Source organism: Sceloporus occidentalis, unplaced genomic scaffold, assembly GCF_023333645.1.
Source record: "Sceloporus occidentalis isolate IW3139 unplaced genomic scaffold, rSceOcc1.0.p SCAF_2, whole genome shotgun sequence".
NCBI lineage: Eukaryota > Metazoa > Chordata > Lepidosauria > Squamata > Phrynosomatidae > Sceloporus > Sceloporus occidentalis.
The window spans coordinates 156573085-156816980 of record NW_028316982.1 but is presented as its reverse complement, the minus strand read 5'-3'; the positions used below and the strand labels follow the sequence as shown (position 1 = coordinate 156816980).

The following is a 243896-nucleotide window of genomic DNA, read 5'->3' as shown; positions in this document are numbered from 1 at the left end:
AGGACCATCTGCAGATGCTCTAATCCACAGATGGCAAGCCCATGAAAGAGAAGAGCCAATTGTACGATTCCCTTGAATTGCATTGGCTTTCTTAGCTGTCGCATCATATTGCTGACTCATGTTCAATCTGTTGTCCACTAAGACTCCTAGACGCATCCTAGATCTGTGCCACCCATCCTATATCTGTGCATTTCATTTTTACTGCCCAAGTGCAATAGCCTACATTTCTCCCTGTTGAAATTCATTTTATTAATTCTGGACCAGCTTTCTAGTCCGTTAAGGTCATTTTGAATTCTAATCCTGTCCTCTGGGGTGTTAGCTACCCCTTCTAATTTGGTGCATGCAACAGTTCTGCAAACTCATCTTAAGCAATGCAAATTTATTTTTAAAACAGGAAAAATGCAATTTTGTTTTTATTACCTTAAAATTTTGGCACATTTAAAGATGTAGAGCTATTCTGTTCACTTTTCAATAAAGTAATGTTGAAAGCATTTGTACACATTGTAGAAAGGGCAGATCCTCTGTGACTGATAAATCAATTGCCATAGCAATACAATAGTGTTTAAGAAAGAGCCTTATTCTGTTGACATAATATTTAATAGCTACAGTTCCCCCCCCCCCCGCCTAAATTACTTGTAAATGTGGATGAACTTGTGGTGTATATAACAAAATCACAAGAAATATATTTCAGCTATCAAAAAGATTCTCATTTCAGTCATATTCACTTTATAATATTGTCATTTGCCTGGGCTCACCTTGGTTCAAACACAGGGCCTTGTAAATGTGTGCTTTCAAATTTAAACACACAAAATGTGAATTGAATTGTTCCACCACTGGTAATCAAAGTGCAGAAAAAACACTGTATATTGTGGCTACACATAAAGAAACGGGGGAAAAAAACAATTCTTTAAAACAGATGCCTTAAAGTTTGCACCTGTCCTCCCTGAAACACAAGCAACAATTCTTGTACTACTTAGTTGTTAATATTTTGACAAAACAATAATCAAAGCTTTTCAGATCTTCTCAACTTTCAGAGGACATCAGTGCCCAATACTGCACAGAGTAATTGTGTAAACTGTTCACCTTGAAAGTTAGTAGGATGTATATTTTTCATTAAGAATGAATCAAGGAAACCGCTGGACTTCCAATGATGAGACGAAATAAGGAAGCTACACATTCAGTTGGCATTTTTAATTTCTAGAAACAAAATGTGTAGAAACATTGGGAATAAAGTATGAAAGGTAAGTTCCTTGATTTTAGGCTGTTCCTTATATTGAAGGCTGTTAATACAATACAGAGGAAGTACATTTTTAAAAAAATCAGTGTAGCTATCATTTTGAGGGTCTGTCTCATACAGAAAAGGCATTTTGTTTTCCAGGGAAATACCAAATATGAAGTTACTACAAAAATGGTACTGTATTTCTGGTGCAAATCTTGGGGCAAGGAAATGTCTTTTGGCATTTGGCACTCCGAGGACAATAGTTTAATACTGGCACAAGCTAAAAAACCACACCAAAGGACAATTACAAGACATGAAACCGTCACTTGGCCGATAACAGTAAACAATCCTGCTGAGGCAAAATTACAAAAAGTTGTCCCAAAACAATTGTTTAAAAACAAAGTTAAGTTTTACTAAACTTTAAAAGGGACAAAATAAATTTAAATGTCCTATAGAAAAGCAGCAACTGCTGGAATGAAAATTTGGAGTTCAGTCATCAATAAACATGTGATTCTTCATGACTTAAAACACGGATTCGTGAGGCAGGGCTCGTGGCACTTCGGATCACTTCCATCCACCTGTGCGACAGAAAGAGAAATGAAAGTGAGTATTTAGACTAACCTGTGATGGCCCTTGGTAAAGGCAGGCTCTGGGTGCCAGAGCTGCTGAATTTCCCTGAACTCATTAATGTGTAGGGAGCAACCCATGAGTTCAGGGATGGAGGGATGTACTTCAGTGTCAGACATACTGCCTCACTCCATCTATAGATATCCACATTGGTGTGGTTGTGGAGAAAAAGCCTACCATGTGACCAGATGCCTTGTTGGCAGCCAACTACTATGGCTCAAAGTGCTCCTTTCAGATGTATAATGTGTGAAGGGTCTTATCTGGCTCTTATGTTTTGAACTAAGACAAGTCAGGAATTCCAAGGAGCTTGTCTTACAGAGGGGCACTATAGCAGTCAGGGAAGCCATCGGAGGGGCTGGGGGCAGGAAGGATACAGTGGGTCTTTATATGATAACCTTTATTACCTTCAAACCAAGAAATTCCAATAGTTAAAATCTGGCCAAAAGAATTCATGTTGACTCTTGAAGCAATATAATTACTTTATTGCATCATGTAATATGTGGTGATACTTGTATTACAGCTTGTACAGTGGACTTTTGGGGTTTGGTTCCAGGATGCCCCATGGATAACAAAATCCATCGATGTTCAAGTCCCATTAAATACAATGGATAGTAAAATGTTATCCCTTATATAAAATAGCAAAATCGAGGTTTGTTTTTTGGATTTTTTTCCTTTTAATATTTTGAAGCCATGGATGCCATGGACAAAGAATCCCTAGATACGGAGGGTCAGCTGTACTTTATAATACAGAGCAATGGCTATTCTGGCTGGTGGGCTAGTAGTCCAAAAATATACTTTTCCAAGTCCTGCATTTGAATAATTCCTTTTAACCACATTTCTGCCCACTATCCTAGAATATATAACAGAAAACAGACATACCTTTCAAACGTATATTCACTCTCTGCCCTAAAGTAGTACACATGGGATTTGAAGTGTAGTTTGAAGACATAGTCTTTATGAATGTTCTCAGATTCAGAAGGAATGGTAAGAGAATAACCAAGCAGAGGCAGGCTGGCTAAAGGATGATTGTCCTACAAACGAAAGATGAACATAGCCATGAGAAAAGCAGCAGTAACACTTCATGCAATGGTCTCTTTGCTCCACCAGTCAACCAACCGGCTTACTCATGGACTTAAACCAAAAGGTGTTCTTCACCCTACAACCAAGAAGGTTGAAGTCCTGCAGAAGGTTGTGTGATCAGCGTCATGTGGATAGATTTCAGAGAGCTCCTCGGGGCTTAAGAGTCCAAACCACTTATTGCTCTAGGAAGGGCCTAGGTGGCTGCTGGGGAAACAGAGTATCTGGATGCCACTTGAAGGACCTCTTCTTCTATACCAAATTGGCACTGTCTGGGGTATCTTCCAATGGCCATTCAAAGCTCCAATCAGCCATGGGATGGGGCTCAGATGTCTCCTTCTCCCAGCTCCTATTTAACCTAACAGCAGCTCAACTTTCATAGAAGCATCTGTAAGAAAACAGGAGCTCAGGCTGGAAACATGTTATGGATTTATGCTGGTGTAAATGTTGTCATGCAAGCAGACAGACTTCCCCAGAGGTTGCACAAGGGCGGCATCTTATTTAGGGTTGTGCAAACACTGTGATACCAACATACGCTAGAGGTTCGGAAAGAACGAGCTTTAGTGATGGTGTGGAGTTGGAGTGACTGCTATGTAATGGGAAAGCACATGGCCATACTGTTTAAATGACACTGGCAGGGTACAGACCGCCGCTTTGCGGCGGTCTGCCGCCGCCGCCAGTAGGTCCGCGGGAGAGCCGGAGCCTTCAGACGGCCCGACTCCCGTGCAGACCGAAAAAGAAGCTCCAAAATGGAGCTTCTTTTACCGTCGCGTTTGCGACGTAGCGAGGCGCCAGGGGCGCGCTCGCTATGTCACAAGTGGCGCGACGCGTACGGACGCTCAGCGTCCGATACGCAAAGATGGCGGCGCCCATGTGAAAGGGGCGCCGCCATCTTGTACGTATAGAATACGTACTAGGGTTAGGGGGGTGCGGAAGCACCGCCCCTTCCTAACCCTAGTACGTATTCTATACGTACTAAATGGCGGTATGTATCCCGCCTGTGTGAAAGCACAATCTTGTACTGTGTAGCTTTGCTTGTGTAATTTGCTCGCTGTGCAATTGGAGAGCAGAATGATGGACACTGGAATGCTGTGCTAGGTAAGACCAGTGTCTATATAGCCCAGTATGGTTATCTCTGACTAGTAGAAATGGCTTTCCAGATTTTAAGGCAGGATTCTTTTCTAGCCTGAACTGGATATCCCTGTTGTTCTGTCTTCCATCCCAGTACTAACCAGGTCATATGCTGCTTAGCTGTCAAGACTGAAACAAGTTTAGGTGTGTTCTGGGTAGTATGGTAGTAGGAATCAGAGTGCTGATATGATTATGTGTGTGCATGTACCAAGAATGTGCTCTGTCATGTTGGACATGTTGCTGACCTTCAGTAGTCTGCCACACTTGTAATAAAGCCCCTATGGAAGAAGAAATCATGTGGTGCAACTGGACAGAAATAATCAAGACTTCATTGCTAACTTTCCTCCCATCCCACTCCACTGATTAGTTGTGGGTGTCTGCTAATTTCCTCTGTTTCCTATACAGCCAATGTTCTAAGATAGTGTTAACCTGGAGTCGAAATAACCAGTGAGCCTTTCTTCTTAGGATTTTTCCCCCTCTTAATGAACCACAAAATGGGGAGGGGCTGGTTCAGTTTTTTAAAACAGGATTCCAACCTGCTATTAAATGGAGATTCAGATTGCAGACTGTTTTTTCATCAACCTCTGAAACAAGAGCTGGACTAGGGATATTAAACACGTTTTCCACTTAAATACTGCAGTGATTATGAATACTGAGGCATCTAGAGTTCCCCAAATATTGATCAATGTCTTTGGAACAAGCAACAGAATTTAATGTTAATATTTTTCTTTCCAAGAGGTTAAAGTAGTGAGCAATGGTCTCAGCTCCCTACTATCCTAATATTTGGATACAGAGCTAGTCTTTCCACAGAAGATGCTGTCCTGGTTCATTTGCTTCAGGAGGACTTTTGATTATTTTGTCGTAGCTGTTCCTGGGAGAAAAAATAATGTTAAAATTATCCTAAACCGGAGTCAGGTATCTACACAATTTGCATGGAGAACCGAAGTACCATAAATAGTAGCAGCTCTCAGGCTGTAGTTGCAGAATGCATCGTGAGAGATGTAGTCCAAAAAGCACATTTTCATCTCTTTTTGCTTACAAAAATTGTTCTCCAAATCTGTTGCTGCATCTATGGAGACCAAAATTCACGTGCTTCCATGTTCCCCCCCAATGCATCCTTGCAGACAATGAAGATGGGTTCTTGAAAGACACTCTTTTCCACAAGAGACCAGTTAGAACATAGATTTTTCTCCTGACTCCAGAAAATCATTTACCTGGTGGGATTTGTAGAAAAACATGCAGAAGTTGGTGAACACCACCCAGAGCTTCTGCCATCCATTGCTGTTTTTAAACTTTCTCAAGAGGTTTCCAGAGAGTTGGTTCTGAAAAAGTGAAAGAAATTGTGCAACAAACTAAATAAAACAGGTTCATGGAGAGCAGACAAGTCTCATATAAAAATCCATTTTTTCTGCTCTAACTGGGTGAGTTTTCTCCTACTGGAAATTTTAATATGGCTCTATCAATTTTAGAATTCTCTACTGCTTTTTATATGACGCTTGTTGTAAACAGATTCTATTAGAGAAGACATGATTTGCTGTTACTTCAGAAATGTTTACATTTGGGATAAAGAAGGGTGGGAAGGGAGAGTAACAACTTTAAATTATCCTAAACTGGAGTCAGGGGTCCACACAATGATTTTAATCTTTTACACCTTTGTAGCTATTTAAAATATAGGAGATATTGGAAGAGCTTCTTTCAGTCAATGGAGAGAGCCAAGCATAATATGATGGATTTAGATTTAACCACCCTTAAGAAGACCTACTGAAAAGTCAGTAATGATTTTAGTGGGTTTACTTTAAGGATGACAAAATGTGGCCCAATTTAAAATGACCTTAGACCCTCTTTCTATACAAATGTCAAATTTATTTGAAAGTTGCAAAAGGGGAGTTAGCCACTCTGCATGGACACATAGTGTACAATGATGTACACTGATGTGCGCTGTGCAGTGTGCAATGATGTGCTTTGCAATTCTAAGAAGATGATATAGCATAAACAAAATGTAACTCCATGAGTATGAAGTTACATTATGTCTCCATAATACACTGCACCCAAACAATTGTCTGCTTCATGGGAATGGGCAGGATTGCAGAATCACCTGGTTACATCCATAGCCAGATATGAAATAATTACAGTAGCACAGAGACCTCTGAAGGAGACTTGAGGTAATCATCTTGCTCCTGGCTTCATGGAAACACCTAAACACTTCTGTAATTCTAGATGAAATAGTATGGCCCTGTCCGGGGAGAGGGGACATTCAGTGGCTTTTCACTAAGTCTTGGGGGGGGGGGTCCTTTTGGAGCTGCAGTGGAAGTAAATCTACAGCACTATATAAATAATAATAATAATAATAACAATAACACCAACCGTAGCGCCAAAAAAAGACTTATGCATGTATATGTCCCTAACAGGATGCCTGACAAAGTGTGTCCATACTAGGGAAAAATGACACATACTACTCCTTTTTAATTTTCTAATTCCTAGTTTGGTTACCTCATTACTCTGGGGAATATCATAAAAGGACAGGCTTTGCATTTGGTACCAGCAGGCATAGGAAATGGAAATTGACTGCTGATCACTGATCAGGCTGGTAGGTAAGGAAAGACAGTCACTGACAGCAAGAGGATCTTCTACTATAACAGAGAGAAAGAGAGAGGGAGAGAGGCAAGGAGGGAGGTAGACACAAGAGAGAAAGCATAAACAATAACACTGATGTGATTTTACCCAAAGAACTAGGAAAATATTACTACAAATTGCCTGCCTTGGGGGCAGCTGTAGAACAGAAGACAGATGTTTAAAGTAGTGGATCTGCTTCTAGGTTGCTTAAGAGTCCATTTAGATCATTTAAAGTCATGTAGAGATGGCTAGGAAAAAGCTTGCTTTAAAAATGAGCACTTTTTCTTTCACTGCCTTACTCATAAGTAAGCCTCACTGAGTGGAGTAGGAATTACAACCAGTAAGTATTTATGTAATGTTGCAACATAAAAAGAGCCCAATTTATTAGAAGATGTAGTTGATAAGCTTACTGAATCAATAAACCTGCTCTGTAGGTAAGATATAAATCTTCAAAAGGCTCTTAAAAGCCCAATTACACAATGTAAGTAAAGCAACCTAGAGGCATTTTATTGAAAGAGTGTCTGCAGCTACCTTGAAGAAGCTACACCAATTTACAGTTTACTTGATGTCCCATGTTATCATTTCTTCTAGAGCCAATTTTGTTGAACAATGATTTGCTTTATAAGGATTATTTGTTTGTTTTGTTTTTATCTACTTTCATGCATTTAAAAAAATAGAGTAGGGCTATATACAGGGCCATGATTTTAATCTGTTCAAAACAGTCTTAAAGCATGATGATACCAATTGAAGTCCCATATGAACAGTTAGCAGCTATTAAAATGAAATGATGTTGCACGTATTTCTGCATTTCAGTAAGCTGAGGCTGGAACATTTTGGATTCAAAACCTCACTGGCTGCATTAAATTGATTTAGCTCTAATCAAATGTTTTATTAAAGCTACAGAGATATGTTTCTTCTTCGTGGTCTCTGCGAATCATACAAATGGGTTTTAGTGCGCCTGCGCAGTGCTGTTCGGAAACCTCTAGAATCACTGGGCAAAGTACACTTTGCAACATATAGAAACTTTTTGGCGGTAACCCCGCCCCCCTCCTATAAAGCCCCGGTTCCCGCTCTTTTCCCCAGTTCCTTTTTTCCGCCGCGTTTGGCTGCTGTTTGGAACTTCGCTGTTCTTGCTCGTTTGGATCACTGGTTTTTTCTGACTATGGACTGTTTTTGGAATTGGCTTCTCTATTTCCCCGGCTATTTGACCTCTGGACTGTCGACTTCGATTTGGATCTCCGCTCATTTTCGGCATTTTGGCAAGTATGTCTCCGCCGTTCAAGAAGTGTGAGGTCTGTGGGGGTAAAGTCCCGGTCCAAGACCCACATTCCTCCTGCCTCCTGTGTCTGGGAAGAGACCATGATGCGAAGGCTTGCCCATTATGTAGATCCATGTCCTCCCAGGCCAGGAAGAATAGGGAGTTGCGATTGACATCCGTGATTGCCCAAGGGAAGATCCGGGAGGTGGACCCCCGTCCTTCTTCAGCACCTTCTGCTTCGGTAGCGTTGCCTCCCGTCTCCTCGCGTGATACTCCGGCCAGCGCTCCACCTGCATTGGCCGCTCCAGGCCAGGGCTCTAGGGAGTCCAGTTTGATCTCTGATGTGCCCCGTGGTTCTGCCCAACCCAGTGCCTCCTCCAAGCCTGCCAAAAACCCCCGAGGATCGGGATCCGCGGTGCCTGTCGCCACTTCACCAGCCCGTGGGGATCATGCCTCCGGAGCGCCTACTTCGAAGCGAGGACCCTCCGATCATAAGGCGTCCACAGCGGCTTCAACTTCATCTTCGAGCCCGAAGAAGTCCAAGGACGCATCCAGGCATTCTAAGGCTCATTCCAAGTCTTCTAAGCCGGAGGGCTTTGAGGCTGCTAAATCAGGGGCTGACACCACCAAGAAGGACAGGTCGAAGTCGGGATCTAGGGTCTCGGAGCTCCCTATCCCCTTCTTCCCACCCGATGCTCCGCGGGAGCCGAGGTCTACCAAGAAGAGACCCTCCGCCGCTTTGACCCCGGACGTCGTGGCATCCAAGAAGGCCAGGTCGACTTCACCTGCCAAAGCTGCCCCTCAGCGTGACCAGTCCAGGTCCCAGTCTCCATCACCAAGGCCCACATCTGACGGGGGCAGGCGCCGTCACTCTTCACAAGGCATGGCTAGGTGTCGCCATTCATCCCGGGACGACCGCCCCGGGGTTCTCCCATCTGTCACCGAGGGCATTACGGCCGCAGAGGGTGTGCCTTCTGCCCCTGGCCTTTCAGAGTCAACGGCTCAGGCCTCGCACCCGAGGGAGGTAGACGCCCGTATGCAGCGGAGGAGATCGCCCACCCCCCTGCCATGTTCACCGGTCCGTGACCTCGACGATGATTCCTACTTCTACGATTCCGAGACCGACCGGTACTATATGGCGGTACCAAGAGATATGGCCATGCTCAAGTTCCCCTCCACACGTGACCGGCACCGAGAGGATAGACGTCAGGACGTAGCCATCTCCTCTAAGTCAACTCAGGCTCCGTCCATCCACCGCCCGGCTGAACGCCCTGTGCCCAGAGTCACGGTTGATCTGCTAGCTTCCGACTCCGAGCCGGACCCCATCCCCGAGTCTGATCGTTATTCCGACGAAGGGGACCTTCCGCAAGACTCCCCGCAGGGGCTTCACCATCCTGAACCGACCTCGCCGACCGACGACGTGAGGTCATTTAGTGAACACGTCATAAAGATGTCCCGTGCCCTAGATATAGAGTTGGCCTACCCTGACAAGACCGCCAAAGACCTGGTGGAAAGACGTGTTCACGGTCGCGTTCCGACGCCTCCCGCCATACCACTCCTGCCGTCGTTGGAGACTCTAGTGAAGCGCTCCTGGGATGCCCCCTCTTCCCTTCTGGGACCGCCCCGTAAAATAGAGTCCCTTTACAAGCTGGCTTCTCCGATCGCCCCATGGTTGGCCTCTCAACCTCGCCAGAACTCTGCAATTGTCGAGGGAGCCCAGCAGACTGCCATCCAGCATCAGGCCGGCTCACCAGTTGATAAAGAGGCCAAGAAGATCGACGCCTTGGCCAAAAAGGCCTACTCGGCAGCCACTTTAGTGGTCAAGGCCACCAACTATGCTGCCTGTATGGGCGCATATATTCAGACCCTTATGGAGGGGATCTCCCCGGTCATCCCGGATGTCCCGGATGAAGTACAGCGCACTCTGACTGAGATTAGGGACGAGACCTACTCCATTGGCAGCTGGTTGATTACTGCCTCGAGGAACATCGTGGAGTGCTCCGGTAGAGTGATGGCAGTGTCGATCGCACTGAGGCGTCACGCATGGATCTGTGCCTCTGATTTGAACCCCAACGTTCGAGCCACCATTGAAGAAATGCCAATTGACGACTCTGGGCTGTTCCACGCTGAGACGGATGACAAACTGAACAGAAAGTTCAGAATGAAGGCGGCCGCGAGAAAGCATGGCATGTCGGCCCCGGTGCCTTCTCCGTTCCGTAGACGCCCGCGCCCGTGGCAGCACCACCAAGGTCAGTCCCAGAGGTCCTTCTACCAGGACCGACAGTTCAACCAACAGGGTCAACGTCAGAGGGATCCTTCCCAGTCTTCTTCCTCATCTGGCCGCCGCAACCAGCCTGCCCAGTACCGTAAGAGCCGCCGGCAGAACTTCGATCAGGCCAAGAAGAGGGCATGAAGATCCCTAGCGCACTTCATCCATCCCACTCCATTCTTTTTAGACATTCTGAGGCCTTATGTCAACATTTGGGCCTCCATTACTTCCGACTCCTGGGTCTTAAACATCGTCCGTAGGGGCTATACCCTCGAGTTCGAAGAGCTCCCGCCCATCGGAGCTTTTATTTCCCCAGTCCCCTCGGACACCCTTCTCGACAAAGTGCGCTCTCTGCTCCAGAAAGGAGCAATTTCACCAGTCCCACCCGAACTGTTGTCTAGATCCTTCTTCTCAAGGTACTTCACAGTACCGAAGTCGGAGGGTGGGATTAGACCTATCTTGGACTTAAGACATCTTAATCTTTTTCTTAAGTACCGACGCTTTCGAATGGTAACTTTGGCTTCTGTCTTACCATTGCTTCACCAGGACCTCTGGTTTGCCACAGTCGACCTCAAGGACGCTTATTTCCACATAGGGATTCAAGACTCCCACAGGAGATTCCTTGCTTTCGCCATCGGCTCCGACGCCTATTACTACAATGTCCTGCCGTTTGGTTTGGCCACCGCTCCAAGGGTTTTCACAAAGTGCATGGCACCTGTTGTGGCATACCTTCACCGCAAGGGCATCAGAGTCTTCCCGTACCTGGACGATTGGCTGCTGGCAGCCCCCTCCCGAGAAGAGCTTCAAGATGCCGTCCACCTCACTCTGATCCTCCTCTCAGATCTGGGACTGGTTGTCAACCTACAGAAATCTTGCCTGACACCATCCAAGCAGGTCCGTTTCATCGGCGCCATTCTAGACTCCGAAGAATGCACCGCATTTCTGCCTCGAGACCGATTCTTGACCTTGTCGGTTGCGGTGAACGCCGTACGGCTCCACAGGAGAGTGAGGGCGAGAAACATCCAAGTGGCCTTAGGGCACATGGCATCCACAACTTTCGTGACTCCTTGGGCAAGACTGCGACTGAGGCCACTTCAGGCTTGGTTCCTGTCAGTCTTCAACCCCATGTCGGACTCGCCAAACAAATGGCTCACCGTACCGAGACCCATCGCCGCCTCTCTTCTGTGGTGGCTAGACTCCCGCAACGTCTGCGTCGGCATGCCTTTCGCCCAGCCCCAACCACAGCTGACCCTAACGCCGGATGCGTCGATGGAGGGCTGGGGCGCCCATCTTCTGGACTTGTCTGTAAGGGAGAGATGGTCCGGACAAGAGTGTCTTCTCCACATCAACGCACTGGAGATGTTGACGGTGGAGAAGGCGCTGAGAGCCTTCGAATCCAGCGTCACGGACAAGGTGGTCCTCCTCAGAACGGACAACACCACCGTGATGTACTATCTAAACAAACAAGGAGGCACCAAGTCGAGGACGCTCCTGGAGATCACGCTGAGAGTCTGGGACTGGTGCATCCAAAGGCGCATTCTACTACGGGCGATTCATCTCCCGGGGGACGACAACACGCTAGCAGACCAGCTCAGCAGGGCCTCCTCAACCTGCCACGAGTGGAGGTTGCACCCGGAGACAGTCAGTGACTTGTTCCGTCGGTGGGGAGTTCCTCGGATCGACCTGTTCGCGACGGCCTCCAACAGTCATTGCCCCCAGTTCTGCTCTCGAAGGCACCACGAGAGATCTCTCGGAGACGCCTTCGCCTTTGATTGGTCCGGAGAGACGCTGTACGCCTTTCCCCCGTTTCCCCTCCTCACCAGGGTAGTCTCCAAGATGTTGAGGGACCATGTCGATGCGATCCTCATCACGCCGTGGTGGCCGAGACAGCCGTGGTTTCCGTCGCTGATCCACCTCTCCAACGACGAGTTCCTCCGGTTGGAGTCGCGGCCAGACCTCCTCACTCTCCAGGAAGGGAGAGTTCGGCATCCGGACATCGACTCGCTACCGATGGTGGCATGGAGGCTCCGCGGCTGATGTCACTCCCACCCTCGGTACAGAGGGTAATTCGCGCCGCACACAAGCCGGCGACCCAGAAGTCTTATGCCTCCAAGTGGAGGAGATTTCTTCACTTTCTTGAAGAGAGAGCCCTGCCACAGGATGGTGTCACGGTACCGGTGGTACTGGAATTTCTAATGTCTTTAGTGGATGCGGGGCTCTGCCTCTCATCCATTAAAGTCTATCTTTCATCTATTTGTGCTCACTTCCAATATGATGGTCTACCCTCCTTTTTCAAGGACCCCCTTGTTAAAAACTTCTTAAAGGGCTGCAACAATCTCCATCCCCAGGTCTCAGCCCCTGCCCCGGCTTGGAGCTTGGATGTGGTACTGTCCGCTCTCCAATCCAAGCCCTTTGAACCCTTGGCCACAACAGACTTGAGACTATTGACCTGGAAGACTGGATTCCTGGTGGCCATAACTTCTGCCCGCCGGGCGGGTGAGCTGTGTGCTTTACGGAGGGATGAGCCCTACCTTCGGTTCCATAGGGACAAGGTGGTGCTCCGGACGGATATCACCTTCCTCCCCAAGGTGGTTTCTTTTTTCCACACATGTCAGGACATTGTTTTGCCCACCTTAGCTTCGAACCCGTCCACGGCCGAGGAACGCAGCTTGCATATGCTGGACGTTCGGCGAGCCTTGGCTTTCTACTTGGACAGGACTGCGGGTTCGAGCTGCTCCGAGAGACTGTTCCAATGTCATTCAGAGCCGAGGAAGGGACTACCGGTATCATCTCAGAGATTATCAAAGTGGGTGGCAAACACCATACATCTTTGTTATGAGCTCTTGGGCAAGCCGGCTCCGGCCAGGATACGCTCACATGCGACCAGGGCGGTTGCGGCATTCTCTGCCTTTCTTGCAGGAGTTTCTTTAGAGGATGTGTGTAAGGTTGCGATTTGGTCCCAGCCTTTGACTTTTATTAAACATTACAGGCTGGACACCAGGTCTAAAAGGGATGCAGCCTTTGGGAGGGCAGTGCTGGTTTCAGGTTTACATTGACCAGATTGCTGTCTAATTTATGTTATGACACTGTTCTTATACAGTTGTACACATTTTACCTTGCCATCCAGGGTTCGTTTTTTCCCTGCCTTGGGTGTTGTGTTGCCTTGTAGATAATGTAGAGTATCTCTCAGGTAACTAAGATGACTGACGCATGTTTGGACTGGTTTGAGGTTTATTGTTCAATAAAACACATTGCTTAACCTAGCTTGGTTTCAGGACACTCCCTCCGCCGTGACCTAAGCTTGCCAGTCTAAACCCATTTGTATGATTCGCAGAGACCACGAAGAAGAAGGACAGGTTTCTCACCTGTAATGGTATTTCTTCGAGTGATCATCTGCGAATTCATACAAATCCTGCCCGTCCTCCCCTCGGTGTCCTGCTCGATTGGCTCTGTTGACATCGCCTGCTTGGCAGAAAAATTTGGAACTGGGGAAAAGAACGGGAACCGGGGCTTTATAGGAGGGGGGCAGGGTTACCGCCAAAAAGTTTCTATATGTTGCAAAGTGTACTTTGCCCAGTGATTCTAGAGGTTTCCGAACAGCACTGTGCAGGCGCAGTAAAACCCATTTGTATGAATTCGCAGATGACCACTCGAAGAAATACCATTACAGGTGAGTAACCTGTCCTTCCTATGATAGACAAAATGCAAGAGAGGGAGAAAAATGAAGCCAAAAAGAGATGAGATTATAACTCCAAAGAAAAACAAAACAAACCCTAAATGAAAACAAAGTTGCATTAAAATGCAGATTCCAAACTGCAGCAACCAAAATTAGAGTCAATTTCCTTTCAGAGTATACGAATAAAATACTGCCAACAAGACACCCATACGCTATAATTCTTTGGAAAGTATGTGAAATTGTGTGTGAAAACTGCCGCACAGTGTTTCAGTAGCTAAGTAAATTGTTTGTGAAAACTGGGTCTTGTTGCATATCTTATTTTGAACTGATTCAGTTCCTAAAAATCCACAGAAGGACCATGACAGATTATTGCTTTTTAATATATACAGGGAAGCAGAAAGGAAATTGTCTCCAAGAATCGCTCTTTCAGGGGCTGCAGTCCAGGTGATTGTTCTGATGCAAATACCTCCACAGCGATGCTAAAGTCGACCATGGAAACGCTGGTATTTCTATGCCAGCAGACGTGTACTGTGGTGTTGCCACGGTGAGGTGTTTGACGTTCAAGGGAGGTGCGGGATGCATTGAGATCATCTTCTGACTCCTGGTCTATGGTTGGTTCCTCGGGGGACTCTATAAAATGCAGGGGAAAAGCCATCTCTGTTCCTGACTTGTATAAAACACCAACTAAGAAAACAAGAAGAAAAAGACTCTGCCCTCGTAAAGCTTACATCGCAATCCTGTGAGGAAATTTGTGGAAGTGTTTAGACGTTTGGAATTGGATGGGTGCATGAGGAGCAATGGAATACAGCTGAATTTTCTGGGAAAATATCCCATATTCCAAACAAGAAATAAACTTTGCCACCATCCAGCACAGAATTCAGTGAATTGCTTTCTTTGTAGCTTTGTGTCTTTTCTTTTTTTCTTTATTGATTTTATTGATAAAAACAGCACATCACAATATAGTCCAATCATATATAAACACATAAATCACACAGAGAAACATTAACCCCCATACATAGATAACTAATATCATCCAAACAAACAAAATAATGACTTCCTGAACTTTATTATGGCCTCTTTTCCTCTATATTACATATGTCCTAATGTCACTTAAAATATAATTTCCCTTTATCCCTGCTATCTAACAACTTTTACTAAAATGGATTCCTTATATCTTCACATAATAATCCTCATAATAGATCTCTATGCTATGTGTTAAAGGGTATCTCGTTCATAATAATTGGTATATTCTGGAACAGAAACATTAACTTCGGTAAAATGCTCATTTTAATGATAGAGATCTTTCCTAACCACAAAAATTGTAATTTACGTCACTTTACAATTTCAGTTTTTTAATCTCCTGCCATCCTTTGATATAGTTAATTATAGTTTTTAAATAGATCTATATTTTTAAGTTGTTATTGTTATTACCAAATACTTAATTGATTTAGCAATTTTTATATTTGATTTTGCTTCTGGTTCCACTTTCTTTTTGTCTATCCAGATTCATTGTTAGCACTGATGTTTTTTCTTTATTTAAATGTAATCCTGAGACTGAACCAAAGTGTTCTAGTTTAGTTAATATTTGTTCTAAGTTTTCCATTGGATTTGCTAGTAGCTTTGTTTCTTTTCTAAGTAAAACAACCTGGTCTATATTTCTTTGTTTTTCCCATTTTGTTTGATAAACCCACTAGCTCCATAAACTACTCTGGGCGACAATGTGTTGGAGCATTAAAGACTTCTTTCTAAGAGCAGCTTCAAATGCGGATGACTGTATTGGAATTATTAAAACTGAATACAACTGGTAATTCTTTGTACACCTCCCAAAACACACTAGAAAAAACAAACTCATAACGAACTCTCTCTGAACTGGTATCAAATACGAAATCACAGTTTTGACAATCCACTATTAAGAAGTACAACTAAAAAATTTATTTGGCGTTTGGGGGGGAAATTGTTAAACGTTAATTTGATGCCCCTGACTAGTTAAACATTTAAAGTAATTAAGTTTAACACTTTGTTCTGTTTTTAAAAACCTCCATTGACATTTCATTGTTTTTTAATGTTTTCAGTTTGGCTTTTTGGGGGATGAAGTACCATTTTTGGCCTTTTGGAATCCTTTTAAAACATTATTTAATGCCCATGAAGTAACATTAACACCAACTTTTCAAAGCTCTGATTCTTTTAAAAATAATTTTGTTTGTTACTGATATAATTTATTCCACTTCATTATTCTTTTCAGCATTCTTCAGCCTTTTCCCATTCTGTACTTACTATTGTCAGGTGGGCTGCTGCCTAGGAAGTCAGGAACTGGGCCATTACAATTCTCTGCCAAGTCAATTACCATCTGGATGTCCTCGGTCCACTTGTCCATTTCAGTGCGGCTGCTGCAAACAAGAAGGGAAACTTTCATCTTATTGTAGGCAGCAATGAGCTTGAAAAGCTAGTCACAATGAAGCCAAATTGAGTTATCAGTCTTTTTTCTTGCACCACAGTCCAGACAACTTTGCATAGAAATCTACTACCATCTTACTTCGCTATATCTATTTCTTATATTTTGAAAAGGATGATTAAAAATCATCTGGGTATAACTACTTTTCCAGCAGTATGCCTCTTCTATTGTGTGCACTTTATTCTCGGCAACCCCTGGCAACATGCCTCCAAACTACACAGTCCAAATCACTCACCTTGCAGCAACAACAATAGTCTGATGTTGACCTCTCAGTGTGAAACAATTAGGAACTCCCCATTCTTCTTCACTCTCTTCTATCTGAGAATACAAACAGATAAGACACATTCAAGGGTTAAGAAACGGAAACTGGCTGATACATATGCAACAGCATACTCTGTGGAAATACAAGCTATGGACTGCTGCACACTTTGCATAATATGAATGACATAGTTGGAGATCCTATGTTTTTGGAAAGAATGAGACTCAAAACCTATTGAAAATTCCTGCGAGAACCATAGCAAGATTGGCGCAAGTACCATTAAGAACTGTGCAGTTAGTAACTCTTCTTGATAACATGGTAATTCCAGAGATTCTGGTTCCTTGCTATATTAGAGAATATAAAGTTGCCTGTGAATGGAATAATTCACAGATGTTATTGTAGTAAACATGGCATTTAGATCTTAATCAAGTCCAAGTCACAATTCAAACAGAATTTTCCAAAAGATAATTAACATGGGCTTATATGCATAAAAATTGTATTAGCACACCGCTGGCAGCCCTACAGGTAATCTCCAAGGCAGAAATAGAATAAACTACAGGGAATTTTGTTCCAGTAGTGTATATGAAATTAAAGGCACACTTTCCATTAGAAAGGACTGCTAAACAATAATCTACTTCTATGCTTTGCCAGGGTCCTTCCATTAATTTGACATGGTTCCCAATCAATGAAGCAACTGTTTCCACCAACGCAAATTCCTACCAATCAAAAGGATGGCTGTGACTTAATCCAGATTGACTAATTTTTCAAGCCACTCAGTCCTTTAGACAAGTGCTTCTCAAGATGTTTTGGGTTTCAATGACCTAAAGGCTCAGTCAGTATAGTTAGGTCAGGGATTTTGGAAAATGAAATCCAAAGCATCTGAAGGGCCAAAGGCTGAAAACTACTGCCTTAGGTCAGCATGCTACACTTAATTTATTCATTCTTATTTCTCACTTGCATCTCAAAATATGAGATATTCCATGCTTCATATATGCTCATATTAACCATAACCTTTTGCAGTTTCAGATAATCCAACAGTGACAGTAATCAAGCATCAGGCTCAACTCTATGTGCACTTACCATCATACCATAGAGTGGGAGCTGACCATGGATTTTAAATTGATTGGATGCTGTTAGGCCTCTGCTTGTGTACAGCAAGACATCATTGAACTACAGGCAAAAGAAAAGAATAAGTACAGCAAACCTAGTCACTTCATTTAGCTATCTTTGTTCTTCATCAGGCGCTTATCTACATAGCCTGAATACACAATATTTTAAATAATTTTGTGCATGAAACAAAGTTTGTGTGTACTGAACCATCTGAAAGCAAAGTTGTAATTGTTTCAGCCACCCATGTGGACTATTTTGGATTCTGGATTGTTTTGATTTTGTATTTCCAGATAAGGGCTGCTCAGCCTGTTTATGAATTTTCTATGGAATAGTGTTTTGTGTGCATTTTAAACTGTCCACATTTTTAGCCAGATGCATTTTTAAATGCATGCATAGTTTTGTGAGTATCTTATTTCTCCAAGGTGTATGAATGTCTTGTCATAATTGACTGTAGGGGGCAGTGCTCATTTCTATTACTAAGTTGAAGAGCCAGCATTGTCCAAGGACTGCTCTGGTGGTCATGTGGCCAGCATGACTGCACTGAATGCTGTAATTTTCCCATCAAAGTGATATCTATTTATCTACTTGCATTTGCATGCTTTCGAACTGCTTGGCTGGCAGAAGCTGGTACTAATGACAGGAGCTCAACCCATCATGCAGCACTCGGGTCTTGAACTGCCAACCTTCCGATCTTCTGAACATCAGAATGGGTGACTTAACCACTAAGTTACCATAACCCTATAAGATGTACTACAGGCCTCGCTAAATTGCTAATTTCCAAAGCAAGGTGCACTTTTTCTTGCTATGAAACCTCTGAGACAAAAAACAACAACTTCACATCCTATGAAACTTTCCACCATCTTTACTCTTAATCATATATACATGTTCTCTGCAAAAGCTGAAAAAGTGAAGAATGTGGTGTAATTTTGCTTGTTGAGATGTTAAGCTTTGCACATTTCTGTAGTTAATCCAATACAATGTTTATTTATTTTTAATTTGGCTGGGCCTATATTTTTCTCACTCAAGAAACAGATTTTAAGAAAATAAACACTTTTCTTAGTTTATTTCACTAGTCACAGCCAACTTCTTCCATGAATGCCTTTCTCCTTGTCATTTGCCATTTATTGTACATTTATTGTATTGTATTTAATTACACACAATGCAAGTTGTTCCTGTCACTTACCAGGAAGAACATCCGCTGCTGTAAGCCTTTTCCAGACAGCTTACTAAGGCTACCCAGTCTGATAAATTCCTGTGTACGAAGAGACATAAAACTGAAAGCATCAGTGCTCAGAAACAACAGTCTGTGAGTAATTTATATTGTATAACTGACTTAATAATGTTATGCCTGCCACTCCCATAATTCTACTACCTCCAAGTGATATCTGCTCATCCACTTTTGCCTTTGGGTCCACTTATTGGTTCTGAGGTTAATTCTGCAGTGAAGAAGCTGCAGCAAAGTCCATCTATTCCATACCACCCTGACTCCAAGATCAGATGGAAGGAATCTGTGGTACAGTAATGGTTATGACTCTATCCTATAGAATCCTGGGATTTATAGTTTGGTGAGGTATTCAGACTGGTCTGTTAGAGAGCTCTGATGTCTCATCAAACTACAACACCTAGGATTCTGTAGGGCACAGTCATGACAGTTAATGTGGTGTCAAACTGCTTTAATTCTGCAGTGTAGATACACCCGGTATTTCATACAATAGATTCTGGAAGGAGTGATTCTAGTGTGGGAAGCCAGCCTGCTCTATGGAGGAGCAGAGACTGTAGGAAGCTTCCCTACACTGTTAGAATGTCTGCTCAATTCAATGAGAACTTTACACCAGAGATGGAGATCAGCTGTGGTGAGCAAGCAATCCTTCAACAGTATTTAAATAAAATAAGCCATTCCTTGAGATGCCATTTGAAAAAGCAATGGAAGGTGTGACTGGCTAAGAAACTGGTGTGTGCAGTGTATCGTTGTTCTTTGCTGTCAAGTTAACTACGAAGTTAACTCTATGAATGAGAGACCTCCAAGAGACCTGGTTATCAATTGCCCTGTCAAGTCTTGCAAACTCAGGCCCATAGTTTCCTTAATTGAATCAATTCACCTGTAGTGCAGTATCCTTCTTTTCCTATATTAAGAATTTGAAAAAGTTACTTTGTGGACTAAAACTTAAAGAACTCCCACCAGCTGGCCATTTAGGTGGAGGTGATGGGATTCTGAAAATTTGCTGCTTTAAGAGAACATTTTCCAAACTCTAGTTAGTTACACATACAGGAACAAGAAAGCAGAACACATTTACTGCCTCTCTTTTTCTTTGTGGGCATAACATATCAATTCTCCTACAAAAGCACATGAAACCATCCATCTGCTGAAGGGCTTTTGTAGTAAGCTATCTGGAAACCATATGTAAGAGCTGCTCTGGCTGTGGAGTTAAGATGTAATGAATACAAAAGAAGAGCTAGTATATCAGGGATGAGAATCATGCAGCTCTCCAGTTGTTCTTGGACAGAAACTTCCACACAACTCCTTCCCATGGAGACTGGCATAGCAGACTATGGGTGGCATTCTGTTTGTGACATTTCCAGGTGTAAGAATTATGCTATGCATGCAGAGAACAAAAGTCATAGCCAGCAGACGATACCATAATGGACTTGTGCATTTGGCACTGCCACACATACAGAACATTATAATACATAGAGGAGTGTATGAATGTGCACTGCCTCTCTGCACTGCCTGCATACATTGTATATTGCAATTCCACAATGGGTTATCAGCCATGCACCTTGACCATTTATTTATCCATATATGTTGAACTACATTGGTATTCAATATAGGGATTGTGTAATGTAACTTCACTGGCACATGTTTACACTATGCTGAAACTATGTAAGATCTTAGCCAGTGTGATAAATCAAAGAGACAGAAGGTTTCAAAACAGAAGTTAAGATATACAATGGGCCCTTAATATTCGCTAGGGTTTGGATCCAGGGCACCTATGGATACAAAATCCATGGATGCTCAAATCCCATCAGATACAATTGCATAGTAAAATGTTGTCCTTTATACAAAATAGCAAAACTAAGGTTTGCTTTTTGGAATTTTTTTTTTTTTTTGGGGGGGGGGTGTATTTTCAAGCCATGGATGCTTAAGTCCCATTATATAAGATGGGGGTAGTAAACAGGACTTTATAGACCAACAAAGTGGTATGCTGAACTTCCAGTTGTGAACCCAGAAACTGAAAAAGGCAGAGAAGAAATGCACACATTAAAGGTTAGGATGCAATTTAAAAAATAAGAGAGATGGCAATGGACAATAAAGAGAAATCAGGAACAGCGTTATGATGCTGCAATGTCACTGAAAACAAAACAAAACCTTAAGTCAGAGTGGAACAAGGTATCCCTTAATTCCTTCCTTTCTTCCATGATAGATCAGCAATACACTGAAAAACCTAACTGAACAAATGCAAGCCCAGTGTTGTGATAAGCACAACTGGTTCAACCTCAAAGCAAACAGTAAAAATGCAAGCACTTCCACATGTTGCTCCCAGCAACAAAGAGACAGAGTATGGAACAGGAAATATTGCATTGTCAATGATATCTCAGGATGCAGACATTCACTATTTGGGGATACGGGGGACAGCTCTGCCTCCTAAACTGATTCTGCTTGTCCATCCAGACTAGCAGCAATCAGTCTGGTGGAATCACCAGTAAACTGTCCAGTGAATCTGTTAATGGTGGTGGTATCCTGTTCATTAGACTTTCTGTTGTAGTAGTTTTCAAAACAGTAGCTGTGTTAGTTTCTTGCAGCATAAAAAGGAGAAAGGGAGGAAGAGGTGAGAAAAAAAGAAGGAATATACTACTTGGATTACATTCCTTCTTTCCCCCCTTTCCTCTTTTTATAAACTGGACGTGGATTCCCAACCCCCACCCAAATCCCTAGTAACAGGCTGCCTTTGACTTTTTTACTCGGTTCTCAAGGTCCAATTTATTTATAACGTGCTTGCTTTACATTGCTGTGTTTGAAACTGTCTGAAGCAAAGAGAAAGTCCTTTGTGCAGTTTTTGGTATGGAGCAGGGTCCACGCAGAGGCATTTCATATGGCTACCTGTTGAGGTCAGCCATTAGTATTAAAGAGTAATAAGAAAATACAGTCTTTCTGATTTTCTCTACTTGCTTTTGAGATTGTTCTCAAATAGGACCGGAAACATTATCTGAGAAACATATCTGTTTCATGTGTTACATGCAGGAAGGGGCTTTACACATTCAAAGAGACACTCTACTCCTCTTAGCCCCCAATATCCCACACCTTAATGCATTTTCCTAAGGTCCATGTGTTGAATGTGGACATCTGTATAAGTGAAATTAATGGCTTTCTTGTGTATCCTGACATGGTAGTGGTTGGCATGGTTCAGAATTTCAGAGAGACACTGCAGACTGGGTCAGCCAGAAAAATCAGCAGTAGCAGAACATATTACAAATCATCCTGGGCATAAAATACTGTTTGAAAACACTGAAATTCTGGACCATGCCAACCACTACCATGTCAGGATGCACAGGGAAGCCATTGAAATCCACAAACATCTGGATAATTTCAACCGGAAAGAAGAAACCCTTAAAGTGAACAAAATTTGGCTACCAGTCCTGAGGAATAGCAAAATAAGGACTCAGCAAATGCATATGGGAAACCATTCAGAGTCAGGGGCTTTCCCAGCAGATAATGATTACCAATTAGCAGACACTAATCCTCTTTTGCATTACCCCCCTCCCCCAGCCTGAGGCCTGCCATCAGCACAGAACAATACACATGCAAATCATTCCTGCATTCCCAGGCTCACACTATCTATCCATCCATCCATCCATCCATCCATCCAGTGTGTGAGCCTGGGAATGCAGGAGTGATTTGTATGTATATTGTTCTGTGCTGATGGCAGGCCACTTTTTTCCAGACAAGCATTCTCTGAAGATGCCAGCCACAGATGCGGGTGAAACGTCAGGAAGAAACTCTTCTAGAACATGGCCACATAGCCTGAAAAACCCACAAAAAACTAGCTCAGACAATTAGAATGGACTGTGGGGTTACCTTTGAAAAGTGTTTGACAACCACTACAACTGAGCCAGAATGCTGTGTCTGGAAAAAATAGACGTGTCTGCTTTTCTAAACATATTATAAACATCATGTTCCATTTGTACTGGCTTCCAATGTTTTCTGGCCCCAGTTAAAAGTGCTGACTACTAACAATGAAGTTCTAAATGAACTGGACATTTTAAAAGACAATCTTACCCTGCTTGAACGTGCCTGTTAGTTATACCTCTCTTCTCAAACTTTGCTCTGTATTCTGTCATCAAGAGAGGTACAGCTAGGAAGGTCATAATAAAAAAAACTCTTTTGTGGCAGTCCTCCAGATGTGAAACTCCTTGCCAAAGGGAGTTGGATGGGCATTTTCTGTGCTTGTGGCAGGCAACTAAGACATTTCTGTTCCATCACCCTCTTTGTGTATTTCAACATTTCCAATAGCAAACTAATTCATCAGCTATTTTTCTTTATTCATTTTAATGCTCATTAGTCTTTAATTGTAGGATCTTAAACTGCTGGGAATGCCTTGTAAGGCCAATTTTAAGAATGAAAGATGAGACATATATGATTTTAAAACTGAAAGACACAAACTATAGATAGCATTTAAAGAGATCACACATCCCATATGCTCTGCTCCTGCAAAATTGGCATGCTAGCAAGAAGAATTCTAATCTGGCCTTAATAATATGAAAATTTTCTTTCTCCAAGACAGAGAACATGAGGAATGCTGTATACTGCTTGAATTTGAAGTGCACCCTATGTTGTTTTATGAATTGGTAGCCTAACTGTCAGTAAATAATGGGAAGCCAAACTGTCAGGAGAAGTTAATAATATTGGGTCGGTGAAGAAACAAGGGAAACCCCCTTTATGAAACTTATAAGCTGCTCACTTTTACTCAGAAAATGTACTTTTTTGGATTACAACTCCACTGGCCATGCTGGTTGAGGAATTTGAGAGTTGTAGGTCTAAATACTATAAATGCACCAGACCTCACCTGATCTTGGAAACTAAGCAGGGTCAAGTATAGTTAGTACTTGGATGGGTATAGGTTATATTTCAGGGGAAACAACTGGCAAAAGCACCTCTGAATACACCTTGCCTATGAAAGTCACAGGATCGCAACAAATTGCCACACACACACACACACATCCCCCAAAATAACTTTTCCAAGCTTTGATTTTAGTCAAGACACAGCCTCTCCACAGCTTTCTAACAACAATAGCAAAGAGGGCTTTCTATAAGAGGAGGAAGGGATTGAGGGGGGGGGGGGGAATGTGACAGCACCTTTCCCCCTTTCTTCTTCCTTTTTATGCTACAAGAGACTAACACACTTACTTCTTTGAAAACTAGTACAAGGGCCTAGTGTCCTTGTCATCCTTGTAATCTGAGCACCAAGCTAAATACTGCCATTTAATTCATCACCCTATTGGCACTTCTTAGTAGGTCTATACTCAAACAGCTGTTTGTTTATACAATATCCTTACTTCATTTTTTGTTAATCAAAGAGTAGAATGTTTTTTTATTAAAAAAAACCTCTCCCCACAAAAGGCAGTAATACATTTTCAAAACCAGTTTTTTTTATCTAAAACTGAATGTGCTTTTATCCCAAGTGTTTTCCCTTTCACTTACCCTTCCTGGAATCACTAGATTGTCAATGCCTATCAAATCTTTTTTCAGTTCATGCAGTTTCTGGAAATTTTCCATTTTCAGCATACTGCTGTGAAGCTGAGCCACCATTTCTGAGATCTCTGCCAGAGCAGCTGTAAAGTGAAAGAAGCAACAACAAAGACAACAAGAGATGCAAACTGATTGTATTGGAGAAATATTCTGTTGGTCCCACTCTAATAGATGCCTGAGGGATCACACATGCAAGATTCTATGTTTCAATTCCTGTGGCAAGTAGGTTTTGTCAAAATGAGATACAAATCCACAGAATCTACAGGTGCAAAATACTGCTACTGTAATGGTCATATCTTTGTCTGGAGAGAACATGCAACTGGAGAGGATACACATCATGGAGACAAACAAAATAATGACATTTCCCAATGTTGTTTCCCTCCTCCTTTGACCACTCATATTTCTTATCTAATCTCCGGGGGAAAATGATGTTCTTTCCTCTCAGTAGATAGGGCAGGAAGTGAGCAATGGGGGTGGAAAAGGTGTACAACATGAGATTCAGTGGTTTCAGAGGTTTGTGGGCTAAACTCCACAATTTTTGTCATATTTTTAATCAGTTATGATGGCATTAAATCCATCTTACATAGTCATAACCCAATTTTTGGGTTGTTGTGGAGGCTGGAATTCCATTCTGATGCCACATTGACCAAATTCTTCCTAACCTACCTTTTCTCTATGGAGTTTATTACATTAGAGAGATCCCATGGGAAAATGAGATTTAAAGCAAAGAAAACCCAGAAATGCCCAAAGTTTATCACACAACATCACAGTTAATGTGAAATAACGTAATGTTAATCTGAGCACAAAGTAGCAGCTTTTTACTTTCAGAACAATGCGAAAGTAAAAAAGCTGCCTGTTTTCTCTGCTTTGCATTCGGATTAACTTCGTATTATTTCACTTGGGCAATCCCCTAGTGTGATAAACTCCCTGAATTTGCAAGTTTTGTTTAAATTCGAATGTACTTTAAATCTCGTTTACCTCCTGTTTTCCTACTGTTTTCCTGTGGGATCTCGCTAGTGTGATAACATTTTATGTTTCCCTCCTCTCCCACCTACACAGATATGGCTGTTATGGGTGGAGTACAGCAGATGAAAGGTGGGTTATGGGGGGGCCTGCATCAAGAAATATATCACAGCTCCATGCTGGATCTACATCTTCTGATGCGGAATCTCAGCATTATGGTAAATTATTCACATAAAGTTCATCCTTTTTTTCCTATTTAATGATAAGTTCAATGATCCTGACTGGAATCATTCGTGTGGGCAGGTGAACCATTCATGTGGACACTCCCAGCAATTTGTTTTCCTAAGTCCACCCTTCTCACACTTGCAGTGGCAGGGAAAGCATCGGCAGAAACACAGCTTTATTGGAGTCAAATGAACTTTTTCAGTGGGCAAATTTAGGGAAAAAAAGTCAAAATGGCAGAGAGAATTCAAATGTGTGTGTGTGTGAGAGAAATTTATCACACTGAGATTTTTGCAGCTGAGATCCGGGGTGACTCCTGGTTCAGCTATGCGAATTCACGTTATAATGTGAATGTTTTATCACACCTGGTTGCCCTTCTGTTGCCCTTCCGAATCAAGGGGGAACCGAATCCAAGGCAAGTCACATGATGTGGATTCAAGCAAAGCGGAGTGAGTGCAAATTGTATTACCACACCAGTGGGATTCAACGATTCGAATCGGCACCCTTGCACATGCTCAGTGGGGGGGTCTGAACGCGTCGTGATCTTGTACGTTTCCGGGGTGAAAAGGGGTGCAAGTTCATGTACCCTGTTTTGCATAATTGCGTGAATATTTGCCTCATGAATCTTTCTGTATCTTCTACATCCACCTTTTTTTATTTTCCCTTGCTTTTCAGCAATTTCAACACACACATAGACAGACAGACAGACAGACATATCTGTATATTCACGTTCACAGGGGTTCCCAACCTGGGGGTTGCGACCCCTTTGGGGGTCACTCGACCCTTTCTCGGGGGTCGGAGAGAAGAGGAGGAGGAGGAGGAGGGAGACTTGTCCCTGTCCCCTTCTCCCAGTGGTTGTCTGGCACCCGGGGAGAGAAGAGGAGGAGGAGGGAGGCCCGTCCCTGGCTCCCCCCTCCCCTTCTCCTTGCGGGTGCCGGCACTGGCACAGCCACCCATGGGGAGGAGGAGGGAGCCCCGACCCTGTCCTTTTCTTTCCACGGCTGCCAAGCACCCGCGGGGAGAAGGGGACAGTGTTGGGCCTCCCTCCTCCCCTTCTCTCTGTGGGTGCCAGAGAACCGCTGGGAGAAGGGGACGGGGACGGTTCTCCCTCCTCCTTCCTCTTCTCTTTGCGGCTGCTAGACAACCGCGGGGAGAAGGGGACGGGGGTCGGGCCTCCTTCCTCCTCCCCTTCTCTCCGGGGCTGCCAGACAACCGCCGGGAAAAGGGGACGGGGTTGGGTCTTCCTCCTCCTCCTCTCTGCTGCTGCCAGACAACCATGGGGAGAAGGGGATGGGGATGGGCCTCCCTCCTCCTTTATTTTTCTCTGCAGCTTCCAGGCACCGGCGGGAGAAGGGGATGAGGTTGGGCCTCCCTCCTCCTCCCCTTCTCTCCATGGCTGCCAGACAACCGCGGAGAGAAGGGGACGGGGACAGGCCTCCCTCCTCCTTTCCTTCTCTCCGCGGCTGCGAGGCACCAATCAGGGAGGCCGCGGGCAGGACTTTCATATGCAATGGGGGTCGCGGCCCAACAAAGGTTGGGATCCGCTTAAAAAACGAGTTGCCCTACAAACACACCTCCTCCTCCAACATAGCGGCCGAGAAGTGCGCCTGAGGCGGGGGGGATAGGAAATGGAAGAAAACCATAGCCCCCCCCCCCCATTGCAGACAGGAGATATGGGAAGCTCAAGGTGAAAAACAGGGTCCTGCCCAGTTCACGTTATATTATGAAAATTTTTAACAAGTGAATAACCCCCAGGAAAGGTTTCAGCCTTATCCCGGCAACAATGGAGCAAACAACGCCCCCTCTTGGTTGCCATGAAAGTGAAAGGACCACTAAAAGGAAATGGGGGGAAATTGCAGTGACACATCATAGGAAATTTGCAACCCGGGGGATTTGCGGTAGTGTACCAGAGCAGAAGCAAAGTTGCATTCCACACCAGACCAATTCGGAGTGAAATTGAAATGAGCTTGGAAGCGAATTCTGTGAATTCACTTTTTTTTCAAATTCATCAAAATGAGGAGTCACTTTGGAATCACTGCGGAAGTGCCACAGAAGGAGAGCCCATAGAAAGGAATCGTGTCTGATAACACATTCACGTTATGACGTGAATTTGCATCATGGACCCGCAGTCACGTCGGATCTGAGCCGCAAAACCCCCAGAAAACCTCCATGTGATAAACACCAGAGAGAAGTTGAAATCTTCCTTATGCATACCTGATGTTAAGTAAAAGAAACAGAGCTGCACACTACATGTTTGACATATCACACAGGTTATTTAGTCTCAGTCCAAGGTGAAAGACTGGCAACTATTTATGGTAAAGTGAATAATTTTGGCATCTGAACACTTTCAAGTCCAGATGATTTGAAAGACTAAATCTCCCTAACATGAAGCTCTAGGCTCTAAGATTTTCAAGAGACCACTCTTTCTCTCTCATTACCTTCTTGGGCTTGTTTGTGGGAGCAAGAGAGAGGGCCTTCTCAGTGGCTTCTCCCAAACTTTGGAATTCCCTTCCCAGGGAGGCTAAGATGGCTACCTCCTTGCTGTCCTTCTTCCAACAAGTGAAAATGTTCTTTTTCCATCAAGTTGTTTGGAGCTAATTGTGATGGGCTTTTAATAGTGTGATTTTTTTTTTGTTTGTTCTTCATATCTTCTTTACATATCATTTTTTAAAATGTTTAATATCTATTGATTGTTTAACTTTACAACCTTAACTTTCCCATCATGTAATTGTTAGCTTGAAGGCTGGCAGTTCACATAAAAAATATAGTACACACATTTCCTAGCATTTTTTAAAAACAAATTATACAGTATTTTGGGCCTGTTTCAAAATCAGACATTTTGCTTTTTTTCTATATTTAAAATCTAAAATTTCAGCTATTTTACCAACTGCCACATTATTCTGGCTGGCTGCCCACAAATATCATAAGCAGCTTGAAAGCTTAAACTGATATGTCTATAAACAATTATTTGTTGGTGCTGTGTGTTCCTGTTTTTAATCTCTTCCTAGAGGCAGAGCCTAAGAAATCCATTTGGCTAATGTGACTGAGGCCCCATTGCCACCAATGGAATCATCTTGCTGCAGTCAGGCACAAATTACCAGGCATATTTACCTGCATGTCTTCATTTTGCTCAAATTTTTACAAAAAGGGAGCAGAATGGGAAACTATGGGCCAGAGCAGACAGGCATGAAAGAATAGCCCACTCAGCTGACAGCAGGTTGGAACCCCGCTGTTTGTACAGCTTGCTCCCATGGCAGGCTGTGGACAAGGGAATCAGTCAGAACTTGCAGGAGTTGGGTATCCTGGCTCCTCTTTGCTCCAGTCCAAATACTGGAGTGTGGCCTCAGGACAATTTGGAGGTGTGCATCACCTAAACAGCATGTCTCTAAAGTGTCCAGAAGCCACTTCACTTGGCCCGGCTATTCAGGCCCAATGAAATTTTGCAGAGGTGTGGCTATGGAAGGAGAAAAATTAAGACATTGCTTCTCCATATATGAATTCTGCTCCTCCAGTGATTTTTTCCCCCCTTCAGATCTTAAATCTCTAGCATTCCTGAGATTGAGAAATTTAAAATTGTTCACACCATGAAGTCTTATACCTGCTTGTGTTTACATATCCTTGATTACTTTGCCTGCCCTTTTCTTAGGATGCCTAAACTGTATTTCCAAATGCTCAATGGAAGTTTTAAATTAGTGCAATACTAGAAATTTGGGAAGTAAAAATAATTTCATGGGGGATGGAAACAGAATTCATTCTCTCATAGCTACACCCCTGACCTTAGCTCTGAGTAGTCCTGCATGGGATTGCTTCTATTCAGGATCCAATCATGTTGCATGTTCTCATACACATACACTTTTAAAATCTGATCCTTTCTTCTGGAACAAGTGGTTTCCAAATCCCACTTAGAATGGAGAAAGTGCAGGGGGTTCGCTGCTTAATCTCCCCCTCTCCAGACCACCTTCTCTTGGTGCAGCTTTTCTGGGCCTCAAGGGGGAGTCAGAGTTCAGCGACATACATCTTCATGTAATGTGATTTGGACTAAGGCTGCATCTGCATTGCATAAATAATCCAGTTTGACATGGCTTTAGCTTACATGGCTCCATCCTGTGGAATCTTGGGATTTGTAGTTTGTTGTGGCATCACAACTCTCTCACAGAAAAGGCTAAATGTCTCACAAAACTACAAATCCCAGGATTCTATAGCACTGAGTCATGCAGTTAAGGTGGTGCCAAACTGGATTATTTCTGCAGTGCAGATGCAGCCCAAGAGACTTGGATTTACCACCTAACAAAGATCTTCCCCAATACTCACCTCTGGAATCCCTGAAGTCCATATGATTTGGTGGATAATATTTACAGAGCCTTTCCATTATCTGCTTGTAGTGCATAAGCCGGTGCAGAGGCCTGAGAAGAAAGGTATTGAGGGGCAAATAACAGACCTTCTGCATCTCAAAGTCTCTGCATAAGGCCTCCAGCTTGCGAGAGTTTTTGATCCCATTTTCCAACTCAACCAGAACCTCACTGTGCTTCCGCATATGAATTGTCAGGTGCTACAGAGAGAGAGAGAGAAGCGATAATATGTGAGACAAACATATTGTTTGCTTATTGTGCTGCTACTTGCTTGCTACGTTTTAAATCAGGGCACTGGGGCAGTTTAAAATAAAGCAGACCACCATAAGTCTCATATCCTGCCGACTTTTTAAAAGGTTATGAAGCTTAAATATATTGTCCCCTGACTTTTGACTGTTATGTGAAGATGTTCTGTTCCTTTTGCCTAAACTATGGGTAGAAAAGTTTTAAAACATTACATCTACCATATGCAAGAGTTCTACAGAAATCACCAGCATTTTTCTTAAAATTAATTCTCCTTGCTCTGCTCTTGGATTTACAGATGTGGGGACGGAGGCCATATTTGCTTCTTGCCCACCCTCTTCTAGTGGGTTGCACCATTGTGATTCAGCATGCCTGAAGTGACATAATGTGATTTTGGGCCCACCACTTTGGCCAATTTTCAGCCTTAGCTTTTTAGGGTGACTAAGAGAGAGTGGAGAAAGAAAATTTCCACATTTGGGGTAGTTTTAGGGTGCTTTTGGCTGGTTTTCAGGTGAAAAAATCACCCACAATTGATACAATTTTCAAATAATTTGAGTTTGGGGGCTTTGGGGATGAACTTTGATGTCCCAAGACCATGTGTAGCCTGGAGACTGCATCTTTACCCCTCCCCTGCTTTATTTCATATGCTTAAGGTGTTTTCTGGCAGAACAGTGACCTCGACATTTTAGTAATAATATCCTTATGATGTCTAGGACTTTTTTCACCTATAGAAACTCCACTCTGTCCAATTGGACAGAAAATCATTGGATTGCTTTTGACTAATGAATATTAGCATTTCTACAGAAAGTCAGCACACACATATGCCTACGTAAGCATGGGCCTACTACTGCCACCCACCAAAGCAGGGTTTAAAGGCTAAATGTAATTCATACCTTCATACTCTGAATGTTCTTTAGCATAACGTCCCCAATTCTTTGGTAATCTCCTTTCAAGTGGGCATTAGAGCGGCCTTCCCTGCCAGCAATAGAATTATCCATGTCAGTCAGGCATTATGACTGCATCCTTACTCAGAGAGCTAGAGAAGAGTACACACACAACACACACATATACACACACACACTAAAAGGAAATGCTCAATTGCATCATAGAATTTAGAATGCTTTTTCTTTAATGCACCACTAATTCTCACATGGAGTACATACTTTGTTCTATCTTCATGCTATATGTGAAATAAGGTCATATGTTTTATAACCCTATTACATTTTGAAGACAGACAGGGTGAGGTGTTACAAGCTACAGAAAACCTGAGAATGAGGGCAGAAGTAACTGATTTCATGAGTATTGTGTATAACACCATTTATGATATCCTGGACTCAAAAACAGAACATAATTCACGAAAGAAAAATTGAGGAAGAAAACTGACACAAAACAGAAAATTTTTTAATGTGTGATTCACAGTTTCACTCCACAGTATCCTGGGATAGTCTTAAAAACCCATGCTTGAAACTAGAGATAGACAAACTCCCTTGAGCAATCTTCAGACAAAAACCATTCATTTCAAAATCCATGCATGGGAAACTCAAGAATAAGTTGCCTTGCCACAGAAGTCCTGAAAGACCCCTTCTCTCTGATTGTCTTCATGAAGGGATGGCAATGATGAGAGATATTTCTCTGCTTCATTCCCACCTTGGCATCCTGACATGCTGTGTACTGCCTCTGTATTGAAAAAGCAATGGCGCCCGGGACTGGAATTGTCCCCAAGGATTACTGTCGGTAGTCTTGATCCACCTTGGAATATGTAAGGGGAACTGGTCCTACTCTGTGGTTCTCACAGGTGGGGAAATTAAATGACGAGGGTGCTTTAGGGGTTAGCAGGGAGGAAGCTCAGCAGAAACCCCTCTTCTATCCAGGCATTTGGCCAGGAAACAAGAAAGTATGAGCTTCTGCCCATCCAATATGGGCTTCCCCAAGGGGTGTTCTTTAAAAGCTTGCTACATTTTGAAGTCACCCTTTAACAGCCACAGACATAGTTCACCTAGACTTGAGGAATCATTCAAAGCACTTAAAACTGAAACTTACAGGAATGCTCCATGACAGCTTCAAATTAACCCAGGAACATTAGGCACACAGAACTCATTCCATGAATAAAGAATAAGTCTGTCCTTTTCATTGGCTGTGTTTAGGTATCCTATTAAGCTTGTCAGGTGTCCCTTATAAGGGGTGTCTCCTATTTGCAGGTTGGAAAGCTTTTCCTTACATATAAAATCCCCCCTCCAAATCTTATATTTTGGGGTTTGGGTCTTTTATAAAGACAGAGATTTATGCATTATGCAATTTATGAATGTGGACAATATGTTGATTTTATCAGAGAAACACAAGGCTATGTTAATTGAAATTAGTAGCTCCATTTGGTTTTAGGTAGAACACAAACTTGTTAACAGCAACGTTTTGATTGTGAGCCCTGCATTTCATGAATTTTGAGGGCTCCTTATTGCTATTTTGAAAACCTGGCAGCAATACATTCAATTTACCTAGCATTCAAATTTCTAGAAGCAAGTAAGTAACAGATTTTAAGATACTGGTATCTTCTGGGGGGGGGGGCTATATGTTAATGTGGACCACAACAAATAAAGCAAATGCAAGAGGGTGGCATCTTCCTCCATTATATCATAGCCTAAGTTTGGACAAAACAGGTACAGTCCTATCCACATGATGAACATTCACCTTACTGCAGAGGAGAATGCTGTCCAAAATCTAAATACACAAAGAAGACTGAAAATAGCTCACTGGGCAACTGGTGGTTATTCAAGATGGTAAGAAATATATTTTGGTACTAAAAATGAAAGCCAAGTCTAGTAAGGATTTCCTCTTCTTTTGCTTGCAATTATCTTCTTTGTCCAACTTCAGACTCCAACTGCATTTAATTACAATATGGCATTATGAGGGAGCGGGACAAGGAAGAAGCTCAAGAAACAGTAAGCCCTACATTCACTTGGGCAGGCAGAAGTACATTTTCAATCAGGGTTTGTTCCCCATTTATTTCAACAGGGTCACTCTCCAAACACATTTTCTTATGACTGCAGTACAGAAATTGCTTAGCCTCCCAAATGTTGTTGAAGAGGAGCTCCCAGGTCTTCTCCCCACTGGCTAGAGCTGCTGGGAGTTTCAGTCTTAAACCCTCTGTTTAAATCACCACAATTCCCATGTAGTGGGAAAAAGCAAAGTCTTAGAAGCATGCATGGCTTAAGATAAAAACTAAGACTTTTCACACACTTCCTTGTGCCCTCGTGTGTATTTGCAGACAGCATCCATATTACATAGCTGCTTATAGCCTATGTTTCTTAACCCGAGGGGGGGGGGGGAGGAGGATCAAACATCCACACAGAAATAGCTACTGAGTTATCTCTACATAACAGATGTTTTCAAAAAATCCAGAAGCAAGGGATGATGTTAAACTGCTTTGTGTTTATTTAAAGTGGACCAATGCCTAAATGTTCCCCTCAAATACTCTAACAAATGTGAGTAAGCAGCACAAAGCAAGTCTTCCAGTAAGAAAGGATTTGTCCCTACAAAACCAAAAGGAATTCCTGTGCTATTACCAACATATTAATATGGCACGAGCGTTGTAGTATGCCTTCAAGTTGCTTCTGACTTATGGCGACCCTAAGGAAAACATATCACAAGGTTTTCTTGATCTGATTGCTTCCAATGAAGTTTGTTATTGCCTTAAGGTTGATACCACTTATGAAAACATGCGGTGGAAATGCCTACAGTTGTGAAATGATGTACTTGAATGACAATTCCCTATTTTTTAAAAAGGATTTTATTCCTGCCATGTTCATCATTAGCAGTCTGCAACACAACACTCACTTTCCCTTTTCTATCAACATCTTTGAAGTGGTTTGTTTTCTATCAGCTTGGTTCTCTTACTGTTTTGTCTTAGGGCACATTTCTCTTTTGATGAGAAACAGGTGAAGATGTAATTTGGAACTGCATGGATCACACATACATTGAGTCATTTTGCTTCGACCTATGCTGGTCCCTAAGTAGGTTTCAAGCAGACCCAGTAGTACTGGAAAAACTGAGAGGGCCCTGGACATTGTAGCTTTGCTGTAGCTCTGTCTCCTTCACTCCACCTAGCCCTTACCTCGCCCCTACTTTTCTTCCCCCAGCACTCACCATCTTGCCTCAATTTTGGAGTATAAGTAGGATGGTAACAACAAAAGCAGAAATGATGGTGATGTTCTAGACAGCTGCACAGGTGGAAGAGTTGCAGCTCACTCTTTTTAAACTTACTGAATAGTTTGTTTCTTGATTTTTCCTGAACGTCTCTGAGCCCATATCAGGCCACAGGTTCAAATAGGGAACTCAAGATCCTAGGTGTGATTTGTCCAAAGAAAGGAAGGAAGGAAGGAAACACAGCAACTCCATTAGGAAGCTAAGGGGCACCAGATCTATATACAGTAGTCTAGCTCTAAGTTGCATCACTGACTAGACTGATCAAAAGAAACAGGACCAGAAGGAAAAAATTTGGCACTGCTGTTCTTCAGATATGTAAGTAATTTCTACAATTCTCTTGAATTTTCTTATACAGAAGGTTGAGTGAGCTGTTGTTCAAAAAAGCACCTCCAAATTTAGCACCTTTGACCCTCCAGTTATTTTGAACTTCAGCTTTCGGAAGTGTCAGCTAGACCACCTAAGAGGAAGCAACTGTTGAAGCTGCAATGCAAAACATCTGGAGAACCAAAGTTTCCCCAGCCTTGCCATAAACCCTCACATCCTGTTCATCAGCTCTTCTCCAGGCCTCCTGTGCAATCTGGGGGCATTGCACTGGGGCAGCTCAGGTAGCTGTTGATAGATGCCATGTTGAAATAAACCTGTAACTTGGTGATTGCAGGTTTGCACAAAAATGTTATGTTAAATCAACCAACTACTTTAAGAGGTGTATACATTTCCACACTCAACATGACCCTTCCTCTACAAAAACTAGGAGATTTATACAACAGCCCAGGAAAACAGAAAACACTCCCTCAACAATACCTAGGACTATGTACAGTGATAGTAAATGACTCTGCACTGTGCATTTTTCTTGGTAAATGAATGGGCTTTGGATTTTCTTTTTAAATAATTAGCAATCATCTATTCAGTTCCCAAACATTGCATTTGTCATGACAACAATAAAACCCAAACTCAGTATGGCCAAACATCTGATCACCACTTGTGCCTGTATTTGACAGGAAATCATAAGGCATCTGTGGTATCTTTACAAGAAAACTAATTTCCAAATACAGGAAGAAGTCTGCCAAAGCAGAGATGTTCAAAAACTATAAAAGTCAATAACACCCCCCCCCTTCCCCACTTACAGTTTTCTAACTGCCTTCCTCAATCTCTCAAGTAAGCCTCTTTTTAAAAAAGAAATAATATTTTATGCTTTGCCCTTATCACATTAGTTCTTCTGAGTTTCTTTTAAAGAACTTAGAGTAGCTTGTATACAATACTTAGGTAATCTCCTATCTAATTAGCACTCAGAATCAAATCCTTTAAGCCAGTGATCCCCAAATGCTTTTGGGACTTTTTTACATGGGAACCTATGTGCTTCCATCCCAAAAATGGTTGAAGTGTTGGCATCCTGGAAAAGGAAGCCAATTTGCTAATTATTATCACACACAGAGCACAACAAGATGTTAAAAACACATTACTTAGGCAAGAAAGTGTGGCGAGTGTGAATTTGGGTTTCAGATGGATGAGGACAAATCCCCGTTGCTAGCTTGGAAATACCTTTTTTGTGCATGCTTCAAACTGTAATTCTCACAAGTGCACACACACACATATACTCCAGAGAGGGAAGGGAAATGTGGAGGATAATCCTCTTTGCCCACAAGCTGTTTCAGAGGAAGGAAGGCTGAGAGGGTTCCCCTTTGCAAACTCCCGTAAAACTACGAACACACACACCAGAGAAAGAAAGAGGAGGGGGCTACTCCATAAACCTGCCTGATTCCAGCGAGGGCTGATACTCCCATATGTCATCCTTTTCCAGGACATGTCCTCCATTTCTCCCTCCTCTACAGGAGGAATTACAAAACGTCCTCTCCCTCTGCCTTCTCTCACCAGCTGTTCCCTTTCAGAGGCTGCAAGAGGAAGGAGAAGAGCTATGCCAGGGAAAGTGTGTGTGTGTGTGTGTGTCCCTTTAAGAAGAAGTCTCCTAGGGACAGCAATGAACCCTGGGAAACCTAAAGACTTGGTTTCAGACTGCTGCCATTATGTGAAGCGAGTGAATTTGCAAATGAAGTGGAAATGCAAATACGGTAGTTTTGTGAAAATGCTTTTTTCCTGATTCACCTCATTTTCTGTCTGGAGTCTGAAGCATCATGTGAAAATCAACTGCAAACTTCTCCCTAATGCCCTGGATGACCCTGCATTGGGACCAGTTTAACTTTCCAATTTTCCCCGTGTGATAAAGTCCTTGGTCTCATTCAGCTTCCAACTTTTCTCTCCAATAAGGAAAGACTTTCAATCCGAGAGAGACTCTGGAATCAACTCTGACACTTCTCCGCCAGAGACATACCTTACCCAAACAGCTTCAAGGTATCCTCCATCCCACACAACCTCGCTTCTTTTATTATCTCTTTTCTTGGCTGTCCAACAAAAGGAAGCAGGAGTAGCAGTGCATTCCAACCTGCCAACCAAGTCCTGGCAAAATTCATAAAGCTTAAGCAGGGTCTCAAATGTAAAAGCTCCTTTTTGCCGCTGCTTCTCCCTCACCACCATATGGTCTAACTTCTCATCCCCGCCATGGTCCTAAATGCCTTTAGTTCTTCTTGTATTTCTTGTGCACCAATACTTTGACTGAAGGCCCCCCTGCTGCCCCCTTTCTACTCACTGGTCCTAGGATCTTTCCACCACCCACAGGGGGAGGTACTGCCCACTTTGGGAATCACTGCTTTAAGCACAAATGTCCTGATGGCTTCAAACTGTTCTTTAAGTCCATTTTAAAGGATCTGAAAAAGGGACTACTGGGGTACTCTGATGCACTTGGCACAATTTGGAAAAGTGCAATACACATACCAAGTATTACAATTGCCTTAATATGGACTGAGAGTGAAAGTAGCTGTATAGTTTGTTCTAGTTTTCTGATGCTTTTTCTTCAAGCAAACACAAGTAATTTGTATCCTAAGGTAAGTTAAATTTAGGAAGTCCACAGAACATGAATTGCTTGCCACATGATGTGTTCCCTGAAAAGCCTCTAGAGTGATCCTGTGCAGCCTCACTGCCAATGTAAAATGAGGCACAAAGACTGCCAAGGGTGGTGGGAAGAAGCCAGAAACTTACTTCCTGAGAACTTCCTCATGCACCATTCCATAATATCCACCTGATTATCATGTACAAGGTTCAGACAGATCCCCCTCCACCATTCAGAGTCTCTTGGGGCAGGACAGGGGACAGGGAGTACAAGTGGGAGATAAGTGCATTTCTCTTCCCTTAACTTTTTAAACTTAACCTATCTTAGGAGCCATGCTAATGTAAGCTACTGTATCTTAGTCAAGAACAGACCAGTTGACTCCCATAACTCTGTGGGTGACCCAAATCAGAGAAGCCACATATCTGGTGGGTGCAGTGGGAAAGCACTTCTGTCTCTTTTCCTGTGATAATCACTTTACCATACTGCCAGCGAAATTGGTGCTGTAACAATACTGACTAGAATATCCACGAATGTTCAAAAGTCATGGGCGGTGGGGTTTTATTTAGCAGTAGATGATGATCTGGAGTGGTGTGAAAAATAAATTATGGGCCACACAGGGGATTTCTGGATTGTAATTCCAAGTGTTTTGGCTCTCAGACTATTTTTGGGGGGGGGGGGGGTTGTTTTGTTTTTTTTTTAAAATCAGATTTAATCAGCTGCTCCTTTCTTTTTTTAAAAAAGAGAGGCCTGAAATAAATAATTAACTTTTCAAAATGAACTTAAAGCAGGCTCCATCTAACATTTAACCTCATTTGGGAGGATGTGGGCTGTGTACACTTGTACACACATGAAAGCATGTACACAAACACTCCCCAGGCATTTCCCATCACAGTGCATATACACACAAACATGCAAATGGCAGTTGGATGTACAAAAGTCCTTTGCTTTTGATTTGCCTTCAAAACTACCGTATGTGCAGCTCCTTAGTAGTACTATAAGACTACTGGAATGATTTGCAGGAGGCATTGCATTTTATACTGCTATTTACTATTTTATTGGCAAACTGTTCTAATCCAGGAAAAAATCACTAACTCACACTTCACAAAAAAAATTGTAAGCTTATCATGGGAGATTTTTGATTACAAGCAAGGCTGATAAAAAAACAAGAGATTTGTTTTGCAGGGCTGGGACTTGAGCTTTACAGAGTTTCAGATGAGGAAATCCAGTGCATTATGATCCTGTTTTATTATTCTGATGTAACAGTTTTTTCTGGCAGCCTAAAATATTATGAGGCATTTCCTACTTTTTGCTCTGAAGTAGTGAACTGACAGAAAATAATGAGTAATATGCAAAGTGGCTTTATCTCCTTTCACAGCTTTTGTAAATAGACCTCATTATTTGCTTTCAGCATCAACTTGTGTCTAATTTTGTTCTTTGGGTATACATGACCCAAATTCTTATTCTTATTTTCACTGTATTTCTTATAACTATTTGCTACTTTTCAACAAATACTGCAATCACTTGCAATACCATGACAGAGGATAATATCTCCAGCCTAAAATCTTTATGACTTCTTTAAAAACTGAGGGATAAGTAACCCTAGCTTCCACATGCCCTACATTCCATGTTAATTCATGTGCCCCATATCTATGCAATGTATGGGCTAAACTGTGGACCTCCCACCTCAGTGGGGTTGTACTGTCAGTGCACTTATGCTTTGTGGTTGTGTGCCTTCATGTCATTTCCAACTTATGGTGACCCTAAGGCAAACCTATCATGAGGCTTTCTTGGCAAGATTTGTTCAGAGGGGGTTGGCCATTGCCATCCTCTGGGGCTAAGAGAGTGTGACTTGCCCAAGGTCAACCAGTGGGTTTACATGGCTGAGCCACAATTCGAACCCTGGTTTCCAGAGTCATTCTATCAAAATTCATCAGCTGCTGCTGAGGTTCATGGTGCTGTTAAAATTCACAGTGGCTCTCTATGGCTCTCTGTCAAGACACATTCCCACACCACAGAGACATTCAGCAGGGCATGAGCTTGAAGGTTACACATCCAAAGAGGCAAGCACTTTTCAAACTCACACCCTTCTACTCTTACTATTTTGGTAATAGCTAATCTGTTACAGTAGAGTACACTTATAGGATCTTGGCCATACATTGAGTTCAGCCACTAAATTGAATTTGAAGAGAGATTTTGCATAACCAGAAAAGTTAATCATAACTCTGATCTATGTTCTCAAACTATGACTAACAAGATCCTCTAATGTGATATATGTCACCCTCTGTCAACGATGCCCTTCAGCACTCTATAGTGGGGCAAACAGAATTGTCTCTATGCTATAGGATTAATTGACATAAATCAAATAGTAGGAATGGGAATACACAAAAGGCTGTTTAAGAACATTTCAAACTTCTTGGGCATCTTTGAGCTCAGGACAGTGGTCCTTGAACCAAAAACAAAACAAAACTACAAAGAATGATTGGAAAGGGAAACAGCTGAATTACAATATATTCACAAACATCACTCCATAAACAGTGGGTTGAACAAAGGCAATGGCTTTCTGTCACACACTGGACATGCCTAGCCAGTTTATCATATCTTCTTTCTTGTTTCCTGCTTGCACACACCACATTCCCAAACTCCCTCCCAGCATTTCCTATGGATATCCACCCACACTGCCCATGGGCCACCTTGTCCCTCCTGCCATTGTCCCTCAACAACCATGATTAAAGCTGAACTTGTCACCTCATCACCATACCCACATGTTTTGCATTTCCATAGGCATTCATATCATCTAATTATAAAAGCCTTTCCCAGGCATCATTTCACTCCATGCATCTGAGGAAGCAGACCAAGTCTATGAAAGATTACAATACAACTTCTACATAATTAGTTTCAAAGGTGAGACTAGTATGCAGCTATACCTTTCCAAATTAATATAATACTATGCAGATCTTCTCAGACATCAAACCATCTTCACATGAAAGTATCATAAATTAAAGCCTAAACCTGGGTCCAACCCATTATGTTTGTTTTGTGCTTATACAGTAATCATTTGAAAGATGTCCTGCCTAAGGAAAGAAATGTGCAATGTGTATTCTATGATGGGATTTCATCAGTATATAATAACAATGCATGGTAGTGATTATGTGTGCTGTGCTACTGCACATTATTGCTGTGTTACTGTTGCTGCTGCTGCTTTGGAGGATTAAAGAAGACCATAGTAAAGTCCAAATGGATGATAGGACGCTGATGGATCTATGATGTGAATCAGTTCCCCAAGCAGGCTGTTAACAACTGCCAAATTCAGGGATCACCTTGGAACGTAAGTCTCCAACTTTGGTATACATTTTATGTTCTCAGTGCATGAGATCCCAAATTCAGTCCCTGGCATCCTTGTGTTTAAAGAATCTCACAAAGCAGGAAATAACCTGTACCTGAAACTCTTGTTAGGATACTAGGGTAGAAGAACTTTAATGCAAGAGCTGAAATTCTGTTTTATGTCCTTCTACAGATCTGTGTTGTCATCAACATCGAAAACAGTGTCTGCTTGGTTTCATGGATTCCTAACATTCTACTTTCAGGGTAATCTGTCTATGCCCCTGACACTTCTACATCTTGGGAAAGTTAGTTTTTGTGGAACTACAACAACCCAGAATCTCCCAGGCAACATAACCAGACAAAAAAATTAACTTTTTCCATTTCTGACATTCCCAAAAAATTCCCTGCAAAGGACAGTGTCCTATGGTATACACAATTCATGCAAAGTCACACTGTTACCTGGCAGGTATTGAACAGAACCTTAGAAACCGCCCAGTATTATAGTTGCATCTTACAGGAGAAGATCAAAAATGGCAGATAAGCAGTTCTACTAAGTTGTTTCTTCTGCATTCCTGATCTTCTGTTTGCTGAACTCCTGATCAGCTTCCAAGAAACCCAGGTTTCTGTGGAACAGCACTGAAAACTACTGGCTTCAAGTTACTTCTCAGCTACAGTGGAAGCTTTAAATACAGTTTTAGTTTTTTAATAGATCCTTTCAGCAAGACTGCAGCCCTGTGTTGCACATTATGCTTTTTATATAGTCTGAAGTTTGGCAATCAGACCACTTCTGCCATTAAAAAACAGCTTCACCAGCAGTTTTTCAACTACCCACATTATCACACTGTGAATTATTATTACTTGCAATTATGCAATTCAAAGTATTCCCTTTCCATTTATATTTTACATACTGCATGTTAAACATCAGTATGTTCCCACTTGGTGGAACCTCAAGGCATGCTGCCTGGGACTGTCTAAATGCAGAGGTGGGGGAGGGGGGATCCTTTTTTGTTTGGGTTTTTTTGGATTATGGCTTCCAGAATCTATATAGGCCAGGAATTCAAAGAACTGAGGTCAGCAAAAATGTTTCTAAATTTTACCTAATGGACAAACCTTTAATCATTAGCTCACCCCAGAATCCAACAGATTGTAGCATGATTAGTCTGGCATAATGATAGAACAGTATTCTTGATCCTAAAGGGAAAGTCCTCTTTTGCATCATTTTTAAAATATTTTTTTTAGGTTTAATCTAAATCACAAACCCACATCAATAAGTAGTTGATTTCCTAATACAGGTACTTGGAAAATCCTTTGTGGATTATGGGGATTCATTCACTAGAGAACAATGACATCTCTAAATTTTTAATTAGATAGAACCAGCATAATAAGCACAAACGCTTAATATTTCCTCAATACATTCTATCCTTGATATAAAATCCAGATTCTACAAAAATAACAAATTTTTGCCAGGAAATGAGTGCACGGGGGAAGCAACATATTTGAAGTGGGACAAGTCTTACCATGGCCTGGTGTCTTGTTTCTAGATCAGTAGACCACACTATATAGATCCATTTCAAACCGGCTTTAGGACAGGATATGAAGTTGAGACCACCATGGTAGCCTTGGTCGATGATCTTCGTCTGGTTATCGACAGAGGGAGTGTGACCCTGTTGGTACTTTAGACCTCTCAGTGGCTTTCGACACTATTGATCTTGACATCCTGTTGGAGTGTCTGGGAGAGCTGGGAGTTGGAGGCACGGCACTGTGGTGGTTCGAGTCCTATCTCTCAGGTAGGTTTCAAAGGGTGATGCTTGGGGACAGTTGCTCTTCTAAAAGAGAGCTCAAACTTGGCATCCTTCAAGGTGCCATCCTGTCCCCACTGCTATTCAATGTATATATGAAGCCACTGGGTGAGATCATGCAGAGACATGGGGCGCGGTGTTACCAGTATGCTGGTGGCACTCAAATATACTTCTCCATGCTTTGCACTACAGCTCAGACCAAAGACGGTATCTCTACTCTCAATGAGTGTCTTAAAGTGGTAATGTACTGGATGAGGAAAAACAGATTGAATCTGAATCCAGGTAAGATGGAGGTACTTGTTGTTGGGCTCACAAATCCAGGATAGGTCAATCAGTCCTAGACAGGTTCACACTCACCTTAAAGGACTGTGTTCGCAGTCTGGGAGTGCTCCTAAACGTGTTGCTTATGATGTCAAATCAGGTAAATGGAACGTTGGACTTACCTGAAAGACGTCCCTTTACAGCAGAGAAGGTACGAGCATCCTGACTTCGGGTGGCTCCGCCCACTTGGCTCCTGGTAGGCAGGTAGGAAACAAAGAACAAAGAAAGTGACCGGGGCCCTGGCCCCCTCGCCCTTGCGGGCGGAGCTACCCAGGAACCCCAGTCAATTTTAAGCCGAGCAGCATAATATTAATGTGGTATTGAAGAACTCAAATCCGCCCACCCGCGCCAGTAGGCCAGTAGGGTGGGGAGGATGCTCGTACCTTCTCTGCTGTAAAGGGACGTCTTTCAGGTAAGTCCAACGTTCCATTTAGCAGCAGAGAAGGGGCCGAGCATCCTGACTTCGGGATTTATAAAAGCAGACCAGTTACTAGGGAGGGCTGGCTGGCGCGGAGGGCGGATCCGAAACTACCTGTTGTAAAACCCTCCGGCCAAAGGCCGCCTCTGCCGATTGGAAGAGGTCAAGTTTATAGTGTCTGGTGAATGTCGACGGGGACTTCCAAGTGGCCGCCCTGCAGATTTCAGCCAACGGAGCATTGGTGGATAAGGCCGCAGATGTAGCTGCACTTCTCGTCGAGTGAGCGGTGATGTCAGCCGGAGGTTGAAGCTTAAGTGACTTGTAGCACTGGACGATACACTGTTTGATCCACCTTGCTAAGGTAGAGCCTGACACCTTTTTGCCCTTGGAGTTAGGTCGAAAGGATACGAATAGTGCCTCCGATCTCCTGAACGTGGCCGTTCTCTTGAGGTAAACTTTTATGGCTCTGCGAACATCGAGAGTATGCCAGCACTTTTCTAGGTCTTCAGTGGGCCGGGGGCAGAAGGACGGGAGGACAATGTCCTGGGAGGTGTGGAACACGGAGTTAACCTTAGGGACAAAGGTTGGGTCAGGCCTCAGGAGAACAGAGTCCGGCCTGATGATGCACAATCCTTTGCGGACGGATAGGGCACCGATTTCGGAGATGCGCCTCGCTGATGTGAGTGCCGTCAGTATCAGTGTCTTGAAGGTCAGGAACTTGAGGGGTACTTCCCTCAGTGGCTCGAAAGGCGGGATGGTCAAGGCCTTGAGGACTTTATGCAGGTCCCAGGACGGGAATCGATGCTTTGTTGGGGGCGCCTTGTTGGCGACCCCTTTGAGCAGCCTGCGGATATGGGGGTGTTGGGAAATCCTGGCTGCGACCTTATGGGGCAGTATGGAGGTGATGGCTGCCACTTGTCTCTTGATGGTGCTGGGCCGCAGGCCCTGGAGGAAGCCATCCTGTAAGAACTGGAGCACTGTCGGAACAGAGATCTTGATGAAGTCCTTGTTTTTGACCTTGCACCACCTTTTGAATGCCCTAAAGGTGTATTCGTAGATCCTATTTGTAGATTGGCGTCTCGAAGCGAGAATGGAGTCAACCACTTCTGGGGAGTATCCATATCCGCTCAGCATGTGGCGTTCAATTTCCAGGCGTGAAGCCGTAGCCAGGCTGGGTCCGGGTGATGAATCTGCCCTTGTGCGAGGAGGTCCGGCCTGAGCGGGAGGACGAATCCTTGAGTTGCCATGGCAAGAATCTCTGAGAACCAGGGTCGCCGCGGCCACGCCGGGGCCACAAGGATAACCTGTGCGTTGGTCCTGCGTATCCTGGCTAGGAGCTTCGTGAGCAACGGAGTCGGCGGGAAAGCATAGAGGAGGCCTGGTGGCCAGGGGCAGTTGAGGGCGTCCATTCCTTCGGCCCCTTCCGTTTGGAACCTTGAGAGAAACCTGGGAGTTTTGGCATTGGCGGGGGAGGCGAACAGGTCCAGTACGGGTTGGCCGAGTCTGTCTGTGATGATCTGGAAGGTCTGAGGGTGGAGGCTCCACTCCCCTTGGTCGATATCTATTCTGCTCAGCCAGTCGGCTTTTGAGTTTAGGGATCCTTGAAGGTGTTCGGCCTCCAGGGATATGAGATTGGCCTCTGCCCATGTTAGAAGGGATCGAGCCTCGCTCATCAGGGACCTGGATCTGGTTCCCCCTTGACGATTGACATGTGCCTTGGCTGTGGTGTTGTCCGTCCTGACCAGGACTGACCTCTGGCGAATCGCCTGACTGAAGGCGAGGAGAGAAAGGCGGATTGCCCGGAGCTCCAACCAATTGATGCTGTGTGTTCGTTCCTCTGGGCTCCATTTGCCCTGGGCCAGCAGTGTTCCGCATATCGCTCCCCAGCCCCGGAGGCTGGCATCCGTGGTGACCTGAACACTCGGGGGCCTCCAGATTTGGCGACCTCGGTGGACTGCTTTGGACATCCACCAACGAAACGACTGTCTTACTTCGCTGGAGAGCTGTATTTTCTTGTGTCTCCTGAGGATAATGGCCCGCTGGTGAGGGAGAAGGAGCCATTGCAGGGGCCTGGTGTGGAACCTCGCCCAGGGAAGGCACTGGATGGCTGCGATCATGAGGCCCTGGAGGTGGGCCAAGAGCTGGAGGCTGGGACGCGTGGTCTGCAGGACCTTCGAGATGGCGTTCTGTATGGACTGGATGCGGTCCGAAGGTAGGCGTACCGTCCCCGCCTGGGTGTCTATTATGGCTCCCAGGTGGTGGATCTGTTGACCTGGAGTCAGCGAGCTCTTCTCGAGATTCAGGAGGAAGCCGTGATCCTGGAGGGACTTGAGGATGTGATTGATGTCGAGGAGCCCCTGGAGTCTGGAGGATGACCGGATTAGCAGGTCGTCGAGGTAGGGATAGACGTGCAATCGCTAGGTTCTCCATCGGGCGACAAGTGCCACCATGATCTTGGTGAACACTCTGGGGGAAGAGGCTAGCCCAAAGGGAAGGGCTCTGTATTGGTAGTGGCGCTTGCCATATCTGAATCTGAGGAATCTTCTTGAGGAAGGGTGAATCAAAATATGAAGATAAGCATCTTGTAGGTCCAGCGAGGAGAGGTAGTCTTCTGGCTGGAGACTGTCTAGGATGGACTTGAGTGTCTCTATTCTGAATCTTTTCTTTAGGACGAACCGGTTGACCCCTCTGAGGTTCAATATGGCTCTCCAGGTTCCGTTTTTCTTGGGAACAAGGAAGAAGGTGGAATAGCAGCCTTGTCCCCTCTCTTGTCTCGGGACGGGCTCGATGGCCTTGATGTGTAGTAGGCGCTCGATGGCCTCCAGTAGGAGGCGGTGTTTGTTGGGGTCGGTTGATCTGGGAGACGGAATAAACTTGTCAGGGGGCGTACGATGGAATATTATCTTGTAGCCCTGACGGATGGTATCTAGGACCCATTTGTCTGAGGTGGATGTCTCCCAAATGTGGCCGAACCCCTGCAGCCTGCCTCCTACTGGGGGAACGCCATCATTGTGAACTATTCTTGCGGGGTTGTTTGGGCCCCGCTCCTTCTTTGGAGGGGAAGGGAGGTTTAGCCTGTTTGCTAAATCTTGAATCTCCCCAATGCGATCTGTTGGACCTGGACTCCCTGGCTCGAAAGGAATTGGAGGAAGAGGGGAAGGAGGATTGGTTGGGACGAAAGGAAGAGCGGTTCCTATATTGTCTCTTATCGTCCCTTTTCTTGGAAGTGGGAAGAGCCTTTCTTTTGTCCTTTCCCTCTACTAGCACTGGCTCTAGGGATTCTCCAAACAGCTTGGAACCAAGGAATGGGGAAAAGGCCAGGTTCTGCTTGGATTTGGAATCCACATTCCAATTCTTAAGCCAGAACTGCCTGCGGACTGCCACAGCTGCTGCCTGGGCTCGAGCACACTGTTGGATGGTGTCAAGGGTGCCATCGGCAGCGAAGGCTGTCGCTTTGGCAATTTTGTTAATGGTTTGCTTAACCTTGGTGTCTGGGCTGGGTAGGAGGTCCAGAAGCTGGCGGGACCACTGGAGACTGGCCCGCATCACCATGGATACAGTGGACGCGGCCCTGATGGCGATAGATAGGGCCTCATGGGCCTTTTTAAGTGCCCCCTCGGCCCTACGGTCCTCTGGGTTTCTGAGGGTGTCCTCCCCATCCCTAGAGAAAACGGCTGATGAGACGAGCGCCGACACAGGGGCGTCCACGGCTGGAATCTTGAGCTTGTCCATGACGGCTGGCTGCAGTACGTAGTACTTGCGAGTGATGCCGTGATTGGATCTGGCGGAGGCTGGCTTCGCCCATTCGTCCCTAATAATCTGCATGATGTTAAGCGGGCAGGGAATCTGCTGGACTGGAGAGACCGACACTGGGAACAAATCCTCGCTCATCTTGGGGAGGTCTGAATCGGGGGAGGGGGTGGTCTGTCCTGTGGGTAGGGTAATGCCCAGTGTCTTAGTTGTCTTTCTAATGAGTGGCACATAGTCCTCCGGTTTAAACAGGCGCGAGGACAGTTGTGCGTCTGTTTTGGGCTCTCCTTCATCTTGTGACAGTTCGCCCTCCTCTGCCTCTGAGGCTGAAGGACTGTGAGAGTCCTCCGAGATTTCGTCGTCAGAGGGAAGTGTGGTGCGAGGGCGCTTGCGGCTAGATGTCCTATCGTGGCGGGGGCGCTTGGTTGGCGGGAGGTAGGAGCGCTCTGAGTCGGAGGAAGAGCATGAAGCCCCTTCCTCTTCCTCTTCTGAACAGTGAGCCCCTGTCTGGCTTAGGAGGGTGTGACTGGTGGAGGACTCCCTGGTGCCTAACCCTCGTGTCGGGGAGCTCCGCTTTCTGGACGCTTTGCGTCCTTGTCGCTCACTGGGGTGGCCCGTGGGCTGAGGCTCGCTGGCGGCGGAGGGGACCTCCCCGACCCCCCCGGTGACACCACCCTCCCGCGCTGGTGAATCCGGCCCCGCCGCTGCGTGCTCGCGGTGGCGGTGGCCGCTGGCCTCTGACTGGCCAAGATGGCGGCGCCCATGGGCGGCCGCATGGCCAAGATGGCGGCGCCCATGAGTGGCCACGTGGTGCCGCCAGGGCTCTTCCGGGTCCTCCGGAAGTGGGCGGGGCGCGGGCCGGCGAGCATGGCGACCGCCATGAGCCCCCGGAGAGAAGTCCGCATTGGCCTGGGGGAAGCCCGGCGCCATCCCCCACCCCCCTGGGCAGGAGTCGCTGGGGAGGAAGGCCTGTGGGAGCATGGCCCCTGGCCACATCAGGAGTGGTCCCCCCCCTGGGAAGGCAGCAGTCCCCCAAGCTGGTGTGCTGGCCTCGCGGGAGCGCGAGCCTGCGCCTTCGTTCCCTCCCTGGGGTGCCCTGGTGGTGGAGGGAGCTTCCTGCTCCAGGAAGGCCCTGAACCACCTCAAAATCTGTGGCGGCGGGGGAGAGTTACTCACGTCCTCACCGGTGTTGGAAGGTGAGGGCTCTCCCTCTTCTGACCACACCTGGGCCGCTTGGGAGTCCCTTGAGCCGACAGCGGAAGGGAGGGCTTCCTCCGGTCGCTGCGGCCGCGCTTCCACTTCCAGGGGCGCTGATGGAGATGCCGCTCGGCGAGCAGCCGGCAAAGCCGGGGCTGGCCCGGGCAGAGTGGAAGCGAGCTCCCCTGTGGCTCTGGCATCCCTGTCGGTAGCCATGTCTCCCGCGGTGGGGGGGAGGAGGAGAAGGGGGGGAAGAAACAAGGTCGGAAGGTAGCAGAGGAGATTGAGGGAGGAAAGAGAGAGAGATGAGGAAGAGAGAGAAAGGAGCCAGGCGGGTCCGGGGAGCGATGAGCTGAAAACTCTGGAGCTGGATAAGAAACGTCCTACCAGGTGCGAGGCAGGAAGAAGACTGGGGTTCCTGGGTAGCTCCGCCCGCAAGGGCGAGGGGGCCAGGGCCCCGGTCACTTTCTTTGTTCTTTGTTTCCTACCTGCCTACCAGGAGCCAAGTGGGCGGAGCCACCCGAAGTCAGGATGCTCGGCCCCTTCTCTGCTGCTAAATGCGACAGTCAGGAGTGCTTGCTATCAGCTTTGGCTGATATGCCAGCTGCGTCCTTTCTTGGAACAGAGGGACCTAGAAACTGTAGTACATACTCAGGTAATCTCACGTCTGAATTTCTGTAATGCACTCAACATGGGGCTACCCTTGTGCCTTGTCCGGAAACTTCAACTAGTCCAAAATATGGCAGCCAGAGTGGTCATCTGGACAGCTAGAGGTGATCACATTACCCCTAGGTTAAAATCTTTACATTGGCTGCCAATTTCCGATCACAGTACAAGGTGTTGGCTATGACCTTTAAAGCCCTACATGCCTTGGGTCCAACCTATTTGCAGGACTGCCTCCTTCCATACAATTCGCCCCTCACACTGAGGTCCTCTGGGAAAAACCTTGTTTAACTAATAAAGGCCAGGTTGATGACGGTTACCCAGAGGACCTTCTCATCGGCCGCTCCCAGATTATGGAATGTCCTGTCGGAGGCGATTCGGAACATCAAAAATCTTGACAGCTTCAAAAGGACTGTCAAGACGGATCTTTTCCAACAGGCCTTCCCTGAATAATCTACCCAGTCTTCCATGGATACAGACCATCACAAAGAACACTCAAACTGCCCAACCCCTGGTCTCTGACTGGCTTGATTAATATTTTATTTCAAATCTTTAATTGTTTTAATTGTTGATTATTTAATAATATTTTAGTGTGGTAAGGTTGGGGAGAAGGGAATCAACGGGATGTATTTTAACTGTATGTTGTGTTTTTATCTAGTGTTGTGAGCCGCTTTGATCCTACAGGAAAGGCGGCATATAAATAAAACATTATTATTATTATTACTATTATTATTCTGCAGAGCAACTTTCCTTAGAAGACTATAGTGGATAATTATTTGATGAAATATTATTATTAATCATTTTACCTGTCATTTTTCAGCAATGTAGCGAGTTTTTGGAACACTGTGTAATGCACAGGTCACATTTTGAGCAAAATCCTCTGGAAAGAGCTAACTGGTTTGCAAAGGGCATGCGTGAATGAAGCCGAAAGTATTTTCTTCTGATCTAGTCACATCTTCTCTGACATGGAGAAGCAAATGGCAAAAGTTCAACAGGCAACTATGATCCTCATCCCCAGGAAGCATTTATGTTGTTTAGGAAACTTAAAGCTGACAGCAAAGTTAAGAGATCAGCAAGGTAGAATGGAAGGAAAATGTGTTTTCAGACTGGGAAAATAAGCAGGTCTGACTTTCTCTGCAATACAAAAATTAATTATCCTTGGATATCCTTTGAGTACTTCACACATTATTTCTTTAACTGTAATATATCTGAGAGAGCCAGTGTGGCATAGCAATTTGAGTGGCAGACCAGGGTTCTGATCCCCACTTGGCCATGGAAAACCACTTGGTGATCTTGGGCAAGTCACATTCTCTCAGCTGCAGTGGAAGGAAATGGCAAACAGAGGAAGGAAATGAGCAAATTTTGTCACGAAAACACCATGGGAGTTTCATCTTATTGTTCCCATAATTTTGAAATGAACTGAAGGCACATAGCAACAATTGTTCAGATGGTATAATCCCTCCCTTAGCCTGAGATTCTAGATTCATTGTTCAAACATGGGAAAGTCACTTTTTTGGTCTACAGTTCCCAGAATCCCCCAGTCACAAACAGCATCTTAAATAGCACTGCAGACAGAAGACCAAGTAACTCCTTTATGCTATGTTCAATTCATTTGTGAAAAAGATGAAGATTTCAATAAAAAAGATGCAACATTGCATCAGTGCAACAGTGTTCCAGAATAGGATTTCTTTGAAGAAATATTCCCTTAAAATATAAAGTCTCCAAAACAACTAAAAACACTGAACAGCTCCGTTCAACATCATAATGTTTTACATTGATTCCTTTGTTTATCTGTCCTTGTTCTGGGGAACAGAATTAAAGTGGTTAGCATTTGACAGGTCACATTGCCTGATTACAACTGCCTCATATGACAATTCACTTCCAGAAAAAGAATAGACAACCTCTCCTGTTCCATGGCTACACCAAAGGCAAAAGAATGAAGGTTATGAAGAGCGATGGAATTCTAAACATGCCCAGAAAATTGATTAGCTTTCTGCCAGGAAAGAAATGTCTCATTTGATAAACATTTCTTACAGCATCTCTCTGGAAAAGTATTATTTTATTATTGTTGGGCTAATAGTAACCTCACTGATCAATAACTGCCTTGTTTTTAATTGATACAGTGAAGACGTAGTTAAAAGACAGTACCTTTGTGAACACTGAATTGGAAATAAGTAACAAAGATAAACATTTTGACTTATGAACAACATAAAGAACTGCCTAGAAAACAATTTTGTCTGAACTGAGAGAGGAGGAGATTGAATAAAATCAGCCCTGAAAGTCATTTAAGCAGGCTGTGTTTACCCACATATCTCTCATGATCTAAGTTCACCAATTTGCTAATTATTCATACCAATTAATGTTCTCTGCCTTAATTGCTATGCCATTACATTATTCCACAAAATTGCAGAGCAGATTAGCTTTATTCTTATTGCCGATTGGTCCCACTAACTTCTATGGGATGACATCTAAGAGAGTCCTCCTACCATTACAACTTTCAAATTATTCATCTCATTATTTTACTCTTGCTACAGAAGAATTAAAATAAGTGATGGTACTGATAATTTTAGCAATGATGAGTCTATACAATGAAAAGAGAAAAATACTGAAGAATGATCCAGAACTGTAATATATGCAGAATTCTACTTAAAAAGGAACTAGTTTATTTATAATCACAAGCTCCAAAATCAGATAATTAAAATTCAAGTTAGAGTTTATAATAGTTCTTTAATTCCTCATTTCCCAAGAAGAACCAAAATAGTTGTCTCTGGTTAATTTTTCCTAAGCGACATCTGAATGCTTTTTCATCACTTTTTTATTTTAAAAAGTCTGAATGCTACAAGCTGTTCATTTGTGGTACAAAACACTCCCCTCGCATTCACCTTGGTGTCACCTCAATACCCACAACAAAAAAGAGGTACTATTTCTTGTGCAAATGAATTTTTCACAAAGAAATCCCACAAACACACAAAAAATCTTTCAGAGAAGATTTTTCCAACAAAGTCTCCTGATGTGGTAAGATATTATTTCTATTGACCACAAGAAAAATTATAGACATTCTTTCTATCCCAAGTGGGCAGTAGTAGGATAGCATGAACATCCTTTGCACTGTAACCAGAATGGGTTTGTTACACTGTGCTCCTGTACAATGTGAACATGACAAAGGGCTTCCTTCCATAGAAAATAGGTTTGGTGATGGGGCCCAAGCCAGTAGGAAGGGAGATGGAGCTTTGATGCTCCCAGTTAACTTTGCAAAGCTATCTTGCAAAGTCCAAATGCTATAAAGGTATGATGAAGCAATGGACTAAAAATGGTTTTATCTAAATGCTAAGATTAGTTGTCTTTTAAGGGAATAGATTAAAAAGCAACAATTAAGAGTGGAACTGATCAGATTTTTCTATGAGTTTTATGATGATTACCCTCCACTGTGTCCAGCTGCACTCGCAGATTTCCTGAATTAGAACCAACACTCAATCCAAACTGGAACATCACAGAACAGAATGTAAAAATGTTTAGTACATAAAAGCAATTTTTATAAAAGAACTGTTGGCACTCTTACCACTGGGCAAGGCGCTGCTCTATTTCCTTTAGAAAGTTGGTGTGAAACTTGTGCAAAGGTTCAAAGTTGGAAAAGATGAGATTCTTCAGTGCTTCTGGCATGCAGTCATCTTTACCTACTGTGCTCTGGAACCACTACAAAGATGCAGGAGAGTCGTAAGGTAGGAACCAACAAAGTCTATTGATCAGCACATGCTTATAAGCACTATACACACTATCTAGTGTCTCTCCTCAGCTAAAGATTAATACTACAAATTAGTTGAGACCAATGCCAAAGGTGGTGCACATACTGGAAAAATGGACAAACATCTTTCCCTCATGAAGAAAGTAAACCAGTTCCTATAATGTCCCAAGCTGGAATTTAGCTGTTCACAAATAAGGGAATCTATCAAGTAGCCTATGTCCACCTTTATGCTCATGCCTTTCTCTGCCAGTGACAGATGTTTTGGGTTCAGCAGATGTAAAAACTATTAGGTTCCTTAGTTGAAGAGATTATTACTAAGGCTACATCTGCACTGCAGAAATAATCCAGTTTCATATAACTATAACTATTACAGCTCAATGTTACGGAATTCTGGGAATTGTAGTTTGTTTGTGGTACCAGAATTCTCTGACAGAGAAGGCTAAATATCTCAAAAACGACATTTCCTAGAATTCCATAGAAATGAACCACAGCAGTTAAAATGGTGACAAACTGAATTATTTCTACAGTGCAGATACCAAATATGTCAAATATGGATGTGGGGTGGAAAGGAATAAAACAATGAATGAAATATTTCATCTTCATTATGGCAAAGTTTTTAGTGTAGCAATGTAACAAATTTAAATGACAATTTATAATGAACTGAATTGTTAAAAAGACCCTTCTTTCAACGTAAATGTAATTGAATTAATTTTTTAAAAAAACCTTATCAATGATTACCAGCACCCTTTCCCACTAACTTTCCCATTTCTGATTTGGAGATGTTACTATTAAGTCACCACTGCCATTTCTTAAGTGAATGTTTTTCAAGTTCTAATTGTTACTGCTTAAAATGGCCAAAATGTTCTCAACAAGAAAGTAGGCATTAATAATGCTCAACTGGATAAAAGACATAATGTACACTTGGACTAGTGTGAGCAGAGAATTACAAAGATTGCCTATTTAACTAAAATCAAAGGCTCAAAGTATTTGACAGTAAGATACGTGAAAAGAAAATGAACATAAATTAAAGTAGTTTATCTGCAAACTGGTTTTTAAAAGAACACAATGAAAGTTTTATCTCTTTTTGCCTAGGCAGGCCAAAATTTTTATCTCCCCACAAGCTGCTACTGGCTGCAGTGCCCATGATTCCTGGAAGACATGTGGCTTGCAAGAATAAGGGTTACTTTGTGTATAATGCAGAAGCAAACATACCGATGTGATGACCTCAAGGTCTTTCAAGTAAGTCCGTTCTGTGGTAGAAACTTCTTTAGCAATAAAGTATGCTTTGTCAGTAGGAAACCTCTGGAAATGGCAAGAAAAGAGAGGGGGGGGGGATCAGTTTTGATCTTGACTTAGAGAAAATCTCTTGAACAGGAAAAAAATTCAGGAAAGAAGTGAGTCCACTGCAAATTAGACAATTTTTCTGGCATATGAGGAATAGATTTCTAGACAAGAAAAAAGAATCTTGTGCAATCTTTTTGTTTTAAAAAAATCAGTTTACAATTATGAATGCTGACATGTAAGCACCTCATACAAACAAAGAAGGAAAACTACCCCTAGAGAAAAAAAATGATCACAGTAACTCAACAGGAAAAAAAAATCACCTTGAATTCTTCCAAAATCTAGTTTGTGAAGGCGGTTGTATAAGATGTGTGCTTACATGTGAAAAGGACCACCAAGTATTTTATGTCCCTATATTTTTAAAAGTTGTAAGTAAAAAACAACAACACAAAACCCTTGTATGCTATGAACCATCGGTAGTAGCTTTATTCTCTTATCCTTGCAATATACAAACTTACACTGCAATCTTAAAAGAGATAGGGCCAGCAAGAGGCATGAAGTGGATCCTTCATGCTTTGAAAGCTCTACTGGTTTAACATTTGCCAGGACAGACATGGTATGAGTGGTTTGAGCTTTGTTAAACTTAACATGGGAAATCTTTCTGTTGTTTTTAAAAAATTAAAAGCAATTAAGGTTCCATAGCTTGGGAGCTGAATCTGAGGAATCAAGCAGAACTGAAGCCAACTCCACCCAGGCCCTGGAAATTTTCTCATTTGGTGCCTATACGCAACGGGATCATTGCTTGCAGCAGATTTACAACAATTGTGTGAAAACTGGTTCCTGTGAGCCAAGTGTAGCTCACAAGGCCATTTTGTACCTCTTGTGGCTTAATGTTTCCAGATATCCAAGGCTCTGCCACCACTCCCAGTGAGGAGAGAGAACCTGGACAAAATCTACTCCAGAGGTCAGCTTCCTGTTATGTATAAATGAATGTTTCTTGCATTTTTACTAATTTGTGTGCATTTGGGGAACACATATGCTGCAATTGCCTACTCCTGAATTATATCAAGAGCCCTGTCTGCACAGGTCAAAAGGCCTGTTTCCTCTCCATTCTGGTGTTGTTCTGTTCAGACTACATATGTCCCAAATCCATTCAGAGAAACATTCAATTTGGGATATTCTAATGGCCCCAGAAAGGGTTCTACTATTGGAAAAACAGAGCAGAATTTCAGATAGATTTAACCTAACTGGTGTGGTTCTGGGGATGCATGTAGCCCACGGGGCCATTTTTATGGCACCCAACATGCCTTTAGATTTATACAGATGGCCTTTTTTCCTAGCAAAAAAGTTTGAACTGTCTCTTCTGGAAGTTTCCAGCAGCAATGATTCATCTTTTAAATAGGTTACTGGGTCTGTATTGTTTAAATGGAAAAATCAATGTTTTTTTCAAACCCCAAAGCGATTGCCAGCCTTGTCTGCTTTTGTTGTGTCCCCCCTCCCACTTTTTGACATTGCCAGTGCAACAAAACTGCCTATGCCCTCCTTATGTATTGCTTCCTCCCTATTTGCAAATAAAACCAAAATACAACCAAATGCATGAAGAATCAACTTCTAATGAAGGCAGAGAACAATAAGAAATCCAATTAATTTTGTGATTTATAAAGGGCAAAGGAAAATGTTATAGTTTATTAATGGAGAATTTCAATACAAGGAAGGAAAATGACATCCAAGAAAATGGCATGTTCTTACCCCAAGAACATACACTATCCCATCCAATTAAGGACATTCTCTGCCCTATTCATAGCACCATGTATGAAACTTATTCACCTATTGCTTCTATCTATGGCATTCTAAGCATCTTTTACTCAGATGTAAGTCTCACTGAGTTCAATGATCCTTACTCTCTGGCAAACATTGTTACGGTGGTTCACAATGGCCATGTAAGGCACAAATATATGATAATCTGGCATCTGTAAAGAAAGAGGAGCTAAAGCCAGCTGGCTAGTATGGAAGGGTCAGCTAGCAGGCTTTGGACTTCACTCTTCTTCTAATTCTTTGCAATGAGGGAGGGGACTGAACTCAGTTATGAGATCCATGGGAAAAATCAAAGGAGTAGATCAGGAGTGCAAATGATTCAGCCTGGCCAGCTTCTCAAGTCCCCTCCAAAGTTCCTGGACCCTCCGTTTAGGGGGTGGTAGGAAAGTTCCCAAATAATGACTTGGTTACTTTGGGAGGCATCCAGGAGCAATAGTTTGCATCAATACAGCCTCCCAAAGCCCAACAAATGAGGAAAACACCCAAAACAAAACCCAGGAGTGAAAATTGCAAGTCACATCTGCTTTATTTTTTAGCCAAAATGGCACAACACAACTGTGGGGGTGGTAATTGGCCTCCACATCAGCCCATGCTTGGAACAGATTAAGATCCTCTCAGGTCATTGCTACACTGCAGAAATAAAGCAGTGAAACCATTTTAACTGTTACGGCTCTATCCTGCGGAATCCTGGGATTTGTAGTTTGGTGAAGTATTCAGCCTGGTCTGTCTCAGAGCCCTGGTGCCTCACCAACTTACATATCTCAAGACTCCACAGAAAAGAGCCACAACATTTAAAGTGGTATCAAACTGCTTTATTTCTTCAGTGTGGATATACTCTCAGTTCTGGTTGACCACTGCAGGAAACATTCCTATTGCCCAGGAGCACCAAGGGATACACAAAAGAGCAGAACCCAATCTGGGTTTCATTGGCACTTTACAGACCGCCCAAAAAGGGCAATCTCCTGGCGCCGTCATTTGCTGTGTGGAGGAGCCCCAGCGGCCAAACTGCGTGGGCTTCTTCGCGCAGCAAAAAGCTACAAAAAGTGGCTTCTTTTTGCAGTGCGGAAATGGCGTCGCAAAGCGCCAATGGTGCACTCACGGTGTCATTTCCGCTGCGTGACATGCGGACACTAAGCATCCACGATGTCAAAATGGCGGCGCCCATGTAGAATGGGCGCCGCCATTTTGTACATGCCGAGCATGTACTAGGGTTAGGGGCGTTCAAAAAGGACACCCCTTTCTAACCCTAGTACGTGCGTGGTACGTACCTTTTGCCCGTATGTAACGGGCCATTGTCAACTTTAAAGGAACTATGATGCCATTGCCTCAGGGCTGGTAAGCCATGAAAGTGCAGATATTGAAGGAGGTGGGAATGAGTCAAAAACCCAAGTGAGTCTGTGTGTTTCAGCTGCAGCTGGTTTTAGAGAGAAAGCAATCATCTTGTGCACTGGTATTTTAGTATTTTTTTTTTAAGTTACTGGGAATTCTTTCAAAACGCACAGGCACAAACAGGTATACAGTCATTCAGAGGAGCATTCAAACAAGAGTCTTTACCTTGGTTCAACTAGTACTACTAATGAGGAACTGCAGCACATGATTCTACTGGCTGTGTAGCTTAGCAGCAGAGAATTTGAGGGAGTTTCTTTCACACACTATCATGACAAGTAAATATCTTTAAAATGACCACTTACAGTCCCTGGAAGCTTGGAGGGGTTTTTCAATTGCCCATTTTTACAAGAAACTTTCTCTCCTGCCATGGGAGGTGTTGTGGAGAGGACCCGGTGTGTGTGTGTGTGTGTGTGCTGCACGGGGGCGGGGGGGAGTGGCAAGTGGCCAAAGGGTGGCACTTGGTCCACCCCTGCCCTAGGGCCACATGGTGCTCTTGGCCTAAGGAGTTCATACCTCCAGAAAGAGCAGCATGTCCTTCCCTCAGCAAATCCCTGGCAGAGAAAATGGAAAGCAGGGGGAGAGAAAGAGAAAAAAGATGGAAGGAAAAGTGGCAGAGTGAGGCAGGGGGGAATGAAGTTGGTCCAATCACTGTTCACTCTAGCCTACCCACTTCCGGCTTCAGATATATTTCATAGGGATTGGGACAAATTTCACATGGTTACAGGTCTGATTCACGTTTTCTAAATGAACATGAAACTGGAACAGAATTATTCATTAGGCCAGTGCTATTCAAACTGGTGATCCATGGACCAGTGCCAATCCACAAACCATCAGTTGCTGGTCCCTGCAGAGTTTTCAGAAACAAACAAACAATTGGAGCCACACACAGGGTTCTGGTCCACGACACACCAGGGGTGGGAATAGGGCTAGGTCCCCCATATCAAATAGCTTAAGAAACTCTTTAATGTCACAGTTTAAGAACATTGAGATGCTATTCTTAGAATAAAAACTGTTACATGAACGCATAAACACACGCACTCCACTTATTAGTCATGGTTCGTACTTGGATGGGAGACCACCAATGAATATCAGATGTTGTAGGCTGTATTTCAGAGGAAGGAACTTGTAAAACCGACTCTGAGTATTCCTTGTTTAAGAAAACTCAACAGAATTCATGGGGTCTTCATAAGTTGACAGATGATTTGAAGGCATGCATGTGCACACACACACAAACCCACATTAGAAAAAAGCAAATATAACATTCCAGGTATTACACAAAGCTGTGTATGAAAACACATACAAATTGCCATGCATTTCTTTTTAATAAAAAAACCAGACAGATATGAAAATTGAAAATATGCTTCTTATTTCTCTGAAAATGCTTTCTCTACAGGAAAAAAAAAGGATTCTCATCACTAATATAAACAAAAAGCCAGTATAGCAATGGTAGTATACATGCATCAGATCAAAGGCTCAGTTCACAGCAGTTCAGTTCAAAGGCTCACAAAACTAAGGGGCCATTCAGACTACACTTTACCCTGGATCAGAAATCAATTCTTTCACATGAAGTTCATATTGGCCCCGAATCTGCCACAAGCGAATCAGAGGCATGCACAAGTGTTTTGTGTCAAATGCCCCTTAGCGCGGGTCATTTGCAATTGGGGCAAAAGCTGTCTCTTTTGAAAAAACCCAGGTTCTGCTTAATATGAAGTTGCTCCCGATCATGATCGTGGCAAGTTCAGGGGAGGGATTTAGGTCAGAGGGAGGGCAGTGGGCAGGGCATTCCTTCCCCTCATTGGGGTGAAGGAGGAGGAGGAAGGAGCCAGAGGAAGGATGCAAAAAAGGGGGATCTGACAGGAGGCAAATGACAGGAGGCAAAAAGGGGGAATCAGGGTGACTGACAGGGTCAATTCAGGGCAGGGCAGAGGGCCACAGCAAGCCAAACCTCTGCTATCCAGCAAGGACCTTTCCCTTTTTATTTTTATAAAATTATTTTTGGCAGCCTATGCACATGTTTTTTGCAACAGAAATACAGATAGAACGTGAGCAGGAGGAAGGTTCAATACAGTGGAGGTCAGAGGGCCAGAGCAAGCCAAGCCTCTGCTCTCTAGCAGGGAACTTTCCCTTTTTATTATTTTTAATTATTTTTGGCAAAAAATGTGCATGTTTTTTGCTTCAGGTAGATATATATTTAGATAGAATGTGGCTAGCTGCTCATTCACTTTCCCTTTCATTTCCTCACTTCCAGCAAACGGGAAATGCTGCAAAGGGCACTTTGCAAGACTTTTTTCCCCTTTGCGAATGAATGCTACAATGTGAATGTTACAATGTTTCTCTTTCCAATTTGGCAAATTGATACACAGAATGCTTTTGCTACTATATCTAAGGAATTCAGGGGTAGCTAAAGAAAAGCAAAGATTGCATGACACCCCATCCTTTTCTGGCATTCCGAGGTGAGGAATTAATAATAATAACATGTATATGAGGCATTCTGGGGTGGCAAGGAGGGGGGGGATACAGGATGCAGAGATGGCATTAGCTTGCATAACCTGCACTGACCCAAATGCCCACCACACACACACACACACATGAGGTTTTTAAATTTGACAAAATGTGCGCATCCTGGTGCCTGGTTCTTTAAAAAAAAGGAGGGGGGAAGCACACTTCCGATTGCCCAACGAGTGCTGGAAACGTCACCTAACGATTGCGGAACTGAAATTTGATTGACAGCCAGGTGCCTTCATTTTAAACCCGATTTCTCCAAGAGGGCATTCGGGTTAAAATACCCCTGATTGGAAGTCAGCACTTGCTTCTGGAGGGATTCGGGGAAGGAGAAACTGAAGCTTCCCAGTTCCTTCCAGCGCAAAAGTGCCAGTGAGAATGGGGCCTAAGAGAAGTCACTGCTTGAATGAATTAGATGAAAATATACAATGGACACTTTCTATGAACAGGTCATTATAAGAAGTGGAGGTTGGCTAGAGGCTGGCAGACGAAGAACGAATTGCTAGAGTTGATATCTTAGATACTTTATGTACAGCAAGTATCATAACTAGTCAGTACCTTTTTCCTGACTTCCTCTTCATCATCAGTCCGGACACACGTTTGATCATTCAGCAGGGGGCTGACTAATGGAGAAGCCTGCCTGTTATCAGGACTCAAATTAGGAGACAAAGTCGTATTTGCCATGGCTGGTCCACCTTGAGAATTGATTGACAGTTCTGAAAGGTGAGGGCTACCAGCAAGAGAGCCTGCTGAAGGAATAACATAATGAAATGAAGAAATATTACTCTTACCGTAAATGAAAATTATATCCCAAAATCTGCAGTATCAACACGGTTCTGTTGGATCTATTACCATTTAAATAGTCTAAGCTCTTTTTTTCAAAACAGTTCTCTGAAAAATTAATTTACATAAGCTTTTATGCACATGGAGGTCTGCCTTGAATAAGATTAATGCTGCCAAGCATGGCAATGAGGGAAATTGTCTGTATGTTTCACTACCTGCTGTCCCTCTGACATGTGATGAATTGTGTTAGAGTAGCATTATATATTATATGAAATGGAAGGTGCATGAGTATTAATATGAAATCTTAATTCACACTTTGTTACAGACAAAGATCCAGTTCAGACAATACAGGCAAACCATGGTCTCATTTCATACATAAGAGGAAGAGGTTTAAAGCTTCTGGCTGCAGATTTGAACAAGTCATGTTCCCATTCTGTTTACATATGGAGAATTGATCCATTCTAACCACAAACCAAGATCAAATTGTGGCTTCAGATTCTGCTTTATAAACTAACTCTGTAACAGACTATCATTTTATGTACTTAGACTTACTGGGAAACTGTGGTTTGTCCGTAACCATGACTGGAATCCTTGAACTTTCTCCTCTCATGCACAAAGAAAGGAGCTAGAACATAAGCCCAATCATGCCTATAGCCAATTGAAAAGCAGTGTCCCTTTTTGGACTTTGTGCCAACTCCATCACGTCTGCTCATAGAGAAATGGGGAAAAGCTGCAGGGCTTGTGTGCTTCTTCACTGCTACACACACACCACCATATTCCCCGTGTTTTACTTTATTTGAGAAGGCATGACACAGGCCTTAGAAAAATTACTACAACAGTCAGTGGCCAAGTTGGCTGGGAGTTTCTGGGATCCCAAAAAGTAACATCTTCAAATACTGGCAGGATATGCCTCGTAATCTATCCCTAGAACAAATGAAGGGTGGGAAATGAATTCAATTCATGTGGTTAGGGAAATGTCATACTCAGATAGGAGATCTAATTTTATGCAATTATCTTCCATGCATTGTTCAAAGGGCAGAAAAGAAGCACTTGTTTTATCCTGCATAAAGTTGTGTGGGAGGGTAAAACAGGGTCCAAAGAGGACCTCTGTCAAATCTGTTAATTTTGTCTGTAAGCCAACATTACAGGTTTAGTGCACATGACATATGAAAACAGCAGTGAAAAAAGGTGTTACCCTACAGTTTCACCCTCCTACAAACTTAAAAAACGCCAGAAATACAGCTTATTAAGATTATTTCATAGGATGTTAAAGAAGTGGCAGTAAAAAGATAGGCACAGAGTCTAAGGCAGCATAGGGATTTGGGGTGGGTAAGTGATTTGCTATGTCAAATTCACGTCTAAAACTAAGGGAAGGAACTACTCAGACCTTCTCGATACATACAACAGACATAAGTGTAGTATACCTTGTCAAGTTACTCCATGCTCCTCTGACTGAAGTGGAAATGCTAGCATTATATTTATAGAAAAGGGATTATTTTCAAAAAGTATTTAACAAGACAACTTCAAATTTTCACAGTTGTTCATTGTCACTGAGTCCATAAAGCAAGTGTATGATAATATACTTTGATAGCTATGCCCAAAACAGTGATGAAAAACTCTTTAAAGATCTAGCCGCCTTTCAGAAGAGGGGTAGGTGACTGAATACGAAGAAGCAGAATGCAAGAAGCAGCTCAGTATTGTCACAAAGAAAGTAAAAACTAAACTTTCACACACTCTATATCATTTGGTGACACTGGCTTCCTCCCTTTCACACTTTGCAAAAGGATTTTCACATAGAGGAATGAATGACCTGTCAGCTATCACAGCTAACAATACCCAGCATTAAAACATATGTGGAATGTTTGCAATGCCAGATGCATTTAATGGCCTCTTTGTTGCAAATGCACTTAGATGTTTCACTTCCAATTAGATCTTGAAAAGCATCAGTAAAATGTGACACAGTGTCAAATATCTACACATAAACATACCCAGAGAACAATTCAATGCATCAATATATTTTTCAGTATACCTAAAGGGTATAGATTCTTGAATCACCACAGCAAGATTTCATTACCTTTTTCAACACCAAATGGAATATTATGTGCTTACTAAACCATGACAGCATTGCAAGTAGGATTAAGCAGAACAAATAGCATACTTGGCTGAAGTAAATATGAAGATGAAGATGATCGCCATTAATGGATTAAATTTACCCAAAGTTCCATTCTAAAGAGATGCTTAGGAAAATCTGAGAGAAAAGTCACAGTCTGTTACACAAATGTCAATTTTATTGACACTAGTACACAACTGTATACAATAATTCCATAGCAAAATGAATGCATTATAAGATGAAGAAAGAAAAAAGAAGGGGAGGGAACCTTATTTGTGAAACTGGACTTTCTAAATTTATAACCAGTATGTTACCAAGCTATGTTTTTTTTTAAAAAAATCTATAGGAATGATGGTGTCACCTCAAATAGGAAGTAAAAACATAGAAATTCTGGCACCATGCCTGTCCCAGGACAGAAGATGAAAACACTGGCATCTGTGTGAGAAGTTGGCTAATTATCAGATATTAACATTTCAAGCCTAAATGCATAACTTTTACAACTTAATGGCAGCTAATCAAAAGAAGTGTTATGGCAACCAACACTATCCTTTCTTTACCTACACCAGTCTTCTCAAACCTGGTGCCCTCAGTGTTGCCAATCTGGTGACTTTCACACCAAAATGGGTACTTTTCAGAGCCTTTGGTGTGATTTTGGTGATTGGTTTTAATCGTAATTTTGAGAGTTGAAATAAGTATTTGGTGAGATATGGGGGGGGGGGGGATTTGGTGAGTTTTGGCCAAACGTTTGGGGAATTATCTTCGAGGCTTGTTGGCAATACTGCTGCAAACGATATCTAGAGTACAAGAAATTGGAGGAGATTAATCTAGATTATGGTCAACAATTGAAGCAACATTATTATTCAGGAAGGGGCCCATGTTGCAACCTGATTCAGGTGCTTGCCATATAGCCTGTACTGAATATTTAGGTATATATAGGCCATATAGGTCCAAAACACAATATAGAATAATCCAGTTTTAGATTGCTTTAATTGCTCTGGTTCAGTGCTAGAGAATCCTGGGAATTGTAGTTTGTTGTGGCATCAGAGCTCTCTGACAGAGAAAGCTAAATGTATCCAAAAACAACAGTTTCCAGAATTCCCTAGCATTGAGCCAGGGCAGTTAAAGCAGTCTCAAACTGGATTATTTCTGCAGTGTGTTTTGGACCATAGTCACTTGCAGAGCATGTGAAACTAATGATAAACTCATAACTCTTTAAGGAATGAATGAATGAATACAGAGGCTCCAAATTAATTAATCGGCAACTCTACAGAAAACTTGTACATATAGCCATCATAATGTGCAACCCTATTTGAAGCAGAATTAAAATGGATTATCTGAATGGCTGCTCAGTAGTTATTTGAAGCAAAACTCTACTGAGGTTTGGGGAGAGTTCATACCAAGCCAGGCCAGAAAATCAGTTTTGTCTTCTAAGCAAAGCTATCTACATGTTCCTTGCCTGCAGACACACTGTTTTGTGCTTATGAAAACCATCACAATGCTCTTTGCACAAATACTAACACTTATCATGTGCTACATCTTAGAAAAACCCTGTGACTTCAGGGGCAGATGTGAAAATTGAGGAGGAAATCGCAGCCTCTCTTCAAACTCTGATATTTTCTGAATTAGCTGCTATGTGAGAAAATCAAAATTCCATTTTATTGTGTAGATTCAAGAATACATCCATTTTTCTTCCCATTTTGAGTTGTAAAAAGTTTTTTAAACAGTCTCAAGACTATGGATGGATTTTCAACTCTGGCCTTAAAGTGATGAAAATATTTCTTTATTAACAACACAGAGAATCTACTCATCTGTCAAGGAATGAAGATTCTCTGTAACCGTTTTTCTCAAAATGTATTTGCCCACATGAAGCAGCTCATGCCTTGATAGATTCAGTATCCTTTTATACATTAACATTTAACCTCAAGCAGTTTAGATAGATATATAATTACACATGGGACTGAACTGTCATTGTTTTATGGCAGTACAACATACTCCCCAAAATGTGTTTGATGACCAGCTAATAAAGCAGGATTATATCGTTAATCCCTCAAAAGGACTCTGAGCTCACTTATGAAAAAGATTTCAAGTAAGGTTAAGATTTCCCTTTAGAATTCTGTAACTAAGCATTTACATCGCATCAACTGAATTGAGATAATCCTAAACATTCCTACATTCTGCTACTTTGGACCTCATAAATATTTAAATTCCTGTTATTTCAAATTGCGCTGGGTATGTACCAGAGTACGAAATGTAAATCCTTCCAAAGAAAATCAATGCATTCCACATTTCTCACACTATTAATCTGAAGAGTAAATTTAGCTACCAGTTAAACACACCAATTAGCTCCAGAACCTGAAAATGAAGGCGTATTCTTGTTATTTGCTTCAATAAAATGGAGTTTTCTTCAATCAGAATATTAAAATGCCAGTGCTTGAAGGGCTGAACAGAATCCAGCTTTCGGCAGCTATCCTTCATTTAAAAACAACAATCTGCTACCATAGCTATTTTTAATTGTTTTTTTTTTAAGTAGTTTTAAATGTTGAAACAGGGCAATTGGTTGAAAGAAGCATGGAATGAAGACAGATCCACTAAGATTGTTTTAAGAGGGGAAAATGGAGATGCAAAACCAGCACTGGAAAATGGCCAAAATATTGCTGAAGGATACTTGATGTTTTAGTTAAGACATATATTCTGAGTGTTTTCTATTCCAATAAGACTCTTTTGTTGTTTTCCCTCCCACAAAAAATGTTGGTATCTTTCTACTTTCATGAGGACCACATATTATGGGAGAATGTGGCTGACAGACAGCCCAGGTCACTTATGCTTCCTTTCTCACCACTTCCAAGGAAAGTGTCATGCCACAAGCTTCCTTTAGTAACAACATTTGGGCAATATTTTATCAAAGGGGAGTTGAATGCAATATTTTCTAAGTGAAAATCCCTAACTGTAACTAGAAATAGTGATTTCCCTTTTTAAAAAATGGCACTGCTCCAGCAAAGAGAAGCAATAGAGGCCAGCCTGTCCTAAGAAAAAGGATGAAGAAAATTTTGCTTGGACTCTTAAGGCTTGAAATGGGTACTTATGATAGAGGTGATCATGCGTGATTTGTGATCATGGAGCCTTATCCAAATCAATGTATGTGTCTGGTTGTACTTGGATTAAACATTTCAGCCAGCAGTGGGATTGCACAAATAAGAAAGAGAGAGCTTTACAGCAAGATACCAGTTAGAGAGGATTAAAAGCCTTCAAGTACAGATAATAATAAAAAGCAAAACAAAACTGATGTCATGCATACATTGATCAGTCAATAAGTTTGGCTTGACATGCTTACAAACAATCCACCAATTTCAGCATTAGGTTTAGTAACCAGAAACCTGTCTTCTTGGATACAAAGTCCATGCTGAAGTGATACAGAATAGCATTAAACCATGGCAAGTACAGAACTGGACAGTAACTGCAGCAATGAGACAAGAAAGGGGTACTTTTTGTTGGAAAAGAGAGGATATTATAAAGTCTGCAACAGAAAGATCGGGATTGGGGAGGATGGGTGTGCGTGTTGTTCTTTCCTGTCTTTGTTCTTTCCATTACTAAAAACAAAACAAAAAGGAATGGAAAGAAAAAAGTAACTTGAATACAGCTCCCTAAAACACACATGCATATAAAGGGCTACCTCTTCCAAATAAAGGACATATTAAACAATGCTAAATAGTTGACACATCCTGCCCAACATATAAGCAAACTCATGCTCGAGCTACTGTCCATTTTGGCCTACCATCTCCTGAAGACAGCAGTGACTCTGCTTAAAAGCAATTTTGTAATAGAGTCAATTATCCTAAGTGTTGCCTTCGCTGGAAAGTCCATTACTTCTGTCAAAAGAAACTTCTTTTGCCAAACAACATGTCCACATTTGTTTCTACTTTTGTTTTGCAAAGCTGGATCTTTGCAACAGTGAATGTTATGAGAGGTATATAAAAGAACACAGTAATATTAACAGCTTTCCATTTCCAATTCATCATTTTCTCTCCTAAATGTGACATTGGGGCAGTGCAGCAAACAGTGCAAGGAACAGAAGAGACATCATGCTTTAGGTATAAAGACTGTGGGGCAAAAGGCTTTTTTTTTTCTTCATGCTGACAAAACAGTGCATACAGTGAAATTAAAAAGAAAATATAACATTGTTAAACAAATGACAAGAATGAGAATGAAGATCCCAGCAATTTTGGAATTAGACTTTTTAAATTTTCTCATATTCATATTTTCAAAATGTGTAATATGTACCAGAAAAGTGTGGGATGATCAGTTAGATAAATAGATAGATAGAGTGGGTTCATATATAATCTGGTTCAAGTCAACAGCAGAACAAGACTCAAAATGAGGAAAAATAAGACATTATAAGGTACCGTGTGCTATCGCTACAAAAACAAGAGCTCTGACGCTGGTGACTGCTTCACACCTTATTCATTCTAGGCCAAAGACTAAGGGATCAGTTGTAAGCTCTGTATAATATATGAGGGATGTCAAGAGTGTTCTGCAGCATCCGAAGTTGCCTTGAAAAACTGCTTCCTGATATTCACACATAGATATAACAGAACTTTTGCTGTTGTTCCTAAGTGCTCTTTTATAGTGGTGACTTCCAGGTGAATTAAGATGGTGAATCAGATCTGGGTTTTAGTCTGAACTGTAAAAAGAACTAAATAGGTCCAGCACTTTGAACACTCCAGTTCGCCAATCTGGTTTGTAAAAACCAGAAAAAGAAAATACACTTTTTTAAAAAAGAGATATTCTTAACCTTTGCAAGCATTTTATTTCATACTTGTGAAGAAAAAAATGCTGGATCTTGGAGTTTTTGTAGTCACTTAATATGTCACTGTTGCATGTGAAAAGTACAACCTCCAAAGAAGTGAGGGATAAAATTGGATATTTTAATTTTTCACTTCCAAAGGAGTCAGGCATCTCCACATGCTAAGGTAAAGGTAAAGATATGCCCCGTTGACAAGGTTGTCAAGTCCTGTCCAACCATAGAGGGCAGTGCTCATCTTCGTTACTAAGTTGAAGAACCAGCGTTGTCAGAGACTACTCTGTGATCATGTGGCCAGTATGATTGCACAGAATGCTGTTTACCTTCCTACTGGAGTGGTACCTATTTATCTACTTGCATTTGCATGCTTTCGAAGTGCTAGGCTGGCAGAATCTGGGACTAGTGATAGGAGCTCATCCCATCATGTGGCACCCGGGCCTCGAACTGCCAACCTGCCGATCTTGCAATCAACAGAGTCAGCATCTTAGCCATTTGAGCCACTGCATCCCATGCTACTCCATATGCTACTGAATTGATTTTTAAGAGAAGCCTTCAAAGTAACCGCATAAACTTTTTTAAAAAAAACAGGCAGAGAACCCTTGTCCTTCTAAACCAGTGGTCCCCAAACTGTGCTCTTTAAAGGATTTTGGACTTCAGCTCCCAAAATCCCAGACTATTGCCAATGTGGTTGAGGCTTCTGTTCTAAATATTTGGGACTACAATGGACAGAGGCCACAGGAACATGGCTGATGATGGCATTATAAGTGCCCTAGCCCAAATGTTCTGATGTGTTAGTGATGCCCCAGCTTTTGGTTAAGGTGAAATGCCAGGTATGCACATCAAATCAGGTTTGTCTTTTTTCTCTGATTAGGAAATTAATGTGTATGGGATGACTTTGTCTAGACATCATACAGTTTATCTGTGTCACACACTCAAAAAGATAGTGCTTGACTGAAGGTCACTTTCTACCTTCCACTGAAGGGGCAAGATCACTGTGAACTATGTGACCTCCCCTTCTGCTTCTGGGATTCATCTGAAGGAAGATAGTGTGTCTTCCCGATGCTGTGCATCTCACTCTGGGATTTATTTGTGGACCAGTCCTTCCCACATAAAATCCAGAAGGCTCACATACTCTTCCTTTCTTGATGCTTCCAGACAACAGCTGAAGTGGCCCTCACTTTATGGTCTGTTATATCACCAGATGTTCCTCTTCCTCTACCTCTAGCTGTATTATTAAACATAATCCAAAACACAGCATAGTAAATGGACTGAAGACAGAGAAAGAGAAACCAAAGTGTCACTAGGCTATAATTATCATATTTGCAAGTTACAGTTTGGGATCTGAGGTGCTTCAGTTGAAACAACTCATAGTTGTATGTAGGCTGTAATGTTTAATGTGATGACAACTGCAAATAAACATGGGCATGATGAAAAGGCAGATGCTTCTTACCACAGCAAAGTACGACAATCTGCTACATGCATCAGTTTCCCAAGCAGTGAACCCAAGATGAGCTGTATACTTGTGCTGTCATTCGTACATTACAAAACCATCATTTTGCCCTTATGTTCCTTGTCAAAAATAGTGTATAAAGGAGTGCCCATCTAGACCTTAGCTAATATGTCAGCAACCTGAGACAAAGATGAAAGCTGCAAAAGAATCAAATCAAGCTTAACATTACTGGTTTTCAAAAAGGGGGTTTAAGAAGCCCTAATAAGGGCATGTGTAGGAGAAGGGAGGGAAATAATCTTACTATATAAACCCACATTGGATTTAATGACACTTGAATAGAGAATGTGCATAAACACTGATCACTGTGCACATTGACTTAGATGGACAATATACAGTACACATATTCTGGTCAACCAGAAAAAGGGAAACTGTGCACAATGTCTGGCCAATATGTGTAACTGCCAAAGGATATTACATTCTGCATTCTGATTAGTAATTCCCAAGTGGGAAATATGCATAGTGAATGGGTAATGTACAAAATACCCATTTAAGCCCCTCACTTTCTTTGATAACCAGGCACAGGATCAGGTAATATGTTAAACTTCACTTAATATGTTACTCATTTCTGCACACTGCACATTACCCACAATCATGCACATTCTCCCTTCAGCCTACATTAACTACCATATAAACATTTCATAGATCACTTGCCACTTCTAATCACCATAAAATCAAACTGATTTTTATGAAGAAGAAAATTACTACATTATCTACTTGAGAATGCTTGCAAAATCACTAAAGCAACTAGAACTCACATGAAACACCTAACAGGCTAATGGTTTTCTTTAAAATACATTATTTTAACTATGTCATCATCACCAGATTTCAACACATATACCCATAATGGACTCATTATGTACATTTTATCTACACTTTCTAAATTGGGTTTCTATTTAGCTATATTTCAAATAAAACATTCAGAAGTTAAAGGCAATGACTGGGCAAATTATTTTAAATTCAAAATATAGACCACCTTCGCAGCACAGTATGAAATAAAACCTTTGTTTTAATCTATTAATCCATGCTGCTGTCTAGCAATTTTCAAATATTTGATTACTTAATTTCTTGTCTACTCTCTGCAATCAAGTATCTTAACTGTGATTATGTCTATATACAAGTACATATTAATATTTAGATGAAGAGAAGAGACAAGGTTGGATCAGGAAGGTTAAATCTTCCAAAGTATATACAGTTCTCCCAAAGTGATACACAGTAGGTAACAAAGGGATTTAAAAACCAACACCTAACTAATCCTGTTGCATTCTGTTAGAATCCCGAAATTCCCAGCTCCTAAGAAATAAAGTAATAAAATATCTAGACCTCATGGTTACAGAGATAGATTAGGCAATAGTAAACATTAGAGAAATAGTTGCCAAATACTAAAGGATGCTACACAGTTACAGATAAATTTGATCTAGATATTTGTACATTCAGATGTGTGCGTGTATATTCAAGTTGTCTGTCAACTTATGGAGATCCTAGGGATTTCACAGAATTTACCACATATCTTGATTCAAGGCATCACAAGAAATTATAAACACTGTTCCCCTTTGTTCTTTAAATATCTAAAACTAAGAGCCAATGTGGTGATATTATTTGAGAGTTGGAATATGACACTGGAGATCAGGGGTTGAATCCTGGATCAGCCACGGAAACCCATTACGTGACTTTGAGCAAGTCATGTACTCTCAGCCTCAGAGGAAGGAAATGGCAAACGTCCTGTGAACAAATCCTGCCAAGAAAAACCTGGCATAGGGTTGCCATAAGTTGGAAACCTCTTGAAGGCACACAACAACAACAACAACAACAACATTTAATGGCTTGGAAACTGTCTGCCTCCATGTGGGTGAATAAACAGCTATATCAACTTGTTCAGCTAAATCCTGCTCTTGATTATTCAGTTCTGGTGCACCCTTTTTGAGTATACTTACTTCTATCTCAGTAAAACACTTTTGATGAAAATAGTAAGGCTGTTGGACAGGTAATGGGTATATCTTTCTGCCTGTCTCTGTTTTATTGCAAGAGATTCCTGTTTTTTAAATTAATTTCTTCTGTATGTTTTCTTTAGTTACACACATTCTGCACTTATTTGACTATTAAAATACTGATATGGCTATTCTCTACTTTAACAGACTATCTGATGCAGAGGGGAAAGCATGCAACAGTTGGCTGGACCTGCTTGCACAGAGCCAGTAGTAATGCCAACAAACTGTAGCCTGGGGTAGAGGTAGTTTAAATACAACACCCTGCTATCCTCCCTACCAGGTGACTGGCTCCATTGCCCTTTTACTTTTTCCTGGCCAGACTAAGCTAAGAAGCATAAAGGTAGGTATTTATGCTTCTGAATCTTGGGCAGGATATATGAGCAAAACCTACTTCCACACACACATCCTCCCTTGCTGGACTGGGGTATTTACATGGAATGGGGACCATTATTAGTGCTAAGATAATACTAGAAAAGAAGACATGCAAATAAGATCCTCTATACTCAAAGCCATCTTTTAGCAAACGTCTATAAATTATGGTTACATATATTTAATGCAGAAATATTTTCACTGAGTTACTTTTCAAAAGGCTGGTTCCACCACCCTATCCTTCTTTAAAAACACATTTTAATACTTCTAGCCCATAAATGACTGGCAATGATGAAAAGCAAAACACAGCATTAGTTCTTGCCAGAAAGATCTCAGTATGTTTCCCCACTCCCAATGATTTGCTTAGATTTGATATTTTATATCAGATTTCCTGCATTTTGATTGCAGAGTAAAATTTTCATTCTAAACTGAGGCACTGAACAGCAAGCTCTCCCTTGAAAGGAGAGAAAAGCACATCTGTGTACCATGATCTCAAATCACGTTGATTTGGGAATGACAAAGGCTGTAATCCTAAATACACACACTTGAAAGTAAGTCCCACTGAAAACAGTAGAAATTTCTTTTAAGTACTAATGAGAAGATTGCACTGCAAGAAATTTTCCTCTGTATCAACCTACTTCTTTAAAATAAGTAGCATACAATGAGAGTATGTTTTTTTTTTGTTAATGGCAAAAATCTACTTACGATTATTAGATCAGATCAGGACTCCGAACTTTGGTCTTTCCAAATCTACTTGCCATTATTAGATTTTCCAGCAAACTACTGTTACAACTACAACGACCTCTAGTAATAGATCCTATTCTATTTTCAGTAAGGTAACTTATTTAACATTTTTCTAATAGATTACTTGACTGGCCAGGTCTATTCCCATAAGTGCTGTTCAGACTTCTCAGCAACTGAAGACATGAACACCATCTTCATCACTGAAACCCAAAGACATGTCCTCCACCTCCTCATCTAACTGGGCACTGCCAAACGAAGACTTGTTCCTAGATATGGGAGATGTATTTAGCACTACAGGATTCCCAAACACAAGAGGATGATTGAAAGGATTAACTATTTCTGACTCTGAGTCACTAGATTCTGTCCCACTGCTTGTAGAACCTTCCATCATTTGGATGGTAGACATATGGTCCATCATGCCTCTAGCATACAAGGACTGAATAACTGGACTTTGCCTTGACTGACTAGTAGCTGGCATACCATTTGCCATACTTTTACCTTCTGAAATAGCCATTTTAGCCATTCCTCCTTTATAATATCTATCTGATCTGCGTTCTTGATTTGGTGTTGAAGACACCTTGCTCAAGATAAAGGGATCCGTTTCTGATCTGTTGCACGCATTCTGCAACATATGTTGCAGATGTGGCCTTTGTGAGACTGGTGAGCACTTGCTGTAACCATGGCAGCTGAATGAATGAGAATAATCCTCTTCACTCCGAGCTCTGCAGTCGTGCCCATTTTCAGTGATATAGCTCTGTGAACCTGCTCTACCAATCATCTTGTGGGGACTGGGCCCTCTGCTACTGCAAGACAATGGAGTGGCCAAAGGACTGCGGGTATCTGGACCCCTAAACATTTCATCAACCAGAGTGCTGTGCAGTGGGATTCTGGGACTTTCACCCATATAGAAGGACATACTAGCAGGGTTGTCCTCATTACAGTCTTCTGTGACATGGTAGGATGCCTTTATAGAGGAGAGGGAAGAATCCCCATTTCTATTACGATTTCCACCTCTATAATCAATATAGGCACCACTGGTCAAATCACCCTCATAATTGTCATTTGTTTGGGAATTTGACTGGGTTATTTGCCATCTGAGGAGGTCATACTCGCTATCTACATCACTGCAGTCAATGAAAGGAATTGAAGTGCTACTGCCACAAGCAGCTTGGGATGCAGGACCTGTGCTTGGTGGCTGCGTCTGCGATCTATTCTGTTGTGATCTGTCCTTTATGGTATCCTCTTCATCCTCCATTGCTGCCATTGTGGCCCCATCAAGCTGCTTGCCTTCCTTAGGGCTCTTTTTCAAGGAAGGGGTTGTGTGCTGTCCACCATCTTCCACTGTCACTTTCAACTCCTTTCCCTGCTGGCAGTTTTTTGCTGCTGGAGAATCAGCGCCATCTCCATATGTAAAACTACAGCTCTTGAAAAAGAAAGAAGACATAAAGAAAGACATTAGATGTAAGCTGGGAGGGAAAGGGAGACAAATCAGCACCAATCCTAGTGACAAGTATTTCACAAAGCCAATTTGAATAAGGAGCTATCAGCTTTGATAGGACTATATAATAAAATTTCCAAGCCTGTTGAAAAAGCAAGCCTGCAGGAGAGGTTCTCATTCCACTGACCTTGAAAATCAACTTCCTATGTTGCACTGATTTGTTCTGGAAAAAAAAAATGAGGTGGGGACCACAGGGAACTGCTTTATAAGAGCTTGTCGCATTCGCTTTCGTCCCCGATCTGGGCCTGGCCAGAGGATGCGGCCGAGGGAGAACACATTTTATCGTACACCACACTGTCCTCAAACTGACCCCATGCTATCGCTCAGCACCAGGCCATTCCCATTCAGGGCTGAAGCGTGATTTTGATTTGCCGGAAAGTTTCCAGCGGACCAAAATCATGTGGCTGGGCCCTGGTGCCGGGCAAAAGCATGGGGTTGGCTTGAGTACAGTGTGGTGTGCATTAAAATGCATTCTCCCTTGGCCGCACGCGCATTCCCTGCCCAAGCCCAGATTGGGGACGAAAGTGAGTGAAATAAGCTCCTATGTTACATGAAGAGAAAGGTCTCATATTTGTACCCTGGTTTTTCAGTAAAGGCAGGGCCAGATGAATGTGCTGGGTCTTGGGGCTAATTTTCTGCCCAGGGACTTTCTAAGGGTTGAATGAACTGCCAAAAACAAATGACATTTAACTCCCCAAGTCCATTTCTAGTTTCAAAAATGCAAAGGAATCTTGTAGCACCTTTGAGACTGAGAGAAAGAAAGAACTTGTAGGCTTAGGTCTATGAAAGCTTATACCACCAACTTCTTTCTCAGGCCTCGACTGCACTGGCCATGATACTCTCAAGAGCAGCCTGGAACTTCCTGGCCCTATAGCTGCTTGACTTGCCCCATTACCTTAGCTTCAATTTCAGCACTGCACAAGTTGTCTGCGCGGGTGTACCTCTGGGCCACCTGTTGTGTCCATCACAGGTCTTTCACTTCTGATTTCAGAATGAGGAGTCCAGCACCAAGAATGGGGTTTGGGCCATGTGTCATCCAAATAGGATGACATCCGAACAGAATAGGGGGGTGGGTGTTTTGGCCAGTGCAGACAAGGCCTGAGTTAGGATTAAAAGTGTTACAAGATCCCTTTGCAACCTGATCCACACTAACACAGCTATGTCTTTGGTTTCAAATGTATCCTATTTAAAAGTTGAAGTGATGTTCCTAGAGACCTCCAAGAGAAATAATTCACGGGTTTTTTGTGGGTTGTTTAGGCTATGTGGCCGTGTTCTAGAAGAATTTATTCCTGATGTTTCGCCTGCATCTATGGCTGGCATCTTCAGAGTTCTCTGAAGATGCCAGCCACAGATGCAGGCAGAACGTCAGGGATGAATTCTTCCAGAACACAGCCATATAGCCTGAAAACCCCACAAAAAATACAGATGCTGGCCATGAAAGCCTTCAACCACAATTCGCTTGGGTTTGGGGGGTCAGAAAAAGGGTTATTCAGGAAGCTTGGAGGAGTCAAGGGCCACAAAACAGCTGCACTTTGCCCACCCTTGAGTTTGGAGATGAGGTATTTTTGGAATATCTCAGGCTAAGAGTCCTGAGAGACTCAGTCATTAGGCACACACTAGGATAAATTGGTGAAGATTTATGTTCCTGTGAAAAAATGAAGACAAACATGTCACAATGAACTTGGGGGTTCTGGTTTTCACCTCCATAATCAAAGGAGATCGTAAGATTAAGTCTCATTTAAGAGGTTGCAAAATTTCATCCTGTTGTTCTAATTTGAATCTCCAGATCACTGAAGCTGAACCAATTGTCAGAAAACTATGGTGTGCAAACAGTAGTCAAGTGACAAAGTTAATGGCCCTGCAAGAGCAAAACAATAATAATGATAAAGCACACTTAAAGGAGTCATAGAATTGATTTTTTAAATGAAGTTAAATTGGTTGATATGTGATTTATGGACTGGATGAGGAAAAACAGACACAAATTGAATCCAGACAAGAGAGGTACTCTCTGAAGGGTGCCCTAATCCAGGGATGGAGATATCTTAACCGGTCCTGGAAGGGGTCACACTGCCCCTAAAGGACTGTGTTCGCAATTTGGGAGTGCTCCTGGACTTGTCGCTTCAGATGTCAAACCAGATAAATGTTACAGTCAGGAGTGAGTGTTACCAGCTCCAGCTGGCTCGCCAACTGCGTTCTTTCCTGGAGCTGGGGGATCTGGAAACTGTGGTACATGAATGAATGAATGAATGAAATTTTATTTCTAGACCGCTATTCCTTGTAGATCACAGCGGTTTACAAAAACACCATCAAAACCAATACATAGCCCAACAATACAAAAACCCACCCATACAATTTAAAAACAATACAAGGGAGGGCTTGTCTTCTTCAGGCAGGCAGTTGGAGCCAGCCTGCCTCTCTCCCCCCAAGATGGTGGCTGAAGGGAGGGCTTGTCTTCAGGCAGGCAGTTGGAGCCAGCCTGCCTCTCTCCCCCTAAGATGGTCCCCTGGTAACCTCATGACTTGACTTCTGTAATGTGCTCTACATGGAGCTACCCTTGTGCCTAGTCCAAAACTTCAATTATTCCAAAACATGGTAGCCAGATTAGTCACCGGAAAAGCTAGAAGTGACCATATAACACTGATTCTGAAAACCCTTCACTGCCTGCCCGGTGCAGTACAAGGTGTTGGTTATGACTTTTAAAGCCCTTCATGGCCTGGGTCCAGCTTACTTGCGGGATCACCTTCTTCCATATAATCCACCCCACACACTTAGGTCCTCTGGGAAAAATTTACTGCAGTCAATAAAGACTAGGCTGGCTGCGGTTACCCAGAGGACGTTTTCATCTGTCGCACCCAAACTATGGAATGGCCTGTTGGATGAGATCCAACATATTACCAATCCTGATGGCTTTAAAATGGCCATCAAGACGATCTCTTCCAACGGGCTTTCCCTGAATAATTCACTCAGACACCCGTCAATATTGACCATCCTGCTGATTATCCCCAAATGCCCGTTCTCCTGCCCTGATTGTTTTAATGTTTTAAATGGTATCTTATTATTGTTATGTGGGACTTATTATTTGTTTGTATAAGAGAGAGAGGGGATAGTGGGATTTATTTTTATATTGTATGAATTTTATCATTGTTGTAAGCTGCCTTGATCGTTCTGGAGAGGAGGGTTAAAAATAAAATTTATTCTTATAATTTTTAAAATTAAATGGTTTAAAATATTTAATTGCATTATTAGCCAACTCATCCTGAGTACAAACTACATTCCGAATTAAAAGGTTTTCACCAAAATACTTAGAAAGACCATTATTGTCTCAGCAAAATGTTCTGTTTTTAAAAATAATAATAAATAAAATAAAATGTTTATTTGTATCCCGCTTTTCATAGATCAAAGCGGCAACAACAATCAATAATGCAGTTACATTCATATAAAAAATCAGATTAAAAACATCAACAATACATATTGCAATCACAATCACAGTCCTGCCAGCAGCGAATAAAACAATACAATACAGTGAGATTACAAATTAGAGAGGGGAAAAACTAGCTGCAAGGCAGTTTAGGGGAAAGCCTGTTGGAATAAATGGTTTTTTAAACCCTTTTTGAACTGGTCAAGGGAGGTGGAGGAGCGGAGCTCACTTTTCACCTAGAAGAAGCTGGAATTTCATTAATAACTCATTCCCTTCCTTTCAGCCACTTCTAGGCAACAGATCTAACTGCTCTTTGAAGGAGATCTAAACGATAAATTGTTAACAGGCTGATCTTCCTGAGTTTTACTCTCCCCCTCAAGAGTACAATTTGTAGTCTTTCCATCCTTGGCTGCTGCTGAGAAAAAAAAACAGACAAATTTGGAATCCCTTACTTCAAAGTTCTCAAAAAAAGAACAGAATCATTATGACCATATCTGATCCAGGTAGCCCCTGGCCTTCTACTGCCTTCCATTCACCACCTTTGCTACCACCTGTCTGTAGTTCCCCACTGCATTTTGTGTAAACTGTAGCCTTGAGTCCCTATAATGGGAGAAAGGCAGGATATAATAAAATAAAATAGTAATAATAGCCTGTTCTCCAGAATCCTGACAGAGGGGGAAGAAATCTAATTTTTATAAAATTCTCAAAAGTATGCAGATATACACTGTTGTTGTGCATCTTCAATTTGTTTTCCAATTTCAGGCAATCCTAAACTGACCATATCTCAAAAAGTTTTCTGGGCAAGATTTGTTCAGAGAGTGTTTGCCTTTGCCTTCCTCTGAGGCTGAGAGAGTGTGACTTGCCCAAGGTCACTCAGTGAGATTATATGGATTATATGAGCAGGAATTCAAATCCTGGCCTCCAGAGTCATAGCCCAACACTCAAACTGCTATACCACATTGGCTCTCACAGATATACATAAACATATATATTCATGCACAATTTATTTAATCCATCATTATCAATTTGCTGGGTGCACAGCTTCAATATTTTATTTCTAAAGCCTAAGTTAAATCTTTTAATAATGCCTGCACTTTCTATTCATTCAAAAGCAGAGGAAAGGACAGGATTGCTTAAAGCCACAGTGTTGCTATTCACTTGGCTATGAGTTATTGTACAAAACTATGAACAAAGCCAGACAAATACAAAAAAGAACTATAAGACCTTTTGCTTGCAAAAGCATAAAACAGAACTGACTTGTTTTGGCACCTCTGAAAGCTGTTCGGAAGGCTTTGCTGTCAAGCTCCTAACAGAATGAATCTTGCTGTGTTTCCTGAAGAGAGGAGAAAAAAGCACATACATTTTACAAAAAGTAAAAGTTATATAAACTTTATATGCTTTGTGAAAGTTATATAAGCTTTCATAAAAAAGGAAAAGGGCAGAAAGCTACAGAACATGTCTGGTGACTCCAAAGGACGACTCAGAACACAAATCTGTTGCTAGAGTCATTATGTAGTTCAACGAAAACAACAAACTTGCCCTGTCCCGGATGAGTTTGGCAAGAGATTTGGCAAGAGCACACTGGAATCCAGCTTTCCATTGTTAAGACACTTTGTGTACACTCATCACTGTGCCAATTAGTGGGATGAATTTGCCTTTCACTGTTTATTTTTAAAGTAAGGACAAATTATAATTAACTTAGTAATATCTCTCCAAGCAGAGTTTAAAAATTAAAAAGTGTGCACATGTAGATGTGAGGAGTGGGGTAGAAGATAACTGCTCATTGACAAGTGTTATTTCAACTCTCTTTCCATACACCATAATTCTGTTCTAGCATATAAAGACTGACTTACCTCAGCAAGTACTGAACATGTTAAATAGACCTCCTTACCTCTAGTTGTTTACACTTACAGTACAATGGCTTTATGTGAATAGACCCTTCCTTCTGCAGACATTCATACATGAACATCTGGTGCGAGTGTGTGTGCATGTGTATGCGTATGTGCGTGTCAATATAATAGACATGAAATTAAGGGACTGGGCTATGGGAGCATGTCCTGACTTCCTACTTGGGCACAGAGATAAGTCTGTTTCTTTGATTCCAAATAAGACTCCTATCTGTTGCATTTTCATGATCACAGTAACAGCAATCCGAATAGGTTTCTGGGGATGTGGACAGGGCTAGGGCAGGCCATGGCATAAGTCAGAGGTAGATTTCTTTAAGGTACTTCTGGTGGACATCAGCAAGAAGCTAGGTTATTACTATTTGGTTAACAGTGAATTATTGACATATAGAAACAGAAAGAACACAGGACAAAATAATTAATTGATAAGTAAATAAAAATAATGTTCCCAGAATTTTTTTAAAATGAGCTCAAAAGCATCTTATTGTATAACTGGAAGAGTAAGAAACAATATTGAGTGGGAAGAGAGAAATATAAAACACTGCATTTTCTTTTGTGCACCTTGTTTCTTTCCTCTTACAGACTATGGAAAACAATATGTAGAGAGATCTTGTAGCACATTTGAGACTAACTGAAAGAAAGATGTTGACAACTTGCATCTGAGGTAGTGGACTATGCATCTGAGGAAGTCTACAAAGGCTTATGCTGCCAACTTCTTTCTGTCAGTTAGACTCAAAGGTGCTACAAGATCTCTCAACATACTGATTCTACAGACTAACATGGCTATACCTTTGAATTTTACTCCTATGGAAACCAAGTTTAGCACCTACTTCCCTGCAGCTTTCACTTGGCTGAAGGAATGGAGTAAGTATACTTATGACCTAAGAAAACTCTTAAAATCAAATGAACAGAATATTATAATCTCTCTCTAACCTTTCAAACTGCACTTTCTTGTGTCCTCCTTCTTTAACATAGTCAAGAACCTGCTTTTGAGTTCGACCACTGGGAAGAAAGAAAAACAAACAAGCAAACCAAAGAGTTAAAATTACCAAACCAGAAAAGTGCATTCTTCTTTTAGTCTGCATTCTTAGTATAGACACTTCTGATACTAAGATGACTGTTGGCTACTGGAGATAATGTGCATCTTACAGTCATTATTAGGATTCCCATGAAGATGCTCCCTCGATGAAATCAAGGCATTCTGTCAATTTCTGATGCCTAGGAGTAGTCATGAGAGACAGGGCTGGTGATCGCTCACTGTGAGAGGGTGAGGGATTGGACAGAATGTTTGTCTGCATCTTCTTGGCAACCATGACATATGCTCTGACATTCAGGTTCCTTCTCCTCTTGCCAATCATTTCTTTTGCACACCACAACACTGAATTTACACCATTATGAGCAGTGTAAAAGCAATGTACATAAAAAGTACCAGACTGATTTGGTTTATTTCCATTACATTGATTCATAACTGTGCACAAAAGTTTATATTACAGAGAAAAGTGGTTTTATGCTCTTCAAGAGCTTCAGCTATTTACTGTGCTGTAGTAAGCATTCACAACGGGGAGTCTGTCAAACTGACTGCTGCCCTCTGGCCATGCATGCTGGCTCTCTAGGGGTTCAGTAAACCATTTTGTTTCCATTCTGCCTGAAGCTGCTAAAACAGGATGACTGTCAAAATACACGAATGGCAAGTAGCATTCAACATGGCATGCTATACACTCCAGTTTTACGAATGTATGTAGTATTTCACCACTGCACATGTTATCTTTTAGAGCTTTCATAACTACATAGGTTGCCCTCAAGCTCAGACAAACCAAGAATTAAATATGGTCCAAACTTTAACACATGTTTATAATCTGAAACAGTGAGCCTAAAAGTTGGTAATTAGGACGCCTATCTAGCCACTCTTAGAAACAGAAAGATAGGAGTTAATTATAACTAATTAATTATAAATATATACTCGTCCCTCCACATTTGCAGCTTTGACTTTTGAGGATGTGATTATTCATGGATTTTATTAGTATGTTCTCTCTAGGAATATCTAGGTCCTCCAGCACAACTTTATAGTCAGCTGCCTTGCCAAGTCAAGTTGAAGGACCTAGAGATTCTTAGAGAGAACACGCCACTAGGCATTTGCAGCTCCTCTACCAAATTCTGTGGTCAATGTCTGGCAGATGCTGACCACAGAGTTGTACTGGAGTACCTAGAGATTACTAGAGAGGTATTCTCTCAGGTAAAAACATAGTGTTTTTGTTATTTGCGGTTTTCCCACATTCACGAGGGCCCTGTGCTCCTAACTTCAGTGAAGGTGGAGAGACAACTGTAATTATATTTTAATCATGTAAGCTGCTTTGAAGTAAAAAATATCATATTATGTTTAAATATAATATTCAATATAATATTCAACTCCAAGTGGATTCTTTTTTAAAAGAGGATATTTGAACACAAGGGCAAAATTAGTTATCCTCTCCATGGAAAAAGTCATGGTGATATCCATACAGCCAGTTGGTGTATTGCTCCTGTTTTTTTAGGGCTTTTGCCAGTTGTTTAATGCACAGAGGAGTTTGCCTCCACTAATTCCTATGGAATCACTGTTAGCCAGAGTGCATTTTTCTGAATTTTGGTGTGTGTGGTATTCCACATGACCCCAGATGGACTCTGCCATGCAGTCCGCCATAATCCCCAAAGCGGCGGGGCATGTATGCAGTACACCCAGATGAGGTCAGCCTAATGGAACCTTTTGGGAACAATACCCCTAGGAGTAGCCAAGCAGATAGTTTGAGAGTTGCTGATTATCACCTCCAATAATCAGAAGAATGGGCAATGTTTGTCTAGATGTCTCACCTGATGAGCCAACTAATGACTTAACTCTTTTCCCATTTCCCTTGACTATTGCCCAGACCAGATTACCTCACCCCATACAGTCTAACATCTTTGCCCTGTGGCTGGTTTTAGCCCTTGAAAACCCCTGGAAATCTTTCCTCAGTGTGCTAGTTTGGAGTTCATGGGGACACTGCGTCATTGTGATCTCTAGCCTAGCTCCGGCACTTCAGTTCAACCAATGCTCTCAGAATGGCTGTGTCTTACTCTCCTTCACCCAACTGGATTCCGAAAGCAAGCATCATCTATAGTAAGTATCGTCTGTAGTTCTGCCTCGAACCTATTCCAAGCTACCCTTGATTTCCTGAGCCTTGAATGAATGAGTGTGTGATAGTGAATTGCTATGTGATTTTCCCTTTTAAATAAAAAATATACTTTAACTGGAGAAGTGTGCCTCTGCATCATTTCTTAGATCCACTGGCCCCTCAGTATACAGAAGGGAGATGATTTTGTAGGGTACTTGTAGCTGACCCCCTCTCAATTTGAACTAAGTAATAATCCCCCTACATAGATTTTGGCTCCATTACCTTCATGATGGAGCCCTGGTGGCGCAGTGGTTAAATGCCTGTACTGCAGCCATTCACTCGAAACCACAAAGGTTGCGAGTTCAAGACCAGCAAAAGGGCCCAAGCTTGACTCAGGCTTGCATCCTTCCGAGGTCGCTAAAATGAGTACCCAGACTGTTGGGGGCAAATTAGCTTACTTGCTAATTAGCTTACTTGCTGTTCACCGCTATGATCTTTGGAATAGCGGTATATAAATAAAACAAATTATTAATTATTAATTATGATAAGTAAAAAATAATTAAGTAATTTTAAGAGTGCTGCTTGTGCAGATTGGTTCAGTTCAGAAAATTTCATGGGAAGGGGGATATCTTCTGGCTGCTACTAGCCAATGCCATATGTAGCTAATTTACAACTCTCTTCATTGCATTATTCAGTGGCTGAGAGTGTTCTACCCTATTAAGTTACAGGTACTGGATGTCATTGAATCTCTGTCACATTAAAATTCTGAGCAAGGTCATGACTGGCTTTAAAGCATGGTTGATTATTCCAAAAAGAGCTTTTTAAAAATATACCAATCAAGGTTTTCTATGTATACATCACAAAAAAGACATGTATCACCCATAAGTGTTCAAAACGTGTAAGATATGGAAGACATCTGCACTGTGCAAAATGGCCCTCAAAAAGTTAGTTGTATCTTTTTGATAAATAAAATGAGAATGATAAATAAAATAAGAAAAGATAAAACATTTTTGTGTTATGCAAGTGTTTATTGCTATTCAATGGGATTATTTTGCTTCTTCTGCACTAAATACAATGCAGTAGAATCAGTCAATTGATAAAATCCATTTCCAATGTCTCCTAGGAAGCTGCTTCCCTAAATACTGAATGAAAGTACTACTAAAATCTCCAATAAAGATAATTCAATCTCTGCAGACAAGAGATGTCATTGAAGAAAGTAGTACGAAATGTATTCAAAAAGCCATGTTAGTCTGAAATCCAGTAGCACCTTTCATACTAACAAAAAAGGAAATTTCTAGCATAAACTTTAATGGATTATGGTCTACTCCATCAATTGCATGAAGTATCCATGAAAGCTTCTTCTTCCCAACTGGTCTCAAAAGTGCTACTAGGTTCCCTTATGTCTTTTTAGTTCCATGTATGGTACTGTGATAGAAAGATTTTAGTTTTCAAAATCTTTTTTTAAAGGTAATGGAAGCATTGTTAGTGTTAATAATCTCTTCGTCATCTCTTCACAAGAATATCCCAGTACTCTCTTAAAGACAAGGTAAATATATAGGCTAAAATAATTTGCGGACAAGGCCCTTAGTTAAAATGTATGATCAGTGGTCACCTTGCCTGAGTAATAAGAGCTGTTCTGTGGCTCAGGAGGAATCTTCTGCAGGCTTGCTAAGGAGCCTTTTGTTCTCATGCCTTGGGGTAAGACAATTTAGTCCCCTAGAATCACACTATTGGCAGAATTCACATAGAAGTAGACCTAAAATGTAGGCATTTTTCATTATTCTCACCTGAAGAGTTGTAAGCATTATCCTCTCCCCAATTTTTAGCTGCTAGCAGAACATAAACTTTTAAAAAATAAATTGAAAATGCCTGGGGCAACAATTGTCTGAAAAAATGTATTTATTTATTGCCAATTTGAGGGATATTTAGATTATCAGCCATCGTAATGAGCCCTATTCTATCTTCAGAAAACCATGATGCTGAGAAGCAAAAGCAACAAGCTCTGCTTATCAGAAGCCTGGCTCCGTTCAGTGGACGAGGAGAGACACTTCAATTCTCACTGGTTTTAAGAAATATAAGAGTACACATGAAATCCTACCACTAACCCTATTTGCCAACCCTCAATATGTTTGAATTCTAATGGGATCAGAAAACAACAACAACAAAAACTACTCACTCAGGGACAGGTTTTGGTCCCCACTCCCGTCAATGCAGGAGTGTTTACAGGAGAGGTAAGGGAGTGGGAGCTTCTCCATAGAAAATATATTGATCAGAAGCCCTCTCTATCAAAGCAAAAGAGAATTCTGTGTTCCAGAAATACTTTCTTAGACTCAAAACAGTCTAGCAGTTGATCAAATTGTCCTTCACTTGTTAAAGATGCCCAAGGCAAACTTTTATTATGAGACTGAATAATTTCTGGGATATTCTGTGAAAAGTGTAGGGATCAGCAGAAATGGCTACCACAAATTACATGCTTGGGAAACTGCATCCTCAGCTATCCCAAATATAAGCATGAAAAGATCAGTATGCTGAGGAAACATCACATGCAAGGCAAGTTGCAGATACAGGCAGGACTGAGGAAACCAATATAGGGAATGAGCCACAGAGCTGAGACAGCAGAATAAACTCAGAGAAGTGCCATTTTTAAAAAGTGTTTAATTTGAATTGGTATCTTACCTTTTATCTGGAACACAAGGTAATTTAAACACACACACCACACACATACCCATAAAAGTATAAAAAGTCATTCTTAAAACACACTATGCATAACATATTGTCCTTAATAAATAGATTTAAATTCCAACCAAATTTCACTTCCCCCCCACTCAAAGTGGAAGCCAACTTGAATCCCATCTCAGGAGAAAGGTAGAGCATAAATTCAATAAATAAATAAATACACTCAGATTTGTATGCATGTAAATTTTAAAGTAAGATTACAGCTCTTGATGTAACTTCATTGTTACATAAAATTAAGAGAAAGCCTCTCTTTGTTTTTTTTAAACAACAATAACAACAATCTTTATAATCAATTTGAAAATGATACATTTATTGAAATCTAAATGTTATTACTGGAAAAAAATACTCTCACATTTTCAATACATATTACTTTACCTTTTCAAATGAAACAGATTTAGTTTCAGATTTTTCTGACAATGAGCAATGCTTTACTTCCTATTCTAACTCCAGTAAAGCCGGCTCTCCGATCCAATAAATTATAATATACCCTATCATGCCACAAGATATTGCATCCACAAGAAGGAACTACGTTTGAGATACTGATTAAGTGACCATTCAGTAGTTTATATTCTATAGCCCAACTTCTCTTTATATATGTAAAGTCGAAGGCTTTCATGGCCGGCATCCATAGTTTTTTGTGGATTTTTGGGCTATGTAGCCATGTTCTAGCAGAGTTTCTTTCTGACGTTTCGCCAGCATCTGTGGCTGGCATCTTCAGAAACATCAGATGCTGACGTTTCACCAGCATCTGTGGCTGGCATTTTTATATAGCTCTTGCCCTACTTTTTAAACAACATCATGATGTTACCTTCCTTGGTTTTCATTCTGATTGTCACTCATACCTGCTGCCAAAAGTATGGGATGAAAACTGGAAATGTAGCTATTATTGTATTTCTAAGGTACTAAAACTGATGATTTCCTTGACCAGGTACTAAAACTGATGATTTCCTTGACCAGTATTTGCTTATGACTGCATTCTTTGAAACTGGACCTCAGACAGTATGGAACGGGTAGGGTTTCTTACCTGACCTCATATAATTTCCTGTCTACTGCATTTCTAACTGGCGACAATCCCATAAAGATATTTTAGAACTAATTCTAAAGACTTTCAGAAACATCTGAGGCGTTCTGACAAGACGAAATTAACAAAGCAAATAGAACAGCTGTGGGCAGCCATGTAGAGACTGGGGGCCACTATACATCATTCTTCCCACCATGGGGGAACACTTCTCATTCCAGGGAAACTAATATGGACCAAAACAAAAAACAAAACAAGGTGCAGGAGGGTTTCAGCACCACCTTGTTTCATTTTAGAATGCTTGTCACTTATAGGTGAAAAATTGTATGAGGATTGAGGATTCTGGGTCCAACCGAGGGACCCTTGTAGGTAACCTAATTTCCCCAACTCTGAAACAGGGAAGTAGGAAAGATAATGTGCCGTATCTTAATGTCAATTTCAGCTACTATCTCAATTCCAAAATCTCTTAGATGCTGTCATTATTTTGCACTTTGCAAATTAGCAAACTTTAAACAAAATCCATTATGAGAATGTGACATAATTATGTGCGTGCATGTGCCCTTACTTAGTAACACAGAACCCATGACAGCACTTCTCAAACACAAAGGTTGGGTGAAGGGGATATTAGATGAACACCAAATCATGTTTACCCTGCAACTAACCAGTAATTGTTGAAACAAGAGCAATTTGGCAGTTCCTTTAGGTATCCGAATAAGGTGAGTTGGCCCAGCCCTTGCATACATTCTTAGAGTGAAGTAAACTGTAACTTACCTGAACCTAAAAGACGAACCTCTAGTAAACAGAACAGGTTTAGGCTTTGGTTTGGGTTCCTCAAATAGTCTGAAGAAGGCATGGTGTTCAACACAGATCTTCCAAAAGGCCTTGCAAAAATCTCGATTGGCCATCAAGAATTCTAGGGTGTCCTGGAAGTTACTCTGAAAAAGAAAAGAGGTACGGCTAAACACTGGAATTATGAAGGAAAATGCAGATTGCACACAAATGTAGCATTAAAATGGACACCTCTTTCTAAGCTTTCTAGCCTATCCAAATTCTCTTGTGGGCACAACTTTCTTGAACAAAATAGTCTAATGGACTATCCATTAGAAAACTCCACTGTATTGATTACAAATAAACAATGAAGCTCAAACACATGTCTTCTATAATTATTTGTTCTAAGAATAAAACAGCCTTTGAATCTACTCTGTACTTCAGTCTTTTTTTCTAGACTGTGGGGCATCCAGGAATAAAAAGAAGGATCCTACTAGAAGGCTGAATTGCTCACATGTTGGGCAGTAACTTTCATGACACATTATTATAATGGAATATCTCATGAAGCCCTTCAACTATATCACTATGGCTATCTCTGTTTTCTAAAGTAGTGCTTAATCATTTCTGTTACTGACCTATTTTATCTTCCCCAAACACTCTAAGTGGGTTTGATGTCAACCTCCAGACATTTGTTTTCTAGATTGCTACAGGAGAAGTGACAGGCAATATTTTAGAAGGGTAAGAACTTCATAAGTTATGAAGGATGACTGGAAATATCTGCTCATGTATCAATCCTTCATATTAAAAACTAAGACAAGGGAGGAACACATGGCTCTCTAGATACTACTGAATTGTGATTCCCACCATAGTGATGAAGAATAGGGTTGCTAGGTTCCCTTATTCTATGAGGTTTCAGGTCTGGAAAGCTGGTCCTTTATTGGACTGCCAAGTGTCCTTTACAACAAGTGATATCCGTTATTTGAAAGTTGGAAAGCTTTTTCTTTAATATAGACTAAACAAGATGTTTAACATCCTGTAGTTTGGGGTGTAGACCTTCACAAAGGCAGAAATGTGTGCACTGTATAATTTATAAATATGGACAATATATACATTTTACAGAGAAACACATGACTAAGTTAACTGAAATCAATACTTTTATTTGGTATTTAGGCAGAACACAAACTTCTTGATAGCTACTTCCTGACTGTCATCCCTATATGTCATGAATTTTGACTGTCCCTTATTGCTATTTTGAAAGAATGACAACACTAATGAGGAATAATGGGAGTTAAAGATAATTGGTGTCTGGAGGACTACATATTTCTCAAATGTGTATCTTTGTATAAAGATACAAAAATGTAAGTCTAGTTCCTAATAAAGCAATGAAACTATTTCTGGGCTATACCATTTTGGACTACAGGTGGGTGTTCATATGACTGAAATATTTCCTCCACAGAAAACAGCAGAAGTTAGCATTTTAATCTAGCCTTTTCCCTGATATCTAGTTTTATTATGCAGAGATATTTTAAAAGGGGCAATATCCCATTATGACCCTACCTGTAATTTGAAATGGTATCGCCCAAGTATAGATTTAGCAGTTCAGTGAGAGCTAGGTCTAAGACAAGTCCTATTCAGACATTCAGGACAGGGTGGTGGTGACGGTGACTACATTATTGTTGTTGTTGATGCTATTTTCCCAGTGCTAGGATTCAAGACGGCTGACTAAATTAAAACAGATGTAATTAAAGTTGGCATTTTTTATTTCAACACCACCTAAGGTTTTCCTGATACAAAAGCATGGAGGCTTCTTGGGAAATCTGCCTAACAAAGGGGCCTGTGGCCTCAAGAGGACAGAGACATATTGTATTGCAAAAGAAGTGTCTTTGTTGTGATGCAAATGGATGTTAAGTTTCCTGGACTTTGAAAATCTCTTAGTGGCCACATGGACAGAAGGAGGAGGTGCCAGCCTGCAATATATGTCCCTCCATACCATTTTAACTGAGACGACACACAGAAATATGCAGGCCTGTGAGTAACATCTTCAATTTTTTCCCCTCCTGTTTGGCTTGTAACACCTTGCCTGATGAAGAAGCCAGTGAAGCTTTGAAAGCTTGCAACATGTATATTGTGCATTTTGGTTGGCCAATCAAGGCATCACTGTTTGGTGGATTTTTGATTGGATTTGCTAAACAGCCAACATGGCTACCCATGCATGCAATTAAAATATATCATCAATAAAACTGGAAAAAGTTATTATATCATCAAGTTATCAATAAAATGAAATAGAATTTAAAAGCACATACAGGACAAAATTGAAGATGTGAGCAGAAAGGGAGTAAGGTCCAAATTTATTGTATTTACCACTATATTTTCTTAATGTGGACAAAGAGACATTTTGAAAAGAAAAGGTTCTACTAAGGCTAGAGACTCTTCAACAATCAGGAAATCTTAATATTAAGAGTTTCTTATCATGTGGAAAGGCTAGGCATGTAGGTTTTCCTTTTCAGAAGGCTGTATCATCCTCATCAAAAAACTGTGTCTCAATATCTCAAGACACGCTCTTGGAAGGAAAAAAAAAACACAGCCAAACCAAATGAGTTTATTGTAATTTGGGGTCTGGAATTGAAAATTTGTTATTTTTAATGCTTTGTGCATTAAAAATATTTTTGCACAGGATATAGCTGCTTAGAAAGCAATGTATTTTGCACGAAATACAATTTTCTGTGCAGAAGATTTGTTTTCTACAAAAATATGTTTTTTCCACAAAACATTTCCACACAAAAATACTTTTTTGTCTGCAAATGAAGTTCTCTATCCCAAATAAAAAAACTCACTGAAAAAATGTGCAAACTCCATAATATGCTCACCCAGTAGAGAGAAAACTTTTGAAATTATTAATTCTTGTGTGTAAGAACAAAATATACAAAGATTTACATTCCTAATTGCTCTCCAGATGTAGAAATAAACAATGAACCAATTGGGACTAGCATATTCCCTCTGTTCTATCTTTTTGATTATTTAAATAGTGCTACAGAATATCTGCAATCTACATTGCATATACTCTAACATTTTACATATGAAAAGCAGAACATGTTGGGACAAGCAACATCATGGTGTGTTTAAAACAGCAACAGTTATTAATGAGGAAGAACACACAAGCTAGGAAAGGCTGCATCAATTTGCATTTGCCTAAACCTACAGGGAAAGACAAGATTCTAATGCCACTTCTGTTCTTCATCCTGCTAAACTAAGGGGGTGTACAGATGGGTGGCAAGACACCGCCCCTTTTCACCTCAGATCGGGGCCTTGGCAACCACATGTCACAGCCTCTGCAGGGAGAAAAAAGAAGCTGCAAAAGGTGGCTTTGTTTTTGCATCTTGGAAGGGGCACCACCATAGGCATGCTATGATTATGCCTGTACCACGCTGCGCCATTTGGGCGCTGCACTGGAGTTGCGCCATGATGCTGTGCGCCGTCTAGAAAGGCGTGCGGAATCATGGTGTGATGGGGCGGAGTCACAGTGCCCAGCGTGCGGACGCTGAGCTTTGGCTCCACCCAGACACTGGTACAAAGTGCTGGTCTGTATCCCCCTCTGAGTGCTAACAAACTCTGAAGCAAGTGAAGTAAGCTGAGGACAAAGGGGAAAAGAGGAAGGAGGATAGAGAAACATAGGCATTTTAAATGCAGGTGTAAATCTGACAGATCAGAACAGGTGGAGGTATACAATTGGTGAGAGGCACTTATTCTGTAAACAGAGCATGGTTGGGGGGCGGGAGGGAGGATTTGCCCTGGGATTAAGGAGGTGAAATTAAGAAACAGTGATTTGCCAAAGACAACTGCAGTCAGTTTTTATAGCTGAGTAAGAATTTAAAAGCTGGAACTTTTAAAGTTGGGATATACAAGCCCAGTAGTATGACATTTCACATCTTTTCTGAAGTGGATTTGAAATATGAGCTCACCTCACCTTCCTGTTTCTGCTTCCCACCCTTTCCCTCATTGACACTTTCATCAGGTTCACTCCGTGAACATCTTCAAACCTTTCCCTTCAGTCATTCCTCTCCTGGACGAGAAATGTGTTACCCACTGGGAAACGTTTTGTAAAAGATACGAGTGGTGACAGATTTAGAAGAATTGGAAGGAGGCTGATATTAAAGGAATGACTAAAATAATCCTCAAACAGAGGCAGTAAGGAGTATGGATGTAAACCTTTCTTTATTTTGTCCTTACAGAGGAAAATTAATAATTTCAAATAGTTTGAATAGAAGGCTGTGGGAAAAGGCAAGAGTTTTTGTGCATTCTTTATTGATTTTTCACACTTCAGGACATTTTCCAAATAAGCAAAAAACATATGTAAAAAATCTACTCTCTGTGTAAGGTTTTTTTTTAAAAAATAAAAACCATAACCACAAGTTTTATGCAAATAGATTTTCTTTAAGAAAGTTCTGATTTATGATAATATCATGACTGTTGGCCATTAGGATATTTTGAATGTATTGAGATGCCCTTTCTTGTCAAGGATGAGAAGAAAGAAAGGCGATTTTAAAATTCTGTAGAATATTTGAACAGTCAAGTGTTTTTCTATGGACCAGAGCCACTTTAAATTGCCCTTTGCCATTCAATGAACTTACGTTTACATCTGGCCGCAGCTTAATAAGAAAACGTTTCCTCTTAAAGCTCAGTTTTCGAACTTTAGCCCAGTTGAAGGCATTGATCTTGGTGTGACCCTAAGGGGGATAAATCACAATAATAAGGGGGAAATGATTTCACTAAACAGCTACTCATTTGTAAAATTCATTTGTAAAAAGAACCATCACTTTCATCCACAGTCTGTTAATAGTACACTTATATGTCTGTTTAGTTGAACAAAACAAAGAAGACATAACCACATTATGAGCCACAATCAAGGAAACTTTGATTCTAATTAAATATTCCTACTTTTTGCTCAACTAGTCAATAATAAAGCAATTATCCATGCCCACCTACCCCTAGACAGGCTTTTAAAAAAATGGTTCCAGGCTTTTTTTTTAAAAAAATGTAATATGACATGGGGCTGAAAACTCATATTAATCCCCCCACGCACTCATCCTCTGTGTAGACATGATTGTTTTTCCCCTTTAGGAGTATACAATTTCCCAGTGTAGATTTGCTGCCCATCATGTGGAAATCCTGATGCAATTTTTCCAACTGCCTACACTGCTCCCACAAAGTCTTACATGGTGAACTTGCAAATGGATTCGATCCAGATTGTCCTGTGTTTCCCAACTTATGTGCCCAACTCAAGCAAGAAGTGATATATATATTATACCTGTGTAAGAAGGCATGTCAGTTTAATGGTAGCGTTCTAGCAGTCTGGATGTCCTAAGACAGAAGATATGAGCCAATTTCTATTATGTGTGATTTGGGCTACATCTGCACTGCAGAATTAATGCAGTTTGACACTGCTTTACTTGCTATGGCTCCATCATATAGAATCCTGGGATTTGTAGTTGATTGTGGTACCCAGAGCTCTATGACAGAGAATGCTAACTATTTCACAAAACTACAAATCCCACCATTTCATAGCATGCAGCCATGCCAGCTGAAGTAGTTTCAAACTGCATTATTTCTACAGTGCAGAAAAGGCGTCAGATTAATTTTTAATTTTTATTTATTTCAAGGATTTATATCCCAACTTTCTCCCACAATGGGATTTAAGGCATTTATGAAAAGAGCTAATGACACACCTGAAACACCAGAATGCCTGTATGGGCAACTGCCAAATTGATCTTAGTTCCTTCTCTGTCCTTGGCTGGATGCAAGCGGATTCCATACATTTCCAAACGACGGGCAATCTCAAGTAGCTGGAAATCTGATTCTGCTGGTGTTTGTCCACTGAAAGAATGACAACTGATTTTACATAGGATGAAGCACACTTAAAGCACCATGAGGAATTAATGTATATACTTATATATAAGCGTAGACATTTTAGTTAAAAAAATGAGCCAAAAACCTGGGTTGAATTATCCATGGTTCAATGTAAGTACTGTATTTTAACTCTATCAGAAATGGGGCCATCTCCCTTCTCTGAGTAGAGTGGCAAAAGGCAAGGGCTTGCTCTGTCCTGGGAACACTTAAAAGAAGGACCAACCCCCTTTACTCTCTGCTGTGGTGCTGCTTCTGATGTTTTTGACTAGATCAGAAAATGGCAGTGGTGGCAGCTCTTTGGTACTTCCCCTCAAAGGAATGTTGAGAAGAATCAGGCTTTAAAGGATTTGGATAAGACAAGTATGTATATCAGCTTCTCTGGGTTAAAATCAGGCAAAGTTATCACATTAAAGTGATATGAGCACTGGCTATATAGTCTTTAATCACTGCTAACATAGTTTCCATTTTATTTGCTTTGCCTTTTCATGCTTTTTGATATGTGTGGATTTTCTTAGTTCCCCCTGTGTCTGTTTGCCTCCCTGACACATCGCACACCCATGATCTACCATAGTTCCTTCCTCATCTATCCAGCCTTCAGGATGAGCCCAAACAATTATGCCTTCTGAATTTTTTTAAGTTCTTTCACGCCATTTTCATCTGCTTCATCCTTTACTGGCCCCCAAACCTGCCCTTGATTTATACATGAGATCAACTTAGTTGCGTATATACAGTAGTTTTCAAAACAGATGTTGTTTCCTATTCAAATTCACATATCTCGCAGCTCAGTGCAAAACAGCCCCTAATAATAATAATAATAATAATAATAATAATAATATTGTTTGTATAAGCTGAAACAGTATGCATCTTTAAAAGTATGCATCTCTCAACATGCTTTGTGACATTCTACCAGTAGCTGTAATACCTGAAGGTAAGTGTTTACAAGCTAAGCATTCAAACAATGGACACAAAAGGAACTGGAAGTACAATTACCCCACAACTGGAAGCCAATTTAAGAAATATACTCTCTAATCAACAATGACAGAACTAGATTTTTAATTAGAAATTAACATTTTGTATGTCACATACTGCAGAGTGAACCATGACAGAAATGAGTTCCCAATGGTTTATCATTTTTCTTTTATTTATAAGTAGTTAAACTTGCATAGAGGCAGTTTGCCTTGAGGGACCCTTTACATAACAGGTAGATAAATGGAAAAAAGAAAAAAGAGTAAGGCAGCCAAGATTTAAAAAAAAAAAGAAATAAGAAAAAAAGTTCTAACTTCCTTTTTTTCTTATTAGAGATCCAGCCATTGTGTTTTCAGGTCTCAGCCACTGTAATATTTTCTTCCCCTGCTTTTACCTGTTTTTTTCTTTCTACCAAAGCCATTTTTGGAAACCCATACTGGTATCTCTACAACTTTCCTTTTCAGTTCAGTTAGTAGGCCATACTCCCTCTTCTTTTCTACCTCATTTACAAAGGAACCTTCTTCCCCATCCTCATCTCCTGTAACTTTATAATACAAAAAGGACATTTCCTTCTGGATAAAAACCCTGCTTTATATTCCATATAGTATACTGGCACTGAAATAGTAATACTTACATATGATTACGATGAAATTCCATGATTTTGTCTTCTAATGCTTCTTGCTGAGGTATATACTTATTTTTAGCTAAGTGTTCACGATCAATGGTTTCATCAAAGTCCCCAATCTCAGCTAGGGAGGGAGAAAAAGATGTGCAGATTTAGACATGAGGGACTCATTGAAATTCTACTGAAATGTATAAAGTACCTTATTCCTATGCATATTTCTTACCAGCAATCTTTTCTGAGTTCAATTGGATGCACTTAGAGATTGTCTGGATTCTTATTCTCAGAGGGGTGCTAAGACATAAAACTTCTGGAAGGTGCTAGTGAGAAGCAGGCAGCAACACACTGTATTCATGATCTGGACATTTCACAGGATCCAGAAAACAGAGGCTGGATACAAGGCTAGAATGACTGATGTTAACTAGTAAGGCTAATCTCATGCTTTGATTTTAATCAATCTGTGAAGTAGGTATAGGATCTCCCATCTTCTATCTTCATAATTATAGAGTTGGAAGAGTCATCCAGTCCAACCCCCTGCCATGAAGGAACATGCAATCAAACACATCTGACAGGTGGACAAAGAAACCCCAAAGAAAGAGGCTCCACCACATTCTGAGGCAGCATGTTTCACTTTTGAACAGCTCTTACAGTTAGAAAGTTCTTCCTTAGTTTTATGTGGAATCTCTTTTCCTGTAGTCCATTTCTCCATGTCCTAGTCTCTAGAGCAGCAGAAAACAAGCTTGCTCCAGCCTCAATATGACATCCCTTCAAATATTTAAACATGTCTATATAAATATTTAAACATGGCTGTACTAGGAAGAGGAAGATGTGAAAATTGGAGGAAACAACATCAACAATCTCAGATATGCAGATGACACCATAATACTAGCATAAAATATCAGAGATATGGAAAGATTATTGAAGGAGGTCAAGACAGAAAGCGCAAAAGCTTCTGGTGCAAACTGCCTGGACAACATCTGGTCAGCTCAGCACTAGACCCAAGATATACCCACTTAAAACACTTTTTAAAAATCACCTTTTGCTTTGGATCTTCCCAGAAGATCGAGAGCCTTCCAATGTGATGCCGGGCAGTTATTTATAGTGCACCCCACTGTGTTGCCCAGCATCTAATCAACTTAATTTCTGGCTTGGTAGACATTCATATTTTACAAAAATAGAGCAAATGATAACAGACATTTGCTATGGATGAATAGAGAGATAGATTTATAGGTGATTTGATAATGTTGGTCCATCACTCTATTTTACATATTTTTCTAACTACTGTATATTGTTAATTTTGCTGGATTGGGTATGACGGTTTGTTATGAATGTTAAAAAAAATGGGTATGATGGAGCATATCATTCTTGTCAATGGTGGCTCATGAAGAAAGCTGAGAAGCACCTCCCTCACCAATCTGAGCTCCTCACGTCCCTCTGTGCACCACTGGTTGATAACAATTTTCTGTCAGGATATCACATACTGAAGTTATAGCTCCTTTATGTCAGTAATGACATGTCCTACCAATTCTGAGGCTGCCCTTTTTGATGATTGAGAAAAGCTGGCTATATCTCTTGACTCAGGGCAGGATCTGACAAACTGTAAATGAGTTCTGCCAGGAAGAGATAGGATCTTGGAAGTTCACAACACTACAGCATCCAAACAATATAGTTATTTAACTGTCCTGTATTTCTCTGGGAAAAGAATCTCATACCGCTCACCATCATTTCATCATATTTTACCAGGACTTGGGAAAGTTATTTTTAGACTACAGCTCTGCAGAATCCTTACTCAGTCATGCTTCTAGCGGATTCTGAAGATAATAAAAAAGTAACTTTTCAAAACTGTGGTGCTTAGGATCAGATTTGGAGATTATGTGATTGGAGATATCCAGTTTTAAATCTTGTATCCTAAGTTCTTTAGTATTTAACTAACAAACTTTAAATTTTAGTGAAAACTAAAAAGCTACTATACATATAACATCACTCAAGAGCAAGAAACACGGGAAATTTCTATTTCCCCCCCAATTTCCCAATAAGATTTTCTTTGTTTATTCCCTGGCAAGTAACATAGTGATAGATTCTTTGTTACAGTTTACCTAAAACCTTGTAAAGGTGATCTTTCTAAACCACTGACCAGCCTAGATTTTAAACTGCCTGGGCACCTTTTTCATGTCAATGTCAAAAATATAGGAAATCTTTGAACTGCAGCACAACCAAAGTTTCTGACATACTTTGCAAGCTTTGAATAGTACTTAACAGCATGATGCACAGTAGGAGAGTCCAGAAACTGAGATCAAAATGATCCCAAAACTTTTTTTATTGAGTCACAAAGACTATTTTAACCTCTTAAAAATGTACATAACTTTTGCCTATTACAAAAATAGATAAATCATTCATATTTCACCCTCTATGTTCCTTTTTCATAAGAAATGGAAATTATATATAACTGTGCCAGAGAGGCTTTTTTTATTGAGGTGTATGTTTTTTTAAACTTTTGCATGCTTTAAAATAATTTTATATTGTTTTAATTGTGATTATTTTAATATTTTTAAAATTGCATGGATAGATTTTAGTTGATTTTTCTGTACACCATCTTGGGGCCCACTCCAGGAGAAAGGCTGCATACTAAATAAATAAACAACACTTTGTGAGACCAATGTAACTCATATGACTTTATGTACATATTTCCCCTTTCAGATTTCAAAAGATTGTTAGAACAAACATATGCATTTTTCACTACATTTAGAGGGTGAGAGTGAAACACACACACACACACACACACGTTCAAATCCAGAGGTGTAGCTGGGGGAAAGGGAAACAAGATGAGGGCATTGCCCCCAAATAAGAATTCTACTCTCGCAAACAAAATTGCCTTTAGTCCAGATTTCTAGTATAGTGCACAATATGCGCCAGAAGGAGTAACTGCATATGCGCCTGTGGCACACATGCGCCACCACGCCACCGCGAGCATGAGCCTCATTACTTCTAATGGGGCTCAAGCAAATGCAGAATTTCTTTTACGTGGGCGGGGGTCTGGAATGGATCCCTTGCATAAAAAAAAAGGGACCACTGTATTGCAGAAAGTGAGAACTATTCACGTCTAGAACTCATATCTGCTATGCTTGCTTTCCTTTGGTACCTTTGCAGGCCCTTTTTCTTTGGAAATATGCCTAAAGTATATTTCTAAATGGTCAGCTATAGTTCTAGATAATGGTAGAGGTCTGAGGCATAATTCTAACTTGGGAGGATAAGGCACCCATTTTGCCCCCACACCTGTAACCTTGCCCTTGTTCACAGCTCATCATAGTTGAAAATGGAATAATGACTGACTTAACACAGAAATCTTACAGTCCCCCCCACCCGGTCACTACTGGGATACATGGGACATTAGTTGTTAATGAAGGGTAAACCAAGCATAAGAATACATGTGAACTGTCTCTTTTGGAAAAAAGCCACCTGTTGATAACACATACAGTTAAAGCAATCTAGATGTGATTGAACTCTAATAGAAAAGAGAAGTTTCATGATGCTTGCATTTGGGTACTGATAATATACCTGCAGTAAGGGATTCTCAGAGCTCTAGTTGAATAACTGTAAGATTAAAGTTCTCCTCTGAATTTTCCAAATGTAGTGTTGTATTTTGGAATCAGGACAGACAACAGGGTACAATATGTTCAGCTGTTTGAGATGGCATATCTACATGGCAACTGTGTTCCCTCCTTAAACTGCTTGGCTTAGAGAACTCTGACATGCATGATACCACACATCTTCTTTTTCTCTGATGTCCTTAACCCAATTCCTGAATAGCTAGCATTCCACTAGCAGAGTTACTTGCCTTAGTACAAAGTGGGGAGTGTAGCCACTTTAAAATGCCTACAAACATAAGAGGTTGTGCTTGTATGGACCTGGCTTCTATCATCTGACACCTACTGGAAAAGGTTAATGACCATGAATTCAAACAAGGACATGATTCTGTAAAAATATTCTGATGTCTACACCAAAGCACTACATCTAGGGTGGGGACTGTGTGGCCATGTAGCTTTCCTGTGGTTCTCAGGTCCCCTGGACACCCATCATTAATCCCTGAGAGTTCAATTCATCTGAAATAATTTTGGCTGGAAAACACATCTAGGGATGTAGTTTTGCACTTAATCGCTCCACCACTCCCAATTAGGCCTTCCCAGTGACTGGTGAAGGAAGAACTGAAAAGCATGTTAAAAGCAGAAAACTGTAAGGAGACAAGCTCCATGTGCAACCAGATGGTCAGTTGTTTATTTGTTTTAAAAAGCCCAACATGTTTTGGCTTCCACGAGAAAAGGCTTTCTTTAGGTGCTTTCAGCAGAAATCACTGGAGATGAGAAAACTCTTCAAAACACAAGACCACTGACTCCTGGAACATCACTTCAGGGTTGGAAAAATGGTGGCCCTTGGTCTTTTTGGCATGTCCACTCTTGTTCTAATTATCATTCAAATTTTAAATTTCTGCTCTTTCCCACCAAACAAGAATATTTTATGTATCTGTTATTAACCTATGTCTTACATACATTGGATGTACAAGAATGTTATAAGAATGAAATGGGGGGGGGGGGCTCTGACATGAAATTATATGTTGCCTTTCATAAACTATTTTATAAATGATTGAAAATCAGCTTCTACCCAGAACTCAACTGCCATCATGTTCTTCAAAAGGAGTTAAGGGATGAATAAGATTTACTTACACTGTACAATGTGTGAGATTAAGAGAGCAGCACTGGTGTCATTACAGGTTAGTCTTCCTTGTGCTAAATCCTGCTTTACCTGCAGTGCAAATAAGTACCTGAAGAGAGAGAGAGATATTCTGAAAAGCATATCACATTTGTTTGGTATGATTTATTTTTCAGTGAACCCATGCTAGGTTCCATATGTTATTTTTTGTTTCTTTGAAAAGTATTCTCTTAACATACAAAATTAGATATTCTTCTTTCATAAGGCTATTGCCACCCTGCTTCAGCTTTTCTTCATATATAAATTTACTCAGCAGCAGGTTATTTTTAGTGGAAAATCAGATGTGAAAATCTAGTGTGGATAAAACTGCAAAGAGATGCACACTGGTAACAACAATACAAATTACTAACCCATAAGGCTCGCTGGATATTACACAATAAGAAAACTCACAATATTAATGAGCATTGGTAAGCTTGTTATGAAAATACTAAGAACACTTGAAAGCAATACAAACACTACAATATGCAATTTGCACATTCATGAAGGGCTACACCTTTGATTATTAAAATTTTAGCCTTCATTACCAATCTTTTCAAAAAAGAAAACAGCATGAAAGTGAAATACACACAGAGCAAAACAAGCGCTATGGGAGGAAGGTGCTTACACATACACCACCAAACAACATTCTAGAGCCAAGATATGACAAAAATGGAGGTAGCAAAAGGAGTTTTAAGTTTGTTAAGGATTACTATGGTTACAAGGTCTTGCACTAGGACTGGAGGGGAGGGGGAAGTTCTATTTTGTGGCAATGATATCATGACCTTGCTTCAGGGTCTGCAAAATCCTGACATTGATTAATTTAGACCACCAGATATCCTGCAACCCAATATCTGGACCGTATCTCCCTTTACAAACCTATTAGGGTTTTAAGATCACCTAGGAGAGGCTCTCCTCTAGGTCCCACCACCTTCTCAGGCTAATTTGGTGGGAACAAGGGAGAGGGCCTTCTCGATGGCTGCTCCCAGACTTTCAAACTCCCTCAGAGAGGCCATAGCGTCACAGAATTATAGAGTTGGAAGAGACCACAAGGGCCATCCAGTCCAACCCCTGTCATGCAGGAAGACACAGTCAAAGCACTCTGATAAATAGCCATCCAGCTTCTGTTTAAAAACCTCCAAAGAAGGAGTCTCCAACACACTCCAAGGGAGCATGTTTCATTGTCAGCTCTTACCAAAAGGAAATTCTGTCTAATATTTAGGTGGAATCTCTTTTCCTGTCGCTTGAATCCACTGCTCCATGTCCTAGTCTCTGGAGTAGCAGAAAACAAGCTTGCTCCACCTTCAATATGACATCCCTTCAAATATTTAAACATGGCTATCATGTCATCTCTTAACCTCCGCTTCCCCAGACTAAACATACCCAGCTTTCCAAGCCATTCCTGACAGGGCATGGTTTCCAGACCTTTCACCATTTTGGTCACCCTCCTCTGGACACATTCTAGCTTGTCAATATTGCTCTTGAACTGTGGTGCCCAGAACTGGACACAGTATTTCAACTGAGGTCTGATTTAAGCAGACTAGACTGATACTATTATTTCCCTTTATCTAGACACTATACTTTTATTGATGTAGCCTAGGATTGGCCTAGTCCTAATCTCTGGAGCAGCAGAAAACAAGTTTACTCCATTCTCAATATGACATCCCTTCAAATATTTAAACAGGGCCATCATGTCACCTATTAACTTCTATTCTCCAGACTAAACATATGGGATGGTCCCATCCTGCTCTTCTTTCAGCAGCAGGTTAAAACATTTTTGTGCCACCAGGCCTTTACAGACTGTTGAGGTTGGGCTTCTAATGTTATTTGGTGATGGTTTTGAAGTTTTTAATGGTCTGTATATAGGGATTTTTAATTGTTATTGTCTTTAATGCATGTCAGTATTTTTAATTTTTTTTAATATGATTGTTTCATTATATATTTTAACCTTTATTCAAAACTTTCATTTAACTGTATATTTTAAGGTTTCATTTAACCTTTGTGGTGTTTTTAATCTGCACGATTTTTAAAAAATAAATATTTAATTAAAAAAAATAATCTGTATTGTTTTAAAATGATGTTAGTCACCTTGAGTTTCATTCTTGGGAGAAAGGTGAGATATAAATGAATAAAATAATATTTATAGAACCCATCCCCACCACCTCCCTGCCATGGTCTGTTTTATTTTGTAATTCAACAGCAATTCTACATGGTTACATCTTGTCTATGTCCCTTCAATGAAGTCCATTAATGAAAATATGAAAATGGAGGTCAACACTAACCTTGTTAGCTCCTCTTGTAGCTGAGCGTGGTCAGGTGGGAAGAATTTCACCACAAATTTTAGAATAACATGCTTAGGTCCTAAGAAAGAGAAAGGAATAAAAAACTATTTTAAATATTCTTAATTAAACACCTGCATATGATCACATATAAATAGTGTAGAAGAAATGGCTACTCCACACTTCACTGCTTTGAAGGTTGCAGAAAATCCTTTTACCACAGTGCTTTTCATACAACACAGGAAGATCTCTCAGTATTCAGACAGGAACATATTCAGCATTGACTATCAATATTTTTTACTAGATTTTATTTCTAAATTAAATTAACATCCATTCTCATTGAGCAGCATGGCAATATTTTGTTTTCCAAAATGCTCTAGGCTGCACTCTTAAACAGAAGCAAGAGAAAATCATTTCCTCTGACGGCAAGTAAATCTAATTACAGGCTAAATGTTTAGGGCAATGATGTTATTCTATCAAATTGGCATATGTTCTTGTTTTCCCATCCTTTGCAAGAAGCAGATGAACCAATTCATATTCATATAAGCCTTACTGAGTTCAGTCACCTTAAAACCCACAATGAACTACTGGTACTTATTACCTAAATGGTTCTCCAAGGTTCTGAATTTTGTCTGCTTTACCTCTGTTCACTATGCTTCAACATCAGTACCAACTATCAATGCCACCCCCCCCCAAAAAAAAACTGCAGAAACCTGAGAAACGTGAGCATCTATTTACTAAAGTACTAATCATAATATTGCTTTTTAAAAAGGAAACTGCAAGCTCTCTGCATGCATCTTAAAACCATGTCTTGGGAATAATTAAAAACAATAACAGCAGTAATTCTTCTTCCTAAAGCAGGCAGACTGCTGAATAAGTGGGAAAGGACTCAGCACTCATGCTGAGCATCTTCAGATACCCCACATGCACTGTGAATAGTACACTAGGGAACTTTCAACCCATCTAGGTCTTAGAGCATGGTAGGGTGTGGAGATAGTCCCCACTTTCCTTTAAGCCTGGGGTATCTTGAAATCCCAAGGAGAGGTTCACTCTGCAATCTGGGAAAGCATTACACAATGTATTATTAACTGGTAGTGCCCTGGACTTCGATACTGTAGAATGAAAATAGAAGATACCTGCTAGAAACAAAAAAGCCCTTCTTCACTATATGTAAACTATTGGATGGTGGTGGTGGAATTAGCATATATTTTTTCTGATAAGGTAGGCCCTTTACAGACCGGCGAAAAGTGCCAGCCTGTGGGTGGGGTGACGGCCCCTCATCATGCTGCCCAGGTGCCATCTTGGCGTGCACTCATTCAGACGGCGTGCACCATGATGATGCCCCTTTGGTGCAGCACTGCGCCAAAGGGGTATCATCCAGCCACATGGCAGTGGCTGTGACACTCCTTCGAGGGCAAAAAAAGGAGTCATTTTTCCGGCTCCTTTTCATGCTCTACAGAGGCTGGAATGGTGCCACAGTGTGTGCTTGCTGCAGCACCAATCCGGGGCAGAAAGGGGCGGCGTCTCGCCACCCCTTCCTGCCCATCTCTAGAGCTCTATAATTCACTAATACAGAACCAGCATGGTGTAGTTGTTTGAGCATTGGACTACACTTCTGGAGATGAGGGTTCAAATCCCTGTTCAGCCAGGGAAATCCAGTGGGTGACCTTGGACAAGTCATACCATCTCAGCCTCAGAGGAAAGTAAAGGCACACCCCTTCTGAACAAATCTTGTCAAGAATATCCTGTTATAGCTTCACCTTAGGTTTGTCATAAATAAGAAACTACTTGAAGGCACACAATAATCCACTAATGCAGGGAACTATATGTATATACATGCCACCACCTGAAACAAATTCAACCGTCATCTCTGAAGATAAGCTTGTAAGACTAGAGTAGTAAACTGCCACATGACATAGGCGATTATCACAAGGAAGGCAAGTATCCTTCTCCCATAGTTAAACCATGTTAATCGCATGATCAGGAGAAAGATTATTACGTCCCCACTTGCTTATCACATTCTACTCCGTAAACAGTAATGGACCTGTCATTTGGTATTAACAGAAACTCTATATGATAGGTCTATTACTGTTTATGGATGGGAGAAGAACAAGATAAGTGAGCACGGGTGTGATAATCTTTCCTCACACCATGCAATTAACATGTTTTAACAATGGGAGGACTCTTGCCTCTTCCATGTGACAGTCTGCATTCTTTCAGGCTTCTCCCAACCCTTGTATTTTGGTGCTTTGCTCACAAAGAGAGAGTAAGCACCACTCACTTCCCCACCATTCATCCTACCTCACAGCATTCACTCAGGAGTAAGCAAATAATGTTATTGTTGCAACATTTTCTATATTTAAATTTACAGATAAAGAATTTTAACCAGGAGAAATGAAACATTCACACCAAGATGTTTTGTGAAAGCACCCAGAAACTTGCCAGTAGTTGTCAGACATGAATGTGAATAAAGAGTTTATTGGCTGTAATTTGAAAAAATTCTGCAGGAAAGGAACTATACCAATTAATATATTGAGAACAAAACAATGCACAATTTGAGAAGGAAGCAAGACTGACCTGCTGCAAATCAAATAAACTATGGTCTGAACTGGAACACACCTGCTCTAATTGATGTGGCAATCAATGAAATTGCACCCTCCTTCCCTGCTTACCTGACCCATCTCTCCTGCCTCCAAAATCCATGGACATTTGCACAAGTGTGCAACCTCCAAATGGGGCCTTTATACAGAAGAGTGAACATGTGTGCACCTGCTGCCCATGGTCAACATCTCAAATAAAATCCTGGAACTGTGATCAGGACATATGTGGATCAGATGCTACAAATACAGCCCCTTTTAGAAAGTTATCATATGGTCATCCAGGGAGGTAAGACAAGCATACCAAGGTAGGTAAGAGCATGCCCTTCTTTCAGGACAGGTACTGTGTGAACTTAGCCCCCCTTTTTTAATTCTAAGAAAATTGTCTATACATACTTCTGATTTGTTTCACAATTGGTTTCAAAAGATCCAGCCACACCTGAAAAACAAAACAAAACAAACCACCATCATCACCATCACCAGCATCATTATCATCATCCATGCAAATGTAACAATAAATACAGCTATGCAATGTAGACCACAACTGAATTACTCAACACATGCAGGACCTTCCACCACCCAGGTATCTACCACATTTTATACCCTAATGTTCCTGATTCTTTGCCAAAAGAAAGTGAGTTCCTAAAGTGTCATTATGTCTCAACCCCAGGACTTTAATGGTGACTGTATGGTCCAGAATACTCTGGGACTAGTGCTGCCCCGACATCCCCTGTTACCTGGCACTCCAGAACAAAAGCAGGTGGCTGTTTGGATGCATATCCTCCTATACTGCCTGCTGCAGAGGCAAAAAAATGAGCTCAGCATCAAACACATGGCTGAGTGTCTTGTTCTATCTCAGAAGGAATGACTCATGGCGATGGGCAGCAGAGGGGGACATGTTGTAAACAGCTGGCCACTGTCACTCCAGAGGATTCCCAAAGAACCAGAGCAAAAGGTTTGCATCAGAACCAGGAATTGGGCCCTGAACTGTCCTGATTACTTGTCGTAGGATGGAGGGGAAGGTATGGTATTTGGCCCATACAGACATGGCCCCTGATGCATAACAAAAAGATATTCAAAATGTGAAATATAAAAACACAGCCGAATATCAACTAAGAGTGGACTGATCAGCCATATAAAGTGACAAACCCACTTTGAAATGGTTTGGTTTAGAATGATAGCTGCTTTCCATTAGCTTCATTCTGCACTAATTGGATTATCTTGGAATGTAGAAATTACACAGAAGATTTGCAAATCCAGTGGGGGAAATCATGGTAGTGTTAGAGGCCAGAGAGGTGACATGGGAGAGGGACAATCGCTTGATTTTCTCATATAATCTTGGGGCCTGTGCCTGACTATGTGGTTTACAAGCCAGGAGGTCAAAGACATCACCTACAGAGTAAAGAGTTGGTTCTCCTGATTCAGGAGGTGAGCAAAGGACTATACCTTTCAACATGGATAATAAGGTTATCAGTGATTACAGATATGTGCCATCTCAAGATGCCATACCAACTTAATTCTATAAATGTGCTTAGGACTGCATTGTCATTAACTTGCCATGTAAACATTAGTGAATATACAAAAAATAATGATAAACATATTTACAGTCACATTCAGCTATGCCTGCATGCAATGCAATCCTATGCATATTCAGAACTCTCACAAAATTCAGTGTACCTTCTTCCAAGACAAAAGGGTACAGGATTGTTTGCTTAAGTGAGCATACTGAAAGGGAGGGAGGGAGGAAAGGTTGTGAAGTTTGTTTCATACAAAAAGAAACTCATTTTTCTACTGGAGGTCAAAACACTTGTTTTAAAGAAGGAACACAGTTATAAATTAAACTTGATCTTGAGGAGATTTTAATTAGCAGAGATAGAAACATGACCTTGCTATACGTGTCACAATTGAAAATAAAAAGTTAGGTGTGTGGGTTGGTATGCCTGAGAGAGAGAGTTAAATTATTTTCTTTCAGTACTCCCCCCCCCCCCCCCCGGCAATATGTTTTCAACATTACATTGCTGAAGAGCTAAAACAGCACAAAGCAATAATGACACTTTATAAATCATTTGTAAAATTATAAATCATTCCTCCATGACAGGTATGAAAAGCAAATGTTAAAAAACTGTATTTGAATAGCTAACAAAAAACTTTGACAATTTATGTATTATTGAAATATGGGAAAATAAAGAGTTTTTCAATTATTATTTTTTAATGGGTCTTGATGTTTCTTGGCATTCTGTTCTCTGCGTCTTGTTTTTGAACTTCACATTTGGCACAATGAAGAACATGAACACTGCCAAATTTCCAAAGATATAACTAAGCTACAAATGCTTGGGCACCCTGCAAAAGACTAGATGGCCCTATACTGTTATTTTTGGCATCTTAAGAGCGTAACATGCAGCTCTACCCAGAATCTCCTCAATAGTGCTGCCTGATTTTAACCTAGTCAAAGGTGAATATATGAATTTATTGCCAAGCTACAAAAGAATGTCCACTGTTTCTCAGCAATGCTCTGCTAGCAGAGAGAAACTAAAGGGTGGATGACAACCAAGGTCATATACTGGGATGTAATTTGGACAAAAGACATTTCATACTATATGGAGACTATTCAATCCATAGCGTGGCAAGTATTTATCAAGGCCAAAGTTTATGGCTCATATAGACAAAGTGAAATTTTCTTTCTCTTTCATTCAGAACACACTGCAGAAATAATCCAGTTTGAGACTGCTTTAATTGCCCTGGCTCATCGCTAGGGAATCCTGGGAACTGTAGTTTATTGTGGCACCAGAGCTCTCTGGCAGAGAAAGCTAAATGTCTCAAAAATTCCCCAGTACTGAGTCAGTTAAAGCGGTCTCAAACTAGATTATTTCTGGATTATTTCTGCAGTGTGTTTTGGGTCCATCTTTCTCTCTCTCTCTCTCTCTGCCACTTGTAGGTTTTAAGCTTTTTTTCAATTTATGGGATTCTATGTGTATGTATAGATATTGTGTTGATGCTGAATATTTCTTGAGGTGGAAAGAAATGAATGGGAAATTGCAGCTACACAGTATCATATACAGGTGGGGACAGCCAGTGTGGTATAGTGTGGTTTGAGTGTTGGATTATGACTCTGGAGACCAGGGTTCGATTTCTAGTCCAGCCATAAAACCCACTGGGTAGCCTTGGGTGAGTCACATGCTCTCAGCTTTAGAGGAAGGCAATGGCAAACCTCCTCTGAACAAACTGGCCAAGAAAACCCCATGATAGGTTCGACTTCGGGTCACTTGAAGACACATAACAACAAATATAGATGATACGATCGTGTGTACTTCTGAAACGTACAAAAGTATGTACATGTAAGTCTATTATTAAGTTATAACTTCTAGTTTCACTTAGCAAAATAAAACTGAGAAAAATTTTATATGTAACTGGCTAGCAACTTCTCCCAATATTTTCAAAATACAAGAGAAAGGGAAATTGTCATGAAAAAAAGCATAGAAAAATTAACGATGCTTCACATACCGTAATCTTTTTATGATCCAAAAATTCAAGGCCAAAATAGTCACCTTCAACGAGGTTCAGATGATTGCAGACTGCATCTAGCAAAACCTTCCCCGGAGCTCTTTGCTGTAATACAAACAACAAAAGGTTGTTCACCTTAGTTAATACACAAGACCCATTAAAATAAAAACTCTTTATAAATCCAAGCCATCTTGTGATCTACTCCACATACAAATAAGGGCATAGTACAATGAATAATTAATCACATTCTCATAGAAAACCAAAGTAATAGCCCCATTTGAATGTCAAGGTTTTGAATTCAGTTTTAGAAGATGCATGCTTCATTATTTCAAACGTTCTTCCCTGCCTAAAGATAGCTTGCTTTCTTAGACCCAATTATAAGAGTGGGAGTGGACTCTTTATATTTAGTTTAGTCCATATTTAGTTTTTTGAGTAGCCAAAATAAGATGGAAATTGACTAGACATGGGATCTTAAGTATTATCGTAATTTTTCTTCTCAGGACAAGCAGAACAAGAGTAAATTATGCCCAAAAAAAGGGATGCTGGTGGTGAACAAGTACAACTGTCAATATCAGTCTTATCTGTGTCTACATATCTTTACTTCAGCCACTTGGTTATCAGAAATATTTTTCCAACTCTGAGCCTAAGCATAAATTACATTTAAAACAACAATACCAGGACTCAAATTAGTCTTTAACTACATTCCTAAAGACATTTCCTTTATTTGGTGGACAGAGAAGTCATAGCAAATGGAAAGAATTTGTTGATGAGGAGAGAAATAAAATATTTTGTACCAACACCATTATGGAAATAAATAACTTTGTTTCATTACATTCTTGTAAAGGTATTTTAATGTTATTCCAATTGTCACAAATGAAGTTATTACCTGAGAAATGTCTATGAATTAAGAAGCAGTCTTACATGCACAGTGACCAGAGAGTAAATCCCATTCAGTGAGATTATTCTGGAACAGACATGTATAGGATCACACCTTTCCTGTCTTTTGAACTGGGTTTAGAATGTGCAATCTTTATATACATATTTAGATTTTGTGGCAAAACCTGAATGGATGTGGATATTTGTGGATAATTTGTGATAGCCTTTAGGGTTGAATGGCAGGGTATAAATACTAGAGTAAATAAATAAATAATTCAGAAGTACACCACATTGTGTTCAGTTAGGGTCTAGGAATGTCACCTAAAGTATATAATCCATGTTCTTTACGTCTGCTAGTCATTTCCACTAGGACCAGTTTTCCACACCCCATCCCAAAGTCCACTTGGAACAAGTACTTTATGATTATTCTGCTTTCACTAGAGAATGGACTCTGTTAACATTTGTCTGATTCTATTGAAACATTCCCAAAATGTTTTTGAGCTTTCCTGGTGGCCATTTTGAAGCATAAACAAACAAACAAATAAAAAAATGGGTGTGGGTATGCGTGGAGAAATTTTGCAAGAAGTTTTTTTGATCCGAGGGGCCACCAAAATTGGAAATTCTCTCTACCTCCCCTAGAGGGCATTTTGGAACAAAAAATATTTTTGTGAACCCTCCCCCCCTTTTTTTTTATGCCTGAGGTCATATAAAACATCTCAGGAGGGGGCACACAGGACACATTCCCAACCCCTGTTGTAAGCAAATAACCCTGTCCTCTGCTCTTTTTGCTTGCTTCTCAAGGCCACCTTTCCTTAAAAGCAGCAGAATGCAAAGTTAGGAGAGCATTCTCCTGAACCTGGTTTTGTGATAAGCTCTCTGGGAAAGCCTTTTCCCCTGCAAAAGCTCAAAAAAACCTGGCTAATTGCAAAGTGAACTGAGGAAAGTTTGCCCACCATGAATGGTTCTCACATTGCAAAAAGGCAAAAGTGATGGGAAAATATCATAATCAATTAATAAGGATGCATCTGCACTGCAGAAATAATCCACTTTGACATCACTTTAATTGCTATGGCTCAATGCTATGGAATTCTGGGAATTGTTGTGGCACCCCAGAGCTCTGTCTGAGAAGGCTAAATGTCTCAAAAAACTACAATTCCCAGAATTCCATAGCATATAGCCATGGCAGTTAAAGCACTGTCAAATTGGATTTCTTCTGCAGTGCAGATGCAGCCTAAGTGACAAACATAATAGTGCCTGAAACACTGGCAACAGGAGGCAGGCTGGCTTGCTTATCTAATAGCAAGGCTGGCCCTTGTGGAAAAGGCACAACAGTAACCACTATAATACTCAGCAAGAAAAGATAAATTGGTGTTTGTGTAACTCAACAGACATTAAACTTGCTAAGCTCCAGGAAGGCACTTATAGAATTTTACCCAGCCCATTTTAAAAATTGGATTCTTTCCCCCCGAGGCTAATTTCATAATGGCCATATACAAATTAAACAAAGGCCTGGCGTTATTGTTTCTCTCCCAATATTTCTTGCATGTACTGAATAAAGTGTGTCCCCTTGGCCTCCAAGCAACTCAGAAACACAGTATGTCCCTTGTTTCTTCACAGGGACTGAAGCGAGGTTCAGAATGCTCATTAAAAATACTTCAGATTGAATTTCATAGGCCACAACTTCTGGAGAGCAATATAATAGTGCCATTCAGATTAGCTTAGCTATGCAGCGAACACTGTGTAATGAGGTGCCCCCTCCTCCATTCTGCCCCCAAGATGTGCCTCCAGTGCTGGATGGGAGAAACATTCCACCTTTATTGCTATGGATTTATTTTATAGATAGTTTATAGCTTGACAAGATGTTCATAAATAATATCAGTAGATTTTAGTCTCAGCCTACCTCCCCCCACCTCCAGGCCTTTCTTCCTTTTCCTGATTCCATTCTGAAACTAGATTTTACAGAAAATCATAATGACAGACTAATTAAATTATCAATACCAAGCAGCAGAGCATTCACACCAGAGCCCAGGGCTAATGCCAGACATTATATGTTTGCCTGGTTCCTACTGATAGCTGCTACCACAAGCTTCTTCCTCTTTTATTCCCTGTCTCCTCCCACCATAAAATCTAGTAACTTAAAGCACTGCCCTGTGACACTTTCCTTCAAATAGCAGCTAATAAACTGGCAACCATTCTTCTGTCAGGAGATGCAATCCCACATGGGTGTAGCTGGTGGGGTGGAAGTCAGGGTGGATGAAGTCAGAACCAAAAATTGTTCTTTTACCTCTTTATTTTGCCAGTATCTTTTTCCTTTGCCTCATTCTTCTGGCAATCCTGAAAGATAACTAGCAGAACACTTCTGAAATTAATTCAAGGACTACATGTAACCTTAGAGCTACAGGTTCTCTACTGCTGAACCAGAGATTTGACATCTTGTCTAGAGATGTAAAATTTCTGGATATTGTGATATATTGCGGGCAAGGAGTCTTTTCCATTTTTTTCTTAAAAAGAAAGAAAGAAAGAAAGAAAGAAAGAAAGAAAGAAAGAAAGATAAAGGAACAGGTAAGTTTTAAAAATGCAGCTTAACACTATTAAAGCCTGGCTTTGGTAGAGAACATGTTGGATATCATTCAGACTGCTCACACCAGAACCAAAGTTTGGGATGTGCATTGCCTGAACAGGACAATACCAGAATAGGGGTGAGTGTGAGCATGGGAGAAACAGGACTTTTGGCCGGTACAGACAAGACCCTAGTCCCAGTCAACCTATTTGTCTCTTCCGTCAAATGACTGTGGCTCACCTCAAATGGTGTGTTTACTCTTCTACAAAATGGGAATCAGTGGACTGCCTTGTATTGCTGAAGGATAAAGGGGTCAGAAAGAGGCAAGATGGAAACTATAATGGACCCCGAGGAACAATCAGCTAAAACGATGGAGACTTGAAACTGGCATATTTTAAAATACAGGTTGCTACTAAGGATGCAATAAACCAAAGTAATGTCTCAGAAAAAGAGAGTTAAGTAGTTGATTAATTTCTTAACAGATTTATTAAGGCTAATTTAGATATTAACAGAGCCAAATCTAAAATCCACGTAGATCAGCTGCAAATACTCAGAGAAAGGGCACACTTTGCTGTGAAGTAGTGGAAGCTAAGAGGGTGCCAGAGTTTCAAATAATTCAATTTTTTTTTAACCACAGCTCCCAGAATCCTACAGCTAGCCAAGCAGCTTGGAAGATTTGGGGCATTGTTGTCAAAAAAGGTAACTATTCCAAAATCTGGAAGGGAGTCTTCACCTTTTCCTCCCCTCTGATGCTTTTTTTTTTAAAGTTACAGTGCTGAATGAGCTCTCTCACACAAGAAAAATCAGTTGAAGTAAAGCAGTTAAGGTGGAGTAGTAGTGGCAAGCAGGGGACAGATTATGCTTCCTGACTTTGTGCTTCCCTACAGTGAAATAAACGTTGCAGGTGTTTACTGCCTAGTTTGGCCCTTAGCTCTAATAGGGAACAAGAGGCAAGATGCCGCTTGCCAGTGTTGCTGACTAGAGCTGTTGTTATTTCCACAGAAAGCTCCATTGTAAAAGCCGAGGAAGCTCTTTCCCCTATAAGGCATAGCTAGCCAGAGTGACTCACATGCATATTAAACTGCTGAGGCAATAAAGATGTTTCTGAATGAATGTACGAGCTTCTGACATCACTTGTAGGATAAGCTGCCATTTAAGAACCAAGAGAATCCCTTGCACTGCCTCTCCACAGCTTTTGGGGTAAAAACATCATACAGCAGTCAAGTTCACATGTCATGACAACTCAGTGTTCTTATGGAACAGCTCCTTATGCTTCACAAGCAGTGTGCTGGTGCATGCTGACCAGCTGCTACTTCCTGCTTTGGAAGTGGCCAAAGAAGCTAAAGATCAGTCTATGGTAATGTTAGCAAGATGTCTGAATCCTCCGGAATCTGATATTCCTTCAAAATGCGCTCCCTCTACGTGAGAGAAGAATATACTTATACAGTGCTACCTCGGGTTACGAATTTAATTCGTTCCGCGGCGCCGTTCATAACCCGATACATTTCGCAACCCGAAAAGGCGCTGGGAAGCCGCTAGCCGCGGCTTCCAATTTGAATTTCGCGCCGAAATTAATTTCGTAACCCGAAAAATCTTTCGTAACCCGGAACAGTTTTTTCCAATGTAACTTTTTCGTACCCCGGAAATTTCGTAACGCGGTGAATTCGTATCCCGGGGTACCACTGTACTTAATAGCAGAGGCAGAATTTCCTTTCATCAGTAGGCCTCTTCTGCTTCACACTATGATATTCTGGAGGATTCCCGACTATTGCAAGATGGATCTTACAGGCCCCTGTGTGCGAACATTTAAATTGTGGTCTTTAAGTTTATATAATAAATCCCAACATATACACCAGCATTACAGATTCCCTGAGCACAGTTACCTGCTCACTTGACTTAACAAAAATTTCTGTGTAACCGGAAAGTTTGTAAATACTATCAAGAACAGAATCTTTTTCACAGACCTGACAAGAACTTTCTATTGCATATGGTGAAGCAGATAATTATACAGTGCGCCCATGTCATACGCGGGTGCATTATAAGCTACTTTCAACATACGCTGAAAGCAGCGCCGCTTCTTCAGGAAGAAACACTGCCATGTGTGCCTGTGGCACATATGTGCCACAGGCACTGCACACCACTGCAAGCACAAGCCCCATTACTTGTAATGGGGCTCCAGCATACGCATTTTTTGTTTTACGCAGGGGGAGGTCTGGAACAGATCCCCCGTGTAATACAAGGGCGCACTGTACCTAACTAGACAGAGTCACAGATCTCATCCCTCTGCATTAATATTTAGAGGAGAACAAAGGGCTGCAGGACAGAGGGATCTGTCTTTGACAATGCTACTAGAAAGGGTCATAAACTGTACAGTCATTTCCATTTTGTATGGCTCACCAAAGTGGCATGACTAATATGTGCCAGCCATTTCCTTTCCTTGAGCATGCTGTGGCCTTTTTAATGATGTGCAAATGAACTCTTGGTAGTAGGCAGAATAATCAGAACATCCATGACTAATAGTTTTCAAACAGCATCTAACAGTTACATACTTTGATAGAACCCATGAACAATTATTGGTAAAAAGTACTGCTATGATTTCTTTTACATCCCTTAAATCAGGCTAACAAAGGGTGGCCCGTGGGCTGCATGTGGCTCTTACGTCCCCTAATAGTGGTCTCTTGATCTTCCGAAAGCCCCCAGAGCCCCCCAATTTTCCCCCAAGATGATTATCAGTTGACCTTTGGCCCCAAAGCCAGCTCCAAGCTGCCAAAACAATCCCCAAATATAGTGATTTGCTCCCCCCAACTCCTTGAGGCCCCCAACCCCCAAATGGGGAAAATCAGCTAAAATGGCAGCCAGAAGATGTTGCATCATTTTTAGCATGCCAAAATGTGTCTGTGCACCCTGCTGCATGGGAACAAGGGCTGGCCTCTACTTCCTTCACTGTTTTCTACCTTCAACATAGATAATTTATCACTATTTACATATAGATTAGCTGTGTTTACAACAGCTGTTAGAAAAACATAACTTGTCTTATTAGCTTTATATAAGACTATTTCTCTACTCACATCTCATCTATCATCTTGCATAGTACCTTCCAAATTGCACAAACCCTACAACTTACATCTACAAATCATTTACAGTGGATCCTTGGTATATGCTGGGGTTTGCTTCTAGGACCCCCACGGATACCAAAATCTGTGAATGCTCAAGTTCCATTATACACAATGGCTTAGTAAGATGGTGTTTCTTATATAACATGGGAAAATCAAGGCTTGCCTTTTGGAATTTATATGCTTTATTAAATATTTTCAAACTCTGGATGCTTGAATTTGTGGATATGGAGGGCTAATTGTTGTTACAATTCTATTCTGTCTTTTCTTCAATGAGACCAAGGGAGTGTGCATGGTTTTCTACTTCATCCTCACAACTACTTTCTGAGGTAGCTAAGTCTAATAGAAAGTGACTGATCTATGGTCATCCAGTGAGTTTCATGGCTCTGTGGGAACATGAGTTTCCTAGTCCAATATTTTACTCACTGTATTTCTGTAGATGTCACAATAATTGTTGATTCTCAAGTGCTGCCTGTTTATTCTGATTATGAGTGTTGGTCTAATTCTGGGTAATGTTTCAAAACTGATCAATAATCAGGCTAGCTCTGCAGTTTATTGAAACCAGCACTATGATGGACTTTCTCAAGCAACATCATATCTGGGGCCTCAAATACAGAGCTCAGAAACATTATTTTTCTGGACTGTAATTCCCAGAATCTCCCAGCCAACATCTACCCAGCTACATGGAGTTGTAGCTCCAAAAAGTAACTTTTGAAAACTTTGTATAAAAGCAAGCACAAAGCAATACATAAAAGGTATTGATGGAGTCCATACTAATCAAGGCTAATTCAGATGTTACCTGTACAGCACAGGAATTAGTTATGCATAAATGGATTCCAGAGCACAACTACTGGTAATTATGTATATTAGCCAGTGTGGTGTGGTGCTTTGAGTGTGATATTATAGACTTCAAATTCCCACTTGGCCATGGAAACCCATTAGGTGACCTTGGGCAGGTCAGACACTTTAAACCTCAGAAAAAGGCAAAGTAAAAACTCCTCTGAGCAAATCTTGCCAAGAAAACCCCATGATAGGTTCACCTTAAGGTCACCATAAGTCAGAAATGACTTGAAGGCATACAACAGCAACAAATAAGAAAGAACAGGACAGAACGTGTTCAGGAAACCCATGAATTCTGTCTTTCATGGATGTTGTGACTAGTGGTATGAGACGGATGTGCATCAATCAATCACTTAAAATGATTCCTGCTTAGAAGTAGTATCAAGGTGGTCTTGTGTCCACCTATGTGCAAATGGATGGATGCTGTTTAGACAATATATCAGTCTGTTCTCATCTGTAATAAGGCAAACTAACACCTAGCAATATAGAATTGAGGGAGGTGGAACAAACTCTGTTCACATTTATAACCCTTAGGCTTTGCTTTGTCATAGAGCCTAGTATCTCATACCAGAAGTTCCAAATTAGTTGGCTGCCACTCACAGGCTCTTTGTTAATTGCTTGCCAAGCTATCGGCCTTAAGGAAATTGGGGTGGGGGCGTGGAGAGGATCTCTGTCTGAGATAACAAATGCAAAGTTGAATGAAATCATTCAAGACACATCTGAAAACCAGAGGCTTTTAAAAAAACATGCAAGAAACTGAAAACAAATACAATTGGCAGTGCTGTCAAGTCGATCCCTGAAAGCTGCCACATTTCCAGCTCAATTCAAAGGTCTCAACTCTCTATTCTACAGGGCCAGTAGGGATTATTCAATAAGCTGACAAACATCTGTCAAGTTCCATGTGCTTCAGGACTTGGCCAATTGTCTCTAGTCTCCCTCTACATCTGTGCGAAATTCTTTCTGGCCCACGATGTCTGATGCACTTAACATAGCAATTGATTCCGTTAAAACTCTCTATTGCCTTCTGGATATCATACACTGCTTTTCCTCTTCTCCCAGAAAAAAAAATATGCTGCTGCCACAGAGAACTCAGCCTTCTGTATTCAACCTGGCAACCTTACTATCTGTACTGACAGCAGTTTGCTTTCTTCTTTCAGTTCTGCCAACAGAAAGGCTGCAAGGTTAAAAGAATGAGTGTGTTTTGGTTCTTATCATGACCATTCTCCCTAAGAATAGCTGATATTCCTGTTCTCTGTGAATCTGTATCACTCTAGCTTCCAACTCACTCCTTCCGCTGATCAGAACAGTAATGAACTAGATGAGGGCAAAGAAATTGAAACTTATTCCAGACAAGACAGTGGTGCTCCTGGTCAGTCAAAAGGCAGTAATTGACAGGTACTGCTTCTTAAAGACAAAATGGCGGAAATAGCAGACATTGGAAAGTTATTGTCTCCAACACCCCCCACCCCCACTCCCTGGCCCTCTCAGCATGGTTCCATCTATGGTGGCTGGTTGATTCTAGGATCTGCATTCAAAAAACTAACTTCCCTAGCACTGGAAGAACTGCAAAATGGCTCCTTTAAGTCCTCCCCACCTCCATGGCTAGTCTGATTTGTAAGCTAGCTGGACTGGCTAGCTTAAAAATCAAATTTCTAATCATCAGATCTACACCACTATACGTTTTCATGTAAAATGAGATTTAAAAAAAAAGCCCTCAAGGAATCTAGGAAGCAAATTACAGTCCACTGGTTTTACTACCATTCGCTTTTTAAATCACCCTTGCTCTGGCCTACTTCCAGTCTGGCTCCATTGACACTTGCAAATGAAGACACAACTGGCTGAGTGATTGGGCAGCCAGCAAAGCTTGTAAAATGCTCTTAAATGCTCTCTTCAGAAAGCACAATCCATTTTAAATGAAACCATTAATGTCTGTAAGGTAATGCAGTCTGCACTTGAAGCAATATATAAAAAGCACTAAGTGGCATCATTAAGTTACTATAAAAGAAACAAGGGAAGGAATGCATTATGCTGCCTAAGATTTCTGACTGAAATACATATTTGTACTTATTACAGTCACATATGTGCAACACAGTACTAAGTTTGTTTACTTAGAAGTAAGTCCCATTGAGTTCAATTGATTTTTCCCTAAGCAGGCACAAACAGGATTACATTGCCTGAGCAATGTCTACAGTGTTTGCCTACAAACAGTAGGCATGTGACCAAGACTAATAGTAAAAATATACATGCAAATACAATCTGCACCACATGATTTTATTGCTACCCTGCTTTCCAAGTTCTGAAGCATAACAACAACGACAACATAAAAATGTGTTATCATTCCTTGCTTCACACTTCGGATGTACATCTCCTCTATATATAGTAATTATTTCATTTTTAAAAAAGTATTTGTAAGACAAGAGGTCCACAGAACAGTTCCTTAGCTGTTGATTTTATTTACACGTTAAAGTAAATTTGATTCAGAATAGTTACATTTGCATCCCATTCAGGACTGAGGGGTATCAGTCCCAAAAACTCTTCTGGCACACTGCTCTCCATTCCTGCTGCATGCTTTCGCTATTTAAGGGCAGCTGCCAGCTGCCATATGATAATTTCAAAAGATTTTCTAAAGCTGCAAGGAGCCTGCTCTTTTGACCTCAGATTCCTTCAAGGCACCTGTTTTGGAGAAAATACACTTCACACTACATTCTTTTAACAGCTACTCCCCTTCCTTCTTTCACTGCTTGTAGAAGAAGGTTATGCCTGAAAACACAAAACTCACACATTTAAACCTTGTGAATTTCAGAATTATTTTAAAAACATAGAAAAACAATAGACACATTTGCAAAGTCTTGACCTGAATCCAGAAAAGCCAGAACCCAATGATGACATAGGTATGATGCTCAGAAGCAGGAGGGAATCCCCCACCTCCTTCCTTCAGCCTGTGTGCACCAGAAAAAAACTCAGATTTTCTGCCTCACAGAGGGCAGGGGGAACGTTCTGATATTAAAGTCATCACTCTGAATTCGTGGTTTTGGAATTCACGGTTATGATTATTCGCAAGGCTGCTGCCTTCCCTTCCCTCCTCCCTCCCTCCCTTGTACTCCTTTCTATCCCCTCCCTCCTTCCTTCCTTCTTTCGCCAGCCCCTGGTCTACCTTTGCCTCGGGGACTTGGAGGGGGCCAGGGTGTGGGGGCCACTAGGGCCTGTAATCCACGCTACTCCAGCCAGCTGCCATGGCGATTCCCCTTCCCACCGGGCATATGCCCCGCCAGCGGTGCGCAGATTACAGGCCCTGGTGGTCCCCACATCCTGGCTCACTCTTCCCGGACTGAGGGAAGGCCCCCTCCAAGCCCCCGAGGCAAAGGTAGGCAGAGAAAGGAAGAGGGGGGGGAAGGACTTGAATATCCACAAAATTTTGAATTCGTGGGGGTCCCAGAACGGATCCCCCATGAATTTGGAGAGACGATTGTACCATGAACCATTTAGCCCATAAGAAGAATTTGCTGTCAAACATCTAATCCAAAACTTGCTCTCATGAGGACTCAAATCCAGGCATTGTGCACCCGTGCCATATGCGGGCACACTATACACAGTTTCCAGCTTACGTGGGAGCCATGCGGCAAACAAAGTAATGGCACACATACCCAAGGCTGCCTTGAGCCGTGAGCACGTGCACCCATTATTTTTAATGGGGCATGAGCACATGCAAATTTCCCCTTGTGCTGGAGGATCCGGAACGGATCCCCGCGTAAGGGGAGGGCCCACTGTATTCCATAGCAGATGGAATTCCATAATGATTGTTTTACATGGCATTTTTCCTGCCTAAAGTAAACTGTTTTCTTAATAAACTTATGCAGAAGAGGTTTTATATAACTTAATAAATAGAGTGAGCCTTTAGTATCTGCTGGGGTTTGGTTCCAGGACCCACCATGGATATCAAATTCATGGATGCTCAAACCCCATTATACAAAATGGCATAATAAAATATAAAATGGCAAACACAGAAAGGATTTGCTTTCTGGATTTTTAAAAAAATATTTTCAAGCCACAGATGGTGAAATCCATGGATACAGAATCTGTGTATATGGACAGCTGACTGTAAATGTATTGAGCCAGCATGATGTAATGGTCTCTATGTTAGACTACAACACAGGAGACCAGGGTTCGAATCCCCACTCAACCATGAAAACTCACTGGGTGACCTTGGGCAAACCACATTCTACCTCAGAGGAAGGCAAAGACAACCCCTTCCAAATAAATCTTGACAAGAAAACCCAGTTATAAGGTCACCTTAGGGTTGCCATAAGTCAGAAATGACTGGAAGGCACACAACACACAAACCAACTGACTGTATGCATATCACCATGCATTTTTCCTTGGGGAGGATAACCAATTTTGCCCTTGTGTTCAAATATCCTTTCTCTTTAAAAAAAAAAAAGGAAAAAAAGATCCACTTTGAATTGAATATTTTATTTAAGCATAATATGTTTTGACTCTGGTTCTCAAAGCAGCTTACATTATTAAAATATAATGATATCATAAAACAGAATATTAAAACTCATACACAAGTGAGCATACCCTCCCCAAAAGAGAAACAAAACATACACACAGAAAATGGGAATTTGCTGAAACAACTACAACACTGTTTTAACTACAGTATTTATTTAAATACTGCAGATTTCATTTATTTTCCTCTCTGACAGGCACACTTGATGTGGGGGGGGGGGGGGGAACCCCTTGTGAGAAATTAGGTTTCTTGGAGAAGAAAATGGTAACAAACCCTCTTGTTCCTGCTGAACATATTAACTCAGGAGGCTTGCTGCAAGTTAGAAAGTAAGTGCTTCATGCAAATTCCAGCACAACACAGCAATATTTTACAAAGCAAACAAATGCCATTGTTTTAAAAACAAGGAAGAGGGGAAACCCATGCTTAGAAAACACACACCTACATACATAATATTTGTTCAAAGCTTATATTATAACTGCGTAAGGCAGAACAACAGAACTATTATGCCCACAGCCAGCTTGCCTGGTGGCCTGAAGCGTCCTATCTTTTCATAACCAGCCAGTCCAGTTTTGAAGATCTGCATAACATTTAGCTCTAGGACTGCTTTTTTTCTAAAGAGATATATTGCAAATTCAAGGGGAAATAGTTGACAAAAGAAAGAGACAGATTGAACTGGAATGCCAAAAATTATGTCTGACACTTACAGTGTTGGAGTACTTTTTCCACCAGTATGTGGACTATAGAAGGTAATGTAAAATGTGTGGTAATTTTAAGGTTCCAAACAAAGCATAGTTTTGTCAGATACACAAATTACAAGAGCACACATGCATCACAGAAGGGTAATATGAAGGTGGAAACTATACAAAGGTCAAAAAAGAAACCAAAATGGGGACTAACCAAAACAAGGAAAAAAAATAAAGAAAGCAAGAGAATATGGCAGGGTGTAAAAGGCTGAAATGGATCCACATTTAACAGCAAGAATATCCATGGCAGGGTCTATAACCCACAATCTGGGGGCCATTCACACTACACAGTTATAGAACTATGATTCCATTTTGATTGCCATAACATCCTATGGAATCCTTATATTTGTACTTTGGTTAGGCACCAGAGCTCTCTGGCAGAGAATTTAAATACAGTCGCCCCTCTGTTCTCACAGATATGAGGTCTGCGGTCTTGAATATTCATGGAGGGGTGGCCTCGGGGGTTGGACCGGATGGCCCTTGCAGTCTCTTCCAACTCTACAATTCTATGATTCTATGGTAGCGACCCCATGGTGCATGCACTCATGTGCACGTGGTCTATTCAAGCCTATGGGGCTTGGATATTGGCAAGTCTCCGGTTTTGGAGAGGGGTCGAGAAGAGTGCAGACAGTACTACTTTTTAAAAAACCCTTTCTTGATGCAAAAATGTATAACATCATCTGGCCACAAGGCAAGATGTTGGGAGAGAAAGGTGGGATCCCAGTTCCATTAAATCTTGGAAGAAAGTGATTATCATGATCTGCTATAAGCCCATTACTTTTAAAATCTTAGTGGAGGGATTCCTCTTCATGTGATCACTATCAAGGTGTGATTCATGAATACACAAGAGACAATCTTCTAAGTGGCTGCTCCCAGATTGTAGAATTGCCTCCCCTGGGAGGCTTGGTTGGCCCTATCGCTATTCTTTTCCTGATGGCAGGCAAAGACCTTATTATTTAGGGAGGCCTTTGGTTCTTAACTCACTACGGGAGAAGAAGCTTTTAATAGGGTATCTTATGCTCTTATTCTTTTTACTGTGGAAAACATGGAGCCTGCTTATAGGTACCTACAAATTTTGCATTTCGCTTACTTTTCACTTAACCTTTGGGCACCCTCATTATACCAGAACATATCAACTCCAAATTTCTGCATTTGTCGGTCCATCTGGGCAGATCTGTCTGCCCATGGTTACATGTAATAGGCCATGAATTCCCTTTCTGCCTTCTTCCCACACAGATGTTCTTTAAAACACTAATTTTCACTCTTTGGTCCTCCAGATGTTTTGGATTTCAGAAGTCCCAACCATCATGGCCAATTCTCAAGAATTTCGGATGTTTGAGAACCACTGCTTGAAGACATAAACAGATCTTCATACATTTCTCAATTTATTTCTTAGTTTACAGAGATTTGGGAGTTCACTAATACAGAACACACCTGTGTTGGATTAGCAACATAACTAGAGAAAAGGTGCTAAGAGGAATTGGGTATGGAAAATAAAACCTCAGTTGAATAAACAATAACTCCTACTCCTCCTCATTTTTATTTATACCCTGCAGTTCTCCTAGATTGAGACTCAAAGTGGTTTACAAATTACAATGATTACAAGACATCCCTTTAACCTCAGCTTCACCATTGTTCCAGGATCAAGGAACTACGTGCCAAAGGCAGCATAATATCATCAATAGCAAGAAGTGTCATGAGAGGACAGATTGTCTGCCATTTATAGAAGCTGAATCTTTAAGTAAATTGGATAAGTAACAGCTTAATGCACTACATTATATGTCTACTCAGAAACATGTTCCACTGAGTTCTGTTGGGCTTATTCCTAGGTAAGTGAATATTTATTTTATTATATTTTCAAAACAGGCTGGCTTATGGTAAAACCACTGAAGACCACAGCCTAAATCATTATTTAAGGCTTTAGTATTAAAGTAAACCAACTGTCAACACTTACATTTTAAAAAAATAAACATTCCTTTAGGCTGGAAGTGTCATCATGTGGTTTGCCAGAATGGAAAATGGAGAGGACTCCTACAGCTTTAATGCTTGTTTAGAAGAGGGAATTCCAGCAGATTTTGCTTATGATCTGACAGTGTGACAAGTAACACTTGCTGAAATTCCCTCTTGTATTCCCTCTTTCCTCTCTAGGACTACACCTGTTTCCTGATTCTAAGCTATTGGCCAATAAGTAGATACATAGTCCCTAGCTGCCATGCCATCAGCTCCACACCCTTGTTAGAGTCACCTGCTCAGGCTTAGCAGGACTTAGCCAGACTGCAGACCATGGTACTTATTCTTAATTGTTAGGTGCAAAAAAGAAAAACAAAAATCAAGCATACACACACTGCACATGAATAAAGAGGCAAAATACATACTCTGTTATGTCACATTCTTTTGTTACTACCAGAAACGTCTGCAAAGTAGCTTCAACTGCTCAATGTACAGAAGTAAAACCAAAGGCCAGGGATGTTAAATGGAATTATAAATAATTCTGGCATCAGATGCATAGTCTTAACTTCAGGGTTCTAGTCTGCAGCAGAATTCCTGTTCCAACATCCTTGAGTTGCTAAATTCTAATGCAAATTCTAATGTCATAAGGGACACACATATTCATTTGCAGGGCAAACATGTTGCAATCCTCTCAATAAATACAGACTTCCGTTCCAAACTCCAAACTTCAAAGCACAGCATGACTTTTCCTAGGGATCAGTGTTACAGCAATTTCTCCTTTGCTGTTATACACTGGTTGGCCAGTTTTATTGTAGGAAGCCTTGCTTGAAATTGTGACCATTCAGTTACAATTACTTTCAAGTACTAACAGAGGAAATAGCTATCAGTTTAGATTACTCACTCTACAATTCTGAAATTTACAAGACAAGCAACAAAATCCTTAATAGGCACAAGCAAAATCCTTCCTTGACACCAAACATCAATTTAAACAGGTTAAAATACACTGCCACACTCATAATCAACACTATTTTAATCAGAGCAGAGGATAATTTAAAGAGATTTTTTAAAATCTTAAATTATCTTCTCTTGTGTTACCAACATTCAGTTTTTAAATAGTAATATAAGTAAACAAAATCTCTGTTGGAATTATTGGCCTGAACAAAAAGATCAGAAAATAAAAAATACTGCTTAGGTCATAAATTACTGTAGTGATACTGGGAAGATTTCCCCCTATCTTCTTTCACAAAGTATCTGGATTACTGTAGAATACGTTTTATTTTTATATCTCCAGACTACCTTATAATGTTTAAAGCAGAGTATTATTTCATTTCTGTACCTTTAGACTGTGTTGGGTCCAGTCTATCTGAAATACCAAGGCCTTGTCTGCAAGGGCCAAAAGACCTGTCCCTACTCCCACTTCCTGCAGCATCTTGTTTAGACACTGCATGGCCCAAAACCTGGTTCTGGTGTGAACAGTTTGTACAACATTTAGCATCAGTACTGGGGCATAACACCATTTAAACAAATTTTAAATACCTACTTCTTATCTAGAGCTCCTGCAAGATTCTGAGCCCTTTGTTCCCATGCCAGGGCAGCTGTCTGCACCGACATCCTGCTGAGCTGCCCTTCATGTCTGCCATGGTTGCCAGTCTCTTGCTCTGAGATTAGAATGAGGTACCCAGCCATGTGATCATTGCTGGGTGCCTCATTCTGACCTCAGAAGAGGGTGACCTGCAGATGTGCCGGATGGTTCATGGGATGCCCCTGCAGACAACTGCCCCAGTGCTAGAATGGAGAGAAGTAATGGGGAGAGGTCGGGTCAGCTCTGGGGCCAGGATACTCCGGCTGCCCCAGTGTATCCTAGCTGGTGCAGACAGGGCCCACATCACTCAATATGAGCTCCCCAGAGTTTTAAGATGCTTGAGTTAGGGGTCTCTCTTGATTCCATCACCATCACACAGACACATTTGGTAGAAGACACAGGAGACAGCCTTCTTAGTGGCTACTCACAACCGCTATGGAATTCTCTCCCATGGGAGGCTAGGTTGCCCCTCTCTGCTCAGTTTCAATTGGGAGGTAAGGACTTTTGTCTTTACATAGGTCTTTGACAGTTAACTGGTCACTGCAATTTTTTTTAAATAGACATTCATTTTGTTTTGTTAGGCATGAATTAATTTCTAACAATATTTAAAGCGAGATAGTTTTTCAACACTAAGTGCCACTAATTATCCTACTTTTTACTTAGGAAACCAAGTGAGACCCTTATTAAAGGACACTTTATTACTTAACCCTGAGTTATATATCAGCTGTGTCCACTATGCCACCTATTTAATAAGCCTTCAGACAAGTGAAAACTTCTGGTAATCTTCATCCAGGAGTAATTCTGGGACTGGCATGTACTCAAGGTATCCAGGCTATCATCTCAAGAAGGGCACTGTGACAAAAAGAAGTGCACTAATCTCAATGTTCTGAAGAATTTACTGTAGCTTAACTGAACTCAAAGAAGAAGAGACATAAAGTGGAATCTATTTGGAACTGACAACACTGAAGGATTTTGTAATCTTAAATCAACCCTAATCAACCTGGTTCCCTGAAAAAGTGTTGAACTATACTCACATAATCCCAGCCATCATAGTCTTATAGGCAGAATAAGTTTAAGATAATATCTGTAAGAGTTCAGGATGTAGGTGGGATTGGACATATTGGAAACTTTCTGGATCTGTATCAGTTCTAAAACCTTCTGGGGTCTAACATTATTTCTTCTTTAAAAATCTGTTTTTGTGAAGAAATACGTATTCATCAATGATCAGAGATGAAGTATGAAGCAAGCTTGAGATATTAATTTTTTTTACAGGGCCTATAGGCAACTCAGTGTAGTGCTTCCTTCTGCCTGGCCTTTTCAAGCAGTGAAAAGATAGACTGGAAGACAGAGCAAAGTCCTGCTACTTGGAAATCTGGTAGAGAGTAAGTAGAGAGAAGGGTTTAACAACCATCCAGTTGGAGGGAAAGAGCAGTAATAAAGAAAGAAGGTGAGGGGTTGCTAAGATGCAACAGCAGCCTGAGGACTATGTTATGGCTATGGCCATTCTGGAAGGAAACAGAGCTGAGAGAAGAGACAGAGCATCAAGGTGAGAGGAGGGGACAAAGGAATTTCTTACACTTAGTATTTTTGCTAGCTGCTAAAAGCTAAAGTATGCACTTGGGGGTTTGCCAACTGGATTACGTTTTGGCAACGTAAGTCTCTCCATGTGATAAGGGCCCTAGTCTCAATAATGATCTCTTAAACTGTCTTTTCTTCTACATCTTAGGTCCAAATACACTGCATAAATCATTCAGTTTGAGACCACTCTAACTATGCTGGCTCAGTTCTAGGGAATCCTGGGAATTGTAGCTTATTGTGGCACGAGAGCTCCCTGACAGAGAAGGCTAAAGGTCTCATAAAACTACAGTTCCTGTCTCAAAACTGTTCTCATGTTAAAGCCGTCTCAAAACTGGATTATTTCTCCAGTGTGTTTTGGAGTTAGTTATGGAGACTGCTACTATTCCATACAAAGAAATTTAGAATTATTGATGTCAGTTGCTACTACTGATAATGATTTTTAAAACCTGCAATATAAACTACAGAAGCTGAACTGAAGCAGTCTAATCATTTCCTGATTTAGAAAAAGTCCTACAGAAACTTGAAATAGTAAAGGTCCCTTGAAAATGTGGCAAAATAGCCCCCTCCCACAAGGCCTTGACCATAATTAGCATTGTTGGTCTATAAAAATCAATTTTTCACACACACACAGTTTGGGGGGAATGCAGTGGATTCAGCCCTTTAAGGTTGTAAAGACAGGGAAAGTTCCAATGTGTTCCTACCATGTCTGGCAGTTGCCCAACCTTGTTCTGAAAAACTTTTAAAGCAGAGAAATTGTATGTTTACAAAAACAGAAGGAGTATAGCTAGAAATAGGGCGCATGTCAAGTACAGCTATAAATGGGCCATTTACATCTCCAGCTGATGTGGATGAGAAGGTGCCCATTGTTTTCCTTCCCACAGCCTTCCTCTCCTGCTACACTTACTGTGGTGGGCAGGCTGCAATATATGCTAGATTTCTTTCAATGAATAAAATAAAATATGTTGTCTTCTTATAATACATATGTTGTTCTTCAACCTGGCACTGCCAGGAATGTTGGATTATAAATCCCAACATCTGTTAACAGTCTTCCATTTGTCATGTTGTCTAGGAATGATGAGAGTTATAGAATAAGATTATATAGGGCACAGCATAACATAACAATTCTGTATGCATTCAAAAGCCCCCAGACTAATTACTGAGTAGCTAGTGAAGGTGGGAAAGTGTCCAGATATCTCTGTGTAGCCAGAATACAGAATGAGGAGGGTGGGATAGGAGGAGGGGATACCTTGTTGTTATTTACCTGTATTTTAAACTCTGTTGTTACCCACCTCGATCCCCAAAAAGGAAGAGGCGGGATATAAATAAATATTATTATTATTATTATTATTATTATTATTATTATCATTTGCAGATGTAAGCCAACTTTACACATGTGTATGCCATTTGTATGTCACTAACTGTATGCCAGCCCATGTTTGGCTACAAAGACACAGCCAGATGCTTCTCCAGTCCCCCACTGTTGTCCACTGGCCACAAAATGGTTGTGGAGGGACCCTGCAGTTGGTCAGTGGTCACTCTGGAGACTGTGATCATTCTGGAGCGCGGAAGGGAATAGCAATTTTTACAATGACCAAAAATGGCATACACATATGTAAAGTTGACTTATGTTTGTATATGCCACTGATGCCAGCCTTTGCCTGACACATATGGAGGGTGCCAAGTTGGGAAGCCTCCAGCATATAACAAACAAACAAACAAATCATATTTTTATCCCGCTTTTCTGTGACAAAACAATCAGAGCGGCTCACAACCCATTAAAATATCCACATTCAACATTATCTCCCAAATTCCGCCCTTAAAACAGGATTAAACATGATACAATTAAAATTGAAGATTAAAATATCTATTAATAACAAAGTAAAAATATAATGAGGACAGAGCGGTGGGCTAATACATGATGTGAGAGGCAATTGTTTAGTATTCAGAAGATGAGCAACAAGCTTATCTTTCCAGAAGTAAGAAAAGCATTTCGAGACTATACTTTTACTGTGGTCACAAGTTTGTGGGGGATCGAGACAACATCATTGTCTTCACTTTTTTGTTTTCTTGGCTTTTTTTATTAAGAATATATTAAGATGACACAGCTCCACAATGCTGTTTAATTGTGAGCAATTCATTCTGAAAGCATTTCAAGTCTTTGGGTGGAAGTATTGAGACATGTAATGTATTATATACTATTAGTGCTTCTAAAAGATTCCTTTGGAATTTTGTTTGAATGCTTCAAATCCCAGAAGCCCTGTTAAGTAAAGAAAGAGGTAGTGCCACATAATCTTTAAACTTTTCTTTAAAGTACTGTTCGTTTGTTCTCATGCCCTCTCACCCTTAACTATTAGAAATCCCCAGGCAATCTTCTCTAACATGAATACAATTATGTCCTTGCACAGAACATTTATTTCAGATTTCAATTAGGCAAAAAGTGACCAGAAAGAACCATATTATCACTTAAATATGGCAGGGCTCTAACATGGACTCACAAAATGACAGTACAGAAATAATTTTATCTTGGTAGGATGGAAAGGAAACCGATAGGCTCTCACACACATCACTGAATTCTAAATGTCATCCAAATGCTCTTTATATTGTTTTCATGACAACAATAAGTAATTTGCAATTGATGGAATGCATCTTGCAACAACACTGGTTAGCAAAACACAAAGCACATAGTACATTCTACTCAGTAAATGGCTCATCTTTGAGACAGCAACTGAATAACAATTTCCCAGCTAAATATAGCTCTTCAGCTATAACACTTCCAAGCATCAAGTTGAAATTGAGAACTCACAAGGAAATTCCCAAAGACAGAAGAAGCCAAAGCTGCCCTGTTTCATCTAAAACATGGAGAGAGCATGGAAAGACACAAAATAAGGAATTAGATACACCATCATCCAGGGCTGTGGCCTTCCTTTTTTTTTTTTTTCAAAATAGCTGCCTGAAAACAAAATGCTTGTTAAATATGTGTCTGTTTAAGTGTAAGTATGTGTAAATATGTGTATATGTGTGCGAGTGTGTGAGTGTGTAAAATCAATATGTAATTCCTACTTTTCTAGTGCCAATGCACTATCATAAATAATATTCAGTGCGCGCGCACACACACACGCACACACACACACACACACATATATATATATATATCTCACATATGGAAGACACTCAAAATTTTAATGGTTCTCTCTGTGGTATTTTAAAATATGCAGAAACTTTGAAGAGATTCACAGAAGCAGTCACTCACTCAATCCCACTTCTTCAGCTTTCTCCCACTTCCACTACACTAAGGCCTGTTACAGACAGCCAAAATAAAGCTGCTTCGAGTCACAGTGGAGGTATGGTGTTTCAATGATGCATGCATCCTAAGAGTCCAGAAGCCACACCAAAGCCACGCTCCAGTCCTTAGGGCTGGAGCATGGCTTTGGCGCGACTTCTGGACTCTTAGGACGCATGCATCATTGAAACACCATACCTCCACTGTGACTCGAAGCAGCTTTATTTTGGCTGTCTGTAACAGGCCTAAATCTCATGTCTGAGCTAGTCTCAGGCATGCAGAGACACACTTCTTCCCTCTCTAAACTACCTCCCACAGCTCACACCTAATGAGCTAATCTGAATGTGCATCCTGTGCCACTGTTTGAAACAGCCATCCTGGCAAGGAAGTTCTCATAGTCAACTTCATGCACTCACACTGACTCTCTCCCTTCTCATTCATTTAGGCAGAAGAGGAAGGTAGAAAAGCAGGCTAAATTTTTAGATGTTTTCTCCATCTAACCTGTCTCTCTGGTGGAGCTCATGCTTTCTATGTGTCTTCTCTTCTTCCTCTGTCCTTCCTCCCTTTCTCCTGGTTCTTCTGCTCCTTCCCAACTGTACAACATTCCACAAAGAAGGGTCATATCAATTATCTGTCATTAGACCCTGCCTCCTCCCCCACCCCCACTGCTCAAACTTAGTTAGAACATGGCTAGTAACAGGCAGAACCCCCCTGTTACTCTGAAAATTAGTACAGTGTGCCCGCGCCATACGTGGGCACACTATAAGCGACTTCTAGCTTATATGGAAGTCGCGCAATGATAAAAGCAATGGCATGTGTGCCCATGGTGCGCACGTTGTCCTGAGCCATGAGTACGCACCCCATTGTTTCCAATGGGGTGCAAGCATATGCAGATTTCTCCTTACGTGGGATCACCGCATAAGGGGAAGTTCTACTGTACATAAAGCCCTGGTAATTATAGGTAAAAGAGCAACACTGTTGTTACTCATAGAATAACTAATGTTATGTCAAAGCTCTGGGGACATTCCAATGCCTTGTTTTGTAGGGTAGGTGCCCACATAACAACACCTCCTGATGCCAATATTTCTCCTGCCAGATTCTTTGGATTCTTAGAAGGCATGATGTAGATATCCATAACATTTCCTGTCAGCTCTGTGGTGAAGGGAACATCTGCATTACAGTAATTTCTACCCCACAAAGATAACCTAACAGGAGGTCTCAGAAAATTCTCTAAGTAGAAGCTCCCAGAGACTGTTAATTAAAACCTTTGCAAAAGACAACTGATAAAAGAGGAAATAGAAGGGGCAGAGTATGACTCACAGGCCTATCAAGGTGTTAAAGTGTCATACAATTACTGGATCTAGCTAATTTTCTCTAATTACCAAGTGCTAACACTGACTTAATTGGTATCTTATGTGATACACATTTACAAAGAACGTCTTGAAAGGCATGTCTGTATCCAAAAACCTGGGATTCCTGGAAGAACTCCATGTTCACAGACAAAAAATAGGATGGTATGGGGAAAGTCTGGTCCACGAACTGCAAACTTCAAACTTCACCCGAGAATCATGCCATAAGCCCTCCAAATGCATGCACATTCTCGAAACCCTTCCTTAGGGTTGCTATAAACCAGAAACAACCATGAAGCACACCCAACAGCAAACCTCCAAACTTGCTAGAACCTACACTCCCATACATAGCTCTGTTTCCCCTCTAAAGCAGTGGCAGGAAGGGACCCTTGGAAATCCTGGGGGTGAAGACAAGGGAGTGAGAGAGAGGTCTGTCCCAGTTTTGCAAGCTATGAGCGTTGGAAATCCTGGTGGTAAAGGTAGGGAGTGTGTGTGTCGATGTTTGCCCATTTTCCATGCTGAGACTGTGACCCTTGGGCCAGGTCCAGAGAGGGAGAAGTAAGGAGGTAAGTGTTGCTTTGTTTCCCTCTTTAGATCTTTTGTAACATGCCCCAGTGTTTGACCCTTGACTTATCTATGGGTCATATCAAAATCCATGATTTTGGCCCCCCAAACTTCCCTCAACTTATACATGGGTATATTTGGTAATTGAACTGGATCCAGACTAAATTAGTCCACACTAAAATCAATGGGACTTAAGTCACAAAGGACTTTTCCCACTGATTTCAGTGGGACCCAAGTGCAACTAACTTAGTCCATGTCCAACCTATCCATTATTTTGCAACTGCAGTTCTATTATGCTTTACTGCATACAAGTGTTTATTACAATGTTAACTGCCTTTGCCCTCATTTGTCAGTGAAGTAAACTCTACCATATTGTATGAGAAACTACATTTTCAATCTTTTAATAAAATAAGACATAACTTTTTCTTTCAACATGTTTGTTGCCTATCAGTACTCTGTAATGACAGGTTTACTTTGTTGTTGTTGCTATTGTTGCCTTCAGGTTATTTCCAACTTATGGTGACCCTAAGGCAAACCTATAATGGGGTTTTCTTGGCAAGATTGGTTTCAAAGGAGGTTTGCCACTGCCTTCCCCTGAGATCATGTGACATGCCCATGGTCACCCAGTGGATTTCCATGGCTGAGCAGGGAATTGAACCTTGATCTCCAGAGTCATAGTCCAACACTCAAACAACACCACACTAGCTCTCCAGGTTTACTAATGTGGTTTAAAACAGTTGCCAGAATAGTTTTTGCTCAAACATTCTTGCAAAGGCTTGATTGCAGACTTTCTTATGTCATTACCAAACCAGCATACAATTTTCCTGGAGTTATGACTGTTTCTCACTTGTTCTGTTTTCAAGAAGGGTGTCAAAACATCCCTTTTTAACTTGGCTTTTAAAAGGATTTTATACTTAATGTGTAAAATTTTGTTATTATCACTGAATTGTGTGTGTGTGTGTGTGTGTGATTATTTTTATTTTTGAACTCTTTTTGAACAGCACATAGGGTTTTTTAGAAAGATGATAAATACCTTAAATAATCTATGTAAAAATGATCTTGATTAATCTATTTCACTTCTAATCAGAAACCTGCTTTAGAATCAGATTTCTCTAACTAGACGTTTGAATATTATACAGTTGGCCCTCCATATCCAGATTCTGCACCCATGGGTTCAATAATCCACTGCTTGAAAAAAATATTTTAATTCCAAAAAGCAATCCATTTTGCTGTTTTATATAAATGACACCATTTTACTATACCATTGAATATAATGGGACTTGAGCATCAACGGATGTTGGTATCCATGGGAGTTCCTGGAACCAAACCCACTGGTTACCAAGGGCCCACAGTATATTGGCCAATAATATGGCTCTAAGTATTTGACTAATATTATACATTGGCCAGAGTCTAACAGTATCATTTTGCAAATCAGATGCACATGGAGAATACCCAATGGTTGTACAACTGGATGCATAAATAGTCTTACACCAGACTGACAAACTCATTTCAGTAACAGTTGCACATGCCAAAGTATGTCTAGAGATCACAAGAGATAATGGGTTATTGGTGTCACAAATGGCAAAACCAGTAGTGTTGCTAGTACTTGCTTTTCCTCTACTAACATTTGATTGGATATGGGTCACTTGTCTTCCATACAACGAGATGTAAAATTGTGTATGCTCACTGGGGCAAATTTTTGAGGAGACCTGTATTAGTTGTGGCTGTTCATTAAAAGAAATTATTAATCCTTTAAAACATGCACTATACCTTAGATTTCATATACACCCTGCTTATACAGCATACTTTTATGGCAACCATAGACTTCGGGCACTGTAATTCTGATACAGTCTTTCTTGTGGTCATATCATTAAAGTAAACAGAAAGGGGGGCTTACATTCTGCACATTGTTCTGGCTGTAGTGGGATAACTTCATGAAATAGGAAGGTTGCACCAGAGTTTTTATAGCTACATTCTTGTTTTCCATTTTTTAACAGCTGCCCAAATTTCACCTTGAATCCTCTGTGCAGGTTCTCTTGGCTTGAAATACAAACTGTCATGAAAGATACATCCTGCCAGCTTAATTCACTCATGCAGCCAGCTGAATAACCCCTTTCACTGGTTTTGAATAGTACTTTTCCACAGTATGAAAAGGTGGCCTTGTAGCTTCAGCTTCCTATCACTTCCAAGCTGCTGGGAACATTTTATACATGAATTACATCACCTTGTCTCTCTCCTGTAAGGTTACTTGCATGTAAACGCAAGTAACATGCACCCTCTCCTTTCTCCATTTAAGCAGTATTTCCTTTTACTAGTCACTGAAAGAATGTTCCCTTTCAAAACTCATCAGGAAGAAAAGAGTGGCTTGTATTCTAGTGAGTACCAGTATTACAGAGTTGGCATTTCTGGTTTTACCAGTTTGTTTCTCTAAAATATAGCCCACACAGCACTTGGTATTCATTGGTGGTCTCCTATCTAAGTATTAACCAGGTCTGACTCTGCTTAGCTTCAAGATCAGACAGGATCTGGTGCACTAAGGGTATTTAGACCAGATATCTACTGAATTATGCCACTATAAATAAGAAATAGCCAATAGGATATCAAAGGTGAAATTGAACCCAAAGGTGAAATTGAACCCAGCTGAGTCAACTACGTAAATCTAAGCACTGCTCTACTATTCCATCAATGATTTGTAGAGAGATTTTGTAGCACCTTTGAGACTAAATGAAAGAAATTGGCAGCATGAGTTCATAGACTAAAGTCTACTTCCTCAGATGCATATGACTTTAGTCTACAAAAGCTTATGCTGCCAATTTTTTTCTTTCTGTTAGCCTCAAAGGTGCTACAAGATCTCTCTACAACTGATTCTACAGACTAACATGGCTATATCTTCGAATTCCAGCAATGATGTTAGTGGTAAACTAGGATCAGTCTGTAGAGCTCCCAAATTCAGATTTTCTGAAAGCAGGCTTAATATGAAAAGTGTCCAAGGGGAAAGTGTGTTGGCTGGTATTGCAAACTACAGGTCATAAAGAGGAATGAATAATGACTGAATTTTTCATTGCCAGTGTGGCTTTTGAGTCTAATGTATAGAGTCTGCAAATTCATAGCAAGGGTTTTTAGGGCCATTTTACTCTATGTCTGTGTGCTCTCCTGCAGCAGAAAAAATCCAGACCTCAGAAGCGGTTATTTACAAGTAACAAAGGGCCGAAACAGATGGCCCTAAAGGGGTGGTGTCACGTCAGCCCTTTAAACACCAGATCAGGACTACAGCAAAGTGCTGGTCCTTTTTCGGCTGGAAAAAAACTGCTCTTTCCGCTGTTGTGATAGCTTTTCCCCATTTCTGCAGTGTGGTGCATGTAAACGCCATGCCACAGAAACATCGTGATGCTGCCCGCTGTGTGGGCACCACTGGCTTGGAGGTGACGTTGGGGCATCCGGCATGCGGACACCACACTCCCAAGTTGCTGGGAAGCCAGCTCTTTTTGCTAGTCTGTAGTGGCCCATGGTTGCCTAGATGTAGTTATGGTCTTTGGTAATCAAAATGTAATGAAGTTACATTCTAAAAGTAAGATGACAAGTAGAAGTCAATCTACTTTACTGATTGAGTGGTTTTTTCTAAATAATTTTACGAGTTACTTTTAGAAGTAATTTTGAAAGGACTAAATGTTTTCTGCCACTCTCTTATCAATTAGCCCTCACCTATCAAAAAGCAATGGAAAGCACCTTGGAATGTGAACAGTAATACAATGAATTTTTAATTGCCTTTCCAGTCTAACAAGCAATGGGAATTAGGGCTGACTAGACAATTTGATTGGGTTAGTTTAGACCCAATCCAAATCTAAACTAGTCCTCCCCATCGAATTGCAATGGAAAACCATCACCCCCATATCTCCATAAAATTTGGAGACATATATGGGATTAAAGCAATCCAATTTCTCACAGATTTTTTGTGTTAGGTATCTGTAAAATATCATCAGCTGCATCTATTCATGTTTAAATAAGATGTATGACAATTATAATAATGACAGAATACTTAGGGGAAATTATTTATTTATTTATTTGCTTTATTCCATTGACAAGCTAATTGCTGAGATAGAAGAACACAACATAAAGAAGTAAGGTGGTGTCTAGCACTCCAAGTGGTAAGATCTTCTTGCTCCTGTTTTAGGCATCTATTCATCTAGGCTGGCACTAGAAAATATCTTCTCATGGTCTGATACTTTCTCCACCCCATCTTTTCCCATGTTGCCTGCTTAAACCTCTTGTTTGGGTCTAGGAGAGAGACTAAGAACTGCTGTTATAATCTTTTCTTCTTGCCCTTTGGGTTTTGCTCCTCTTCTCTGGCTTCTATGACTTTTCTTCTGCCTCTATTCTAAGCAACTATGGTTGGTGCTGCCTTTAAAAGTGCTACAAGCAGGGTACTGGTGCTGTAATACTGCTTAGACCAGCAGATTTGCTGTCTACAGTGAAGACAGATAATAGTCTTGGAACCCTCTCCTACTCAAATATGGACTCAGACTTTCCTGTGATAATTCTCTTTCCATCTTACATTTGAATAAGCTGTTGTTTGAGCAACAGCAACAAGAGACAACAGGGGTGGGGGAAATATGTTTTGCTACAAATATACATTTATATTAAACAGAAAAATTAACAAGAAAGGCAAATCAATTCAACAAGACAAAAGAAAATTAATTTTTTTATTTAGTTTAGGTGAGTCTAATAACTCTCCACTCCTCACCATAGTTCTTTCTTGACCTGCTACTAACACACTACAGAGGAGACTTCCTGTATAATTTGAATGTCTGAATGTCCTTTCACAATCTCCCCCCCCCCCCCCCTGCAAATACTGGAGCATGTTAGTGAGATTAATTTCCTGCATTGCACAACAGAGCGGTCACTGGGCACAGCATAGCCCCACCCTGCCACTCTCCATCACACCACCTTGGAAATGTCCTTGTATAGTCTTGTTGGGAAACACACACATACACACACGCACACTATTTTGATGCCTTGGTCAATTTGCATTGCTTTAGAGTCCAGTGCACCCCAAACTATGCCCTTTAAAAGATTTTGGACTTCAGCTCCCAGATACCTCAGCCATGTTGGCCAATAGTCTGAGGTTCTGGGAGCTGAAGTCCAAAATCTCTTAAAGAACACAGTTTGGGGACCACTGCTTTAGACTGTGCTAATCTGATCTGGAAAAAACCCCGAGCAAAACCAATATGCTCTGAAATTAAGTACTGATTTATCTTGTTATTCAGGAATCAGACACATGTTTGCAAAGCGGAGAGCCAGAGTGGTGTAATGGTTTCGGCATTCAGCTAAGGACATTGGGAGACCAGGGTTTGAATCCTGTCTCAGCCACGGAAATTGTGGCTGACTGTGGGCAACTTGTATTCTCTCAGCCTCAAGAGATGGCAATGGTGAACCCTCACTGAAGAAACTTGCCAAGAAAACCTCATTAAGTGACTTGAAGGCACACAACAACAATGAGGATGAATTACTTTCGAAGATAAATAACTTTTCAAGTTTGGGAAAACTATCCTCAAATGTAAAAAACAAAACAAAACAGCATTTCAGGAAAAAATGTAAACTAAATCCATTCTCTTGATGGATAATAATAATAATAATAATAATAATAATATATTTAAAAATAGGATGGATTTAGCCAGGGAAGAAAACTCTGTGAGGACCAGGGGCCTATTTTGCACTCACTGATCCTCTGAGCATGACCAACCCCCCCCCCCCACACACACACAAATAATTTCCAATAAAATGTTAACATCACTTCCTGTCATCATTTTGAAGGCAAAATTGAGGGAAAATAAAGTATTTAAGAGGAGTTGGAGATTGATTTGGGTCTAGAGGGCTTGTGGAGGCTTCAGGGCCCACCACTGGCTGGGGTGAGTGTGTCACTTTCCCCATTCCTGTTCTGGAATTTAAACATGCTGCCCCATACTTGCAATGTGAAGTGGTAGAATCTAGCAATTTTAAAAATAATTTAATTCTGCTAATTTTATAACCTCCTTCTTTTCCCTCCGTGTTCCCATCTTTAAACATGACAATCTGTGCTGTGTATACAAGGCTGTCCTTTTCATGTCATGCAGTTTTCATGGAGCTAACCAGAACAGCAGCTTGGGTTGCAATCTGTGTTCAAAATAAAATAATGAAGGCATGTGTGCAACGCCTGCAGCAACAAAAGCCAAGAAAGACAAAGGGAGGCATTCTGGGTGGTGGTCTTGTTTTTTTAAAGAAAGTATCTTAAACATTTCTGGTGGGCAATAATGTCAATACATTTTTTATTCCCAACACTATAATTTATATGTAAAAATAATAATCATGTGACTCAAAAAAGCAGATTAATCAGTTACTGGTTCACACTCTTTCACTGAATATAGGCTTTAATGATTAATAGCCAGTGAGCAGAGCCACCTGGACAACAGTGCCTACACTGGAAAGTTATAAAATAAAGAAATGTAGGTTATGAATCATGGGGGATCACAGGGCTAGTACCAAATCCATTTTAAATATCAAATTAAGACTTGAGTTCAGAGGGTGAGGAAGCAAATTTGGCACATTAATCTTTCACATAACACATAGAATGCCAGGAATGAATCCTTATCAGTCAGTCAGTCAATCTATCAAACATTCCCCTCATTTATTTAGAAGTATTTCTCTTATATCTAAAAATCTCAAAGTTTAAAGCAATATACAACAGTAATAAAAACACAGTGTAAAACAATATAAATAATCAGTATTTCTGTTGCTGTCTCATTTTCAATTCATGGCAATGCTATCATGGGGTTTTCCTGGCAAAATTTCTTCAAAGGGGGTTTGCTGTTGCTTTCTTCTTAGGCTGAGAGATTGTGGTCCCCAGTGGCTTTTCATAGCTGAGTAGGGATTCAAATGTTGGTCTCTTAGAGTTCAAGTCCATATGTGGTGGCAATGTAAATATGTACAACATTTGTGGGAAAAAGTGATATTAGAAATAGAAAATGTTATGAATATAAAAATAGATAGAAGACCGAGTATAGTTTTGTTATCATTAGATAACTTAGAGAAATGGAAAAAAGAAGAAAAAGATTTGGTAACAAGTTTGCTTACAGCAGCGAGATTAATTATAGCAAGGTGTTGGAAAACAAAAGTGAATGTAGAATTGGAGGATTGGTATAAAGAAGTATGGAAATTAGCGATTAATGACAAATTAACTTGTAAACTGAAAGTGAAAAACAGATTATGGAAAAGAAATGACTTTGATGAGATATAGAAAAAAATATTGAAAAAGTACTGAGAAAAGAAGATGGGAAATTACCTTCACGAGAGGAGCTGAAATTTTGGATGGAATATAAGGATAGGAATGGCTCCGGGGAAGGGGAGCACTGAGGTGGTATATTAAAGAACTTTTGCTCATGAACCAACATTGTCTTGTAGAAGTATTCACACATGCCCTTTGACTTTTCACATTGTACAATAATATTTTTACTGTGGCACAAAGGTTTAAGTAAAAGCAAATTAGCACTTGTTCCATATGTATTCACCCTCTTTGCTGTCGAAAGCCAAAATAAGCTCTGGTTCAGCCCATTGACTCCAGAAATCACATAAGTATTTGAAGTGAGTTCACATGTGTGCAATTCCAGTGCCATGTATTCTCAGATTAAATAAAGTGCTCTCTGAAAGGCCAGAGTTTGCTGGAAAGGATATTTAAACAAACAACATCAGGAAGATGAAGGAACTATCGAAACAATTCTGCAATAAAGTTGTACAGAACAGCTGGGTTATAAAAAAATATCCCAAATTATGAACACCCCCAACAGCACTGTTAAGTTCCTCACTACAAAACTGAAACAGTATAGCTCTACTGAACCTCTGCCTAGAGAAGATTGCTACTGTAACTTAGTGAATGGGTGAAGAGGAATTTGCCACAGTTAAAGAAGCAACCAACAGGCCAATGGTAACTCTGCATAAACTGGAGAGATTCACAGCTAGGATTACAGAAACTATGCATGGGATGACTATCACCTGGATGCTCCCCAAGTTTGGCATTATGGCAGAGTGATGATAAGAAAGTTATTGTTAAAACAAACACATATCAAAGCCCATTTGGAGTTTACAAAAAGGCATTTTAGAGGCACAACAAACATACAATGCGCCCGCGTATGCGCTCAAGCTGCGGGGCGCAAGGGGTGGCGCTTCCCATTCAAATGAATGGGCGCATGTGCACATGGCACCCTGTGTGCCGCCGCACACGAGCCCCAATTCGCCTTACACAGCGGGGTCCGGAACGGATCCCCCGCGTAAGGCAAGGGCGGACTGTATAAGAAAATGGTATCTTGTCTGATAAGAGCAAAATTGAACTTTTTGGCCTTGCTGCAAAACACTGCATGTGGTACAAAGTCAACATTGCTCATTGTCCTGAGAAAACCATCCCCATGGTGAAGCCCGGTGGCAGTATCATCATGTTGTGGAGATGCTTCTCCTCAATGTTTGGGTGTTGTTTGCCTATTTCTGACTTATGGCAACCCTAAGGCAAATCTATAATGGGGTTTTCTTGGCAAGATTTGTTCAGAGGAGGTTTGCCCTGGCCTTCTCCTGAGGCTGAGAGCATGTGACTTGCCCAGGGATGTCCACTGGGTTTCATGACTGAGCTAAGAATAAAACCTTGGTCTCCAGAGTTGTATTCCAGCACTAAAACCACTGCTTGCTCTTTATGGACTGGAAAACTCTGGGATTGCAAAGGACTTTTGACTGAAGTGGAGGTTCATCTTCCATCAGGACAAATGCACAGCCAAAGTACCCCTTTTAACATGCAGAATGTCTTAGAATGCAAGTGTCCTGCCTTATGTGTATTATGTACATCAAGTGATAGCAAATCTCAATAAAAAACTATTCCAGACACAACACAATGTATAAATGTCAAAGATACTACTGAAAGGCACTGTACAAGAGCATGCTTTTGGCACCTGGCCTGCTGAATGCAGAACCTCTGTTTATATTATAAGCAAAAGAAACATTTCTGAAGAAAGGAAGTTCAATTTCTAATAATCAGTGTATGATTAATTTGTACTCTGTACCAGCTAATTATGAACTCCTGTGACATCAGCAGGACAGTCTTGATGTTGTGTTATGTTTTGCCCACTGCTCTGCAGTCAATGTCTTTGGAGCAGTATCTGTTGTGAGCATGCTCATTCAGCGGAAGCACTATTGCCACACAGACTGAGAAAACAATGTGCTTAACTGAAAGGACAATTTTTGATTGCCATCTACAATCCTTTGAAGAGCAGGCAACTGTCCATAGAAAATCATTAACTTATGAACCATGGGGCCCTTTTGCATTATACATTTATAGCCCTATAATTTAGGGCAGGTATTTATAATTCACAGCCAGAGAGCTCAACACAGGCACACACTCCTTGTCCACTTCTCAGAACAATCACAATGAATAAAGTTGTCTCTGTCCCATAGTCAGGCATAAAGACAGCTGGAAACTGATCTAGATAATCCATTTCACACAGGAGCCACTGTGTGGCTACCGTGTGCTCCAGAATATTATCCAAAAAGTGGACCCTGGAGACTGGCTGGTAGTTCTCTAATGCAGTCAGGTTCAGAGCATTTTTCTTCCAGTAAAGGCCTCACTACAGCTTCTTTTAGGCAGGATGGAACTTAGCCTTGCTGCAGGGATGCATTCACCACTCCCTCTATCTACTCAACCAAGCATGCTCTGGCTGTTTTAAGAAGCAAGAAAGGGTATGGGTTCAGTTAGCAGGTGGTGGTTTTTCCTCTCTAAGGATCCTATCCACATTCACAAGCCATACAAAGTGAAACATATGCAATAGCACAGGACAAAGAGGAGCCAAGATTACATCCACTGGGCTTGTACCAACCATAACTTCCTAGCTAGAGAAGATCTGAGGATTTTTTTCCTGCAAAGCATAGTAAAAATTCATCAGTGTGGGCTGCTGTGTGGTCTACATGCTCTTCTTGTGGGGCAGAATGTAAGCAGTCCCTAACCAATGGATGACACTGTACAGATATAATAATGGCAGAAAATAATGATTTCTTTGCTGCTCCCACTGCCACAGTGTCAGTTTTTCGATGGGCTCTTGCCTGTGTTTAGATTTATTCTGAGTTTTTTGCTACCAACACTCTAGTCTCCATCCCACTGGGTTCATCATTGCCAGCTACTAGTTAACCAGGTGGTTCACAAGGGAATGCTTAGAAACTACTGTATTACTCTTGTCATTTCCCTATTCCAGAGATCAACCCAAGCTTTGACAGATCACTTGCCAAGGCAAAGGAAACCCCTGAAGAGCTACTAAGAATTCACCCAGATCCATAAGCTTCCTGGGGCAGAGCATCTTAAATAGCTCCCATCCCTGCAGAGGCTCTGCATCCCAGTGAGTCTAAACTGTCCCAGGTACTGATCTATCCATGACAATGGAACTGTGGAAAATTCCTCCACACTCAGATCACTGTCATTCCACCCAACACAAAAAACTAGGTCCAGAATGTGTCCTGTATCATAGACAGCACCAGATATTACTTGAACAGATCCATGGTTAACATGAGAGGACATAAAGTCCTGAGCTGCTCCTAAAGAATGGGCTCAGCATGAATGTTGATGTTGCCCAGCACAACAACCTGGAGAATTTCAACGCAACTGCCAAAGCAACCCAACCAGCCCAGGAAGGAGACTGTTGAGAAACAGGGTGGGCAGTACACCAATGGTGTCTCCATTCTGTCTGAGCCACTCACCTTCAAATACAGACACCCAAACCCAACAGACTGAAATAGGGCACCTGGTGTGGGAGATGGAATCTTAATAAAACACCTCCTGCCCACCCCGTGGCCTCATCTGTTTCACAAAAGAGAACCCACACCGACAAAGCTGGGAGAGATTAATCTCCTCCCTTTCATCCAGTCAGTTCTCTGTAATACAGGCCAGGCCATCATGTTTATAAAGTCCTGGATTATAGGTGATTTCTCATTTACTGAGCTGGCATTGAGCATTAACATTTCCAGTCCAGGGGGCCTGTTGGCAAGTCTCTCCAGGCTACTTGAAGTGGAAGGCAATTTGGGGGCAACCAAGACTGGATGTTCCGGGGCCAACCATATAACACCAGTCCTAAAAGATCTCCATTGGCTGCCTATTCGCTTCTGGGCCGAATACAAGGTGTTGGTTATCACCTATAAAGCCCTAAATGGCTTGGGCCCAGGGTACTTGGAGGACTGCCTTTCCCCATACAATCCGCCCCGCACTCTCAGGTCGGGTGAAAGACATCTTTTAAGAGTTCCAGACGCTCGATATGTATCAGCTCAGAGGGCTTTCTCTATTTCAGCCCCTCAGCTCTGGAACTCCCTCCCCAATGAGCTCCGTACTTCCACCTCCCTCGATACTTTCAAGAAGAACTTGAAGACTTTTTTGTTCCACCAGGCTTTCCCCCCGTGAGCCTTGTGGTCATTCTTTTCCCCGTGGCAATGTCTTTGTGTATTCCATTCTACACAGCCACTTGTATAGGGTGTTGTTAGGTTTTTTTTTTTTTACTGTTCTTAATTATTAACTTTGTATTATTTCATGCTAATGTTTCAATTGTCTTACTCTTTGATGTACACCGCTGTGATCGCTGGAATAGCGGTATAGAAATAAAATTTTATTATTATTATTATTATTATTATTAAGACTCTATGGACCTCCCCTCTCCCACAGTGATAGCTTGCACTGTCTATCTCCCTCTACTCATTACTCTTTTTCCAATGAGTGCTCCTTCCTACTCATTATTTACTCTTCATGGCGAACAGGCAGGCTTTCAAGCTGTAAAATAATAGGAAAGGTGGTGCATTCACAAAGCAGAGGGGAAGAGAAGTTTTATCAACAAGTTTCTATTCAGGAAGATTTAGTGTGCACACAACACTCCAGCAATAGGATAAAGTATGTATCAAACTGACTACTTGTCCATTTATTAATGTTTCTTTGTATACATGTTTCTGTAGTTATCTCTTGTGCTGAAGAGGTGCGGAAAGGGCAACTCAGGCTACAATCCTATGCACTTAATCTGGAGTAAAGCTCAGTAAGAAGTAAGTATATCTAAACAATCCATACACTGGATTGGTTAAATGAGGAGAGTAGCATCAGGAGTACCATTTCCCTCAGTTACTTCAGTGATGCTGCATTGTATACAGTCATCATCCCCATCATCAAACACTCATTTTATGCTATTTTCCAAGGAAAAGCCATGTTACATCAACATTGTGGGGGGGGGGGGGAGGGGTTGGATCATTAAATGCAACATTTTCAGTTAATACAATAACAGTAACAAGTTAAGATTTAAACAGTCATACAAATAGGTTATATCTCTCATATTATTAAACATACACTAAGACTAAACAATCCACAAATAATTTACTGTCCTGCCTCCTCAAAGAGAAAGAAATCCAAAATAGTAGCAAAAATAATACATATATTGGTACAGATGCAACAGCAAAATAAATAAGATGATGTGAAAAAAAAGCCTATCCATAATCGTTAACATGTTACTTATTTGTGTTCTTTGCAATTTTGATACAACTATGCTACCAAAAATGAATACTACTTATAACAGCTTTAACTACTGAGTTTGTTTGGCATCTAGAGTGATGGATGAGATTTAAGTAGTTTGAAATGTGAAATTCACCAAGCCTCAAAACATCTTCAGTTTTGAACACATTAATTAGACTTTAATGGGTCTTCCAGATAAAAAGTATTCTGAGCCACTTCGGTCAGAATCATTTCTACTACAAACCTGTCCCTCACACATTTACTATCAAAAATCATTGCTACAACCAAATATATCCCCTATCCTTTCTACTACCAAACTCCTACACAACATTGCAGGCTAGCTGCAAAGTAGTATTTTTATATATCAATACAGCTTTAGACAGTAAACCTCCAAATGAAGAGGTTGGTTGGTTGCATTATTTAAACTCCACAGTTTATGAACACAAACAAATGAACTGAATATATTACTTCCACACAAGTGGGGAGGGAATCCAATTTTATTCCCAACTAGAGTAGATCAATTGAAATCAGTAAGACTTCCATTAGTGTTAATAAATAAGTCCCATTCATCTCAATGGGTCTATTCATCTCAATGGGTCTATTTGGGGGAGGAAGGAAGGAAGGAAGGAAGGAAGGAAGGAAGGAAGGAAGGAAGGAAGGACGGACGGACGGACGGACAGACAGACAGACAGACAGACGGACGGGCTACTTTCTTGAAATTAATATGTTTTCCCAGGTATGCGGCTCTCTACTTGCTAGTCTTTCCGTGAGGACTAGTGATAATTTTATCTCATCTGAACCTCTCTTTAATAACTGTTGACAGGCCCAGATGCCAAGCTCTTGGTGAGAGCATCTGTTTGTCTATTGAGGATTAAGTTAAACTACTTACTACTTAGCCTTCAAGTATTGTAAATCCACATCTCCTATGGCATACCATAAGTATGCTAATCATAAAGAAGAAGAAGAGGAGGAGGAGGAGGAGGAGGAGGAGGAGGAGGAGGAGGAGGAGGAAAAAGAAGAAGAGCAGGCAAGATACTCAAATAGTCATGAGACAACTTCTATGCCAAGTATTTCAGGAATATACATTCTTTTCCATTTGACAAACACATCACTTCATGGCACAGGGAATCTTCACTATCTCACCTATCTCTACACACAGTCTCAAATTTATGAATATTTTTTTTAAAGTCAAGACAACGGTGAGTGTAATTTGTGATTTAATGTCTTTGTGAAGGAGCATCTCAGATCAGCACACAGTGACTAATCTCAGTTCTCATGCATTTTAAGATGAGCGTGAAAACATTGCCTGGGTTAGTTAAGGACAATTCACAGTTTATGTTCTTAACATATATAGTACTATATCTGGGAGAGACAAGTGTTGAAAAATGTGTCTGATAATGCAGGAGACCAGCAATATATCCTTTGACTGAACCACCCTGCTGTGCACACACATCCTTCAAAAACACTCTTTTGTTTCCTATAATTTATGAAGCTACACTTTGATGAGAATACCAGGTTTACTGTTTGACTTATAGCATACTGTTGCAAAATATATGTACTGTAATTAATACAAATTTCTCTGTCATTTTCCAAACTCCCTTCATCTGTGACTAAATAAGCATTTCAGAATTAAATTCTGTAACTGGATCCAAAATAGACTCCCCTGTTTCTCCACGGTTAATTAAAAGTGAATTAAGCCCATTAATAGCACATATAACAATTCTCTTAGGATAGTACTGGAGTAATGAAGGTAAACATTCAAACCAATGAGAATTTTAAAAATGAGACCTCAAGGGTTTGTAACAAATTATGTATTCTTAAAATACAAGATGAAGACTGGTACAGCCTAGTAGTTAGAACAGCATGCCCCAATGTGATGCCCTCCAAGGATTTTTGACTACAACCCCCATAGACCATAGGGTTGCCAGACTGAAAGCTGGAAAAAGCACATGTACCTTTACTGGCTGTGCAGAAGAGGGAATTTTAGGAGGTGTTACTTCTCATGTGGCCAAGTAATAAGAAATCCCTGATGAAATTCTCTCTTCGGTACAAGCCTTCTCCAGGTTCCACTCTGGCAAATTTACTCACCACTAGTTGTACTAGCTGGGGTAGGTATGAAATGTAGTTCAAAACATTTGGAAAGCACCATGTTAAGACAGGCTGGGTTAGAAAAATGGTTTATAAATCAGAAAGTTTTCTGATCAGATACAGCTGTGATCTTTATCTCTCTCTGAAACTACTTTTCCAACCAGCAGTTGCTGTAACCTGATCTAAAGCTGATCTGAAATAAATCTGTCCCATTTTGAGCATGTATTGATTTAAAACAGGGACCATTTAAAAAGAAGCAGAAGGAAACACAAAGGAAAGGACTGGTGTGTATTAAGTCTGGAAGAGGAATGCTTACTAACTGCCTCTATACACCCAGCCCACTCCCACCCTTCCTTAGTTCAAATAAGTCATTTTGCTCTTCCACATAAAATTGTTGATTAATTTTAGCAATTTTGGAAAGATAAAATAAAAAGAAAACTTTCACACAGCAGCAATTCCTAAAAACTATATTTCACATTTCCACACATTAGTCTGGCCAAGATGGATGATCATTAGCAGTAGCCACTAATGACCAATATGGCCGCCCATTAGCAGCACAATTTGTGTATTGCTCTAGCTTTGCAGGATTTATTAATATCTTTAAATTTATAAAGATACGGAGAGATTCCACTCAACAAGGGTAGAAACGCAGACTCTTGGATAACTCCTCGAACCCCAGTTTGAGCAGCTGTCTATTTGAGATTTGAGCTCTGGAAATTACAGTGTTCCACAATGCAAAGCCGAAAAATCTAAAGATTCATTAATATTGGCCAGATGGAAGCTTCTCCAAACAAGGATATTAATAATAATAATAATAATAATAATAGTAATTTATATCCCGCCTCTTCCGATTGAGGATCGAGGCGGTAACAACAAAGAAAATACAATATACAACAATAAAAACATATTATTAAACATATTATTAAAGGACCTTGGATGGCCTATGCTGAACAGGGAAGGAGAAGCTCCTGCTCAGCTAATTATTTAGTATGATTGGATAATCTGCATTGTAAATATTCGAGATCTTGTCTCCACTCTTAAAGTACTTGAAAACCAAAACTCACTGCCAAAGGAGACAAAACAGAATGCTCAAAAATCTGAAAAATAATTAATGTGGCAATTTGGATTGGAGATAAGGAACAGGTTCAGCATTTTCAAAAATTAAACATTTGAAAGGTTTACACAGAAGCCAATTTTTTTAGAAAAGAAAAAAAATAAACATTGTCTATGATGCTGAAATTTAAACTGAGAGTGATTTATGTGACATTATACATATGGATGCCAGAAAACGTTCCAGAGTTGGATTAGATGACACCAATTCTGTACTCATTAAAATTCAAGTCTCAATATCTGAGCGTCTAATTGGATTTCAGATTTGAATAAATGTGTAAGAGTCCAGAGAAGAACCTGGATTCATTAGCGATTACAGGATAAGTAAATCATATTAGAGATTGTCTTGAAAAACAGTTTATAGAGACCACAGTGTCAATTCAGAATCTTACAGCTATTACTCAGAAACAGGAGTATCTCTGAACAGGAGAGCCCTGATAATTCCAATTGCTATTTTATGGCAATATTTGGAAAAGGCACAGGATAGAATTATGATGATTGATTTAAAAGCAAAATAGACACAAATTAGACTAAGAGCAATACCAGAAGAGCTGATTGGTTCAAAATAGGCAGTATTAAAAGCTATGGAAGCTCTTACAAATAACTTTCCTGTACAGCTTGATAAGGAGATTGAAGCAATATACTGGGGAAACTTTATTATGCGCAGAAGAAAAAAATTCAGAGAGATGTGATGACTTGCTTAACACACTAAGGATTCAGAGAGGAAATACTGAAAGTGACTTTTTAAAAAAATAAATGCTTAAAATGAGAGCAAAATAACAGTAACAAAGAATTATAGAACTATGTCATTACTAAACAACAATTATAAGGTATTTACTACTATTTTGGCAACCAGACTGAGAAAACATATTCCTGAGAATATTCATGAGGATCAGAATGGATTTTTGCCAAAAAGACAACTAAAATAATGTAGGAATTGTTGTTAATACTATTGACTTTCTGGATCAGTAAAATAATAACAAAACTGGAACAACAAGAAGGCGGTTTTGAATTTTTTTTTAATGTGTAGAAAGCATTTGACAATATCTCTTGGGATTACTTATTTCAAGTATTGGAGAGAATGGACTTCAATTAAAATATTATTCAGGCAATAAAGACAATCTACTCAACTCAAAAGACCCAGATTTTAGTAGGTGGCAATACAACAAGACAAACTGAAATACAAAAGGGGACAAGACAGGGTTGTCCTCTTTCACTTTTGTTATTTAGTTTGGCACTGGAGACCCTCCTGAGAGATATCAGACAAAATGACAGAATCTGTAGCGAGGGTAAAAGAAGAATAGTATAAGCTGAGCACTTATGTGGATGATCTTATGATGAAACAAAACCCACTGGGCTCAGTGAAGGCTCTTTTGGGGGAAATAGGCCTTTAGGATATGCTCTGGGTTTAAAATGAACAGTGATAAAACAGAATTGCTGACTAAAAATATGACTTCAGAAGAGAAAAATGAACCAACCGTTCTTTCAGATTTTCAAGTGGGAAAAGGGAGGATTTAAATACCTAGAAATTACAATCATGAAGCATTACAGTTTATTATCTCAAAGCAACTATGAAAAAGTCTGGAAAGAAATTAAAAGAGACCTAGAATAATAGGGAAATTTAAACGTATCCTTTTTTGGAAAGAACTGCAGTAAAAAGTGGATGTTTTGCCAAGACTTTTACCTCCCCCCTATGATCTCTGTTATAAAAAATGGAATACCCTTTGCAGAAAGACAGAGAGAAATCTCCAAATTCAAAACACTGTAATTGCTAAGGAAAGGGGTGTTTGGGGAGTTCCTAATATTAAACCATATTATGAAGCCTGTTGTTTTGTATGCTTGAAATAATAAATATTGCTTAAAGAAGAAAGACTCTTGGTACTTGGAGGCCATGATATAAGATTTAGGCGGCATGGTTATTTTTGTATGATAAAGTAAAGGCACATGCTGAATTGAAAAATCATTGTACTGGAAAGACTGTCTCATGAATTTGGTGTAAGACACTTTTTCCTAAGATAATATTAGTCACCTCACTGCAGGAAGCCTTTTCCAGCAAATAACGGGTTAATATGGGAGATGGTTGTCTAATAATAATAATAATAATAATAATAATAATAATAATAATATCAATATAATATTTTATTTATATCCTGCCTCTCCGTCAGGATCGGGGCGGTGTACAATAAAAATAAAATACAACAATATGATGATCTTCAGTATTTTGGACAAGACAGCAGGAAGTTTAAGTCAAGAAAGATGATTTTCAAGGAAACTAAGGGGTGAAATAGACTGGCAGAAGGGGCAGCTTAAAACTGCCCCTTCTGAACCTGCATTGGAGCAGTGGCAACCGCACACCGTGACCCCAATCCACCCTGAAGGGTGGCAAAAAGCTGGCTTTCATGCTCACACCATGGCCAGAAGCCAGCTTGATGATGCTCCAGTGGCGTGCAGAATATAAACACCACACTCCCAAGCTGCCTGGAAGGTGGCACAAAGGGGTGGTCTTTTTTGCCTCCAAAAACTTAATTGGTTTGCTTATATGCAACTTTATTCAACATAAAAGAAATGCAGCAACAGAGGTAGAAAAAAAATGAATTCTATTTAAAGTTGTGTAAAGAGGATTAACATGAAATTTAAAAAGTGCATCAACAACTTTTGAAACTAGAGACAAAAGATAAACCTGAAAAGAGTACATGATAAGGTAGGCCCAAAATATTGTGCATAATGTTCAAATGAATGTATGGGGAAAATGTGCTCCAAAGATATATTTACTTTGTATAGAAATTTAAAGGAAAACCTGTATAAGATAATGTACAGATGGTACCTAACCCAAATAAGTTGTTGAAAATGTCCAAAAACGTTTCCAACCAATGCTGGGGATGTCAAGATAAGGAGGGTTGCTTTTCTCATATGTAGTGGAATTGTAAGAAGAGAAAAAGGATAAACCAACAGAAGATTTTTTTCAAGACTGGGAACGTTTAATGGACTTTTTAAGCAATAAGAAATTTAAAGATATAATCTGTGGTTATGGCTATTAGTAATTCTAGTAGTATTATTTAGTTGCATAATGGTAGAATAATATATTTCTTATTTATTTATCTTTTCATTACAGGTAGGACTGGAGGGGGGTCAGGACCTTGTTTTTCCCTCTTTTTGTCTTCATCTCTTTGGTTTTTTAAAATAACTTTTTTCTTTATTGTTTTGTATTCTTTGAATGTATATTACCTTGGTTTTGACTGAAAATTAGATTGCCAGTGTTAAGTGAATAAATAATATTTTAAAAATTATTCAGTTTGCTTTGTTACTTAGAAATAGTAATTTAAATGAGATCTTTATAATTTTCTGCCACACTGATCCCTAAGCATTCTGATGCCCTTGTAAACTGGAATATTTCAGTGAGATAATCTTGTGTTTGGTCACACATATTTACCTTAAAGATGAGTGGTTTTTCATAGAACTTGTGGCTCTCCAGACTTTGAGGGACTGCAGCTCCCATTCCTCTTTACTCTAGACTATACTGGCTAGGAAATTCCAATATCAGGAAAATTATGAGTTCCCTGTCTCTACGTGTGTGTGTGTGTGTGTGTGTGTGTGTGTGTGTGTGTATTCCTATTAATTCCCAAATGATGTGATGAGACACTATTTTCCAGTTTCTGAAACCCTCATTTAAGATGTTTTAAAAATGTTTTTATTATAGGAAAGAAGCAGAAGGGTTTTTTGTTTTTTTTTATAAATATTCAGGGACAAATATCATAAGCATTAATCTTGTTTCTACCAAGAGCTGCGCTGAAACATAACATACTGTAGACAACAGGTTTCCTGTCCAATTATTAAAATGAATGTCTTTCTAAATACAAACAATGCATGACATTTGCTCCACATACTTCATAAACAGAGTCATTACAGGAAAAAATGTGTCATTTTGCATCATAAATTGACAAGTTACGAACAAACAGGGCAGTCTCCAATTGTATGTATGTTACATTTTGTTTATTTTAACATTTCCAAGAGGATGACAACACAGAAACCATGAAACAGAGGTGTCTATATATACATTTCAGGCATACAATGAAAACAGATCATTGTTCCCAGCAAGATACTTTCTGCAGGTTGGTATAAAATCCAGCAAGCACCTGACAGTTGGCTACCAGTGCAGTTGGCTACAAGTGCAGTGGAACTTTCTTCTCCTCTCCCCTCCCCTCCACAATCCTTCACAGCATTGCCAATTTCCAGGTAAATTCCCTGGAATCTGGGGAATTTAATTAATTTCTTTCCAGGGATTTTGACTGAATATTCCAGTAAGTATTGGGGAATTCTGGGAATTTGGGATTTTGGTAAAACATTCCAGGGAATATCTTTGAGGCTTGTTGGCAACACTGGAAAGCCATCTGAAAAGCAGTGCTGGAGGTTTCCCAGCCATTCAAAGCAGGTTTTTACAGGATGCACATAGGGCTTTAGTAATGGGATGGGTGGGGTGAAGTGGGGGTCAGCTTATCCTTGTTCCACTGGAACCTGTTCTGCCCATAGAAGCCCACTGCTGAACAACTTCCTCAGTACTAAAAAACACACAACATCTTCAAACTTCATTCCTTACAGTGTGAAAGCAGGTCCAGGACGCAGGCACAGTAAAAGGAATTTCCAGTTTTAAGGAGGTGATACAGATAGCCTTGCATAGCTATCCAATGGTTCCCAACCTTTGGTCCCCTATTTATTTTGGACTTCAGATCCCAGAAGCCCCAGCTGAAAAGCACAGGTGTGGCTATGATAAAATATGTAGATCAGATCATCTTTTTGTTATTTAATTTTTAGAAATTAAAACCTCTGACATTGATGTGCAGTGGACAGTGATGAAAAAGGGAAGACTCAAGGTTTAAAGCAGAAAGCAGCCATTTTGGTGGATCACTTTTCACCTGGGGGTAACTCTTGAGCTCAGCAATGTCAAAAAATGAGTGTAGGGGCCAGAATGGGCCAAAAGCAAACTACTCTTTCTCTTCCTCCTTCTTTCCTACAACAAAAAACACATTGCATAAAACAATGCAGGAGGCAACTGTAGCCTATTTAAAGTGTGAATTTTGACTCTTGGACATTTGCAAGAAAAACAATTCACTAAAACCAGGGTTTGGGTTTACTGAGAGGACAGTGGGGTGGGGGGACACTTTACTGGGCCCACATAGACAAGGCCCCTGTCTGGCAATCTGGGGTGGGGGCAGAATCAAATCCTGGATCACTCTCTTCTCTTCCGCTATCCCCAAGTACCACAAATGCAAACTATGAGGGGATACAGGAGAATAATTCTGGCTGTTATCCCTGATCAGTAATCCCCTGAAGTAATCTCAGGAATTCTGCTACACTGCTCTCCAAATGGGAGGGAGAGCAGCCAGAGAAACCAGCTACTCTCAACTGGTATCTGCAAAGGGTGATTGAAAGCACCTTTCTTCTTTCTTCTCTTTTCTGCACAGGGGAGAGGCTTGAAACCAAGAGCTCACATTTGCTATATGCAGACACATGTGAGGCCTGATGTCAGAGTTCGCTGGTACCTCCAAGTGCTGCAAGACAGTACTTTAGTTCTCCGCTGTTTCCATGTGGGAATGTTGGGGAAGAAATGAATCAAAATTCCTGGCCAAAGCATGGCTGGAAAAGGTCAGCCCAGCCATTCCCAACTGGCCCACCAAGGGACTGAAGTGCAAAAGTGAACCCCAACCTTACTTTAGAATCCAGCTGCAGAAAATGTTGCATTCCCAGAGAAGCTTTATACCAAATGTTATGATGTCTAGGTTTTTTAAAAACTGCCCCTCTAATTATAATTTGCCCAGACATAGCAATTTGATAATTTGGGAGACTATCTGTGGCTGAAATTATAAATTTTTCCAGTATAAGAAGCATTCATGATTGCATGGATGTTTTTATTACATTAAACAATTCTAGAAGACATCGTCCAAAGGAGATTATAAATTCCAGACAAATGTTTTGCTATTTCTCTGGATTAGGATTAGTTAGTGATGAGATTTGTTCCCTTTTGAGCTTTTCTGCCTCTCTCCCTCCTTCACATACACACATACATGCACATCCCTCAGCAGTTCAAAATATAATTATGTTTCCCATAGCTTTCACCATTCACCTTAATAATATTGACCTCAAGGCCAGGTTTCCCGTCACAGCAGCTAATGAACAGCTGAGTCCTTCTGACCCTTCTTTTTATAAACTCATTCCACTGATCATTAACTGACAGGAAAACTCCAGATTGGGACATTCTGAACTGAGAAGTTTCTGGACAAATATTAATGGCTTTGGACTAGTAGAGGCATTTTGGTTGTAATAGGCAGAGAATCATGAAACATTCGACCAATCAAAAAGGCATACAATGTCAAATGATATTTGTACCTAAATAAAATATTGTATTTTGCCTAATCTAAAGTCAAAATAACTCATGGTACTGTTTTTAAAAATTAAAGACAGGCACAGGGGCCTTCAAATCTGATGTACTGAATGGAGGGCTGGGAAACCTTTGACTCACCAGATGTTGTAAAACTCAAGTTCCTTTCAACCCTATCCCATCAAGTCCAAATGTAAACTATACTGGGAATAGAACATTGCCCACCTCCACAGTCCATTTCACAAAATCCATTTATTTATTTAATAGCATTTTTGTCTCATCTTTCTCCCAAACTTCAAACCTAACGTCCAACTACTTTTAACCAATATATGAAAAAAAAAATCTGATCCAAAAATTACCTTCATAATTCTAATAGCTTGATGTGTGGTTTCAATCATAGAAACAATACCTGGGGGAATGGATAAATATACCTTGCCCCACAGCTTCAGCTTCAATCAGCCTCAAGGTTCCTTCATCCATTTCCAAGTGTAGTAATGTGCCCCCACGGGGGATTGAGTCACAGTCCTCCCACATCAACTGTGGTTTGGCCCTACAAAAGATTTCATTCTTTTGCATCTACTAAATTGATACCCAAATTACAATGTATTAGTGTAAGCTTTCAACTGTAACAGTATCTACTTTTTCAACCCAAATTCTGTCTGAGAGCTTTAAAAAATATCAAGCACAATCAAGTCAATAGTTAACATTTTTAAAAAAGTAAGCAGAGAAAACAGAAATTGTCCTCAAAGCTTTATTTCTTCCCAATATAAAACAAGGCTTTGTTAGACGTACAATATACGGTAAGAAAGAGGGAACAGGGTTCTAAGAGAGAGCAAAAAAAAAAAAAGAATCAGGCCACCCTTTACATGCTTGCTCACAATTTAGTACTGGAAAGACTTGGTCATTCTTACACATTACCAAAAAAACACACAAAAAACCCAAAAAAACACCCCCCCCCCCAAAAAAAACCCCAGCATGTTTATACTCAGCTCCTCAATTCATTTCATTTCTTCTTCGCAAAGCAGCAGATTTCCAGCATCCACATCAGGAAAGATAATGTTTGAGTTGTTTTTTTAATTAGTTCAACTGCACTGTGGGTTGTTAGTTTTATATGAAGCCACAAAAAAGACATACTGTATATAACAATGTTCAGTGGAAGAAAGAATATCTCGTTCACCACAGAGGGCTCAAAACAAGGAGGCAGAGACTAATACCTTCTTAAAGAGCTCAACACTATGTTTCAAATGGCAGTGAAGTACCAAACTGAATGCATTTAAGAACCAAAATGTTGAATGCAGGACTCTTGGAGACCAAACTTTGAATCCTCACTTGACCATGGGAACCCAGGGGTGACCTTCGGCAAGTCAAACTCTCTCACCCTGGAAGGAAGACAATGGCAAACCTCTGAACTAATTGTGGCAAGAACATCCCATGGTAGAGTCATTTTAGGGTCACCATAAGTTGGAAACAACTTGGGTACACAACAACAAGAAACCTGGGTGTGTATGAGATAATACTGATTAGAAGCATCGGTCACTATTTGGGGCCTTTTGTTTTTATGTTTTCTGTAATTATGCTATGTTTTTAATTGTTTATTATTGTATTGTGTTTTAATTGCTGTAAACCGCCCTGATCTGATGGAAGGGCGGTATATAAATAAAAATTTTATTTATTTTTATTTAATTTTTTCCAAGCATAAAAATTAACAAAGGCACACAACAACAACAACACATCTGAATGCATAAACTGTTTTAGCAGATATCATTTAATGTTTCTATGTAATTTATTTTTTCTGTTTTAAATATTAAATTGTTTCATTTTACTGAATTAAACTCTGAGAATTTTAGAGAAAGGATGGAGGATAAGTATTTGAATAGAGCAAGTAAACAAAGTGTACAAATGCCTTTCAGGAAAGACACAAAGATGCCTCTGGTGAAATTAAGAGAACAGATTCCCAAAGAAAAATCTAAGGGACATTTTGGACAAAAAGAATTATGATGAAGAGCTACATAAACAGGTACCAAGTGCATTGGCAGAGTTGGAGGTGGGTGTGAGGAATGTTAATATAATATTAGAGCTTGGAAAAGTTACTTTTCTGAACTGTACAGATGATTCTCAGAATCTTGCAAAGAATGGTCACAGAGTGAACACAGGAGCTGCCACCCAAAAGTAACATGCCCATGCTTCCTCTCCAAAGACTCCTTTTCTTTGCTACTACCTGTATCCCATACTTACAAACAGCAGTGAATACAAGACCTAAGAGGAAAACTCAAGATGGGCTAAGATATTTCTTCTGCTAGGCTCCACCAACTACTTCCCCATTGAATATTTATTTATTTATTTAGTGGATTTGTACAGGTACCTTGCTTCAACAAAGCTGTTTAAGGCATCTCTATAAACAGCCCATCACAGAATGTTGTGTTGCACAGAATGCTTCTTTCTTGGTATGGTTTGTATTAACAAGGAACTGCAAATGATTTAAATGGCTGCATTTTCCTCAACAAAAGAAAAGAACAGATAACTGAAGTAGGTGGTACTAGGATTCACTCTCTGCCCTTCTTTGACATATCTTTGCTGTCATGGCAACTACATCCAGCAGTAGCCTAGTTAGCTTGGGATTCAACTTCACAACAACACTACTGAAAGAGAGGAGGGGGAGGTAGTAGCTGATAGCAGGAAGATCAAGATCTGCAGTAGCTGTGTGTTCTTGCCTGCCCTTTGCATGCTGATACTGGAGAACAAACTGCTTTGACTGATGAGAAGCGTCAGTTCAGCTTCTGCTGCTTCATTTACATTTCAGCCTGTTCTGAGCCTGATTGTGACCTCTGAGGTCTTATGTATATTTGGCTAGGCATATCTTCAGCTTCTGGAGGCAACCATATTTTTACAACAATTTTTGTTGTTGTTGCAAAGAACAGATCCAGAACCAGCACTTGGCACAGTGGGGCAAATGCTGACATTCTGGTACCTGAGGGAGTCTTGTGACCAACAATGTCTTCTCTATTAAATAGGCTTTTTGGTGACCCAGTGTAGTGAAGAGAACCACCAGGGTTTATTTTGTTTTATTTATATTTCACCTTTCTCTCAACAAAGGAGTCAAGCAACTTACAACAAAATTAAAAACCAGATGATACAAATATTTTTAAAACCTAGTTACATTAGTCATGATGATACAATAATCATAATTTACAAAAGTATAACATCTTTAAAAAGATACAATGCAGTTCATTACTGTATTAAACCTTTATGCCTACCCAGTTCATTTCCAAATGCTTGCTTAAATAAAAGGTCTTCTCCCGCCACTGAAAGGAGAGCAGAGAGAACACTCACTTTACCTCCCATGGGAGAGAATTCCACAGACTGGAATTTCACAGCCCGAGAGCAGATGCTAGGAAGGTCTTTTCATGCATCATCACCAGATAGGCCCATGACAATGACAGAATCATAAAAAAAACCCCTCTACTCTTAAGGATCTCAACCTCTAGGTAGGCCGCAGGCCTTCATGACCTGTGTTTGTGGTGCTGGCACAGCCTTTACACGGCTATGCCAGCATCACAAAAGAGAAAGGGGCCAAGTGGCCCCTTTCTCCTTTCCTCACCGCTTGAAGCCCCAAGGACACCCCAAGGACACTCGGACCCTTTCTCTTTTGTGATGCTGGTGCAGCCGTGTAAAGGCTGCGCCAGCGCCACAAACACAGGAAGGAGCTCAGTTTCTGAGCTCCTTCCTGCACCGTGGAAAGGGCGCCTTCCGCGGCGCCAGGACATCACATTTGGAGGTGGCGCGGTTGTGATGTCCTAATGGTGGCGCTCATGTAGAATGGACACCACCATTTTGTACATACTGTGTATGTACTAGGGTTGGGGGTGTCTGAAAGAGATGCCCCCGAGCAACCCTAGTACATACAGAGTACGTACTAAAAGGCCCTTCTGGAAAGGGCCTTTATTAACCAAATAGCACAGGGGTAGGGTTGGCCCAAAGCATGCGGTCTGGATCTGGATCATCAACCAATCTTATGTAATAGATCTGACTCATTCCTACTTTAGACGCCTTTAAGAAGGCATTAAAACCCGATCTCTTTCGGCGAGCGTACCCTCCTGATTCTCTATAGAGATCTGACAAAATTTCACCTCCTGACTCCACGGAGAATTAGAGACAACTTCACCTCGGGATGTAATGATGTGTTTTAATATTGTATTGTAGTATTTTTAGATAATATTTTTATTTTTATTTATTATTTTATTATTTTTAGATTGTAAGCCTGAGGGCAGGGAACTGTCTAATTAAAAATAATAATTGTAAGCTGCTCTGATAGTCATTAGGGCTGAAGGGCGGGGTATAAATACCATAAACGCTTTGAAACAGTTCCCAGAAATGGCGCCCTCTGGAACTGGATTGGAACGTGATGGGAACGCGCGGCAGTGGCGTTCCCCGTGCGGTAAAGTCGCGTTCTGGGACCCATCCAGTGCTCATCACATTCCATGCGCGGCCCTGTTCGCCCCCGTTAGAACGCATTGGGGAATGTTTTAACCCCAGTGCGATAAACTTCAGTCTCACGTCAACAAGCTTCCATCTGAAACACAAGGACAGTAATATTGTCCTACTTTAAAACATTTGACTAAGGATGGCAGCAGCCTCAGCATCATCAACAACAAAGTGCATGTCAAATGTTTTGAACATCTAAAGAAATAGATAAATTATTATTTTTAAATTAAATGTGGGAACATTGATAACTCCTTGATCTTTAACTGTGATGTTTAAGATGGACATCCATACTGTTACTTCTGATTACAAAAGAAAAGAGGGGTGGGTTGGAATTTAATACTATTTGGAAATGCTTGGATGCTCTCAGAACTTTCTGCCCATGCAGTCATCCTTATCTGTTTTCAGCCTGGAATGAGTGGAACCTCCCCTCCACCAGTTTATATTCCTCATTTAAAGCTCATATGCTTCAGTTTTTCCTATGGTATCATGTCTAGGAATTTTATAAAAACTGTTCCATCTCTTGAAGTCCTTGGCTCCATCAGTTGTGACCTTATCATCATCCTCACACCAGCCCCAGTGAGCATCATCCACTTTGCAATTAGCCTGTGCCATTTTATACTTTTGATATGCCTTGAAGAAAATACTTTGGTATTGATATTCCATCCTAGCCAAGAAGTAAAGAAATGCATCAACCTTTATTATGCTACCATTTTATGCTGCATTTTGTAAATTAAATTATGTACAGACCCACAAGATTTTATTACCCTTTTAAGAACAGTTACAAATGGCATTGCTAATCCAAACTAAATTACACAGTTGGCCTCAGCATTTGATTCCTTAGTTCCCTGCAGCCACAGTTAATTCAAAATGCAATCCTGAGCTGTTCTACTGAGCTTCCAAGCTTTGCAGGTGTTACCTTTTCAACTTAGTTATTTACGTTTATATCTTGACCAGGAGCAGATTTGAATAATGGCATTAAGTCTAAGCAGCAGCTATTGATAGCTTCACACCCGCTTGCACATATCACCAATAATGCCTTAACTGGACATACAAGGAAAAGAGCAGAATCAGAAAAACCAAGAGAAGAATAAGAGACATTAGAAGAATGAGAGTATATATATATTTTTAAAAAATGTTTTAGTTGGAATCAGGTATAACTTTGAGAGAAGACATTTGGAGAAAGCAGCAATTGAGCACCCTGCAGCATTACTCAAAATGCAAATCATACTTTTTATTTCACCGTGCAATTCTGGAATGCTCAGAATGAAATTATTAGAGTGGGCAAGTTGTCTAGACAGTTAAGCTCTCTCCCCTATAATCCCCATTCCATTTTCTTTACCCACTGTTCTGTTAAACATAGATATTAACACCATGTCTACTCTACTGGCACAACACCCAGCTTTTACATAAAATGCATTGCCAGTTAAGCAATTCTTTATCAGTGCACAGCGGCTCATTAGGCTGTGCCTATTATCAAAAATCTTCCCTCAGATTTCTATATTACAGCTAAATCCAACCTTGACGCCACTTCTCTGCTGGATTTTCATCTTCACATGACCATTCATTTTAAGAGACTGTTTTCTTGTTTACTAAATTGCCTTCATATGCTACTGCTGATAAAATAAGTGGCTGCAGATTTTCTTAAACTTTTAAACAAAAAAGTATTGTAAGAGTTTAATTTTTTTCCTTGTATACCAGGCTTTCTCTTGATCTTCCAAGTAACCCACTCAGGTTTTGCAAATCCAGAGCTGTGGCTTCCTTGATGTAATTTATCTACCTGTAATGTGTTCTTCCTTTTGTCCTACTGCTTTCCATTTTACCAAGCAGTATTGTCTTTTCCAATAAGTCATGTCTTACAATACCCACAGTTTAAACATTTTGGTTCTTAATGACAGTTCAGGCTAAATTTGCTCTCTGACATATTTATTTGTCTTTTTGGCAGTACAGGATATCCTTTAAAAAAAAAGATTATTGATAAATATAGCATTATTCTTTTAAAAAATCCTAAACTTAAAACAAATAATATAATAGATAAACATTCATTTCAAAGGTGATTTTCCCTTTTTTTATACACAGTGTTCCTTCAGTTCTTCCTAATCTAATTATGCTTGGTGTTACAGTATAATTTTCTCTCTGTCCTTTTCTTCTTGATTCTATCGTTAATAATTCCACCAAACCTGTTTTTCCCAAATATACCAATCCAATATTAAATCCCATTCATCTTTAAATCTGATAACTGACATTATTCCCCACTTGTTACTTCAATATTTCATTACTGGATCCCAAATTTCTACAAATCTTCCTAGACTTTCATATTTTATTTAACATGTCAGTTTGTTTAATTCAGACATTTCCAGCAATTTTATTAGCCATTCTTGTGCAGAAGAGATTGCACTCTCTCTCCATTTCTGGGCTATTACAATTCTCACTGCTACTGTCATATAAAGTACTGTAATATCCTAGCTTTATTACAATCTGTTCCTTCATCCATCATTCCCAATACGCATAATTCTGGTTTCATTTGAATTTTCAAATTCAAAATTTCTTCCACTGATCTATGTATGGAATTAAAATATTTTTTAATTTTTACACAGACCCACCATTGGTGATACAATACCCCTACATATTTTTGACATTTCCAACATTTATTACTTGTATTTTTATACATTTTGACAATTTTTCTGGTGGTAAGTACCATCAATAATGCATTTTAAATTATAATGCATTATAATGCAGTACAGGATATCCACAAAGATATCCAACATCCAGGGAATTCACGTGTGGGGATCACTGCCATAAACTACTCTTCAGATCCAATCCTTATGGATATTCAAGAATAGAAATTTAGGAGATTATAGCACACAATTTGTCCTGTCTTTTCCCTGACAGGATACATGCACGTTTTTAACTGTTTATGACAGATCATATCACATTCTCCAGTGGTTCGGCTTATCCATCTTGCATAGATTCCATCTTGTCCTGTGGCTTTTCAAGAACAGGATTTTCCCATCCTTGAAAAGCCACAGGGCCCAAGTTGCATATGGGCTGCATATGCCCAGCCATGGGAGGATGAGATAAGATCTGTCATTGACAGTTAAATGTGTGTGTATCCCATTGGGGGAAAGATGGGATAAATCGTGTGTGATAATCACCATAGTCTAGTGGCACTGGCAGCATCAGAAGAGCTTAAAGAGCTAAAACTGAGGGTCTCTCATGCTCTCCCATTAAGTTGCTTGTACTTTGTGAGGGCCTGTTCAGAATCCTTTATGGATAAGAAAAAGCTAGAGAGGATCTGCAAAAGAATGGGAGCTAGATGAAAATCCAAGTTTCTCTTATTTATTTAATTCAGAACTTCAAGAAGTTGCTTTTTTGAACTAATTCTGGGAATTGTAATCCAAAATTTAAAATCTTATTCAGAAAGAAAGAAAGACAGCCCTTCAGAGGTTTTTGAGGAAGTTTTCATTTGAATTTCATAGGAGGAACTATATTCCTGGTTACCAAACTGGGACAGAGGTTCTGAATTGCATTTCAGCATTTAACAGTAGCAACATATGCTTAAGTGTGCAGTAAAGTAAATATAACAAGTAGCCCTGAAATATACGTTGTAGACATATCTTGCGGGGAAATGCTTAAAAGCCTGACATTTTATATGATGGAACCCTCATTAACTGCACAAATTAAGCTGAGACATGCAGAGTCCAGCTGTGGTTTAAAACATGACCTAATTTTTATGCATGCCAAATATAGTGAGATTATACATATTTCTGCTATAGGCATCCTGCCCCCTTCTCCTTTTGAAATGGCTGCAACCCTAATAGGGAAAAACAGATGGTAAGAAATTGAAAGGGGGGGGGGATCTCCTAAAAGTCAACAGAATATTCAACTACAAAGCAATCATGTGAGATGTCCAATAGCACAATTCCATGCATGTCTACTGCATTAATTAGGGTTTATTCCCTGTTGTGTATACAATACAACTTTAAGATATGTGGAAAACTATCACCATGTGTGTGATTTGTTAGAAGATTCCTGTAGGACAGGAGTGGGAAATGGACAGCTATGGTACGATTGGAATAGAAAAAGTAAAGATAATGCAATGCATTCTACATTGGGTGGCATCTCAGATTTCCAAAATGTACATTAGTCCAGACTACAAAAGCAAGGGTGCTAGAGCAGAATTTTGCAGCAAGGATACTAGTGCCCTGACTGAATATGTAACTTACACAAGTACCAATTTAAAGTCACAAACTGCAGCTCACAAATTAAGAATGGACCACTTCCAGACATATGAATCTGCTAGAGAGGTTCTCTTTCATGTTCTGTCAGTAGCAAAGACACATTTAGAGGGAAGTTTTATTTGGCTCCCTCCCTGTTGGCCTTACACCACCTGCAATACTTGGGGTGGGGAGGGGGCAAGCATCTTTCTTGAGTTGATTGATTTTGGTGCTTCTATCTACTGTTCCACATGCTTTGCTTTTATCTTATCTTCACATGGATTACTTCAACATAATGTGAACCAACCTAAGTATTGATTTTACAATGGAAGGTAGAGCTGGCCTTCCCATACAACTAGGAGAAGTATTTTTTTTTCTGGCATATTAGAAGAACAAAAGCAATGCTTATGTGACTTGTCCAGTGGATTTCCATGGCCAAGCAGTGATTTGAACACTGGTCTACTGGAGTTCTAGTACAATACTCAGTGGATCCTTGGTGTCTGCTGGGGTTTGGTTCCAAGACCGCAATGGATACTTTAATCAATGGATACTCAAGTCTCATTAAATATAATGTAGAATGGGGTCTCTTATATAAAATGGAAAATTAAAGGTTTGCTTTTTGGAATCTATATATTTTTAAAATATTTTCAAGTTGTGGATAAGGAATCTGTGGACATGAAGGGCCAACTGTACTACACAACACTGGCTGCCATTTATTGCTGCATTCCAGCAAACAGCACTTGGTTTAAATTAGAATTCAAAGATATAGCTTTGTTAGTGTGTAGAAACAACATGTAGAGAGATCTTGTAGCACCTTTCAGTTCATCCCTCTACATATTGGTTTAAACTAGTATCTTGCATGTTCTTTTAATTGATTCTGCAACCTGTTTTAGAAAGCAGACAGGCTGGCTGCAGGCATATGGGCTGCTATATCTGGCTGGATGTTTCAACTTCTTTTCATACTACTTGGTTTTGTTTTGTTGAAGAGTTTTAGAGAACTACCAAGGTTATTGTAGTTTATTTTTAAAGTAATTTTTCAAAACTTTGCCCAAGGTACAAAGAAAGCAGCTGGTCATGTGCAGTTTCTTCACCCTGCTGCAAACCACAACAATGTTTTTAGTGATAGCCTAGAGCAAAATTGAGATTACCTGAAGAAACACTGTATGTCCAGGGACTCCAGAATTGTTTTTTAAAGGTCAGGGTGTCTCAACAGGCAGGTTTTTGTTCATTTTGCCTACTTGCAGGTTCTTGCACAAGAAAACTCAAGTCACTTTCCCCATCAACTATCATTCAAAATGTAAAGACTCTTACAAGCATAATATGTATGCAGAAGTTACCCTCGACGTGTTCATGAGATAGATTTCAGGCAGCTTTTATTATTCCTGAGAACGCTCAACAACAATCTCTGTCTTCATATTTCTTAGAGCATAATAATTTACTATACTTCTGGTACAATGACTTCTTCAGCTAGACTAGCCCTGATGGTGCAGGAGCCCTGGTGGTGCAGTGGTTAAATGATGGTGCTGCAGCCACTCACTCACAAACCACAAGGTTGTGAGTTCAATCCCTGCCAGGGTCGATCGACTCAGCCTTGCATACTTCTGATTCAGCTACAATGTGTACCCAGCTTGTTGGGGGCAACTAGCTTACAGTTGTAAATTGCTTAGAGACTGCTTAGGTGGTATGATGCGGTATATAAATGAAGCTGCTATTGCTATTGCTACTAAGAGGTGAGGGGGAAGAGGAGCCAAAGACAGCTGATACTTATACACTGTCTTGGAGGAAAATGTGCAAAACAGGACATTGCTACCCTACCACTGGAATAAAGAGACCAGACACAAGATGTATGGGTTAAAAACAGGGCCTTACCACAGACTACCTCTGCAGCTTATCAAGGACGATAACACCTGGGCCCTCAACGACAGTCCATAAGTTGGGTTGCCGTTGGACAGCCTGCATAAGGAAGCCCAGCAAGAAGTCCCCCTTTCCAATCTGCGAAGATTAAAGTTGAGGTATACCTTCCAGCCAGACGCAAGGTCCATTCCTTTCATCCACCCCCCAGGTCGCAAGGCCCGTAGAGGTGCTTCCAGAAATTTTCCTGACACCCAGTAGGGTATCCAAGGTGCTCACTGAGATCAAATCCAAATATTTATGCAAAATATAAATAAATACGTCCAATTAGAATCAATAAATTTCAAACCAAATCATGTATTACTGTGACACCACCTCAGCCAATCTCCCTTATGCCACTGGAAACAGTGGGGTGTAGCCAAAAAACCCTATGGAAAAGGGGAAAAATTCCTACATGGCCCCTAGATGACCAAGTGAAACTTCACACTATACCAGCGGCGGGTGGGTGGGCCGATGGTTAATCCAGGAATGAGACACCTAGGGGATGACAGGCAAAGCATGCCCTTAACCACACCCTTTAAAGCCTCATGCCATGGCATGATTTTAACTGCCCTGGTCTCCACCAGTAGGAGGGCAGCAAAAAGCCCATCCCAGCTCCACAGCCTCCGGGGGGGGGGGGGGAGGAATAGCCAAAATGTGCAGGACAAAACTCCAAGAGTGGTTCTAGAACTGTCATAGATTATTTCCAAGAAGTAGATTATACTTTCTGACTTTATGCATATCCAGTTCTTTTAGATACTGGTGTCAGCAAGAGGAATGCAACTGTCAAGAGGATACTCATAGGAAGATGAAGGAAAAAAGGGAAGAGCAAGCCAAGCAAGCAAAAGGGACAGGAGTTTCCCATTATGGTGTGGATGCAGGAAGCCTGCACTTATGTCTTGCCTCTCAACTTATTTTGTGTCAGGATTTCTGTTTGTTTTATTTTAGTGAGGCGGCGGCAGCAGGGAATGTTGCCTTGGCCAAGCCCTGGTGTGTCAAGAGAAGACTGCTCCCTCTCCATTCGCCATTTCTAGCCCCAGGCTGCCATTTACTAAGGATTTTGCATGGGCCATTAAAGGAGGTCCATGGGGTGACATCATCAGTTACCATAATGAGCAACACCAACCCTAGTAACACCACTGGTGAATGACAACAAAATGAACAGAGTGAAACTAGTTCATGGGTTTCAAGAAAATTAAAATTACAGGAGAATCACTAACAATGAACTGGAGCCAGGTTATGTTAGTTGAACTTTGACCTACTGAAATGAATAGGATAAATTAGTAATGGCTTACTTTCCTCACTGATCACCATGAGAGCTAAATTATTTAAGACACAATCCTATACATGTCTAGTGAGATGTCCCTCTGATCTCAACTGAAATTGCTCCCAAGTAACTGTGTACAGTACTCCAGGATTGGATGCAGGGTATGGTATGACTCTGTTTCACCTTCTGATTACATGGAATAATTTCATACACTCTTCTTTTGATGCCAAAATACTTTGTCATTTCCTTATTCTTTTATTTTTCCTGTCTGATATGCTTTGATTAGATACGATTTGTTCTAAAACCTAATCTCTTTCTCAAACTGGCTTTGCCAGTCTTCCCTTGGGAGAGCAAACAGAGGGCAAAAATATAAGAAAAGACAGGGCTAAACTACCAGAAACAGAGACAATTAAAACAAGCTCAGTGAAGTTAAAAGAGGAGTTAATTGGTGCTAGTGAATGAAAGCTACAAACTATATATTATTATTTTTTGTGGGTTTTTCGGGCTATGTGACCATGTTCTAGAAGATTTTCTTCCTGACGTTTCGCCAGCATCTTCTTCCAGGCAAGCATTCTCTGAAGATGCCGGCCAAAGATGCTGGCGAAACGTCAGGAAGAAAAACCTCTAGAACATGGCCACATAGCCCGAAAAACCCACAAAAAACTATGGATGCCGGCCATGAAAGCCTTCGACTTCGTATAAATTATTTGAATGTGAAGGTCATGGCTTTCACCAGTCTCCAGGTTTATTTGAAATGATCAGTGAATATTATTTTGCGGTTATAAGTGCTTAAATCTCACTCGGATCCTACATCCTTGCACTTGGGATTCTCTCTCCCACCTACAGAGTGTATTAAAAACCTCAGCTGTATTCAAGGATGCTCATCCAACAGTGTACTGTTGGCGCAGTGGTTAAATGCCTGTACTGCAGCCATTCACTCAAAACCACAAGGTTGCGAGTTCAAGACCAGCAAAGGGCCCAAGCTTGACTCAGGCTTGCATCCTTCCGAGGTCGCTAAAATGAGTACCCAGACGGTTGGGGGCAAATTAGCTTACTTGCTAATTAGCTTACTTGCTGTTCACCGCTATGATCTTTGGAATAGCGGTATATAAATAAAACAAATTATTAATTAATTATTACTGTTCAATAGTTGACATTAGCTATGTGGTGGTTACTAACAGGCTGGGTGCACTGCTTTAGGTTGAACAATGCAGGACGAAGGATTGGCAACTGGGATCCAGAGGACCTCATCTGCAGCGACACACTCACAACACTCCTTGATCCCAAGTGCTTTCTGATATTATGAACTTGGCCACTTTTTCGAGAAACTTGGAAAGACTCTTTTGAAGATCCCCCAGCCGTCAGAAAAACTGTAACAGAGCTCCCATGGATGCACTTCACCTGCTCACTCCTGCTCAATAGAAGTGTCAACGAGAAGCTGAATTAGATAAGTTGAGGAACATGAAAAAATTAAACCAACAAAACTTTGGTGACTGAAGGCTCCAAGAAAAATGTGGAAAACTAAGGGCACTGAGCCCCTTGCTTAATTCACAGCACTGCACATACCTCACCCCCTAAAACCAAAACCAAGGCTATAAACCATGCCAGAAAAAAGCATTTGCTCTGTTTCTCCCCAGAACCACCACCATAATGCTAAGACTAATTGGCTCCCTGCTGCTTAGTAGCGTGTGAATAAGAGGTATCGAGTATCCATTGATATTTTCTCCAGGGAACCAAGTTCCAGGAGTGTCCCTTTTTATTCCTGCAGGCAACTAATTATGTTCACATTTGGTTCCAGAAATGAGGGATGGAAGACAGTAAAATTTCATTGGGAGACTCTATTCATCAGTTGCACTTTCCTAAATTGCCTAAAATGACCAATGTGTGCCTTTTTTAAGATTCCAAAATACAGTGACTGTTGCACTTATTCAAGTGTTTATTATGTAAATCAGGAGTGGGCAACTGTGGGCCCTTTAGAAGTTTTAAGGTGGCATTGCCCATCAACTCTCACCACTGGCCAGGGCTGTAGCCTAAGTATATCTCAGCACATTTGTACCACCTTGATGTAAATTTACACTTGTGTTAGCATGTTGTGAAACAAAATACCAATGCATATAAGGAGGGCTAGTTTACAAAGAGGGTAGATAACACAACCAATACACAGATCCATGCCCATGACACATACTGCATGATTTTTAAAAAATGAAAAGGAACCACTTTTTTCCTATTTGCATGGGCTACAGTAACACAATTTTCTTTTTAAATAAATACACAACACTAAAGGAAGAAAACTATTTCAGTAAACCACCCACTATTAACAAAGGAGATGTGTGTGTTTAGTGACACCTAGTTTCAGTATTGATTTGAAGAAAATCAATCAGTTTAATGACCGAGCTTTGATTATCGCCATAATCCAGACCCTTTCATTCTCATCTATTAAGTTGTGATTTCAAACATGAGTAACTGCAGCTGCTGTGTACCAAATATTTCCTTCAAAGAGGGCCTACCACAAACAGGGTTTTGTACATACAATGGAACTATGGATTTGTGTTGTTTTGTCAGTACTTCTCTGAAGTGATGCTAAACCTGTTGGAAGATAGTTTGAGGAGCAAGCCAAATAAGTACAGATGAAAATACAATAGTATTTTATTCTGCTCTGTTGTATTCTGCTTTACTTTGATTTTATTCTTCTTGAAACCATTTTATTGGTTTAATTCTGTAAGCCATTGTAAGAGTTTGACCAAAGAGAGTCTATTATGTGTCTTAAAATAACAAGACAATAGACATGTGCTAGGGGCACACTTTCCTCCTTCACCCCTCCCTTACCTTTTGTCCTCTTCCTCTGATTAAATTGTTATTATGGTTTCTTAAGAGATATTAAGCCAGAGTTCTCTGCTTGAGATGCAATGGGAAAGTCTGGCTTAATGAAAGCCAAGATCTGTGCAGTAAAGCTAATGCTTAATATAGATGGGGGAGAGAAACCAGCCAATGTATTTATCCATGCCTTCAGAAAACATGGTTTATGGCAAAACCACTGTCAAACTGTATGTATATAGCCTATTCAAGTATTGTGAATTAGAAGAGCAAGGTTGTGTTGTTGTGTGCTTCCATAAGTCATTTTCGATTTATGGAGACCCTAAGGTGAACCCATCAGAGGGTTTTCTTGCCAATTTTCTTCAAAGGGGTTTGCCATTGCAAGACTTCGAGGCTAGGGTGTTTGTGTGTGCTGTGTGCCTTGAAGCTGTTTCAGACTTGTGGCAACCCTAAGGTAAACCTATCATGGGGTTTTCTTGGCAAGATTTGTTCAGAGGAGGTTTGCCATTGTTTTCTCCTGAAGCTGAGAGAATATGACTTGCCCAAGGTCACCCAATGGGTTCATGGCTGAGCAGGGACTCAAACCCTGGTCTCCAGAGTCATAGTCCTATGCTCAAACCACTATGGCACACTGGCTCTTGAGACTAGGATAGGTAACTATTAATTTATTAACCTCCTTCCTCAAAACAACATAAACTAAGAGGTCTTAACTTTCATCTGTAAATATTTCATTCAGTTATTTAATTGCCAATTAGCAGACAAATTCTTAATTAATACAAAGTTAGCAGCTCACCATTGAATTGATTTGCAATTAGCATGTTTTAATCCCAGAACTGCTCAAGGGTTGTTAATCATGATCATGAACAGAAAGAGATGCCTCTCTAGCACTTTTTTGCACCAGCCAGAGAAGACAAACCAGATCACAAGGAAACAGCTGGTTGCAGAGAGGCAGTTCACTTTGAATCCAATTTCAAGCTACATGGCAATATGGAATATCCCTGGAATATGTTGGCATGAAGGACAGTCAAGCTATATTTTTTGAGATAAATAAAAATGTAGATTTTATATATTTTTTTAAAGGATGCCCTTAAATTATTCTGTCAAAATAATTCGGTGACACAATTAAATCCAGGCTTGTAAAGAGGTTTTTGCCTGACTGCCTGTGGCAAAAGCCCCAGCTCATATGTACAGAGGACCTTTATATAGATGATGGTCCCTGATTCAGTCTTTGGTATCTCCCACTAAAAAGATCCCAGAAAACAGGGCTTGGAAAGGCCTCTGGCCACAGACTATGGAATTCTGATACCAGTTAAGTAGATGTTATTTGTTACATGCACCAGTGGTGGAATGCTGTGTAAGTGAATCTCACATTTTCAAATATATGGCTCAACAAGAAAATTTGACAAAAAAATTGGCAATTTGTTTTTGACAAAAACTGTGAGGCTGCTGTTCAGTAAGGATTTCAAAATGCTAGCAGACCACAGTGAAAATTCAAAACTACTCAGTAACTGTTTTATACCAGTATTTTCCCAGAAAAGAGAAATGTATGCCATCATGCAGCACCAGAGATACTGGCAAGGATCTGGCTTGCAAATCAAGACTGACAGGGAGTTGGTTAGAGATCACCTGTCTAATCTAAGCAGCAACCTGCTGAGGTACTCTTTGAACCCCTTGCCATCATTTTTGGAAAATCTTGGAGGACAGGTGAGGTGTCAAAGGACTGGAGAAGGGCAAATGGTGTCCTTCTTTAAAAAAAAGGCAAAGAAGAAGAAGAAGAAGAAGAAGAAGAAGAAGAAGATGATGATGATGATGATGATGATGATGATGCAACAAACTACAGACCAGTCAGTCTGACCTCAACACCAGGAAAAAATATTATGATGGATTATACAGCAGTCTTTCGACATGTAACTTGATGACAAGTGATCAGTAGGAGACAGCATGAGTTTGTCAAGAAAAAAATCCAGCCAAATTAATTTTATTATCTTTTTTTGATCAGGTCATTACTTTAGATGATGGTAGGAATGCTGTGGAACTCATTTATCTGGATTTCAGCAAAGCATTTGATAAAGTCTCTCATAATATTTTGATTAGCAAACTCATTACATGTCGAATAGATGGGAAAACTGTCAGATGGCTCCTTAATTGGTTGGAAAACAGTGCTCCAAGAGTCATCATCAAGGGCTGTGCTTTCAGACTGGAGTGGAGAGCCCCATGGTCCTGTCATAGGGCCACTTTTCTTAACATTTTTATCAGTGACTTAGATGACTGGGTGAAGGGAATCCTAATCTAGTTTGTAGATGACACCAAGCTGGTGGCTAGCACACTGGAAAGTGAGAACAGAATTCAAAAGACTAGAAAACTGGGCAGAAATTAATAAAATGAAATTCAACAAAGGCAGATGCAAAATTCTACATTTGGGCCACAAAAACCAAACACACAAATATAGGATCAGAGATACATGGTTCAGTGGAGTACATGCAAAAAAGATCTTCATTGTTGATCATAAGTTGAACATGACCCAGAAGTGTGATGCTATTTTGCCTCTATTAATAGAAGCATAGTTTTTAAGTCAAGGAAAATAATAGCCCCACACTATTTTACATTGGTCAAGTCTCATCTGGAGTACTGCATTCAGTTCTGGGGGCTCATCTTAAGAAGGATATAGACAAGCTGGAGCAGGTTCACAGAAGGGCAACGAAGGTGATAACAGGTATGGAGAACAAACCCTGAGGAAAGGTTGAAAGAGCTGGACATATTCAGTTTAGTGAACAGAAGACTGACAGGTGACATGATCACACTCTTTAAATACCTCAAGGGGGCAAGCTTGTTTTCTGCTGCTCCAGAAGATAGGACCAGGTCTAATGGTTTGAAGTTACAGGAGAATAGACTTTAATTGAACATTAGAAGGAACTTCTTGACAGTAATAGCAGTTCAGCAATGGAGCTAGTTGCCAAGATTGTGGGGTCTACTTGTATGGAAGTCTTCAAAAAGAGGCCTGACAGATATGGGCTGGATGTGCTTTACCTGGAGATCCTGCAATGAGTATGGGGCTAGATATGATGACCTAAGAGGCCCCTTCCAACTCCATAACTCTGATTCTATAAAGTATCAACTAATCAAATACTTCATTCATCCACTCATAATCATAGGCAGAGCTTAGAAATGTTACCTTTTGGACTACAATACCAAAAATTCCTCCGTCAGCATGACCCCAAGGAGTGGTGGATGGGTATTCTTGGAGTTGTAATCCAAAAGGGTATTTTTTTCAAAACTCTGAGTAAAAGTCAAATCTTCCAGGCTTCTAGCATTTCTCTGTTGTGCTAGCCAAGCAGGTAATGGATCCAGGAAACTAAATGCAAACTCTTCAATCTAGTCTCTCTCTAATGATAAGACTCAGGCCCCATACAGATGGGCCAAAATAAAGCTGCTTTGGGTCACTTTGAAGGTATGCTGTTTAAATGACGCATGTGTATCAAGAGTCCGGAAACCGCGCCAAAGCCACGATCCAGTCCTAAGGACTAAAGTACAGTTTTGGTGCAGCTTCCGGACTCTTGGGATGCATGCATCATTTAAACAGCATACCTCCAAAAGTGACCTGAAGCAGCTTTATTTTGGCCTGTCTGTATGGGGCCTCAGAAATCTCAAGGAAAGTGCAGAGTTTGTCCTTTTTCAGATTTATCTCTAAGATATCTAATTTCAGCTAAGAGGGTATATTGTCAAAACACCCACACCCACACACACACACCTTAGTTAGACAAAAATTAGTAGCTTGGAAAATTTTAGTTGGGAAAAGAAAGTTGGCCATGGGAAGTAATGATGAAGCCATTTCTAAAACTTCTAACTTTTTCCAGATAACCCTAGCATGATATAATGCCCCATTTTAATTTAATTGTAAACTTGGCATTTTTAAAATGTATGTAATTAATATGTGCTTGCTCACTCTCAATAACCCAGTCTCTATGGAAACAGCCACAAGGATTCATCTGCAGATCTTCTACATAGAAATGTTTTGTAAATGTATATAAAGTCAGAGCTGGTGATGCCTGAAACACAAAGCATACAGAGTAAAGTATCTTACAAAAATCTGGGTGGGTGAAACAGGGCAGTTGGATAGTGAGGGTGGAGGAGATGCTTCCTTGACATGCCATTCACTGTCTGTTTACAACTGTTTCTTTCCCTGATCTGTAGTTCTGATCACATGTTTTTTAATTGGCAATTCTAGCCAATCAAGAATCTCAAAGGCATGCCACTACACAATGAGTCAGATATGGCATTATGACAATGTCACAAAGCCAAATCAAGGTGAAAAAATCCTCCCTGGCCTCATTCTGATAGATGTATAATTATATCATTTTTGTCTATTTCCAAAAACTAATAATATAAAAGCACCCTTCTATTTTGGGATCATCCCAGACCACAAGCAAGTCACCAACTGCTCTGTTTCAGAGATTATTTCTCTCTTTTTTCTCTCTTTTATAGTTTCATTTACACAATGCACTCTATTTTGAAGCTCCAAAACGGAGGGAAAGCAAAGTCTTTTACTAAAGTTTGCTTTTTAAAAATTCTTTGGGCAGCTGTTATCTCGCTATAATCCACTTCCCTTATAATGTGGGTATCTTTTTTGGATTATTACTCAGAAGGATTATGGGGATGATAGTGCAGACAATAACTATCCCAAGACTTCATACTCTGACAGTCATAAAATAGCCAAGCTAATTTTACTATGGCAGACCAGGTAGTGGGAAGACAAGGTATGCTTTTCAGTATTTGTAATGTTTTGAACATACTTCACACCTTCCTCACCACCAAAGTTAATGGCCAACCCCACCTGAGAGCTCAATAGTAGTTCACATAATGGCCTTAGATTCAGTTCCCAGATCTCCAGTTAAAAGGATCTCATGTATCAGGTTCCCAAAGATCCCAGTTCTGAATCCTTGGGAAGTCAGACTAGATCATCCCACTCAGTATCTGCTGGGCGACAATTCCCATAATTCCTAACCACTATTATGAGTGGGGATTATAGGAGCTGTAGGGCACATCTACATTGACACCTACAGAATCCTGGAATTTATAGTTTTGTGAGTCACCAGCACTCTTTGGCAAAGAAGGCTAAAGCCTTTATAAAACTACAAATACCAGAATTCCAAAGGATGGAAGCTACAGCACTTAAAATGGTGTCAAACAACATTATTTCTACAGTGTAGATACAATTGTGGTCTAGGATGTTTGGAAGATGTCAGATGGGGAAAGACTAGAGTATGCAGTATTTGGCTAGAAGTGATCCAAGGGGTCTGGCCTGCCACAGAACAGATTCAAATGTGTACACTCCAAATCTTATTAAGGCAAAAAGAAAAAAGCAAAGCATTTGCAGATACAATTGACTTATAAATCATATCTACTTAAAACTGTGCACAGAACCTTATGAAATAAAATGCCTGTACATTTTCAGTCTTTCTTCTGCAAAATGCTTTGTTTTACTAGCACATGTAAAAAAGCATGTAACCACAAGCAGCTGGTCACATTCAGCCTTGATATAAATAGACTCAGCATGAAAACACGAATTCCTGAATTGCTGAGAATTCACAAACCTACTTCAGTGCTGGGATTAATTTCTTTTCAACAGACTGGCTGTCTAGAGAATTCCCATGATTCTGTAAATGAAAACATATGGATCATTACAGTCAAGAGTGGGGCAGCTCCATACAGAGGAAACTGCTGGCTTGGCAGCTCTTGGAAGACCAAACAAGACCATACAGAAAAAGCTTTCCTGTTGGGTTGTTCCTCTGGACTGTACAAGCTTTCCAGTCTTTTGCTATGTACTGTCATTCTGGAATTTGGAAAAGTATACTAGAGAATAGCAGAGGAAGTCTGGCTATCCCTTGTCATCAGAAACTTTTTAAAGCCAAAACTAAAACCCAAAAACAAACCTGAATTAGATGCTAAAAGGGAAAAGAATTATGCTTACCCATCTCTAGTCTCCAGCACTAACAGCTCTCTATTTAAAACAGAGATGGACAAACATAGCCAATGGGCTGCATGCAGACCCATCCACTTGTGTCATCACCACCACCCCATAATCGACTGCAGCAAACAAAACACTTAATTATTTATTGCTCATGTGATTGAGAACTGCCACTAATGGAGACCACCTGGAGTGGTGAGTCTTCTCTAAAACAAGGAAGATTAAAGTTCTAAGCCTATGCAGAGATGCCCAAATCAGTGTTCCAGCTGTGCCCATTCTTGGAGATGTCAGATCTGACCACAATAATGCAAGCCTTGATTATATCCCATTTGGATTACTGTAACACACTCTACATGGGGGTGCCTTTGGAAACTGGAAACTTCAGCAGGTTCAAAATTCTGCAGCTTAGACAGTTGACTGTGGCTCCCTATATGTTATAGGGAGCATATAACTTCCTTGTTTAAATAGTTTCACTAGCTACTCTCCCATTTCTGGGCATAATTCAAAGTGTTGGTCACATAAAGACTCCTACAGCTTAAGTCCAGACTATGGAGTTTATCGCACGGCCCCTAAAACGGGCCCAGTGCGTTCTAAACGTGAACGCGTGTGGACGTGCACATAATGGGATGGGGCCAAAACCCCCATTTTATTGTATGCTGGAATGCCACCTTTGCCGCCGGGCATTCCAGTTGCGTCCCCGTTCCGTTCCAGAGGGCGCCATTTCTGGGGACGCTTAGAAACAGTTCCCAGAAATGGCACCCTCTGGAGCGGAACAGGGATGCAACCGGAACGCCCGGCAGCAAAGGTGGCATTCCAGCGTATGATAAAATGGGGTTCTTGGCCCCATCCCGTTCTGTGCGCGCCCGTGCGTGTTCACGTTTAGAACGCACTGGGCCAGTTTTAGGGGCCGTGCGATAAACTCCTATATGAAAAACTATGAGCCAGAACAGACTGGCATAAAAAGCCAGCTTCCAGCCAGCTTGGGGTCATGACATGCGGACAACACATGCGCCCAAGATGCCCAGAAGCCAGCTTCAAGCCACCTGGCTGTTTACATGGGGGTCAGCTTACAGGTGTTCCGTTGGTGTGCTGCATGCCGCCAGACCGCCTTAAAGCCAGCTTCCTGCCATGGTGGGGCAGAAAAGCCAGCTTTTTGCTAGCGCAAAAAGGAGCAGCTGTTTGCTACTCCTTTTTCAGCTGGCAAAAAAGCAGACTGGGGCCACAGTGTATGGTTGCCGTGACTCCAATCCGGCTTTGCCAGGGGCACCCCTTTGGGTGTTTCGTCCCTATATCTCCTCATATGTGCATGCCTGAGTCTTATGATTTTCCCTTTCTCTCATTCCCATCAACCTCACACCCTCATTCAGTGACAGCAAGGGAGAGAACCTTCTCAGTGACTCCTCCTAGACTTTAGAACTCCCTTCCAAAAGGATGCTTGGTTGGCTCCCTTTCTATCAGGAGATAGACATTTTGCTTTATATGGGCCTTTGGCTGTAACCTATTGTCCATTAATGAAGTAAGCGATGGTTTTATCTTTTACTAAGTTTTGAGTGTGTTTTCAACTGTTTTAAATTAATGTTTTAATTTATTTGTTTGTTTAATGGTTTTTAAATGTTTGTATTATTTATTGTTTAACCTACATTAAGTTTTAGCTTATACTGTAAGCCACTTTGGATTCCATATTAGGAGAAAGGCAGGATATAAAATAAATAAATAAATAAATAATTAAGAAAGATGACACATTCTGCAATCAATATCAAATTCTCTGGTTCATTAGTGTTTACACAAGACTGAAGAACATGTGGCTCTGACACCATAATTGTAATAAAATTGGAACATACATACTAAGAGCACTGTCAACCTGAAACCATAATCTGAAACATAGCATCATGTCATGAAATAGGCAGCATTTTTATAATTGCAGTTAATTCTGAAAGGTCTGCCACTCTGGGTTCTCTTTTACTATGAAGATGCTAATTTGAACATGCAAGATTTAACAGGATGTGTTAATCTCTTTTAATAGCTTGTGTCAAGTCGCAGATCAAGATTTTGTTTCCTTGCTAAATATTTCATTACTCAGTGGGAAGAGGGTGGGGAAAACCCTTTCAAAATAACTCACAAGAGTTTTCCAAGAAGGCTTTCTTGACAGCAGCTGTTTTCATCTTCCTGCACCATAAAGCAGGCTATAAAAGCTTCAAATATAAAAAGAACAAATTAAGGACAGGATGGGACATACTATCTGAAAGAGTATGTGTTTTCTATGGGTGCTGGGTTTGGTCAGATCATTTTCACCTATGAACTGTATTCAGATCCCAGATTCTCAGAGAGTGTGAAAGGGGGGGATCACATTCTCATATTAAATCAGCTTTTAAATTTTCTGCTCCAAGTTCTTAAGAGAGAGAGAGATCAAAAATGAGGTGTCTGAGGTTCTGTAAACTGTTATATTTTTTTCTGAAACAAAAAAAAAACCCTTTTAAAAGCTTAAAATACTTATTTTACTCTTGAGGATTTCTGGGGATCATTTGAACTTACTGTGCACTGTAATTTCTCGCTATCTCATGCTGGTGCATTGTTATGGATATTTTTCTACTCCTAGGAGAGCCATAAGATTAGTGTTCTGCTTTAATTTCCTTTTTCAATGAGATGTTTGAAAACACTAGCAGTAAGAGCAGGGGGGAAATGAGACAGAGGATGCCCGTGAGGTCTTCTCATTGTTTGAATGTGTTGTTGTTGGTTTTAAAAATTGAGTTCAAAGGTCCTTTTGTTGCCACAGATTCACAAAGCAAGCAATGTTAAAAAAAGTGCAACACTCATGGCATACAGTTAAGAATTGGGGAAAAAAGATTTGGAAACATCTTTTTGGCTGATATATAAGGTCCTTTACTCATGCTGCAATCCATGTCTTCAATCAACATATGGAAGGGGGCAGGATTGTATACACTAGCCCCATCCCAGAGGACTGACACTGAAAACTGTGTGCACACAGGTCTGTATATGGGGTCAGGAACTTCAGTAGCATAAGGTTCCCATAAATGTGTAGTGCATGTTTGCATATTCTACCCTATGTGTGGGAATCAGGCAATGGGGCCAGTGGCCACTACTCTGCACAGAATGGAGACTGCAGTCAAGAAATAAGAGGGGAAGGATTGGGAAGGGCAGCTTTGAAAGAACTGGACAAGACCCTAAAGTGCAAAGATATAATGCTGAACACTAAAGTGGGGATTGTCCAAGCCATTATATTCCCCATCAACATGTATGGATGTGAGAGCTGGACAATGAAGAAAGCTGATACAAAGAAAATAAATTAATTTGAGATTTTGTGCTGGAGAAGAGTGTTGAGGATACCATGGACAACTGAAAAGATAAATAAATGGGTCCTAGAACAGAGCAAGCCAAATCTATCCCTGGAAATCAACATGACGAAACTCGGACTGTCATACTTTGGCTGTCAGGACCGGCAAACTTAGATCTCAGTAATCAAGAAACCAACTTAGTGTGGTAGCAAACAAAAGAGTTTTATTTCAGGTACTGAGACAGAAGTTACCCATATGAGGATTTTGTCAGAACTAACAATCCATTCCAAAAGTCATAATGTAAAAAGTTCACACAATCCTCCACCACCCGCCTGGCCAACGGATCCGCAGCCTTTGATCCCAATCAAAGCAACCTTTCAAGTCACCTCCCCCCCCCCTTCCTGTATTATCATTCAATCGCCCTTACAGAAGGGAGGAAAGTACCCCTCCTTTAGAACCAGATCCTCTGGCAGGAAAGGCAGTCATAAACTCATAAACTCACCCTGTTCCCAGTTGCCCCATCCATTTGTTCCCAGACCCAGAATACCCACTGGATTAATATACAATACCCTTCGATATTCCCCATGTCCGTCCTCCCAATAATTCACCAGATTATCATAGTGTTATAACATTATGTCAACATGCCATCATATCATCATGTTATCCTGACAGAACGATGCATGGTTATGACAATGACCATATCATGAGAAGGGATGAATCATTAGAATCATGAGAAGGCATGATTCATTTGAAAAGACAATGATGCTAGGAAAGGTGGAAGACAGTAGAAAAAGGAGGAGACCACATGCCAGATGGATGGACTCAATCAGAGAGGCCATGGGCCTGAGCCTGCAGGACTTCAGCAGAGAGGCTGAGGACAAGGGGGCCTTGGAGATGTCTTATCCATGGGGTCATCAGGAGTCAAGGTCAACTCAAGGGCAGTTAACAACAACAACAACACATGTGTTGATATGGCTTAAACTAGCTTGAGAAGGCTACATTCCAATATAATTACTCACAGGTATGTATGCTAGAGCCAGTGTTTGATTTTTTTTAAAAATTCCCATCTAAATCAGGCATAAGCAACTGTGGTCTTCCAAGTGGTTTTGGACTACAACATCTATAATCCCACACCACTGCTTGTACTGGCTAGGGCTAATATCAGCTGTAGAACAAAAATAAATGGCAAGCCACTGTTGTTCATCTCAGTCTAAATCTAGATACAGTGGCCTCTTGCTATCCACCCTGGGGTTTGGTTCCAGGGACACCTCCCCTACCCTGAGTGGACAGCAAAATCTGAGGATGTTCCAAGTCCCATTAAATAAAGTGGATAGTAAAATGGTGTCCCTTATATAAAATGGCAAAAGCTTGATTTGCTCCTTATAATTTTTTTTAAATTCAAGCTGCAGATGCTAGAATCCATGGAAAAAGAATTCATGGATATGGAGGAGGCAATATTTTAATTGCATGTGGAAATTTTCATAATTAGCAATAACTGGTTACTGAAGGTAAGGGTACCATATTTCTATAATAGTGCCAAGTCCACTACAAGTACTAAAGTTTTGATTCATTGCCTCCTTTTAAAAGGACACACACATATCATCTATTTGATAGTCTCTGTCAGATCAAATTTCCTGAAAGGACTTGGAGAAACTTGATCACTGTACAGTTTGAACTGAATGAGCCTGTGTAGAGCAAGACTTTGCTGTCTTAAGATGACTAGACTTGGCCAGTACAATGCCTGGGTAAATATGTTTACAAATACAGCCAAAATGTTCTAAAAATATCATTGATTCTTTAGTGGCTTTATTTTTGGTTACAAATATTCAGTTAAGATCACTATGGCGAAAATGGTGCATTAAGCACAGTTTAAGTGTAAGTGTAAGTGTAAGTTTAAGCACAGTTCACAATGCCTTTTTAAAGAAAGTGGATTTTTTAAAAATAAATAAAATAAATAAATAAAATAAAATACCAGCTTTGCCATGAAACCCACTGGGGTAACCTTGGGCAAGTCGCATGCTCTCAGCCTCAGGGTAAGGCAATGGCAAACCTCCTCTGAACAAATCTTGCTAAAGAAACCCCATGGTCACCATAACTCTGAAAGGACTTGAAGCCATATAACAACAACAAACCACACCAACAGAATGAAAAGAAGGAAATAAAAAACTTTTTGTTTGCAAAAAGACAGGTGATTTGAACCATATTTTTGTTGGTCAGCAATATTAAATATTATTAACATTTCTTGGTTCTGCATTCATCTGGCCAAAACCTATATCCACTTAATTTGGACAAGGAAAAGATTTGTTTATTTGTTTGTGCAAAACTATGATTCAGGGAAGGTCAGAGCCAAAGGAGCACATAGCTTTCACACACAAAAAAACACAATTAACAGAGCGAATAGAAGTTAAATGAGAAGCTTTCAGGGCTGATTTAATTGTGTATCTTGCCCTTGTGGTCTCTTCAAAATGCTAAGATTGTAAGAGTCTAAGGATGGGAAATCTGAATGTATTCTAGGTAATGATATATAGGTACTGTAATTCAAAAAGACAAATAAATGGGTCTGAGAGAAACTCAAGCCTAACCTCTCACTAGAGGCCAAAATGACCAACAGAGGCTGTTGTACTTTAGGCATATAATGAAATGATGGGCATTACTGGAAAAGATTATAATGTTGGGGGAAATGAAAAGCAGTAGGAAAAGAGTGACCACACTACAGGTGGATCGATTTAATCAAGGAAGCTTGCAGTATTTGAGCAGGGCTCTTGGAGGGCTCTTGACAACAAACAACAGCTGACTTCACAGCAATAACAATACAACAACATTGCAAATTAAGTATGCATACACCTAATTTCTCACAGCTATGCAAATTTTCAAAACAACATTTGGGCAGGGGTATTTTTGTACAGGAGTTTTGTTTGCACACTGGATTTGTTTCTTTCTTTTTTTTACTTGCTAGACTGTTTCAAGCTAAAAAAACAACGCACTGGGAGTCTGTTCTCTCTTTTCTGAAGTGAAGCTTCAGCTGGCTTGCTACCAGTCCCTTCTTTCTTGTCATGAGGGAGAATAAGTATATCCTGCAGTTATCAGCCAGTTGGCTGCCTCCTTCCTGTTCAGAGACTTGGCTTAATACACTTAATACACTGTAGTGTTCAGCTGCAGCTGGAGGAGGGACATTATTTGGCAGGACATGTTTACGTCTTCAAGCTCTGTGCTCTTTAGTAAGGCTCAGAACACAGCATGACAAGAAAACTGAGAGAGGGCAGTTGACTGCTAGAGCACTTTCTAAAAGAAAGTAAATCTGGAAGGAATGCTAAAAGATTAGACCCACTTAAAATTTATCATCAAGGTTGAATTAAGTTTTGTCTATCAAATATGACACCAACAATAAGATGACCAGTGTGCATGTAAACTCTAAGGATGTTTGGACACTGAATGTTGTGTAGCTGGATTATATTTTGGAATTTGGAACACTGTGATTCAAACTACATGTTGCATTAAAAAGTAAGATCTGGAACTGTGTTTTTTGTTAAAACAAACACACACAACTTTGGTCTGGACTGGGAGAAATAGGCATGAGAGGAAGTTTAATTCTTCCTGCTCCAGCTTCCCACATCAAACTCCCCTTTGCTGTGCAGTATTTAAAACTTTTTTAAAAGGAGTCCATCTGGCCCAATTTAGGTTTTTTTTTTTAAAATAACTTGAACTTGATTAATTTCCTTAATCCTAAATTCCCATCACCACAAAGGAGAGAGGTCCCAATCAACATCTGGAAGTAATTTCAAGGTACAACAGAGACAGAGACAGGTCTGCAAGCTATATTTTTTAACAAAAATATGTAGTTGGACCTTCAGGGCTTCTGATTTCTTCACTAAGAATCCATGCAAAGTTTAAATCTTTCAACAGTGAAGAATTCACACTGTGGCTGTTAGAAGAGTTTACCACATACCATACTATGCAGTTACGGACAAGTCTATCTAGGGACCGCCAAACGCAGTGTTCAAACACGAAGCAAGGAACACGAGAGACACTGCAGTCTGGGCCAGCCAGAAAAATCAGCAGTAGCAGAACACATTATAAACCATCATGGGTATAAAATGCTCTTTGAAAACACTGACATTCTAGACTATGCCAACAACAGCACAGGGAAGCCATTGTAATCTATAAATACCTTGACAATTTCAACAGGAAAGAAGAAACCCTTAAAGTAAACAAAGTTTGGCTACCAATCCTGAAAAACACAAAAATCAAGACCCAGCAAATGCAAATGAAAACCACCCAGGGTGAGGGGGTTTCCTAGCAGACAATGGATCATTAACTAGACACCCTGAGGCCTTGCCATTCAATACACAGAACAATACACAGATTAACATATAAATCGTTTCCTCTCAACCAACAGTATATATACCCCCATCTCTTCCACGCCAGCATTCTCTGAAGATGCCAGCCACAGCTGCTGGCGAGACATCAGGAATAAACTCTTATAGAACGCAGCCTCATAGCCTGAAAAACCCACAAAAAATATAGATGCTGGCCGCGAAAGCATTCTACTTCACAAATCTAATCTTCTTTTAAATCAAATCATTTACCATCTGCATTTCAATTTAAAACAATGCAAAAACAACTGAATTTATCCCTTGACTCTCATCTTAAAATAACAGTGAAAACTAAATCTCATTACAAACATGATAACTAAACCTATTCATAAAGTTCACAAACATGCATTAATGGTTTGGTCACACTCTCACTTATATACATACAACAATGAGGTATCTATAATTAAACACAGCCAGTAAATTTGTAATTTATTAAAAATTGTTCTAGTCTGTACAGTAATTAACAATAACCACCAGTTTTGCTTCAAGTTCTGGGCTGTTAATTGCTGTTTCTCAGCTGACTAGAAGTGCTTTCCAGCTCTTCATTTTTTACTTCCCTACCTGGTTATCTGGAAGCAGTTCTTATCACAGGCAGCCAGGTAAGCAGCTGTTTGTTTGCACAATCCCCCCCAGTACAAAAAAACAAAACATAACAAAGCAACAACTAAAAAGCTTGATATACTGTAGAAAACTCAAATGATGCAGTAGACTACTTGAGTTGAGACTAACAACCGGATTTAGGCCTCACGCTCACCTTGTTTTTTCGTCTACTGTAAAAAGCTTTGTTCCATGTACAGCTCCACCAGAATACACACACAAATGGATCTTATTAGTGAAGAAGTTTCTCTTTTTAAGCCAAGGAAAATGACCAATAGATAGATAGTCCTGTTTCCAGAAACACTTTGAATTACAAAGCGCCCACATTTTACGCAGATGCACCATACGCGGCTTTCAGTATATGCTGAAAGCCGTGCCGGAAGAGCCCCATGCATGGCCCAGAAGAACTAAAGGGCTGCACGCCCGTGGCACACGCACATTGCCGTGCACCACAGATTCGAGCCCCATTACTTCCAATGGGGCTCCAGCATACGCTGATTTCCCCTTACCCGGAGGGATTCGGAATGGATCCCCGCATAAGGGAGGGCCCACTGTATTGTATTAGGTTTATAAAATTATTGTGTTTAATTCTATCCCACCTTTTATCCAGTTTACAAATATTAAAACAAGCACAGGTCACAATTCACATCATTATTGTTGTGTGCCTTGAAGTAATTTCCAACTTAGGGGAATTCTAAAGCAAACCTGTTACAGGGTTTTCTTGGCAAGATGTGTTCAGTGGGGTTTTGCCATTGCCTTCCTCTGTGGCTCAGAGTGTGATTTTTCCCAAGGCCACCCAGTGGGTTTCAATGGCTAAACAGGAGTTTGAATCTTGCTCTGCCGGAGTCCAAGTGCTCAGGCCACTACACCATGTTGGGTCGATTCATATCATAGGAAAGTTAAAATAATTTTTTAAAATCTTTAAAATTAAAAGCAATTTGAAACAGAAAACAGAAAATACATAAAATGCTATTTAGACAGAATTGGCCCAAGATATTTGAAGTGGGGCAACAAAGTGATGCCCCACCCCACCTCACCCAAGTCCATATCATGACTAGGTGAAATTATTTTGGCACTGGAGGCAAAAAATGTCACAGGTCTCCTTCCTCTCCTCCTGATAGTAAAAATGCAGTAATACTATAATTTTTATTTACTTCCCTAATGTGAAACAAAAAATCTGTACCCTGAGACAGCCATCAGGGACGTAGCCAGGATTTTAGGAAGTGGGGGGGGGGGGTTCCAGACTAAGTGCCACCATTATAATGGGGCTTGAGTATGGTGGCGCAGCAGCACACATCATTCATTTTTCTAATGGAAGGGGGCGTCCGGACCCCAAGAACCCCCCCCTTTGGCTACGTCCCTGCAGCCATCTCATTCTCTCTAACAGTAGGGCCTGCCTTGAATATAGACAGCAAAGCTGTGTTATTGGGCTATCCTGTTCCTTAATATTTTTATATATTTGAGGATTGGTTTATTAACATGTAATGGGAATGGAACAGCTTGCAATAATAGTCTCCCAGTCTGAAGAAATATTAAAACTCTTGGAGTAAGGTTGAAAAAGTATCTACCACTGCTAAAGTGACCTTAGAGAAATACACACAAACAGCATGCCAGTATATGAAGGACAAATTGGATATTTTTCTCCAATACAAAAAATGACAAAAACACATACAAACAGGTGGGACCAATGAGATTGAAACCCATCAAGACATTATTTATTTGCGCAGGTTGGCAACAGAACACCACGTTCTGTACAAGACATATATAAAAGTAAACTCCTTGCTGAACATAAACAAAGCACATAAAACAACTGTGCTCAAACAGCCTGAGCCAAAACTGCAAATTTCATTGTGTATGAGTGTTTCAAAGAAAACATCTCTCCAGTCCAAACACATTGTTTTTGATTTAATAGAAATGGGGGGGGGGGGGGGGTAATAAACCAAAAGGTGAGTAGAAAGTTAGATCACTACCAGAAATATAGATAACAGAAAATAAGTTCTTGTATTCACGTATTTTAAAATGTACCACATGGCAACTCTCAGTCCGGAAGAAAACTTGGGAGGCAGATTCTCATCTGTTGCCCAGATCATTTCAAAAGAATTTGCTGTTTAGATAATTCCAGAAATATTTCAGAAAACATCCCAGTTTATTCAATATTTTCCATATATATTAGATTTCAGCTAGCTAATTGGCTGTTGGATTCTGGAAATTGTAGTAAAAAAAAGAGGAACTTATCTAGTTCTGGACACATCTAGAAGGCCAATTTGGTCCGGCATCCCAGTTCCAAAAAAGGCAGCCAACAGTTCTTTTCTCCTGCAATAGTAGATAAGCAAAAATACAGACCCTCTGGACACAGTGCTCCCATTGAGCTAATAGCTGTTGAAGACCTCCATGAAGGCAGTGGGGAGAAAGGAGTATTTCATAAAACAGACTCACTTTCATGAGGAAAGGTTGAGATGGAAGTTGCATCAACAATCTGAGAATGTTACTTTTTTGGATGACAACTCTAAGAATCCCACAACCAGCATGTCCACAGGCAGATTCTGGGAGTCCACCTCCTCCCACCACTTTTCCAAACTCTTGTTGCTATAAGGAATGGGAAACTCAACAGTGTGATTTATTTCATTCCATTTCTGTATTTCACTTTTCCTTCAGCCTGCCTTTTTATCCTGACAAAATTCTGTGGCATGGGGTATGATGATAGACAGTGATCAGACCAAGATTATTCTAAGAGCCTTGTAGATAAATTGGAATTTGAACCTGTGTCTCCCTGGTCCTGTTCTGATACAATGTGCTTCATAAAGCAGTATGCTTCCTTATATTCTACTTGTATCTTCAGTGTTTATCTTATTCTGATTCCATTCATTTTTTACGCAAGAACACAGAATCACTGTTTTAGTAATTGAACTGCATAAAATAAAATTATTTGATTAAGGAATGGTGGAAACAATCAAGAGGAAAAGGCCCATTTAGTCTTGTTCAGTACAAAAAGCAAACGACTTAGTCACTTAACATCTGGCTTTAATCCAGTTGTATCGTATTACAAAGGCTGTTGTCATGAAAACTTGATTTCCTCCCTCCATATTCCCGATATAAGGGAAATAGAGCTAACATAAATTAGCACAATTAGGCAGATAATATTTGTATTTTATTCCAGCAGCATGGTTGCTGTCACAAACTACATGGGCTATTCTCTTTATGGCTTCTTACTTGGAGAAATAAGCAATGATATGGTCAGAATGACTGTAACCAACGTTCCTCCAGGTATTCTTATATGTATGCATTTATTTAATTTTGTCCCAGAGTAGGATACAATGCAGTTCAGAAAAAAAGGGAGATGACTGCCAATTCATTTCAAGTTAATAAAATGAAGGTGTTTGTGGTGATATTTAAAGCCTTGAACAGCTTGGGACTTGATACTTGAAGGAATGCCTTTCCCTATATATACCTGAGTGAGGTTTGCAGGAGGGGCCTTCTCTGTGTCCTATCAGTAAGTGCAATAAAATTTTCCTCTGCTGCCCCCAGATTGTGGAATGACCTGCCAGAAATACCACAGCTGAAAACGCTGGCCGAATTTGAAACAGCACTAAAGACATATCTGTTCTGGCTGGCATATCCAATCAATTTTAAATTTTATAGTATTGTACTCTAACTGTGGGTTTAGGTTTTTTTAATTGTGTTTTAATGTGCTGTACCCCGCCTCAAGTCTTGAAAAGAGGTAGGAAACAACAACAACAACAACAACAACAACAACGACAAATTGTTTAGGCTAGAAATGTTTTAAATTGTTTATATTGCACATTATCCTTTGAGTCTTTGATAAATTGGCAAAATAGAAGCGTTTAAATAAATAAATAAGTTCGCCTTTTAAAAACAACCTAAAACTTTTGGTTTCTGTATCACTAGTTTTGCATTAGAAAAACCACTGATTACTCTAAACTACATGGCCTAAATGAGAACTGAGAATTGCGTGGCTCTCTGGATATTAACTGCATCTCCCAGCATTCCCACCACTGGTTATGCTGGTTTGGGGCCACAAAATTGCCACCCCAGCCTAACCTCAATTGTTTGTCCCATCCAGAGTAGGCTCACTAAATGAATTGAAGAAAGGTAAATGAACATGTATTTAAATCCCAGTGATTTTACAGGTTTATGGTAGTTAGGACTAACTACTTCCTACTGTGTTGCAAAGTCCTAAACCAAGCTTTGTAGTGGCAGCAGATATCCCTTGCCAACTTTCCAGAACAACTTTGATCTCTGTGTCAAAAAGGAGTTTCCTGGCATGACAGGAAACAGCCAGCACATCAAAAGACATGCTATTTGTATTTTTCTTTTATGGTTACAACATAGTAGTGGAAATTGAAACATAATGGTACTTCATCATTACATTTTATAGTCACACAGTTTCAATGTATGGTACAGCCCATGTTAATATAGTAAATGGAAACATAATGGTACTTCATCATTACATTTTATAGTCACACAGTTTCAATGTATGGTACAGCCCATGTTAATATAGCTATAGCTATGCCTAACTTGGAATATCAGATGATAGGGAAGCCAACAAAAATATCTGCTTTACCTACTGAAATGCAAATAATGGATCAAACAGCAACAGCTAAATTTAAATACTATTCTTAGAAACTGAGACAGAGTCAGCTGCCTTTTTGGTGTCAAGGAAGCAGCACCAGGAAAGAAATACTAAAGATGGTACAAGCTATCCTTCAGATGTCAAGTAAGAGAAACAACAACATCACATTTTCCCAAACTGCCACACCACAGAATCAGTCAGAATTAAAAATATCTACTTCACAAACACTGATACATTTAACAGAGGGGTGACCAACGTGCATCCCTATGGTCATGTGCAGCTCCCCCAGGCTACTTATTGCAGTCCCCAAATCTTTTCAATTTGATTGACAGTTCATCTCTATACATCTGTACTCAGAAGTACTGAATATATTCGACTATAAGTTGACCTCATGTATAAGTCGAGGTCAGATTTGGGGGCTAAAATGGTGGATTTTGATATGACCCATGTATAAACCAAGAGTAAAATTCAAGGGCAGGTGGCAAAGGATCTATAAGGATGAAGCAAACGAAAATGATGCCAAAGAGCTTAACAAAATTCCAGCAGGCATAACTGTTTGTTCTCCCATTAAAAGCTGGATGGATGAGAGCAGGTGTGTGTGTGTGTGTGTGTGTGTGTGTGTGTGTGTGTGTGTGTGTGTGTGTCTCAGTGCTTTCAGTACAGATTACACTTTTGATTTTCACCAAGGATGGTTCCCTTTTTATAAGAGTTACAGTACATTACTTACATTGACTCGTGGATAAGTCAACTCCGGTTTCTTAGGTCAATTTTTTGACTAAAATTTCTAGACTTATACGTGAATATATACAGTAAGTCCCACTGAGTTTATGCCAGGCAAGTGAACAGAAGACTGCGCCTTCAATAATTTATGTTCCACCTTTTTGTGTAGTATTAAGCTGCTTATAAAGGTATGGTTGATACTGGAGAGAAGGCCTTTAAAAAAGAAGCCAGGCATATAGAGATATCTAGGAATGTGAAGCATTTATTTAGCCCTGTGAAGGCTTTGTGACCAGAAATATGATTCTGACACATGTGAACCTGAAATATTCTTCCAGTCCCATGGGATACATTTTTAAATACAATAAAGTACTAAGAAGCAGCAAACAGTATGAGCACCAATACCTCATAATGCTAAATAATAATGAAGGCAAATCATTGTAATGTTGTTAAGATATAATAAATAATAATGAAAAAGGTGTGAGATTTAAATTTAAGTGCATTTAAATTTAAAAGCATTTAAATTTAATACATTAATAAATTTTAATTTTGATAAAATTACACTTTGAAAAGATTTAATAAATTAAAATTAATGTATCGAAAACATACACATATTCAGTATGGAAATCAAGCTATTAAGACTTGAGGAGCCTGAAGAACAGACAATGTCCTAGCTAGATATAAAAAACAGGATTAATTAAGCTGGAAGACAATGAGCCCAATGAGTATTCTCACTAAACAGTACCCAGTATTCACATAAACCAACTTCCTCTTCAAGGTTATTAAAAAGACATTTAATGAGAACCATGTAGACTAGGCAGAAGAAAATGAAGTATTAAAATCAAATGGACAAAAGCTTCTAAAAAGTGTTGGCTACTTGAGAGAAAGTAGGCAGCAAAAATAAAAAATATGGGGGAGAGGGTTGCAGAATCCATATTACACAGGATTTTCTAGTATGTGTGTGTGTGTGTATTGTAAGAGGGAGGGAGGGGGAGTACTACCACTGTGTAGCATAGAGTTCAATTCCCAACTAGGCCATAGAAACCCACTGGATGACCTTGGGCAAGTCACACACTCTCAGCCCCAGAAAACCTGTGATAGGTCCACCTGAGGATCACCATAAATCACAAATGACCTGAAGGCATGCAACAACAATATTATACTAACAAATAACTGAGCGTGTGTAAGTGCCTTCAAGTCACCTGTTAACTTATGGTGACTCCATGAATTTCACAGGGTGTTCTTAGGCAAGAAATACTCAAGAGCTGGCTTTGCCAGTTCCCTCATCTGACATATAGCCTAAAGCACCTGATATTCATTGATGGTCTTCCATCCAAGTACTAACCAATAGTGGCCCTACTTAGCTTCCAAGATCAGAGTATCCGATGCCTTTAGGGTACCAGACACTAGGCTATTGAAAAGCAAAGTCTGGGGCTGTGCAGACAGCCCCTAAGGGGCAGACTCCAGACACCCCTTTTATAGCCAGATCAGGGCTGTGGCAACCGCATGCCACACCCCGGTCTGGCCTTTCCAGGGTGTGAAAGCCGCGGCTTTACAGTGTTCCTTTGGTGCTGTGTTATGCAGACACAACGGCAAAGGAGCGCTGTGATGCCACACACCATGGCAGAATGCTAACATATGGATCCTACGCCCCAACTCCGCCTACAACCCGACCTTTAAGGCCAGTTAGCACAGGGCCTCTCAGCAGAATATTTGCTACTAGTACTGTAACAGTGGCATTGTTTTGCAAACTCTGACCATCAAGGCTTCATTTTCTATGAAGGACTACTTAGCTACCACTTTTTCTACCTACTACTTCCCATAACAGAAACATACGTATTTGCCTATAAACCAGTCTCTCTTTTTCCTAATGTTTCATATTATGTGGGAACTGATTTTACAGCTTAATATATGCTTTTGCAGAAAGCCTCTTTGAGAATTTTCTGGTTGGTGGGAAAGATCTGATAATGTGAAACAATATAAAACATAATTAAAACATATATTGTGTGTTTGCATGGTCACCTTCAAGTCATCTGTTGACTTATGGAGACCCCATGAATTTCATAAGGTGTTCTTAGGCAAGGTAGTTTTGCTGGTTTCTTAATCTGAAATATAGCCTACAGCACATGATAATTGCTGGAAACAGATTCAGGGGCAGCTGTGTTGCCCATATAGCAAACCAAAATCTACAAAACAGTGGTACCCTTATTAGGCCCACCGAAATGCATAAAATACATGTGGAATTGACGCATGGCATCAGGATGCCCTGGAAGCAGAGTAGGGGCATGCGTCATCTTGATGTGATGCCCCTACTCTGCCCCCAGGCTGGCCTTTTGGCCAATCTGAAGAGGGCCTCAGTCCCCACATGGCCAAGAAGGGAGTGGCTTCTTTCTGCACTGAGATCCCTTCAAATCAACTTAACTCCAACAGAAACATCTGATTCAAAATACAAGCCTGTGACTCTAACATAGTCTTCTCTTGTATGATTTTTTAAAAATGTCTTTTGCCTGTGAACCTTTGAAAGCTTGCGTGGTATATTTTGTTCATTTTGGTTGTCCAACAAAAGTATCGCTCTTTTGTGGATTTTGTATTTCCAGGGTTGACCCTGTTTAGCTTCCAAAAACATACAGGATCTGGTGCCTTTAGGGTATTCAGGCACATAATTAAACCATGGAACAATTCTATTAAAAGCTCTTTCTACCACATGAATTGTAAGCCTACCTGAATAAAAAGGCCTTTGCCAGCCATTGGAAGGAAAAGAGAGAGGGAGCCAGTTGAATCTCCTGTGGGAGGGAATTCCAAAACCCAGGAGCAGCCATAGAGAAGTCACTGTCCCACGTCCTCACCAAACGTGCCTGTGATGGTGGTGGGACCAAAATAAAGCCTTCCCCTGAATAGATATGTATTCAGATCATGCACTTGTTGAATTTGCTGATGAAAAGACTACCTTTCCTAGATGTAGCACTGCATCATATTATGCATGTTTTCTAGCACAAGCTTACACATGTTTTATCACAATTAAAGTCCTACTATCTTCACTGGAGCTTTCTTCCGTATAAGTGAATTTAAGAGACTGGAATGAAGAAAAATGATGGTTGGTGGAAGACTGCTGAGAATCAACACTGGAAAGTTTTGTAAAAACCCTTTACAAGTTATAATTTTAAAATGTAATACTCATTATAAAATACATTTCAAATAACATCCTATCTTAAGCATTTGTTTAAGACAGCTGTAGCCAATGCATCACTGAATGCTAAGTTTATGTTTTCTCATTCTGTAGAAAATATTACTATTTTAAAAGATGAGATACACACTCCCTGCATTTCAACAAAGATAATCTAATTATCTTTCAGTGAAAAGTCAGTCCTGAAAGAGACAGTGCTAAATGTGCTCTGCTGGGAAAACTATCACAGTTCCCAGTTATGAAAGAAAAATGCCACACACTCTCTCCTTAATTTCACTAAATCCAACTTGACTGTTGGGACCACTCATTGAATATTTAAAGTGTCCTGTCTTCCACTGGGAGCAGTTTTGACATTGACAGCCACATAATTTCAGGCAAGGAACATAAAGCCTTAGAATGATGAATAGGTGACACTTGACCTGCTGTTCATTTCCAAAGTTGGAGGAAAAGGCAACTCACGTCTTCACAATTAAAGCACACAAAGTATGAAACAACTGCATTGTGGGTAGTACATGGCTCCTTTTCTCGAATGCTTTTCCTTAAATTTAGAATTACCAATCTTAGAAAGAAAAAAATGAGGGGACAGGGGAGAGAGAAATATATGATAAAGCCACTCTGATTGTTTTACTTATTTTAAGCCATAACAGGTCTAGGAAGCATGTATATTTTTTGTATATTTGGGGCTGCAACTCCCATAATCCTATGGTGGCTGAAGCTGAACACATCTGGAGGGACAAAGAAAGGCAATTTACACACTCACTTCAGTTAGAAGACTTTTAGGCTGGTAAACAAGTTAAGAACAGAATAAATAAAATCATAACAACGGTGGTGGTTATGCTGCCTGGATTTAGCCAAACATAAGTTTTCCAAGATCTGATGAAAACAACCCAGAATCAGAGAAGCCATAGGATAAATAACTAAAATCTAAAGCTCTGGGGTGAATACTACCATCAGCTACAAAAAGGGAATGGGAGACTCTCACTTGGGGCTGAAAGACGATCAGGGTTAACACCAGCTGAACTTCTCCAGGGAAAGCAGCTATCTACATTTTGAGGCAGTGGAAGATGCATATGACTGAAATATGTTTCTAGGCCTGTTAGAATCCATCACAAAACCATGTCACTTCTATCCTACCATTGCTATTGCCTGGTTCAAGGTGCATCATAGTATATCAATTGAGAATTAATGAAGAGGAGACCCTTAGTATCATTGCTTCATTGATGTATGCTCTTTCCCCACAACCACACCTCTTGCATCCTGAAATTATATCAGAATTGCTGTATTCTTAGTCTCAATTGATGGATGGCCATGCTGCATAAAGATACATCACCATTGACACAAGCAAATTGATGGCAAGCTGGGATACAGACACAGGGGAAATAAACACTGTTGGAAGTCTTACAATAGACTGAGTCCTGAGATATAGCAGCACTGCAAGTGCAAAAGCCCCACCCAGCCAACAACACTGTGGGATCCAGGTTTGGGAGACAATGAGGATAAGGCAGGGAGGTTGGGAATACAGGGCAGAGAATCTTATTGAGAAAGATAGTTTTGAGACAACAGAAATCCAATATCAACTCTTGATGAACTGTATTTTATGACCTATTGAGCGTTCAAGAATTAGCCATAAAGACAAAGGGGTTACATTTATTCTTTATATATGATGATAAAGTAACTAACTAGTCAGTGGCTAAAGAGAACACACCAGTGAACTTTGCATAGAAATGTAGAGAAAGAACAAAAAGATTTAACAAGGAGACTGCTTGACAAAGAACCTTGTCTGTCAGTTTCATTAGGGGACAGTAACTAAGATCAACCAGACAATATATTTAATATAAATAATCAATGAGCCCAGTGAATGCCTTATTTTCCCTACAAGTGAAAGAAAAAAAAGTAATTAACTTTCACATTCTGCTATAAGCCCTTAGAAAAAACACAATTCAATTAAAAGCTACCATTTCTGTCAAGAAAACAGAAACCACTTCCTCTTTTATTTCCTTTTAATGTAATTTAACATCCCCTAAAGTTTTCATGAAAGCACTGACCTTAGGTCATGTATTGTCATCCTAGTTCCAATCAAGACAGTGTTAGACAACCCAAATACAATCTGTGATGAAGCCATCAGCTGAACTCTGGTATCATGCATCAGATTGCACCATGACAGTGAGGACTGGGCATCTGGAGACAAGCTAGTAGTTGAATGTGGCTAGCATGTAATTAGCCAAGCAACTAAACAGGGGTGGCCAACAGAAGAGCAGCTCTGTCTGCACTTGAGAAACAAATTCTTCTGTCTTACATTTAAATAATCCTACTTGCTAAACCTTAAAATCCCAGATTGAAGGGTCTGAAAAATGTCCCGGCCAGGTCAGCCAGTTGAAGCAGCAAATTCTGGATTTCTAAAGGCAGGAGTGAAACCCTGCGCAAAGACTGTTCATCCTGCCCTTGAGGCTCTGGGTGGTACTTTGCATGCATGCCAGACCCAGATCCCAGAATTCAGGAAAGCAAAGGAAAAGAGATAAGCAGAGACTCAGAGCAAAGGAAGGCTTGTGTTATGTCCTGGTAAGTGTGTGGCAAAGCTGCTTGAGCCTAGGGCTAGGCAGTGTGGTGGAACTTCACTTTCAATCAGCTGCCAGAGTAGGAGGGAGTCCCCTTTACTCTTGTAGCTGCTTGGGAGCTTCCCTGTATCCTGTCCTCATAGGAGTGTGAGAAAAGAATATGCCAATGGTAGGTCACACAGTTTTTAATGGTTGTACTTTTAAGGTGCCAACAACAACAACAACAACAACAATTGAAATATGCAATAAAACAATGTTAAATGTCTAAATGTGGTGGGTAGGTGTGTTTTGGTTGGAGGAGATGTCAATAAGCCTCCCGATCCAGTCTCATATAGTTTTTCCCTGTTTTGTGGAAGAGTATTCTGGCCCCAGAGCTGCCTCAATGTCCCTGTTACCTGGAGCCCTCTGTTGTGATGCCCGGCAGCTGTCTGCATGCATGTCCAGCTATGCTGCCTGGCAATGCCACCAGCGTGGTGAGTCACTTGCTCTGAGATCAGAATGAGGTGCCCAATGTCAATTACATGGCTGGCAGCTTGTTCTGACCTCAGAGCAAGCAACTTATCACAGTGGTGCTGGCACTGGGCAGCACAGTGGAATGCATTATAAACAACCATTCAGTGCTGCAATGGAGGGCTCTGGAACCTCCAGGAAGATCTAGAGGAAAAAGTGAGTCTTTAAAAAACATTTTAAGGGGAGCATATGACAGATTCAGTGCTGAACTGGTCAGACATTATTAAGACAGCTTGCACCAGACAGGATTGGGCCTTGTATCATCCAGACTCTGCACTATGGGAACAGGGGAATGTTTTATTTGGTCCATGCAAACAGGGCCATCATGTGCCATTTACTAATATAAAGTGCTTTTATAAGAGCCTTCCTAAAACACTAGAAAACAGTACTTTTTTTGGCCAAAATCCTCCAGCCAGCATGAACACTGGCTGCACCTGACAAAAAATTGTGAAGATTTATTGTCCAAAAATGCAAACTATGAAGGGGAAAATGGTTATTAGCATGCTCAGCTTCAGGTTTTAGGAACCTCTTGGTGAGATGTTCTCAACCACTAAGTGCAGCCACTGCCTATGACAGTTTCTATAAGTTCCAATAAACAAAGGCTTAGTGGGACCATCGACTGCCACATTAAAAATGAAATGAAATGTCTTAAAACAACAGCACCACTAGGAAAGCAAATCCCTGTTTGAAACAGATGGAAAGTCAATCCTGTAAAGCTAATCAACTGCCCTCAGGTCACATAGTAAGCCAGTGACAGAGAGAGTGAAAGAATGCAATTCCAGCATGTCAGTAATTTGGAACAGACAAGGCCAATATTTATCATCACTACCTTTCCAAACACACACACACACACACACACACACACACACTTATTCGTTTACTTACTTTTTAGGGTCAAAAACATTTCAAACATTAAATCACTGATTCATAGCTAAATTTACCCGTGACTTTCAATCCATCTGTTATCATAGAGGCGCATAACAGATACCAAATCTGCAATCATACTATTACATAATTCATCCTATCTAGATGAGAGAGGGAACATAGATGTGGAGAAGTGGAGAAAATTGTAGAAAATAAAATATGCATTCAGTCTCTCCCAAACTAGCTCCAGGCTCTTTGTATCAGTGGAAATAAACTTCTCCGTTGAGGGCAAATTTGCAGAACTTATCTTACAATGGGGGCAGGAGATTGTGTCAGCATCATTTCCCTCCCCTATGGTTGCCTCAGAAAAACAGCAAGACTAAGTTCCCTTCACCTCTACACTTTGGGGTGTTAGGGTACATGTTGCCCCTTTCTTCAACATTCCACAAAGATATCACAGAACAGGTATGGGTGCTGAGGTGAGAAAGGATTGAGAAGGAATGAAAAACAAATAATGAGAGCAAATCCTTTCATCATTCCATTCTCTCTCCCACCGCATCAATTTTTCAGTCTTTTGTTTAAGTTACTGAGAATTGTGCTTAGAATAATTCTGTAGATTTCTTCCATCATAATAAGGAATACTACTTGTTCCAAGGACCACACATGAGTTTAAAACACCACTTATCACAGCAAGCAGTAAGGAAGCAGGAGTTCAATCTTTTCCAGATCAACACATGTTCCATTCACAACTTGTTCACAACATGTGCATTTTGTATCTGTACTCATATAGAAGAGGTATTGTTAAGATGTAGCCCTCAGAAGACTGATGTGTTATGTAATTGTCTTTGTCAAGGCAATGAAAACCAACTCATTAGTGAGATATTTATGAGAACACAACTATTAAGTTAGTAGAGTTTTTTAAAACACAGTTAAGCCTGAAACAACTAAATGTAAGCCCGTTCCAGTAACTTGCACTTAATCATCCGCAATTAAAGTTCTAGAAATTTCTGAAGTGAAAGACAGTGCAATGTTATACCAACTGAAAAGTTTACTTTTTCAGTTGACTCTGCAATGTTGTCATTGAGATACAACAGATAACCAGATTCTTATCATACTTTCAGCCCACCTTTAAACAAAGATAGTGCAGAAACATTACTTAATATCAAATTGTAACTAGCCAACCCATAAATCATAGAATCTCATCTTACCGGAATTTCAAAAGTTTCCTGTGTATCATCCAGCATCTGGATTTTGATAGAAATAAGTTTTCCTGTAGGTGTTGTGGGCAGCTTTTGTCCATGTTCCAAAGTACTGATCCCAGCATTCTCATGAGCGCCTAACCGGGATCCTGCTGTTGGCCTCTGCTCCATTTCACCCATGCTTGGAGACGCAAGCTCCTATTTCTGACAGAAGGAGAGGAACAAAGAAAACATGAGACGGCATTACTTTATAAAATACCAAGGAAAACAAGACTGCACACATTTGCATTATACTGTAGTTCTCAACAATACAGCCATAGACAGTATCCCTCTTCCTCTAGAGAAGGGTTGGAGAACCTGTGTCCTCCACAGAGGTTCTTGGATAACATCTCCCATCATTCCTGACCACTGGCTATGTTAGCTGGGATTGATGGGAGTTGGACTCCAATAACATTAGAGGAAAACAAGATTCACCACACCTGCTCTGGTGCACTTAAGGGATGCACGTATAAGTATTTTTGCATATGGTTCTTGAACCTAGCATTCTGTTTATCTGCAATTAATTGTACCATATTTAAATGTTTTTTATTTCCTAGTAATATGTTGAAGATTGCCCCCTTAATTTTTTTTTTTGGTTTGTGTTTTTATTCGTGGTTTGCCTGATATTCCATTTTCTAATATTACCTGATAGAATTTCTAAGAGTGAAACTGTAGAGCTAACTTTAGGTGTCTCTATTTTCTTCAACTGAAATTAGACTGAAAATCAAATTCCCTTTGGCTAAGTGCACTCTTAGCCTCAGAAGCAACATGCACAAAAATAAACAAAACAATGCCCCCACAAACAACAGCTCTACAAAGCACCAAAAGAACTACTGTTCGCATAATTCAATAAATTTATTGACATTTTGGCTTTAAAATAAATGTATAATATAATTATGGAAATGTCAATGACTTCATTGATCAAAACATTAAGAAAAACAGCTACTCAGCAATATGTATGGCAAGCTGTTTCAACAACAATGTGGTTGGATATACTATGAATCACTGAGACCATAGATTTTTTCCAGAAAAATGTAAGTAGTCATAAAAATTCATTAAGAGGAAGTTTGCCTTTTTCATATGACACAAGAGAATATACTGGAACAAAAATAAATTATATTCTAAAATTATATATATATATATGTATATGTATATGTATATGTATATGTATATGTATATGTATATGTATATGTATGTATATATATATATATATATATATATATATATATATATATATATATCCTTTGTTTACCAAAATAACATAAAACTGTTTCATACTTAGAAACAAATCCAAGGTCAACAAAATACTCCAAAGGCTTAATGAAAAATGAATTGCTATTTCAGTCTCCAAAAGCCTCACATTTCCTCTATGCTGTCTAGAAAAGACAATTGTTTAGAGTTGGACTTTTACTAATGTTTTTGCTTTATGGATACATACACAATGCAATGGTGGCTAGTCTCATTTGTCAAACCTTATACATCATACCATGGTTTTATTCTGCCCTTTCCTTTGTTCTTCTGACAGTCTGACTGAATTTCAAACTAAACGTACTGCTACAATCTTACTCCTCTAGTTGAGTAATTGCCATTCCATTCTTCATGCCTTTTACACCCTGATCAATGATCATTAACAAGCACGTAGCGAAACAGGAGAAACCGGGATATAACTTTCTGGATGAACAAGCATACTGTAATAATAGACACAGTCATTGTGTGCATTTCGACACATGGTCACAACCATCAAAGATCTTAAACAGGGAACAGGGAAAAGGACATTTTATACAATTCCATAATTCAAATAATTCAACTTGTATGCAGGAAATATCACACAAAAAGCAAGTTTATACTCAGAAGGAGGAGGAGTGAAAATAGAAATAAGGGACGTCAACCATCTAAGATATATAAAGGTCACCATACAACCAGTCGAAAATATCAGAGACTTGAAACAATTACCGTATTTTCCGGCGTATTAGACAACTGGGCATATAAGATGACCCCCAACTTTCCGCCGGCTCCCCAGGCAAAGACTGCCTTGCGTGCAGGCAGCGCCCTGGCCTATTATAGACCGAGTTAAGGGGGCCTGGCGGCCACACGTGCCAGCTTCAGGGGACCTCTGAAGGCTTGGAAGGTGGGAGGAGGCCAGCGCCGAACGTGCCAGGCCGCAGGGCTCTCTCCTGGAAGGTCCATTTTGCTCCCTCACAGTGACAGAAGAAGCCTCACCTCTGGGCAACGGCTCTCTGTGACTGCGAGGGAGGCAGAACTTGGTGCCTGAGAAGGGAGTGCACCTGGCCCTTTCCTGCCGGGCTTCCTCTTCCTCTTCCTCCTCTTCCTCCTCTCCCTCCACAGCCACCCCTGCTTCTGCTTCAGCATCCGCCCAAACGACCACTCACCCACTCCCGCCTGTGGGATCACAGCTGCCAGCCCACTCCCTCAGTCAGGATCTCCTTCTTTGCCGCTCTCCTCCACGCAAGCCAGCTCTCAAATAGTGCCACTTCTGCCCTCGGCTCCTTTCCAGCTTCTTCCGCTTCCTCTAAGGGCTCCTCCTTTGGAGGCTTGGGAAGGCGGGAGCAGGCCAGGGCTTAACCCGGCGCATAAGACGATCCCTGACCTTTAAGCAGTCATCTTATATGCCAGAATATACGGTACTAAGGAAAGTTAAAGAAGAAAGTGCAAAGGCAGGCTTACTGCTGAACATAAAGGAAACAAAAATAATGACCACAAAGGATCTACATAAATCCAGCCCGGATAAGGAAGAAACCAAAACAGTAAAAGATTTCCTGTACCTTAGATCAAATGTTGATCGGAATGGGGTCTGCAGTCAAGAAATCAGAAGACTAGCAAGGGCAGCAATGAAAGAACTAGACAATATTCTAAAGTGTAAAGACATACAACTGAGCATTAAAGTTAGAATTGTCCACTACAACTAAGCACTAAAGTTAGAATTTTCCAAGCCACTGTATTCCTCATCACCATGTATGGATGTGAGAGCTAGGCAGTGAAGAAACCTGATAGGAAGAAAATCAACATTTGAGTCCTACTGCAGGAGAAGAGTGCTGAGGATACCATGGACAGCCAAAAAGACAACCAATGAGGCATAGAACAGATCAAGCCTAAACTCTCTCTGGAAGCTAAGATGATGAAACTGAGGCTGTTGTACTTTAGTCATATCATGAGAAGGCATGACACATTAGAAAAGACAATAATGCTAAGAAAGGTAGAAGGTAGTAGAAAGAAAGAAAGACCACATGTCAGATGGCTGGCCTCCTTCAAGGAGCTCATGGGTTTGAATCTGCAGGGCCAAAGAAGAGCAGTAGATGATAAAAGGTCTTGAAGATGTCTCATCCACATGCTTGCCATGAGTTTGGGGTCAACTTGAGGGAAATAATAATAATAATAATAATAATAATAATAATAAGGCCAAAATCTAATTTCTAGTCTCACTGAAACTACAAAAATATGATAGATTAACATTTATGTACTTTCCATAATGGAATCAATGGATCTCTCCGTTTTGGGCCTAGCAATTGGATTAAGAAATTAATTACTTTTAAGACAGTGACAATTAACAATTGTAAAGTATATTGGTACAAAGGGGGAAATGAGGGAGTGATGCTTACCTAAGATACAAATTCTGCTATTAGACTGTCAACATCACCCATGCTAATCTGTGAGTTCAAGAGATAAATACATATCACAGATTTAAAAAATGGCAAAGAAGCTGTAGACAGAGCTTGGAATTTTTACTTTTTGGACTAGTTTCTAGAATCCCTAGCCAGCATGGCCAGTTAGGGAATTCTGACTGCTGTGAGTCAAAGAGTAACATTTCCAAGCTTCAGTTGCAGACTAATGTTTTACAAATTGTCTCAAGGAAACTTGTGGTTCCTCATAAACTTATTTATTTATGTTTATGCCACCGTTCTCCTGGAGTGGGACCTATGGCAGCTAGTCAACAACAACAACCACCACCACATGTCCCTAATTGATGACTTAACACCATAGAACTTTTCCTCCAAAGTAACAGTCAATCTGAAACTGCTGGGCAACACCAATTTAAATGGGGTGATAGGGGTCTGAACTGATCTAATCAACACCTCTCAGTCACTCTGTATTCATTCTAAGAACAAGGATCTGTAAAGTCAACAGGCAAAAGTTCCAGATATCAAAAATCAGAAAAACATTTTGCAAAACTGATATACCATCACCCAATAAAAAGCAGAAGAACTAAATAATCCCTTTATGTTGTGAAGTTATAAATTACTGAAAGTCCCAAACTCATACCTTAATATGCTAAAGCTGCAGAACTTCCACAAACTTCTCATTTCATATTATATTTTTTAAAACTTTGGTAAGTAGAAATACTTTTAGAGTTTCTATCATAAACAAATAAATTATTAATTCGGAAAACTAAGGGCCGTGTTCTGATTATTTCAGCTCCTTTCTATTTAATTAACTACACACACATCTTGTGTATGGTTTTTAAGACAGGGGGAACAATTCTTGGTCATTAAGAAACTAGGATACATTTCTGCTTCTGTATTTAATGAATCCAAAATTACCTAAGTCTGTGGAAGAATTTAGTAGTTTCTTTCCCTGGGGCATCAGACAAGCCCCCCATTAAAAGAATCTTATTCCCATCAACTTTACCATCCCAGAAAGCCTTCCTGATTCAGAAACCTCCAGTTCTAGGAACTCAAAAGATGTTAATTTTTTCCTCTCCATTAACTGTGCCTGAGGAGTTATCAGAAGAAAGCTACACACTCATGCATTCCCTCCCAAGGGACAAGTAGGCAAGTGAAGCACAAGATCCTATTATTATTGATCACCCTTGATCGTGGCAGATTAAATCCTTTTAAAGGTCTCAGTGGGTCAGAGGAATCAATAAGCAATATGGTCTCTTAGCATTTTCTTATTTTTTCTCTCCCCCTACAATGGCAGAAATGGATGAGACAACTGACAACCTTTCATGCCTGTACTCTTCAAATGTTAGTTTTCCTGTCTGAGGACTTCCTGTTTGTAAGAGTTTACCACTCTCCTCTTGCATCACACTAACGTACAGCCATTTTCTCTTTCTTTCTATTTTAGACCATGTATATGATTTTTAAAAGTATGTGTAAGAAAATACACTTTTCTATGTTTTACAAATAAGACTGGGGTTCTGTCTGCACTGGCGAGGATACCCTGAGGGCAGCCAGGAGTATCCAGGGCCCAGAGGTCCCCCAACCTTCCCATTACCTCCATTCCAATGCCAGGAGGCTGTTTGCATAGATGTTCCACTCCTGTGGTCAGAAAGATGTGCTCAGCCTCTCAGTTATGTGCTTGGGTGCCTCCTTTTGATCTCAGTGTGAGTGGTACATGGCAGTGGAGGCTGTGTCAGGTGGCAGAGCAGGATGCATTTTAAACAGCCACCCAGCGTTGGAACAAAGGGCTGTAGATCTTCCCAGACAGTCTGGGAGCAAAGAGGGAGTTGTTGAATCCTGTTTTAACAGAAGTATACCTCAGTTTTGGTGCTAAACAGGCTGGACATTGTCCAGCCTGTTCGTGTCAGACTTAGAGTTTGGGCCATGTGTTGTCCAGTCTCCACACCAAGAGGGTGGGGGAAGGACTGCTTATTTGGTCTGTAAGGACATGGTTTCTCTGCTGGACTCTGGGGGTGGGGGACTTGTTGTTTAGCTTCTACATTTTCAATTTGATTACTTTGTTTAAGAGCTCCACTACAATCCTTCATATTTCACACCAACAACAGGTGTGCTCATGGCCATTTCCAGTCTATATGTGATTGTGATTGGGTGGGATATAAATAAATAATTTATTATTATTATTATTATTATTATTATTATTATTATTATTATTATATACAACACAATACATGGGGCTGAGCAGGAATAATGTCAGAACAGGCTTAAGGATACGGAGGAGCACCAACTTCCAAATAAACAAAAAAGAGAAATGTAAAAAAGGAGAAACAAGGAAGGGTCCAACTACATATTACATACCAATGAAACTGGGGGATTTTGTTTCTTTGTTTTCCTTTTAGTCAGAAACAACTGTGGGGGCCTCTCAACTGGACTGGCATCACAGTCCTTGGGAAGGAGAGAAGTTTTAATCCTTTGGTCTCTTGCCTTAACCCCCACCCCATCTCCCCACCCCAGGCTGGCTAAGGAAAAACATCTTCCTTCCTTCCTTCCTTCCTTCCTTCCTTCCTTCCTTCCTTCCTTCCTGTTTACTACTGCTTCTACTACTACAATTACATTTACCTCCTGTCCCTGTTTACTGAATTCCCATTTCATATTTTATGTATTCACTTTCTCTATGAATAAAGTGTGAGTGTGGGTGGGTGGGGGGGAGACCCTGAAAAGTGGCATGCCATGTAGTTTGACCTTAAGTGTTTGCTTTTATTTCATATGCTGATTTTGCTACCAGTACTGAAGTAGCTGCATGCTTAACTTGCATACTCAAAGACAGAAAGAAAAAGAGAACAGAAAAGAAAAAGAGGGAGGGGGTGGAAAAGGGCCTGTTAAACACTACTTGAATGTACATCTTACAGAGCAGGTTCTTTTATTAGGAGAAGTTTTGCAAGAAAAGAGGAAAAGAAAAGAGAGTTGGAGAAACCAAAACAGACTAAGAACAAGATGTCAGTAAGAGAGGGTACTTTGGAATGCCCCCAAAGCAACAAAGGGGGAAGTGCTGTCTAAGCAGGGAATTATAGAACATTTGTGCAGCGTTTAGATAAGTTACTTTTCTAAACTATAATTCCCAGAATCCCCCAGCTAGCATGGTCACTGATCACCTAGTTAAATCTGACAAACAGTTTTCCAAACATACCAAGGAAGGAAAATAAAAGTGTGTGGCAGAATGTCAGCTACTCTGAACTGGATTAGTTGAAGGTCTGGTTAAAAGAGCCTGGCAAGAGAGTATATATGAGGCAGGGCACTTCATTTGAGAACAAGAGTTGGAAACAGGCACTTGGACACAAAATGGTGTGAGGAGCACTGCAGATAGAGCAGGAGGCACAGAAGGGGCTGAAGAGTTCAAATCAACAAAGGCGGGGGGGGGGGCAGCAAGACACCATCAGTATGAGACAAGAACAGTTCTGGGTCAGTTCTGGCTGGTACTTGGATGGGAAATGGCAAATGAATACCCCCCGGTGCTGTTGGTCGTATTTCAGAGGAACTGGCAAGCCCACCTCTAAATATTCCTTGCTTAAGAAAACTCTATGAAATTAATGGGGCTGCCATAACTCAACAGGCAATTTGAAAGCACATAGACATACACACACCCCACCTTCCTTGTAAGTATATTGTAAACTACTGAAGGTAGTTTTCTCATCCCTAAATCAAGTCCTGTTCTGCCCCTTGCCCACAACACCCATCAAACAACTTTTCACAAATGTAATTTGTGGGGAATTCTCTTTTCCCCATATACACAGTGCTTCATTTGTCCCTGGAAGCAGCACAGCATAGATCCATTTTCAGGACTACAGCAAACAGTCTGATTTCCAAAAAGACTGTGGCGGGGAGGGGGTTTGAAGAGGGGAGGTTTCCTTCCTTGTAGCAAATTTGTTACCATGAAACAAGTTTTTTTTAATACCCCCAGACAGGCTGGTGTAAAACTACTGTCTTCTCAAGAGAGAAATGGATGGAGAAGACCAATGAATGTATTAATGGTCTCTGCAATAGAGGGCAAGCCAATGGAGGGCAATGGAAGGCAAGTCAGATGATGGGGAGCTGGGCATGGACAAAGGACTTTGTTCAAGTGGAAAGCAAGGGGAGAGCAGCAGAAAAGAACAGGCACACAAATTAGAAGTGAACAATTACAGTGGTACCCCGGGATACGAATTGACCGCGTTACGAAATTTCCGGGATACGAAAAAGTTACATTGGAAAAAACTGTTCCGGGTTACGAAAGATTTTTCGGGTTACGAAATTCATTTCGGCGCGAAATTCAAATGTGAAGCGCGGCTAGCGGCTTTCCAGCGCCTTTTCGGGTTGCGAAATGTATTGGGTTACGAACGGCGCCGCGGAACGAATTAAATTCGTAACCCGAGGTAGCACTGTACTTTTTAAAATGGCACTACTAGTTCCTAGCCAAACAGTCACTGAAGGAATTTAAGGAGAAGAATGAAAACACAGCTGTCCTAGCCCATCTCAAAACATAGTTTAATGGTTTAGTAGAGAAAATGCAGACCATTACAAAACAAAGAAATAAAACAAGTACAGGTGGGCAAAAATGCTGTGACTCTAGCTCCACACTGCACCACAGTCTGGATGTCAGAATTAAATTTCCAGTCACTATAACATCTGTAGCAACCATATTTGTGGATATCTAAAATCACTCACTCACACATGCACAAAACCTGCAAGAGACAAAGAAGTACCTGAGAAAAATATAAGGCACCTATAACCAGCATTAATTACTGACCCAGGTTTAAAGGTCTCTGGAAATAATAGGGAAAACACAAGAATAAATCAGATTAATGATGGGATTAAATTGAAAAAGCGAGTAGAATTAAATCAGCAAAGACTAAGCTACTTAAGAATTTTTGTAGAAACTAGGAGATATTGATAGAATAAGATGGTATTTGAAGCACTGCAATTACAAACTATATGCAGGAACATTTCTAAGAGGAATGGATTAAATGGTTCAAAATTAATTAATTGCATTTTTTTTCTTTTAGATGCATTTAGTTTTTCTGCATCCTAAACACTCAGGACAGAAAACTTAAGTTTTAGAAAGCACAGTATGGGAAATCAGACAGAGGTTGCAGCATGGTAATAATTCTCAACCAATCTTTGCTATTCATAATTCTCCTTGTAGGTTTGAAATGAAATGGTGGAAGCCTATACATTTTATACGCGTAGACTGTAAAACACTCCTGTGGTGAGATACACAAACTTCTTCTCTCCAGCTTCTGCATCAGGAACACAATGCAGAAAATGCATACAAATTAGTAATCCATCCATTTTTACCACTTTATTGTTAGACAGTGAGCTTTACAATTCAAAATCAGTTTCTTTGCTTATGCCTGGAAGATATAATTCACTGGAGAATTGGAACATTGCCCTGAAATGACCTCAGTGCCTCACCTTGCCAAGAGGCAGGTCATAATGTTCCCCAGCCAATGAAGCTTCCAGAGAGTCAAAGGAAGCCACACACAGAAGGTGCTGCAGTAGTTCAATCTCAAGGTTACAAATGAGAAGGAAGCACAAAAACCAAGAAAAATAGCAAAGAGTTGCCCTGCTAGTTACTTTTAAAACAGCAAGTGTCATAATTAGCTTCCATATCCAGATATGATTTGGTTAGTGCTCAAGGAGAAAGATGAAAGGATGATGATGACAGAACTCAGATGTGTGTCAGTCTATATATTCTGGGGACTTTTCTGATTGACAGGAAGAAAAAAGGTAGGGCATGCAGATGTAGCATTTGATACCACTTCAGTGACTGCATCCTCTGTTGTCCCCAGCAGCTGACTCTAGAATACACATCAATCTACTTCTGCTAACGTACAGTTAGAATTTTGTATAGACCCAAATTGGCACTGTACCATGGTTCCCTATCAGAAAAACTGCCAATGTATTCTGAGCTGCAGGAATGATTAGGATGATGATTTTAAAGAAGATAGTGGAGATGGAGGCTCTATGCTGTGAACCAGTTAGGGCTTTAAAATCTTATTGTCTGGCTACAACTGTCCTGGCACAGGCATTTAGGTGGTTGTACTTTGGAGATTTAAACCTTTGGCTCTTACTAGCCCATGCCAGGATCATCCACTGATGGAAACACCTGCAGGACTCAGGGTGAGGGAAGAGCTCCTTCCCACGCAGCTTCTGCAAACCCTTAACAGCACTTCTTTCTCCCCTTAGTCCCAGCCCTCTAGCATAGATATTCAGGATGCTCAGGTCTGCACAACAAGGAAAATCACTCTCTCAAGAGGGAAATGAATGTGGAACTCTCATGGTTCCACTAATGGAGTCGCTTCATATTCTCATACACACACTATCTGGACCCTGTCCACAGCTACCTGCTTTTAATACAGTTAAACACAACACCAGCACCTTCTCCAAATGACAGACACCAGACATCCTAGCTTCTGTTACCTTGAACCTTAGACAGGGAGGAATATTTCTCTCCCACAAAGAATTTCAAACCCCCTCTCTACCTGTCATACTGGTAGGGATTTAATCCATCTAGAGGACTAAAGTAAGATGATGAAGAATAAGAGACTCATAAGGGTAAAAGTATGTGTGAGCGTTAAGGCTGTCTGTATGGATACAAACAGTTATCAGAGTAGATGAGTGGCAAACATCCAGACAATTTAAGTGAAGGGACTTGTTATCTGTGCAAAAGACAGCTGGAGAAGAGATAAGGAACTAAAATTTATCAGCTGAGCTGGTGTCATCTTTCACCACGTAGGAACAAACAGGAACAGACTGACAGATCTCTCTTTATGAGATGAATAATGCACACTTTAGAAAAAGGCTAACAAAATGTAAAAGGGCAGTATGATTTTAACATTTCCATTTGCCTTCTTTGGACGTTTTCAAGAACACTTGGCCACTTGCCCAATGGGTACAGTACATATTGTTTATATCATCTAATGACAAAGAGGCAGTAACATCCAGAACTCCATGACCTGACAAATATTAAGACAGATCCCGAAGAATATAAAGCACATTTAAAAGATTATTGGTGAAAGCAGATAATCTTAGTTATTCAAGAGAATCAATGTTTTTAGTTCTTTATTTATGTCTTTCATCAAGCATATGTATGTTTTATCATCACACTTACTTACTGCTTCAGAGATAAATGATTTCTCACCCTTATGCAAATGCTTTGCTTAGCATGCTTCGCATACTAAGTTATCAGTCTTTTTATATCCCTTTGGCAGACACCACATTTTTGTAATAAAATGCTGCCAATTTTTAATTTTTTTTATCTTGCATGCATAAAACAAAAATGCGTGTTGCGAAGTTATCCCATCCACCAATCCTGAACATGTTTACTTAGGAATTAGGTCCATCAAAATTAGGCAATTAATGAAATTTAATTCTTTATCCCACTTTTCCACTTTCAACCAGTTGCACAACCGGTATAACCCATGTGTTACAATAAAAGGTGTGCAATGTTTTCCGGTGAATTTGTACAGTCTTGTGAAGAGTAACAGTCAGTCTTTTCTCCTTACCATTCATACGCATGCCTTTTAATTAAATTAACTAAACTTCAGGCTTATGTGAACTTTGGTTCAGGCACTCTGTATAAATAAAACTGTTGTGCCAGCTGGAAAGTTTTGTGCTCACTCAACCATGTAACCCTTTAATGTGAAAGCCAAGCAAGATGTGTTTAAAAAAAAGTAATCAGATTTCTTTCCAGGGTTCAGTGAAAAAATGTAACTGTACATATCCAGACATGCATGCAAAGACCCCATAGAAAATGCAAACACCATTACTCTCTCACCCACCCCACCAAAGCCAGGTAGAGCTTGTACATATACTGTACTTTCTGTTTAAACTACAACGTTCAGTGCAAGTATGTCTATGCCAAAGGCCAGCAAGGTCTGTAGCTGAGCTAGCATCCTCCCTCCATCTCTCCTTTCCCCACAACCTATTGGACTAAAACTTCAGACAGACATTAAGAACAAAATGCATGCTTATCAAACTTGCAGATGATACCAAATTAGGAGAAATAGCTAAAACCCCAGAGGACAGGATGAAAATTCAAAATGACTTGAATAGAAAGCTGGGCCAAAGCTAACAAAATGAATTTCAACATGGAGAAATATAAGGTACTGCACTTAGGGGGAAAAATGAAATGCATAGCTATAGGATGGGACTGCATCAACAGAAGTATAGTGTTTAGATCAAGGGAAGTAATAGTGCCACTCTATTCTGCTTTGGTCAGGCCTCACCTGGAACATTATTTCCATTTCTGGTCCCCACAATTCAAAAAGGATGTTGACAAGCTGGAGCATGTCTAAAGGAGTGTGACAAAAACAGTAAAGAGTCTGGAAACCATGCCCTATGAGGAAAGACTTAGGGAGCTGGGTATGTTTAGCCTGAAGAAGAGGCAGTTAAAGGGTGATATTTGAAGGTGAGCTGGGTATGTTTAGCCTGAAGAAGAGACAGTTAAAGGGTGATATTTGAAGGTATTTGAAAGGGCATGAGACCGAGGATGGGGCAAATTTGTTTTCTGCTGCTGCAGACAATAGGACACGGAGCAATTGATGCAAATTGCAGGAAAAGAGATTTCACCTAAATATTAGGAGGAATATTCTGACAGTGAGAGCTGTTTGACAGTGGAACACACTCCCTCGGAGTGTGGTGGAACCTCCTTTGGAGGTTTTTAAACAGAGGCTGAATGGCCATCTGTCAGGGATGCTTTGATTTTGAGTTCCTGCATGGCAGGGGGCTGGACTAGATGTGGTCTCTTCCAATTCTATGATTCTCTGATTCTAAAACAAAAGGAGAATTCAGAATATATTTTTCAGATGGCCTCTAACCCTACTCACCAAAAACCACATACTGTACCAGGAAGACAAACTCTGATAAGCTCTTAAAAATCTTGCCCCTTCTCACTGGTTCCACTGTTTGATTTCACTGGCAGATCTTTCTTTACTCTAGCTTTAAACCTTTAAACTTTTACTCACAAATAAAACATTTGTGAGATTTCTTTTCAAGTCGACTCAAATCTGCCGAGAATGTAGGTGTGCAGCTGTAAAAACACTACAGAGACTTCTGTAGCAATATAAACACTTAAAATTTATTTTACCATAAAGTTGCATGGAATACAGCCTACTTCTCCACCAGACACATAATGAAAGTCAGTGGATATGCAGATAAATATGTGGATTCTATGTTTTCCCAAATCAATTTTTTATGTGGCCGAAAGGCACAAAAAAAGCATAAAAACAGTTGGTATGTCTAAACTCTATGCAGAGTACAAATTAATTCAGGATTCAAAGTAGATACATTAATATCTGATATGCAATAGCTTAAGATGGTTTAGGCTTTTAAAATCCTACACAACTGTACTAATAAGCTTGTATGTTACAGAAAGCCATAGGTTAACCAAGATTTATTTCTAAAGCCACAGATGACAAACCAAACAAACCATGTCCTATCTCCTCTATTTCTGGATTCTTTCTTTCCCCCACCTTCCTTTTTGTAGTTTCAAAGTGGTCATCTGGGGAATCAAGTCAGAGATAAGCCACTTGGTGTAACAAAATAAAAGCTTGAATTAAATTAAACAAAGTTCATGAGCCAACCACAAATCATGGCTTCAGATTGTATCCTATGTCTGGTTGACTAACCATGGCTTAGTAGAACAGGTAGACATAACAAACAAAACTTGTTACAAACCATACCATGGCTTAGCATGATGTGCAATAATGACCTGGTTTGAGTTGGCAATGAAACACTCAAAGTTTATTACTCTGATAAGGTAAAGATATAAAATCTCAGATCTTAAGGACCAACACTAATATCTAGACAAGTGAGGTGGAAAGAAATAACTGTTTGATTGCTTATCAAGTATTTTGCTTGTATTGCAATGTACAATGCGGCGGCGGGGGGGGGGGGGGAATCACACACACATGCTTAGCCTAGATCTTAGCTCAAAGCTTTCTGTCACTGTGGTGGCTTTTATGAAGAATGAAAATCACTGCTATCAGAACAGATGTTCTAAAATTGCAGTAACAATATTAAAGAGTTAATTTGATATAATAGTTGGTCAGGTCAGTCACCCATCATAAAATTCCAATGAGTAAAACAACATTTATTCATGACTGTATGAAATAATTCTTAACCTAGGTCTAATCTGCATTGAAGAAATAATGGTTTCGACACTGCTTTAACAGCCATTGCCCAATAGTATGGAATTCTGGGATTTATAGTTCTGGGAGATTTTTAGCTTTCTCTGTCGGAGAATTCTGGTGCCACCACAAACTACAAACCTCAGAATTCCATAGCACTGGGCCATGACAGTTAAACCTATGTCAAACTGCATTAATTCTGAGGTGCAGATTAGACCTTAGAGAGTAGAAAAAACTAATGGAACATTAAGAGAAAAAACATCATCCTGATCCTATCCTGACTGCATAAAAAGCTGTACATACAGCCGTAGTGGAAGAAAAACATTTCTGCAAACATTTCTGTGTTTTAATGATTACATGAGAGAAAGAAAATTGGTGTTTTATGCTATGCATCTGTCATACACATCTTAATGGCAGGAGCTGTGTCCAACAGTTACTCTGTAGGTACATCATACACAGAATGACCTTTGATTATAGATGTTTTCTTTCTAGTCCTTACAACAACAATGTATCAGTGCTTATGACAATATATTCCCCAGGCATGCAAGCAATATACTGTAACCAAAAGGATAAGTCCTACCTTTTACCCAAATATAAGAAACATAAGAAAAGATGGGTGTATTTGTATCAAGTTCCTTCTACCTGCCACTTATATATTGATTTGATTTAGATTGCACCTTTCTCCTAATATGGGACCTGAAACGGCTTACAATATAAGTTAAAAGAAAATTGTTGAAACACTATATGATATGAAAGTGAAAAAAGCATTAACCAACCAATCCAATTAAAACATTGATTTAAAACATTAAGAACATATGATAAACAATAGCAACCCCTGGCACAAAAGCTTGAGCATACACAGGGTGCTAGATTCAGCTCAGTTTTGCAAAGCAAAAGCAACTGTTTCTCCCACTGCTAAGCACTCATGGTAGCTTGGCAAGGTTTCACCATATCTTTACATTGTTCAAAACCCAAGCCCAACTCCAGCACCAATCAGATTTAGGCTTAAGTACTATTGTTCTAATACATTCATTAGAAGACTCTTACGAGCTAATGAACTCATGAGAAGACTATTACAATTTTCAATTATTCTTGGCTCCAAGTTGTGTGATACAAGAAAGTTCAATTAAACAGGTTAAGCCCAGACTACTTTCATTTTAAAAATCCTTTTGAAGTCTTTTACCCTGGGGAAACCTTGTGACCCTCCAAATGCTGTTAGACAGCAGTTCCCATCAGCCCTAGTCAATGTATAACCAACTGTAAGGGATGGTGAGAGGTGCAGTCCAGAAATATCTAGGTGGGAACCATACTTCATCCCTCTATGACTTACAACCCTCTAGTTTATTTTATCATTCCATACAGCCCATAGTGGCAATAGATTATTTTGAGACAGCCATACCATGAAGCTTCTTCAAATAATGCCTTCTTAAAAGATTTCAAAAACATGTCATCAAAAGCATTCTCATCTGCAAAAGTGAGGGAAAATTCAAAAACAACACTGAAATTCCTGATGCATCTCAGTGTCCTTAAATGTTCAATTACAAACATTAATTGCAAATCTTAAATTACAAGAAAGGTTGTTGATGTTTATTCTCATTTACAGCAACCCTAAGGCAACCCGATCCCTGGGATCTCTTGGCAAGAGCTGTTCAGAGGGGGTTTGCCTTTGCCTTTCTCCGAGGCTGAAAGAATGTGACTTGTCCAAGGTCACCCAGTGGGATTCTTTGGGCAAATGATGATTCGAACCCTGGGCTCCAGAGTTGTATGCCAACGCTCAAGCCACTACACCCCATTGGCTCTGTTACAAACAAAGACAGCCGCCTAAAACCCATAATGTAAAGGTTCCTTCTAATCCGATATTCTTATTTCACAAATCATATAAAGAAATTTGTTTCCAAATCTCTAATTTGGCAGTAGTAACTCCCTTCCTTAGGATTTCTGGAAAATAGCACACACTTTACCACCATTATTAGGCCTCAAGATAAATCAGCATGCAAATAGCACACACTTTACCACCATTATTAGGCCTCAGGATAAATCAGCATGCTTTGGCTAAACACTATCACACTACTGATGAAGACCACAATTTTAACACACTAAAATGGCTGAGGGCCAGCTATACTCACTAGGTCTGATGAAGTTGTGATGACTCAGAACCTTAGGAATTTGGGAAATTACTCCAGATTACCTATTCAGGATAGCACAGTGGCTGTGTCCTTGGGCTCAGCATAGTTTGGCTCTGGCTGGCACAATCTGGCTTCTCTCTTGCTCTGGCCTTTCTCTCCTTTTTGGCTCTTTTGCTTGTTGATCTCAGGCAGTGGAGGAGTAATGCTGGGAGACCTCTTTGCCAGCTGATCTCTAAGATCAGCTAGCAGAAGTGGTTTGTGCCAACAGGACAATTTTTCCAGCACAAGGAGATTATGCCCTAGAGCACATTTTAGGATTGCATTGGAAACAGACAATTATTTTTTTCAGTATGCTAGCATACAAACTGTTCTCATCTTCATAATCTATTATTACCTCTGACAATCCTACAAAAACAATAACAACATACAATTACCTAAGAAGCTTATCAAAGAAGTTGAAATCAAAGAAGTTGAAATACAGTAGGCCTTTCGTAACCACTAGGATTTGGTTCCAGAAACCCTGCAGATACCAAAATCTGTGGATGCTCAGGCCCCATTAAATACAGTGGCACAGTAAAATGGTGTCCCTTATATTAAATAGTGAAATTAAGGTTTGCTTTTTGGAATTTATACATTTAAAAAATATTTTCAAGCTGTGGATGCTTGAATCCATGGATAAAGTATCCATGTATAAGGAGGGCCAACTGTAACAGCAAAAAATTATTCATAAACATTACATAACACAGATAAAGAATTTAAGGCTGTTTTAAGAAAAAATGAAAGCAGCTTGAAGGAGATCACGTTCCATGGTGTAGAGGTATATTTGGTCCCACAGCTCCATGGCTTTCCACATAAACGTAACATCATAAACATCAATCTTTCTTTCAAACTGCTTTGAAATCTGGGGTATTATCAACTGTGCATCCCTGAGTCATAACAACTAATATATTTGTGATCTTCCAAGATGAGGATGATATATAACTTGTTTACATCTATGCATTAAAAAAAACCCTGTGTACTATCAGGTATTATCAGAAGTGAGATTAAATCCATCTGGCTGTAAAAAGAAATCTCTTTAGGCTTGCTTAAATCAAGCAATAACCCTTTCCAGATGAATGAACCCAGCAAAGACCCCTACAGCCATGAAATATATGCCAATGACATTCTTAGAAAGGGAAGCAAGGAACATGCCAAAAGTTACTCTTTGTCTGTGTGAAAATCCATAAGATTATTCCTCAGAAAATACTGTTTCTGGACAGGCACTTACTTTTTCACCATGATCTTCATCCTCTAATTTTTACCACTTATTCTGTTTTTTAAAAAATAAGTTGAGGGAAGCAATGCAGGAATTCCAAATTGCTACCAGAAATTCCAAATCATGCCCTTTTGACATGTGGTTTGAGAACCAAAAGGCATGTAAAGTTCCCAGAAATAACCAGCATTTCTGCTAATAATAAAAAAAGCAAATGCTATACAAATATCCCCTAGGCAACTGATGGAAGTATTTTGCAAATTATCTTGGAGTAGCTATAAGGGGCTTTGATATCACTTGAGACTAAACATCAGGGAGGAAGGGTAAAAGCAAGTTCACATACTTATTGCAAGAAGGAACAAGTCACTGAAGTTGAATTTTCCCACATAGACAAACATGTTCTATCCAAATCATGCTCAATATCTAAATTTGTCACAATGCTGAGCCCTGAAAATGAGGATTAGAAAACACAGGAAGAGTACGATGCAAGGATTGTCACATGACAATTATTGTTTTTTAAATTATGAAATCATTGCATATACATAGGAAAGAACAAGAATAATTTAGGGCTAGACATGTGTTTCTGTAGTACGGGAAAAAAACACAAATTAATTTTTTAAACTGAACATTTTACTGTCTCATCTCTTGCTTCTTGAGGGATAGTCATATTAAGCCTATCAATTTTATGTATGTATTTATTAATCACACAGATATATTAATTTTATTTAGCTTTTCCTAGAAAATAATCTCAAGGTGGCTTGCATGGCTCCCCGCCCCTCTTTATCTTCACAACAACTCTGTGAGGTAAACTAGGCTAGCAGAAAATGATCAGTCAAAGGGGCACTTCAAGGCTGAATTGAGAGCTCAACCTGGATTTCCCAAGTCCCAGTCCCACATCCCAAGCTGCAACATAAATATATATGGGTTTACTTGCGTTTTTTGTATGTTCATGGGATTGTAAACAGTGAGGTCAGGAGAAAATGTGAAATCTTAAGAGACTAACAAATTATTATCCTGTGTCCACAGTTAATAATGTAGTTGTCATTGTCTATTAAGGATGTGGAAAATATTTGCAAATTTTCTTATCCTTAAGGATAAGCACACCCACTGAAAACATTGCTTCAAAACTGATCATATGCTGAGTCTTGCAAAAGCTTTTTGTTTTGCAAAAGTGTTTTTTGTGCAACCCCCCTCCCAACATTTTGTACAAAACAATTGTAATTTTGCAGTTTTTGTTTTTTCCAAAAATTATCTGGGCCCCAATAAGAAAGCAAACCAAACCCATGTAACACTTTTGCCAGTTTCTTCCTCTGAAATATAGCCTACAGGACCTGGTATTCCTTGGTGGTCTCCCATCCAAGTACTAACTTGGGTCAGCTCTCCTTAGTTTCCAACATAAGATGGGATCTGGAACATTTAGGTGTACTGCAGAGGTCTGCTCAGAGGTCTGAAAAAATCTATGAAGCAGAGTTTTTTTGGTAGTTTCAAGGGCTGCAAAGCAGAAGGGGAGGGAAGCTCTATCATGATGTATCAACAGACCTACAATGGATGTAGTCCCTTCTGTATCTGAATACCTGTAGCTTGGTATACTTCATATGCCTCATGAAATGCATGAAAACATTTGGCATGATAAATGTATTACATCTAAATCCAATTGTTATTCTCAACTAGAACAGACCCAACAAATCAATTTATATAAGTCTTGACTTTAACATATTCCCATTGAAACCATGGGCCTACTCCAGTAGAGTTAATTGTATTTAGGCCAGAATCTTTAAGGTGCTAAAGTGAATGGAACAACCAATTAAGCTCCTACTGGATATATGACCCCACCTGTGTAATTTTCTTTCATCATTGCCCAAGACTCTAAAGTTTAAAGATCTAGAACATAGAGGAAGATGGAAGGTCAAATTCCAAGCCAAATTCCAAGTTTCCTCATTGTACACAATGTAAATCAGGCTCACTGTCCTTTTTATGACTAAATATACAGCAACCTTTTCCTGTATTAAACCTCTACTTGGCATGCTAAACATTTTTGTCCAGCTAATGATTTTCTAAAACTGAATAGCTTGCTTTATCTCTTCAATAAATTTATCCCAAATACAACAAAGGAGCAAAACTACTGGTTAAGAACCTCACATAAGATCACCAGACAAAACTGAATACCAGATCAGCTGACAGATTGTTGAAGACAAGATTCAGGTATCTGTACTTATGGGTGACCTTGAGTATGTTACACACTCTCAGACTCAGAGGAAGGCAATAGTAACCTTCTCAGGATCAATCTTCCCAAGAATATCGTAGAACAGGGTTGGCATAAGTTGGAGTCAACCTGAAGGCATATAACAACAACAATGAAAAACTGATCACCATCAAACAAGAACATTTTCAGCATGGGTGTGTAGTTTGTGTGGGTTTGTAACGAGCAGCAGAAACAGAATTCTTTTAACTCCCTGAACATTAGTAGTACTTCTAACAGACAAGTGACATCAATATATATTGCTAAGCAACATGGCTCTTACTATACAGATAGTTTCAGAGGAAAATGACTATGAATGAACCCATTTTGTAAAGAGAGTATCTCTCTCCCACACCAAAGATGACTGAGAATCTGACAAAGAAATAAACTACGATATATTTAAACATACACAGCCAACCTAAGACAGATGATAACAATAGAAAAGGAAAGTACAACTACAAATATAAAATAAAAACAAGAAAACACAAAGGAGACAATTCAATGAGAAACTGAAATGGGGGGCAGAGCATATGGAGGAAAAAGATCACTTTTGTAGTATTCCAAGAAATCAGAACTGGAAATATTGAGTTATATCCAGATTAGCAGCACAATTGTACTCTCTCCCAGGATGCTGATGGCTACAGAGATTTAACCTCCAGGAGCACAACCAGGGGGGCCTCCACTGTAGCAAAAGGCCATCATTGTGCACATCCACATTTCACAGGTGGACATGGTAAGGAGCAGAGTTTGGGAAAGTTACTTGTTTGGACTACAGTTCCCATAATCCCCATGTTGCCATGCCAATATTCTGGAAGCTATAGTTTCAAAATATAATTTGTCCAAACTCTGGGGAGAAGCCAGCCTAAGATCTACTATGAAACCATTTCATTCCTTCAGTGGGCTTGCTGGATATGACAGGTCTGAAGCTGACCCTCCCCTCATTGTGGTGAATGGATGGATGCCTTATGTCCTGGCCTGTATTAACCAACAGTGCTATGATGGGAGAGGGCTGTGATGGGAGAGCCACTGCTCCTCTTAACTGTGGCCCAGTATTCCTCTGTAAATTACCTGAATTTGGTTTCTACTCATTTTATTGGGGTGTAACTAAGGTGACCTGCTAGGTTTAAGGGCCTGACAGGAATGGAGATAGATTGGATTGCAAGAGAATAATCCTGTTGATACGCAAATACACTTTATGGCCCAAGACAGATGGGTGGTAAGGGGCGTATCCATGCCGATTCTAGGGTTTGGGAGCATGCACCAACCACATGCTTCCGAACCCTAGCCCATAGGGACGCTGCCATCATGGTGGCCTCCCGCCATGTGGGGACCGGCATGATGATGCAAGCGCAGCACCGCATCTGCATGTCGGGGCGCTACACTTGAGTTACTGATGTGACACAGTACGCAATGGCACACTGATGGCGGTACATGCACACACCAAAAAGAACCCACCAAATTTACCCTTCTCATACAATCTGGATTAAGGACAGAAACAAGCATCTTATTAATATCTCCAATTCTTTTCCTCCTGTTTGGTTTGTAACTTCTTGCCTGATGAATAAGCTAGTGGACCTTCAAAAGCTTGCAACAACTATATTGCATTTCGGTTGGCCAATAAAGGTATCACTGTTTGGTGGATTTAGGTTTAAGGGAATTTACTTAAAGGCACACAACAAGACCAACAACAACATTCAATTATCTGAACCAGAATCTAACCACTCATCTACAGTGAATACTAGGCCTTACTGTAAGTCTTCCCCCAAAAGTGGCTGGAAACTGGACCATCTTCAAGAAACCTGATTCCAACTGATACTCTATCATCACAACTCCCATCTCTCCCATTCCACAACTAGTATAATGGTGATAAATGCCCTTGGAGCTCCAAAGAGAATACAAGTGTGCCTTGGTATATTCCAGTCAAAGATCTGACAAGTGGAGGAGATCCAAAATTCATGCTCTGATGGCACATAAATGCTACTTTAAAAAAAAGAAAAGAAAAAAAAGCACACAGTATCCTCATTCACTTATCAGATACCGCAGTAATGCCGTGGGAAAGAAACATTTTTGCCACAAATGGCAGCACACAAAGCTGTCTACAACTTGTTATAATTGCTGTCTGCCAAAATGGGTTTTCTATTCAGGAGTATTTGTCAAGGGCCTGTTCACAAAGGAGTCTGTTGAAAACAGCTTGGAAATTTCAGAAAATTACAACAAGCTGGAGCAGTAAGTCAGTTCCGTCATTAAGATTCAAGAAAGTGCTCCAAGTTGCACCTCTGTTTACATAAGGGAGGGGATTGCTGCCAATTCTTCCTCTAGCTGCAGTCCCCAGCAAATCCTACCCCATTCCCAAGAGTTTCTCAAAGAACTGGAGCAGGAAGTTCAGGGGGGTGCAAAGGGAAAGGGAGATGGAAAAGCCCCATTCCATAAATATTAACTCAGTCTGTCCACAGAAGGAAAATTCAGATTCAAGGCATCGTGCTCAACCTCTCAGGAATGTAAAATTATGGATAATCAGATTTAGATAGGTCTCCAGAATGGACTTCTTAAAAAAATAAAAAATGAGGAGGGGTCTTCAGAAGACAGGCTTATATGAAATGATCTGATGGACAAGCCTGAAACATTTCAGAAATACAAAGGTTACTCTACTGAGACTAACAACACCTGACATAAAAGCAAGCACATTCCATAGATAAAATGACATATACTTTAAAGTGAGAGGGAGCCATTCAGTTTTCAGAGGGGGAAAAACAGCCATCTACATGAGGGTGACAGAACAAAGACCAACAGAGAAATATTAAGAATTCTTAACAGAGTTACTGAAAAGACATAAAATGAAGCACTGGAAAAGAAACAACGGTCATGAAAATTCCTCCAAATTAAAAATGAAAGGACAAACAATCTCTTGTCAAGAATCACAGAGACCATGAAGAAGAGCTGGATCTATCTGTGGAGCTTTTTTGTTTTTAAAAAAGAAAGAAACAAACCCTCAAATAATACATATTGTATGATGAAGCACTTAAAATGAAATCACCAGGCAGGAACAGAAGGTTTCCAGCAAACATTTATGAGGGAGTGGGAAGAGAGAGATGTTAACAGACACCACAAGTATTTATTTGGAGGATTTCAAGCTTTGAGGATATCAGGGCAGAGTTTGAACAAGAAAAACCAAATAACAGAAAAGAAGAATGGGTCCATGAAAATGAGCTTACTAAAGAACAGGATGGAGGGTTTGCGTGTTTTTACAATTTCCAGAAACTTAGGATAAACAGTTTATGCATCTTATACTTAATTGGAATAAATCCAGTGAATGGCTGAAAACTCGAGAAGTACATTTTACTGATTATGCGGTGTATTTCCAAACAGCAAGTAAGCATGTATCTATATTTAAAAAGTAAGGAAATTCACGTGTGAACAAAGCAGTCACTATAAAAACACAGAGTGAGGGTGTTAACATCAGTCAACACAATCAGTCCTAAAACAACAGAGCTAGTTACTTTTTAAAAAAAAGATTACAGTAGGTCAGAGCACAGCAGATCCTGCAGCAGTCACAACATTCTGCAACTCTTTCAGCTGGGATTATAGCCAAGTAATGCTCGTTTCATTCAACAAAATTACCTAGAAGTATGGAAAATTTTGTTTACTCCAAAGGAATTCTGAACTTGTAAGTAATTTCATTTAGATAGTGTTTAGTGGTTCCAGTTTAAAACATATATCCACTATTATTAGTTCAGGTGTCAGTTATTTACAAATGCAGTCCTGGTGAGTGAAAAAGAAAGACCATTAATTACAATATTAATTGATGAAAATGAGCAGAGGAAGATCAATCGGGTCGAAATGTGTAGTTGAATATCCTCGGAACAGACGTCATCATCCTGAGTTGCTTGTAACTGTTATGTATTACTGTCTTCTGAGCTTTTTGTAAATCATACCTGGTCTCTATGTATAAGTATATTTAGTGATAGTGGAGTCAATTGTCCTATGTTTGTGTACAGTATGTCTTTTTTGTGATACCAACAACTGGTCATTTTTGAAGTTTCTATAAATGGTTTTCATTATTGTACAGTCACATATTTAGGTATACTTTATAAACAATACATATATTGGAGGTTTATAGAGTTTTGTCTGATTTTGCAATAGTCTTTCAGCTGAAAGAGTGATCCAGTTCCATTCAACAAAATTTACAGCTATGCTTTCAGAGCTTGGTAACTGATTTTTCTTGAAGCACAACTCCCACAGACAAACAATGTGAACAATCCCAACAAACCTGAGAAAGAATTAAGAGTTTGTTTTTGGCTTCCTTCTCAGGTTTAGTGGGATGAAATACCTCCAGAAATGAAGCTGCCCACTGCCAGATGACACAATAAACTAGTTATGGAGCAAATAAAGCCTTATGTTTTGCTTGACTACTCTTGCTGCAAATGGGACCCATTGAGACAATTCTGTATCTCTGAGTACCCAGTGCATGCCACAGTTGCTGCTCATCATGTTATCTTCTGTCTATAGAGTCAAAGGCACATTTCTAACCTGACATTAGTAAAGAACGCAGAGAGGAGCTTAATAAGATTCCTATAAGGTTTTGAGTGAACCATTAATGCCTTATTTGTTCCTCATTTACCAGCAGAAACAAAATATATTATGAAAAATAACTACAGTTTGCATAATTTATACCTATCAGAGAATTTGGATCAATTTTTATAGAAGTGTATAGTTATATTCTAAAACCCAACAGTTCAACAATTGAAACTGCTTTGAAAAATCACTTTTACTGTGTAATTTATCTTCTTATAAAAGCCACAATACTAGATAACATATTTTAAGAAAGTAATTCTTCATATGTTTCATGAGTGCATGTATCATTTATAGACTCAAAAGAACAGCTATAATATAAAAAGGTGTCCCTCAAAAAACAGTATTTGTTTGAATATAACACAAGTGTATTCCTGAAAATGTGATCTAATTTAGAAGTAGATAATCCCAAAGCCATTTCCAAGTATTCAGAGGTCAAAAGCTTTATTTTCACTTTTTAGCTGAGACGGCCAATTGTCATTCTCTGGGCAAAGCAAGGGAGCTGCTGTGCAGAACAAACGGTTTTTAACATTGATTTAAGATTACAGGCACTGACATTCCAGTGCTGCATCAAGAATTATATTAATCCAGCCTTACAGGGTGAGTTATGTAGCATATTTAGTACACTGTAGAGCTCAGAAGAGGTTCCAGATTTTCAAAAGGAGGGTCACAAGAAACAATTGTGGTAAGCCACCAACCAAGAAATTCCACTGGCATCATATATTATAACAGCAAACTCAATTTTCAGAGTGCTTGTCCTAAAGTAGCCAAAACAAGATCACCCACAGACAAAAGGGAGCTTTCAGCAGTCTTAGAGAGCACCCAAGACTTACACAAAACTATCTTGGGGAGGAGAGGATAACAGGACAAACAAACACACACTCAGGCATTATCTCCTAAACTGTTCAACAAGAATAGAACATACTCAGTGGCTACAAGAATACTGAATAAATGTTGAGGAGGAGAGAAATGGAATGGAGTACCCTGAAAAGGGCCTGACTAGTTGACCAAAATTCTGAACAAGAGCACTGGAATAAGAGTTCTCCATGCTGCAAGATTTTGTTGAAGGCCCCCTTTTAAGTGCTCTTCTCAAATAAAACAGAACAAGCAGAGCTTCTTGCAATTTGCTGTTTAAACAGAAGTCCTTTATTTTGATACTAATATGTCATATATATATAGTACTTAAATATAAGTAAGCCAACAACAGTTTTTTTTCTGTCCTGAAAAAACAAACAAACATAGGAACATGGTGAACCCAGCATAAACTAGACAGAGAGGAATCATTCAGGAATCCTACTGAGATTGAACTGATTTACAGAACACTTTTTCCTGGCAACTAACCAAGAATAAGTGAACCAGATGATCATGCATATGACCATGGTTATTTCTGCTGAAGAGCCTCAAAAATGTTTTTAAAGTCCAAGAAAAATTACAGGAGACTAACAATACCCAGTCCACACACTCCATTTGCCTATTCAAATTTGTTTATAGGGTGGGCTGGATCTGCTCACACCAATGATGACAAACATACACATGCAATGCAATTTTCCCTTAACAAAGTTTATTACTAAATTGCATGCCATATATACATAATTAAGATTAACACAGAACAGCATGCTTGAGCTACAGAGACCAAGAACATTAAAGCCTGGAATAAGCTGCCACAACAGAAGAAAGCAAACATTGTACATTTCACAGCACTAGGCTGATGATCTAGCTGCATTTACTTCCAACTGGCTGGAGTCTTTGGCTTAGATCCTTAGGCTGCTTTAACCCCACTGAAATCAGTGTCAATTAAACAGCCTAGCACTCTCACAAACTTCCAGCCCAATGTAGGTTCAGATTTTTATGAGCTACTGCAAAATAAACCTAAGGTGGCCCCTTTCCACCTTGCTCCAAAAGGAAACATCTGTGAGATTGGAATATGGCAGGGATCATTCTATGAGCTGGCCTTCTGAGTTTTATTGCAACAGAAAATGAAGTCTATTATGAGTTCAAGGAACTAAAGTGTACAAAGATTACTCCATGTCCAGAGTGATGGCTAGTTACAGATAATTGACACTCATAATTAGCTCATTTCCTAATAAGGAAGATAAAATACTACAGCTGTAATTTAATGAAAGAACACTATTCCTCTTGTGGTGCAGCTGCAATCTTTTGGTTATGTTTATAGTTATAGAGCTCTGGCCCCACTAAATGATAGAAAAAGAATATCCTATGTCTAAAATGCTGCCTGGTGCTGGGCCTCATGCTGCTTTGTGCCCGGCTCTGGGTTTTGAGATAACAACTGGGTGCATGGGTGGGAAAATACATCTTGTAGCTTATGGCTTGGAGTATTCCATTTTTTAAAAGTAATAAAAGTATCAAATCAGTTACTTTTGAAAAATAGGAAAGTAATAACTTAATATTGCTATAATGACAACCAATTACCTGTTCTGCCTTGGAACTATAATGATTACTTATTTTTGAAAGTAACTTTCAAGAACTTTGGCCACCAAACATTAGCAAGCTAATCAGTGCTTCTTGCATTTTAAACTTTGGCCAGACATATGCAAAAAAGATAAGCAAGTGTTCACTTATATCTACCCTTGCATGATTTTGCCCCCACAAAGACCTTTTGTAATGAATGTTCTAGTTATACAAATGCATTACCTATTTGCAAAACAGTCATTTATACTACTCTTTAGTCATAATGATCAGTACATTAGAAGCAAGATTGCAGAACAGACTGAAACTGGTTATGCACATACTGGGTGAAGATGAAAGCAAGGATCCTCAACCAGATACCAAGGAGGATGCATAATTTTTCAAACTCTATACAGTATTTTTTCCTTTTTTGCTTTTTTTATAGATCACACAAGTAAAGCCATATTACCAACAGGTATCATTTCTTTGGAGTCATCCTTGTTTTCTAAATCTGGATGCCAAAAAGGCATACACAGAGAAATAAAGAATTTGCTAAGGCAGAAATGATGCTGCCGTGCCTGAAATGAGATTGATAATACAATTGTGGTGATTTGTGGGCTCATTTAAACTACTTAACATTTGGCCTGATTGCTCAAAGACATATGAAGCAGAGGGCTTCCTTAGCAGTCTAGGAAAATGCCCTGCACTGTGATTTCAAGGTTTTTATGGATTCCTTTAGGGCTTCCTCCAACTACTTATAAAGTCAGAGCAGCACAATTTGGAATTTAGTACCTCTTCTTTCACTTCACCAAGACAGTCTTCCTTTTCTTCTGGGGTTTCAAATTGGTTCCTTGCAACTAGAGTGCATATTATGTAGACCTCCAAATGTTGTTGTAAACTGCAACTCCCACATTTTTCACCGTTGCCTATGCTGTAGAAGTTGATGAAAGTAGCAGTTCAACAACATCTGGAGGACCACAGGATCCCCACCCGTGCCCTACAGTCTACAACATGAGACACACACCTAGTCTGTATATCCACCTGCTTCAGTTAATTAACAAGCAGAACCATCCTTCAAAGAACTATGCATATTCTGTTCATCCATGTTATACATTCACAATTATTTTATTCTTTGTCCCCTCCATTAACATACACACTCAATATGGCCATTGGCAAGCTGCTTTAAAACTGCTCTGATTTACACTAGAAATCTTTTTTTTTTTTTTTTTTTTAGAAAAAATGACTATGGCCAGATGCAGAGCTTGAGAAAGTTTCTTTTTTGGACTACAATTCTTCAAATTTCTCAATCATCATGCCCAATGTCAAAATTAGGTACAAGACAGGATTATTTTAACTTTTGAATAATAGCATATTATGTTGGTCCTCTTGTTTACATCTTCTAAATTCCTTTAAAGAGTTTCATTACTTTCAGGCCACAAATATCCAAACAGTAAGTAGACGTTTTTTATCACCACCACCCTTTCAAAGTCTTTATCTTTGTTGTATAGTTGTACTATGCTCCTTCAGCCTCTTGCTTAAAATCCACTGCTAGAAAATAATTTACAGAAACACATGTTTCACATATACGCATCTGAAAGAAGCACTGAATGAATACAATGCTCACATTTGGCTAGGATCCAAAGAACTTGTTCAACTAGTTTTGTGTATCCAAAAGTATACAGCAGCATTATTTTATTCCTAGTAGTAATAAGCATGACTGTAGATCTGCAATACTACTCCAGCTGATGGCACCTTCCACAATTTCCACAAACTTGTGATTCTGAATCTGTCTGCACACTATTCTCTGCTAATATAAGTAACTGTTATGGAGGGAGAAATCTTAAGCTGTGAGAAACAGCAGCAGAGGAGCTCCTAGTTACTGTGGGCTTACCTTTAGTAGCATCCTCATTATGGTAGAAGGAAGCTCCATGACCAACACTGCTCTGACCACAGTGGAGCAGGATGGGAAGAGCTGTATCATGTATCTGGTGAATCCACTGACTTGGTGGATCTCAGTCTTTTTCTGATCAGTGTTAGCCTAGTCTCTCCACATAAGATTGTTCTGTTAAGACAAGGACATGGTATCTTCTGCATTTTTGAACTCTGGCTCCCATAAACCTTATCAAGAATGGCCAGCTGTAAGAAACTGAAGGAGAAAGCCATCTTGAAGGAGAGAAAGGCAAGCCAGTTCCATCAGGCCTTCCCTGAAAAGTAGAGCCCTCCTTCTATCCATCATCTTGAAGGAGAGAAAGGCAAGCCAACTCCAACAGGCCTCGGAGGGAGAGCAGATCTGCTGGACTTTTCCCCTTCCCTGCTGTCATTCCCTTCTCCTTTTATGTCTTGTCTCTTTAAATTGTAAGCCTGAGGGCAGGGAAATGTCTAATTAATAAATTGTAAGCTGCTTTGATAGGCTTGGCTGAAGATAGATAGATAGATAGATAGATAGATAATTATTATTAAATTATAGAATTTGTACTCTAACATATCTGGAGGATTCCAGGTTGCTTAGGGACCAAATACCCTAAAGGCACCAAATCCTCTGATCTTGGAAGCTAAGCAGGGGCAGCTCTGGTTAATACTTGGATAGGAGACCACCAACAAATAACATGTGTTGTAGGCTATATTTCAGAGGAAGAAACTGGCAAAACTTGAGTATTCCTTGCCTAAGAAAATTGTATAAAATTCATGAAATCACCATAAGTTGACAGGCGATTCTAAGGCACATGTGCATGCATGTGCATGCGCGTGCACACGCACACCAGGTTACTTAAAATCCTTTCCAAGGCTCAGCCAAGTCAGCTACTCTATGCAGTATTAGAAAACAGCTATCAAGTTACTTCATGAAAAAACAGTAAAGTCCTAGCCAGTTAATATGTGAAGCCAGCTTTTTCAGTGAAGTATAAACTCCCTAAAGGTGGGGGGAAATGGCAAGAACAAACATTAAGACTTTGTGCTAAAAAAAACCCCAACTCACTTTAAAGAAAAGACCTGGCTTGAGAACTACGGCTCTAGGCATGCAAAGCAACATGCAAATCACCATTTTGAACCAGCATAAATGAAATAAACTACAGCTTCATATGCTAGCAGATGGTAAACAGTACAGTAGTTATATGCCATGCTCATGACTATTTTAGTAAGTTCAACTCAAAAATAGTATCTGAGTTTGCTAAAACCACAGTTTAAAACACAACACTTAGTTTGAACTTAAAAACACAAGGAAATTATATTTTGGTACTATTTGGCTGTTTCAGATTTCCATCTGCTCAGCACTCCCATTTTAATTGGTGTAGGTCATTGTGAAGTACAGCTATGGCTTGAACAATTTAGTCATCATGGCAAATCACAATTGGCATAAACCCTGGTTTGGTAACTCACACCAATCCATGGCTTCTGATTCTGCATCTCTGATAACCATGCTTTATCAATTTGGGACATCACTCCAAAGAACTACTGGAGATAACCACCATTTCTCTTTCCTGTACATCCATGGCTTTGCCTTAACACGTGAATCAATATAATATATCTACTCGCAAAAATTTTTCTTTGTTTTAAGTAGCAGCTTATCTTTTCAGAGTGAATGGATTACAGATGGTAATGTAATTATTAGTTAAAAAGTTTGGAGGGATTGCCAAAGTATAATAATTTTACTTGGACTGGACTGACTCCAATATCAGCAGTGTTCTCCTAAGATATATATTGGATGTGTTACAAACAGTAAGCATCTATGTATTCAGAAGATAAAACACCAAATTAAATACACTGATGCCTAAGCAGTTATCTCTTGTTCTCTAGAGAGCAATCTACCTGAAAGAAGCCCTAAGAAGATATCATAATTTAATGAGATTGTGTTACAATCAGTGTATAATGTTCAAGTGTTTCAAACACCTCATACAATAAACCCTTTTGTTTAAAAAAGAAGACCGAATACAACATCTGTCTTGCTTAAAACTTACACGCTAAGGATCAGGGTTTCTAAAAGTTCTTCCAGTCTTACATTTTTCACTACGAAAGAATGTCAGCTGTTTAGAGATTTTCGTTTGTGTTCACTCCCAGTTTTCAGCCAATTAAACTGAAATCAATTACTAACATTTTGCAGTTTATAGAAGGCACTTTGACATTTCTGAAAGAGTTCTTTTCTTTTAAGCGTGATAAGGCAAAACTGTAGCAAATGAAAGCCACTATTACCTATTCATAAATAAATATTACATAAAGTATTTCCTATTGCAGTAGCATCTGAGGACTCACATGTTTTAGAAATAAACAAACTCAAGACCCATCTGTACCATCAAGTACAGATCAGGCCTTAAATGATAGATGGGCACTTTCATTTTCATCTTGCATTTTCAACTGTTTGTTGTTCTTATTTTTTCTTGAAAACCAAATGAATATGTTATCCGTTATTTTCTAGCTATTGATGAACTTTGAAGAATGGCTTTAATCTTTCAGAATGTTCTATCAGTTTTGGCTCAATAAAATGAGAAAGAACACACATAATTATTCTTTATGCACATGTCAGTTACAGGTCTATACTGCCTTTCCTCCAATTTCATCCTCACAACAACTTTGAGATGTAGGTCAGGCTGAAAGAGAGACAGAGTGGCTAGCCTAAGGTCACCCAGTGAGTTTCATGGTTGAGTGATTAGAATTTGGATCACCAATGTCCCAGTTTAACGCTTTCAATTACTGCACCACACCAGCTCTCATCTGTACAATCAGGCCAATGCCATGTCCTTCATGTAGCCCCAAGTCTTACTTCTGTTGTCAATACCACAAGTTAATCAGAGAACAAATTTTAATCATCTAATGACATGTCACTTGAATAATCATACTGATTAGAATTGATCAAGCTTGCAGCCCTAATTAACTATAACCCATTATGGGTGCTGTCAAATAAAATGTTAAATGACACTGGTGAGACTTCAGCAAACTCCCCCGCACACTCAAATGGTAGCCCGTCACCCAAATCAAATTGCTACTGCCAAATAGACTACCAGTAGTTCACTGAGGAAATTGAATATACCTAAGTGCTGACTGAACAAGTTGTCCTTTATTCAGTGGGACTACTCTAGAAGCAGTTGAGATTAAAAACTGAAATCAAGCCCATGTTGTTGTTCCTTTGTACCAGAGGATACAGTACTAATAATCAACTGCATTTGTTAGCAGGACAATTCAATGGCACAGGAAAAAAGAATAATGCGGAAAATAGCCTCATGTGCGCAATGTGTTCTGCACAGAGTTCCAAGCTGCAGCTCTGTGACAGTGCATTTGCTTTGCTTGCTAAAGGTCCTAGGTTCAATCTGCAGCACCCCCAGTTAAAAATAGGTCAGATTTCAGGAGTTTGAAAGATCTTTGACTGATGGCCAGAAGAGTGACAAGCAATCAAAGTGGAAAATGCTGATCTAATCTCAAGCAGCTTCATATGAACTGCATTCTGTAGCCACCCAAACCTGTTACTTAGCAGGCATTTTTTCATCATAACCTGCATTTTATTCCAGATGGCCATTTGTTTGTTATTTAATTTTCTTTCCATGCATGTTTTCTCACTGGAGCTTAGGGCAAAGAAAAGGTGTAATTTACAGCTTTTTAGAATAAATCAAGCTACGTGCTTAGCATTCTGTACAAAACCCACCTTGAACAATTGACTGGTTAAAAATTGTGAAATAACAGCAAAATATTTAAAGAATGTATTTGAACAACAAAACCCCAGAAATGCACTAACTTCCATGGTGAAATGCAATGTTTATTTTCCCTTCATCTTTTGTTGAAATGGTGACTGGTGGGGGATTCTGAGAGATAGTTTCTACTTCTATCGCCACTGCCCTTGTGGCCCAACTATTTCTTTCTCTATTCTAAATTATCCATTTTGCTGGAATGAGGCCAGCCATAAGCACCAGCCAAATGGCCAGCCTTCACTACTGGGCCAACTGAGGAGCACCATCCATTAAGTCACAGGATAACACAAATATGGTCAAAGGAAAAAAAAGTTCCATACATGAGGAGTTGGCAGGAGGAGCCTTTAAACATATCTGTAACTTGCCCCATGAGAGCCAGTGTGGTATAGTGGTTTGAACATTGGTCTATGACTCTGGAGACCAGGGTTCAAATCCTTTCACAGCTATGGGAAGCCCACTGGGGTGACCTTAGGCAAGTCACATTCTCTCAGCCTCAGGGGAAGACAAAAGTAACCGCCCTCTGAACAAATCTTACCAAGAAAACCCCATGATAGGTTCATCTAAGGGTCACCATAATCTGAAAACAATTTGAAGGCACACAACAACATACTCTATGCATTCTGTATAGACCTTTCTTTATTAAAAAAAATGAGACCAACAGCTTTGCTTAGCCCACCTGCATAGCATTTTAACCACAAGACAGACCAGTTTACACGCGCATGTTTATTACTTAATGACTGAGGTGGATTGGCATTTCTCTATTTTGTTTATCAAAACCAAGCAGACACACAAAATTTCCCTTGAGTAACTGACCAATCAAATGTTGTGAAATAATGCCAAATATTTAAAGAATGTGTCTGAATGACAAAAAGCCACAAATACACTAATTACAAAGGTGAAAGGTAATGCTTATTTTGCCCTTGTATTTTGTTCAGAACAATCTCAGAGCCATGCAGAAAAATGGTAATACAAACTATGTAAGAATCTTACCGAAGCCTCCAGCCTCAACCCAAAGCTTTATTAATGAGCCAACATGGCACAGTGGTTTGAATGTTGGTCTATGACTCTGGAGACCTGGGTTCAATTCCCAGCTTGGCCCTGAAACCCACTGGGTGACCTTGGACAGGTCACATGCTCTCAGCCTCAGGGGAAGGCAATGACAAACCTCCTCTGAACAAATCTTGCCAAGAAAACCCCATGCTAGGATCCCCATAAGTCGGAAATGACTTGAAGGCACACAACACCTCCCCCTCTAAAAACACAAATTCACAAAATTTTATACTAGTCCCAACTCCTGAAAACTTGTGGTTTGTGTAGGTTGGCAGTTTATTTTATTAGTTTATTTAATAAATGTATACCCAATCTTTTATCCAATAAATTCAAGATGTCATACTTAAGTCTCTTCCTCCCAGTCAAAACAACCCTAGAAAGTAGGGCTGCATCAGCACTGCAGAAATGATCTGCTATGGAATCCAGGGAACTTGTTGTGGCACCATAGCTCTCTGACAAAGGGGTTGTTCTCACTAGGTGAAACCCCGCGTTCTGAATCGAATCCAAGGAGTGGCGTTCCTATTAGGATCCGATTTAAACCTAGAACGGTTCTAGAGCAACCCGCAATCGTCTCCACTACAAATCGAATTGTAGAGCGGAATAAAATTTTGATTCGAGTTTTCCTCATTTAACGCGTGTTAAAAAAACACTAGGGTCTGACCTACATTTTTCCATTGATTCGATTTAGGAACCGGAGCATTTAAATAGGAACGACAGCCTTTGAAATTGCGTTAGATGAATGGGAGGAGCGGAGTGCGATGGGGCTGTCCTTGGGGGAGTTGCCCTTTCTGTCCCCATCCGTTTGCTTCCCTCACCCCTTTGTCCACTGTGGTCTTTCAATAAGAGATAAGGATTATTTTTATTTTTTATTTTAATGGTTTACAGGCGCTTAATCTCTTCAGTGCTTTAAGCGCCTGAAGTCCCGGCTGCTCAAGCGCCTGCATCTGCCAAAGGAGTACAAGGCTTCCCCCGGTGGATTGCAACCTCCCCTCTGTGTGGGGAGAGCCCATTTCTAACGGAGGAGAGGCAGGAAGGGAAGGCTCCTCTCAAAGAGGCATTCCCTGCCAACTTGGGCTCTGATCTCGCCCAGGCAGGGAAGGGAAGGCTCCTCGCGAGGAGGCATCTGATCTCGCCCAGGCAGGGAAGGGAAAGCTCCTCGCGAGGAGGCATCTGATCTCACCCAGGCAGGGAAGGGAAAGCTCCTCGCGAGGAGGCATCTGATCTCGCCCAGGCAAGGAAGGGCTCTGATCAATGGGGGGGGGGGGGGAATAGAGCCTTTCTCCCTCCATTTCTCAAATGGAATCTGCCTTCTCCTCCAACCCTGGAAAGAGAATCTTTGGGAAGAGTGCTCCCTCCCTGCTTTTCCAGCAGCCTCCTTCATTGATCTCTGTGCTCTCTGAAGGGATTCTCCCTGGCTGTCTTGGGAGACAGGATGCTGCCCTCCAAAACCTATCCCATAGTTCCTCTGGAAAGAGCTTCGCTTTTTGCCAGAAGCCTCTCCCATTGATCTCTGTGCTCTCTGAAGGGATTCTCCCTGGCTGTCAATGAAATGGAAACGATGCCAAAAGATAAATCGCTTCCAAATATTCCGGATTAACGTTACGTCATTCTGACGTACTATTGATTGACAGCTCCAAATAAGGTATGGAGGAGAAGAATCGCTTTATTTAAACACCGATTTCATGCCAAGTAGGAACGCTTGCAGGTAAAAACTTCGATTTAAACAACCAGATGGGAACGATGAACAAAGCGATTCGGATAGCGGGATAAGAACAGTGTTATTTTGAATCGATTTTATTAAAAACGTTGTATTTTAAATCGTTTCAAATCTTAAGTGGGAACAACCCGAAAGAAGACTAAAATCTCATAAAACTACATTCCACAGAATTCCATAGCATTGGGCCATGTCAGTTAAAGTGGTGTCAACCTGGATTATTTCTGCAGTGTTGATGCAGCCTATCAGCCTCTGAGAGATTAAGAAAGAGGCTTGTGTAGTCACTTGATAAATTGCATGGCTCAGTGGTACAGGTGACTAACCCAGATCTCCCAAACTCCAGTCCATGATATCCCTGCCACAAGACATCCTTCACCCTCATTTTATTATATCTCTCTTCTGGTTCATAACCCTTATCACACACCAGACCCAGAATTCCACACACACACATCCCATTCGTACATTTACTTACTCATCTTGGCATAATATAGATTCTATCTCCCACCTTTGTCCCCTGAAATAAACTTGTCATTTTATCACCATATCCATTTTTTTGCATTTCTATTACTATTTACAAACATACACCCTGCCCATCCATTTGTATAAATGTCTGTCCACATTTTTCCCTCCATGCATCTGATGGACACTGTCTCTGAAAGCTTATGCTACAAACTTCTTTCTTCCAGTCTCAAAGGTGCTGATACAGACTAACATGGCACTGTATTTGATTAATGCACACTGATTCCTATTCAAAAAGAAGGCAAGGATAAGAGACTACTGTACTTCTGCATCTTTCTAGAGATGCTTTGGAGTCCTTTACCATCTCACCCTATTAACTTACAGTGGGAGTGGAACCATACCAGACCTTGGAAAGAATGAACCTGTTGAAATAGTGAAGCTGTGATCAGTTTATATGTAGAGTCCCAGATCATCATCCTACCACTGCCCAGTTATGGATGACTTCAACATCTCACTATAGAAACTTGCCTAGACTTGACCAGGAAGTCATTCAACTGAGGAGAGAGAAAAGATCTAGTTTTACTTTGCCTGGGCTGGCTTTTTATCCAGCATGTGGCAGACAATGCATGTAGACACATGGATGGTACCTCTAAAATGTTGCCATTTACTTCCACAATCCAACTTCTTCTTTTTTAAGGAGCAGAGTGGTATGGTGCATCCATGTGTGTATGTGCATTTGTACTGTACTTGCAAATAATTAATAATAATTTTATTTCCATATAATTAACAGTGTGTGCATTTTAATTATATTACAAACACTACCACTATTCCCCATCCCATCCCAAATTCTAACCATACAAAGCCTGACGTGGAGAGAAGAACACATACATAAGTTCACTTCTCACTCTTTCCTTTATTTTTCATTCCTGCTCAGAGATGCAGTCAGTCAATCAAAAGCCCAATGGAATAAAACTAACCTCAAAGCTTGACTGGGAACGGAGACAGACAAACAGTCTCAAGAGAGCTGTAGAGCAGGGGCTGAGTATATTTACATATGTGTGTGTGTTGGCAAAGCCAAGAAGCATGGTGTTTTTACCATCAGACAGTATCAAGATCAATGATTCCTGAGGGCCTCCATGTCATTGTGGCAATAAATCTGTTCCAATTTTGAAGAGTGAACTTTAACGCAGCTATCCTAGTTACTGAACCAATAGGCGGAGCCAGCACATTGGATAGCTACTTTAAAGTTCAAACTACAACCCAATGCAAATTACACACCATACTGTCATGGAAGTCATCAACTGCCACTGGACAGATACAATTTGTTGTCGTTATATGCCTTCAAGTCATTTCTGACTTATGGCAACCCTAAAGGGACCCTTAGAGTGTAGTAGAGTTCCCTTCTTTGGAGGTTTTTAAACAGAGGATGGATAGCCATCTGTTAGGGGTGCTTTTGTTCTGTGTTCCTGCATGGCAGGGGACTGGACTGGATGGCTTTTGGGGTCTCTTCCAACTCTATAATCCTATCATGGAGTTTTCTTGGCAAATTTCTTCAGAGGGGTTTGTCCTTGCCTTCTTCTGAGTCTGGGAGTGTGAGTTGCCAAGACTTTGCATTGTTGAGTGGGGATTTGAATCCTGGTCTCCTGGAGTCCTAGTCCAATATTCAAGCCACAACACAACATTGGCTCTCTCAGGTGCAAAAGCATACCTGTGAGAGACTACATTAGATCATGGAATATTTACTCACTATCAAGTAAACAAAAACAAAGAAACAACTTCATTTATATACCACTTCATACTGAACTAAGTGTTTAAGCGGTTTACAACTGTAAGCTAATTGCCTCCAACAACCTGGGTACTCAGTAGACAGTAAATTGATCAGCATCCTCATTTTAAGATTACAGTTACAACTTGACTGGGTAAGTAAGCCACCAGAGAGCATAACAGGACTTTCACATACTACCCTATTCCTTCAAACACAATGTTTTGTTTCAATACTGAGTCACTTTATACATTCAGCTGTGAGTCATCAAGTGTTGACTAATCAAGTGATAATAAAGGAACTGGTGTGTAAATACACCTGTGAAACAGCACAAAGAACCTTCTTTCTGATGTACCTGAACCATCTGGTCAAAGGAAAGAAATGCACTACCATGGGACAGGACAGCCAGCAAGGTTTGGGGATTTGAGTGTTGGACTCTGGAGACCTGGATTCGATTCCCTGCTAAGACCTGGAGACCCACTGAGTGGGCAAGTCATAGTCTCAGCCCCAAAGGGAAGCAGAGGTAAACCCCTTCTGAACAAATTTTGCAAAGAAAATCCTGCAATAGGGTTACCGTGAGTCAGAAACTCCCAGGAGTCTTGGCCATCAGTTATGATGGGTAAGATTCTTAGGATTTAAAATCCAAAACATTTGGAGGATCAAAGTTTGAGAACCAAGAATTAGAGTGTGGTGTTTTATCATAATGCTTTTTATGTTCTCTTTCCTCAGTCCCACTGAAACCGGGGATATATACGTTGGATTCACATCTGCAGCTTGTGATGGAACAAATCCATACAAACCTGTTTGCTGACCAACTCATTGGGAGTAGATACAGAAGGCCCTTCCATGCTGCAGGACTCTTAAATTCTGTTCCATTACTGCTGCCGCTTTTGTTCTGTTTTGGAAATTAATCCCTTTACTTGGATGATACATCAAGCATACACTGGGTTCTCTTTTTAGATCTGCACATCAATATTCCCACAAAGCTGAAGGGCAGCCATCCCACAGAGAAGCCACCTTGAATATATTGATCCCCCCTATATTGCCCAGGTATCTCTTCTGAAAGAGGGGTGTGACTCCTGGCATACAGAAAAGGGGCAAGATTTGTTTTCTTCATGGCAGCCAAGACCAACTGAACACATATTGCTGCCAAAGCCTGGAAAATAAAAACCCACTGATGAGGATGGGCTGCAGACCACCAGCAAGTCGGCAAACACTGGACTCCTTTCAAATGAACTGCCACACTCCTGTGCAACTCCCTGTCCTTTCCATGGGACTTCAATGGGGCTTCCTCAGGAGACCTTCATGGGTTGTGTGCCCCCAGTGGGTCGGCTCTGTCTCTTTTGCAGCACCTCCCATGCCCACCTTTGTTGTGCTGGCGAACCCATACCGACTCATCCCGAACTTAAAGCAGTGGGGCTTTTCTTGGCAGGTTTCTTCAGAGGGGGTTTGCCAGGGCCATCCCCTGAGGCTGAGAGTGTGTGACCTGCCCAGTGGGTTGGAGCTGGGATTCAAACTCTGCTCTCCAGAGTCCTGTAGTCACAAGGCTCAAGCCCCTCCACCACGCCCACCTTTGCAAACCTGGAATGTGGTGCATCCATACTGGAGAAATAATCCGGTTTGGCAACGCTTTAAATGCCATGGCTTAAGGCTATGGAAGTCTGGGAGTTGGAGTTTGTTGTGGGGCCCAAACAAACTCCAACTCCCAGACTTCCATAGCCTTGAGCCAGAAAGACTTAAAGTGGTGCCAACCCGGGTTATTTCTCCAGTGTGGATGCAGTGAAGCAGAAGAAGGCCAGTAGTTTTAGATGTAGTCCCAATCCCTGCCATCCTAACCCCCCAGCTACTTAATAAAGGCTGTATCCCGCCTGTCCTCCTCCCTTCAGGGCAATGGCTCCAGATGGGGAAAGCAAACCCAGGGCCGCCCCTTTCCTCCGACCTCCCTCCTTCTCCTTCTCCTTCTCCGTCCCTTCCCAGCCCCCCTCCGGCTTCCTTTGTGCCCAGGCTTGGTGGGGCCTCCTTGGGGCGACCCCGGCGTCCTCCTTTTCCAGGACACCAATCCACACTCCCACCTTCTGCCCAGGAGGGCTTTCAATAGCTCCTCCATTTTGAGCATTCACAAGAAGCACGCATTTATACCGATATTAAGTGGTATTTTGTTTGAATGCTTTGCTTTGGTGACGTCCCTTTATATATATATATATATATTCCCTACAACGTCCTCCATTTTATGGTGCCCGGTCCTCCTTCGTGGTTCGGGACTCCCGGGGGGCAACTTGGGAAGCCTGGCCGAAGAGACAAAAGGCAGGCACCAAGTTGGGGAAGGAGGAAGAGGAGGAGGAGGAGGAGGAGGGGGGCCTGGCAGGGACAGTCCTCCTTTGGCCTCCATTCCAGCCTCAGTGACCCTCCCTTTGGAGCAGGACCGGGTTGCATTATATTCCGAAAGGAGGGGTTTTAAGCTTTGCTTCGCTTGCCTTTGTCCTCCTTTGTGACCAAGACCCCCTCCAGAGCCCACCCTTCTCTCAAGACTGAAGCCCCTCAAGAAGGCACCACCCAGAAGCCTCCCTTGCCGCCCCTGAAGCAACCCACCCCCCTTTGCCTCCTTCCTTGCCCTCAGCCAAGCCAGACCCAGAGGACCCAGCCCCAGCCCTCCTCCTCCGCTTCCCATTGTTCCTTCTCTTTTGGCTCACCCAGGAGGCTCCTGTGGCTCCTCGCCGTCCCAAGAAGTCGGGCTGGGGCTGGCTTTGGCTCCCCCGGAGGCTCTCAGCCATTAAAGGTCCCAAGAGGAGGAGGAGGAGGGAGAGGGAAGCCTGGGGGCGAAGAAGGGGCCCGGGTCGCCATGGCTAGGAAAAGAAGGAGAAGGCAAAGAAGGGAGGGAGGGAGGGAGGGAGGGGAAAGGAAGGGACCCAGAGCCCCCTCGCCCTCCCAAGAAGCGAGGCTCTTCGCCTGGAAGAATGAGGAGGATGGTGATGATGGTGTGGAGCCGCCTCCTGTGCCTCCTCTGCCTCCTCCCCCGATGGCCAGCCCGGCCCCCGCCTCAAGGGGAGGAGGAGGAGGAGGAGGAGGAGGAGGAGACCGGAGAGGCAAAGGGAAGGGGGTGGTCAAGAGCCCCCTCCAGCGGCCTTTCAGGACCCCTCTCAGCCCGGCCAAGATGCCTTTCCCACAAAACGATAATCATATAATAACAATAATACGATTTATTTATATTCCGCCTTTCCCTTGCGGAACCAAGGCGGGCTACCAATACAAATAAGACACACACAGCCCCACAAACACACACAGAGACACAAAGTGAGGGAAAGGCGCCCCTTCTTCCTTCTCCTCAGAGGATGCAGGAGGGCGGGAAGAGTCCGCTCCCTGGTTTTTAGTCTTAGATACACCTATATCTTGGTCCTTTTCGGAGGGGGTGTGTCCTCCTTTTCGCCCCCACGTCCTACATTTCACCCTTCTGCCCTGGAGGCCTTCCCAAACCTTCTCCCTCCTGAACATCCCCAGAAAGCGTGGCTTTTTCTTTCCATGGGTGTGTGTTGTGGTGGGGTTTTTAAAGCTTGTATTTGGGCGTGTCCTCCCTTTTTTGTCCTTGCGGGTCCTCCTTCGCGGTGAGGACCTTGGTGTGGTTGTGTGTGTGGTTGTGTGAGAAAGAGAGGAAGAAGGGCTGCCCTTTTTCCCTGCGCAAAAAGAAAAAGGGGCGCGGCGGCCTCCTCTGGGGCTGCTGCGGGACGAAGGCGGCACGGCATTCAAAGGCACGCGGGGGACAAAGGGCCTAGTGGTTAGAGCAAGGGCGGCTCGGGTGGCTCTTTCGGGGTGTGTCCTTGCCTCGAGTGGGGACCGCCAAGCCTTAGTCCTCTTGAGCGGAGCTCCCCACAGAGAAAGCACGGAGTCGGGTTTTTCCCTGCCTTTGCTGAGGGGCGTTTTCCAGGCGAAGGGCTGTTCTTCTGCCTTCTTCAAAGGGTTTCATAAGGATCCAGAGGCCCCTTGCCTGCCACTTGGAATAGTGCTTTCCTATTGTTTTACTTAATTTAATGAATTGTTGGCGTTGTGTGCTTCTTTAGGTCGTTTCCGACATGGTTTCGTGGCAAGTGTCTGCAGAAGAGGTTTGCCATTGCCTTCCCCTGAGGCTGAGAGAGTGTGACTCCAGAGTCATAGTCCAACACATACTACACCACACTGGCTCTCTTATTTACCTTATTTATATCCCACCCCCCATTTCTGCCAGACCAAGAACATGCTGTCTGGGAATGTAGTGGAGTCTGCCTCCTTGGAGGTCTTTAAGCAGAGGCTGGATGGCCATCTGTCAAGGATGCTTTGATAGAGACTTCCTGCATGGCAGAAGGGGTTGAGCTGGATGGCCCTTGGGGTCTCTTCCAACTCTAGGATTCCATGATTCTATACGCCAGACTGGCTGTCTCGTTTGTTACTTTATATACTCATGTATAAGTCTAAAAATGTAGGTCAAAAGATTGACTGAAAAAACCAGAGTCAGCTTATCCACAGGTAAATGTAAGTAATGTACTTTAACTCTTATTTAAAAAAGGAACTATCCCCCAGTGAAAGGCAAGAGCATAATCTCTCCTGGAAGCACTCACTCTTCCCTGCCCTTCTCTCATCCATCCAGCCTTTAGGGTGAGCACAAACAGTTATGGCTGTTATAATTTTGTTATTTGTCATCATTTTCCTCTACTTTATCCTTTATATTTTTTGTTAGATGCACCTAAATTTTACCCTCAACTTATCCATGGTTCATATCAAAATCCACAATTTTGGCCTCAAAACTTGCCCTCGACTTATACATTAGTTGAGTATATACGGCAACTTTATTTATATGCCACCTTTCTCCCAGGCTGGGACCCAAAGCTTCCTAACATGGCTTCCAGAGGGACAGTGGCACTATCACCAGTGGGAAAACGCACTGCATATTGTAGTGTGCTCCTCACTTTTGTGGTAAGAAGAAAGACAGAAAAAGCCACATAGGAGGCTTATAAAAAAAGGAAGACATTGTCTGGACACCCCCATCAAATCCTGTGCATGGTTAAAATCTTCATAAGGAAGCACCCCACCAAAAGATGTTCATAAAGAATGGGATAACTGTGCTGCATGCCTTGACTAGGAGGCATTTCTATGGAAAGCACCTTACCCAAACATGGCTTTTGAAGACCAGTCAAGTGACTGAAGTTTTCTGATTGTGAGATGTGTAGCTCAGCGGAGGTAGACCTCATGCAGTCCATGAGTTCAGTGGTTGTCATTCTTGCTCACAACCCCTTTGAGAATCTGGTGGAAGCTAGAGTTCATTGTTTTATGTTTTCAAATTGGGAAACATATTCCACTCCAGCACAGACAGGCATACCTAAGTATTTGGTCGTGCCAAACAAGACACACATTACTACTATTGGAAAACTTTATTGGGGGTAGTTGGTGCAGCAGGCGATATACTACAGACAAGAAATCCATCCTCAAAGCCATTGGTAAAATTGAGTCTCTGAATAACCAATTTTACTTAGAGTACATATGGATCATATGAAAAAGCCAAACTTCCTCTTTATTGATTTCTATGGATGCATCCTCACTGCAGAAATAATCCAAGTTGACCCTACTTTAATTTCCATGGCTCAATGCTATGGAATTCTGGGAAGCGTAATTTGTTGTGGCGCCAGAGCTCTCTGACAGAGAAGGCCAAATGTCCCATAAAATTACAATTTGTAGATTTCCATAGCATTAAGCCATGGCAGTTAAAGTGTGGTCAACCTGGATTACTTCTGTACAAGGAGGTTCTTCATCAGGCAAGATGCTACAGACTTTTTTTTACAATATGTTACAATTTTTTCTCCTGTTTGGTTTGTAACATCTTGCTTGATGAAGAAGCCCACAGAGCTTCGAAAGTTTGCAACAAGTATATTGTGCATTTCGGTTGGCCAATAAAGAAATCACTGATGGATTTTTGTTTGCACATTGCAGTTTGACACCACTTTTAACCGTCCAGCTTAGATGCCACAGAATACTGGAAGATTTGTAATTTGTGAGCTCAATGAAATTCTCTAGTGAAGCCTCCTGAACTATACATAGCATGAGAAGTCAATATTAAACTATACATACCAAATTTCAGTAGAATGGCATCATGGCAGTTATGGCAGTATTAAAGCACTGGTATCATATAGTGCAAATATCCCACTGCAGAGTTGACAACTTGATAATACACTTGCTTTTTTGTACGGACTACTGGCCACAGACCCCTAACTGTTTTCAAAAAAGAGGGTGGGGGAAAGAGCAGACCTTTTGGATTGAGCCAAAGTTCCATTTAGGTTGCAATCCTATACCAATTTACCTGGGAGTAAGCACCCAAGAATTCAGTGGGTCTTACTTCCCAAGAGATATGTATTGTGATGTTTGGGTGCTTAGGATATATGGACTGCGCTGCTCAGGATGCAGAATCAAGACTCCTGCTAGTACTGATCAAACAGCATTGTGGAACTGTTCTGTTTTTTGCTCCTTAACATAATTTTTTTAAAGGTAGTGGGAAAACATGGGAGAGTTACAAACAAGTCTTCTGGTCCTTTTTTCAGGGTTCCATGAACCAGGCAGGGCAATTATTCGATAGAAACCTCAGTTGGAACAAGTATCTTGATAGCAGGATGAGAAGGCCTTGGCCTTCTGCTCTTGTTTGTCCACTGGAGATATATAACTGTTTCTGAACATGAAGGCTCCATTTAGGTGTAATGGATAGCAGCCATTGAAAGACTTGTCTTCTATTAATTTATCTAATGGCGTCTAAATCAGTGGTTCTAATAATATCTTCTGGCAGTTAATTTCCTAAATTAATAAGACATTTATGTGAAGAAGTATTTTCATTTGACTAATGCATTGTAAATCAGATGTATTGGGTAACCTCAAGGTCCAGTGGAACAAGGGTAAAAAAAAGAAAAGAAAACACCACACTTTCAAATCATTATCTTATAAGTGTCTGTCACATTCCCTCACTTTACTTTAGTTGTCTCCTTGCGTCAGACAAAGGCGGGTTACAGACCGCCATTTAGTACGTAATGAATACGTACTACGGTTAGGAAGGGGCGGTGCTTCCGCACCCCCCTAACCCTAGTACGTATTCTGTACGTACAATATGGCGGCGGCCATTCCACATGGCCGCCGCCATATTTACGTATCGGACGCTGTGCGCCGCACGTGTCGCAGCGTCTGATGTTGCGAGTCCGCCCCTGGCGCCTCGCGACGTCATAGAGGCGCCGCTTAAAGAAGCTCCATTTTGGAGCTTCTTTTTTGCTCCGTAACGGAGCCGCACGGTTTGGCTGCAGCAGCTCCCTTACAGAGCAAACAGCGGCGGCGGCAGATCGCCGCAAAGCGGCGGTTTATAACCCGCCAGAGTCCCCATATATTTTAGTCAGACTTATCCTGTTTTGGGAAAATGTTCCAACTTTTTATTTATTTCCTGTACTATCCATACAGACCACCAATATCTTCAAAGGTGTCCAAATTTGTATGTAATACCACATTACTAAATATGATGAAAAGCCATAAAAAGTCTGCAAAGAGCTCCAAATAGTGTTTTCAAATTACTTGAGGAGAAGACAAAATGACAAATGAGTGTTAATGTAAGTGAAGTACCGTATATGTAAAAGGATAGTTTAAGTGTTGTATATTGGGGTGAGTGGGGATACGACTTTAAAGATAAATCTATGAAATGTGGTCAGTGACTAACCAACAAAGATATTTTTAATTACAGTAGATAGAAGCTTGACACATTTTAATTCAGCTGCCCATGGTGTGGAAGAAAGCATACTTGGGAATTCATTCCATCTGTCTCTTGCCTTTCTCACCTTGAGCAGATATGGGGCATTCACAACTGGTTCTGCCTGTGTGTGTGTGTATATGCACATATTTGAGTGTGCATGGATGTGCAGTACCCTTTCTGGGGGGAAAAACCCTAATGCATTGATAATGTTTCAGCTTATTAAAAACAACAGCTACCAGAGACTTTAAAGATATTTGACATTTTTCATAGGGTGAGGGAGAGAGAATTTTTCTCAGAACCAGTCCTGTGTTTAGTTACTCCAAGTAGTTGATGTGAGGTGTAATGGAAGAGTAGTGTTGGTATTTACTGTCAAACAGAGGGAGAGGTGGTTATTTGAGAGATAGATTAATCACAAGTAGCTTAAAAGCTTGGCTTGCTTTGGAATCTATACATCTTGAATATGGAGGGCAGGGGCACCATTTGCTATTGTACCTCCGACAGCAAAATGCCTTAGGCCAGTCATGCCTCCTTTCTTGTAATACTAGAATGATGAGTTCCTGTGACAATCATTTTAAGGTTATTTTTGGGACCAGTGTATTATATAATTGTAAGGCATTTTGTAGACTGCAAAGTCAAAAGGCAGCTAATATAGTCTGGATCAAAATAGGTGGTGAGCATTCCATGGCATATCACAAGGGGGAAAAACACCACTGGGGTACCTAACAGAAAACAGTGAAGATGACAACCAAGAAAATATTTTCTGTAGCTTCATTTTAGGTTGCTGTGTTGTTGCATGCTATAGAATCATCATCCCCTACATATGTCACATACATAATAACAGGTATGTCAAAAACTGGTATTCCTTGACAAAAGATGATATTAAACTAAATAACTATGCTTTCCTATGTTTCTCACAATTGCCCCAGTGATTTAAGTGATTTGTAACACTGTTGTTAGTACTGTATTATCTGAGCATTCTGCAATAAAAATTACTGTTTATCTCTAGCTGATGTACAAGTTCAAAGATTGTAATTACAACTTGTCCCAGAAAATTGATATTTCTTATTGCAAAGCAATAGAAATGTTATTTTGCAGCAAAGGTAGTGAAGATTAGAGACTGATTTTAAAAATGACATCAGATGTGTTCCATCTAGTAAAAATAGTACTAAACAAATAATTTGTTTTCATTTTATTATGAAATGTATAGCTTCTTGGATGAATTCGTGTTACTGAAAACCATTTTTCAAATGGACAGATATCTGAAGATACTGCACTGTCTTTATCAGTGCAAAATAGAGCTTTATAAGTTAGGGGACAGATATGTATGTAAAACAGACTGGCAATTTTATGATACAGAAAGATGTTATCTACATACTGTCCCAATTGCTTTAGCAGTTATTCATAAGATTAGCAGTTTGGGAGATGCCCGAGCATTTACAGAATATTTAAATAGCTACATGTTCTGTTCCTTAGGAAGGAGGCTAGCCTCAGAAGTGGAACAGCAAATCCCAATCTCTCACCCCAGTCAAGGGACATAGTATCCAAAGCCAATCCAGTTATTCTGGCACATGAGAGAGAGAATTTCACAAATGGCTCTTTGCACCCCAGCAGCAAAAATATAACATACAATTCACTGACCTCCCTGGAGACCCCAAATCTGCTGACTGAGGTGACTACCTCACTGACTAATAGTGTTAGAATAACAGTTTTGTTATTATACTATTAATTTGTACTTATGTGATACGATATCAGGAAAGTCTCTTTCCATACTTCCATAAGAAACCCTCACATACTATTGATAATATAGTATGGGGAGTATGTGTACAAACCTCCACATACTATTGGTAGTGCTTCTGAACACTTGCAATTCAACAGAACAGCACGTTTAAGCAAGAGGGCCATCCACTGTCTATGTATCTGATTGATAATAGATGGGGAGCTCCACCAGATTTAATTATTATTATTCTCACAAGGCCTCTCAATCACAATTTGATACTGTCAGAAATCATTTCCTCATTCTGTTTTACTGGGTATGTTCTCTAGAACTCTCCATCTTTCATGAGTGGGCTGAGACAAAATAGATCTTCCTACATCCCTTCTTCCTTCACAATATTTCCTATTCTTCAGTGTCAAAGCCTTTTAAATATATTAACTACAGTGCAGAATGGCACACACTCAAACAGCTGCTTCACAGGAGTATGTACAAAGTGACTAAGGATGGCATCTCTCCTCTGAATGCCTGTCTTGAGTCGGTAATGGGCTGGATGAGAGAAAACAAACTCAGATTGAATCCAGAGAAAACGGGGGTACTTGTGATAGGTACCCGAGGTCTAGAGAAGGAACTTTGTCATCCTGTCCTGGATGGGGTCACACTTCCTCTAAAGGATGGAGTTCGCAGCTTGGGAGTACTCCTGGATCCGTCTCTACAGTTGCCATCTCAAGTAGATGCGACGGTCAGGAGTGCTTGGTACCAACTTCGGTTGATAGACCAACTGTGTCCCTACCTGTGGTCACTTCTCTCCAAAATAGAGGAGCCATTGCTGAGCACCCTTTGGGTTTGACCAGTCAAACAGTTACAAATCCACCTAACAGTTTCATCTAGCCCATATGTTACTAGAATGCTTGCAAGCATGTCATGAGCGACCTTGTCAAAGGCTTTACTGAAATCAAGATACACTATATCCACAGCATTCACTTCATCTACCAAGCTGGTAATTTTATATAAAAAAGAGAGGCCAGATTAGTCTGGCATGACTTGTTTTTGAGAAACCCATGTAGACTTTTTATGATTGTGATTCCTTTTTAAATGTACACAGTCTCTCTGTTTGATGATCTGCTGTATAATCTGTCCTGGTATTGATGTCAGACTAACTGGGTGGTAATTGTTGGGATCCTCTCCCTCCCTACTGCCTCCCCCCTTTTGAAGATGGGGACAGCATTTGCCCTCATCCAGTCTTCAAGGACTGGTGGGAAGGGGAAGCCAAGTATAGTCAGACACACATTCTAGACTTTAGGAAAACTGATTTCAGTAAATTTAGGGAAATACTGGGAGTGATCCCCTGGTCAGGAATAGAAAAACAGAAGGAAGTTCAGGATGGATGGGAGTTTCTTAAAAGTGAGATACTAATGGCACAAACTAAAACTGTCCCAATAAGAAGCAAGAATAGGAGGTGCCCAAAGAAACCAGAATGGGGAAAGCACAAAAGAGGAATTCGAGCATATAGCCAGTATATGCAGGGAGAAGGTAAGACAAGGTAAAGCACAGATTAAAAACAATAAAAAGGGCTTTGTTAGTTATGTCCATAGCAAAAGCAAGAACAAGGAAATTATAGGGTTGCTGTGTGGAGAAGATGGCCAAGTACAGTGTGTCCCTGCTACCTGCGGGGGATCCATTCCAGATCCCCCACGTGGATAATAAAAATACGCAACTTTAAGTCCAGTTCTTCTCAGTGGGTGCTTGCTCCTGCTTATGCCACTGCATGCATGTGCACCCATTCAGAAAGCCAGGGCTTGCCATCTGCGGAAGCTCAAGCAGTGGATGGCAAGCCTGCGCTTTGTCTTTAAAGCATCAATTTTAAGGAGGAAATTCTGTAAAGATGACAATTAGATTTTAGAAAAAATTTGAGCATAAGAATGCTTGGATTCTAGCTTTGTGAGGTAATGCAATGTACTGTACTGTATCTTATCTTTGTGTTTATCTAGTCTGATTTGAGCTGATAAGAATAATGTCTTTGGATGATTTTAGCTTTGTGATGTAATGTAGTTTTTTTGTAATGTACCTCATTTTTTGTTTTGCTTGTTTTCTTTTCTTTTCTTTCTTTCTTTCTTTCTTTTTTTTGTAATGGCTTATGCTACACAAATAAATTTGCTTGCTTACTTAAAAAAAAACAAGTCATGCCGGACTAATCTGGTCTCTTTTTGATAGTCACAGGCTTGATAGATGAAGGGAATGCTGTGGATGTAGCATATCATTTCAGTAAGGCCTTTGACAAAGTTCCCCATAATATTCTTGCAAAGAAGCTGGTAAACTGTGGCCTAGACAGTGCTACTGTTAGGCGGATTTGTAATTGGCTGACTGAATGAACCCAAAGGGTGCTCACCAATCGGTTCTCTTCATCTTGGGGAGAGGTGACTAGTGGAGTGCCACACGGATCTGTACTGGGCCCTGTACTGTTCAGCATCTTTATCAATGACTTGGATGAAGGTATAGAGAGCATGCTGATTAAATTTGCAGATGATAACCAAAGTCAGAGGGGTTGCCAATTCCCCAGGGGACAGGATCAAAATTTAAAATGACTGTGACAGATTAGAGGGTTGGGCTAAAGCTAACAAAATGAATTTCACCAGGGAGAAATGGCAAGTCCTGCACCTAGGCAGAAAAAAAAATGAAATGCACAGACACCTGGGTAGACAACAGTGAAATGGAAGACACCTGGATAGACAGCAGCTCATTTGAAAGGGATCTACGAGTCTTAGTAGACCACAAGTTGAACATGACTCAGTTGTGTGATGTGGCAGTCTAGAAAGGCAACATAATTCTTGGTGGCATGAACAGGAGCACATAGATCAAGGAAAGTGA

General features: G+C 40.6%; 1 protein-coding gene across 7 annotated transcripts; it reads right to left on the bottom strand.

The window, feature by feature from the left end:
* Positions 1-1176: 1176 nt before the first annotated feature.
* On the bottom strand, positions 1177-234477 carry LOC149319171 (FERM, ARHGEF and pleckstrin domain-containing protein 1). 7 transcript variants are annotated; one of them, XM_089511190.1, is made up of 27 exons: positions 234270-234475; positions 194500-194694; positions 106928-107032; positions 103823-103865; positions 100833-100911; positions 98529-98626; positions 93823-93937; positions 92042-92189; positions 90947-91042; positions 86322-86485; positions 79605-79673; positions 78025-78100; positions 73034-73274; positions 60111-60301; positions 53778-53867; positions 52383-52516; positions 31107-31188; positions 29933-30170; positions 24389-24519; positions 18875-18943; positions 17662-17751; positions 16558-16640; positions 16145-16254; positions 14337-14554; positions 5269-5376; positions 2726-2877; positions 1177-1797 (listed from the first exon to the last, which is right to left on the bottom strand). In XM_089511190.1, the coding sequence occupies exons 2-27, from the start codon at positions 194668-194670 to the stop codon at positions 1716-1718; spliced, it is 3183 nt and encodes a 1060-aa protein (XP_089367316.1). In that variant the 5' UTR covers positions 194671-194694; positions 234270-234475; the 3' UTR covers positions 1177-1715. The 7 variants fall into 7 exon arrangements, 6 of the variants coding, with proteins under 6 accessions (XP_089367316.1, XP_089367314.1, XP_089367315.1 ...); XM_089511188.1 differs by having other exon boundaries at positions 16145-16257; positions 234270-234474; XM_089511189.1 differs by having other exon boundaries at positions 16145-16257; positions 60111-60298; positions 234270-234474.
* Positions 234478-243896: the final 9419 nt, after the last annotated feature.

Coding starts and splice junctions, on each gene's coding strand:
- LOC149319171 (XM_089511188.1), bottom strand. CDS start 194,670: ATGGGTGAAATGGAGCAGAGGCCAACAGCAGGATCCCGGTTAGGCGCT. Junction 98,627..100,832: donor CTACAAGAGGAGCTAACAAG/GTTAGTGTTGAC, acceptor CTCTCTCTTCAG/GTACTTATTTGCACTGCAGG. Junction 24,520..29,932: donor GGACTTCAGGGATTCCAGAG/GTGAGTATTGGG, acceptor TTCACTTTACAG/CTGCTCTGGCAGAGATCTCA.